This window comes from Grampus griseus (genome assembly GCF_964374135.1).
Source record: "Grampus griseus genome assembly, chromosome: 2".
Classification (NCBI taxonomy): Eukaryota; Metazoa; Chordata; class Mammalia; order Artiodactyla; family Delphinidae; genus Grampus; species Grampus griseus.
Genome location: NC_139018.1, coordinates 108,912,944 through 109,199,974, shown reverse-complemented (window position 1 = coordinate 109,199,974; position 287,031 = coordinate 108,912,944). Strand labels below are relative to the sequence as shown.

Sequence of the window (287,031 nt, the reverse complement as noted above, 5' to 3'; positions counted from 1 at the left end):
TAGGTCCTTGTTAACTGATTCTTGCATTTTTTCTATTCTATTTCCAAGATTTTGGATCATCTTTACTATCATTATTCTGAATTCTTTTTCAGGTAGACTGCCTATTTCCTCTTCATTTGTTAGGTCTGGTGGGTTTTTATCTTGCTCCTTCATCTGCTGTGTGTTTTTCTGTCTTTTCATTTTGCTTATCTTACTGTGTTTGGGGTCTCCTTTTTGCAGGCTGAAGGTTCGTAGTTCCTGTTGTTTTTGGTGTCTGTCCCCAGTGGCTAAGGTTGGTTCAGTGGGTTGTGTAGGCTTCCTGGTGGAGGGTACTAGTGCCTGTGTTCTGGTGGATGAGGCTGGATCTTGTGTTTCTGGTGGGCAGGTCCACGTCTGGTGGTGTGTTTTGGGGGTGTCTGTGGACTTATTATGATTTTGGGCAGCCTCTCTGCTAATGGGTGGGGTTGTGTTCCTGTCTTGCTAGTTGTTTGGCATAGGGTGTCCAGCACTGTAGCTTTCTGGTCGTTGAGTGAAGCTGGGTGTTACTGTTGAGATGGAGATCTCTGGGAGATTTTCGCCGTTTGATATTATGTGGAGCTGAGAGGTCTCTTGTTGACCAGTGTCCTGAAATTGGCTCTCCCACCTCAGAGGCACAGCACTGACTCCTGGCTGCAGCATCAAGAGCTTTTCATCCACACGGCTCAGAATAAAAAGGAGAAAATGTAGAAAAAAGAAAGAAAGAAAGAAAGAGGATAAAGGAAAATAAAATAAAGTTAGGTAAAATAAAATAAAGTTATTAACAAAAAATAATTATTAAGAGAAAAATTTTATTAAAAAGTAAAAAAACAAACAAAAAACGGACGGATTGAACCCTAAGACAAATGGTGAAAGCAAAGGTATACAGACAAAATCTCACACAGAAGCACATACATACTCACAAAAAGGGGGAAAGAGGAAAAAATAATCTGTCTTGCTCCCAAAGTCCACCTCCTCAATTTGGGATGATTCGTTGTCTATTCAGATATTCCACAGATGCAGGGTACATCAAGTTGATTGTGGAGATTTAATCCGCTGCTCCTGAGGCTGCTGGGAGAGATTTCCCTTTCTCTTCTTTGTTCGCACAGCTCCCGGGGATCAGCTTTGGATTTGGCCCCGCCTCTGCGTGTAGGTTTCCTGAGGGCGTCTCTTCTTCGCTCAGACAGGACGGGGTTAAAGGGGCAGCTGATTCCGGGTCTGTGGCTCACTCAGGCGGGGGGTGGGGGGGTGGGGGGGCACGATGCGGGGTGAGCCTGCGGCGGCAGAGGCCAGCGTGACGTTGCACCAGCCTGAGGCGTGCAGTGCGTTCTCCCGGGGGAGTTGTCCCTGGATCCCGGGACCCTGGCAGTGGCGGGCTGCACAGGCTCCCCAGAAGGGGGGTGTGGATAGTGACCTGTGCTCGCACACAGGCTTCTTGGTGGCGGCAGCAGCAGCCTTAGAGTCTCATGCCCGTCTCTGGGGTCCGCGCTGATAGCCATGGCTCGCGCCGGTCTCTGGAACTCCTTTAAGCAGCACTCTTTTTTTTTTTTTGGCGGTATGCGGGCCTCTCACTGTTGTGGCCTCTCCCGTTGCGGAGCACAGGCTCCAGACGTGCAGGCTCAGCGGCCATGGCTCACGGGCATAGCTGCTCTGCGGCATGTGGGATCTTCCCGGACTGGGGCACGAACCCGTGTCCCCTGCATGGGCAGGTGCACTCTCAACCACTGCGCCACCAGGGAAGCCCGAAGCAGCACTCTTAATCCCCTCTCCTGGCGCACCAGGAAACAAAGAGGGAAGAAAAAGTCTCTTGCCTCTTTGGCAGCTCCAGAATTTTTCCCGGACTCCCTCCCGGCTAGCCATGGTGCACTAACTGTTTCAGGCTGTGTTCATGCCGCCAACCCAAGTCCTCTCCCTGGGATCCGACTGAAGCCAGAGCCTCAGCTCCCAGCCCCGCCCGCCCCGGCGGGTGAGCAGACAAGCCTCTCGGGCTGGTGAGTGCCGGTCGGCACCGATCCTCTGTGCGGGAATCCCTCCACTTTGCCGTCCGCATCCCGGTGGCTGTGCTCTCCTCTGTGGCTCTGAAGCTTCCCCCCTCCGCCACCCGCAGTCTCCGCCTGTGAAGGGGTTTCCTAGTGTGTGGAAACCTTTCCTCCTTCACAGGTCCCTCCCACTGGTGCAGGTCCTGTCCCTATTCTTTTGTCTCTGTTTATTCTTTTTTCTTTTGCCCTACCCAGGTACGTGGGGAGTTTCTTGCCTTTTGGGAGGTCTGATGTCTTCTGCCAGCGTTCAGTGGGTGTCCTGTAGGAGTTGTTCCACGTGTAGATGTATTTCTGTTGTATCTGCGGGGAGGAAGGTGATCTCCACGTCTTACTCTTCTGCCATCTTGCCCCTCTCCTCCATCCCCTTCTTCAGGGACCCAAGCCTCATTTTGGCTAAGGGACCTGCTGCGGTCGTTGTCGTCCTTGGAATCTCGGGGGGCTTTGTGGTGAGGGGCTTTCTCACCATCTTATATCAGCTGCAGCATTACAGGAGCAGGGCCAGGGTCCCAGAGGTGAGGCCTTGCCTGCCACATGGGTGGGAGTCCAGCCCTCCTGCCAGCCCTGACTTTTCTGCGCTCCTCTATGGCTGAGCAGGTCAGGCAGAAACACTGGCTGTCCTCCCCCCACCAGGCCTTGCCACAGTGCCCCCCTCAGTGCTGTGGTCACCGTGTCTCCTCTAGCAGCCTCAGTCGCCCCAGAGGCCTTTCTTTGAAGGAGGCTTCTTCAGTGGCTTCCTCAGGAAGCAGAGCCTGAGGCAGGGATTCAGCACACGTGGTGGGGGTGAGGGATGTTCTTCACAAAGAAACGTGGGAGGGATGAAGGGAGGGTGGGGAAGGGGAAGGAGCTGAGTAGGGACATGGCCTCAAGTAAAGCCTGTCTCACTGTAGAAGGTTTTGGAGCCTGAGTCAGAACTCAGAGTGATCCCCTGGTCAGAGTGGGTCTTTTGTATTAGTCAGTTGTTGACTGACAGCTGTCAGGAAGGGGCGTTTATAACGTCCTGGACAGGTGGCTGCAGTCAGCTGAGGGCCGTTCTTGGCGGTGGGAGGTGGGGATGGGAGCAGCCCATCCTTACAGCAGATGGCATGTCAGCATGTCCACTGCAAAGGCCTTCAGACCCTCCATGGCCACCACCTCTCATTCCAGAAGGGATGATAAGAATCAGAATCCCTTAGGTTTGTATAACACTTCACAGGCTATGGGCCACTTAAAAAAAAAAGTTATCATTTTATCCTCACAACTCAACTCACTTTGGAAGAAAGGGTTGATCTGCATTTTACAGACAGGAAGCTGAAGCCCTGGAGTGCCCAAATATCACCCTTCTAGAAGGCAAGGAGTCTGGGACCTGAACCACTGGAGCCACTGTGTTGTTTCAGTTCAGATTGTCTACCGTCTGGGCATTCCCTTTTAGAGACCCTGCTCTCTTAAGGGAAAGAAGAAATGGCCCTAAATAGAGCCTGTTATTAGTGCCTTGCTCACGTTCCCCCCACCCCTCCACTGCCTTTTTAGCTGGTCCTCTCTGCAGAACCCAGGAACCTGAGAGCTTCCCTCTTCTGGATGAATCCCCGGAAGGCTGAGGGGCATCAGGAAGGAGTCATTGTATCAGAGCCCTCCCTCTCTCAGTTTTTGCTCCATCTGCCCCCTCTGTCTCTCCATTGCCCACCCCAGTTCTTGACGCAAGCCTTATTACATCTGTTATTATTATTGAGGTTATAGGGCCACTGCATCTTTTTAAATAATTAATTAATTAATTTTTGGCTGCGTTGGGTCTTGGTTGCTGCATGCGGGCTTCCTCTAGTTGCAGCGAGCGGGGGCTATTGTTTGTTGTGGTGTGCAGGCTTCTCATTGCTGTGGCTTCTCTTGTTGCGGAGCATGGGATCTAGGTGCACAGGTTTCAGTAGTTGTGGCACAGGGGCTTCAGTAGTTGCGGCTCGTGGGCTCTAGAGCACAGGCTCAGTAGTTGTGGCGCATGCGCTTAGTTGCTCCGTGGCACGTGTGATCTTCCTGGACCAGGGCTCGAACCCGTGTCCCCTGCATTGGCAGGCGGATTCTTAACCACTGCGCCACCACAGAAGTAGGGCCACTGCATCTTTAATGCAGCTGTTATTATTGTGCTTATAGGGGAGAGATTACTGCATCTTTAATGTAGGCTTTTAGGTAGAAAGATGACCAGAAGAAGTGACACTTAAGTTAAAATGACAACTTAGGTTTCTTTCTGGATTTTTTTTTTTTTTTTTTGGCAGATGGTCTCTTAGTAAATTACATCTGAAATAAACCCAAAATAAATTGTGCCCAAGATTTATGCTTTCTGTGGACTTAGCCCAGCTCCCAGGGTGGCAGGGAAAAGGGAGCCTCAAGAAGGACTGGCTAATTGCAAAAATTATCTGTGTGTGACTTACCCGGATGGTCCGGATGCTGCCCGTCTGGCTTCTCTTGCACCTGCGGGTAGGAAGGAACAGGACAACGTTGTCAGAGTCTTGTCCAATAACCTGATGTCAGATGGAGCTATTCTGGTCTGGGATACCTTCTTCTCGAGAATTAACCACAAAAAAAAAGAAAATGAAAGAAAACAGGGCAAGGAAGCTTTAGATAAGGAACCAAGGACGTAACATCTTTGAAAGTTTTCCCAAAGGAGATGTCAGTGTTCGCTGAGATTGCCAGAATTTACTTTAGCTATTACTATGGATGAATAATTATGGGCAAGCCAGCAAGTACTGTGGGTTCACGGCAGGTTAATTAGGAATAATGTGTTTCATTTGAAACCATGAGAAATGATATTTCAGAGAGAGAGAGAGAGAAAGAAAAGGAGGGAGAGAGACAGGGACAGGGATGGGGAGAGAGAGACTTTGCACGCTCTCAGAGTGCCAGGGTGGACCTTTCCTTGTATGTTTGGCTCTGCTGCTCCTGGCCAAGCTTCTAGGGTCCAGACACCTGGGCCTGGGTCTTTATTGGGCAGAGGGTGGAGGGTGATCAGGGGATGGGGGCTGAAGCCGGAGAGATCAGCTGGCTTATTTGCATCATTTCCCTTTCCTAAAATCAGATGGGCAGCCCGGCGTTTAATCACTCAGCACGTGTTTCTTTGAGTGCCTGTGATGAATGAAACCCTATGCAAGGCTCTGGAGGCCTGGGCCCCTCCATGTGTCTACAAGGTGGTGGGCGGGAGAGGCACAGAGCGATGGAGGCAGGCATTGACCAGATCGGCGCAGTTCAATAGATATGTGACGCCAGCCACAAATGCCAGCCACATATGTGATTTTAAATTTTCTAGTAGCCTTATTAAAAAAGGGAAAAAGAGCAAGCGATGTTGATTTTCATAATATGTCTTATTTAACTTAGTATATGCAAAATATTATCCTTTTAACATGTAATCAACATAAAAATTATTAATGAGGTATCTTACACTTATAGCACTTCTCAGTACATACTAGTCACATTTCAAGCGCTCCATAGCACGTGTGGTCAGTTGCTACTCTATCGGATGGCACAGTGTCAATCATCAATAATGTCACACACACACAGCCGTGCGGAATGCTGCAGAGGAGAGGTTCATGAGTGTCTAACAGGCAGGCCTGATGGCTGGGTAGGGGCTGCAGGGGTCAGAGAAATAAAATAACCATTCAAGCTACAGTCTGTTCTTTAGCTGTAAAAATGAAGTGGGGGAAGGGTGTGTGGACCAAGGGTCTGAAGCCTCATGACAGTAGGATAGGGTCCCCTTCTGGATTGTCTTGGGGCACAACCTCCTTTATTCTAGCTATTCCTGGACTTGGACAGTTTCCTTTTCTACCCCCGGCTATGGGAGCAGTGGTCCATCACCCTGGGGCTGTTGGCCCCTGTCAGGATGCCCAGTTCTGCTGTGGCTCTGCTCTCTAGAGCTGTGAAAGGCAGGGCTTGGGCTATAGGCAGTGTTCATGTGAAGAGAGAGGACACTCCTCGGACTTCTGCCTTGTCTGCAGCCACAGGGGCCATGGCCAAGTTAATGTGTCCAGGGGAGGGAGGATAGGATGGCAGGGAACTGGAAAGCCACATCCTGAGGAGCAATTTTGACTGGCTGTATCCTCCTCCTCGTAGCTATAAATGTCTGTAGCTTCTTTCAGTTACACATTCATCAGCAGGTATTCATCCAGGATTGCTCTGCGCCAGGCGGCATGCCAGGTGCTGGAGATGCTGATGTGAGTGTGGACAAGGTCAGGGAAAACGTCTTAGAGGAGAATGATGAGAAGGAGGCAGACATGGGGAAATCTGGGGAAAGAGATTTCCAGGTAGAAAGGACCACCGGTGCAAAGGCCCTGAGGTGAGAATGAGCCTGGCTTGCTGGAGGGAAAATAATGGAAGGTGGGGCAGGCTGGGGCAGGGAGAACAAGGAGAGCGTGATATGAGATGAAGCCAGAGAGATGGGCCGGGGCCAGATCATGAAGGGCCTCCTACTCCAGGAAGGAATTTGAATTTTATTCTGATTGTAAATGGAAGACACTGGAGCGTTTTAAACAGTGGAGCAATGTGATCTCATTTGTATTTTAAAAAACACTCTCCTTGGCTGCTGAGTGAATAGACTGAATGGGGGAAGCAGGAGGCCAGTTAAGAAGTTTTTGTAGGCCTTCCCTGGTGGCGCAGTGGTTGGGAGTCCACCTGCCGATGCAGGGGACATGGGTTCGTGCCCTGATCCGGGAAGATCCCACATGCCGCGGAGCGGCTGGGCCCGTGAGCCATGGCCGCTGAGCCTACGCGTCCGGAGCCTGTGCTCCACAACGGGAGAGGCCACAGCAGTGAGAGGCACGCATACCGCAAAAAATAAAAAAAAAATAAAAAAAGTTTCTGTAGGTGAGAGATGCTGGTGCAGGGATCTGGCTGGGAGCAGTCATGAGACTGCAGATATACTTTGGAGGCAGAGCCAACAGGCTTTGCTGATGGATTGGAATCAATATAACTCTAGCATCAGTATGAATGGTGGTGTGCTCAAAGTGGCAAATCCTAGGGCGGGGGAGCAGAGGGCAAGGGAAGACCAAGTTCCGTTTTGTTCATGTTGAATTTGAGAAGCCTGTTTGCCATCCAGGGAAAGATGTCAAGTAGGCAGTTGGCGATACAGATCTGGAGCTAAAGGCGAGGGCCCTGCTGTTATAAATCTGGGTGTTGTCACTGTACTGATGGTGTTTAAAGCCTGCCGTTGCACCAGATCACTCAGGGAATGGATACATGGAGAGCTGGAGGGACATCGTGGTATCCTTCTCTTGTTCTGCCAGGGAGGGCCACCCTTGGCACCTGGGTTCTGGCCATGCCTGTTCTGCGGGGTGTAGGAGTCTGTGGCCATTCCCGATCAGAGGTGAGCCTGGACCAATGTCTCTGACCTAGTAGGGCGTGGAGGGTGGAGGGAGAGAGACTGCTCCTTTGGTCTTCTGAGTCCCTCTCTATACTTCTTTCAGCGTCATGGGGTCCTAACCCAGCACCCCGAAGGGAGATGGGAGCTTTTCTTCTGATCCTTTCCCCGTAAGTCCCTGTAAGTCCCCCAGCTGCTTTGAGTCTGGGAGACAGGGGACACAGGTGAGAGGAAAAAGGAGAGGAAATAGAGAAGAGAGTGAGAGAAGGGCAGAGGGTGGCCCCGGGAGGGCTTCCAGGGGTCAGGAGGGGCCAGGGGACAACCAGAGTGAGCTGGGGGAGGACAGAGGTAACAGGAAAGGGAGGAGGGGACAGAGAGAGAGTTTTAAAAAAATGTTTTTTTTCTTTCTGGTGCTGGTGTTGGAGATTAGTTCCCTTTACCTCCCTGGAGGGTAAACACTGTCCCTAATCTCATAAGGAAAGTGATCTGAAGCTTTTGGACAAGGTCAGGCCCCCTCTGGACACCCATCTTGTACCAGAAACTTGACCTACTCTCTCTACTCCACACCACCCTGCGAGCGGGTAGCACCACCTCACATCAGGAGTTTATAGAGTCTGCCCGAGATCACAGGGGCTTGGGGTCGTGGGCGTGGGATTCAAACCTCCATCTGCCAGACGCCAAGTCCAGCCCACTGTGTCACCCCACCCACTTTTGGTTTATTTCTCTCAACAGCTAAGCCCAAATTCTTGAGAAATTACGAGTTTGGGGGAAAATATTATTTCTCAAGTGCTGTGAAGGGAAGGCCGGAGGTGTTGCCCTCATTTAAGAGGATGAGCCCGCACATGCTCAGAGAGGGTGACCAGCGCTCCCGGAGTTTCCCAGCCACTTGGAGACGGAGTTCTGCCAGGAAAGCCTGCCTGGGTTCTGTTGCACCTCCTGCCCCAGACCCCCCGTGGTGGGCACAGCTGTTGGCAACTGCAGTCACCTGCCTGGGATTGGCAAACAGATGGCCCTGGGTTTCTGGGACAGTTCCAAATTCAAATGTTCTTTCTAGCTGTCAGACACATGTACTGCTTTTTAGTTTAGAAATTATGGAGCACCTTATGCGTGGCTATAAATCCTGTCGGCTCTTGTAGGTCTGTTCCAGGAAGGTACAGCCCTAGAAAGGCAGGATGGTAATTTTTTTTTTTTTTTTTTGCGGTACGCGTGCCTCTCACTATTGTGGCCTCTCCCGTTGCGGAGCACAGGCTCCGGACGCGCAGGCTCAGCGGCCATGGCTCACGGGCCCAGCCGCTCCGCGGCATGTGGGATCTTCCCGGACCGGGGCACGAACCCATGTCCCCTGCATCGGCAGGCGGGCTCTCAACCACTGCGCCACCAGGGAAGCCCAGGATGGTAATTTTTAAAGCCTGGATAAGAACTAGGATTGGGGTCTGAATAGACCCTGGAAGGGTCATCTATAGAAGAAGTTGCCCTCTGTCCAGAACTCCACAAAACCCACAGGAGCCATGCCAGACCAGGTGAGAGAGATCCAGCAGGACAGGAATTATTGTCTGCATTTTACAGGTAAGGAAAATTAGGCTCGGGAAAGTGAGGCACTTGCTCAGGGCCCTCAGTAAGTCACAGATGAAGCTAGAACTTGAACCCCGGTCCCCTAACTCTTGGTATAGTGTTCTCTCCATTACCCCATCCTCAAGAAGAAAGACCTCTGATGTGAGTCCAACAGGACTGCCATGTACAGCTATCCAGGCTGTGCACTGTACCATTCCATTCACAATTCCATTGGTGATGATATGAAAGGTGCCCACAGAGTGGTGCAGTTAAACTCTGGATCCAGGGCAGTCTGGCCCTTCACTGTCCCTCCATTATACTCCTACCTCAGTCCTTCCTGGTACTACGATAGAAGACGTAGGAAAGGTATTCACTCCCAGCCTGTAGAAGGAGGTGTGATGGCTTCATTTTAGTGTTTTTAGTCTTGTTCAGGCCATACTGGGTGCCCCACCCCAGTCCAATGGTCCTGCTCCCAGGTGTACCATCCTTTTCATCTGTTCACCCAGTACCATTTGCTTAGGGATGGAACCGGAAGGAGGTGAAGCCAGCTCAAGGCTATATTTAGGACTGTTTCCTCCTCCCTCTCCCCACCCCCTACATACATCCCTGGAATTAAAACTGAGGCACAAGCCCTTCTTAAATATGACACCTCTGCTCCTCCTGCGCAGGGAGGGAGAATTTATAGGTGAGAAACCAGCAGACTGATCTTCACGTTGCTCCACTGGTCAGGCTGTCACGGATTGATGCCCTGCAAACCGCACAGCCTGGATGGCTCCTTTTTATAGACTCCGCCCGCCTTCCCATAACTCAGGAGGGAGACTGTAAATCCTCAGGGGTGACAGAGCAATCCTCTATACGGACAGCTACCTGGAGTTCCTGGCCGGTTCCGCTCGCCAGCCCCACATCTCACTGTCAAGGCAGCTGTGAGCTGAGGGAATGTGCCCAGGACAGGGAGCCAGGAGATCTGGCCAGCTCAGAAGCTGCAGGCTGGAAGGGGCCGGTAATGACCAGGGTCACCTGGTCTGACAAGGGTTCAGCCTATGCATTCCCTCTGCTAACGGGGAACTCACTTCCTACCAGCCCATTCATCTTTGGAGAGCTCCTCTACTTCAGGTCACAAGTTCCTTCTTCTCTCAAGCTGGAACCCTTCTTCCTAGTGTTTTCATCTTATTTTTCTTTCCTGGTGCCAAACAGAAGGAACCTAATAGTAGAGTAATGGCTGTGTTTAGCTTCTCTGCTAGAACCCAGCTCATTTACTTCTCCCGACAAAAAACAAATCAATTCTGTAAAATAAAGCATGTGATAGTGGCTTAATTTTTTTTTTTTTTTTTTTTTTGCGGTACATGGGCCTCTCACTGTTGTGGCCTCTCCCGTTGCGGAGCACGGGCTCCGGATGTGCAGGCTCAGCGGCCATGGCTCGCGGGCCCAGCCGCTCCGCGGCATGTGGGATCTTCCCGGACCGGGGCACGAACCCGTGTCCCCTGCATCGGCAGGCGGACTCCCAACCACTGCGCCACCAGGGAAGCCCTATAGTGGCTTAATATTAAAGCAGAATGGAACAAGCCTGGATGGGTGGGCAGAGTGCTCTTGATTTCTCCCTCCCTCCCCTGCTCCCCAACACTGGTGTGACAGTTACTGTAAACATGGATCCGTGCCTCCATGTTCCCTTTATTCTAGCCTTGTCAAACCTAGTGTTTTTTAAACATTATAGTGTATAGAGTTATGTTATAGTGTTGTATACACCAATATGTATACAACTTCATGGGTGATTTAAGAGATTAGCATAGGTAATTTTTTTTAACATCTTTATTGGAGTATAATTGTTTTACAATGGTGTGTTAGCTTCTGCTTTATAATAAAGTGAATCAGCTATACATATACATATATCCCCATATCTCCTCCCTCTTGCGTCTCCCTCCCTCCCACCCTACCCTATCCCACCCCTCTATGTGGTCACAAAGCACCGAGCTGATCTACCTGTGCTCTGCGGCTGCTTCCCACTAGCTATCTATTTTACGTTTGGTAGTGTGTATATGTCCATGCCACACTCTCACTTTGTCCCAGCTTACCCTTCCTCATCCCCGTGTCCTCAAGTCCATTCTCTGGTAGGTCTGTGTCTTTATTCTGGTCCTGCCCCTAGGTTCTTCAGAACCATTTTTTTTTTTTTTTTTTAGATTCCATATATATGTGTTAGCATACGGTATTTGTTTTCTCCTTCTGACTTACTTCATTCTGTATGACAGACTCTAGGTCCATCCACCTTACTACAAATAACTCAATTTCGTTTCTTTTTATGCCTGAGTAATATTCCATTGTATATATGTGCCACATCTTCTTTATCCATTCATCTGTCAGTGGACACTTAGGTTGCTTCCATGTCCTGGCTATTGTAAATAGAACTGCAGTGAACATTGTGGTACATGACTCTTTTTGAATTATGGTTTTCTCAGGGTATATGCCCAGTAGTGGGATTGCTGGGTCATATGGTAACTCTATTTGTAGTTTTTTAAGGAACCTCCATACTGTTCTCCATAGTGGCTGTAACAATTTACATTCCCACCAGCAGTGCAAGAGTGTTCCCTCTTCTCCACACCCTCTCCAGCATTTATTGTTTGTAGATTTTTTGATGATGGCCATTCTTACTGGTATGAGGTGATACCTCATTGTAGTTTTCATTTGCATTTCTCTAATGATTAGTGATGTTGAGCATTCTTTCATGTGTTTGTTGGCAATCTGTATATCTTCTTTGGAGAAATGTCTGTTTAGGTCTTCTGTCCATTGTTCGGTTGGGTTGTTTGTTTTTTTGATATTGAGCTGCATGAGCTGCTTGTAAATTTTGGAGATGAATCCTTTGTCAGTTGCTTCATTTGTAAATATTTTCTCCCGTTCTGAGGGTTGTCTTTTCGTCTTGCTTATGGTTTCCTTTGCTGTGCAAAAGCTTTTAAGTTTCATTAGGTCCCATTTGTTTATTTTTGGTTTCCATTTCTCTAAGAGGTAGGTCTAAAAGGATCTTGCTGTGATTTATGTTATAGAGTGTTTTGCCTATGTTTTCCTCTAAGAGTTTTATCGTGTCTGGCCTTACATTTAGGTCTTTAATCCATTTTGAGTTTATTTTTGTGTATGGTGTTAGGGAGTGTTCTAATTTCATTCTTTTACATGTAGCTGTCCAGTTTTCCCAGCACCACTTATTGAACAGGCTGTCTTTTCTCCATTGTATATTCTTGCCTCCTTTATCAAAAATAAGGTGACCGTATGTGCGTGGGTTTATCTCTGGGCTTTCTATCCTGTTGCATTGATCTATCTTTCTGTTTTTGTGCCAGTACCATATTGTCTTGATTACTGTAGCTTTGTAGTATAGTCTGAAGTCAGCGAGCCTGATTCCTCCAGCTCCATTTTTCTTTCTCCAGATCGCTTTGGCTATTCGGGGTCTTTTGTGTTTCCATACAAATAGTGACATTTTTTGTTCTAGTTCTGTGAAAAGTGCCATTGGTAGTTTGATAGGGATTGCATTGAATCTGTAGATTGCTTTGGGTAGTAGAGTCATTTTCACAATGTTGATTCTTCCAATCCAAGAACGTGGTATATCTCTCCATCTGTTTGTATCATCTTTAATTTCTTTCATCAGTGTCTTATAATTTTCTGCATACAGGTCTCTTGTCTCCTTAGGTAGGTTTATTCCTAGGTATTTTATTCTTTTTGTTGCAATGGTAAATGGGAGTGTTTTCTTGATTTCACTTTCAGATTTTTCATCATTAGTGTATAGGAATGCAAGAGATTTCTGTGCATTAATTTTGTATCCTGCAACTTTACCAAATTCATTGATTAGCTCTAGTAGTTTTCTGGTAGCATCTTTAGGATTCTCTATGTATATTATCATGTCATCTGCAAAGAGTGACAGCTTTACTTCTTCTTTCCGATTTGGATTCCTTTTATTTCTTTTCCTTCTCTGATTGCTGTGGCTAAAACTTCCAAAACAATGTTGAATGATAGTGGTGAGAGTGGGCGACCTCGTCTTGTTCCTGATCTTAGAAGAAATGGTTTCAGTTTTTCACCATTGAGAATGATGTTGGCTGACAGGTAATTTTGACCATATACGATGTTTCCCTTACATGAAAACTTTTGAACTTAACCTCTACCTAAGGAGTGATTTGATCATGTTTCTTATTTTTCCCCTTTCCTTTTAAGAAATATTTCCCCTTTCTTTCCTTTCCTATTGAGGTATAACTTATAAACAGTAAAGTGTATACATCTTTTTTTTTTTTTTGCGGTACGTGGGCCTCTCACTGTTATGGCCCCTCCTGCCACGGAGCACAGGCCCCGGATTCGCAGGCTTAGCGGCCATGGCCCACGGGTCCAGCCGCCCGGCAGCACGTGGGATCCTCCTGGACTGGGGCACGAACCCGCATCCCCTGCATCGGCAGGCGGACCCTCAACCACTGCGCCACCAGGGAAGCCCAAGTGTATACATCTTAAGTGCACAGCTCAATGAATTTTTCCAAATGGATATGCTTGTGTGCCTCCCACCCAGATCAAGATATAGAGCATTTTATAACCCCACAAGGTTCCTCACGCCCCTTCCAGGTCAATGCCGTCTCCCCTCCCAGTGCCGTATCTTGGCTTTGCCTATCTTGACCTCATCCAAATGCAATCACACCGTAAGCCCTCTGTGTCTCGCTCCTCGCGCTTGGCATAATGCCTTGTTGCACACGGCGGTAGTTCCTCCATTTACAGGGCTGCATCGTATTCTAGAAGCTGCACAACTCTACACAATTTAAAGGCAGTGATTTCCATTCTCTCTCTCTTTTTTAAAGTCCAAATAATTTTTGTTGTTGTGGTGGTAAAGAATGCATTACACGAAATTGATCACTTAACCATTTTAAAGGGTGCAGTTCAGTGGCATTAAGTACATTCCTATTGTAATATAACCATCACTACCATTGATTGAGCCATTTGTTTTGAAATATTGGTTATCTCCTGGCCCCTCGGCTGGTCTCTGTCCAAACCTTACTTCTCAGGGTGGTCAACCCTGACCCCTCCTCCAGGTCTTTGCTCTCCCAGCTCTCTGTTTGTTGATATCGTGGCACTTATCATGGGGTAGGTCAGTGTTTTCCATACTGCTGCTAGCAAGCCAGGAGGAGGGTCATAGAAACAATTCAGTGGACCCCAACTAACATTTTAAAACTAGGAAAATGGAAAAGATTAGATTGCCTCCTGTGTAGTAATGGTAAATAGAGCTTTGTGGAGTTTGGTTTCAGTATTACACACATATGCATATACATATTTGTGTCTAGCTGGTCGTGAGGTTGTGTACAATACATCTTATTGTGGGTTGATTTCCAAAGCCTGAGAGCTGCTGGTGGTGTAATTGCTGATTTGATGGTCTGTGAGGGTACTTCTGTATTCCTGGAACCGACACCAGATGTGCATGTGTCCTTCCAAGTGTCTACACCTCCAGCCCCCGAGATCCTTCCTAAGGCCATGTCAGGGCTCCTCAGTCTGGCCTCACACCCCAAGCAGATCCCAGCTTGTCTGGGTCTTTTTGGCTTGGGCTCCAGCCTCTAGCGGCATGTGGTCTGACCCGTGCAGAGAGAGTGAGTGGCACGTTCGCTTAAAATATGTCCATTAAGAAGTAGATGGAGATTGTGTTGTCAGCTTTCCAAGGGAACATGCCCTTATGCTGAGTTTCCTGGTATGCTGGAACTCTCCTGGGCTGTCTTTTTTCACGTGACCACCATGTCTTTCCCCATCTAAGGCTGTGCTAGTGATATTTTGCATCAAAAGCATAGCCCCTTACATTCATCCCTGTTCTGTTTCATATTCTCCCATTCAGTCTATTGCTCTAGCCTGCCAAGATCTTTTGAGATCCTCATCCAATTCTGTCAGACTTCATATTATTCAAGGAACTTGTGAGCCTGTACTCTAGATGTTTGTCCACGTCACTGAGAAATGAGTCGCAGAACCCAGGGCTGGTGTGTGAGCTTTGTGACCTGATGCCACAAGCTGACCTCAGGATGGCCGTGCTCTTTTCATCAGTATGCCCAGGCCGCTCTTCCCTCTGCCTGGAGTACTCCTCCCCTAATACCTGCGCAACTGGACCCTCACTTCCTTCAAGGCTGTGTGCAAATATCACTTTTTCAGTGAGGTCTTCCAGACCACTCTGTTTCAAGTTACAACCCTCTCTTCCAACTCTGACATTTTATATCCCCTTCCCTGCTTTCCTTCTGCCATTGCACTTATCTCCACATAACATATACATTATTCATTTGTTCATTTCCTTCATCACCTCTTCCTCCCCATTAGAATAGGTGCCTCTAGGTGTAGGAGTGTTTGTGTATGTGTGTGTGCGTGTGTGTGTGCTTTTAGGGACCAGGACAGCCCCTGGTATGTAACAGGCACTCAACAAATTATCTTACTCACATGGATATTATATTAATTAGCACAGAGTTCTGTTGGAAGGAAGGGAAACCCCCCACCAATTAGAGTATTTTAAACAAATAGAGGTCTTTATTTCTCACATAGCAAGGTTTCTGGAAATTGAGTGTCTGGTGCTGGCATAGTGGTTCCACAGCATCATTAAGAACCTAGGCTTTTTATCTCCTCTGACTCTGCCATTTTTTGCGTGTTGGCTTGTTGCCTCAGGGCTGCAAAGTGGCTGCTGCGCTCTCAGGTATCACAGTCCTGTTCTAGGCAGGAAGTGAGGAGAGAGAGAAAGTTTTTCCTCAGGAGACTATGTCTTTTTATTTAGGAAAGAAAGTTCTTCCTAGTTGACTTCTGGTATACACTTTATACCAGAAGAGTGACGTGTGCCCACCCTTACACTGATCACTAGCCCACGGGGATGAGATCACCAATCTTAACTCATCCTTTGGGGCTGGTGCTCTTCCTGAGGTGAAAGGGTCTCCATCTATCATAGAAACAAATTCGACTTCCATTAGCAAAGAAAAGGGGGAGAGGGAATGACTGTATCATCAGAGATAGTGAAAGTCTTTCAGAAGACCTGTTATGCTGTTTTCTGCCCTTTCGTAATCTGGAAGAATTGCACTTAGTCTGACTTGCCTTGTCTGCAGGGAGGCTGTGTCCCATTCTGGTGACCGTCATGGTCCCTTCTAGGCTCTTGCTGGCTCTCTGGAATCCAGCCCAGCTGTGGGGTCCTGATAATCCTTCCCACCAAAGCTCTCCCCCCATCAGTCTCCTCCCATCTCCTCACATTCTACTTCCCCAAAAGGTCCCCAGAGGGTACCATGCACCAAGACCTGTGTCCTGAGGTCTGTCCCCACGGTCTGGCATAAGTGTCATCGCCGTCTGTCTGGTATCAGTGCTCAGGCCTGAATCTTACCCTTCCTGTCCTCCCGTGTGCTGTGAGGGTCCAGCCGTAGGGGCTGTGGTCGTGGGATTGTGCAGAAGATGTGTCTAGAGTGACCACAGTTGTGGACCAATTCAGAGTGCTGAAAAACCTGAAAGGATTTCCCCTCCAAACTCCAAAACAATGGAGTCAAAGCATCTTAATTAAATGGCCCCAACCTTAGGACTGGGGATGGGTCATTCATTCCTGGGGTTCTTGATCCTTCTTTGGGCCCTGGGACTCCTGGACACAGCTCTGGGGTGGAGAATGGGAAGAAAAGTATATCCAGATGGGCACAATATCTGCCAGTACAAACTGGCATCAGCTATCAGATGGAAGATGAGACCAACTGGGCATCGTGTGAGTCACTAATTCACCAGCCCATTGCTTCCCTCATCACTGCCACCTCAGGGCTGGTGCTTTCCTGGGCTCCCTGCCTCATACAATGTAGTCTTCTACCCACCTGACAGTGGGAGAGTTGGACCAGCCCCAGGAAATAGTGGGTTCACCATCACTGGAGATGTTCAAGCAGAGACTTTGCAGCTACTGGGCTGGAGTATTATAGGGGGGTTTCCTGCATCTGGGGAGAAATATTCCTTGCTGTGGAAAGAGCACTGGGCTGCTGGTCCCACAGCCTGAGTTCTATTCGCAATTGTAGCACTTGCTGGCCGAAGGTCTTGGAGCAAATCTTTTAAACTCTCTGACCCTCAGTTTTCTCATCTAGAAAGTGGAGGTAGTAACAACTGCGAGAGGATTGTTTGAAATCAAATGAGATAGTGGCCATGGAAACATTTCATAAACTTGACAGATTTAGAATCATTATTGCTCAAGTTAAGTTTAGGCACATGGAAAGTCAGCAAGAAGATCAACTGTCAAAGGGAAATTCCATCCTCATTCAGATTTAGGTGTAAGCCACAGCTTAAAATGTTTCCATTAGGAGTAAGGGCCTTAAATTTTTTTTCCAGCTTTTATTGAGATCTAATTGACATGTAACATTGTGGAAGTTTAAGGTGTACAGTGTGATCATTTGATACACGTATATATTGTGAAATGATTACTGCAATAGGTTAGCTTAACACTTGCATCACCTCACATAATTACCTTTTTCTGCACGTGTATTGAAAACCTTTAAGATCTCTCTTAGCAACTTTTAAATATACAATATGGTATTGTTAACAATAGTCACATGCTGTACATTACATCCCCAGAACTTATTCAACTTATAACTGGAAGTTTGCATTTTTTGACCTACATCTCCCCATTTCCCACACCCCCCGTCTTTGGCAACCACCATTCTACTCTCTGTTTCTATGAGTTTCGCTTTTTTGTATTCCACATATAAATGAGATCATACAGTCTTTGTCTTTCTCTGACTTATTTCACTTAGCACAATGCTCTCAAAGTTTATCCATGTTGTTGCAAATAATAGGTTTTCTTCTTTTTTATGGCTGAATAACACTCCTTTATATATAGATGTAGATGTATATCACATTTTCTTTATCTGTTCATCTGTTGACGGACACTTAGGTTGTTTCCATATTGTCTTGACTATTGTAAATAACGCTGCAATGAACATGGGGGTGCAGATATCTCTTCTGGATCGTGATTTTTGTCTCCTTTGGATATATACCAAGAAGAGGAGTGCTGGACCATATGGTAGTTCTATTTTTAATTTTTTGAGGAACCTCCATACTGTTTTCCATAGTGGCTACTCTGGTTTACATTCCCACCACTGGTGCTTAAGGGTTCCCTTTTCTCCACATCCTCGCCAATACTTGGTATCTCTTGTCTTTTTGATAAGAGCCATTCGAACAGGTGTGAGGTGATATCTCACTGTGGTTTTGATTTGCATTTCCCTGATGATCAGTGACGTTGAGCATCTTTTATGTATCCACTGGCCATTTGGATGTTTTCTTTGGAAAAAATGTCTGTTCAGGTCCTTTGTTTTTCAATTGTATTATTTGGTGGTTTTTTTTCTCTTGAGTTGTATGAGTTCCATATATATTTTGAATATTAACCCCTTATCAGGTGTATGATATCAGAAATATTTCTCCCATCTGTTAAGGGCATTTACAAAGAGATGCCATCTAGACTTGTCTGAAAACGCAGAGTTCAGAAGCCACAGGGTGGGGGACTTAGAAATCTTTAAGTGGAAGCTGGAGCTGGTTGTCTGGCCTGTTTTTAAGATGTAGGTTCATGCTTGAGTGGGAAGTGCTATAGAAACAGGCCTCTCTGAAGGGGGAGTTTGAGGCGACGGAAATGTTTGAGGAGCAGGGGTGTTTCCACTATTTACCTTCTCAGGGCTGAGGAGGCCCACGCTTCCCAGGCTGCTCATTAGGATCTGGGAGAAACTTTCAAAAATTAAGCTTCCTGGGTTCCATCTGTGGAGACCGTATTCAGTGGGGCCGGGGGCGGGGGTGCCCAGGAACCTGCATCTTCTAAAATCTCCTTTCTCCTGAGCCACCCCAGGTGATTCTGATGTGCAGCGAGGTTTGGGACCCGATCCAGAGGTGGGTGCAGACGGCCGTCTGTGCCCAAGGCCAGCTTCTGTTGCAGGAACCCGGTACCCAGTTCTGTTCTCAGCCCAAGGGCAGGGTGGGCCGGCTTTGAGGAAGCTGCTGCAAGGCGAGGTCCAGATGGTTCCATCTGACAGGAGGAGAGGGCTGTGTTTCCGTGAAGTCTGCCTTTGGAGACGGTGAACTTTAAACGGTTGGCTGCAGTTAAACCGAATTTCATAAGCTTTCTGACTGTTGGCTCTGCCCATGAGAAGAGGAACACCTGGGGTGATACCAACTCAGGATGTTCCCAACAGCCCTTCTGGTTAGGGGGTGACAACAATGTAGGCCTTAAAAGTGACCTTTTAAATATTCAGTCCTCTTTCCGGCCCTGTATTTATCAAAAATGAATCTTTGGAATCTGCAGCCACATTCATTTTCAGCCCACTTGCAAGTCGTTCACGCAAAGCAAGCTTTTCATCAAATGGGAAATGCTGTGTCTCACCCAGAGAGCAAAACATTTCAGAGGGGCAAAAGCGGGAGGGGCATCCGGGGATTAATTTAAAATAAAATACTGTTCCTGTGTTACCATTACCACCTTGGCGGTTGGCATGGGTATACAACCTCACACCCTTCTTTCATCTAAAATTAAAAAAAAAAAATACTTTGCAGCAGAACTTTAACCTTCCCTTTAGAAATCGGCCTGAAAGGTCAGAGCTGTGCTCCTGTAGATTTCCTGGGCTCAGCTGGGAACAGATTAAAGCTGCCAGCCCTGGCTTGTCAGCTTTGTCAGAGACAACTCTATAAATTCTTTGTTATTCACTTTGCTTATATTGTTATTCACTTTGCTTATTATTATAAATACATTTATCTTCCTGTGTCAGGCGTCTGCAGGACAGGTGCTGGGGGGCTGGAAGTCCTGCTTAAGTGCTTCCAACACTGTCCTCTCTCAGTGACATTAGTGCAGGGACAAAGGTGGCAGGAGATTCCGGCCCTAGGGCTGCGGTAGTGAGGTGGGTGGTGATGCTGGTGGGGCCACAGGGAACACCTGACACAAAGCCCTGTGTGCAGTAGGTGGCCCTCCTTCAGCCCGAGCTGATTTCCTGTGGCCAGATTAGTGGGATCCAGTGGTGGGATCATGTTGCCTCTGTGACACACATACGGGCTGTGTGAGGTGACATTGGTGGGACAGGACACGTACACTTCTTCACCCACTCTAATTAAAGCAGAGTTTTTTTGTCCTTGTTTGTTTTTTTTTTTTCTCATCCAAGGATTGATACCATTCTGCCCGTTGTGATCAGGCACGTGGTTAGTGGATGGGACGGCTCCCCGGGGGATTGAGGGGGGAAGCTGGCAGTGTCTGGTTGTAGAGGTGTCACTGGGTGTGATACAGGTGCCTCATCTGTGTGTGATGTGTCAATACCACGCCTGTTCTGATTCAGGCGCTATCAGCCACTAGCGTGTCTTTGATCCCACTTATTCCCCTCTAAAACCTGTGAGCGAGGCTCAGGGAGGTGAAATGGCTTTACCGCAGTCACAGGGTGCGGGCTTCCCCCGAAGCCTGGTGTGTGAGGAGGGGAGAGCCTTGAGGAGCACAAGCTCACACTGGCAGAGCCGGCTCCCGAGGCCTCGTGGGAAGGGATGGGGCTAGGGCTTACGGGGGAGTTTGGCCCCGGCTCTGTGACCTCCCAGGCCATTTCCTCTTGCTGAGCTCTCTTCTCTGGGTCCAGAGGGAACTGGACTGTGATGGTGAGGTCCTCTCGGCCTGGATACCAGCCATTCTGGGATGCCCTGACTTCAGTGGAGGTGGGCTCAGGCTCCGGGTCTGGGGGCTGGTAGGCCTGCTGTGAGGGCCTTGGACCAGGGAAGACTTGAGTGTTCTGTTTTGCTCACTAGCGGGGTGAACAGAGGCAGAAGGAATTGGAAGGGGCCGGGGCCGGGATGCACAGCCACAGCGGCCAGAGGACTCCTAGACAGAGACGCTGCCGAGAGCCTGGACACAGGGAGCGGCTCTTCTCCTTCCCCTCGGGCCCAGCTCTGCCCTGGCACGTCACAGGGAGAGGTGGCAGAGCATGGGGCACAGCCTGGGCCACCAACTCTGTCTCCCTCTGCAGAAGGCCTGGGTCATGCGAGGCGAGGCTCCCTGAAGAGGGCAGGTAGAGCCAGGGACTCGCCACCAGCGGCTCTGATTCTGCAGTCTGAGACCCTCTGCGGAGGCCGTGTGGTGAGAGGGAGACTGATGTTTGGTCAGGAACGCTCCACGGAGGACCATGGAGCCAGTGCGTGGAGGGTGCTGGCAGCAATCAGAACCGACTGGGCATGGGAGATCCTGGCAGTGGAGGTGTGTTAGCTGAGGCTGCAGCGTGCCTCCCGGGTCTGCTTGTGAGAAGATCCACATGCTGAGTGGAAAGTCAGTTCAGGGTTTCTGAGCTCCCTTCCAGCCCGGAGACGCTGGGAGTTCAGGCCACATATGCCGAGGGAACCAGGTACGTCTCCAAATGCAGCCGTAGGCATCAAGACCCCTTGATCCATCAAAAATTCCTTCCCTGATGACTGACCCAGCAGCTTCTCCACAGGGTCCTAGGTGGGAGAAGGCAAGTCCTGGCTCAGTTGATGGGTCCTCCCAGGGGCGCCATTACCTTCTCCCGCCATTTGCTTGGAAGAGCTGCAATCAGCATGAGAACAAGTCAAGGGCAAGGGTTAAGAGAGGGAGACCCGTTTTTGGTTTTTGTTTCTTAACATACATGCATATATTTTTACTGTTTATGTAGGTCTTGTTTTCTGTATCACACAGAAAATCAGTGAATCCTTTTGGTCACATCAAACCTCGTTTTGTTGATAACCTCCATGACACACTAAGTTCATCTTACATAAAAGGAAAAAGGTGAGAGATGATGTAGCAGGGACCAGGGGTGGAGCAGTGGAGTGGGGAGAAGAAACCAGATGTGGGCTCCATGTTGAAGGTAGAGCCAGGAGAACTTGCTGAGAGGTGGAATGAGGGGTGTGAAAGAAAGAAGAGAATCTTCAAGGATGACTCTGAAGTTTGTTGGCTCAAGTCCCTGAAATGGGGAAAGGTTATAGGAGGGGCAGGTTTTAGGGGGAGATCAGGTTTGGGGTGTGTTAAATTTGAGAGGTCTGTTAGGTTGAGAAAGAAGCCCATGCTGAAGTGATAAATGGGAGAGTGATCTAACAGATCCAATAGATGTCTAACATGTTGCTTGAGGTTGCGAGACTGGTGGAAATTAGCAAGGGTGTGAATATCTTAACCTCTGTTTGCCTCATGTCCTGAAGTTGAGGTATGCTTGCTTCCCAGGCTCACAGAGCCTGGTGTCTTAGGGTCTGCCCAGCCTCTTTCCTGCCCCACCCTCCCTGCCCTCACCCCAAGGCAGAGGTGGGCAAATTCTTTAGCCAAGTGGCTTTCTTTCCATGGTCCTGCCTCTGAGCATCACTGTGTGTGCACCGCCTGAGAAATGCAAATGCAGTGACCTCTGACCCTGGGGCTTGGCTCTGGTGACAGAGGCAGCACAGTGAGCCCTGAGTGGGCCAGGGACCCAACAGGCCATCCCTTGATGTCCCAGAGTGACCTTAAGAAGCCTCAGTTTCCGCACCTGCCAACCCAAGGATTGGATAAGATCATATAATGATCCCTTCCAGCTCTAACATCCTGACTGTGATGCTAATTTGGCCCTTGGTTTTCCCTGAAGGGAATCTTGTTGGCTGTCAGAGAACTTGATGGTTCCCTGGGGAAAGACAGGGAGTTGCCGCTAGAGTAACCAGGGAAGGAAGGGGTGTGTGTGTGTGTGTGTGTGTGCGTGTGCGTGTGTGTGTGTGTGTGTGTGTGTGTGTGTGAGAGAGAGAGAGAGAGAGAGAGAGAGAGAGATGGTTGTTAAAATATTGAACGGCTTCCATACTGGTTGGTAAATAGCTGGGCTGCTTCCGCAGGTCCCCTGAGGCTACTTATCTGCCACCCCAGCTCTCCCTTGGGACCCACCGTCACTGAGACCACACCAAGGTCCATCAACTTAAAGGGGTACATCCTGGCCCAACGGGAGGGTGGTTGGTCCATTTCTCTGCCTCACCAGTTGTGAAAGATTTTGATTATCATCCCCAGTGCGTGTGTCTTTCTCTGGTAGGTCCCCAACAGACAGGCAGCATTTTAGAGGTGCCTCTGTCTCTCACATCCCTCCAGCGCTTTGCTTCTCATTCTAGGAAAATAAATGTGATCCCAGTGAGTAAAAATTAATAACTGCATCTTCATGACAGGGAGTCACAGGCGGTCTAACGGTGGAGTCCCTGTTAAAACTCTGCATTATTTAGAACCCAGATGTTGACAGACGCTGGATGGGGTATTTGAGCCTGTTTCCTTTTCCTTCTTCTCTGAAGACCCCGTGTGCTGATGAATTCTGCAGCCCCTTGGCCCTTGGGGGCAAAGACTCTTTGCCACCGATTCTGGAAGAGATGGCTCCTAGCGAGGCTGACTTCCGTGCAGCAAGATGGAGAGAGCGAGCGTGGGGTCGGGGGAAGACAAGCGCAGCAACAGTTCAGGTGTTAAACTACTGAGGTGGAAAATTGCTTTGACAGTTATAATGTTGTGGTTTCAGGTAGCAAGGGTTACACTATCATTTACTTCAGCCACGCCTGCTGGCGCTGCCGGGCTGCCTGTCTCACACAAAGCTGCTCATTGCCAGGTGTCAGAGCAGGGGAAGCAGGCCACTGGAGAGCTGGTGGGCAGCCCAGCTGCGGGGGCCATGCTCCGGGAGCTCAGCTCCCCCGAGCTGCTGATACCCATCACCAGCGCCTGGGTGGGAACCCAGAGCCAGCTAGGGGGAGGAGGAGGGGGCTGGCATTTAGGGAGCACCCTCGTGGGCCAAGCCCTGTGCCAGGCGCTATATATGAATGAGCTCCTGTGACACTGTCTGCCACCCTGCGAGGAGAGGTCCCTGAAGCTTGGAGAGAAGCCTCAGATTTCTCTGGGAGCGCAGCAGGAAACTGGGATCAGAACTTGAGCCCAGGCTCCTGATTCCAAAGCCCCGACCCATCACTTCTTGGTGCTCCAAGTGCCTCCTAAAGGGTGAGGTGAGAAGTGGCTCCTCCCTATTCATTCGATGGCCAAAGGGAGCAGGAAGTGTTTCCTTGGATCACACCTCGAGTAGGAGCTGATTTCTTTTGTGGGCAATTCATCAAGCTAAGAAAAACCTGCCTTACTCTTCCTAGCAGCCCATCCACTAAAGAGCTTTCATCGATCACCCGTTCAGCTCCAAGTGAGACATCAGTGCTCTGGGGGATATGGAAGCCCCGTAAACCAGTGCCCTTTCCCCTAAAGAGTCGAGAGCCTGGGTAGGAAGCAACAAGGAATGAGTGTGGAAGGATAGTCTGGCATGTTGGAGGTTTTCTGTAAGAGAACTGAGGTGGCAGGGAGTAAAGGGGGCTGAGGGCCAGAAAGGTATGCTGGAGGGAATGGGAAAGAGGAGAGGAAAGTTGACAGGGCTCCACTGGGGGACAGTCGTGGGAGGCGTGTACGTGCACGAAGAAGGTGTGCCTATGAGCAGGGAGGAGGCTTCAGCTGGGGGAAGCAGCTTCCTGGGAGGCCTGGATGCCCCCTGCCATAGCCTGGTCCTGAAGGGTTCATACCTGGGCTCTGGCCCCTAGATGGCCCCTAGGATATGTCTGGTCACCATTGCCATCTGGCATGGGGGCAGGCAGGCTGGGTTGTGACCACCTGCTGTCCAGGGGCCATGTGCATCCTCAAGCCCACAATGCGAGGACAGCCTTAATGATGGGGACGTAACCCCTTGGTCTGCGTTCTCCTGTCAAGGGAGGGGAGATTTCCAGAAATCAGTGGTTCCTTCCGTGGAGACTTCAAGCAAAGGAATGGTCCAGAGAGAAGTGCAGCCAGGCCCCCACAGGGCTGAGGAGTGCGGATTTGGGGAGGATGAGGCCTGCCCTGTCCTCAGAGGATCCCAGGCAGGGCCCCTTAGGCGTCCGATGTCAGGGGTCAGCCCAGGCTTCTGGGTAACCAAGCTGCAGAATAATTTCTATTTTCTCCACCTTGGAAGGTGATGCCGGGAGGTGACGTACACAGCAAAGAAAAGACCTGAATCCATTGGAAGTAGGGTGGGGAGGAAGGGGGAAGTCTGGGTTCCAGTCCTGGCTCCTTCACTGAGATGCTCACGCTCTTTGTGTCTTTATTTCGTCTCTGAAAAATAGGGACCCTCTTTCTAGTCCTTCCTAAACCCGTGAGAGCACTAAAGGTGCATTGAAGGGAGAGGCGTGACTTGAAACCAAAGTGGGGTTTTATTGAACAAATGGGGATACCTGGGCTCAGGAACGTGCTTGCCAGTCACTGCCTCACCCTCCCTGGTGATAGGTCTGTGTTTCCCAGGGACCTGACAGTGCCCAAGCTGGGCTAGGAGCTGGAGGGGGCAGTGGGTAAGTGGTGCTGCAGAGCTGGGCCCTCCTGGAGGAAAAATCCAGGAAGCAGGCAGGGGCTGCCAAGGCCAGGCCAGTGGGAGGGGGGAGGGGTGTCACGCGGCACAGCTGCCTGCACTCTCCTCACCCTGCCCCCGCCGCCCCACGTCGGGTCCCTGTCCCATTCAATGCCTGTGATTGAGTCTGGGATAGAAGCCAGGCAGTGGAGAGCATCTGGGCAGCGATGGGGCAGGGAGGCAGCTGACCCCTCCCCCCTCCTCCCAGGGCCGGCTCTGAATGGAGCTGGGAGCTCTGCTTCTGCCCGCCCCCCCACCCCCCCAGAGGACATGGGGACAATGGGACTGGGGCTCCCTAGAGCCGGGAGGACTCTCCCACAGCTGCTGGGAGCTCTTCTCTGCTGGAAACTGGGGGTCCACTGGACCTAATGACCCGTTCTCTCTGGGAGAGGCGTTTGTTGTAGGAAGTAAGAAAATATGGAGGGAGCAGGAGAGGAAACTGAGGACTCCTCAGAAGACCAGGAAGCTGAGATTCCTCCTGTCATTTCAGAATCCTGAGATATCAGCCTGGATGGAAGTGATTATCTGAGGTGGTGAGCTCTGTTGATGGATTAAGAAACTCAGACCCACAGAGGGGAGTGATCTGCCCAACTGGTGGTAGAGCAGGACCTGAAACCAGTGTCCTGACCCCTTGTCCAGGGCTCTCTACCTGCGTCCCCACCTTCCCACGGATAACAGTCTGGGTGATGAGACCTTGGTTCTCCCAGGGCGCTCAGCCAAGGCTGTGAGGGAGAAGGCAGGATGGTTTGTGGGTGCCGAGGGAGAGGGAGGTCCTGGCTCCCTTCTGGCCTCGGAGGAGCCTGAGGGGCAGGAAACCTTTCTCTGGGGACTTTGATCAGGGCTCTGCCGTTTCCTGGCACGCAGCCTGTGTCTTGGGCGGTGGGGGTGTGTGTCTCAGCTGATCGGGACATTCCATCCCCACTCAGGGAATTCCAAGTCAAAGATGTGAGGCTGGGGCTTCCCTGGTGGCGCAGTGGTTAAGAATCCACCTGCCACTGCAGGGGACACGGGTTTGAGCCCTGGTCCGGGAAGATCCCGCATGCCATGGAGCAATTAAGCCCATGCGCCACACTACTGAGCCTGCGCTCTAGAGCTCACGAGCCACAACTACTAAAGCCCGCGCACCTAGAGCCCTTGCTCCGCAACAAGAGAAGCCACTGCCATGAGAGGCCCGCACACCACAACGAAAAGTAGCCCCTGCTCGCCGCCGCAACTAGAGAAAACCCGCACACAGCAATGAAGACCCAAGGCAGCCAAAAAAAAAAAAAGATGTGAGGCTGAGCAATCCTGCAATATTCCCAATGTATTTGAAGGCAAGTAGGCACCTCCTCAACCCCTAAGACATTCCTTGTCCCTTGAATCTTTCCTAACTTCCACCCAAACTAAGGGTCTTGGTGGGTGGAAAGAGGATGGGGCTGATGGTCTGACAGCTGAGTTTTCATCCCAATTTAGTCACTGACAAGAGGTGTGGTTTTGGAAAGTCCCTCCCTCTCTCTGAGCCTCAGCTTCCCCGTTTGAAAAAAGGGTGACTAGATTATGATTCAGAGTGTTCTTACCCTCACATCCTAAGATTCTACTAGATGCTCAAGTGAACTTCTTCATCCATTTTTTCATTCAGTTAACAAGTCTTTATTGCATGCCTACTGTGTGTAAGTCTCTTTTTAAGGGATAGGTCTGTCCACGCATGGACAAGGAGGGTGGGCTTCCTCGGGTTACTAAGTCACCATAACTGGGGGAGAAAGCCCCCCGCCCTCATAGGCTCTGCGACTCCTCAAAGAATATTAATTATCCTCCAAGGAAGTCTTCATTCTGAGTAGTTCTCTTTCTCTGGTAATTAACATTACATGTCATTAACAGTCAGGGAACATTGTATGATTAAAGACAGCATAATTTGTAGCAAGATGCTGAGGAATAGTACAATATTTGTTAATTATGTTATTGATTCTTATGGTCTGGAATGTCCTAATCATTCCTGATCCCAAATGGACCCCACTGTGCCCACCAGGCTGGCTTTGCACTGCTGTCCTCCCCCTGGGTGGCCTGGCCCCCTGCTCTGGGGCTGGTGGGACCACAGCTTTCAAAACCATCAGAGAAGCTTTGTCTCCCCAGAGCCACATGAAAGGGGGAGCTGCTTGGGATGCGGGGCTGCTTCTCTGAGGCTCCCGCTGCAGCTCCGACTGAGCCAACAAGAGAAATGTAACATCTTGCTTTAATTAGCCAGATGCTGTTAATTGACTTCTTGGGGGCTCCAGCGGGCGCTGCTTCAAGGGAGCAGAGGGATGGGCATTCCTCTAGGCCGGAGCTACTTCTGAATATCGAAGTACTGGGTGATACCCTGGAGGCCTGGTGGGCACGGAGAAGCCCCCAGGGGTTTGGGCATCAGCGGGAGTGTCTGGGGTGAACCTCCCCACCTGGCTCTAAAACTGCTCGATGAGGTGGTGGATTTCTACCAGTGGCATCATTACGAAATGATGCTGGTTTCTTAATCAGCTATATTTACGAGTGGGCCGAGCTCCCTCCCTCTTGTTGTTGAAGCCTGCAATTAGCCTTTGTAGTGCGTGACAATAGGCTTCCTACTCAATAAGTTTTGTCTGAACCCTCATGGGCTGCATTCTGAGGGATACTGACAGAGGGGTGTGGTCTGTCCAACTCAGTAAGGTGCCTGAGGGTGCCTGAGGGGGTGGGGGATAGGGGTGGGAAGATAAACTTAGCCTGAAAAGATCCAGGGACACCACCACCAATAATAATTAAAAAACAACTCCTCCCCAGGTTGTACTGACTCATTCAGTTCTCACAAAGACCCCTTGAAAGTAGGTTCCCGCTTTACAGATGAGGAAACTAAGGATCAGAGAGGTCAAGTGACTGTCAAGTTTACAGAGCCAGGCAGAATCAGGAATCAAGGCTGTCTAGACCATCTGGCGTTACTACCCGCCATGCCACAGAGGGTTTTTCCTAAGTGGCTCTGGGGCATTTCTGGAGAGTTTACTGAGGCTGCTAATCAATGTTCCCCATGAGTGGAGCTCCAGGGTACCTGCATCTGTGGTTGTGATTATTTGGGAAACGGAGGTGAGCGGGCAGGAAAGATCTGAGAGTGAGACCCAAGGGCAGAGGGGAGAGGAGGAGGCTGGAGAGCTCCTCCCGTTGGCACAGACACTTGACTCCCTCCTGTCCTCAGCATCTGCCTTTCCTTCTCCTCCCTGGTCTTTCCGGCATCTTCTTGCACTCTGGAGACTAAAGCACTCACTGAGTCATGAGGTGGTTTCCCCAGCGGCCTCCCACTCCTCAGTGTTGAAACCACGTCCAGGAATCAACTGTCATTTACTGAGCACGCTGGCAGGGGGAGGGAAGCAATGCGAGAGGTGCCCTCCTGCTTCAGGCAGCCTCTGCTCTAACAGGGGGTGTCAGACCATGGGGAGGGAAGGCAACCAGAGACCTGCCCACTCCCCTTCCACTCTCCAATCCCACCCTGAGCAACAGCGGCAACAGGACAGATGTGGAGGGACTGTCCAGGCTGCTGGATGGGCAGGGATGGAGTGGAGGGGGGCGCAGTGGACTGATGGGCTGCCAGCCCCCAGGATGGGCATGGGGTCAGCTGGTGTGGCCCAGAGATTTGGCCACAGAGGGATACTGTGCCCTGGGCCCACTACAGCAGCCCCTTTACCATTGTGTCTGCCCCGGCCCCACTCCGTCTGATTCCTCTCCTCCATATCTCAGCCAGTAGGAGATTGCTTATTTTTCTTTTTCCTCTTTTCTTTTTACATTCTGGGGCCCCTGCCAAGGGAGCCTGGGAAGGGGAACTGGCCAGAGGAAGGGGCAGATAAGCTGAGACCTGAAGGTCTCCACATAAGTAATTTCACATAAAAGCAATCATATCATAGTTGTTTTTATAGTTCATTCTTTAACATTTTTTCTTTAACTTGCCTCCCTCTTCCCTTTCCCCCCTGCATCATGTTCTTAACCCCTGCCCACTCAGGAAATCCCTGCCAACATCCCACTCCGTATCCTTCTGTATCGCGTAACTCCAGCCATATACAAACGTATGTGTGTGTGCGTGTGTGTGTGTGTGTCTGTAGATTGTTTGCTTTAGAAAAGGATTATACTGTCTAGCCTCTGACCTTTTCCTTTCCCCATACCTCCAACTCAACCAGGGTTCCTCTCATGCATTCCTTTTAATAGCTGCCACGGTGTGGATACCCATCGAGCATTTAAAAGCAATGATTTGCCTTTAATGAGCATCCACTTTCTTTCCACCTTTTTTTTTTTTTTTAAATCAGAAAAGCATCTTTGGAAAATATAACTCTGGCCAAATGGATCCCTTATTTAAAACCTTCCAATGGCTGCCTATTTATCTTGGCTCATAGGCACATTGTATTCTGGGGCTGACCCGCTCCAGCTCAGCGAGCATCACCGCTGCCTCAAACTCTGCTCCAGCCAGAATGAGACAGTTTTACTTCCTCAGACACACCTGTTCTTTCTCCCTCTGCCCAGAGCGCTCCTGTCCTACCTGACTATCTCTTCTGCTTCCTTCGGGTCTCAAGCATATACGCCCCTTCTTCTGGCCAGTGCCCCTCCCCAGATCCCTTGACAGTGGCCTTGAGGTCTGGGTCTTCTTGCAGGTACTGTAACTTCCTGGTCACATGTTGTCCTCTCTCCCGTGAGCATCTGACTTGAGGTGTTATATATCCAGGGCCTTGGCTAATGGTTGTACTTACTAGGTGCTTCTGGGTGGAGTGAATGATTGGATGAAGGGTGAAGTGTCAGGCCCTGTGTGGAGGCTGGCATGAACCCTAGGCTGGGCCACTGTGTAAGGTGCCAGGGGGAGAGGGGCAATGAGTCAGAATTGAAGATCAGGGATCAGGGTGGAAGCCAGATTGTTAAGGCCTGGGCCTCCACGGGAGGCAGGAGGTTGGGGAGAGCAAAGTCAGGCTGGGGCTTTGCAACAGATGAGATGTCTGGGGTTCCCCTTTGGGTCTCACTGGCAACCAAAGAGACTCAGGGAATAATTCGGGGATCTAGCAGCTATGACCCAGCCACCATCCCCTCCAATCCCAGGTCAGGAAGGGTTGTCCATGTTATGCCTGCCTCGGAAAGAATGGCTTCAGGAGTGGGATTTTTCAGTGTGTTTTCAGGTGGGAGCTGTATGGGAACCCACAGGAAGTAGTTAGAGAAAGCAAAGGCAGAGGACATGGGCAAAGAGGGATATTGCGACGTTCCTTAGAAAGGAACACTGCAGGACCAGGAGCTGAGAACCCTGGCTTGATCCTCTGTGCCCACTGCCTTCCAGCAACTCAAAGTGCACTCCAAGGACTGGTGCCAGCCCACAGGCTGTTGGGTCTACAGTGAGAGAAGTCCAGAAACTGACTGAAAGCACTAGAGACTTGATAGCAACTTGACATTGATACGGTCAGTGGATTCCTTTTATTGGACAAGGTGGAGACCAGTTTGGGAGGCGGGAGACCAGTGCAGGTAGGACCACGTATCAGTCCGCGTCTTACTGCAAGTTAAAAACAAACTGTTCTAGACTATGAGGAACTCCTATGCAAACAGTGACCATTGCCTTGTCTCTCTTTCTCCCAAGGGCAGAGCAAGAAAGACAGCAGCTAGTAGGAAAGACATCAGTTAGACATTTGTAGGAATTAAAATTGGCTGCCACTGTTGTCTGGAAGAAATGTAGACTTTTTTCCTCTGAAGTCTTGAGAGAGACTGTCCCTTGCTGCCTAGGGAAGGGAAGCCAACCATGGCATCTAGAATAGCCTTCCTGCTGGAAGTCAATGATGATAATTCCCCACTCCTGTGCCATTTATTATACATTTCAAAGCACTTTCACTTGCATTATCTTTTCGACCTTTATAACCATCCTGCACATAGATCACAGCAGGACTTATCATCCTCACTTCGTAGGACAGTTAAGAATCAGAGAGGTTAAGTCAGTTTCCCAAAGTTACCCAGAAAATTAAAAACAAAAAAGGATAAGTGACAACTCCCAGGGTTTTTCTCAGTAGTAATGAAGGCAGGTGTTGGGGAACTGAAGAAGACAGTAGTATAAACAGTAGCTACTATAGCCATAGCAGTTATATTTGTTGAGTTGTTACAGTGTATCAGATACTGGTGTTAGTACCTCATTTAATTTTCACAGTAGATGCAATCACCATCTCCATTTGCAGATGAGGAGACAGAGCCTCTGAGAGATTAAGTCATTTGTCCAAAGTCACTCAGCTACTAATTAACAGCACTGGTTTTTGATTCAGACCAGCTGACTCCAGAGTTCTCTACACCACCACACTGGTAAGCCAGACGACACCCACACACACAGTCCCCCCAGGGACCCAGCCCGGCACATGTGTTGTTGTCAGTCTCACGGGTGGATTGAAGCTGAGGCTTGGTCATGTCCGGGGCTTGTCCTCACGCCAAGCGGAATTCAACACCCCCTAAGCTGGGCTTCAAGGTGGGCCTTGCTGATTCCTGAGCCTCACTTTTCTGGCACATCGTGCAAGTCTCTCAGGGCCGGCAGGTGGGCAGGCTCTGAGGATGGGTCAGCCCATGCATGGGACCTAGTTTGCACCTTCCCTCTCTCTCCACGCAGTGAGGACCAGAAAGTCTAATGCATTCAGTTCAGCACCTGCAACTGCTAATTATTAACGCCCGAGCCGCTGGCAGCTCCTCGTTATGTCACGTCAGGCAGAAGATTTATGGCCACTTTGAAAGTGGCTTTGAAATGAGACAAAACTCAATATTGAATTTTTTTCATCTCCTTCTCCCTTGGGCTTTCAGGGCATATGATATCGGCTTCCTCCCCATTAGCGTATTTCTAACGAGTGCTTATTAAGGTGAATTTCATTGCTGCTCTCTGGATTTTCATTAGAGGAGGGACTGGATGAGAGGGCCAGCAGGACAGATGCCGGACCTCAGGGCTCCGGGACCAGGGAGTGTGCTCCGCTCCAGCCTCTTAGTGAGCTCTGCTCTCCCATCCCTGCAAGAGAGGTCCTGCTGCTTTTCACCATGGGATGGGGCAGAAGTTACGTGGGTGGTTATACAGCAGAGCTCACCACGCTGGAGGGCCTGGGTTGGCTCAGCCAGTGCCCAGTGACAGGCAGGCCACCACTCTCCTCAGTCCCCTCACCTGTACAATGGGGACCATAGCACCTACCATGTGGCTAAGCTCTGTGGGGCTGTATCCTCAGTGCCTGGCACATCGGAGATGCTCAGTGAACAGTGCGGGAATAGATAGATGGGTGGAGAGAAGAGCGACAGGGCTCTCCCCACAATTGGGATCAGCCCTGGATGCTAAGGTACCCGCCTGTGGGGATGCCAGTAACAGTTTGCTCATTCACCACCTGTGGTTGGGTTTGGGTGGTGTTGATTGGTGCCCAGGGCATTTGTACCAGCCCTGGGGTGGGTGGAGGAGCCACACGCCCTCTGCCCTGTGTCTGTTGTCATACAGATGTGCTACGGGGAAGGTCGATGGGCATTCCTGTTATTGCAGCTCTGCCCTCCCCTTTCCCCTGGGTCTGGCTGGCTTCTTGGAGGTGGCAGGCATCTTCACTAATGGTTTAGCAGACCCCTGCTTCTGCCACCCAGAGACATTTTGATGGGGTTGTGGTGCCCTGTGGGTCCAGGGCAGAACCAGGATCTTGACAGGGAGGGGGTCTTCAGGCTAGGTACCTGTGCTCTGGGGTTAGAAATGAGAAAGAGGCAGAGAAAGGACAAGGTCATCCTCTCCTAGGCTTCCATCTGGATGAGGGTCGCAGCCCCTGCCCTCAGGGAATCCTAGTGGATGGTTCTTGACCTTGGCTGCTTGCTGGAATCGTCTGGGGTGCTTTGAAAAAAATAGATGCCCAAGCCCCACCCACAGAAATTCAGTTCTAATTGGCCTACGGTGAGGTCCCAAGCATGGCTATTTAAAAATGTTCCTAGGTGGTTCTAGCGTGCAGCGGGATGGGTACCACTGTTTGTGTGTGTGTGTGTGGTGCTGGGAGCAGGGAGCTAGATGTCCCGCCCGGAAGGAGTGATTCCCTCTGCCCTTCACCCCAACCCCCCCGACTCGGTCCCTTGCCAGGCAGCCTCAGCCCTGCTCTGAGCTTTCTGATGGGGGCACTCTGATTCCTGCCTTTGCAGTTCCTCAGGGACAGAGGAGATGCCAGAGGAAAGGGGGAGGTGCTTATTGCTACCTCTGGACAAGCGTTCCTGTGCTACCTGGTCCCCACTCTGCCACTGAAACTTCCGGCCCCTCCTCACCCCCTGAGTCCCACCTTAGGGTTCTCATCTCCAGTGGGCTCTTCTAGGATCAAATGAGACAATAGATAAGGATGTGCTTTATCTACGGGAAGATAAAAGCCCACGAGAAGGTGAGGGATTATTAGGATTGGGGAGGCGCTGCAGACGCTGTCCCATCAGTCCCTGGGAGAGAGGGCTGGTGAAGATAGCTTCTGAGGGCCCAAGAAAGCAGGGCAGAGATAGACGAGTGGGATCAGACTGTGACTTCCCAGCAGAGGCCTCTGGGGAGCAGAAAGTTACATTCTGGAAGCTTTCCTGCAGCACCCAACTCTGCCTCTCTATTTACTTACCTCTTTTGTGCCCATCTTTGGAGGAAGAAAATAAGGACTTGTAAGAAAGGCTGAAGGAGGTGGCAGGGAGAGACCCTGGCCAACCACCAGCAGCCCTTCTTTCTGTACCCGAGGAGAAGAAGACCCTCTTTGGGACAAGGGCTTGGTGAATGGGCTGGAAAGGCAGCAGACACTGGGGTTGACTGAGAGACTGGTAGATTCAAGGTACACAGAATCCAGTATGGCCCTAGGGAGATCTCACCATCCCCACGCCCACAGGCTGCCTTGCCCCCCAAGGAGGCTCTGCTCAAGGACCTCCCTTCCCTTTCCCAGTAGATGGTGGAGTGGGAGGGGCACTGGATTTGGGGTCCAAAGACCTGGCTTTGAGGTCAGCTGTATCTGTTATCAGCTGTGTGACCTTGGGCAAGTGTCTTTGCACTCAACCTCAGTTTGCTCGTGCAGAAACAGAGACTTGTTCATTGATTCATTGATCCAATCACTGGCTAGTTATCAAATATTTACTCACACCTGACACTGTGCTGGGTGCTGAGAACCCTCCGTTGGAGAGGATCCTCTCCTCCCTGTCATCGGCTCTTGCTGCAGAGAATCACTGTAGAACTTTTTAGAGCTGTATGGGGCCTTAGCTAGAGTCCAAATCTGGCTCTAAAATTACAGGACTGTCAGTCAATATCCTTTTATAAATGGAGAACCCGAGGCCTAGAGAAGCCATTAAAAGCCTTCCCATGGCTGGTGGGTGATGCTGGAAAGCTCAAACTCAGGCCTTTAAGCCCATGTCATCTACTCAGGCAAGACTACCTGAGAAGTGATTCTAGCTCCTCCTTATCAGGAAACAGCCCAGAGAGGTTCAGTGACTCATTCAGGGTCACACAGCTGACTATTGGTAGACATGGGGGCGAGGGATCTGGTTCTGGGTTTCTCTGTCCCCAGCCTGTTGTTCTCGGCTTTTGGTTGGGCTTTGGCTCAGGCCCTCCTCAGAGCCCACGGGCAGCCTCGTCAGCAGATCCTGTCCCCTCACAGGTCCTCCCCACAGCAACTGCGTCAGGCTGGTGGTCGCATTGCTCACTTGTGCTTCCCACCTTTATCCGCTGTGACACAGAGAGCCGAACAGCCCTACCATTTGACTTTAGTGATTGCTCCACAGTGGGTGAAATTGGTTTGAAATAAATGTCTCCTCTGCCTTCCTCCCTCGGGGTGATTTTATCCTCCTCTCCGCTTTGTAGAGTGATCCAGAGTCCGGCATGCGCCTGTTCTGCCTAGATATGTCCTTTTTTTATGCAAAAATGTTGCCACGGGCTACTGCTGAGCCGGAGGTTTCTTGGGAGGCGGGCTGCGCTGGCTGCAGAATTCCGCAGCGCGCTGCCCCTTCCATGCATCCCAGCATCTGAGCGTTCCACAACCAGAGCTGAAAGTTGAGGGTTAGGTGTGCTCTCACTTGTTAAGGTATTAGAATATATTCTGGGTGAGGCCCAGAATAGGGTGGCACCCTGCTCATTCCTGGCACACACACCACTGCTCTGCCTTGCTGGGGAATGGGCCCCTTCTGTACTCAAATAAACTCCATGTCCTCTGAGGGCAGGAGAGGTACACAGGACCCATGTGCTCAATTATTGATCCCATTCAGATCTCTTGCCAGTTTAATTGCTACCCACCTCTCCGCCCCCAGTTAGCTAGCTCTAGGGGTAGACAGTAAAAGGTAGGGCTTATTCCTTTAAAGGCCTGTTCCCAATTTCTCTCTGGATTCCTCAAATCACAGTGGAGGTGAGATTGGTACATTTAAAGAAGGTAGTTAGGTTACAGGATGACACAAGGGAAATACACACCGAGGACATTGTAAACTAAGATAATCTGGTCTGGGGGTCTGGCATCCTCACCTGCAGCCTCAGCTATGCTCAGGGTCATCAACGTGCCCAGTTCCTGTAGTGGAGGCACACAGCCTCCCCACCCATCTCCTGATGTCAGAGCCCTAGGGACCTTAAAGACCATCTAGTACTTTCTCAGCTAGGTTCCTCACACCCCATGCCGTCCACTGTATGTAATGGATTGACTTTTCTCCTGTGCATCTAGAATGGTACGAGTTATGAACAATCCTCGGGAGAGTTGACAAAACAGTCCCTGAAATCATTTTCTGGATTCTGTGGTTCAGATGAGGAACCAGCTAAGAAAGGCTTCCTCTCAGCTTATAGAGGACAGTGAAGCCCCAAGGAGGCAGGAGACTGGCCCAAGGTCACACAGCTGGCCCAAGCCCATCCTCTTCCCACAATAGCACAGTGTCCCCTCTTCCTCTGCTCAAACTTAGTGAGCATGGAGGAAGCTCTGATCCAAAGAGATGACCCCCCCAACCCTCCCCCACATGCCACACATAGTACATCTGCACACGTACTTGCACACATGTGTGCACGTATGCACAAAGTCAGAAGGGCAAAGATAGACCTGGAAGCATAATGATAGATAAGCAGGTAGTCCTTAGTTCAGATCTAGTTCGTGCACTTCTAAACTGTGAGTCTGTGTTTCATCACCTGCCCATGGAGATCATAATGCCTGCTTCTTAGAGCCACTGTGAAGATGGGGATTGGCCACGTGCCCAGCTCAGTGCCCTGCAAAGGGCAGTCTCTCAGGAGCCATTCATTTCCTGCTTTCTTCTGGGGCTCAGTAAGATGCTCCATGGTTGGTGAGTGAACGGAATGTTCACTATTTGAGTCAGTCTTCATCCAGGTTCTCATCCAACAGGGGATGTTAACAGAGCATCCTCAGTAGGTGCTCTTAGGTACCGAATATGGCGTTAGTACACGATGCTCACTTGAGCTCAGACTTCAGCCGTGGTTTGCCAGCCAGCTGGGCACACCCATACCCAACGCCTACCTGTGCCCCTCTCCTTTTCTTTCTGCTCCCCATCTTGGCACAGCCAAACCTCTGTGTGTCAGAGGTCTACCATGGCTTTGCAAGCTTCTGACCTGCCTCCCGTTCTTCCCATCCCACTGAGTCCCTGTATGTGTTATGGCAAGTTTAGAAATTTGCGGGCACACCAGAGAATTAGAGCTTGGCACGAGCTTCCCGTTTTCTGCCTGTCGGTGATTCAGCATATTGGAGGCTGGCGCATCCCCGCTCGACCTGCCTGCGGAAAGGGCAGAAAGCAACTTGGAGCAGCTGGCGTCAGAGGGGGAACCTGCCCCCCAACCCCCATCTTGCCTTGGGGAATGGGTGGTTCACATTTCTGAGTTTCCTGTTGAGTTGGGAGTTAGGCAGAGAAGACCTTTCTGGGGTTCCAGTGCCTGCTACCAAAACCGTTTTTTGCAATTGTGCCTGTTTCCTTTCCTGCCTTGGTAAGGGGATTATGGTGAATGGGATCACATCTCTTTGGAGATGCCAGATGCCATATTGGCATCTGGCGTGATTTCAAGGGTCCTTATTCCTCAAGGCCTGTGCTTGTCCAGGAGAGGGTATGAAGTAAAGGAAATAAAGCTGAATAGATCATCAGGGTAGAAGCTAGCCTTGGAAACTGCTTTTCAGGAGAGAGAGAAAAAAAATCTCACTGTCTCTGGGGTGGAAATGCACCCGCGAGCATGGCCAGTGGCTTTGGTGGCACCCCAGTTAATTGAAGTTCCGGTTAACTGAGGTTGGGCTTCATATGCTCTTGGACACTGGTGCTCGGGATGGCCTATGCCTGGCTGAGCCTAACTCAGTGACGCGGCTCAGATGCTCCTAACTTCCTCTCCATCACCTGCCATGCCTCTGTCAGGCCTAATGCCTCAGTCAGCATTGTTCCCTGGAACCCTCAGAAGGAACTGCTCTGACACGTTAAGCTTTTTAATTTAGCACACACCACACATATATGCCCCCAGACAAAACAGAATTGATCTATAATTCTCTTAATGGAAGCACAGGCTTTAGTTGCTCCAGAAATAGATCGTTACCTCTGCCACCTTTTGTAATTTTTTTCCCTCCCATTTTTTTTTTTAAACACCAGCGTGGTCTAAAAATATGATGTTTCATTTCATCCCTCTGTTGTAATCCATGAATGCCAGACATTTCTTTTTAGACCTTTAATTTATAGCATGTTTGTTCTGTTTCACTTCATTCATTAATGTTCTTCCCAGGTCCCCCATGCCAGAGTCTTTGCGTAATGCCCTTTTACAGTAAGCAGGTGCTTTTATCCTTAATGAACAATTTCCTGGAAAATACTGAAATAAACAGTGAATAACCAGACCAGGAACGCGGTGAGTCTGGGAGTCGTGTGCCGTTCTGCAAATTAAACCTGGGGAGATGAGGATAGATTTTGATCTGCCGCGGTGCTCTTTCGGTGACCCCTTCCTTTGGGAAGGTCTTGCTCCTCCGGAAAACCAGAATTCAGAAGAACCATTTTTCACGAATGCTCTTGACTGTGGAGATGGTTGTCGGACACATCCTAGCGCAGCCGAATTGGCTTCTGGTTCCAGACTTGGAATTATCTCTTGCTTAGACTGTGGGTCAGCAGGGCCTGGGCTGGGCTAAATTGCAGACTTACTGACATTCATCTTGAGTCCCTTTCTCCGCATTCTGGCAGACGTGTCCCACCCCAAGGAGGTGGTCCTTATTGGAGGATCCTAAGAAACTCCTTCTCTCTCCCTGCACACACCCCCTCCAGCCCCCACATTTTACTCAGTGTTTTACTGTCTACAGGTGCTTCTCATAATCCTCATCTCTTTGGCTCTCAGGACCCTGTGAGGCAGGTTTTCTTACTACTCCCACTTCACAGAGGAGGAAGCTGGCGCTCCCACAGGTTAAGTGACCTGCCCAAGGTCACACACTGGGAAGAGACAGAGCTGGGGTTAGGACCCAGGCATTGAGACCAGAGTTCCAGGTGCTTGTTACCCCTGGAGGAGCAGAGCCTGTGGGGATGCCGGGGACTGAGCGGGTGCTGGAGTGAGGTGACGCTCCCTGGGCTGACCTGACCAGGCTGTGAGCCAGGATTCATCAGTGTCATGGACAAAGGGCTGCAATAACTTTCTTTTAAAAATCTGAATGCTTGGTTCATTTATTATACTGGATAGAGCTGACCAAATTATACATTATCCATCCATTTTCGGTGTCATCAGATCATCTGGGGTCTTTGAAATGGCATAATGTTTTTAATCACAGCGTGGATGTAATCACAGCATGGACACAGGCCATTCAGTTATTCCGGCAATCCCCACCCACACCCCTGCCCCGGCTTGATGGCTTCCAGGGCTGCCTGGAAGGCTCCATAAAGTGGCCTGTGTCCCTAGCGGTAGCAGGCTCAGGGCTCGTAAGTCCCTGCTGTTTACCCCAAGGAGCAATGTGGGAGAGTCTGGGCCTGGGGGAGGGTATGCTATGGGGGCATTGACAAGGGGCCCTGCCTTTTTTTGCAAAATGAAGGTAGCTTTATTGTGGTTTTATTAAATTGAAAAGCTGACCAGCTCATCATAGAAAGCGTCGACAGAAGAGTATAGAGAAGAAGATTAAGTCACCTAAATTATCATCCCCCAGACGCCTTTGTTAACATCCTTCTGGGCGTCTTTCTTTTTTTTCGTTTGCTCTCAGTACACATACCACCTGCATGTACGATGCGATTGTGACGTTCACGCTACTTTGTAACCTGTGTTTTTCACATGATGATATATCAGGGTCCTTTCCATGGTAGTGAACTTACGTGTATCATCTTTTATTTATTTATTTAATGTATTTTTTTCCTATTTTTAAAAAAAATTTTAAATTAAAAACAAATATACATATTAATGCATATATGTGGAACCTAGAAAAATGGTACAGATGAACCGGTTTGCAGGGCAGAAATTGAGACACAGATGTAGAGAACAAACGTATGGACACCAAGGGGGGAAAGTCGGGGTGGTGGGGGGTGGTGGTGTGATGAATTGGGAGATTGGGATTGACATGTATACACTGATGTGTATAAAATGGATGACTAATAAGAGCCTGCTGTATAAAAAAATAAATAAAATAAAATTCAAAAACAAATTTGTTTTCTATTCTTTTTTTTAATTGACGTGTAATTGATTTACAATGTGTTAGTTTCAGGCCTACAGCAAAGTGATTCAGTTTTCTATATATGTATTTTCAGATTCTTTTCCATTGTAGGTTATTACAAGATATTGAATATGGTTCCCTATGCTATACAGTAGATGTTGTTTAGCTGTTTTATATATAGTAGTGTGTATCTGTTAATCCTTGTTGTTTAGCTGTTTTATACATAGCAGTGTGTATCTGTTAATCCCAAGCTCCTAATTTATCCCCTCCCCCCTTTGGTAACCATAAATTTGTTTTCTATGTCTGTGAGTCTATTTCTGTTTTGTAAGTTCATCTGTATCATTTTTTTTAGATTCCACGTATAAGTGATATCATATGACGTTTGTCTTTCTTCCTTCACTTAGTATGATAATCTCTAAGTCTGCCCATGTTGCTGCAAATGGCAATATTTCATTCTTTTTTATGGCTGAGTAATATTCCATTGTATATATGTACCACATCTTCTTTATCCATTCCTCTGTCAATGGACATCTAGGTTGCTTCCATATCCTGGCTCTGGCAAATAATGCTGCAATGAACATTGGGGTGCATGTATATTTTTGAATTAGTTTTCATCTTTTCTGTATATATGCCCAGGAGTGGGAGTACTTTACATATATTATCTTAAAATATGTTTGCTTTTATGATAAGGTGATGATAACGCTCATTGTAAGAAACACTAATATAAGAACAAAAATGTTTGACTTAAAAAGCACAAGTCGGGCTTCCCTGGTGGCTCAGTGGTTGAGAGTCCTTCTGCCGATGCAGGGGACGCGGGTTCGTGCCCTGGTCCGGGAAGATCCCACATGCCACGGAGCGGCTGGGCCCGCGAGCCATGGCCGCTGAGCCTGCGTGTCCGGAGCCTGTGCTCCGCAATGGGAGAGGCCACAACAGTGAGAGGCCTGCGTAAAACAAACAAAAACAAACAAACAAACAAACAAAAAAGCACAAGTCCTGTGATGTTTCTCTGTTCCCCTCCCCTTACAGATGACCACTATTAATGCTCCAATGTATAGGCTTCCATATTTTCCCACACGTCAGTATCTTTAATGTTTGCATAATATTTTGTTTTGTATACATGGTGGGATTTATTTAGCAAGGACACTACTGATTTAGGCATTCAGGTTGTTTCAATGCTGCTGAAATAAACATCTCTTTATTAAGACATGACGTAACATTCTTGACCTTGGTCAATTTTTAAAGGTTAAATTGCAGAAATGGAATGCTGGGTTAAAGATGTAGATTAAAACGTTTTGTTATATACTGCCAAGCGGCTTTCTAGGACACACCGATGCCCATTTCCACAACCAATGCACAGGTGTAGGACCCTCAGGCTTTGTTGGTGTCTGGCTTCAGATTCTCCTGACCTAGATACATACAGAAGGTTCCAGAAGGAAACCTGGAGAGGCTGCCCTAGTCTGTAGACTGACAACCACGCCGTCCTGTTTAGCTCCTGACTGGTGAGAAGAGGTCCCCAAGGTGTGATGGGGCAGAGGCTGCTCTGACGTGGGCCCTGGGCTGGACTAGAGCACGAGACAAGAGGCCGGTCTTCAAAGGGGTGCTGAAGATTGGACAGAGAGGTAGGCAGGAACTTAGGGTCCCAGCCCTCACAATGCCACTGACACTTACATTTCCAGTGCTGGGCTGCAGTTTAATCCTCACAAGAACAGGTCGTTCTCTCATCCTTCCCATGTAGTCAGAGAGGATAAGGAGGCTCAGAGCAGTGAAATGAGTTCTCCACGATCCAAACCTAGAATCCAGTTCTCCTGCCTCTGCTGCTTTATCTTCTTGCTGCTGGGAGATGGGGCAAACCCAATGTGGGGGTGAAGAGAGAGAAGAATGTGAGGAGGGGAAGGGCAGGGAAGGGAGACATGCTGGAGGTAAATTTGTAGAGCTGGAAGAGTCCAGGAGATGGTACAGTCTGACCCCAGCCTCTGGAAGAAGCAGAGTGAAGCTCAGAGAAGGAAAGCAACCTGTCCCAAGTCACACAGCAAGTTAATGACTTGGCAGGCAAAGAGAAGAATGGGGCCACGGAAAGCTGAGCTGCTCCTGAGCTGAGCTGGAACTCAGGAGGGAAGACCCAAGGGAGAGAGGAAGTGTAGCTGCTCTGAGTCCTGACAGAGTAGAGCCGGGAGGCTGGACAAGCTGCCCACCTTCAGAGGAGGCAGCCCTGATCAGGAGTGGATCCAGAGGCGACTGGTATGGAGATGGGCCGGATTCAACATGTGGGGGGACCTGTGGGGATGGTATGCATCAATTCCAGCAAAGGTCTCTGATATCCCATCACATTTGCCTGAGGCTTCCTGCCGGGCAAAGGCCTCAGTGCTTTGAATTAAGCCACGTCCTGGATCCACTGCCCTCTCACAGCCATTCCCACATACCCTCCAGCAGGTGTTTGGGGTCTTGGGGCAGGACCTGCCTGAGTTGTCTTTGTGTCCAATGACTGGCAAGTGTTCAATAAATGTTTGCTGAAAAGATGGATGAAAGATGAGACCATCTTGGTAATTGTACATTTAAGACTCACCCTGGAGTCACCAAATACATATAGCCAAGCCTAGACTTTCCAGTAGAGGATTTTTCCATCCATATTTACCCAGCTCCTTACAAATTCTAGAATTCAGAATTAGAGAGTTGGAAGGGTCTTTGAGATGGGGGGGGTGGGATAGGAGTCAGCAGGAAACTAATATTTTATTGAGCACATTCTGTGTGTTAGATTCTGGACCAAGCACTTTACCTGCTGACTCATTTGATATCCTAACAGCCCTGTGAAGCTGGTCTTACCTGATTGCTGTGAAACAGCCCCAAAGCAGGTAAATGAGTTTATCCAGGTTAAGTAGCCAGTACGGTGGAGTCAGAATTTGAATCCATGTCAGTCCAGCTCTGCTTTTGCCTTCCATGAGCCCTGCCACCAATGTGTCATGTGACCTTGAAGTCACCTGGGGGCAGTTTGCCCTCCTGTGGGATGAGGTGTTGACAGGTGATGCTCCCAGGTCTGTCCAGGTGCCAGTTCTGGTACCACGTGGCTTGCTGTCCAGCTGTTCATCCTCGCAGCTCAGCGCAGTGGGGAGGCTTGACCCGGTGATGGGTCACTCTACAGGGCCCCAACCCTCAGTGCTCTTTTCCCATCTGGGCATCTGTGGTTGCATCTTGTGGTTTTAGAAATGTTTTTTTGCAGAGCAAGTGGGAATGGGGACTAATCCCCATGGGGCTGGGGCTGTATGGCCCTGAGTGACTGACTTGTCTATGAGGGTTTTGTGGGTGCGGCCATGATTTAATGCCAGGGCATGTGGGGTTCCCATAGTTCAGAGAACCCCACAGCCCTGGGAGAGGGTGGGAGAAGGGAGCAGAGCAGGCCCAGAGTGGGCTGTGTTGGTGAGGGCACAGGCAGCCTCTGGTTTGGCCACGCCGGTTGAGTGTACCCTGATTTGCAAAGAAATGGAAAGATGGAGATAATTGCTCTATGAGAAATGAAATGGCCTAAGAACACAGATAAGTTTTCTCCCTTTGTCTTCAGAGGGGCTGGAGGCTGGGGGCGCAGCTGCTGCCTGCCTGGGAACGGGAGGGCTGAGGGCTCAGAGCCCAGGGGTTGCACATAATGGGGGAGGGAGGCGGGTGCTTCATGAATTTGTTGGTTTCTACACCTCTGTCCGCTCCGCCTCCCCGCTCCCCTGCCCTGGGGATAGGCTGTGATTTCTCTCGGAGCCTGACTAATGTCAGGGCCACTTGTTCTCTGCAGGACTTGAGGGCACAGGGGCAGGACGGTCTTCTGACCCTGATTCATGGGCACTGCAGGCCTCCGTGGTACCATTTTCAGGGTTTGCAGCCCGAGGCTTTCCCGGCCAAGGAGAAAGCAGAATTTATCAGTTTGGTGGAGGCTGGGGACGAGGACGTTTACCATGTCTCAGGAGGTGACTCCAATCCCCCATTTTATCCCAGCGGGCAGGCACCTGGCGGGGCCTCCGTGTTGACGCTGGGAATTTCTGCTGTGCTTCTGCGGTCAGGGAATCACTCTTTTGGAGATTGAGAGCTATGGATCTATTTTTTTAACTTTTTTTTTTTTTTTTTTTTAGGTGCAGGGAGATTAGAAAGCATTCAACATACGCCCGGCCCCTGGTGGGATTGCTGGAGGGCAGGAGGCTTCATCAAGGCGAAGGGTGAAGCCTCTTAATTATGGGCTGATCGCTGCTTCTCTTCTCCTCTGGCACTAATCAGACCCCCAGCAAGGCCAGTAAACAGAGAGGGGCTTGGGGACTGGGAGCCAGCTGAGAGAACAGTGGGAAGATGAAAGGGAAGGTCCACTAGACAGGATGATAACCTTGGCATTTGCCCCATTGAGTGCAAACTTGGCTTTTTTGTTTTATTCAGGAAAAAACAGAGGAGTGTGTGTGTGTGTGTGTGTGTGTGTGTGTGTGTGCGCGCGTGTATACTATAAATAGAAGATAGAAGTCTCTCTCTGTACACCCGCATGCCGGGAGGAATGTGAGACGTTTGCTTTATCAGAGCCTGTTTGGGGTTTGCTTCGTCTGCTTCCCGAGCCTGAATGCGCCTTTTCATGAGGCTCTCGGAACACCAGTCAGTCCCCCATTGCAGCTTGAGCTATTGAGTGGGCTTCAATGCCCGCCTTGTGCTGGTTCCTGGAACAGATATACCCCGGTGTTGGCGGGGTGGCCCAGGCAGGAGCCTTTGAATCGCTCTCAGGGTGTCACAGTGCCCACTGTCTCCATCGCCAACAGATTGGTGTCTCTGCGGTGCAAGGTCAGTGCAGGGTGGAGTGCCCCATACGGTAAGACCTGCTCTCGGGACAGGTCTTTGGTGGCCTCTGTCAAGACAGACACAGGCAATCCTGTGGGTGATCCTGAGGTTCGGGACGGCTGAGAGGTCGGGGTGGGTGGTTGGCTGTAGAGTGAACAATTTGTGGAGTCGACAGAGATGGATTGAGCCCCCTCTCTGTACAGGCAATGGTCTGGGTTCTGGGGATGTCAATGAACACAATAGACCAAAACCCCTGCCCTCGAGAAGTGTGTTTTGCTGGTGTCGTACAAAGGGAAGGAAAATGATGGGCAGGATCTAAGGCCCAGAGGGAAGAGCTGAGGCCACATGCAGGTGGTTCATATAGGAGAGGAGCGCTTTCCAAAGTTAAAACAACCGTTCAGCAATGTAAGACAGGGATGACAAGTGCATGGCACCCGTGTGTCCCTCTCCCATCCAGTGCCCACGAGAGGCATTACTAATCAATCATGGCATGTTCCCCTCAGGAGAGCATTCCAAGCAGCCACTACCAATCGATCCCCAGCGTTGTGACTGGAAACCTCCCAGGACCCACAAAATAGTGCCTGACCACTCCTGCTGCCAATGCAAAGTTGTTGAGAAGGAAGGGCTCCCTAGAGGAGACTGGGATGGACAGAGAGCAGGTTCCAGCCACACGGACCAGGCTCCAGTGTCCAAGATTTTTGGCACAGTCAGGAGGACTAGGCAGGTGGTGGAAGCGAAGCAGATGGGGGAGATTTTTGCACAGATGGACCATGAGGTCATCACGACTGATCCTGGGGCAGAGGCCATCTGTTTGTCTGTCTGCCCCCTGCCCCAGTTTTATGCATCTTGCTTCATGTGAGCAGCTGGTGTCTGGCCAGGTGTGTGTTGCCATCAGAGAGACAAGCTGGACTCTACAGGTGCTGGTGCTGGCGGGGCCCCCAGCAGAAGGCAGGACCTGCAGAGGATGCTGCCATCTATAAGGTCTGCTCAGCCTACAGGGCCGACCCAGGCCAGGACAGAAGGCCCAGGCTAGGAGGAGGGGTCCTTTGCTGTGATGTCAGTGTGTCTTTAATACCCAGTGGCAGAGTCCCTTTAACACCAGGTGCCAGGCCCAGAAGGCCCTCGGGTGTTAGCGTAAACAAATGGATACGAACTCTAAGGATGCAGGTTGGCAGGACCAGGACTTCCTCCAGACTTGACGTTGATGGAGAGGAGCAGAGTTTACCAGACCAGTATCCTGAAGAAGTCTGCTGCTACAGAGCTCCCTAGAAAGTTCTGTGGGAAAGACTGGGTGAAACAAACAGGGCTGTTTACTCTGAGTCTTCCCAGAGCCTAAGGTCTGCTCAGATGCAGTGTGGATATTTAAGATGAGGCCGTAGCGTGCAGCATTTCCTGAACTTCGCCTCTCAGGGAAATCTTGGTCTGGGAGATTTTTTATCAGTATCTCCTGGGACTAGCGCTTCATAGAACAGAATTTTCGAAAACGCCTCCCAAAGTTTCCCATGTTGCCCGCTTCTGCTCCACAGGGCACACCCTCCCAGGCCCTCCAGCACCACCTGCACGTTCCTGCCTCCAGTCGCTTGCTTATGCAGTACTTCCCCTGAATGCCGTTTATTTGCCCTCTCCCTTTGCGTATTCTGTGCGCCTGAAGTCCCACCCCTCCACCAAGTTTTCCATGGGCTTCCGGGGGGACATAACCGCTTGGTGCTTTCTTCTCCGCAAATGGGCTGCAGCTGACTCGTGTTCTTTCTTTGTGTCCTGGAAGCACAGCCCAGGGCTGGGCAGGTGGCGCTCCAGGAGTTTGATTAGTTCAGGCCCTGCCAGGTGTGCGGAGTGACTACACCTGTGGGCAGGTGTGAGCCTCACCTCCAGTTCAGCGGGTGTAAAGCAGCCATACCTCCAGTCAGGAAAGAAATTTCTCCACCTCTGGAACGTCACTCCCTTCCTCTGCTTCTTACTATGCAAGGAGCGTGGGTCAGAGGGGAGGGAACCGGCTGATCTACTTACATGCTCTCTTCCTCTGAAGTGAAACCAGGGGCATTTTCTTATTTAATTATTATTATTATTATTTTTTTCGGTACGCAGGCCTTTCACTGTTGTGACCTCTCCCGTTGCGGAGCACAGGCTCCGGACCCGCAGGCTCAGTGGCCATGGCTCACGGGCCCAGGTGCTCTGCGGCATGTGGGATCTTCCCAGACCGGGGCACGAACCCATGTCCCCTGCATCGGCAGGCGGACTCTCAACCACTGCACCACCAGGGAAGCCCTATTTAATTATTAATGCCCCAAGTCAGATGGTGACTGCTGTGTTAACCTCTGTTACTCCGAATAGAGTCGGCCTAATAAGCACCACGGCGGGATTGATTTTCCCTCAGTCATCTCAGAAGTATATGTCTTTGGGATCTGTCCTCAGAGAGGGAGAGCCCGGGAAGCCCCATTAAAGTTAATGACTATGAGTTGCCCCCAGGTGGGGACGGCTCCTTTCTGGCTGCTCTTCACTCCACCTCAGTGAAGTGTCGGAGACAAGTAGAAACACATTTTCTAAGATCAGTTCCCAAAAGGAACTGACTGGCAACAGACTAGGACTTGACCCCAGCCTCCAAGCATTTACGGACACATCGGAAAGATGAAGTCAATCTGCTGGGAAGGATGTCAGGGCAAGATGGGAGGTGATGAGCGCTGGACCGGCTGGCCGGGCTGGAAGCTGCATGAGCGTAGTGTGCTGGCTTGCGGTAGGTGCCAAGCCCTGCAGCGGCGGGGGGAGCGGGGCTGGGGCCTGAGCTGGACCTGGTGTGGCAGGTGTCTGGATGTGCAGAGTTGAGGAGGAAGGGCATTGAGGGCAGGGGAGCCATGTGAGCGAGGCTTGGTAGAGAGAAAGAGCAGGAGAGGGGGCCAGCCTGACTGGGGAGGAGGGATGGGTGATAAGGTTGCATCTTTTAGACTGGCCGCTTCAAAGAAAAACTCTGAGGGCTGAGGGGGTCCTAGGGGAGTCACCTCTTCCATCCACAGGCCGACATCTTTCTCCCCCGACCACACCACCACAGAGGTGGACTTGGCCTCAGATGGCGAACTTTGTGAATGCTGGTGACAGGGCTGATCGAGGCTTGGGGGTGAGTCCTGGGGAGCATTCCCTGCTCGGTGGCCTTGACACACACACAGTAACGGAGGAGTGAGGCCTCAGACTGTGTAAATGCCACCTGGCTGGCGGTGTCCTGTGCTCCCGCATCCATTTCCACCTCCTGTGTGCTTATCCACACACCTGTTACCCTCTCTGTGCCCTGGTGCCCAGGTATCTCACCGCCCAGTGGGAGTCAGCCAAACTGTCCTGTCCAGATCTGACTCAGAGAGAAAGGTTTTCACAAAGATTTCAGCAGATCTCCCAAATTATAGCCGCGATCCTAGTTACCTCCATCTGCCACCCCTCTTCCATCACAAGGATTAAAAGGGGCCAGAGGCATAGTCTCCTCTAGTCCAGGTGGCCTCACCCTTTGATATTCTAAGCTTCGTAAATTTGAAGATGTGGGCAGGGGGTCCTCTCGGGAGAATGCTGGAGATTACAGGAGCGGCCAAAGTAACGAGACAGGGCCGTGGAGAGAATCAAGATGAGGCATTCTCTGCAGTTTGCGTTCAGACTTTATGCCTTTCAGCGCTGCTGTCCCTTCGTTTATTTCGTTACTTGATTTATTTGATGTCTGATCAGCCCAACCCTCACCTGGAAGAAGATGCCCATCCTCCAAACTCAATGCCATGTCTTGGGCAGGCTCTTTCCCCTCCCAAAGGTGAAGGTCTCGCCTTCTCTTTGAGGAGAATGTGTTGAAATGACCGGCAGCCCTAGCGCTGTGTAGGGTCCAGTGAGTGCGGCGCCCTCTGTCCAGGTGCTCGTGGGGCCTCCGAGGCCTGGGGGCCAGTGGGGTGAGCGTATGGGGGAGTTAGGAGTGGCTGTGGCTTGCAACTCCCAGACTGCAAATTGTGCAGAAGCACCAGAATTGCTTTTCTCTTTCTTAACCGATTTTCAGAATCCATTTAGCCAGATTATTTCCAGATCTCAGACAGAAAAACCTCATTAATCATCATTTGGACCCCCATGGTTACACAGAATTTGTGACAATTTGTTTATCTTTGAAGGAGCTGCTGAGAAAGAGTTTAACAAGGAAATTATTGGGCCTGGGAGGGGAGAGTTTAACCTTTCACAAAGGCAGGCGCTCCATTTAGCTTCCCTCGGAGTACAAATGGGGGCGTGTGCGACATCCATGTTACGCTTCCTTGTCTCCAAGAAGGTGCTTCTCGTCGGTAAACTCCAGGTCAATGGACTAGAAATCCTCAACCGTTTCAATCCTGGGGACCCCTTTCCAATGTCAAAAGAGTTTCTATACCATCCCTACCCCCAGTTGTTAGAAGCTGCTTTTTTTTAATGTGGCTGATTGAGAATAAAAGGTCCTTTGAATTCAGTAAAGCTTTTAAGCAAATCACGATCGCATCTGTGAACACGGGAAATATAGTGCTATCTTTCTGAGTCATAGTGTTTGTTCAGTCTGTAGCTGATGTTTCAGCACACATGAATTGCAGGGCCCCTGGGGGTGGCTCTGGGGCCCCCTGCACCCTCACCAGGTGGGAACCCTTGGGCAGTTCTCTAAGGCTGTAGGACCACGGAGTCCCGGACAGGGCGGAGTCTCGGAGGTCATTTCAGCCGCTCCCACCTTAATGGTTCTCTGCCTCTATGAGGAGCCCTTGGTTGGGGAATCCTCAATTCAAGGACCAAGGGGCTTGGTAGCTGGGGAGGCCCACTTAACCCCTGACTCAGGCTGTCACTTCAGGGGCCAGGATCAGACTCCACAAGCTGATTCCTCAAAGCCCCTTACCAGGCTATCCAAGCCCTTCGCCCCCGGTTTGGTATGACGTGCAGAGAAGCATCACCCTGGGTGTCAGTGGCTGATAGCCCATGGGAACAAGAAAAGCAAGGACCAGCCTTCTGGGTGGCTTGTTGGACCAGAGCTGCTAAGAAGGGTTTTCTCAGCTTACCTGTCCCCAGGGCCATACCAGACACCTTTTTTCTCTGTCTTCATTGAAGGAGGGAGTAGAGAGAGGAAGTGAATGGGCAAAGCACATTAAAGATGAGGGAGAAGGGACAGGGGGAGGGTGTTGTCCTTAAGGTAGAAGATCAGGGGTTCTTGGTCCAAGGATGGGCTCAGGGGCCTGAGGGCACCCTGAAATCACAGCCAAATATCGTGCGTATGTGCATTTTGTGGGGGAGGAGGTCTGTAACTTTCATTAGATTCTCCAAGTCCATGAACCAAAAAAACTTTCAGAAGCTCTGGCCTAAAATTTCAATGTTTCCCTGACTCAGCCTTCCCACTGCCCGGTTACTCAGAAGTGGTGAAGCGTTACGGTGTTAGTCAAAGCCTGCAAGTGTGAAATATCAGCTTCTCATTACACGATGACGATGGGAAACTTCGCAGCTTAGCGAGCCCCTTCCGCCGCTTCACGCGAGGAGTCATGGCCCCAAACAGATGCCTGGGAAGACGGTCTGATTAATGACGCTGCCTCCTCTGTTCTCCCGCGCAGGGCCCAGGATGGCGATCTCGGTGGCAGGGCTCCTCGTCTGCTCCCTCCTGCAAACCGTCCTCTCCCTCAACCCCGAGGACCCCAACGTGTGCAGCCACTGGGAGAGGTAAGATGCGGATCTTGGACAGCCAGGCACTCCCTCGGGGCCTCACCCTGGGCTTGGCACTGTTGGGACAAAAGCAGAGGCAGGAGGTACGGAAGCTGTCCACCAAGGGCCTGCAGTCCAGCTGGGGACACAGCACAGATGCTGAAAGGTGGGCCAAAGCTGTGTAGATTCTGTCTGAGACTCAGTGCTCTGGGGGTCAGGGTGGGGGCGTTGAGTGACAGGCAACGTGAATGATGCAATCTGGTAGTTGACAGTATTCCTCCCTGCATTTGCACTTACAGCCATTTTACAGATGAGGAAGTAGAGGCCCAGAGAGGCTCAGTGCCCATCCCCAGACAGGCGGGGTGCAGTGAGAGACTGGGGTCCAGATGAGCTGTGCTCCAATGCCATGATGCCTTCCTGGTCTCCCAGGACTGGCAATGATGCAGCAGCTCAGATGTGCAGGGCAGCCGGCAGCCTGCCCCGAGCAGGGTAGGTGAGGGGGCCCTGCTGCTTCTGATCTGGTGGGGTTAGAGAGAGCTGACAGGGGAAGGGCAGCTGCATTCTGGCTGCGGCACTAGGTTCAGGGGGAACAGGCCGGGGCTCTGCAGATGGCCTGACTTTGAAGCACAAGGTGAAAGTATCGATTTGGTGAGCGGAAAGACAGTGACCAGAGACCCAATCAGGAAAAACCAAATTATACCCTGGAATTGATTGACCATGCTGACCAGGATGACTCTGTCACTTAGATGTTAATAAATCAAATAAATAAAATTAAGATGAGCGCCCGATGGGGGAAGCGGATGGTGGAGGAGGGCAGGTGAGTGGGGAGGGCCGTGCTCCATGCCTGTGAGGGTGAATGCCCCAGCCCCACGGCAGGGAAAGTCCCCTCACCCAGGGCCTGGCGGGACTGGCTGGGAGGCAGAGGGATGGTGCCCACACCAGCGTGGTCTCCAGTGACCGCGTGCTCCATGAGGGGTCCCGACAGAGTTGAGGCTGGAGCGGAAGGCAGCGTTGCCACCAGCGTGCTCCTTTTCGGTGAAGTGGGAAGAACACGAGATCAGTGATGAGACCTTGGTTCACACCAGTCTGGAGTTTTCCGTCTGTTAGCCCTGTGACTTTGGGGATGTCTCTGAACCACTCGGAGCCTACCTCTGCCTCTGTAAAGTGGGGAGAATCGTTACCCCTGCCTCACAGGCTTGTTGGATGATCAAGGCACCAGTTTCATGAAAGGGCTTTGCGGACCATGAAGCTCAATTATTGTCTTTCCTTGTTGACAACTCCAGCTTTGCAGGAACAGTTATCATAGACTTTACTGCACATCAGGCACCCTGAAGTGCTGGTGAAAAGCAGATTCTCTTGGGTCCTCTCCGCAGAGACTCTGATTCCGTAGGTCTGGGGTAGAGCCTAGGCATATGCAGTTTTCATAAGCTTTCCACATGATTCTGTGGTGATCCAGGCCCCTTACCTCTTCTAGTTTTGGTGAATGTAAACCTTTATTTCCCAGTGGGTGAGGGAGAAAGCAGGTGGCTCCCACATTAGTCTTTGGTTTGCAGACTTCAGTCTCAGCAATCCCCGTCTCATCCACCTTTCCCAGCTGGGACTCCGTTGCTTCCTGCCAAAGTCTGTGCTGTATCCCGGCTTCTGGAACGCCTCCTTCCCGTCTGCTCACCTCTGCCTTTCCCAGTGCCTCCAACCTCTCCTCCAGGAAGCCTTCCCTGATGGTAGGGCCCACCCTGACTTCCCTTTTCTCTGAGCGCCATTTGCACCAGTGGATCAGTGCAAACTTAAACCAAACTCACTAATTTTCTAAACCTGCCCGACATGAATACATTTGGAATGTGGAAATATTCTGATCCGAACCTGCACTGAGCCGGCGTTTCAGGCTGTTCGGGCTATCGGCTGAAGTTACTGCTTTGATGGGAGGACGAAGAGAGACTCCAGCAGCTAAGAGGAGGTCTGGGGCTCCTCCTGCCCCTAGGGAGGAGGTCTTGTGTGATGCCCTGTGCCACCAGGCGCCTCTTCCTTCTTGGCTCTTCCAGCTGAGCTCCATTGCCATCTACACGCGGATGAGTCTAGTCTGTGTCGTTCCAGAAACACACCCTGGTCCCCGGAGACCGCTTAGGGAGAATTTCCCAGCTGGATTAGTGCTTCTGGATGGCTCCTCGTTAATTACGCCCCTCCACCATAAAACCCAGCAGAAGGACCTCCCCTGGCTAGCAGAGCCCAGCTTTACAAGATTAATCTGGCCCCTCGTTAGCATGTTGGCAAATGAGCGTGTTAAACCACCCAGCTATGAACCCAGGGGCACACGCTTCACCCGGGGACTTGGAGTTGGTTCAAGTTCTGGTTGCCTGACTCGCTGGGCTCAGGGCACCCCTGCAAAGCTGGATCTGTTCCCCGTGACACCCTCCCCACTGTCTCTGTTGGGCTGTTGCCCTTTCTCTGAGCACCCACTGTCCCTGTCCGTGCTACAAGGGGTGCCTGATTCCCCCAGGTGCTTAACAAAGGCAGGGAGTCTGGTCTGTGTGTGGTCTTTCTCCCCATCCCGTATTATGGTCAGGGAGGAACTATCCCTCGGTGCCTGGCAAGGAGGTGTGTCACTGCCAGTCATATAATGATGATGGCCAGCATCTATTAGACACTGACAGTGTACCTGTTAAGCATTTTATGTGTATTATCTTGTGTTGAGCATTTTACCTGTGTTATCTTGCTTTACCTTCCCACCACTCTGAGAGACAGACACTATCATTGCCATCCTAATCCTTGCAATAATGATATGAAGTCCCTGGTAATAGTTATCATAGGTTTACAGGTAAGGAAATGGAAGCTTATACCAGCTAAGTATTATATCTAAGGACAGGCTGCTAACAAGTGACAGGGTTCAAACTTGACCCAGAGCCGCTGTACTCTTATCCTGCCTCTAAGTGAGAGACTCAGTAGAGATGCAGGAGCCCAGGGTCATAGATTTTCAGAGTTGGAAGGGGCTTTGGGATGCCAGGGGCGGGTGTCGAGCTCAGTTTCTCCAAGCCTGGAGATGAAATGGGTTCAGGCCATGTCTGCATAGACATGTGCCTCTGACGCACATCTCTGATGTGCCGGCTGGTAGAGGCTCAGCAAGGACCCTTCTCACATCCTCCGTGCTTCAGAGAAACAGAATTTCCCACCACCCTGAGTACATGTGCATTGCTGACTGCTCCTGGCTTCCTCTTTCTGAATTCTAGACCTTTGACATTTCTGGCAGCAGAGAGCCTGCTAGAGACCCACTCGGGGGGCTGGCCTGCCCCAGCCCCCCTGCAAGTAAACCGACAGTTTTCTCAGGCAAAGCAGACGGGCTTTTATAGCCTGGACCTGGCCATCTGGACCAAGTGAGTGAGCCTTCTGGGGAAAAACACTGAATAATACCAACTGACATAAAAATTAATCCCTAAAATCTCAGCAGAGGTCCTCTCCCAGCCTGCATAGGAAGTGTGAGTCCTCACTTTACACCCTGGCCTGACTGCCTTTGCATACCTCTCCTGCCAGCACGGGCAGGTGGAAAGGCTTATTTTGATAAAGCTGGGAGCTGCTTCCCTGTGGCTTCTACCCCCTCGTCCAGGTTTACAGTTAACAGGCAGGTAACAAGATACCACTTCAATCAGGAGGTCCAGGGGCATGTCCTCGTTGCATCCCCAGTTATACTAGAGACATAATAAAGCAGAGGGTAATGGGTGACCTTGGGGAAGTCACTTAACGTCTCTGATGCTCAGTTCCCTCATCTGTAAAATGAGGATAACAATGCCACCACCTACCTTATAAGATTGCGTGAGGGGACTTCCCTGGTGGTGCAGTGGTTAAGAATCCACCTGCCAATGCAGGGGACACGGGTTCGAGCCCTGGTCCAGGAAGATCCCACACGCCGCGGAACAACTAAGCCCGCGCGCCGCAGCTACTGAGCCTGCGCTCTAGAGCCCGTGAACCACAACTACTGAGCCCGCGAGCCACAACTACTGAAGCCCGGTTGCCTAGATCCTGTGCTCCGCAACAAGAGAAGCCACCACAATGAGAAGCCTGCACACTGCAACAAAGAGTAGCCCCCGCTCGCCACAACTAGAGAAAAGCCCACGTGCAGCAATGAAGATCCAATGCAGCCAAAAAATATTAATAATGAGAAATTTAAAAAAAAAAAGATTGTGTGAGGATTAAGAGGGCTTAAAACATTTAACACAGGGCGTTCAAATATTAACAGTTATTGGTACCAGCTGTGTGGCCTGGACGAGCTGCCTCTAAGCCTTCATTTCTTCATCTGTAAAATGGGACCACTTATTTCATAGAGTTGCTGCAAAGATCAGCTTCCATGCATGTGCTCTGAAGACCATAAAGATCTGAGCAAACATTAAGTATTTTAACACATACTAGCTTTGGGCCTTCCACATAGAATAAATGGAAACCCTCCTTTATTCATTCTCTGTTAAATGAACAAATGAACCAGAACTTCGGAAAGCGAGCTGGGCCACAGGACAGTAAGGGGTGTGCCCTGGATCTAGCCTGAAGTCAGGGAGGTTTGAATGCGGAGAGTACCCAGGGCAGGAGGAGGAGAGTGGGGTTGGGGGGGGTTGGGGTGGGGGGGTTGGAGCCCCTGGACACTTGGCTGTGGGGCCTGGCTCCCCTGGGGAGGGAGACCCCATCCTGAATATCAGCTCTGCCTCCCAAGGGCTGACCACAGCTTCCATCTCCTGTCTGGTTCTCAGCTATGCCGTGACCGTCCAGGAATCGTACGCACACCCCTTTGATCAGATCTACTACACGCGATGCACAGACATCCTCAACTGGTTCAAGTGTACCAGGCATCGGTGAGTACCTCTCTCAGATGGTGAGTGGGGGGAAAGAGGCAGGCCCTCAGGCTCACCTTCCTGCCCCCCTAGCAGGTGGAGTCAGTGCACCGCCTGCATCCCCTTGGTACCCACACTTGGTACTCACGGGAGAGGCTCTGCTGAGGGCTTCTTTATAGTCAGAGCGGCTTATGGGCAGGGCAGGCTAGAAGTGCTAGAGAATTACTGCCCTTGGAGGGCATCCCTCACCCAATGACAGATGGGGAGTTAGTGGAAAAATACGCCAGCTTCCTTACCCTTAGGGTAAGAAGTTCCTTACCCAACTCTGAGGCGTGTTCTGCACATATCTGTGGTCCCCAGTGGGATGGAACCTCAGTCACCCACAGCGGGAAGCTGCTCAAAAGTACACCCTGAATTGGCTGCCTTTACTTTCCTGTCTCATTTTACTACACCCCTCCCAGTGCTTCTTAGGATCATCTCCCAGATAAGCTACTTGCTTTTGAATCCTTGCCTCAGGGTCTGCTCCTGGGGGAGATCCAACCTCAGAGGGCCCCCGTCAGAGCACATGTAGCCCCTTGCAGCGTACCCGGCTTGGAGAACAGGGTGCAGGCTATAGACCAGCACCTCTTGGCGCCTTGGCCAGGCTGCCCATGGGAAGCACTCCATCTGAACGACTGCACGTGGGAATTCTGCTTCCTTGTCTGCAGTCCTCCTGGAAATCATGCCATGCCCCCGTGGCACCAGGGAGACAAGAGAGGAAGGAAGAGAAAACATGTTTTCTTGGATGACCCTGCGCAAGTCACTCTATTTTGGGACTCCCTGTGTACTCATCAAACGTGTAATGATCCTTGCCCTACCTACCTGCAGGGTCAGGGATGTGCAAATACTGTGAAAAGAGCAGGGGAAAGTGGGGGAAAGTGAGATATTAGATACAGGCAAGGTAGCTTTGTTATTTGAGGGGTGAAAATTCAGCAGATGAAGGGTCAGTGAGGGAGTGAGAGAGAGGCTACCTGGTAGGCCCGTTTCGTAGTTTCTGAGCATCTGTGTTGTTTCCAGATATTTTTGCTTCCTCTTGGTGGGCCTGGTCACTCTTCGAGGTTATGCAGGAATCATGGTGGACAGAAATGTGGATGGGGAAACTTGCTCTATGCTGGAAGGCCAAAGTCCTGGTTTTCTTTGCGGGTTTTGCTAGTAACTTGTTGTGAAACACTGAGCATAGATATAACAGCTGCTTTAAAATCCTTGTCTGCTAATTCCAACATCTGGGTCATCTCAGGGTTGGTCTTCCTTGACTGCTTCTTACAGAGGTACAATCTTCTAGTTTCTTTAATGTGTCTAGTAATTTTGAATTGTATTCTGGGCGTTATGAACAACAGAGACTGTAGAGACTGAATTCTCTTGTGTTCCTCCAGATTTGTTGTTGTTTGCTTGTTTGTTTAAGCAGCCAATTAACTTGGTTAAACTCAGTTTTCCAAACTCTGAAAGTTCATATTTTCAGCCTTTGCTGGACTGCTTGGAACCTGCCCTGTACACGAGTAATTCAGGGGGCAGAAGTTTGGGCAGAGATTTTACAAAGAATATGGGGCTTCCTCCTTGTGGCTCTCTCCTTTCTAGGGTTTCTCCTGTCACTTTCTAGTTGCTGGGTCTACCCTCAGCTTGTCCTGTGGTTCTTCAGACCAGTAAGGCCGTGTGTCCTCTATCTGAATTTTAGCCATCTGGAATATTATTGACTGGGGCCTGCCCTTGGGCTCACCTTTGCTGGTGTCATTCCCTTCTTCGAAATGTCTCCTTCCCTCCAGCATCTGCCTTTGTTCTCTCTCTAGTGCTTTTCAGGTAGTTGTCTTTTATATTTTACCCAGATTGCAGAGTTGTTTGCAGGAGGGTTGATCTGATAGGAATGACTCAGCCATTACTGCATCCCCTTAACCTCCCCTAGTTGACCAAGTAAGTTAGCTGCCTGTGGCCCTGGTCAAAGGCAGAGGCAGAAAGAAACTGCTCCCTCCATGACTGTCAGGCCCTGTGCCGGAGCCAAGTTTGCTCTGAGGAGTGGCTTTGCTGGGTACTCGGAGGCTGGCGCTGCCGTCCGTCACCACTGGGGAAGGGTAAGTGAGTGGCTGCTTATTAAAACAGGCTGCATTCCTGGAACATGAAGTATTTTGCTGACTTACTGAGTGGCTTTGCAGCTTTCCTGGTGACCCAGGGTGAGCACGCTGACAGCAGCACCATCAACCTCCTTCAGTGTGGAATGGCTTGTTTGAACGCAGCATCCTTCTGATAGCAGCCTGGTCCCTGGCCCCTTCCCTCTTCTTCCAGAGGAAAGGAGCCAGCAAGGATGGGAAGGTAGAAGCAGTGGGGGACATCTTTCTCTAGGGAGGCTTTAACGATTCTGAGACCACCTCTCCACTGGAAGCGCTTGGGGATGACTCTGTTTGGTGGGAGGCATGGATTGAGTGACTTCTTAGTCAACCCTGAGTCATTCTTTATCTCGGAGGCTTATACAACTGAAATTGCCGGGAGCTGCCTTCCTGTACTGGGGAAGTAGCTTCACTTAGAGGCTGGCTTACTTACCTTCCCTTATGGATTTTTGACAAAGTAGAATGACCTTAGTTTGTGACATTCCCAAATATCACAGATTTCCCTGGAGTCCTGCACTGTCATTTGTCATAAAGCGAGGGCTGTAAGCACTGGTAGGGCTGGCCCAGCCTGTGCTGTAGGACTCCCTGCCCAAGTTGGGCTGACCCTCCATGGAAAGCAGGCTATAGGCATCTCCAGTGACTGGACCCTGTGGCTCTGCCCCCCAACGAGGGGTCCACAGGGCAGGCTCCTCTGGGGTGCTGGTGCGGAAGTGAAAGAGCTCTGGCTTCAAGGCCCGAGGACGTGGGTTGAGTCCAAGTTACACCTTGACCTTGGGAAGTTACTTGCTCTCTCTGGTCTTCAATGGCCACTTCAAATCTCCTCCATTTTGACCTTATGTGTGAGGAAGGGGCTTTGCCTGTCAGTACCCAATTCTGACTCCCTCCTTAGGACTCTGTCCTCACACCATTCATTCCCTTGTCCTACTGCTTCATGATGGCCATCCCATTAGCCCAGAAAGCCACCCCTTGGGAACTGGCACAGGGCAGTAGGTTAAGCCCAGTGGCTTTGAAATTAGAGTGACTTGCGTTTGAATTCTGCCTCTGAAACTTATTAGCTGTGTGACCTCGAACAAGTGATTTAACTTCCCAGTTTTCTCATCCAGAAAACAAAGGGGGAGAGTACATAAAACAAAATAAGAATAAAAACTCTAAGAAAGAAATAAAGGGGGCGTAATAATGCTACCTGCCTCAGATAGGGACTGAGTGATTTTGCCTATAAATCTCTGTGGCACAGGACCACGTCTCAACACTCAGGTCAGCATAAGAACTGGAACCCAGGTCTCTGACTCCCCGTCCAGAGCTTCTGCTCTCTGGATATTAGCTTCTTCCTCTGCAGAGCTGGTTCTGAGCCTTCCCAAGATGGCATGCGAAGCTCTTTCCCAGGGGGTGTTATTTTTGTTGGGAGGGAGATTAATCTACTGTCTGGGACCTAGTCAGACTCAGAGGGTCCTTTTGCTGACTTGGCTTCAGTTCTCCAACTGGGTAGACCAGTCTCCACAGGGCCGTGAGCAATCATGGTTGGGGTGGTGGCAGTTGGCATAGAAACTCTCAGGGCCCAATTCCTATCAAGGTCACCCCATGGGCTGCTCCAGCCCTGGGTCTGGAGGTTTTCAGAAGTCCCCAGTTACTGTCCAGAAAGTATTTTCTGCAGCCCTTCTAAGTATCGCTCTGAAGGGATTGGCGAGAAGTCAGCAGGTGTAGCAAATGCTGCCGCCCTGTCAGCGATACATTCTGCATCGCAGTGGCCCAGATCCCACCATCGATTTTTCTTTATTGTGTTCCATCATATTCGAAGCCGCCATGCATTTTAAAGTAATGATTGAATGGCATCCTTGATATAGTTTAACACGAATATCATTCTAACAGGAGTGATTGATTTTCAATACTTGCAAGTGGCTTTCTTTTCTGTGCCGTAGGATCAGTTATAAGACAGCGTATCGGCGTGGGCTCCGGACCATGTACCGGCGGAGGTCCCAGTGCTGTCCTGGCTACTACGAAAGCGGAGACTTCTGCATACGTATGTGGGGGCTGCAGTGGGGAGGGGAGGGAAGGGGAACAAGGGAAAGGGAGGTAGGCCTGTTATCCAGGCCCTGGGCAGCAGGCCTCAGCTGACCTGAGGGCTCCAGAAATCATTGCCTGCTGCCGGTTCTGAGGGGATGATGGGTCTGGTGCAAACGCATTAGCACAGATTTGTCTATCAGATTAACCTCCTAAGAGGGTGCGTGTTAGCACATCAGTTCTAGGCTTTGATGGTGTCAGGAGAGAAGTGGATTCTTCTGGAGTGGGTGCTCTGAGGAGCAATGGGGAAGAAGTGCTGAGCACCTGGCGCAGAGCTGAGGTGCTCAAGAAGGAAGAGGTGAATAAATAAATGGATGCATGGATAGATGGGTGGATGGATGGATGGATGGATGGATGGAAGGATGGAAGAGAGGAAGCAGGGAAGGTGGGATCATTGGATAGCAAGATCGTAGCACCTAGAAGGAGGATGGCAAGAGTAAGCTCACAAGGGACTGGTTCCAGTAAATGGGAGGATTTCCAAAAAGGACTGGGAGACACTGAAGAAAAGATGGGTGCATAAAAGATTCATGTCATCTCTTCCCCTGTTTGTCTACAGAAAACTGAAGCCTTAGTGCCCCCAGGGAGATAAGGGCTAAGTTTCTGGCAGCCACAGGCCCTCTGAGTGGAGGGCATTGTCATGCAGTAGGAGACACCCAGGAGCCTGCAGATCTGGGTTCTGGTCCCATCTTCCCAGGCATGTTACTTTGGGCAAGTCACTCAACCTCTCTGGGAGGATGATTGTAGGGCCCTGTTGTCAGAGTCTAGAGGACTCTTTCCCACTCACCATTGAACAGTAGACGGGGCCAGTGTGAAGCTTTCCATTGGGCATTAGGGGTTCCCTCAACTGCAGGAGAGTGTCACAGTAGCTAGGAGCCCCCGTTTAATGACTGAGAGGAGAATCCAGCCCCAGAGCTTCTGCCCCTTCATTTGGAGGCAGATTTGGAGAGTGAATCTCCTTTTTAGTATTCTCCTTGCCATTCGGGAGGGTAGAGCAAGCTAGCACCAGAGAGAGAATTTGGGCAGAGCGGGCATATCGACGTTGGGAATGAAATGACAGTTTTCCCCTACTGACGTTACATCTCCCCTAATGCTAAAGAAACTCGATTCTAATTGCATTACAGGAATAAATGAAAAGTGCTCTCGAGAATAAGTGCAATAGTGATGGTTTCGCAGGAAAGATACAAAGATACTCACCCAAAGCAAACCCCAAAAGGCTGTTTCCCAGGAGCAGGGCAGAAGACTGGGCTGGAACAAGGCCGTGGCTGACACTTCACCTGGGATGGGGTTACTGGGGGGGCCCAGGTGTAGAAGTGAGATCAGGTTGAAGGCTTTACTGCTGCTGCTCTGTCTGCTCGAAGCAGAGTGGAAGTCAGGTGTGGGGTGGGACACGAGATTTATAAAGCCTGAGCGGGATGGTTGTGAGTGGCCGTTTGGAGCTCAGGGCACAGCGATGGACTCAGGGAAATGATAAAGGGATTTTGGACGTCAGCGTGGGGCTCCAGGAATGGAAGAGCGCATCCCCTTTCTAATTTCTATTGGTGGATGTTGGGAAAACTCTTGGAAAATGAAGAGCAGAGCAGAAGCAGAGTGTCCTGATTGTACAGGCTCAGTCTTGCTGGCCGGGAAAGGTCGCTCATAACCTCCCACATACTCCTTCTGTAACGGCCAGGGACTGCCTGCCGAACTGGTGTCACAGACCTGCCCACCTCCAGGGAGCCAAGCTAGAAAAGCCACTTTCAGGTCTGAAGGCTTTTCCTAGGAGGGCACAGGAGAGTTTCAGCAGCGAGATGGGGCGTTGTGGCATGCTGGGTGCTGGCAGTAATGGCACTGAAGGGCAAGGCCTGGGTTTGCAGCTCAGCTCTGCCAGTCCCAGCATCTTCCTCTTTACCCTCCTCGTCATCGCCTTCAGGGTACACACCCCATGCCAGGCACCATTCTGATCACTTTACATACGTTAACACATCAACTCCTCACAACAGCCCTCTGGGGTAGGTACCCTCATTTCTCCCATTTTACAGATGGGGAAACTGAGTCGCAGAGCAACTTAAGTAACTTGACCAAGATCACAGAACTAGAAAGTGATAGTATTGGGATTTGAACCTAGGCTCGTGGCTCCAGAGTCTGCTCTGAACCACCCTGGATGGGCTCCTTCTCTCTTCATGAACCAAGATGTCACCTCTCAGAACGTCAGTTTCCATTCATGCAAAGTAGGAATAGTAACACCTACACCACCAGGCACAGCACAGGGTAGGGGCTTAATAAATGTCACCTCCCTGCTTCATGGCTTTGGGTCTTAACATCTTTTCAGCCTTGGCTTTTCTTTTAATTTCTCAGGGCTCCACGGACCCTCTCCATGGGAAAATGTGCACGACATAGAAAAACCTACACGTACACACAGTCCTTTGCACACAATTTCAGTGGGTTCATGGATCCCTTGAAACCCTTAAGGGTCCTCCAACCCATGGTGAAGAGCTTCTGCCATATGCCCATGTTTATCCACTCCACTTACATTTGCTGCTTCCTATTATGCAAATGCTGGGGAAAGTAGATGCAAAAGAGAGATGGTTCCTGCCTCAGGGAGCCTGCGACCTGGTGGGAGGAGGTGGTCTGGTTCACGAATACGTGCAACAGGGTGTTGTCGGTGCTCTGACAGGCAACTCTATAAAGGAGGGTGTATAAAGGACTAAAGAGGAGGGGCTGTCTTGTAGCCACGCCCTCTTGCTGAGTGTTAAGGAGAAATCCGCTACAGACAGAAGAGGAAGCCCTTGAAGGGTGTTTCAACCCAGTATTTATTAACTGCCTTCTCCTTCTGCTTTGCAAGCATGTTAACTGATGGGGCCTGATCAAGGGAAATGGGTAGGGACTAGTCAGAGTCTAGGTGGTCATGGGAGTGAGGAAAGAGGTTCATGAAGCAAGTGGACCCTAGGGTGAGGTTACAAGAATAAACTTCTAGGGAAGGGCTTCCCTGGTGGCGCAGTGGTTGCGAGTCCGCCTGCCGATGCAGGGGACACGGGTTCGTGCCCCGGTCCGGGAAGATCCTACATGCCGTGGAGCGGCTGGGCCCGTGAGCCATGGCCGCTGAGCCTGCGCATCCGGAGCCTGCGCTCCACAACGGGAGAGGCCACAACAGTGAGAGGCCCGCGTACCGCAAAAAAAAAAAAAAAAAAAACAAAAAACAAAAAACAAAAAAACTTCTAGGGAAGAGTACAAAATGATCGCAAACACGTATTATCTTGACTGAGAACTGCAGAATTTCACAGCCGGAAGGAAACTCAGATCATTTAATTCAACCTTATCACAGTACAGGTGAGACACTGACGTCCAGAGTGAGGAAGGGGCTTCTCCCAGGTTCCCAAAGCACAACAGTGGCAGGGCTAGGACTTGAATCTGGGGCCACACACTCGGTCTAGATTCTTTGATGCCTCCAACTGTCTCTACTTCAAATTCATTTCTATATCTTCCTGGGTACCAGCTCGGTGCTAGGGCACTTGTAAGTCATGTGCTGATTGACACTGAGGGGATGCAGTGCAGAGAGGGATGTCAGTGGAGGTGATTTTAGGAAGAAGGGGGAACACGGAATGAGGATCAGGAAGTTACAGGGTACAGAGTTACAGAGCATCACAGCCTAGGTGACTTAAACAGCAGGAGTTTATTGTCTCCCCGTTCTGGAGGTTAGAAGTCCACAATCAGGGTGTCAGCAGGGTTGGTTCCTTCTGAGGGACCATATGGGAGGGAAGATCTTTTCCAAGCCCCTCTCCTAGCTTCTGGTAGTTCCTTGGCTTGTGGCCCCATAGCTCTCTTCTTCACATGGCTTTCTCCCTGTGAATGTCTGTCTCTAAATTTCCCCTTTTATAAGGACACTAGTCATATTGGATTAGGGCCCAGCCTGATGACCCCATTTTAACTTGGTTACCTCTGTGAGACCCCTGTCTCCAAATAAGGTCTCATTCTGTGTTGCCGGGAGTTAGGACTTCAGCATATGTATTTTAGGGGGACACAATTCAACCCATAAGAGGTGAGTGTCAGCCGTTACCAGGACTCTGTCCTGCTTATTGTGATGGGAGGAAAGGGAGAGGGAACCAGCCAGTCCCCCACGAGCTTTGTTGTCTCTCTACGAGACAGGGGAGACCCCAGGGTCTGGGAACTTGTGAGAGGGAGAAATGGTAGTGAGAGGGAGAAATGGTAGTGAGAGGGTGAAGGATGGTGCCCAGGGTGCTAGGAGCACTCGTGAGCTGCTGCCCTGTAGCCCCTGAACCTCCATTCCTCCCTCTCCACCCCTTGGAGGCCAGAAACCTCCAAGTTCACAAGAACCTGGTGAGAACCCATTTGATGCCAGAGTCCTCAGGACCCTGTACAAGAGCGTCACCTGTGCTCTGAGAAGGGACAGGGGGACACTGACCTCCCTCCAAAACCACCTTCCTGGAGACTGTTTCTTGGCAGGTGCTAGGAGGACGCTTGCCTGGGAGTGAAAACCTTGGTTGACTCTGCCACCAGTTTGCTGTGCAATCTTGGGCAAGTCCCTTTGCCTCTCTGGACCCACTGTGGCATAGGATGGCTCATCCCTGTGCATGGAAGGAGGAAAGATGAAACAATGAGTGAGAGTGTCCTGGAAAGCGTAAAGCTTGGTACAGATGCAGGGTGGCCTATTTTTCCTCCTCTTTGTACCCTTTCCTCTGACCCAGAACTGCCGCCCTCATCCCAGAGCCCTTGGCAGCCCTTCTAGAACCATCTGCACCAGAGCTGCCCGTCCCCTCCTATTATCTGCAGAGACAGCTGAGTCCTGGCCGCTCCTGGTTGCCCAAGCATCAAACGTTTCCTGAAGATCAGTGGGTACAACACGTTTCCTTCTTTCTCTTTGCTTGCGACATAGGGCGGAGAGCATTTCGGGAAGCTCTGTTCTTTCAAAATATTGGCCCATGTCAGACTGGATGAGCTGGGTTATGCTGCGGTGATAAACAACACCCAAATCCCAGTGGCTTAAAACAATAAGATTTTATTTCTTGTTCATATTACTTGTCCATTGTGGGCCGGCCGGGGTCTGCTTTTTGTCAGTGTCACCCCAGGACCCAGACTGATGGAGCAATGTTGCTGGTTGGCTGGGCAGAGAGTAGAGGGCTCTGGCGGGTCTTGAAGGCAGAGGGCCAGAGATATTTAGTGAGTAGGATTAATGTTTATCACAGGTGCCATAGATGCCACAGTAATTACAATGCACCGTTCATGCAAATACTTTATTGAACACCTGATAACCTAATCTCAGAATCACCTGGAAGACTTGTTACCATGCAGACTCCTGGGCCCCAGGCTCCGAGTCTCAAATTCAGAAGGTTTGGGGTGGAGCTGGGGAATTTGAATTTCTAACAGGTTCCCAGGTGATGCTGGTGCTACTGGAATGGGACCCACACTTTGAAAACCACTGGTCTTCGTTATGCTAAGTCATGGCTGCTGTGCTGACCTCAGCTTCCGGTCAATTGCAAAGAGCCCAGCGGGTTCTTCACAGGTGCATCCCCTTGGTATTCAGGGCTTCTCCTGATGGGTAACAGGAAGAGAGCATGTCTCAGAGTAGTCAGCAAGGAGGGGGAATTTCTCTACACAACCTCCCTGTCTCTTATTTCCCCTTGGTCAGAGTCTTCCCCCGTGGAGCAGTAACTCCCCCGTGACTTCCAGACCATGTAGTCTAGCCCTTTCAGTGGCTGCTGGGAATGCTGGAGCCCACCCGGGGGCCATGTGGTTTTCATCCACATCCAGAAGCTGAGGGATTAGCCAGAAACTCCAGGTATGTGGCTGCTGGGCCGAGCTGTGGCCTGGAAGAGTGCTCAGCGTACTTGGGTACCTAGTTGGGTTGTCCGTCCGTGTGATGGTGGCGGAGGGGCAGGGAGCCACAGCAGAAGATCTGGGAGATTGGCTGCACCACAGGAACCTGAGGGGTGCGTAACTCCAGTAAGTGCCTCACGCCATTTTGGGATTTAGGTGCCCCGGCTTTACTATTGCAGTTGTTTTGTACAGTGACTGTCATCTAAATGGAAATGTAACTCACGTTGACTGGTTTCTTTGCTCCCACCTCTTGCCTCTCACTTCTCCCTTCTCGGTTTGGCTTCATTGTTCTTGAAGGGTCTTTTTTTTTTTTGCGGTACGCAGGCCTCTCACTGTTGTGGCCTCTCCTGTTGCGGAGCACAGGCTCCGGACGCGCAGGCTCAGCGGCCATGGCTCACGGGCCCAGCTGCTCCGTGGCATGTGGGATCTTCCCGGACCGGGGCACGACCCCGTGTCCCCTGCATCGGCAGGCGGACTCTCAACCACTGTGCCACCAGGGAAGCCCGAAGGGTCTTTTTTTTAGTGGCTCTTTCCAGAAGGGTCTATGAAGTGATCAACTCTTAAATGCTTTACTTGTCTGAAGATGCCTTTATTTTGCTCTCACGCTTGGTTGGTGGTTTAGCTGCTGATGGAATTCGAGGTTTTCAGTCATTCTCCTTCAGCAGTTTGAGAATGTTTTTCCGTTGTGTTCTGGACTTTGTCATTGCAGTGCTCTGCGGTTTCCCTAGGATGTGTCTGGGTGTGGGGTTATTTTTATTCATACTGTTGGCTCCCCAGAGGTATACATCTTCTTCAAGCTAAGGATTCATGTCCTTTATCAGTTCTGGAAAATTCTCAGGCATATCTCTTCAAATATCTCCTTTCCTTCATTCTCCCAGTTCTCTCCTATTGGAGCGCCAAACTGTTGGGCTCTCTCACTGCTGCCTCCTGTGTCTCTCCTAAGCTCTAATTTTTCATCTCTTTATCTCTCCAGGCCGTATCTTGGACATTTTCCTCATATCCATTTGTTTCAAATCCTTTTGCTCTGCTAATTAACCTGTCTTTTGAGGTCTTAATTCCAATGATGACATGTTTCATTTCTAGCTCTCTTGTTTCTTTTTCAAATCTGCATGTTTCTTTCCCATTGTGTCCTATTCTTTCATTACGTATTCTAATCCTTCTTTTATTGCTTTAATTATTTTAAACATATTCCTTTTGTAGTCTCTTCAGATAATTCTATCTTGAGCTATTAGTTCTATTGGATCAAGTTCCTGGAGTATCAGTTCTCCTGTTTTTGGAGACAGCTGATTCCCCCTGACCATGGATTGTTTCTTCATATAGGTTGTAATTTTTTTTTCTCTTCTTTTTTTTTTTTTGCTATGAACTCTTTAGCCTTTTGGCCCCTCCGCCATGTCCCAGGTTGTGCAAGAGCCCTACACATTAGTTTTGCATTTTCTTATTAAGCACTCTAATGTTTTTCACTGGCTCATGACCAGTTTTTGCATTGATAATTTGGTTTGAGATTCCACGATGTGTGCGGTGAAGGCTTAGGGGTTTTCCCTTTAAAAAAAAATTGATGTGAAATTCACATAACATAATATAAACCATTTAGAAATAGTCAATTCAACGGCATTTAGTGCATTCACAGTGTTGTGCAACCACCAGCTCTTTGTAGTTCTAAGACATTTTCGTCACCTCTAAAGGAAACCCCGTATCCATTAAGCAGTCACTCCCTATTCCCCGCTCCTGTTTTTTGTTTCCTGTGGGAGACATTTTTCCTCATCCAGAATCCCTGTTTATTCTTAGGCTGGTTAGGCAGCATCTTCAAGCATCCCCTCCATGGAGCTGGCAAGTCCCAAGGCCCAGTCTGCCCGTGTGGGTGTTAACCCCCAGGCTCCCAGCCTGGGCTGAAGACTAGGGGTAGCAGCTAGCCAGGGCTGACGTTCCCTGGGCTACCTTAGCTTCAGCACCTGACCTTCTGCGACTGCTATAAACTACCCGCACCTTTTTCTCACACTTAGGGATTTACCTTTCTCTTATTAGAGTTCAGGTGTGTATTTTTAAAACTATTTTAATTTTGCTTGGGAGGCATTTTTGTAGCAGGGGTGCCTACATTAGCACTTTTTACCTTGTCACTGGAACTGCCCCTGGTGTATAGCTAGTGGTGGAGTGGGGAGACTTATAACCAGACCCTCTGACATTTAATTCAGTGCTCTCTTGGACTGACTGCTAACTTCCAACAACATAATAAAACAATAGTGTAACTTCTGGTGGTTTACCCAGCATTTCCCATACAGTGTATCACTTGGTCTTCACAGGCTGGAGAAGAGAGTATTACTGTTACCACCCTGTACAGCAGAGGAAACTGCAGCTGGGTGAGGCTAAGTGATGCATCCACATGGACAGGTGCAGCCCAGGAATTGAGATCAACTTGCAATCCTGTACTTTCCCCTCCTTCAGTGGGTTTTCTCTCGGCAGGAGAGACCTGTGGCCAGGAGAGGAAAGGGGGGGTGAAATAAGAGGGGAGGTGGAGAGGTTCATAGGAAGAGGAAGGGACTGAGGGCAAACCGGTTTGATTTTGAAATTTTACTAAGGTGAGTCTGATAGGTGCCAGGATCCGGGTAGTGAGTCCTAGGGATTGCTGCGTGTGTGTGTGTGCACGCGCGTGCGTGTGCCCATGTGTACACAGAGGTGTGGGTCCTGTCTGAAACACGTAGCTGCTAGGTAAAATAATTCTCTGCTGACCCTCTAAGAGGCTCCCTAGGGAATCCTGCCAGCTGCCGTCACCAGAAACAGTGCTGATGCTGCTCCCTTGGGTCACCAACTCCTGGCGCTGAGCTTTGCTCCCTAGAACAACATTCATCCTTCCATTTGTCCATCTATCTATCAACATTTATTAGATACCTGTGCTTTGAATGCACTATGGAATCCTGGGAATAGAGAGATGAATAAGAAGCATGTGGTCTAGTAGGAAAAATGGGTTTATATATATGTATGTGTGTATATATACATATAGTAGATGTATATATATAATACTATCTTTAACTTTTAAAAGATTTCAGCACAGTATAATAAGCACCCTTCAAACAAGCAGGCAAGGACACAGAGGGTGTCACCAGGCTGGTGGTGGGGAAGGAATAGTTGCCTAGCTGCCCTGGCAGGTCCTCGCGGAGTAGCCAAAGCTGGTGCAGCCACCGCCATCTCGTCGCCCGTCTGTGGGCTTAGGGCACTGATTTAGGATGCCCAGAGCGGCTGATTCACGCTGGCCAATATATAAAATACTGACGCTTAACGCTGCGACTAATAAATTCACGTACAGTGAGAAAGAAGGACCAAAGACTTGCTCTTGTTCACTTGTGAGTACTTTTCAGGCCCTCAGTAAATAATTGCTGAATGAGTAAATTCATGGTCCAGGCACCCCCAAGGCCCAGTGGGTTCTGTGGACACCCCTCCTATTAGCACCTGTTTTGGATTCCTTGTGTTTCACTCCAGGGCACCACCTGGCAGTGTGGGAGGTTTGGGAGCCACGTGGCAGTTGGTTCCATGTGCTCTGAGCTCACAGCCCCTGGGTCCCCTCTGTCACTCTGTTCCACTGGTTGTGATGCTGCCTCACCTGTCCCTCTCTCCCACTCAGAAGTGAGTTCCTGAAGCAGAGGAATCCTGTCTTCTACATGGGGTATACCCAGGGCCTGGTACTTATTGCTGAATGATCACTGAACGAGTGAGAGACTGAATGAATGAAATAGACTTATACCGCAAATACTGAGAGACGCCTTAGGGAGAAGCAACCAGTTCTGTCTGGGGAATCCAAGGCCGGGGGATCAAAGAAGACTCTTCGGAGGAAGTCAGTTTTGAGCTGAGCCTGAGAGATGAGTAGGAACTTGGCCGGAGGACAAGAGATGGGCAACGGTTAAGAGCCTGAGTTTTGAAGCCCACTCCTTCTGTGCGACGCTGAGACTGTTATTTCACCTCTCTCTCCCTTGGTTTTCTCATCTGTAAAATAAGCTAGGGCTGTGTTAAGTACCTACCTCTTTGGGCTGCCATGAGGATTAAATGAGTTACCGCAAAGAAAGCATTTAGACCAGGGCCCAGCACAGAATAAGAGCTCGGTACGTGTTAGCTGCTGCTGTTCGTATTATTTTTGTGAGGGAGGGCATTCTCTGGCAGAGGGGACAGCCTGAGCAAAGATGAAAGAGCAGACAGGATCAGGACACTTCCAGCAGGAGCACAGGTGAAAACGTGACGGGAGAAGGGGCTGGGCCGGGCTGGACCCTCAGCACCACACTGAGGAGACTGGACAATTTCATGAGGTCATTGAAGGGTTAAAGCAGTCAGTGACATGCTCACGGTGGTGTCAGGAAGCCACTGCTCTGGGGGCAGTAGCGTGGAGGACCATGGAGGGGCTGAAAGACAAGTTAGGAGGTATGTGCAGGGGTGGGTGAGCCGTGGCCGTGCGCCTTGACTTTGGTCTGGCCTAGCCCCGAGCTTCCCTCCTAGCAATGCCCCCCGCCCCCTGCAGCAAGTGCCGACAGGGATTTTTGTGCTGACACAGCTGGGGAAAGATGTAGGTGCTGCTTCTTCATTACCAGCTGCAGCTGTAATTAAACCTCTGCTATCCGGACTGGGCGGCCTCTGAGGGGAAGCCTTTATTAGTGTCAGAGCAGTTGGGCATTTATTTAAGTCCCCTTCCTGGTGTCCTGGGCCGAGTAAAGCCTGTGAAATAGCAAACCTGTCCCCAGCCTAACTCCCCACTTCTCTATGGAAACTGCTTGAAGGCTCCCACTTCGCATCTTCTGAATTCCCTCAATGTCTACAGAATACCACCTCCAACTTCTGGTCCTTGTTGGGAGTTTGCTGCTTCTCTGATGTTCTCACCGTGCTCTAAACCCCACGTGGCCTGGCCCCAGCTAACTCTGACCCCTTTCCTCCTGCGCTCTCCCTCCCATGCCGGCCTCCTTGCTCTTTCTGCCTGTGCCTCGTGTTCCCGCCTCAGCACGCAAGAAGCGCTGTTTGCTGTTCCCTCTGGCCATATGCTCTTCCCCCACACACCATGTAGCTCACTCCCTATTTCACTTAGTATCTTTTCACGTTATCAGAGTCTTTCCTGACCACCCTGTCTGAAATAGCAATCCCCTCTCTGACATCTTTGTTTGCCTTTATCTTGTTTTGTTTTGTTTTTTTTATTGCAATATAGTTGACTTACAATGTTGTGTTAGTTTCAGGTGTACAGCAAAATGATTCAATTATACATACATATATATATATATCTGGTTTTTTCAGAATCTTTTTTCCTTATAGGTTATTACAAAATATTACAAAATATTGAGTATAGTTCCCTGTGCTATACAGTAGGTCCTTGTTGGTTATCTATTTTATTATTAGTGTGTATCTGTTAATCCCAAACTCCTAATTTATCCCTCCTTCCCCCTTTCCCCTTTGGGAACCATGTGTTTCTTTCCTCTGTCTGTGGATCTGTTTCTGTTTTGTATATAAGTTCATTTGTATCATTTTTTTTCAGATTCCACATTTAAGCAATATCATATGATATTTGTTTGACTTCACTTAGTATGATAATCTCTAGGTCCATCCATGTTGCTGCAAATGTCATTATTTTATTCTTTTCTATGGCTGCATAATATTCCATTGTATATATGTACCACATCTTCTTTATCCATTCATCTGTCGATGGACATACAGGTTGCTTCCATGTCTTGGCTATTGTAAATAGTGCTGCTATGAGATTGGGGTGCATGTACCTTTTCTTTTTTTTTAAATAAATTTATTTATATTTTATTTATTTATTTTTGGCTGCACTGGGTCTTCATTGCTGCGCAGGGGCTTTCTCTAGTTGTGCTGAGTGGGGGCTACTCTTCGTTGCAGTGTCTGTGCTTCTCATTGTGGTGGCTTCTCTTGCTGTGCAGCACGGGCTCTAGGTGCATGGGCTTCAGTAGTTGTGGCATGTGGGCTCAATAGTTGTGGCTTGCAGGCTCTAGAATGCAGGCTCAGGCTCAGTAGTTGTGGCACATGGGCTTAGTTGCTGCGTGGCATGTGGGATCTTCCCAGACCAGGGCTCAAACCCATGTCCCCTGCATTGGCAGGCAGATTCGTAACTACTGCACCATGAGAGAAGTCCCTGTATCTTCTCGAGTTAGGGTTTTCTCCACCTATTCTGTTTTTTAATTAGCATTGTCACTACCTGGCATAGAGACATAAGATATATATTTTTTATTTTCTGTCTCCCTAACTAGAACATATGCTCAGTAGGAACAAGGGACTTTGATTTGCTCCTAGATGAGAGCTCTACTCCTAGTACAGCACCTGGCATATAGTAGGTGTTCAGTAAGTGATAAATGAATGAACAAACAGATGAACTGTAAGCTTTTAAGGGCAGGAGCAACCTTTTTTTTTTTTTTTTTGTGGTACGCGCGCCTCTCACTGTTGCGGCCTCTCCCGTTGCGGAGCACAGGCTCCGGACGCGCAGGTTCAGCAGCCATGGCTCACGGGTCCAGCCGCTCCGCGGCATGTGGAATCTTCCCAGACTGGGGCACGAACCTGTGTCCCCTGCATCGGCAGGCGGACTCTCAACCACTGCGCCACCAGGGAAGCCCAGGAGCAACCTTTTAAAAACATGTCACTGTATGGTCTACAATGGCTTATATTGTGCCAGGCACATAGTAGGGACTCAGAAAATACTGAGTGATCAGGTACTTCTAAACTCTTCCAATTCTGCCTCGCCCCTCCCATCTGATTCAAGACTTCCCTCCCGCACCTCCCACTGCTGCTTTCTCTAAATGCTGTACCCCAGACTCCTTATCATTCTGAATCTCGCTTCCCCAGGGTCTCGTTGGGTCTGCTGATCTTCAGCACCCCACCCTGGCACCTGAATTCTCCACATACCCACTCTCTGGGACCGTGTATAGGCCGCTCCTGCTTCCTAGAACCCTTGGTCCTGTTTCCACAGTTTCTGCCTAGTGGCTTTTGGAGACTCTGCGCGTAGCTGCCTGGTCTCTGGGAAGCCCCACCGGACACCTCCCTCGTCCTCTCCCCTCCGGGTCCTGATCTCAGCCCCTTTCCCCCACAACTGCCCTTACAACTGTCAACTTCTTTATCCTCTCTCTTCCTGGATGGTGAGCTTGTTGAGAGCGGAGGCTCAGGACCCCTCTGTATCTCAAGCGCCCAGCCCAGGGCCCAGCAGGGAACATGCCTTTGCAGCCTTATTAATTAAAAGGAGAACATGTGGGCTGGCTTTTCCTGGGGACCTTCAAGGACCCCCAAAGGAGTGGTTTCTGGGCAGGGCCCTGAGACCCCAGAGTGAAGGGTGGCCTGCCCCAGTTAGGGTTCTCATCCCTACTCCCGCCATCCCCTTGGGTCCCCAGAGCTTAGTGTCACATGTGTGTGAAGAGTCTGGAGAGCCTGTTCCGGGGCTCTGTGGGGACTGAGTCTGCTGTCCCAGAACCTCTATGTTGGGCTGAGCTTGCAGTCATGCGAAGGCAGTGAAATTTTTCCCGCAATGCCTTCTGATTTATTGAGCTCCTCCTTCCCTCCTGGCTCCTGGCCTTTGTAGCAGAGAGGTTTCAGAAAGTGGCCACTGCTGGGTTTCGTGGACGATGGACATGTGGTCCCCAGCCCTCCTCTAATGCTTGCTCTCTGATTCAGGACAGCTGAGTGGCTTCAGTGAGGGTGAAAATGGTGACTCAGAGCCTCCGTCTGCCCCCTGATGGCCACTTCAGTACTCTTGGCTTTGAAGGGCTCTGATCAGCTGCCCGTCAAGTGGGTGGGGTGGGGACAGGCTGGGGAAGCTGGCCACCGCCTCATACCATGTGGGCCAGGCATCGGCCAGCACTCAGGGAAGGCTTGAGAGTCGGGTCCCGTCAACTTGTTGCAGGCACACATTCCACTGCCCCCAGCTTGTCTGTCCCTGGGGGTAAGAATGAAAATATTTAACTACAGGTATAGAACTTCTACCAATAGGGTTAGAATGGAATAGGGTCTTAGAGGCCTGCTGTGGGGCTGGGGGTTAACCCTGTAGGTGCTGGATTATGGGTAGATGGAGGGGGCTGGGAGAGGGGCAGTGGTGGCAACCACCGACCAACCAGAGCAGAGGTTTTTCAATTTTTTAATACTCAGTACCCTTCTCCCCTGAACCAGAGCACCTGGGTCTTATTTGACCCTGGAGATGTGATATGTCTGGATCCTTGAGGAAGGGGCATCTCAGCTTAAGCATCTGGTTGGGGGGGGGGCACTGCTTTCAACCCATGAGAGGGGTGTCTGTGTGGCATCTAGGGCCTGACAATGTAAAGGTCAAAAGCACGGGCCCTGGCACTGGACTGCTGCCTCCCGCCTTTGTGACTGTGGGCAAATTACTTAGCTTCTCTGTGCCTCTGTTTACTCCATGGTAAAGTGGTGTAGCAAGAGTACCTTCGTCATGGGGTTGTTGTGAAGATGAAATAAGTGAATCTATGCAAACCAAGCACATGGAGAGTGCTGTGGAAGTGCTCGCTTTTCTTACACATGCACGTGTATGTTCATGAGTGTTAGGTTTCACTGTGTGTGAAGAACTCCCCTCTTATGTGATGTGTGCACATGCATGTTCTCAGTGTATACACTTGCTGTGTGTGTGTGTTGTGTGTCTGCCCATGGGCAGGGCCCCCGTACCCCATGTGTCGAGTGCACATCTGCCTGCTGTGTGTTTTGAGAGCTTGTGCGCACGTCTCCCTTGGCTCTCCTGAGACTCACCTTGCCCGTCATCCTTTCCCACTTCGCTTTCTCCTTCTCCTCTGCAAGCAGCCAGTGGTGCTGAATTGTCACCTAGGGAGCCAGACTCGCATCTTTGCTCCGGATGGAGTGGGAAGGGGGAGCCAGGCGACACTATCGACCTCATTCCCCGGGATGGAGACAGACCTGGGACCAAGGGCAAAAGCCAAGTCCCACCCCTGGCTGGGCAAAGAACTGGCCCTCTGGCCACCTTTACCCTGCGCTGAGCTGGACCGAAGAGAAGGAAAGAGGAAATCCCAAATCTGGAAGCTGGGGGTCAGGGGGCAACTTGAATGTGGCCCCTATCCCTTTGGTATGGCCAGGTGGAGGGACCAAGGCCTTGGCCTCTGTTTATCCACAAGGTTCCATCCACCAAACTGCAGAGGCCTGATAGTAAATCAGCAGCGAGCGTGATTTAGAGTACTCTGTTTGCTCAGCTCAGCTTAGCTTTTGGCAAGGTAAATGCATAAGCTGCAGAAAATCTCTTTGAAACAAAGGTCGCAAATGCCCTTCAGTCCTCCCATAAAGGATTCTCCAAATTATATGGACTAGATTAGTATCTCTGTTACATAAAACCATTTCAATGCCTGCCGTGGTCTTGGAGAATAGTCACTGGACAGACCTTTTGTTGTTTTGCCCCACCAGCGAGTGGTAATTGAAGATCTCCCTTTAAAAGTGTGTCAGGTGGAAAGAGCGGCTAATATACTAAGTGGAGGGGCCTTTGTTAGGGAGACTGATGCTTTGTTCTGCTTGTCCGTTTTAATCTTGTTTTTGTACAGTGGATTTACATAAAGCACTACCAGCCGATATGATTCTGGGTAGGCATGTCTGGCAGGGCTGGGCCTTGCAGAAGGAGGCCACGCAGGGTCTCCTTTGCCTCTCTCTTCCTCCTCGCCTTGCTTTTCCCTTTCCTATTCTGGGCTCTTACCTCGATCCCAAGGAGCAGGCCCAAGCCCTGGGGCAAACTCTGTGGCTTCGTGGCAGTGGCTGCCTTTGTCTTTTTCTAATCAGAGCACACCCTCCTCCTTTTTAATTGCCTCTCTGCATGGAAACCCCAGAGGCAAGATCCAGGTTTGGGGCTACATTCTCTGCCCGTTGCTGGGTTTGAATCTAGCTGAGGTCTTCAGCCCTGAAGTCGAATGCCATCTAGTGCCTGATGGGATGGTTTGGGTTGGAGGGCCTCCACGGTCGGGGGCACGAAGCATTGTTGTCAGAGAGTCCTCCCCAGCGCTGGCTTCTGGCTCCGAGCCGTGGGTCACTGATCCCTGGTTGGGAGGAGCTGGGCTTTGCTTTGAGCAGGGGGCCACCTCCTTGGGGCTTGAGACCACTGTGGTGCTGGCAGACATGAGCCCTGACCCGGCTTTCAGAGATGGAGTTGTCCGTCACCCATGCGGCTGTCATCTTGCTGTGCAACCGGGAGGAGGCGCCCACCCCTCTGGGCTTCCGCTTCCTCATCTGTAATGTCAGAGACCTATCAGCTCTGAACTTCTATGAAACAGGAGCTTCAATTATGGTGACTGAGGGGCAAAGGTTTTTCTCATTTTGAAGTCAGTGGGCAAAGTTAAGGCCAAGGGAGTATGGAAAATGGAAACATGCACTTGTAGTTCTTAGTGAAATGAATTGGAGGAAGAACCAAATAGAGGCAACGTGATTGGCAAAGAATCATGGAACAGTCAGAGCCCTTTGGAAGTGCTGTTTGCTTTGTTTCAAGGTGGTGGACATCCATATCCCTGGGATTATCTTGACAAGTTCCATGTGGGCGAGAGGTTCATAAGCTTTGCAGGGGCAGGACCAAGGGGCTGGTGCAGGCCCTCACAGTTTCTCCTAAAGACTTAACTGCTTGGCAAGGTGTGGAGAGGGGACTGCAGGCAAGGTGGAGAAACTTCTTTGGGCCCGTTTGGGACACGTCCTAGATAACGACCTCCTTTGGGGGACATTCACCTTCCCAAAGAGGGAGTTAAAGGAGGGACTCACACTTTTGGTGTCAGGCCTTTGTATATGTTACCTCATTTTGTCCTCAAGATTACTTTCCAGGAATGATTGCTCTGTTGACACGTGTAAAGCTGAGACTCAGAGGAGTTAAACGCTTTGCCCAAGGGCACCGCTGGGAAACGGTGGAGCCAGGTTTCCAGTGCACTGATGTGGAGGAAGCCAGGGCTGGGAAGTCCTTAGGAACCTTATGTGTAAAAGGATGCCCCCCTCCCCTGGCCAGGGTCTCCCTGTCATTGGTGCCCAGGCTCTGCGCAAGTCAGGAGCCTGCTTTGCAGCCCAACTTCATACTTTGACCCGTGAGTGACTCAGACACGTCCTCCCTCTCGGAGTTTTTCTTTCTTTGTCTGCAAAACAGGCACATCCACCCTGTCCTGTAAGACAATATGGTGGGGCTTTGTCATCACCAGCCCCAGCTGACCCCAACTTGCCCATCAGGCATAGAGATAACCATCTTCTCCTCCCCGTCTTATCATCACAGCTAATGCTCATCTAGCACAGAGCTTCCCTGCTAGGTCAGGGTCAAAGGAGTCACAATTTTCAGATCTGAAAAGGAGCCGAGGGTTGGGAGGTGCACAGGCTCCCTTCCCTGGCTTCCTAAAGAAAATGTCTGAAACTGTCAGAAAGAATAGCAAATACAGATTACTGAGCGCGTGGTATGTGTCACAGTGGGTGGAGTCCTGGAATGTGCAGGAGATAAGCTTTGTAAGTGACGAGGCGCCAGTCACGGCTTTCCTTGCTCCAGGGCACGGCATGGACTACAGTATTTCCACCTGGAGAGCGAAGAAAGAAAGTCTACATTTGCATGGTACATATATACTGATACAATAGAATACTACCCAGCCGTAGAAAAGAATGAAATAATGCCATTGGCAGCAACATGGATGCAACTAGAGATTACCATACTAAGTGAAGTAAGTCAGAAAAAGACAAATACCATATGATATCACTTATATGTAAAATCCAAAATATGACGCAAATGAACTTATCTATGAAACAGACTCACAGACATAAAGAACAGACTTGTGGTTGCCAAGGGGGAGGGGCGTGGGGAGGGAGGGATTGGGAGTTTGGGATTAGCAGGTGCAAACTATTATATAAAGGATGGATAAACAACAAGGTCCTACTGTATAGCACAGGGAACTGTATTCAATATCCTGTGATAAACCATAATGGAAAAGAATGTATATTTATGTATAACTGACTCACTTTGCTGTACAGCAGAAATGAACACAGCATTGTGAATCAACTATACTTCAATGAAAAAAGAAAGTCTACATCTGCATCATCAAGGCCCTGGGTTTAGCCTGCAGGTGTCCCAGAGAGGGGTACCCGGAGGACCTAGCCTGCCAGTGATAGGAAGCTTCTCTGCCCACTGACACTCTTAATCTTCCATTGAGGAGGTTCGAGCATTCCTAAATCACAAGCTAGTCTTAAAGGTCTTTGCTAATAACTTTACAGCTCAAATGGTGGAAGGCATAAGATTTGTCTGTCTCTATCTGCTTTGAAATGACCCTCCATCAGAGGCACACAATAGGAGCTCTGAAGGTCATTTCCAGCCTGGAATTTCAGGGTGTGTCTGGGTCAGGTGAGGACTCACCCTGCTCCCTTGATGAAGCTTTAAAACGCAGCTCTGACATGTGTCCAAACCAGGCGTGCAACAGTGTGGACGCCTCAGCTGGAGGTCTTAATTGCTTGCTAAGAGGGAGAGACGATTCTAAGATCTGGGAAGCTGCCTGGGGAAAGTGGTTCATTTCCCAGAGCAGGGTGCAGAGTGAGGGCAGCCATGTGGCCCAGCGGTGGAACAGCTGTCTCTTGAGAAGGAACAATTCGGGAGCTTCCACCATCTGGGTGAATTACGAGACTTGCAATTTTCATGCATATGTTAAGGCAACACAGCAGTCAAGGGGCGGATGATGGAGAGAGGTGGGATGTCCTGTGCTCTGGAGAGAGGTGGAATGGCTTGTGCTCTGTGCCACAACACGGCCATCCATCCCCAGAAACCCTGACTCAGCGGCTGCCTCTTTGCCGGGCTGCCCTGGCCGGGGCTTGCCTCTGAGGTCTCGTGGGCTGATGCCCCACCAGCTCCCCTGGGATCCCTACCGCCTGCACCTTCCACTTTCTCCAGAAAATATATGTCATTCCTTTAACTGTGGCTGCTGCTTGCCTCTTTGGCAGGGCCAGGAAAATCTAGTTGGAGAGTGCTTAGTGGTTTGGGGCTGTTATATTTTCTCTGCTCTATGATCCGTGTTAAGTTAAAAGGGCCAGAGCTGCTTTTCCTTCCCACAGAAGATAACTCAACCTGGACAGGCTCCCTCTGGGAGAATGAAAGGTGATGAGGGACTTCTGGTTGGCTGGAACTGTTCATATCCTTCCCCCAAAGTGGCCCTCTCCCTCCCCCAGCTCCCCAGCTGGTTGGAATGATGAATATATTACAGTGTGTTCTCATTCCAGATGATAGCTCTTTTCCTTTGCAAGTGCTGCATATCCAGGGGGGCAGAAGGACAGTGGAGGTCTTAATTGCCTGCTAAGAACGAGAGACGACTGATTCTAAGATCTGGGAAGCTGCCTGGGGAAAGTGGTTCATTTCCCAGAGCAGGGTGCAGAGCGAGGGGAGCCATGTGGCCCAGCAGTGGAACCCGCGGAGCCGGCGCTGTGCCAGCGCCGTGATGGATGCTCATCCTCTGGTCTTCTGGCAGCGCTTTGCAGTGGGTTGTGTGATTTCCAGATCACAGATGTGGAAGCAGAAGCACAGAGAGGTCACGTAACCGGCCAGAGGTGCTTCAGCCAAGAACCAGAACAGAGAATTCAAACTTAGGTCTAACTCCAAAGCCAGGGCTCTTTCCTAGAGACTGTGCCAGACCTGGACAGAGGTGGATCTAGGAACGTATTAGCTGAGGGAGCGCTTCTTAGGGAAAAGGCATCATGCAAACTGCTATGTCTCAGGGCCTCGGTACCCCTCCCACTGATAAGCCGGGAATTTACATGTTAGAGAGATTCTTCTGGGTGATTTCCTGGTCTCCAGAAGATTCCTGCTAAAATGTAGCTCTGTTACCTGAGGAGGTAACACATTAATCTCCAAGATCGCCAGGATGGAGAGAGGTTGGTATAGGCGAGTGGCAGAGCATACTGGTACCCTCTCTCCTTTAAAGCTTGATCTGAAGCCAGCCCTTTATCCTCATGTTAGGAAGATACCCCAATTTCAGTCTCCACAATCAAGGCATCCCAACCCATGTAAACAGGTTGGCTTTAGGTTAATCAATTGCCCAAATCTATGGCCAGGGCATCCCGGCAGGGAGGGAGCATTGCCTGTGGTCCCCTCCACAGTACTTACTCCCTAGCTTGTAGGGACGGGACACAGCCTTTAGGCTCCAGTCTCCCCAGCCAAAGGAATACACTCTCCCCAGAAGCCCAGGACAGGCTCTGGGTGCCCTGCTGTTTAACCTGCTGTCTCTGTGTCACATTATGTCTTTGTGTTCTTCCCTCCATGGCCTCCTTGCAGAAGTTGCCCCGAAGGCCCACAAGGCAGGGTTTGGGTCTGAATACCTCCATGTCTCTGTGGGGCTAATAGGCAGTTTGTAGGGTTTGACGATTTCAGTGTCTGCCAAGAGGGGACTATGGGGAAGTCAAAATATCCCCTCCCGCGAAAGGCTGGGGGCCTGGCTCCTTAAGCTCCAGCAGCAGAAGGGATGATCTCGGCCTTTAGTGGGTACTTTCTTGGGTTCCCTGACCCCAGAGACAGCAAGGCCTGGCCCTGGGAGTTGGCGAGTGGATACAAGCCCATTGGGCCTTTTGTGCTGGTGCTGGTATGACGATGGCCTCTGATCAGTAAAGCTGAGGCTGGAAGTGAGAGTTTCTTCCTGCTCGGCTTCCCCCCTCTGCCACCCCTACTTCCTTCCCCTTCATGAATTTCCCTTTTCCTTGGTGGAGCCCATTTCTGAGTTCTCCTCTTGTTTTGCCCACGGAGAGGGGAGGACCAGAGGTGACAGCTGCATCAAATGACCTTCAGAGGTGGCGGGGGGCTGGCACTGGTCCCGCAATGGCTGCCTCCCTCTTCTCCTCTGTCTCTGGTCCAGCTGGGCCTCCTTCCAGCTGTACCCTTGTTCTCCCCACTCAAGGGCTCCTGCGTGCTGGTGGAGGTGGGGGCACCTGGGAGTTGGCTCTCAGAGAGGTAGCCACCCCAGCACTGCGGCTAGACTTTCCCAGATGATGGAGGGAGGAGAAGACGCACCAAGGGGACAGCAGGGAATCCACACTGAGGGGTGGCGGTTCAGTTTTCTGACCCCAGCACAGTCATATCGGGAGAGCAAGGGCCAAAAGGGAGATGGAGTAACTGAAGCTCAGAGATGAGCTGTGAGATCCTCTGGTCCAGAACCCCAGGCCTCATGTCCATGGGGCTGGAGGCTTCGAATTTTGTGATCAGGATGTGGATACGGATCCTTCTCTACACGCAGACCAGGGAATCACAGACTCTTCAGGTTAGGTGGGACCCTGCAGACCACAGACCCTGGACACAGCTCTCTTCATAGTAGTCTCTGCCTGGGCCTCTGGCCCATCATTCACACATTCTTCATATGCAAATGGAAGCCCAGGAAGCTGTGTAATGTGGAGCCCCTGCTGCTGTCACAGCCAGAAATGGTTGTTCAAGCTCAATTTGATTACATCGATTAACAGGGAACTCACTCTCTTAAGGAAGCCCAAGTGGATTTGGACTACTCTTAGTGAGAGAAGGGTATTTATTTTGGTCCTGGAGCAAATTTCTGTCTTCCATATAACAGCTTGTTAGATGTTTATGAAACTTCTCACCTCTCCCTGCCCCCCCCCCATTTTCTTTTTTAGGCAAAATATCATTTGTTGATTTAGCAATTGATTTTCAGGCACCTCTTATGTGCCAGGCTCTAAGCCAGGTGATCAAGAGACAGGAATTAATAAGATGGACATGACCATTCAGGGAGCTCACTGCCCAGCAAGGCATCATTTCCAGATTTCTCCACCCTCCTCTTGCATGTAGGAAGGGCTGCAGGTCTGGCTTGATCAGGGCAGAGGTGACAGCCCTGCTTTGCTCTCCGTACTTCCATTAACCTCATGTGAACTTAGGGAAATCACTTAGCTTCCCTGGGCACCATCCTGAGGATAGCAACATTTGCCTACTTACCTCACAAGATTAATATGTGGGATCTGACATAAATTGAATTTTTACTCTGTTATATACAACTGCAAGGTGTTATTTATATCCAGTCCCACAGAGGCATGAGGGAAGGCAGGAAAAGAAAAATATTTATTTTGGTAGTGTCCTTATGACAGTAATTACTGCACCTTTTCAGAAGGAGGGTCATCTGTTTAACAAACATTTATTTCATGCCTTCTCAAATGACTAAACAATGTATTCATTTACTTCTTATTCAGTCAGCATGTACTGAATGCTTATTGTACTCAGTGCTGGGGCCAGGGCTGGATGTTCAGGGGTGAACAAAAGAGCTGGGGTGTCTACCCCATGAAGTTAATAGCCTAATGAGAGACAGGCTTTCAGTAACTGTCCCCCCAAGTAAATCGAGAACAATATCTTCAGTGGGTGCTAGGAAGGAAGAGAACATGGGGTGATGGGAGCCAATATTAGGGAGACCTTCTTCAGATGGGAGGATAGAGAAATCAGGGAAAAGGGTATGAAGCTGAGAGCTGAAGGATGAATCGTGAAGCCTGGGGATGGGGAGGGAGCTCCTGGCAGGGGGAACTGCAGGGAACTGAGGAGGGACTGTGCTTTATGTGTCTAAGAAACTAGAAGATGCTGGAGGGCAGGGGGCTGGGGAGGAGGTGGGCAGGGCCAGATCCCATGGGGCTCCCACGGGAACAGAACCCCTGGCCTTGGCATCACCACTGGGCCAGAGCCAATGCAGGCAAGGGTCTGGAGCAGAGCTTGGGGGGGTGTGGAGGCATCATTGTTGCTGCAGACAGGAATGCTCTGCCCTGAGACTGCCAGGCCATCTGGACTGGGGAGTGGCAGTCGCTGCCCTGTGAACTCTCACGGGTCTCACCTCTTGCCTTTGTGGGAACAGGTGCCCAGCGCAGGCAGGCTTTGCAGGATTGAGTTCTGGCTGTGACTCTGCTATTAACTTGTTTGTGGCCTTGGCCAGGTCACCTGCCTCCTCTGAGCTGCTTGGGGTTCTCATCTATTTACACCCGATAAATAACCCTGGCTATGAACTACACGCGGGGAGGGGGACAGAAAAGCAACGGAGATCCTTGGAAAGAAGGGTTTTGCAAACTGTAAATTGCTGGGTAGATGTAAGGTTGCTCTGGTAACCGAGACCTACCCTCAGTTTGTCTTCCACCCCCTTCCCTTCTCCTCCTTTTGCCAAGGTCAGGGGCTGCCTTTACCTATAGTACCTGCCAGCTGCTTTTTCATACAGGCATGCGGGGAGACAAGGCAGCCAGCTGTGAAGTGAGTTGCCCTAGTAACTAATGCCTAGCTGGGAACCCCAGCTCTGGGGCCCACAGTCTAACCACTAGGGTGTCCTACCATACTTTGTATTTCCTGCAAAGCACTTGTTATTCTGTGTACCTCGTGACAAGGAAATCGTTGCCATCCTCGTTTTCCAGATGAGAAAATTGGGACCCTAAGAGGCATTCACCCAAGGTCACAGAGCCCAGTCCTCTGACTCTGAGTCGTGTGTTCTTGCCTTCTGGGCAGCCTTGGTCTGGGCCTGGAGGAAGTGGAGCGGGGGCCTGGGGGCTGTGTTTGCACGTGGGTGTGTTGGGAGCCACGGAAGCATGTGGGCCACAGCCCTGAGTGCTACCTTCTGAGGGCTTCTCAGACTCCATGGCAACCCACTCTGGGCCTGACCTTTTTTCTTGTTCTGGTAAAATGTTTTGTTGAGTACCTGCCGTTCATGTCCCCTGTAGGTGTTCTGGGATAGGGGATGGAAGAAGCAACATTAGGGGCTTAAAAAGCTGAATTACTTGTCACTTTTCCTGTACTTTTCTGCCCGCAGGGGGAAAATAAGCGTCCTGCCTTTTTGGGTTTTCTGGTTTTTGGAAGCATGTGTCCTCAGGTGCAGGGGAGCCAGCAGCGCCGTGGGCTCACTCCCCACAACATGAGGCTCAGGCTCCCAGCCCCCATCCCAACACAGCGCCCTCAGCCACCAGCAAGCGTCCACCTGGCTGCTGTGCAGTGCGGGCTCTGGGCCGTATCTGTGCACTGGAAGGACCATCAGACAGATCTCTGCTCTCCAGCAGCTGACAGCCCAGCCTGTGAGATGAGCCCCCCACATTCGAGGCCATCATTAGTCATGCCAGCTTCTCAAGGAGGCAGGCTGAGGGAATGCTACAGGTAACCAGGGAGGCTGTACCAAGTGCCAGGGGCATGGAGCTGGGACACCTGGGCTCTTGGCCAGCTCAGGCGTGGGTGACCTTGGGCAAGTGCCTTCACGTCTTTGAGCCTCACTGTTCCTGTCTATAAAGTGGGTATAATAAGAGCCCTGTCTTGCCTACTTTTTTGGGGAGTTGGGAAAGCAAATGAATGACAAACATAAATGAGCTCTAGAAGTTATAAAGTGCTAGATGAATATTATACGCTCTGAAAATTCAGAGACAGAAATGTTTTATCTTTCTTTAATCCCTCCCTCCTTTTCTTCCTTCCTTCCATCTTCCTGTCCATCCTTTTCCTCCATCCTTTCTGCAAATACCCACCAAATTACTTCCCATTGTAAATACTGTGCTAGGTAACAGGGCAGGACTGCGGGGAGGAGAGCAGGGTACAGATAAAGAAGATCTGGACCATCTTTTAAGGAGTTGGAGATAGATAGGAGCCAGGAGTCACCAGAACTGTGATAGGAAGTAGAGTGTGCCCCCTCCCGGCCAGTTGGGGTTCCTGGCAGGATGCCCCAAGCGCAGAGGCATGGGCTGAACCTTGAAGAAAACGTGGGAAGGTGGATGGGCAGCAAGAGGGGACGGATGCTCTGACATTTTCCCAGGGAGTTGGCTCCACTGTGGGGTGCAGAGATGTAGGGGTACAGGGACCCAAAGAGGACGCTCACGTGTGAGCATGCTCTCGGCTGGAGTACGATGTCCTCTCAAGAGCCGATGCTGAACAATCTGGGGGTCCCAGCATCTTCCTTCCCTGTGTCTCCCCTGTGAGGGCTCTGACCGGAAATGACAGAGCCAGCCCAGTCCCTGCTGCAGCCTCTGCCTCCCTTTCCTCCTCCCTCCTTTTGCCCCAACCCGTCCCCTCAAAGGGCCAGAGGGACTGGGTCTGGATGACCAGACCATCACTAAAATGGAAGGAATGGGGAGCTTTGTCACTTCTGGTCCTGGGGAGATGCTTAGAGAAGTGATGTGAATTAGTGAAGAAAGAAAGGGAGGAAAGGAAATGAGGGCATCCATGAGAGGTGTGGGAGAGGAGGAAGAAACACAAAAAAGGAAGGATGATGGGAGAAAGAAGGGGAGGGAGGAAGGAAAGCATCTTACAAGATTAGGCTGATGAAAACTGGAACGAGGGAGAACAAGGGTCTTATTTGGAAAAATCCGTACTCCTCTCAGCATGATACAGGAGTAAACGCCATCTCAGGGAATCTGCGAGATGATGTTTTATTAGGTCTCCTTGTGCTGAGACCAACAGCTGCTGGGAAGTTGGGACAGCACCTCCTTGCCCTGCCAGCCTCTCCCCTCTGCCAGGTGCTGCAGAGCCCCTGGGTTACCTGCTGTTGTCCCAGGCTGGGCCAGGCAGGGGTGACAGAGACCAGGCTATTGCCAGGGAGGTGACTTCTGAGGCCCTAACTCAGCAGCAGAACTGACCTTCAGGCAGTGGCCAAGGTTTAGCCCCCTGATGAGAGTAAACCTTCCTCAGAGCTTTTCAGTCCCAAGTCCCATTCCCTCAGGGCCCTGCTGTGATGACAGTTACCCTCACTCAGGACAAGTAAAGTTGACACTAATGTGTTTGCTCTCCCGGAGGAGTCTCCTGTATGTTAACAGAGGCCTTTTGGAGAGTGTGCCTTATGTTTGAAGTTTTAATGGTATTTATTTTCTGCATGGATAATACATCCACCTGGTTGAATATTTAATAGTTACAAAAGGGGACGCAATAGGAAGCCTTTCTCCTAGTTCCCCCTTCCTGGAGGCAGCCAGTATTAGTATGTGTGCATCTTTCCAGAGATGGTTTATGCACATATAAGGAAATATGTATATGCATTCTTTCCCTACGCTTTAAAATTTTTACACCAATGGTAGCATATTCTAAACCCATCTCTGCCTTTACTTTTTTCACTTCAGCTCTAGCTCTGTGTATGTTATCAGTACACACGAAGAGCTTTCTGGTTCCCTTTCATGGCTGTAGTATTCCATGGTGTAGCCCTACCATGACTGATTTACGCTTTCCCTTAGGTTATTCCAAGCTTTTGTTGTTGTAGACAGTGCTATTGTAGACAAAGGACCATGGGCATTTGTCATTTTCTCAAGTGCAAGTATATTGAGGTGGTGCTTTTTCCCAAAGGTACAGGAATGGGCCCATGGATGAGATATTTAGGAGAGAACAGAGTCCCTGCTCATTTTCATGTCAGCTGTTTCTGTTCGTGGCTTAGGGCTGCTCCAGGGTGGGTAGGAGGGGGTGAGGGGCAGGGCCATCCTGCAAAGCAAGGCAGGGAGGGTCAGGGTGGGATGCCTGCTTCCCCGACCCCAAGTCACCAGGGCCAGGACGATGGCATATCCGAAACAGTGAGAGACAGGTGACCCTGCTCCAACCACTAGAGTGAGAGGAGAGAGCTGATCAGGACTGTTTCCAGAACCTCTGTCTGCTCATGTGAGGTGCTTCATGTCACCCGGCTGGGGGGCCCCCTCCTTTGGGAAGCCTTCCCTGCTCACCCAGCCCGTGTGCCGGCATCGCTGTCTTACCGGCCGCCCTGCAGGCTTAGGTCGGCTGGAGAGGCTATACAGGGGAGTCGGGAGGAGTGCCAGCCCTGGGGGCTTGCAGAGCCCTGGGCTTGAATCCTGGCTTTGCCACTTAGAAGCTGTGGGACAAGCGATGGTAGTTTTTAACATGAAAAGGTTCTTCTTTAAGAACGAAAGCATTCAATGTTCAAATAGAGTTATTTGAGATGTAAGGAAACACTTTGGGCTTGACCCTGGGTCCGGGGATGGTTGAGGTCCATCAGGGAGTTGGAAATCCACTTCTCTAAACTCTCTTCGGGGACGAGCTGCCAGTTGCCGGCTCACAGAAGATCAGGCTGTAAGGGTTCCGAGAGTCTGTCTTGTCCACTCCACCTCCTGCATTGTTCAGATGGAGGGTGTGAGTGGTCCACGTGGCAAATCAAACACAGAGCAGAGTCAGAGGCCTCTAGATTCTCGGGCCAGGGATGTTAAAGGGTCTTTTCATAGAGAAGAAGTTAAGTTCCTGAGAAATCAGGAAATTCCTAAACACAACTGGGCCAGAAACAAATACAGCCCAGGCTACAGAGGAATGTGATTTGATGAGGACTAATTCATCAAAGCACCAACTCCCATTTGTGGACTTCAAGGGAGTTTATGGGTCCCTGGCTGGGCAGAGTTGCTAGCAGGGACGGCAGGAGCTAGAAGGGAGGAGCCGCTGACAGTGACCTTCACAGCTGCCTTTTCCTTTTCCTTTGCATTATTTTTATTAGAGCCCTAAACCAGTGGTGCTAAGTAGCTCCTGATTTAGCTCCTCAGTAGGAATGAGACTTAAAACCAGGAGGACCACGGGTTGCTCGCCACGGGTGCGTGTGGTAGTGACGGCGCTCATAAATCTTGGTGTGGGCTTCATTACGCTGGCTGCTGGCAGCAACCTGGCCACAGTATCCAGGACAAAAGGCTAACTTTGAAGGCAGGAAGGATGCTTCTCCATGCACAGGACGGTCAGTCCCAGCCACACCCTCCTCAGAAGCTATGGGGTCCTGCCGTTCTGTCTCTGATCTACTTCAGTCTCAGTAGAGAAAAGCTACCTGAAGTCTTACCATGCGGAATCGGAATGAAACGTGGGCTGGGGAGCAGGGAAGGGCAGACTCGGTTCCAACACAGGCAAGTTCCGTGGAGGCAGATTTCAGCTCCGTGAGGCAAAAAGCTTTCTAGTAGTTAGAGTGGTTCATAAACGGAAGGGGCTTCATTGATTGATTCATTCATACATTCAACAGATGTTTAGTAAGTTTCTGCTCCATGCCAGCACTGTGCTGGACCCTGAGGTTTCAGCAGGGGACTGCGGGGAGAGAGAGAGAGAGAGGGAGAGAGATAGCATCTTCCTTTCAGAGGCTCCTAGTCCAGAGTTGAAGACAGTCACACAAGCAGAACAGTGACATATGACCTGTACTTCGACGAGGAAGGGCAGATGCTAGGGAAGTGCGTATCAGGAGCACCTAACCCTCTGAAAGTGCCCAGGGACAGTTTCCTGAAGTTGGCAACATTTAAGGTGAATGAATTAACCAGCAATGAATTGTTTCTGGAAGGGAGGACAGCACGTGCAAAGGCCCAGAGGTTGGAGAGAGCCTTTCTCACTTGAGGATGTGGATGCAATTGAGTGAGGTTGGAGCAGAGCGACTGCACCCGCTGCTACTAGAAGCTTCTCAGTAGGGGTTTGGCACAGGATGTAGGAGAGGGGCTCCAAGCACTGGATGAGGTGGTGGAGGTGGGGACTCTAATTACTTGGCCCCTTCTGCTCTGAGACGCCATGGTTGCGAGTGCCTGCTGACGTCCCTAAGTTCCGAATGTTCGAGTGTCATGTGTGGGTTGCCTCCTCCAAAACCAATCATGGTAGTAAGAGTTGGGATTTATGGGTCCCTACCTTACAGGCATTATTTTATTTAGCCCCTCACAACAGCCCTTTATTTAGGTGATGCTATTGGACCAGTTTTACAGTGGGAGAACTGGAGGCTTTGTGTTGGTAGGTCACTGTAATTGTCTCAAGGTCACACAGCTAGCTAAGTGGAAGAACCAGGACTTGAACCCAGGTCTGTCCAACCTGAAGCCCATGTGCTTAACCATGTCCCTCTGCCTGGGACCTCTCTGATGTCCATCTGCTTATCTCCCCAGCGCCCCTCCTGTGGAACTCTGTCACATGTGGCCAGGAGAAGTGGCCAGCTCCTTCAGGGAGGGCTAGTCACAAGGCAGAACCAGGGGACCAGTTTTTAAATCAGAGCATTAAAAAAATGTTTGACAAGCCGCATGTTTTGCTTTCCTTGTAGGTGGTGAGGATCAATTTTCCCAAAGAAAAAAATCAATCAGTCGGAATGTTTCTTTCTGGAGAAAGCCTGGCATCTGTCAGATGGGGGTGGGGCGGGATCCAGAAAAAGATTTTCTTGGGTTGTGTGCTGGGGGTTGCTGACTCAGGCCGTATGTTCCAACATCATGAACAAGTTGAAAAGCTATTGCTCCCTGCGGGAATGCGGGATTGGGAGTTTGAACAGCTCAACCGGGAAAATCCTCAACAGAGTGAGGAAGGCCGAGGGTATCAGGAGTGTCCACAGCAGCTCTGGGGCCTGCGGGATTGATCAAGGGAACTGACTGCAATGCCGGTGCTTTTATCAGGCCCAGTGGTTGTACATGTTGCTTTACCTGCAAACCCGATAGGAACATTCTGACAAGTTGGCAATGTTAATTGATAAACAATTATGAACAGTTAAGCCATGTTGTGGCGAGACTGAGGCAGGCTGATATCTTGGGGTGATTGGTAGAGATACGGGATAGGAACCCAGGGGAGTCTGTGATCTGATACTGGCGTTTGATGATAGGCAGCCCCCAGGTCTCCAGGCTGGAACGTGGAGGCCCAAACCCGACTGAAATCCTTATTGAGTTTTGCTGGAACAGTCCTTGACTATAAGCTGGAGAGTCACCGGAATTTTTCTAAAGGGCATCTCATTGTCCCACTGTGGGGAGATCTGGGACTTGGCGTTGCCCTGATCTCAGCTAAACTACATATTCAACCCCAACCAGACTGGCATGGCCCACGTTAGAGATGAGTAGAGCTCTGGGTGAAGGGAGAGGGGAGAGATTCTTTACAGATTCAGATACTTAGTCATTCAACATATATTGATGCCATGTGCCATGCTAAGTTCTGGGACATAGGATGAACTAGAGAGGCCCACCCTGAACTGGCTGTGACTTCAGCACCAGAAACATTTTAGTGCCCTTACTCACCCACTTGCTCACTCACATACTGTCTCCCTTTCCCACTATCACTTTGTGAAGATAGAGACTGTAGCTACTTGCTTATGGTATTCCTAGCACTTAGCACAGTGCCTGGTATGTAGTAGGTGCTTAATAAATGCTTTCGGGTTCAGTGACTACTCAGAGGCAGGAGAGTGGAATAGATGACCTCGAAAGAAGTAATAGCTAGGTTCCCATGTGACAGGCACTGTTCTAAGCAGTTGACGTGTATTGATGATTTAACTTTGCAACCAACTTACACAGTAGAGGACCATTGTCCCCATTTTAAAGATGAGAAAACTGAGGCCCAGAGAAGTAAAGTAACTTGCCTGGGGTCACACAACTAGGAAGTAGCAGGACCAAAACTTAATCCAGACAGCTTGGCTCCCGAGTCCGTTCTCTGATCTCACAATCCGGCCCATGGGAATCAGAGCATGACCCTTGTCCCTCTGTGCACAACTCTCTGAGGGTGTGTCCCAGGCTCCTAAGGGCCAGAGAAGCCTTTTGGGGGAAAGGGGTCAAGAGCAGGCAGGAGGAGCATTCACTGCCTGGGAGTCCCAAGGGCAGGGCCTGGGCAGTTCTGCATTTTGGACTCCTTTGCATAAGCTCTGCCCAGGGAGCCCAGCACACAGCAGGTGAACTGTATATGTGTGGGTGGGTATTTGCATGAATAAGCAGAGGGTGCAGGGGTGCAGGGCTGCAGGTACCATCCCCAAGTTCACATTTCCCCCCAGAAGCACAACCACTAGTCTTGACAGAAAGGGCCTGGCAGCCTGGGGCCTCCTTTTGTTCCAGACTCTTCTCTGAGAAACGGAAGAGGAAAGTGGTGTGGACGGTGCTCCCGTGGATAAATTAGAATTCACCAATGAGCTGAACCTGGACTGTGTCTCCTCCCTCTGTGCCCTCAATCTCTGCACCTCCAGTGTTCCCAGTGCTACGGCGCGCCCCTCCCTGCCTGGGTGAATGAGCAGCCTTAGGTCGAAGTCAGGCTGTGCTGTCATCCTTTGAGCCATATATAGGCCTCAGGATGCTCTGGGGGCTTGCATCTCAGCTGCCCTGGCCAGTCCTTGGAAGAGGAATCTTTTTTTTTTTAACATCTTTATTGCAGTATAATTGCTTTACAATGGTGTGTTAGTTTCTGCTTTACAACAAAATGAATCAGTTATATATATACATATGTTCCCATATCTCTTCCCTCTTGCGTCTCCCTCCCTCCCACCCTCCCTATCCCACCCCTCCAGGCGGTCACAAAGCACCAAGCTGATCTCCCTGTGCTATGCGGCTGCTTCCCACTAGCTATCTACCTTACCTTTGGTAGTGTATATATGTCCATGCCTCTCTCTCGCTTTGTCACACCTTACCCTTCCCCCTCCCCATATCCTCAAGTCCATTCTCTACTAGGTCTGTGTCTTTATCCCTGTCTTACCCCGAGTTCTTCATGACATTTTTTTTCTCTTAAGTTCCATATATATGTGTTAGCATACGGTATTTGTCTCTCTCTTTCTGACTTACTTCACTCTGTATGACAGACTCTAGGTCTATCCACCTCATTACAAATAGCTCAATTTCGTTTCTTTTTATGGCTGAGTAATATTCCATTGTATATATGTGCCACATCTTCTTTATCTATTCATCCGATGATGGACACTTAGGTTGTTTCCATCACCTGGCTATTGTAAATAGAGCTACAATGAACATTTTGGTACATGACTGTTTTTGAATTATGGTTTTCTCAGGGTATGTGCCCAGTAGTGGGATTGCTGGGTCATGTGGTAGTTCTATTTGTAGTTTTTTAAGGAACCTCCATACTGTTCTCCACGTGGCTATATCAATTTACATTCCCACCAACAGTGCAAAAGGGTTCCCTTTTCTCCACACCCTCTCCAGCATTCATTGTTTCTAGATTTTTTGATGATGGCCATTCTGACTGGTGTGAGATGATATCTCATTGTAGTTTTGATTTGCATTTCTCTAATGATTAGTGATGTTGAGCATTCTTTCATGTGCTTGTTGGCAGTCTGTATATCTTCTTTGGAGAAATGTCTATTTAGGTCTTCTGCCCATTTTTGGATTGGGTTGTTTGTTTTTTTTTGTAATTAAGCTGCATGAGCTGCTTATAAGTTTTGGAGATGAATCCTTTGTCAGTTGCTTCATTTGCAAATATTTTCTCCCATTCGGAGGGTTGTCTTTTGATCTTGTTTATCGTTTCCTTTGCTGTGCAAAAGCTTTGAAGTTTCATTAGGTCCCATTTGTTTATTTTTGTTTTTATTTACATTTCTCTAGCAGGTGGGTCAAAAAGGATCTTGCTGTGATTTATGTCATAGAGTGTCCTGCCTATGTTTTCCTCTAAGAGTTTGATAGTGTCTGGCCTTATATTTAGGTCTTTAATCCATTTTGAGCTTATTTTTGTGTATGGTGTTAGGGAGTGATCTAATCTCATACTTTTACATATACCTGTCCAGTTTTCCCACACCACTTATTGAAGAGGCTGTCGTTTCTCCACTGTACGTTCCTGCCTCCTTTATCAAAGATAAGGTGACCATATGTGCGTGGGTTTACCTCTGGGCTTTCTATCCTGTTCCATTGATCTTTCTGTTTTTGTGCCAGTACCATACTGTCTTGATTACTGTAGCTTTGTATTATAGTCAGAAGTCAGGGAGCCTGATTCCTCCAGCTCCATTTTTCGTTCTCAAGATTGCTTTGGCTATTCGGGGTCTTTTGTGTTTCCATACAAATTGTGACATTTTTTGTTCTAGTTCTGTGAAAAATGCCAGTGGTAGTTTCATAGGGATTGCACTGAATCTGTAGATTGCTTTGGGTAGTAGAGTCATTTTCACAATGTTGATTCTTCCAATCCAAGAACATGGTATATCTCTCCATCTGTTTGTATCATCTTTAATTTCTTTCATCAGTGTCTTATAATTTTCTGCATATAGATCTTTTGTCTCCTTAGGTAGGTTTATTCCTAGATATTTTATTCTTTTTGTTGCAGTGGTAAATGGGAGTGTTTTCTTGATTTTGCTTTCAGATTTTTCATCATTAGTGTATAGGAATGCCAGAGATTTCTGTGCATTAATTTTGTATCCTGCTACTTTACCAAATTAATTGATTAGCTCCGTAGTTTTCTGGTAGCATCTTTAGGATTCTCTATGTATAGTATCATGTCATCTGCAAACAGTGACAGCTTTACTTCTTCTTTTCTGATTTGGGTTCCTTTTATTTCCTTTTCTTCTCTGATTGCTGTGGCTAAAACGTCCAAAACTATGTTGAGTAAGAGTGGTGAGGGTGGGCAACCTTGTCTTGTTCCTGATCTTAGTGGAAATGCTTTCGGTTTTTCACCATTGAGGATGATGCTGGCTGTGGGTTTGTCATATATGGCCTTTATTATGTTGAGGAAAGTTCCCTCTATGCCTACTTTCTGCAGGGTTTTTATCATAAATGGGTGTTGAATTTTGTCGAAAGCTTTCTCTGCATCTATTGAGATGATCATATGGTTTTTCTCCTTCAGTTTGTTAATATGGTTTATCATGTTGATTGATTTGCATATATTGAAGAATCCTTGCATTCCTGGAATAAACCCCACTTGATCATGGTGTATGATCCTTTTAATGTGCTGTTGGATTCTATTTGCTAGTATTTTGTTGAGGATTTTTGCATCTATGCTCATCAGTGATATTGGCCTGTAGTTTTCTTTCTTCGTGACATCCTTGTCTGTTTTTGCTATCAGGGTGATGGTGGCCTCGTAGAATGAGTTTGGGAATGTTACTCCCTCTGCTATGTTTTGGAAGAGTTTGAGAAGGATAGGTGTTAGCTCTTCTCTAAATGTTTGATAGAATTTGCCTGTGAAGCCATCTGGTCCTGCGCTTTTGTTTGTTGGAAGATTTTTAATCACAGTTTCAAGTTCAGTGCTTGTGATTGGTCTGTTCATATTTTCTATTTCTTCCTGATTCAGTCTTGGCAGGTTGTGCCTTTTAAGAATTTGTCCATTTCTTCCAGGTTGTCCATTTTATTGGCATAGAGTTGCTTATAGTAATCTCACATGATCTTTTGTATTTCTTCAGAGTCAGTTGTTACTTCTCCTTTTTCATTTCTAAATGTATTGATTTGAGTCTTCTCCCTTTTTTTCTTGATGAGTCTGGCTAATGGTTTATCAATTTTGTTTATCTTCTCAAAGAACCAGCTTTTAGTTTTATTGATCTTTGCTATTGTTTCCTTCATTTCTTTTTCATTTATTTCTGATCTGATTTTTATGATTTCTTTCCTTCTGCTAACTTTGGGGTTTTTTTGTTCTTCTTTCTCTCATTGCTTTAGGTGCAAGGTTAGGTTGTTTATTCGAGATATTTCCTGTTTCTTAAGGTAGGATTGTATTGCTATAAACTTCCCTCTTAGAAATGCTTTTGCTGCATCCCATAGATTTTGGGTCATCATGTCTCCATTGTCATTTGTTTCTAGGTATTTTTTTATTTCCTCTTTGATTTCTTCAGTGATCACTTCGTTATTAAGTAGTGTATTGTTTAGCCTCCATGTGTTTGTATTTTTTACAGATCTTTTCCTGTAATTGTTATCTAGTTTCATAGCGTTGTGGTCGGAAAAGATACTTGATATGATTTCAGTTTTCTTAAATTTGCCAAGGCTTGATTTGTGACCAACTTATGATCTATCCTGGAGAATGTTCCATGAGCACTTGAGAAAATGTGTGTTCTGTTGTTTTTGGATGGAATGTCCTATAAATATCAATTAAGTCCATCTTGTTTAATTTATCATTTAATGCTTGTGTTTCCTTATTTATTTTCATTTTGGATGATCTGTCCATTGGTGAAAATGGGGTGTTAAAGTCCCCTACTATGAATGTGTTACTGTCGATTTCCCCTTTTATGGCTGTTAGTGTTTGCCTTATGTATTGAGGTGCTCCTATGCTGGGTGCATAAATATTTACAACTGTTATATCTTCCTCTTGGATCGATCCCGTGATCATTATGTAGTGTCCTTCTTTGTCTCTTCTAATAATCTTTATTTTAAAGTCTATTTTGTCTGATATGAGACTTGCTACTCCAGCTTTCTTTTGTTTCCATTTGCATGAAATATCTTTTTCCATCCCCTTACTTTCAGTCTGTTTGTGTCTCTAGGTCTGAAGTGGGTCTCTTGTAGACAGCAAATATATGGGTCTTGTTTTTGTATCCATTCAGCCAATCTGTGTCTTTTGGTGGAAGCATTTAGTCCATTTACATTTAAGGTAATTATCAATATGTATGTTCCTATTCCCATTTTCTTAATTGTTTTGGGTTCGTTATTGTAGGTCTTTTCCTTCCCTTGTGTTTCTTGCCTAGAGAAGTTCCTTTAGCAGTTGTTGTAGAGCTGGTTTGGTGGTGCTGAACTCTCTCAGCTTTTGCTTGTCTGTAAAGGTTTTAATTTCTCCATCAAATCTGAATGAGATCCTTGCCGGGTAGAGTAATCTTGGTTGCAGGTTTTTCTCCTTCATCGCTTTAAATATGTCCTGCCCTTCCCTTCTGGCTTGCAGAGTTTCTGCTGAAAGATCAGCCATTAACCTTATGGGGATTCCCTTGTGTGTTATATTTCCCTTGCTGCTTTTAATATGTTTTCTTTGTATTTAATTTTTGACAGTTTGATTAATATGTGTCTTGGCGTATTTCTCCTTGGATTTATCCTGTATCGGACTCTCTGTGCTTCCTGGACTTGATTAACTATTTCCTTTCCCATATTAGGGACGTTTTCAACTATAGTCTCTTCAAATATTTTCTCAGTCCCTTTCTTTTTCTCTTCTTCTTCTGGAACCTCTATACATCGAATGTTGGTGCGTTTAATGTTGTCCCAGAGGTCTCTGAGACTGTCCTCAGTTCTTTTCATTCTTTTTTCTTTATTCTGCTCTGCAGTAGTTATTTCCACTATTTTATCTTCCAGGTCACTTATCCGTTCTTCTGCCTCAGTTATTCTGCTATTGATCCCATCTAGAGTATTTTTCATTTCATTTATTGTGTTGTTCATCATTGTTTGTTTCATCTTTAGTTCTTCTAGGTCCTTGTTAAATGTTTCTTGCATTTTGTCTATTCTATTTCCAAGATTCTGGATCATCTTTACTATCATTATTCTGAATTCTTTTTCAGGTAGACTGCCTATTTCCTCTTCATTTGTTAGGTCTGGTGGGTTTTTATCTTGCTCCTTCACCTGCGGTGTGTTTTTGTTTCTTCACATTTTTCTTATCTTACTGTGTTTGGGGTCTTCTTTTTGCAGGCTGCTGGTTCGTAGTTCTCGTTGTTTTTGGTGTCTGTCCCCAGTGGCTAAGGTTGGTTCAGTGGGTTGTGTAGGCTTCCTGGTGGAGGGTACTAGTGCCTGTGTTCTGGTGGATGAGGCTGGATCTTGTCTTTCTGGTGGGCAGGTCCACGTCTGGTGGTGTGTTTTGGGGTGTCTGTAGACTTATGATTTTGGGCAGCCTCTCTGCTAATGGGTGGGGTTGAGTTCCTGTTTTGCTACTTGTTTGGCATAGGGTGTCCAGCACTGTAGCTTGCTGGTCGTTGAGTGAAGCTGGGTGCTGGTGTTGAGATGGAGATCTCTGAGAGATTTTCGCCGTTTGATATTATGTGGAGCTGGGAGGTCTCTTGTGGATCAGTGTCCTGAAGTTGGCTCTCCCACCTCAGAGGCACAGCACTGACTCCTGGCTGCAGCACCAAGAGCCTTTCGTCCACCCGGCTGCTTGTGTTGGAGGGTCTCCAGCCTGAGAGGCTTGTCTGCTCACCCGCCGGGGCGGGCGGGGCTGGGAGTTGAGGCTCAGGCTTCAGTCAGAGCACTGGGAGAGGACTGGGAGAGGACTGGCGTTGGTGGCGTGAACACCGGAAGAGGAATCTTAATAGCATAAAAGACAAAAACAAAAAACCAGCAACAGTTATAACTAACGTCTGGTTCTAGGCATTTTGCATGAATTAGCTCTAAGTCCACAGCCATTTTATAGATGAGGAAACTGAGGACAAAACAGGCGGCTCAAGGACACGCAGCTAATAAATGGCAGAATAGGGACCTGGGCTTTTAGATGATGCTAGAATGCCAAAGAATAAAACTCAGCCAGGGCACCACTGAATTAAGGTAAGTGGCTATGGGCCAGCTTGGCAGGTTGGCTGGGGGTGACAAACCCCTTGTTACCCATCCCAGAGCTCTGTGTGAGCCTCCCCAGGACCCCTCATTGGGAAGAAGGGGGACCCGCAGGCCCCAGACCAGGAGAGCATTTGACCCTTCATGTCCTTCCATCCTATCAGCCCTGCAGGTGAAATGCTTCTTTTTTAAAAAAAATTGACAATTCATGTCTCAGAGCCAGACGTGACTACAGCAATTAAAAGCCAACTCTAGATGTGCCCACCGGCTGTTTTGTCTCTTCCCAGCCGTGGAAGGGATGCAGGACTGGTAATGATGAAGGAATGAATGACACATATCTTATGAATGGTTTTAGAACTTCCCTTGGTGACTCCCTGACACAGACACACGTGCTCCCACCCACCCCCATCCCCACATGCTCTGTGATCTTGGCCATGGCAGAATCACTCATGCTAAGTGTGTCACTTTGGAATTGGCACCTGGGCCCTTTTGGATGTAGGTCATTTTATTTCCAAGCAGAATCAAATGACAGCCTCATCTGAGGCTCCAGCCAAGAATGCTAATGGAGGGCTAATCAGTGTGCCTTGGAGCACTGGGGAAACGGGGTTTGTGGAAAGCTCCAGAAGCCATGTTCTGTAGAATTCTGGGAGGCTACCACCTCCTTTCCCAAGCCTTCTTTTGTCCTACCTGGGTATCAGCCTAGCTGGCCAGGGAGCATGGAAGTTGTCTTTATTTATCTTGACCTTTTCATGTAAGTAATTTTTATAGTTCCATTAACTAGTAAGATCATTTGTAAGCCACCAGGCAAAATATATCACCACGAACACCTCAGGGACTTGTGGTTCATCTTGAGTGGAATGCTGATAGGATTGAGGATTGATTCAGAGCGCTCACCACGAGCAAGGGACAGCAGACTGGATGCCTTGGTCAGGGACTGGCCAGTGTTGGCTCAGCAGTTCGTTTGCAGAGGAGACCCCAAGTCTGACCTAGACCCTGTGGCTCAATGCCAAGATCCCCATACCGGGTCCTGGGCTGCTTTATACCACTCCAGCCCAGGACTGATGCTCTGGCCTTGCATCTGTACCTCAGAACACATTTGTTCCCATGCCGCGCTCTGTGCCGGCATTTGTGGAATGGAATCTTCTCAAATTTGGCTTGAATCAGTGAGCCAAAAAGTCGAGCCCCAGACTCCCAGAGCTGGAAGGAACATTGCAACCACGTCATTCAACCCCTTCATTTTGCAGACAGACAAACTGAGACCCAGAGGGAGGGAGGGGACTTGGTAAGTTGGTGACAGATCTGGCGCTGGTACTTACTTATCACAACCTGTGGTCCAGGTGGTGGTGGAGCACGTGGTTAAGAGCAGGCCTTTTAGCATCACACGGATGTGGGTTCAAACCTTATCTTGGCCTCTGGGTCAGCTAGGGTCCTGGTGAGAAACAGATGGCATGTTAACTGAGGAGGGTTTAATAAAACAATTATTTATAAAGGCTTGAGAAGGGTTAATGGAAACTGCAAGAGATGGTGCAACATTTAGGGCTAGCAGCCGCGGAGAGCCACTTCATCCCTGAGCTGGAAGAAGCCCCCCAGGACCGTGAGCTGTAGGGGAGAGGACCACCACCACCACTAACCCATGGCCCAGCCTTGCCTCCTGCCCAGCCTCCCAGCTCCTGCTTTTTCCCGTGCCCTGAACTCATCCAGAAGCCAGAGGGCAAGGAGGCCCATTAATGCAGTCCATGGAGGTCCACTCTTAGGGCACAGAGAAGGGTGGGGAGTGATCTGAAGGGACAGATGCAGACTCTCCAGCCCATACATTCTCAAGGGGTAAAATGATTCTCAGTCTGTTTATATATAAAGCACAGATATACATACACAGATATGCAGCATATCTGTGGTATTAGAATGTCATGGGAGGGGATGATTAAGAAAGAATTGTCCTCGATGGCTCCTGGGAAGTGGGGTGTGGGGCGTGATCGTGAAAGCAGAGTAACGTGCATCTAGCATGGTCTCTTGATAGCAAGGGGAATTTGTACAGGTTGCTTAGCCCTTTCTGTGGTTTAGGTTCCCAACTGTACATGGAGCAGTAATGATACCTGCCTCAAGGATCCAATGGAACAGTGGATAGTCAGTGCCCAGCAAAGAGGAAGGACTTATATGTGGCCTCTTTCACTCACCACAGCTACTAGTGTCCATCCGTGCAAGACCATCATTGTAACCCAAGGGGTCGTTAAGTTCACTTGACCCCTCAGGAGGAAACAGAGGACCGAAGTAAAGGGCCAAGTGGGCATTTGTGGCTGCTGAAGGTTATGCTTTCCAGCCTCTTGCTCCTTCAGGTGGACCCAGAGGAACATTTGAGAAAGGAGGCCGGGCATCATTGGGTGTTTGCTAAGCACATTTTGGACTTTGTTTTACCATCTGGTTATATCAGGGAGTGAGTGAATGATGGAAGTATAGAAGGGCGGAAGGGACCTTAAAAGTCCCACAGTCCAGGGACTTCCCTGGTGGTCCAGTGGTTAAGAATCCGCCTTCCAATGCAGGGGACGTGGGTTCGATCCCTGGTTGGGGAACTAAGATCCCACATGCCGCGGGGCAACTGAGCCCGCGCACTCTAGAGCGCACAAGCTGCCGCAGAGATCCCGCGTGCCGCAACTAAGACCTGATGCAGCCAAAAAAAAAAAAAAAGTCCCACAGTCCAATTTTCCACCAAATCAGGAACCCTCTAGTCCAGGAGGGCCCCCTCCCCCGATAAGGAATCAGATAGTAAATAGTTTAGGCTTTGCTGACCATCCGTCTCTGTGGTGAGGACTCAGCTCTGCCCTTGCAGTGCAAAAGCAGCCTTGGACAGTATGTAAATGAGTGGGCACAGCTGTGCGCCAACAAAACTTCATTTATAGAAATAGGCAACAGCGAGATTTGGCCCGAGAGTCGTCGTTTGCCTGCTAACCCCTGCCTTCCAGCATCTGTAGATCCTCTAGGCTCTGCTGGAGTGTTCCCAGGGGTGGGTTGCTCCCTACCTATAGGAAGAGCCCCCTGAACTGCTGAACCGTTCAAGTGGTAGAAAGTCTTGCCTTGAGTTAGGCTGAAATCTGCCCCTGTGTCACGTGTGCTTCTGAATCCCTATTCTGTCTGGGACAGAGTGGCTCCACTTCTCTCTGGCAGCCTTTCAGCCTGTCAGCTGACTTTGACCTGCCTCCCACCCAATACTTCCTTCTCCAGGCTCACCTTCCCCCCACACCAAGTCCCACCCTTCACGTGACCCTCACAGGTCATGTGTCCACAACCTCTGCATCCTGATCCTTCTCCCCCCACTTGTCAGTGTCCCTTGCAAAGCACAGGTACTCAGAACGGCCACCAATAGCCACCTATGGAGTATCTGTAAGGCATGGCTCACGGGGAGATACAGGGATGTTTAAGACTCTGGGTTTACCCTCAAGGAGCTCACAGTCTCTTGGGGAGACCGGATAAGCCCATACTAAGTGGGGAAGTGGCAGGGCCAGTGAGGAGGAACCTCGTGTGGGTAGGGAGGTTCTGGTGGGAAAATATTTCACCTTCCATAAATGTTCAGACTGGGGTGGCTGCAGCCCTCCGAGCTTCTTGGTGGAGCTGGTGATAGAGGCTGTGCCTGGCCTTGCTGACCCAGGTGACCCGGGGCTGGTGAGCGCAGGAGAAGCATTTCCAGCTGCTGTGACATGGTGGAGACAGAGCGTCAAGGGGGTGGCAGCAGTAGAAGGAACCTTCAAGGGTGATGTGCTCTAATGCTCTTATTTTATAGATGAGAGAGTGGGGAAGCCACCTGCCCACACTCATGTGTCAGGTAGCCCAGAGCCTGAACTCACACTGGGTCTCCCGGCTCTTAACCCAGTGCCTTTTCCAAAGAAATGGAGGACAGAAACCAGGGGTCCCTGTGAGGTCAAGAGGAGAGGTTTACCAGGCCATAGGAAGGGGACGGGACTTGGGGGCCAGGAAGTGGGACTAGAGCACTGGCAGCTGTCCAGGCCTTTCCTGGAAGAGGTGGGCGGATGCCAGCTCCCGGTGATTCTTAGCTGAGTGGGACTTTAGGCCTCATCTGGTCTCCTCTGAGTTCCAGGTGAAGTTGCAGGGCCTGGAGAGGAAAGTGAGCTGCTTGATATCATTGAGATGGATGCTGATAGACGCAAAGCCAGATCTCCTCACACCCATGGCTGGGCTCGTTCTACACGCCCACCACCGTCCCTCGAGATGGCCCATCACCCTGGTCCCACAGGCCCAGAAGTAACCTGAGCCAAGGGGCAGGGTTTAGAGGTTTGGCGACTTCCCTGTGACTGAGCTCTGAAGCCAAAGGCAACCACGCCCTCCCCACACGTGCTTTGGTGCTCTCCTCCTCGGGACCCAGAAACACTGAGTACCTACTGTACACCGGGCAGCATAAGGGCTTTAAAAGGCCAAATAGGAGTGAACTCTGTCCCCCAGGGGCTGGAGATCCGCAAAAGAGAGACAAGTGCTGACATAGGTAACTCCCTCAAGGTAGGCTGCGATGGCCTAGGACAGGGGTTGAGGTAGCATGTGTGAAAGCCCCAAGGCCTGGCACGTAGTGGGTGCTCAGAACCTGGTAGCGCACAGGAAGCGGTGATAACTGGTAACTGCTGTCAGCTGCCTTAGACATCTGTCCAGACCCCATGGCGTGTGTGCATGTGTGTGTGTGTGAGAGAGAGAAAGAGACAGAGAGGGAGAAGTAATAATAGCAGCTCCTGCTTGTGGAGCACTTACTGTGGGCCAAGCACTCAACGTGTATTACTTCATTAAGTCTTTGCAGCAGCCCGTGACATAGGTTCTATTATTGTCCCCACTTTACAGATGAAGAAATTGAGGCACAGAAGGTTAAATCATTTGTTTATTGTCCTACAATTGTAACTGAAAATGGCAGATAGGGAGTTTAAATATAGGTCATCACCTTCTCTACCATGCTGGCCATTCCACCAGGGGTGGAGATGGGGCTGCTCTCCAGCACACCACCCCCCAACTAAGTCCCTACAACCCTCTCCACGTGTCTGTGACTTCAGTGGAGGGCAGAAGTGAGAGAGATGGCCTGTGTGTGGAGGAAAAGGAGGCTCAGGCATCGCCAGGACCCTGCCTCGGGTCTGAGGACACCCTACCAATAACAGTAGCAAGACTCACTCAGTACTGACTGTACCCCAGGCTCCGCTCTAAGTACTTTGTCAACTCATTGAATCCTCACACAGCCCGAGGCCCATCCTGTCGCCGTCCCCCATTGAACAGATGGGGACTGACACAGAGAGGGAGGTAACTTGCCTGAAGTCTGGAGCTGCTAAGTGGCATCGCTGGATCCAGCCCCGGCTCCCCGAGTGCCGTCTGTGCTCTTAACCGCTGTGCCGTGCTGCTTCTCGCTAAATGTGCCTCTAGCGCCTGGGAGGTTAGAAGCAAGACTGAGGCAGGACGGTGGCTGGGGGAAGCTGACCGGGCGGAGGCCAAGGGAAGAGGGAGGGTGGAGCTTGCTCGGAGCCCCTGAATGCACCTCCCTTGCAGGTAGGGAGAGGGTGCAGGACATAGGCCAGGAGTTAGGTCTCTAGGGGCAGAGGACCAGAGTACCAGGTGGTCTTCGTCTTTTCTCCCTTGATCTTCTCCAAGCCCCTGCCCAGCCCCAGCCTGCAGGGCACCCATGCCTGCAGAGGACGTGTTGACACAGCTCCTCTGGTTTGAGTCTTCTGGACAGGGGAGGACGTCCAGCCTGGGCGAGGCATGAAGGCCCCGTGTCTTGGGCTCCTCTCAACTCCCTCGGCCTTCAGAGGCCTCTGTCTCCAGGATCTTCCTCCTGCAGCTCCCTCCTCTCTGGCCAGAGCCCACAGGCTGTTCACAGGATCCCAAACACGCAGGCCTTAGTTCCTCCATGTATAAAATGAAGCAGTTGGACGTGATTTTCTGTTAGGTGCCTTCCAGACCTGACATGCGGCAGCTTCCCAGTCCACTGCCTGCCCTTGCCGCCCCCAGCAGAACCCCCAGGGATCAAGGTGCTGCTCTCTGCAGTCAGAAAGCAGCTGGAGGTGTCTGGGCTCACCTGACAAGCTGATGGAAGGGTCTGCAGGAAGGCGGACCAGCCCAGCTGTGGAGCATACTGGGACCTCAGCCTAAGGGAAGGGGGAGCAGCTGAGGTCAGGGCTGGGCTGGGGAGCCGGGGGAAGGGTACCTAGTGTCCAGTGTACACTGGGGACATTGGCCCATTTGAGCTTGTTTAGAAAGTCTAATGGGAGCAGGGGAAACCAGGCAGCAGGGATGACCAGGTGGGCATCTTGCTAGCAACTGGGTGAGCAGCTCATTGTGGCTCTAAGTGGAGGTGGTCACTGAGGTCAGGGTCCAGCCGGTTCCCCAGTAAGAAGTGGGTTAGCTAGTAGGCCCCAGCTGCTCCCCAAAGCTCCAAGCGAGGGGCTGTCAAAGTCTTGAGCACAAACCAGAACTCTGCTGAAAAGCCACTTGTACAAATGAGAATGACTCAAGGGCCAGGGCTCCCCCCAGACATACCACATCCCAGGCTTGCAGAGGATGGGCTGTCTGCAGACCACTAACCAGTGGGGCATCTGAAAGGGCTCTTCGGGGCCTGCCTCGCCAGGAGCCCTAGGCAAAGCTAAGGCCGCAGCTTCAGGGTCAGTGTCTGTGTTTGGGAGGGGCCAAAGGTCCCCACACCCCCCATAAAATGAACTCTGTTGTCTACCCTGACAGCGCCCTCTCGCTGGGCATTCGGCCAAGCAGTGGACATGGAAGCAGGGTGGGTGTTCGGAAGTCAGTGGCAGCTCCTCCAAGCTCACCATTGGGGGCCACCTGTCCCCCCAGCGCAGGCCAGTTCCAGGCAGAGAGGAGGTCTCTAGTTGCTTGTCAGAAAAAAAGCGCTTCATCTAGATCCCTTCTGAGCAATTGACAGGGTTGATGGTAGCTGCTGATCTCCCAAGCTTACAAAATTGGCAGGGGTGGCAAAGGGGGTTTCTGTAATCCCTCACTGATGGATTAGACGGTGGGACAGATCTCTCAGGAGCAATGGATGACCTTGAGAAAATGTGGATGTCAAAGGGAGAGAGAAATAATCTCCCTTCCTCAAAGTGCTGCCAGTAAGCCTTCTCAGCACTGGGGTAGTTGATGGAAACTTTGCTGCCGTTGCCTCCCAGCTCAGGAGGCTGTAGCATTTGACTGCGTGATAAGAAATTGCCCGGCGCTTTCTAATTACAATTATCGTCGTCGTGGCTGTCTCTCTTAATTACTTTCTTATAATTAGCTGTTGCTTTTTCCTCAGCATTTGTGTACTTTGCAGATTTGCTGACATTTGAGAGCCCCAAAATAGGGACATTTGGGAAGGAGGGCAGAAAGGTGGGGAAAACGTGAGAGGAATGGATTCTTTTCAGGAAACCTGATAAATTTGGGGGCCTTTGCAGAAAGAAATTGGGGAAGCCAAAAGACGGGTCATTTTCTGAGCCGATGGGGAAAGAGAGCAGGAGTGAGGATGTAGGGAGTGGGCTTTGTGGAACGTCTCCAAGTGTTCAGCCTTGGAGGAGGTACTCTTGAAAAGCCACCAAGGCTGCCATTTCGCGGGCTTGGGTTTCATTTTAGGAAACAAGCCTGGGATGAAGCACACCCTTGTTGAATCCTTTTCAGAGTTAATTAAATAACTCGGGTCAGGGCTTCCCTGGTGGCGCAGTGGTTGAGAGTCCGCCTGCCGATGCAGGGGACACGGGTTCGTGCCCCGGTCCGGGAAGATCCCACGTGCTGCGGAGCGGCTGGGCCCGTGAGCCATGGCCGCTGAGCCTGCGCATCCGGAGCCTGTGCCCCGCAACGGGAGAGGCCACAACAGTGAGAGGCCCACGTACTACAAATGAATGAATGAATGAATAACTAACTCGGGTCAGGAGCAGCTTGATTTTCCCCAAAACCAGTGATGCGTTCTGAGCATCCCTGGGCCCCAGGGAGCCTTTACAAAGTGGATTGTGCTCCTTGACCAGATGGTTGGTTTTCACTCTCTGTTCCTGTTCTTCCTCCCCCTCTTCTGATCCCCTGCAGCCCTGTGTACAGAGGAGTGTGTGCACGGCCGCTGCGTTTCCCCGGACACCTGCCACTGTGAGCCCGGCTGGGGAGGGCCCGACTGCTCCAGCGGTGAGTCTAGGGTCTTTGGGAGTTGAGCGGGGCCATGGCTCTGGCTGGGGAGGGGCCGTGCCGTGTGGATGCTGAGTTCTTTGTCCTGGGCTTGGGCTACCTAGTGAGTGTGGGCAGCGGGGAGGAAGCGTACCTACCGGATGGTACTCGGGGTGGAGGGCTCTAGGGGCATGAGGGTCATGGTTTGTGGCGGCCTGGAGGGGCATTGCATGTCGTGTGTATGGGGAATTGTGGGGTCATCTGTACGACTCTGGCTTTTGATGAAACACCTCCGGATAAGGTCTTTGAGGCTTGAAGTGAAATTGAGATGCCACCTAGGGGCGCAGACCCAGGAGGTCACTGTGGTCAAGGCCTGGTCTTCAGCTTTGCCGGTGCAAAGGCTCAGTGGGTGCTCACAGAGGCTCAGGGGACTCATTTATGAGACTGATGGGTACTGGGATGCCTCTGTGTCCCCAAAGGTAGGAGAATGGGATGCTTGTAAGGCTGACCGCTGTGTTCTTACATCTCTCTGGGTAGACTGTTCACATTCCCTGGGGAAGGCTGTCTGGTGAGCACGAGTGAGGCAGATGTTCTTGGGACGGACAGAGTGACTCATAGCAGCACGGGCATCATCTCTGCTGTGGGGCTGGCCGCCGAGTGGGCAGGGTACACCGGCAGCTCCTCGGGGAATTCTCTGCCAGGAGCCCAGCTGAAGGCAAATCCTTCTCCTTTGGCTCATTTCCCTTAAAAACTCACAGATGAACCTCTTTCCAGTGGCACGTTTTGCAGTCAATGGTTGGTTAATGTCATGGTCTTATTAGGTTTCCAAGGAGATCTTGATTAAGGTTAAAGCCCAATTTTCTTCCCGCTTTGAGCTGGGATTGTATCTTTTTGTGTGTGACTTGAGTAGGTAACATAGCTGAGCTGATCCAGTAGGGGTCTAACCCCCATCATTGACCCATGTTTGGGAGCCACCTCCCTGTTCCCTGTCCCATAGTGACTGCAGTGGTCGTAACAACGTGGAGAAGGAATGGTGGGTCCACATTGGCCCAGTGTGGTGATCTTGCCCTTTTCCAGTCTCTGCTGGGGTGGAAACGTCTAGTTATGGTCCTTTTCTTCCAAAGGCCTTGACTGGACCCTCTTTGTCTACCCAGTACATGGGAACACACCAGCCAGAGCAAGCTATTGGATGCGGTTTTGTTTGGGCCTGGGTGGTTACCTGGCTTGGGGAGACCAGGATCTGTTTGGGGTGCTCCAGAGACTCTCTCCGATGTGTTGGGACCTCCGGTGACCGTGGTAGCCTCCTCCTTCCACCTGTTTCCCTGCGTTGAGGTAAGTCACGCTGAGCAACAGGGCAGGGACTCCTCCAGACAATGAAAAGTACACCTGAGGAACACGTGAGTGAAAGGAATGTGTTCAAGCAGTCCTTCTGTGAACTCCAGGAGACATGCTGGCCGAAATGTTTGAGAGCTTTTCCCCACCTTGTCTGTTTCGTTTTGTGTAACTTTGCCTACAATGAATCTTTGATGGGGAACTGTCTAACTTGGATTCTGTGGACCTTGCTGGGACAGGTCTGCTTGCTGTTGCCAGATTATGTCAAGCTCAGTTTGTTGGAGGTTGAAATACAGCCTGAGTCCCAGGAGTCCTGAGTGCATATAAACCACCAACCAGTGCAAGCGTGTTTGGTGCTCACTGTTTCTAGACTGTGATGATTGGGGGGCCTGGAGGGTTTTTCAGACAGAGTCTGTCTCTCAGGGTTCCCTTCCGGTCTAGTGAAAGAAGTGGAAGGGAGGCGGCCCTTGATCAATGGGAGTAGAGAGTTTAGAGTAAATCTTGCCCCTGGAGTGTGTTTACCAAGCACGTAGCCTTGTAACTTTACAGTATAAAACCGGGCTGCCCAATTTCCACTCCCAATTCAGTCATCAGACTTGGTGCCGAGCAACCCACAGTGTTTCTTCAATAAATCCACCCTCCTGGGTTGAAGAATGACCAGCTCTGCCTCTACTCAAGGGCATGTACTACTAAACCCTCAGAAAGTCCTAAAAGATAAGTTCCAACCCTCTTTCGAGAGATGGCAGCATTGAATGAAGGGAGTTCATAGATTCTCATTCTCAAAATCATCTATCTCTAGCTTAAGGCCAGGGCTGGGTCATGGATCTCTATGGCCCTCCTTGCCATGTCTGAACTTTCTCCCAAGGAGCTCAGTGAACAAGGCCACAGACTGTGTGTGGGAAGAAGGTCATCTTAGAGCAGTTGATAATAGCCACTGAGACCGCACAGAAGAAACCAGAGTCCCCTTCCGTGGGTCAGGCCTTCAGGTATTAGAAGACAATGGTCACTTCCCCCCAACTCAATTTTTATTCTCCAAGCTCCTTTGTTTCTCACATGACATGGTCTGAACTGCCTTCTCCATCTAGTTTCTCTCCACTGGCTATGGCCTTTGTTCCTTTTAAACGATCATTCCTAGATCTGACCACAGATGCAGACTTGTACGGAAAAATTACAATAGAGCTAAATACTCTCTATTGAATTTTCCTGTGCACTAGCACTTTATTCATCTTCTCGTTTACTCTTCACAACAGCCCTATGATGTGGGAATTAGCCCCATTTGACAGACGAGAAAGTTGAAGCACAGAGGGGTTAAGGAACTTCCCAAAGGCCCACCGCTAGTAAATGATGAAACTGGGACTGTTGATCAAGTGAAAACCTAGGTCCTAAGCCTGAACACGTAATTATTATGCTCTGCTTCCTTCTGGATGCTCAACCTCTGTTAATACAACCTGAGGTTGAAATAGCTCTTTGCTGAGAAGACCTAGTTGCTCACAGGGGGAGGAAGGATCTGATTGAAAGATGTGGCCCTGGGATATTGTCATGGAGACAGATGAATCAGCCATGGCACACAAATTGTGATTATGTTTACGCCAAGCAATTTGACCCTGTTTGCTATTGTGCCATTGGACCCCTGTCTGCCTGTGTGTGCTCTGTGGGGCCTGTGTCCATGGAGATGGGTATCCTGATGAGCACAATATGTATCTCTGGAGATTTCTGAATGGGATCTGTCATTTGCATGTCTAGACATGTGACATCCTTGCAGGGAAGCTTTGATTTTTGTTGAGTCAAAAGCATCATTCTTGTTGGTGTTTTCTTCTGACTCTAAAATCGTACCTGTTCATGTTAAAAAGGAAGTTCAAAGTGCACCAGAAGTATAGACAAAAAGTTAAACCCACACACCCAGCGATAACCAGTTCTGGCATTTGAGTGCTTGCCTTTCCTTATTTCTCTGCACCTTTGTTCTTAGAGTTAGATCTGGACACAACTTTTATTATTTAGATCAAATGTGTGTGCTATTCTGTAACTTGTTTTTTTAATTCAACTGTATATCATACACTCGTTTCCTTCTATGGGTTGCTAAAAGTGTTTAACCAGTCTCTTGCTGATGGACTTTTAGGCTGTTTCTGATTTTTCACTATATTAGGCCCACCGTCCTTTATCAAAGGTCCTTGTGGCCTGTTGGTTTCAAAATTTAGATGTTTTCAGAGTTCAGGAAGGTATATGGTGACGATATCATATATGACATATGCCTCCAGTGGGGTTTGGTCAGCACCTTGGAATGAAACATAGTAATATTTCTGCAGTGATGTATAACTGATCACATCTAGTGATATATAGAAGATATTTAACCACACATCAGTTCCACAAAGATTTTGCCTCTAAATGAATTTTGGAAAATTAAAAAATAATTCCTTTGGACTCTTTAGAGATTTTGGGGTTGTTGACATGTGAATAAAGGGATTGTGGTCCTGTGTACAAATGCTGCAGTGATTCTTCTCGTGCATGGATCTTTGCCCACGTGTCCCGGTTTCTTCTTAGGATAAGTTCCTGGAAGTGGCGGGGAGGATTATAAAGATCCGTCATCCTACTGCCTGCCCCTGCCCTGCCCTTCGTGGCTGCCAAGGGATTTATGACTTTGATAGACACGAAGGGGACAAAGCCAGTAGTAGGATGCGGTGGGGAACTTTTCATTCTTTTATAGACTTATAACCCCATAGCCTAATTTCTTGAAGGCCTGGACGAATTTCTTTCTGCTCCATAAAGGAAGTGAGGTGATGCTGATTTGCCTGGTGGGTAGACACGTCAGCTATCGCGGATAATGCCAAGATATTAGATGGACCAATATGGGGAAATGGAGTGGCTGCATGCTTGGTCATAAACCTCCATCTTATATAATAATGAAGAGTAAAAGGATGAACTGTCAGTTTATACTGAATAAAGACGACAGAGTGACTCTTATTAAACTGCACTAATCTCACAAGTGGAGATGAAAAGAAAAAAAGTTTTGCTACACTGAATATCTAGCTTTTTAAAGTAATTAGGAATAGTAAAGCACTGACAATGATTGAGATAGAAACATTATTCATAAGTTTTATTTCCACACTGGGCAATGGTCCAGTGTATTTCATTTATGAGGTTTCAGCTCTAAGGAGAAGGACGTGAGCCAATTCCTAAATTAAATATGCCCTGTTAACTTTTCTAAATGATACCCAAGAATCAACTTGGAAATTTCAGCCTTTCATTGTATTATTTAATTACGTATTCTTGGGTCCCGCTTCTCTGGTCCTCTGCCTCCCTCCCATGGTGATTTGCAGTTTGGGTTCTGGCCTGTAGAATGGCATTTTGGTTTTGGTCTCAGGCCTCCCCCGAGGGCTGGGGTAGACATGCAGAGAATCCCTCCCATTTCTCCATAGTCTCGCACATTCTTAGATTCCACTGAACTGGTTTTATCCATGCGAACAGAGTGCGGGAGAGTAAAAGTGCGCTCCACAGCCTCTTACTATTTGTTGAAACTGTCCCCCCTACCCACACCCCAGCCCTCCAGGCCTTATGCTCAGCACGAGACAGGGCTGCAGAGCAGGCCTGAGTAATGAATGCAGCAGGAACCAAGTTGGGCCACGACCAAGAGTAGCTTCTGCCCAGTCAAACGTGTTCTTATGTTGAATGATGTGTGAGACCCCTGGCTGACTTGGCTTTCAGCTATCCTTGCAGATTAGAATAAAACATGTACCAGCTCAGAAATATGCTTATACTCCTAAACTAGCCAGGGACCGTCTAGGTCAGTCCTTTTCAAACCACGATCTATGTTTGCTAGAGATTTGTGGTGTGTGTGTGTGTGTGTGTGTGTGTGTGAGAGAGAGAGAGAAAATATACGTAACAGAAAATTTAAAGTGTACAGTTCTGTGGCAGTAAGGACATTCACATTGCTGTGCGGCGACCATCATTGTCATCCATGTCCAGTGCTTTTTCATCTTCCCCAACCGAAACTCTATACCCATTAAACGCTAACTCCCCATTCCCCACTCCCGCAACCACCATTGTAGTTTCTGTCTCTAAAAATTTGACTACTCTAGGTACCACATATAAGAGGGATCATACAACATCTGTCCTTTTGAGACTGGCTTATTTCACTTACAATGTCTTCAAGTTTCATCCATATTGTGGCATGTGTCAGAACTTCCTTGCTTTCTGAAGCTGAATAATATTCTATTGTATGTACATATTATACTATATTTTGTTTACCCATTCACCCATCAACGGACACTTGGGTTGCTTCTACCTTGACTACTGTGAATAATGCTGCTATGAACATGGGTGTACAAATATCTCTTCAAACTCCCACTTTCACTTCTTTTGCATGTATATCCAGAAGTGGATTTCTGGAGCATGGGGTAATTCTGTTTAACTTTTTGAGGAATCACCATACCGTTTTCCACAGAGTCTACATCATTTTACATTCCCATCAGCAAGGCACAGCGTTCTAACTTCTCTTCATCCTTGTCAACGCTTGTTAATTTCTATTTTTAGTTTTTATAATTGTCATCCTAATGGGTGTGAAGTGGCATCTCATTGTGGTTTTGGTTTGCGTTTCCCTGATCATTAGTGATGTTGAGTCTCCTTTCATGTGCTTTAGTGGCCATTTGTGTATCTCCTTTGGAGAAATGTCCATTCGAGTCATCTGTCCATTTTTTTCAACTGGGCTGACTTGTTGTTGTTGCTGAATTGTAGGTGTTCTTTATATTTTCTGGATGTTAATCCCTTATCAGATATGTGATTTGAAAACATTTTCTCCCATACAGTGGGTTGCCTTTTCACTCTAAGTGTCCTTTTTTTTTTTTTTTTTTGGCGGTACGCGGGCCTCTCACTGTTGTGGCCTCTCCCGTTGCGGAGCACAGGCTCTGGATGCGCAGGCTCAGCGGCCATGGCTCACGGGCCCAGCCGTTCCGCGGCATGTGGGATCTTCCCAGACCAGGGCTCGAACTCATGTCCCCTGAATCGGCAGGCGGACTCTCAACCACTGTGCCACCAGGGAAGCCCCTGTTAAGTGTCCTTTGATGCACAAAACTTTTAAATTTTGATGAAGTCCAGTTTATCTGTTTTTTGTTGCCTGTGCCTTTGGTGTCATATCCAAGAAATTATTGCCAAATCCAGTGTCATGAAGCTTTCCCCCTATGTTTTTGTCTGTAGTTTTAGCTCATGGAATTAGGTTTTTGATCCATTTTGAGTTAATTTTTACGTATGGTATAAGGTAGGAGTCCAACTTCAGTTTTCTGCATGTGGATATCAAGTTTTCCCAGCACCATTTGTTGGAAAGACTTTTGCTAATGATTCCTGAAGCTATAGAGTTAAAATTTTGCGCCATGTAATGGCACATTAGTTACCTGAGAAGTGATTTAAACTTTGCTCCTTAGAGTAAAACAAATATAGAGGGCTTCCCTGGTGGTGCAGTGATTAAGAATCCGCCTGCCAATGCAGGGGACACGGGTTCGAGCCCTGGTCCGGGAAGATCCCACATGCCGCGGAGCAACTAAGCCCGTGTGCCACAGCTACTGAGCCTGCACTCTAGAACCCGCGAGCTACAACTACTGAGCCCGCGTGCTACGACTACTGGAGCCTGCGCACCTAGAGCCTGTGCTCCACAGCAAGAAGAGGCACCGCAATGAGAAGCCCGCACACCGCAACGAAGTGTAGACCCCACTCGCCGCAACTAGAGAAAGCCCGCACGCCGCAACGAAGACCCAACACAGCCAAAAATAAATAAATTTATAGAAACAAACAAATACAGACTTGTTATAGAATTGAGTGCAGAACTGGCATTTATTTAAAAAAAAACAAAAAATGTGATCACATGAGCCTTTGGTGGACCTTTTGGGGCTACGCTGCTAGGCATCCCTGGAGACAAGGTTATTTTAGGTGTGAATATTGAGAAGCAGCGGGAAAGGCAGAAAGACCGTAACCTGATTTAGATCTCTCAGGGCTGATGACTGTTTACAAGACGGTTTATAGAGGGATCAGCGTTTCAAGCCCTTTTCCTACCGCATTCTTGGGGACTCTTCCTTCCAGAGCGCTGGGCTGTCTGCAATACCCCCAGAGTCAACCTCTATGCTCCTAGGCTCTGGAATGGCATAAGAGCTCTGATCCAGCCCACAATACCTCGTCCTGGGGGCTCTCAGGGTCTCTGCGTCTTTCCACAATGCTCAGTGCTGTCCTACCAGGCTGGGAGTCATATGACCCCCATATTGGTGGGGCTTGGGCATCCTGTTTTCCTGCGGCTCTCTTCACATATATGAAAGCGTATGTCCACATAGTCCTGGAATGGAGTGCTAGGAAGTATAGTCTGGATCCCAGGACCTAATTTCTGGTCATGGAGCGCTCATGATTTAACTTGAAACCCTTGAAGTAGGAGCTGGGAGGAACCTCAGAAATTGTCTGATCTACTTCTTCCATTTTATAGATGGGCAAACTGAGGCCTAGAGAAGGGAAACTACTTGCCTGAGGTTACCCAGGGAGGTAGTGGCAGAGCTGTAACTTGATCCTGGGTGTCCTGATTCCCATGCCTTTTGTCTCTTGCCAGCTGCTCTGGGAGTTAAAGGCTGGAGTTGTCTTAGAGGCAGATGGGTCTCATTACACCAAAGCAAATGGGTCAAGTTATTCGACGGCCTCGGTGCAGGTGACCTAAAGATTCGGACCCTCCTGAATCCTCTGCCCAGGTTCAAAGGCCAGACTCATGACTCCAGGTCAGGCCAGGGCACTGAGGTCAGTGATTTCCAGAGGGGTCGACCCTGCCATCTGCCTGGCTTAAAAGTACATTAGGGGGAGGGTCCCGTTCTCAGGGATCCCTGGGCACACTTCTCACCGACAAACATGGAGACGTGGCAGTCTGGAGGCAAAGGACGTAGGGGCAAAGCAGAGGTATAGGGTGTGGGCCAGGGCTCCTGCCTCTGTCCTGGGGCAGATGAAGGGGTCCAAAAGGAGATGGGCAAGGCCGGGTGGGGAGTCAGTGGACTTGGCCACACTGGTCTGCTGGGAAGGGCCATTCCCAAGACTTTGGGGCCCTTCCCAGCAAGAGAGCACGGAGACCGAGCCTGAGTAAGGAGAGCTTACGAGAGAGGGTCAGAGAGGAGCAAGAGGGGGCCACACGGTCTGAGGAGGAAGGTGAATACAGATTCCTGCTCCTACCGTGTACAGAGGCTTCACACAGATGATCCATTTACTCTGCCAGCAGCCTGCCACGTGTGTTACCTCCATTTCTCAAATGAAGAAATCGAAGCTCAGGGAAGTAGAGTAACTCCTGCTATTCACTCAGCTAACAAGCATCAGCTCTGGGATCAGAACCCAGCACTTGTGTTCTTCCCGCAGCTCCATGCTGCCTCCGAAGGGATGAAGCCAGCTTCGGGTCCCGCCTCTGCCTGGGTGACCCTAGCTAAGTCCTTCCCTCTCTCTGAGCCTCAGGTTTCTCATCTCTAAAATGGGAAGGTCAGCATGGATATTCCAGGTCTAAAATCCCACGATGCCATGTTTCCGGAAAGCTAAAATCCAGCATCATCTCACTTAATCAAGGGCCCTCGTGACCTTCCTGACGGTGACCTCTGGGGGAGGGAGTCTGCTCTCCCCACCACCCCACTCCCTCCCACGCACAGCCCTCCCGTGATTCTCTCTTCTTTCCAGGACCTGAAAAAGGGGTGGGGCGGGACAGCCATGGGTGGGGACAGTGACTCACACCCTTGCCTCCCCCAGCTGGGGACGCCTGGGGAGCCTTGGCTGCCTCATCTGGGAGGAGGCGCAGAGGGGCATCCTGCCAACCCGGAGGCCGCAGCTCACTCGTGGTTGGCTCGCTACGCCAAGGAGGCTGTCAGGGTTAAAGCAACTTCAGATGAATCGCCAGAAAGCAATCGCACTTGCTGTTCCTCGCGTGCTGCTCTGCCCAGCCCGCGGCCCTCGCAGAACCACCTGGGCTGCCTCCTGCCGGCATCTGGTATGCCTCCCCGGGATGGGGGGCTCTGTGTCAGCGCGCACACTGGGGCACAGTCACCGTGACGGGGACGCGAGGGGGCTGTGGACACGGCAGCAAATGCTTTTTCCAGGTCTGTGCGGAAGAGGAGCTGCTCTTCACCCCAGAATTCTAATTTTGAACAAAAAAGTATTCAGTAGCCAGGGCTAGCAGTTCCACTGGCTCTGCGTTCTCTGTCCCTTGAGTTCCATTTAAGGCGCATTTATTGAGCACTGCGCAGAGGCCCACGCTGCTGGGGGTCCAGGGCTGAAGGGGGGTATTAGGAATGAGGAGGGCATGGCCCCCATCCTTGGGGACCTTCGAACAGGAGCCAGAGCCACCAGTACAGATAAGAGGGAGGAGAAGGTGTCGGTAGAGAGAAGGCTCTGGCTTTGATGGGAGGGGGACCTGGCTGGCTCAGGAAAGCCATCATGGGAAGAAGGAAGGAACCAAATGTGTGCTCTACCCATTTTAGAGGAAGAAGCTGAGGCACAGAGAGGTTAAGTGATGGCCCACGGTGCCACAGCTAGTGAGCATCAGAGCTGGGTCCGTCAGGCTCTTTCCACAGGCTGTGCTGGGGTAGGGGGGAAGGTGAGAAGTGTGAGCGCCAACTCAGTTGTGAGCAGCCTGTGATAGAGGCTGAAAGAGACCTTGAAGAGGGTTAAGAGACGTAAACCCAGCCCCATCCCGTGTCCTGGGGGCTGGGGGCTGCAGGGGAAGGGCAGCAACAAGGTAGATCTGCTGGCCTCTCTATCTCTCTGTCCTCGACTGTCGCCTCCCCCGACCCCCTGCCTCCCTCTTGTTGAGATGTCCCAGCCTTGGCTATGCTCTGGAAGCCGGTGAAGAGTTTTGTTTCCCCCCCTTCCAGAGTTTGTTTCTTCCAAAAGTGCCTCCCAGGAGAAATGGGAAATGAGAGGGAGCAGATGCCGGGGGTGCCCTGCCCTCACGGGGGCCCGGACCAATGTGAGGATGAGGCTGGGCAGGGGGCAGCGGTGGAGACCCCAGACCACCTTCCTTCCACCCTTGGACTGGGGCGTTCTCTTGTGACGCCCACCAGGAAAGGAGGGGAGACCTGCTGAGAGCCCCCTTCCCAAGTCCAAGGGAGGCAGGTCATGGGGCAGAAGGGGGCATGGGGCCACTGCTTCTCCCACTGCTTGAGAGAGGGCAGCCTCTCAGGATGTCATCCTTTCTCCATCTGCCTGTCGGACCAGGGGAGATAATGGGACCAGTCCCATCTGAGCAGGGTCAGGGGTCAGGCAAAGCCCTGGCACACGTGGCCTTTATTGTACCTGAAAAAGCCAGAGACTGGATAGCCTAGAGTCGGTGTGTGAGCTGCGTGTTCAGGGGGCGCTGTCGTAGCAGGGGAGGAGGGAGGTACATTCTGCCCAACCCAGCTCTGGCCATCTGGCTCCCTGAGAACAAAATGAACAAATAAATGACATGCAGTGAGTCTCAAGGACTGGGAGAGGGAGGAGGATGGGAGAACCTGCCTAGAATGTGACAAAAGCAGAACAGAGGGCAGCAGCCAAGCTGGCACCATCGTGCGGTCCTGGCAGGCAGCGCTGCCGCCCCTCCGGACCCCGCTTGGGCATGAAAAGGACACTGTGCAACACTCCCCGTGATACACACGCACGTGCACGCGTACACGCATGGCCTGCGCTTCCAGGCTGGGCATGTGGGCTGGGTCTCCATGGGAAACACAGTTCCTGGGGGGAAGGGAAGCACAGACTGCTCCCAGCCTCGCCCACCAGCCTGGAGGACCGGCCTGGAACTCTGACAGGGAGGGGGGTGCATCTTCTTTGGAGCCAGAGGGCCGGCTGATGGCAGGTCCCGCTCTCTGAGACCCCTGCCCCCAAGGACTTCAAGTTCCTCCCAGTCAGCCCAGAACTGCTGTGTGCCGGGCACCACGCTGGGGATGGACACGATGACCTCATTTCATCCTCCACCCCGTGATGTGGGTTATGACCCCTGTTTTGTGATGGAGGAAGCCGAGGTCCAGAGAGGGTTAGCCATTCTCTGAGGTCACCCAGCTGCCCCTGAGTGTGTGCTCTCTTCGCTCGGGCATATTTCTACCGGAATTCAGAGCTGTGGAGGAGATGGCTTTTGAGGCTGAACGGGAGAGAGGTCTGGGCTGTGCTCCTGCTTAGATTCTCTCCTAACTTCTATCCGGCACTTACTACACACACCGTCCTATGCATTATTATTTATTATTACTATTTCCATCTTTCAGATGAGGAAACTGAGGCTCAGGGAGGTTAAGTACCTGGCCCAGAGGCACACAGCGAGTAAGTGGCAGAGCCAGGATTCAAACCCAGGCAGTCAGTCTCTGGAGACCACACTCACGACTCTGGTTAGCACTTCTTTCCAGGACTCTCTGCCTACCCTCTCCAGTCCCTCCCACACTTTGGAGGTGGGGAGGCAGCTAAAATGCAGACCCAGGCCATGTCACTTCCTTGCTCCCCTCTGCCTGCCAGCAAGTGCCCAACTCCTTGGCCAGGCCTCAGGGCCCCTCTGGGTCTGATGCCTGACAAGCTTTCAGCCTTATCTCCCCCACCTCCCTTCCCCCTTCCCCTCTCTCAGCTTTCCTTTATCCACTGACCCACCGCCCTTCTGCCTTCAAAGCCCAGTTCAGATGCCGCCTCTGCTATAGCACTTCCTGATTCCCACAGGAAGTATATGTACTTGACTGCATACGTATGGCCAGTGTGGTCCGCGCCACCCTAGACGTTTATTGTTTATTGCGTGTTTGCTATCCTCCCAGCCCCCAGCCCCTGAGACCTCTCTGTGGCAGGGTCCAGGTCTTCCTTGTCACCGTGACGCCGGGGCCCTGCACACCGCAGTTACTGGTGGGTACTCAGCACCGTGCTGAGTGGGATCCAGTGGATTTGCTCTCCCATTTTGTCATGTTTTCGTTCTTTTAGATGATGCTCTAGTGGAGGTACTTGGACCAAGGAAGAGTGGGGCTCTGGGTTGGATGTTTGGGAGAATTCAAAGCCATGTCCCTTGATCTTCCAAATCTCACCTATCCGTGTTGCCCAGGTACATGCCCCCAAGGATTGCAATGGGAGACCAGGAGTTGGATTGGTCCTTCAGAGGAAGCAGAGATCACAGCTAGCTGGAAAAGTGGGGAAAATGCCAAGAAGGCCGTGGAACCAGAGCTCAAAGAAGGATGAGATTTGAAGTTTCAGTAGTCCAGCATGGAAAGAGAGGGCATTCCAGGCACAGACCCCCAGAAGCAAGGGTACTGGACAGTGAGCAGGTCCGTGTGGCTAAAGCAGAGGGTGCCTAGTGCGGAGAGTGGGAGCCAGGCTGCACCTGGAGGCCAGGCCAGGTGGTGTGGTGCCCTTACCAGCAGCCTGATGAGCTTGGACATGAGTCCATGGGCCATGGGGAGCCCCTGAAGGCTCATTTTGCATCAACTGAGTCTTCATTGTGGAGTGATGGAGCAACTTTGAAACTCTTTCTTAACTAACCTGTGACCAGGTCTGGTAAGGGAACAGAGGGCATGCTGGAGGCTCTGACCTGCCCCTCCAGTCCTGGCTAGTCTCTCCAGGCCAGCTGGGCCATGCTCTCCTTCCCCTGTCCCTGCCTTGAGGCAACTGAAGCAGGCTATCTAGGCATTGCATGGAAGCAGATTGGATGGGGGGACGGGGCAGGGGAGAGAACGCCGTGACTAAGAGTTGGTGAATGGATCTGGGCAGGGGCTGACCCACAGAGGCCAGGTTGGATATATTGATACCCTCTGCCTTCCTGGCCAGAGCAGGGGAGGCAGATGTGATAGCCAGTGGGATGTCCAGCAGAAGCACCTAGAACAGCCTTACTGGCTCCCAGGACCTCTGACTCCCAGCCTGCTTCTCAGGGGCAGCCTTGCCCTCCCATCCTCCAGGCCTCAGTGGGGCCCCAAGGCAGGCGGCAACTTCCCAAAAGTGCTGCAGCAGCAAAGGCTGTGGCAGAACTGGGGAATCTGTCACCCTCTAATAAGGAAAGTCCGTTCTGGCAGCCTGGGTAATAGGCCTCAAACTGAATAATTAATAAAGTTATAAAAATATGTCTACTATATGGCCAGAATAATTCAGCCCAATTAGAAGCAATTGTTTCTTGCAGTTAATGCCACTCGTTTTTCCTTGTGAACAGCTCTTAGCACCAAGATAGGATTTGTAGGTTCGGCTGCCTACTTGAGGGGTTTTATTAAGACCAGACTCTCCCCTAGGGCTTCTTTCAGTTGAGGAGTATCCATCTTTCCATCCATCTATTCATGCCTCTCTCCAACCATGCATCAATATGTCCATCTGTCTATCCATCATTCCATCTGTCCATCTATTCATCATCCCTTCATCCATCTGCCCATCTACACATGCATCCATTTATTCATTCATCCATCTATGCATCTACCCATTCATTCAGCAGATAATTCTTGAGCCCCTTCCGTGTGCTAGACACAGTTCTAGGTCCTGGGTGTGTGGAGATGAGTAAGACCTTGCCTCTGCCCCAAGGAGCTCCCAGCCCAGGCAAGTGAACCTTTGAGTGATGCAAGCTGTCATTCCTGTTTCTCTTCAGAGGTCCTTCTGAATATTATTTTTGTCCTTCATCTCTTCTCATGTATCTCAGTGAGATAGATAGATAGATTGATAGATAGATAGATAGATAGATAGATAGATAGATATTTGGAGTTACAACCGGCTTGAGTTAGGTAATAAGTTCTTTCCCAAGATGGTCCAGATTATTCCCCTACGTTTGAGAGTTTAAGGATCTTCTGGCTTCAAAATGCCCATGCTCTGGGTCCCAACCTTTTATCGGGTGGAGGTCAGGGGATGCGGGATCCAGCTCTGCCCTGGCCCCTGCATTCACTGGCCTGGGTAAGACATTTACTTTTTATGGTTCCGTCTGTAAAATATGAAGAATCACTGTGCATTGTGAGCTCACAGGGGTGACAGGAGTCAAGATGCTTGGGGTCACCTGATGGAGACCCAAGTTTGCTTCCTGGAACACTGGGCATAAATTGAATTCTGAGTTAAATCATCTCATACTTTATAGGCATCCACGGGAAATGCTTCCATAAAGCCAACGCTCTTTTTGCGGTGAAGATGCCCTCTTTCTGATTTCTCTGCCTGGACACTGAGACTTTTCTTATAGTATTAGCAAAACCATGACTCAATTCACTAAGTCTCCATAGAGCCTTTGTTGTAAGCCCAGCACTGTGCTAGATGAATCTGATAGAATTATCTAGTCAGTTCTATTACGGTCATCAATCATTTATTAGGGGCCTGCTTTATTCAGGGCTCTGGAGATGCAGAAAGACCCAAGCTTTCACCCTGCCCTAGAGTTGCCCTCTCTCATATGGGTTCCCTTTTGCCTCTTTGTGAATCAGGATATCAGCGCTGGCAAAACAAAGTGAAAAGGCAAGGTATAGCCTGGGAGAAGACATTCACAGCACATGTAATCCATAAAGGATTAGTATCCAGAATTTTTTTTTTAATCCTACAAATCAGTAAGAACAACCATTCAAACACTGGCAATAACATAAACGTGCACTTCACAGGAGAAGGCTATTGTGATGGGCAATAAATATATGAAAAGATGTTCACCTCACTGGTAATCAAGGAAATGCAAATTAAAAGATGCTGCCTTGTCACACCCAACACGTTGGGGAAAATCAATTTTTGATAATACCAAGTGTTAGTAGGGATACACGCAAACGTGGACACCTATGCCGCTGGTGACTGTGTACCATTTCAGGGAACAATTGGGTAATTTTAAATAAAGCTAAAGCCCACCCCATCCTACCACGTTTCTCAAGCATTGTTTTCTACCACAACCTATCGTGTCCCAGCACATACACACGCACACACTGATATTTTTAAATCTCTTCTATTTCACTTGTTAAAATGGGAGTTGTGACCCTTTGTATTGATTTCATGACTTTCTTCTGGGTTACAACCTACGATTTGAAAAACTCTACTCCAGAGAACCTCTCCAACATGTGCATCCGTACATCATTGTTTGTAATGATGAAAAACTGCAAGTAACCTAGAGGTCCCTCGAGAGGGAAATGAATAAACTCTAATATATTTAGACAATGGGATCTCCATAGCAGTTAAAAGGAACAAACTAGTGCTATACATGTCCAGTCAGATGACTCTCAAATATATAATATTGAGTGAAAAAGGCATGTTGCAGAGGGCTACATACATACCATACGATATAATTTATATAAAGTTTTAAAACATGCAAAATAATGAATATGATATTGATGGGTACATTCAGGTGTAGTAAAAGCATTAAAACAGACATGTCCGTGATAAATACCAAAGTCAGGCTACGCCCAGGGAGGGAGGCGCAAGGGATATAGGGAGTGATGCGTGAGGCGTCTCAGCTGTGTAGTGTTTTATTCTGAAATAAAAATATCTGCAGCCAAAATGGGTGAAATTAAGATTTGGCTGATGAATATACTGTTTTAATTTTCTCTGCATTTTAAAATATGCTTGAAATATTCCACATGCAAAACAAAAGGCTTCTCCACCTGTCCAGCACCCAAGTTCATATGAAGAAAAAAAATGTGTTAGTTCATGTTAAACTTACTTGCTCATTTCATTCCATTTGGTTCACTAAATGTTTATGGAACACCTCCTTGTAGGTCTGACATTGCCAGGTGTGAGGTGTGGAATAGGCAGGAAGGTGGGGTGGATATTACAAGCGAAAATGTGGGGGTCGGCAAGGGCATAGGCTGCCCTCCCATCTCGGCCATAAAGACGAGGTTACCACACATGCCACAAAATGGGGCCCAAAGGTTAAAGCCTGTGTCTTCCTGGGGAATCAGGGAGGTCTCCCTGGAGGAGGTGAAGACTGAGATAGACCTTGAAGGATAGACAGGGATTGAGTGGCGACACATTCAGGAAAGGAAAGGAACCTGGAGTTCCAGAAAGCTGTGGGTCTGCATGAGAAAGAAGAGGTGACAGGGCAGCTCAGGCCTCTGAACAGGTGTGCTGCAGCTCAAATGGCAAAATGCATCCCTGATGGCAGCGCCCAGCAGGAAGTAGACACATGGAGTGGAGAGGTGGGTCTATTTCATCACGGGGGCTGAGGAGGGCCAGGGTCCTGGAGGCTGCAGGAAACTGGAGACAGCTTGCCTGCTACAGAAAGGCCCTGCTGCTCAGGCCCAGCCCACTGCATTGCCCATCCTCCGACGAGGGCCCTAGCAGGGAAGAGGGGGATAAAGCTCTGCTGAGATCCCAGACTTCAAATTTATTTGACCAGCTCTCAATAAATTTCTCACGCCAGAGGCCTCACTATCCATCTCTGGTGGACTGCACAGGAAGTGTCTGTCTTTGATGGCTTGGAGACGTGTCCACATGTCTTGCCAGGAGGCAAGCCCCTAAATCTTCCTCAGACTTGCTCCCCTCCTAGTAACTCTGAATAGTTTAAGATAACTCCCTCCAACCTTGAGGCTGGTGCCAACTTTGTGTCATCCATCAGCCCTGGCCGATTTCTTATTAAAGTTCTGCTGTTCCCTTGGAAAGTCGCCACCTTAAATCCAAGGGCTGATAGGACAGGGGAGAGACAGAGGAGCTGGAGTTGGTGGGGTGACGGCAGGTCAGGAAGATTAGGTCCTAATCCTACTGCTGGGGCAAGAGGGAGACCTTCCCGGGCCCTGGCTCTACAGCTTGCCCCAGGGTCTAAGGACAAGTTGTCTAAGCCCTGCGTTGGCTTGAAAAGGCTGCCCAGGGAGTAGCTCAGAGGTGAACACCGTCCAACAATTCTCCCAAGAGCCAGCAGGGGGCGGACTTAACGGGCACTGATCACATTCACCCCTCACTCACTCACTCACTTAGTACAGTTCACTGATGTAACACATTTGTGTTGGATGCCTGCTACTGTGTGCCTGTTCTCGGTGCTGGAGAGACAGCGGTAAACGAGACAGTATGTGCCTTCATAGAGCTTACCTTCTAGAGAGGGAGATGGTGAACAAGCTCAGAAATAAATACAGTAATTCCAGATGTTGGTATGAGGAAAATAAAACAGCAGTGAGTTAGAGTGAGGGAGGTGGGGTGGGCCGGGAGGCCTCCCTGAGGAGGGGACGTTTGAGCCAAGTCCTGAATAAGAAAAATCAGAGACTGGAGGGTTCTTGTGTGGGTCAACCTTGACTCATGGCCTCTTTTTGACTCAGAAGAGCAGAATTTCCTTTATGCATGGAGGACAATTGCTAAGCCAGGCTCTATTGAGGATTTATAAATGGATTGCAAGTTCCCGCCCACACAGGTGCCTTCAGTCTAGTAGTTGTGATGGTACAACCAGCCCAGGAACTCCAAGGCTGGGTGCTTGGGACCACGACGTTAGGCTGAAAGCTCAGAGAAGGCGCAGGTCCCTTCCAGCTGGGATGAGCAGAGGAGGGCACCCGGAGGCCAGAGCGGGTGCAGGGAGTCATCTGGCAGGACTCAGGCTCTGCGAATGGTGCTGGGCCCTGACTGTGCTCGTTGATTCCCTTGGGTGCTGGTTCTGGGTGGGCGCATGTGTCCTACTAATAACCCAATGAGCCGAGTTGATTCTGGAGTGTAAGGAATGCAGATGACACGTATTGCCTCATCAGCCGAAGAATTACCGGCAGGGAGGAACTCAGTTGGAGCCAAGCTTTCTTTAAATAATTGGCAGCAGGATGCGTGGCATGGATTGTTTTTTTCCCTGCTATTGCTGCCGCCAAAGGAAATCACTGAGGTTTCCCCTCATTTCTGCATTGCATGTCTCCCATCTCTGGGTCACAGCCATGACTGGGAAGCAGGAGCCCTGGATGGTCCAGATCACGGGAGATGACAGGTATCCGATGCAGCTTCGAGGCTTCTCTGGGGAGAGCATAACCCACACAGGCAGGTCTGCTGTTGAAATGAGCAACTCTCTTTCCTGAGTCGATAACATTTGCTCAGCAAACAAAGATTAGCAGGACAGACCTCTCTGCGTTTGCTCTGAGCTCTAAATGTCTCCCAACATCAGTCACAGCCACAGAGTCCAAGAGGACCACCAAGAAACACAGTGACTTGCCATGCAGTTTGGAAGTTGATTGGCTGATGGCTTCAAAGGCCAGCACTGTATCTCACTGTGGGAACTCCCAGAGCGGAGGCCCTAGGCTAAACCCTGGGGAGACAAGGCAGAAAGAGGCAGCCCTTGTCCTTAAGGAACATAGGGTCTAGTAGACAGGCAGGTGAATCAGCGTGTGACAGTGTTGTAGGTGCTTCCTTATGCCTGTGTACAGGGCAGGAGGGGACCGTGATGAGGGAGGGGCAATTCCATAAGGTGGACCTTGGGTGGCATTTTTATCTCCCCTTCTCTATGCCCATGCAGTGCTTGGCACAGAATAGAACAAGCAAGGTGACACACCATGGCTACTTTATACCAAAGAGATACCACAGCTGAAATGAGTGACAGCTGTCCTTTCCTAGTTCTTGGAGGGGGGAGGGGGGAGGGGGGAGGGGAGAGGATCGAGCTAATGCATGGTTTTCTCCCAGTGTTATGTTTTTCTTTTTAAAATCTTCCCAAAGCCCTTGGTTTCTTCAGCTGCTTGACTACATAAAAATCCAGAGAAGTGGATGGAACATTGTTAAGCTCCCACTATGTGGTGGGTTCTGGGCTGGGCGCTCACAGACATGGGTCTCCTTTAATCCTCCTGACAGCCTTGCAAATTATTCTCACTCTATAGGATGAGGGAACCGAGAGGCGGAGTTGTCAAGGCCTCCCAGCTGCTGGGGGAGAGAGGCAGATTGATTTGAAAGAGCGTGCCTGTGGAAGATGATGTTCCTCTTAGCCCAGAATGATCTAGTTAGCTCTGCAGCAACTTCATAAATGGTGTTCTACAAAGACACCCAACCTCCAGAGCCACCCTCTTGTTAGATACAAGGTTATAAGCCTCTGAAACAACGTTGACACCATTTTTGCTCGCTCGGTGGTAATCCCCTAACACTTCGTGTTGTTCTTTTCCCGCCCAAGTGGACCACGTTGTCACTTCAGATGCCCACTGACCAGCCAGGGCGGGTGTGGGCAGCTGAGGTTTGCTCACGGATGAGTTGCAGTGTAGCAGGTAACATCCAGGGCAGGTGTGCCTTGGAAGTTTCTGGAGCCCAGCTCTCCAACTGCTCACTGCAAGCTCTGACTGAAGGGACAGCCAAGCCAGACACAGTTCCCACAGCTCCCATGCTCGTTTCTAAACCCAATGTCTCCAAGTTCTTTTGCCAAAGCTGGGCTTCCCAAGCCCTGCACACCTGTGGGGGAAGCCTTGGGGTTGACCCTCTGATATGTGGTCCCCTGCCCCAGAGCCCAGATGAATGACTTGTACTCTGGTCTTTCCCTGATTGTCCTCCCCAACACCACTGGTGTCCTTTCCCCTGGGCTTGAGAAAAGAGAGGGGTCTAGGTACTCTTCCTAATTAAAACAATTCCCTAAAATAGGAAGCCGCAGCCCGTGAGCCAAGTCTGTTCCATTGCCTGCTCTTGTAAATAAAGTTTTATTGGAACACAGCCACGCCCATTTGTTTCTGGGTATCTGTGACTGCTTTCTCATTACAACAGCAGAGTTGAGCAGTGTGGCAGGGATTGTCTTGCCCACAAGGCAAAAAAATATTTATGGTCTGATCCTTTACAGAAAATCTTTGCTGATTCCTGTGTTAGAACATTAGAATTTTTTTGCCCCAATGTTTTTGCCCCAAAGTAATAAATGCCTTAAAGATAGGATCATCAAAACTTTTCATCGCCTAGGAGAATGTGAAAATAACAATAATTATAGTAGCAACAGCAAGGCTGGGCTAAATGTTTAACCTGTGGAGGCTAAGAGCATAGGTTCTGGAAGCAGACTAGCTCACGTCCCGGCTTCTCCATTGTCCCAGCTGTGGGACCTTGGCTAAGTTATATGACCTCTCTGTGCCTTGCTTTCCTCTTTTGTGAAATGGTGACTCTTTGGGGGAGTTGTGTGAGTTGACTAGGGTATTACATGTAAATAATAATTACACGTACCATGACAAAGTATTCAGTAAATGCTGGTCTCCTTGTGTAACCCTCATGGCAAACCCCTTATCATTGGCGGGTATGGGACCCTGCTATCCAAACCCTCCCATGCAAATTCAGAAGCAGAAAGGAGTGATATAAAGTTTTGAATTAAACACTCAGTCTGACAACTTTCTCTCTGAACGCAACTGGACTTGGATGGTGAAGGACACTTGTACTTGTGATCTTTAAGTTGGTGCCACTATCATTCCCATTTTACACATGCAGAAACGGATGTTGAAACAGGGTAAGGGGCCATGAAAAGCAGGACAGGATCCCGGCTGTCTGACCCTGGAGCACCTAATAACCAAGGACCTGCCACTCCCTGGTGGCTCTTGGCCAACTGAGTCCCTGGCTCATCACAAGCGCCCCTGCTTGTGGGTGAATTCATCGGTGAGGAACACCATAAGCACAGGCTGACCACAGAGGTGGCTGTGCCCCATGCCTTGTCACCAGGGCAAGGGACTTTGTACAACTGGTTACCCAGTCCCCCTTATGACCAGCACCCCCTTACAGAAGCACTGAAGAACAGCCCAGCAGCGTCTGGTCACCTCTGGTTTGGAGCCCATGACCATAGCCTGATGAAAGGGCCCCTGCCAATGAGCCACTGAAGACAAGGGTGAAGTGGAAGGAGTACTGGTGTTATTTGTTTATTTCTTTCTTTCTTTTTTTAACCTCTTTATTGGAGTATAATTGCTTTACAATGGTGTGTTAGTTTCTGCTTTATAACAAAGTGAATCAGCTATACATATACATATATCCCCATATCTCCTCCCTCTCACGTCTCCCTCCCACCCTCCCTATCCCACCCATCTAGGTGGTCACAAAGCACCGAGCTGATCTCCCTGTGCTATGCGGCTGCTTCCCACTAGCTATCTGTTTTACATTTGGTAGTGTGTATATGTCCATGCTGCTCTCTCACTTCGTCCCAGCTTACCCTTCCCCCTCCCCGTATCCTCAAGTCCATTCTTTACGTCTGTGTCTTTATTCCTGTCCTGCCCCTAGGTTCTTCAGAACTTTTTTTTTTTTTTTTAGATTCTATATATATATGTGTTAGCATACGGTATTTGATTTTCTCTTTCTGACTTACTTTACTCTGTATGACAGACTCTGGGTCCATCCACCTCACTACAAATAACTCAATTTCGTTTCTTTTTATGGCTGAGTAATATTCCATTGTATATATGTGCCACATCTTCTTTATCCATTCATCTGTCGATGGACACTTAGGTCGCTTCCATGTCCTGACTATTGTACATAGAGCTGCAATGAATATTGTGGTACATGACTCTTTTTGAATTATGGTTTTCTCAGGGTATATGCCCAGTAGTGGGGTTGCTGAGTCGTATGGTAGTTCTTTTTTTAGTTTTTTAAGGAACTTCCATACAGTTCTCCATAGTGGCTGTATCAATTTACATTGCCACCAAAAGTGCAAGAGGGTTCCCTTTTCTCCACACCCTCTCCAGTGCTTATTGTTTGTAGATTTTTTGATGATGGCCATTCTGACTGGTGTGAGGTGATACCTCATTGTAGTTTTGATTTGCATTTCTCTAATGATTAGTGATGTTGAGCGTTCTTTCATGTGCTTGTTGGCAGTCTGTGTGTCTTCTTTGGAGAAATGTCTATGTAGGTCTTCTGCCCATGTTTGGATTGGGTTGTTTGTTTTTTTGATATTGAGCTGCATGAGCTGCTTATAGATTTTGGAGATGAATCCTTTGTCAGTTGCTTCATTTGCAAATATTTTCTCCCATTCTGAGGGTTGTCTTTTGGTCTTGCTTATGGTTTCCTTTGCTGTGCAAAAGCTTTGAAGTTTCATTAGGTCCCATTTGTTTATTTTTGTTTTTATTTCCATGTCTCTAGCAGGTGGGTCAAAAAGGATCTTGCTGTGATTTATGTCATAGAATGTTCTGCCTACGTTTTCCTCTAAGGATTTGATAGTGTCTGGCCTTACATTTAGGTCTTTAATCCATTTTGAGTATATTTTTGTGTATGCTGTTAGGGAGTGATCTAATTTCATTCTTTTACATGTAGCTGTCCAGTTTTCCCAGCGTCACTTATTGAAGAGGCTGTCTTTTCTCCATTGTATATTCTTGCCTCCTTTGTGATAGATTAGTTGACCATAGGTGTGTGGGTTTATCTCTGGGCTTTCTATCCTGTTCCATTGATCTATATTTCTGTTTTTGTGCCAGTACCATACTGTCTTGATTACTGTAGCTTTGTAGTATAGTCTGAAGTCAGGGAGCCTGATTCCTCCAGCTCCATTTTTCTTTCTCAAGATTGCTTTGGCTATTTGGGGTCTTTTGTGTTTCCATACAAATTGTGAAATTTTTAATTCTAGTTCTGTGAAAAATGCCATTCATAGTTTGATAAGGATTGCATTGAATCTGTAGGTTGCTTTGGGTAGTATAGTCATTTTCACAATGTTGATTCTTCCAATCCAAGAACATGGTATCTCTCTCTATCTGTTTGTATCATCTTTAATTTCTTTCATCAGTGTCTTATAGTTTTCTGCATACAGGTCTTTTGTCTCCTTAGGTAAGTTTATTCCTAGGTATGTTATTCTTTTTGTTGCAGTGGTAAATGGGAGTGTTTCCTTAATTTCTCTTTCAGATTTTCATCATTAGTGTATAGGAATGCAAGAGATTTCTGTGCATTCATTTTGTATCCTGCAACTTTACCAGATTCATTGATTAGCTCTAGTAGTTTTCTGATGGCATCTTTAGGATTCTCTATGTATAGTATCATGTCATCTGCAAACAGTGACAGCTTTACTTCTTCTTTTCCAATTTGGATTCCTTTATTTCTTTTTCTTCTCTGATTGCTGTGGCTAAAACTTCCAAAACTGTTGAATAATAGTGGTGAGAGTGGACATCCTTGTCTTGTTCCTTATCTTAGAGGAAGTGCTTTCAGTTTTTCACCATTGAGAGCAATGTTGGCTGTGGTTTGTCATATATGGCCTTTATTTTGTTGAGGAAAGTTCCCTCTATGCCTACTTTCTGGAGGGTTTTTATCATAAATGTGTGTTGAATTTTGTCAAAAGCTTTTTGTGCATCTATTGAGATGACCATATGGTTTTTCTCCTTCAGTTTGTTAATATGGTTTATCACATCGATTGATTTGCGTATATTGAAGAATCCTTGCATTCCTGGAATAAACCCCACTTGGTCATGGTATATGATCCTTTTAATGTGCTGTTGGATTCTGTTTGCTAGTATTTTGTTGAGGATAGGGATGAATACTCTCCCCGTTTTACAGATGAGGACACTGAAGCCCAGACTGGTACCAAGGTTGCCTAGCTGGTTGCAGGCAGGCTGCCTCCAGCTGGGACCACTGCTCCACCCTCCTCCACGGGTGAGAACTGGAGTCAGTTGCAGGGTGGCAAGCAGATAGCACCTCTCCTTCCTGGGGCCCTCCACTGCCTCCTGATTACTGGGCCACAGGACATCTTATGACCTCAACTCCCCATGGCAGCATGCTGGCTTGTATTAGTGGGATTTGACTTTTCCTGGGAAGTGGGATGACTCTGAGCCTCAGCTCAAGGTGGGATGGACTGAGTGGGGGTGATGCCTTGGGGAGGCATCCTGAGTAGACATCCCTACCCCACCAGGAACCTGGCAGGGAGATGGAAGGACCTTACCTCACGGGAGCCTAGAGATCTGAGCAGTTTCTGTAATTGAAGTTTGGTGCGAGGACGGTGCAAAAGGCTGGTCTCAGACTGAGACCCACAGGGGATGGGGATCTCCACTGGGGAGCAGGCTAGGAACATGGCAGAGTGGGGCCTCTCCCCAAAGAGATTCAGGGCTGGAGACCAGGGAGGGCAGCGCAGTGCTCAGTTACAATGTGGTCCACTGGGTTTTGTGCAACAATCCGGGTTTTGCTGATGTTTGGGTTTTTTTTAAATTATCATTGAAGTAGGCACATAAAAATTTTAAATTCCTGTAGATTCCTTCTGGGCCTCCAACAGTACTATACAAACATTACCCTGGATGAATCCCGGTACCTACATGGGTGATGAGGAAGCCTGGAATGGGGAGAGAGAGTCAGTGTCTAGGGAGATGGTCCTGCAGGCTCTGGTGTTGGTGCTGGGACCCTAAGAGCCGTGTTCTCCTGACCCGAGTTCCCTGCTCTCAGGGAAGTGTCCTCGGTACGCCTCTCATGACCTTGTAACTGAGCTGTCAGAAACCCCACTTTGCAGGCTCCCTCTATTAGATAGTCTCTTCCTAGGGTTTGGGAAGTTCTCAGGCAGAGGTCAAACCCCACAGAGCCCTTCCCTTCAAGTTTACTGTGGATCCCTGTTCAGAACTGTCTGGAACGAGAGATAGACAAAGTGGCTTTTTCCAGCCCCAAATCCTATTAACTTGGGGTGTCTCTTTGCAAGATGCAGGGGCCAACTGGTCACCCTAGCCCCGAGGCATGTTCCTGACCCCTGGGCCCCAGCCCTTCTGCAGCAGGACACCTGGGTGGAGGTTTCCCATGTTCCTTAGAAGAAGATGAGGGAAACCCCAATGGGTCCCCACCTCACTGTGCCTTCCTCAAGTACTCTCAGTAGTGAAAAGTCAGGGGAAATATTGGTGTTTGCCAAGTGGAAAAGACGGGAAAATCAACAGAGGGAAAAAAGATCTCATTTTCAAGCTTCTAAGCAGGGATTGCAATCGATAATGTAAAGAACAGCAGGTGGCCATTCAGCCACACTTGGCAGTGTCCTCCTGCCAGGACAATGTTTGCTGAGGAGCAAACTTCAGGGGCGCCTCAGCACCTACCCCTACCTGCAACGTCTCTCAAGGGAGCTGGTGTGAGGCTCCTTGGGGGTGGAGGGGGGACACCACTTAGAAGTGAGTTAACTAATCCCCCGACCCCAGTGTAGACCCCACTACCAGGCCATCGGATCAAGAAGTGCAGAGAGTCGAGGGCAACCGAAATAGGGAGGGGGCATCCAGGTTGAGTTGGGGGTGGGAGGTCTCCCCAAGAGAGGCCACCTGCTGTTTTTCCCTTTGTTTTTTGTTTCAGTCTTGGAGATAAACTTGACTTGTTTTTGGTTTTGTTTGGTTTGGTTTTTACCATCACAGATGACAACTGCCCCAAAATGTTAGGTGCCATGGTGGCGTGTCGGGGCATGCTTTGATGGTGAGCACATCCCCCTCCTGCCTCACCCATGGCAGAGTTCCCTTCTCTTGCCTCTACGGGCTGTGACTGTGCTTTCAAGACCTGCGGGGTGTGATGGACATGCGGCCCAGCCAATGAGGACTTGTGGATGGGCCTGGTAGGTGGGGCTTGAGCGTCTTGAGGGAGGGGCAGACGGGCCCTTAGAAGGAAGAGATGGACCCTCCAGAAGCTTCTAGGTTGGTGTGGGAGCCCCAGGCTGTGACTCACAGAGCTCCCAGTCTGATGGGGGAGTGTAGACCTTGCCCTAAACGAAAATGGAATAATAGCACTTAAAATAAATATATCATGTCACAAACCCATACCCTCCTAAGACATTGTCCTAATTCATTCATTGTCCTGGAGTGCTGTTACACTAGGTGCTGCTTGGGGAAGGTGGGTTATTGGTGGGGTTTGGAGTTGTTTTATACAGTGTTTTATTTTCTTGCAATGGTATTTCATCAAAGCGCTAGGTGGCTGGCACGGTGGTGGGTTCTGAACATGGACTTTGGCGTCAGAGGGACTGGGTTCAAATCCCAACTGTGGAGTTGTTTCTGTGCAACCTTGAGCCTGTTACTTGACTTCTCTGAGCTTGTTTCCCCATTAGAAAAAAATGAAGACAGTCACACCAATCACATGCTTCACTTAAGAAATAAATGCTCCCAGCACAGTGTCTGGCAAGTAGCAGGTTCTTAAGAAATACTTGTTTTACTCCCTCTATCCCTTTCCTCTGGATTTTAATCTGACTGGTGCAAATTTAATGGAGAACTTTGAAGTGTGGGGAGCTTTCAGGCTGAGGAATACTGTAAGCTTGGGGGTTAATCAAGAAAGGCTCCTCAAAGAAGGCTCAGCAACTCCCCCAAGCCCATTCTGGGATCCTCCTAACCCAAACGAAAAAGCTAAAATGAGGAATTGTGGCCCATGGCAGAGGCCTTGCACACAGTAGGTGCTTACACAATACATGGTCTTGTAGCCTGGTTTGGGGGCTAGAGCTGTGGCCTGGAACTTCTGTTGCTTGTGGACAAGGACCAGGCTTTGTCATTTCCATAGCCTTTGCAGGCCACCCAGGGGTCCACCAGAGACCGCTGGTAAGGTCTCTCATGGCTCACCGAGACGAGTGCAGCCCCCTCCACCTGGTCCCTGCGTCCGTCCATCCTCCCCTACAGCCTCTTCTCCACCCAGCAGCCAGCCTGGACTCTAAAACATGGATCAGGCCAGGTCCCTCTTCTGCTCAAAACCTCCAGGAGCTACTTAGAAATGATATTTAAAGCTCCAAGCATGGAGCTGTGGAGTGTTTCCAAATAAAAGTATCAATTTATCTAGGTACAAAGCCATTAGTTTGAAATCCTGTAACGTGTTGGCATTTGAATAAAAGTGAAATTTTGGGAGAACTGAATGTACACCTTTTTATCACCCTAGCTATGGTTCAGGGGACCTATAATTGCTCTGAATACGTATATCTCCCAGTTGTTTTTATAGATTGTATTTTTAAAATTCACATCTGAAAATATACTTTTTCATTATTCAAAGGGGTTGTTTTAACAAAAAATGTCTATTGCACTAAAAATAAAAACCAAAGCCTCCGTATCACTCCGTCATGTTATTCAACCTCAACGATTCTACAATCGTTGCCTTGCACATCTGCCATTCTGACCTCTGTGGGATTCCTCTCCTGCCTCAGGGCCTTTGCACTGTGCCTTCAGCCTGGAATTTTTCTTCCCCAAATATCCATATAGCTCACACTCACCTTATTTTGTTTTCTATTGCTACGTAACAAGTTATCCCAAATTTACTGGCATAAACGTAATTTCTGTAGGTCAGGAGTTTGGACGTGGCTTAGATGAGTCCTTCTACTCAAGGTCTCACAAGGCTACAACCAAGGTGTCAATGGGCTACAGCTTCATCGGAGGCTCAACTGGGGAAGATCTGCTTCCCAGCTCCCTCCAGTTGTTGCAGAATTCAGCTCTTTGTAGCCGTAAGACTGAGGCCCATTCTCCTGCTGACTGTCAGTTAGGAGTTGCTAGTGTCTAGAGGCTGCCCACAGTTCCTTGCCATGTGTCCTCTTGGTTCTAAATATTTTTGCGTAAGAATCTTTGCTGCAAGCAGTTTCAGCACACAACTAATTGGACGTAAGACAGTTTTGCCATGAAAGATAAAATCATGAAAATAGAATAAAAGACATTTAAAAGGACATAATGAAACATAAAAAATTAAAATTTTTAAAGATTTTATTGTGAAAAATGAAAATACAAAAAATATTTAAATACATTTAAAATGTGTAGATCCATGGTTATAGATTCGGGTGTATCTTAGAGAAAGGGATGATACTTCCTTTCTCAAAGTCACTCATTAAGGATTCAGGATCTAATATGGTATGTAGGTTCTTTATGATATAAAAATACCTGCCGTTAAGTCATACCAAACTGTCAGCCAGTTACCTTATCGTTTACGGCAAAATTGCCTTATGGCCAATTAGTTGTGCAGTGAAACTATTTGTGTCAGGGATGTTTACGGTGACAGTACTGGACATGCCTTGCCATGTGCCCTCTCCATAGGCCTTCTCACAGCATGGCAACTGACTTCCGCCAGCAAGGGAGAAAAGCCTTTCTAGTGCATATGGCAGAAGAGAGCCTTCTACATACCATAACATAGCACATTATACATATCATAACGGGAGTGCCAGCCCATCACCTTTGTCATAGTCTATTAGTTAGAAGCAAGTCGCAGGTCCAGCCTATACTCAAGATTGGAGGGGATTTTCCAGCGCAAGAACAAGGACCCATCACACTCACCTTTTTCAAGGCTTTTCTCAAATATCACATTCTCAGGGAGGTCATCTGTGTCATAGTAATTGTACAATTACAGCCCTACTTCTGCCCGCCATTGTTGCTGATCCCCCACTCCCGATCTATTTTTCAAATAGCACTTATCATCTTTTACTATGATATGTAAATCTACACATTAATTATAGTCATTCTCTGTTTCCTCCTCCTAGAAAGGAAGCTCCATGAGGGCAGGGATTTATGTATGTCTGGTTCATTGATGAGTCCCAGTGCCTAGAGCAGTGCCTGGCACATAGCAGGTGCTCAACTAATATCAACTAATATCCTCCAGTGGCTCCCCATTGTCCTTAGAAAAACTCCAAACTCTTGGCCTTGCTGACATGACCGGCCTCTCACTCCCCCTACCCACCCCACCCTTACCCCTGTGGGCTGTGCATGAGTCATGCTGGCCTCCCGCTGTCCCACAAACCTGGCAGGGATTTTCCTGCCATTGGGCCTCTGCACTTGCTGAGCTCTCTGCCTGGAAGGAGCTTCCTCCAGTCTTTGCAGAGCTGGCTTCTCTTGATCCCTCATGTATCAGATGTCACCTTCCCAGAGAGGCCTCCCTGACCATCTGACCAAAAGGAGTCTCCAGCGTCCCTGCGCCATGCGCTGGGCCCCCCACTCCCCACCCAGGCCCTGACCAGTTTACATGGTTGCTGTCTGTCTGTCCTGTAGACTGTAAGCCCACTGAGGGGACTTCACCAGGGTATCCCCGGTGTCTGGAACTGTACCCTATACTCAGGAAATAGGGGAATGAATGAGGCTGAAATGTATAGTTAAGCCTTTCCAGGCCTGGGATGGGGAGGGAGTGAGGGTGTTAGGGGAAGGGGGCAGTGTGGTGGGAAAGCTGCCTTGGCCTGAATGCCTGGGGATGGCCTGGGATGACTGCCTTCATCTCCCAGGGCCTCAGTCTTCTCTGCAGCCAGGGTAGGGCTGCAGTTTCCCTGGTCCTCTCAGCAGAGTCAGGGCTCAACCCCTTGGCCCTTCCCCCAAGAAGGCCCCCAGGTTTGAGGGGTGAGGGTGGGAGGCAGCCTTTAGGTACCACAATTCAGTGATGCTCCTCTAAGTCGCATCCTTTAGTCCTTCCTGTGGCCCCAGTCTCTGCAGCCAGCTCCCCCCACTTTCTGGGCTCCCCATCTTCTGCTGTTCTGGCCTTGGCAGGGACTCCCTGCTTCCTCCAGTCCCCAGTCCAGTCCCTGCCTCCCCCAGGGTGACATAGCCAGTACCATGGGCCCTGGCCACCAGCGGTGGGCTTGCCCAAGCCAGATGCAAGCCAGCCACCAGTTGCCAAAGGGACTGGCCCCAGGGGCTCTCTCTCCATCCCCCTGGGCTGTTGTCTCTGTGTATTTGTCACAATTCCTAGGTCTTGGTCCACGTTCAACTCAGTCCCATAAGTCTTCACTGCTCACTCACTGCACCAGGCACTGGGGACACTAAGTCCACAGGCATGGGCTCAGAGTCTGGAGGGAAGGACAAACACACCCATGCAGCAGCAGGAGACACTTGGGAGCAGCAGGTGCACGGGGCATGGAGATGGGTCTGCAAGGGAAAAGACTGTGGTTGGGTTGGGGGCCTTGAGGGCTATGAAAAGGAGTTTTGGAAAAGAGTATTATCTCTTCTGCCGACCTCCTGCTTTGGTGCTTCCTCTTTCCTTCCATATCTGTTTCATGAGTAACTTTTGCCCTGTGTGTGTCTCTCTGTCCTCTATCTCCCCGACTTTGGTCCCATCCCTGTCCCCCCTCTCTGTCCCTATCCCTCTGACCCTCAGTCCCTTCCCCCATCTTTCTGCCCTCATCTCTTAATCTTACCTCTCCCAGCCCCCATCTCCCTGTTCCACTCTCTCCTGGTAAGCCGTTTGGATTTATTAGCTCTGGGGGTGGAAAGAAAACAGCTTCTCGAAGAAGTGTGTTTAATGCCACATTTCAAACTTCCAGGCTTGATTGAAACGGTAGTTAAAACATTTTAAGGCTCTTAGGTAAATTTGCACTTACCTTCCGCACGGCCTCTATTCTGATTTTAGCCATTTATTGCGGTTGCCCTGTTATGTTGCCGAGAGGCCGTGCTTTATCGAGAGCTGTCAGTCCGTCTTGCAGGGATGTGGCCTGGCTTCCATCTGGGAGCCCATCTCATTGAAGCCACCAAGAATAAAAGTCACAGAATTATGGTGCATTTTAATTAAGCCTCAGTGTGCACCCTATTGTGGAGATGCTCATGTTAAAGAATTCTTTTTACTTTGCAGGAAGCTGTAATATTTGTTCCCCGTGTCATTTTTATATTCCTTTTGCGTGGCAATTAATATTTAACTCGTGGGAAGTAAAGCTGCCACCTGATATCATCTTTATGGCCTGGTATTAAAATAACTGTTTCTGATAAACTATTGTAATAAAGCATGGAGAAGACCCTCTGCTGGAAAGGGCTTTCATTGACGTATTAATTCTACACAAGGAGCTGGGCCCTAACAAGTCTTTTTCTCCTAGCTCATTCCATTTATCATGATGACACGTCAATGAGCCTAAACATAATTATAATAACCAAGGAGAGAGAATATGGTGTATTTAAGGGATGGGGGGACTCGATCCACCTTTCATCCCTCCCATAAAGGTATTTCCAATTAGCGTGATCGCTCAGTAATTACGGTGCCTATAACTTGGCCTTCATCGGCGTGCATCACCTCCAGCCAGAGCATGTCCTTGACATAATAGAGAAGGTGAAAGCAGCCCATTTGTAGTCACTGGTGGGAGCCCAGCTCCACCTGATATCAACAGTGTTTAGCCGGGAGACCTAATGTGAGTTTACAAGTGATTACAAGCTGTCCTGTGGGACTCTGCTTACTGATGAATTCTCAAGTAAGTTGCAAAACAGTGACGAATTAACTTGTTATGCTGTCAGAATCGATTACTGCGGAAGACAGCTTAACTTCCTGACCTGTTCTCAGGGCCCTTGAGCCAGCACCTCGACCCTGCCAGAGCGGATCAGGACAGTGTGCCCCACCCCAGCCTCTATCACCGCCGACCTCCCCTGCCCTCCTCCCTACCCACACTTTGCTTCACTCAGAGTCTCCAGTTTGAATTCAGGAAAGCGAATTCTCAAGAGCAGGGAGTGGGGAGAGGGAGGGGAGAGTCAGCCTGACATACTGTCCCCGCCTTGAAATGATGTTCTCTCCAGTGAAGGCTGGGGGAGATTGATTCTAGCTGGGGCTTTAAGGAAGATAAACGTCTGAAGGCCCCAAGATCTTTACTCTGCAGCATTGAATGGAAGGTGCAATTTTTAAATGTTCCCTTAATATTTCTGAAACAGACTGGCCAGTAATTTATAGACTGCAGCATTGAGGACTGAATTAATTTTCCCAGTGAGAAGAGTGTGCATGCAGCTTGGCGAGCACCATTCCCTGCATCTCCAAGCAGAATCAGAGAGTGACAGGGTGAGAAGGGACTTTGGTGGTAACGAATTCCACCCTCTCCGTGGCACAAGTAGGGAAACTGAGGCCGAGGTCACACTGTAAGTTCCTGGCAGGGTCAGATCTGGAGCCCCAGTCTCTAGATGGGTTCTTAGTTTCGTGCCCTTTATTGGCGAGTGATGTCTCCTTATAGAGCTCAGCTTTCTGTATCGTTGGTACCTGCAGACTCATAACCCTGAAGGGTGCTGCATACTTCTCCAGCTTTTATTTCCTTTCTTCTCAGAAGATGGAGGCTTCTTTGCCTGAATTAGGAGCTGTAGACCTAACGCTCAAGATTGGGGCAGGCTAAGGTTCTTGTCTGCCTGGCTGTCCACCTGGGTATGTGAGGTTCACATGGGCAGGGAACTCATATCTATTGAATTGAGCACCTAGGATGTGTCAGGGACAGGGCTAGAGCTATGTTATCTTGTTCATAATCTTCACAATAACCCTGAGTAGGGCAGGTATTTTGACCTCCCATTTTACAGATGAGAAAAATGAGGCTCAGAAGGTTAAGTCCTACTCCCTCTTGCCACCCACCCACCTCACCCCTCCTCAGCTCTTCCTTCTTCACCCCAGGCCCAGAATAGCAAAAAATGAAATGGGTCAAATTTCCAGAGAGGGTTCAGTGGGGCATTAACTAGACCAGAACTACTCACATGAATCACCTGGGGATCTTGATAAAACACAGGTTCTGATTCAGTAGCTGGGAAGCGGGGGTGGGGGGGCAGGGGCGGGGATCTGGGCCTGAAATTCTGCATTTCGAACAAACTCACGTATGATGTCAACCAGCTGGTCTGGGACAATGTTTTGACTAGGAAGGGGCTGGATCACCCTCTCAGAGCCATCTGTTTCCACGCTTTCCAGAAGTCTCTGACCCAGTGTCATGAAATCATACACTCTTGCATCTGACAAAGACTTCTGGTCAGAAAGTCCATTCTGCCTCTGGAATTTGGGGATTCCTTTTTTTTATCATGAACCATCTCTAGGAAAGAGATAGACATGCCTTCTCAGAGATCCCTGAATCTGATCAAGGCTGTTCTGTACTTAAAACCTAAGCAGCGTGGCCATGTAAGGCTTCTCACCACTGTGATTTTTTTTTTAATTTATTTTATTTATTTATTTTTGGCTGTGTTGGGTCTTTGTTGCTGCACGCAGGCTTTCTCTAGTTGCGGCGAGCGGGGGCTACTCTTCGTTGTGCTGTGCAGGCTTCTCACCGCGGTGGCCTCTCTTGTTGCGGAGCACAGGCTCTAGACGCGCGGGCTCAGTAGTTGTGGCATGCGGGCTCAGTAGTTGTGGCACGAGGGGTCTAGAGTTCTGGCTCAGTAGTTGTGGTGCACGGGCTTAATTGCTCCACGGCATGTGGGATCTTCCGGGACCAGGGCTCGAACCTGTGTCCCCTGCATTGGCAGGCGGTTTCTTAACCACTGCACCACCAGGGAAGTCCCTCACCACTGTGATTTAATAACTAACAATTGAACAGCAAATCAGACCCTTACGTTTACTTGATCCTTGAATCACAGAGCTTGCTTCTGGGGCAAGATATTTACTGTGAAAACTGAGTTGAGACTGGAATGTTACTAAACATTATAAATGATACTGGGTTTATTTTCCAAATGCTCCATACTCTGAAATGAGAAAGGATATTCACAGAGCGTTGGAATCCAAGAGGCCCTACTTGCCCCAGCACAAATACATGCCAACAAACGAGGCACCCTCACGCAATTATGTTGTGGCTCACATCTGAAAAGCCCCTTGTACGTGACATTTACGAAGAAAAACACTTGCAAATTAAGTGTTTGATTAACATTACATCTTTTACCGTTGAAAATGGGTGAGCATCATTGAAAGCTGCATTAGCTAAAGAAAATGAACTGTATAGGAGCTTTATTCTGGGCCTGTGAATCTCAGTAGTTTTATTGAATCCTTAGTGCCAACGGCCCAGATTATTCATACACCATGTTTCATGAAATAATATAAAGGATCAGGAGTTTGCAGCTCATCAGAGGAAAATTAGCACAGTTTGAACGTGATCTTGTCCAGGGGCCTTGGGTAATTTATGTTGGAATTTAAGGTGTGTTTTGTCAAGACTGAGTGGGTGAAATGTACTCTTTCTTGAGTGGGAGAGATAGTTATCCAGTTACACAGATTCTCTGTCTATACCCACCACTTATCCAGATCCTATATCTACACCAGCAACATCACCTACTTTCACTGCCTGCTTCTAGAGAATAGCCTCTTTTACAATCTCAAGATATAGACACACAATTTCTGGACTAGTCCCTTCTACCCTTTTATAGCTCATCCTCTTCTCTTTTTTCTTTTCCTTCCTTTCTTCCATCTTCCCCCTACCACCCCCATAAACCTGGCCAGGCCTAAAGTTTGAAGCCTGCATCAAATCTCTCAAGGTAGTTCCCTATCAGGGACGCCCCCTCAATAACTGTGCTTAAAGTAGGGGGAAGCCCTGATTACGTTATTTGGCAACCTTCTACTGAGGTGTTTGAAAGAACACACCTGAAGCCCGTGTGTTCATTTGTTCACTCCCTCATCGTTTCCCAGGTTGCTTGTTCTGCCCAGGCCAGTGAAGAACATCTTCATCCAGAGGGCCCTGGGGTGACTTTTGAAGAGGGCATTGAAGTTTGTCAAGTGAAGAGACTGGAGTGGGGGAAGGGAGGACATTCCAGGCAGTGGGAACAGCACATGCAAAACCCTGGAGTTGGAGAAGGGCCCAGCACATCTGGGAAATGTTGAAAAGTCCATGTGGAAGGGGCACAGGCTGGGTGGAGGTAAGGGGCCAGAGCTGGAGGGGCCTGTTGGGATCAGGCAGTGAGGGGCCCTCATGAAGGAGCCCACAGAGAATTTTAAACCAGGGGAGGTCCTGGTCAGCTTTGTGCGTTCAGGATCCATGGGTGGCTTAAGTGCAGGATGGACCACAGTCTGGCGGGCTGGGACCAGGTAGGAGCTACTGGTTTAGTCCATCAGGCAGGCATGTTGGTGACCGGGCCAGGCCGGGTGGCCCTGCCAGGAAGCCTGCCAGGAACTAAGAGCTGGGAGCTAAGGACCCGAGGGGAACAGAGATACTGGCCAGGAGCGGAACACTGGTGAGGGAAAGGCGAAGGCCTTATGTGGAGGCAGAGATAGGGTAGCTGAGTCCTGGCCTGCTCCGCGGAGAATGGAGAGGGGTCAGGGTTAGGTTTCAAGGGCTCCCAGGAAGTCTGGGCCCATGTCTCCATCAGTGGGAGCCTGGACCCTGAGGGTGGAGGATAAAATACCATCAAAGGCAGGATGGCCAGTACCAGCAATGCAAGGGAGGTCAGAAATACCGCTGCTGAGTTGGGGAACTAAATAATAGGGATCATGAGAACAATAACACCATTCTCCCATTAATACTACACTTTTAAATTTATCTGAGCCACTGGACCTTGGTGGAGGTCAGGGGTTATTATTATTGTTGTCGCTCTTGTTAGTAACACCGTGAGAAGTCTAAGGCAGGTTGACTTGACTAAAGTCACAACGAATGAAGGATGCAATATTTAAACCCCCATCTTCCCCTAGTCTAGTGTTTTTGACATGCACAGATATTAGGACTCCTTTGAGAATTTGTTCTGTCTGGCGCTATGCTGAGTGCATTGTGGGGAAACATAAAGGATGTGAAAAATCCTTGCCCTAAGAAAGCTCATAGTCCTGATGAAAAGACAAGGTCAACTCCATGAAGGTAGCAGACAATTGCAAGAAAGTATCCATTTATCACCACTCAGTTCACCTATCCACCCACCATCTTTCTACCCATCCACCCCTCCATCCACCGTTCATGTACCCATCCATCCATCCATCCACTCACCCATCTACCACCCACCCATCTACCCGTTCATTTATTCATCTATGCACTCACCACCTGTCCACCCATCAACCCACTAATCTACCTTCTACCTACACATCCATCCATCTATTTAGCATTCGTTATCCAGAATGCTAACGGGTTATCCAGATCCCAAGTGGGCTCTTCTAACTCTTGCTGGACCTTAGAATCACGTAGGCATTAAAAGTTACCAATGCCCAGGCCCCACCCCAGAGATTCTGATTTACTTGGTCCAGGTGGGGCTGGACTTTGATAGTTTTTTTTTAAAGCTCCCTAGAGATTCCAATATATAGCTAGAGATGAGGGCCCTCTGAAGTGTTTTAGCAGTTCACAGGTGGGTGGGCTGGTGAGGCCTGGGATAGACAGTGAACTTCAGAGCTGGAAAAGTCCTAGAAGCCCTCTGCGGCAGCTGCCCATTCTAAAGATAAAGTAACTGAGTCCCATTGAGGAGAGGCCTGGTTCATGTGAAGTCAGGACTTGGCCCCTCACTAGCTCAGAGTAGCTTCTTCTACCCCTCTCTGCTAGCAGACAGGGAAAATGTTGAGAAAGAGGCATGATTTGAGCTGCGCTTTGAAGAATGGGGAGGCTTGAGATAGGCAGAGGGAGGAAAGGCATTTCAAGTAGGAATAACAGGTCCATGTCCAAGGATGTAGACCAGGAATGAGGGTGGTGTGTTTGCAGATGGGAAACTCTGTGTGCTTTTTCTTTTTTTTTTGCGGTACGTGGGCCTCTCACTGTTGTGGCCTCTCCCGTTGCGGAGCACAGGCTCCGGATGCACAGGCTCAGTGGCCATGGCTCACGGGCCCAGCCGCTCCGTGGCATGTGGGATCTTCCCGGACCCGGGCACGAACCCATGTCCGCTAGCATCGGCAGGCGGACTCTCAACCACTGCGCCACCAGGGAAGTCCTCTGTGTACTTCTGAGGGCTCTTTCAATGCACAAAACAAACCTCTTCCCAAACACTCAAGCATCCCTTCTGAGGAGCACCCCGATTTGGGCCCCATACCTTCCCTTTGGGGCAAGTAACCAGGACCACTGAGCTGTGCACCATCTCACTATTGTAGTCCACCATGGAGTCTGCTGTTCTCTGAGCAGGCACTGTGCCCCCAAGCCCCTCGGCGGTGCAGCCCCACCTGGAGAGCAAGGGGGAGCCGAGCCTGCTGCAGGGAGGAAGTTTAAACAATTACTTTGCTCTGATTAAGAAGGGTAATAATGGCTCTTTGAGGAGCAGCATTAATGCGAAAGTGGGGATGAAGGATGCTCAACCACCCCCTCCCCCGCCCACATAAATCTCACCTGGGTGCCTTTGTTGCTTCCTTATGATGCATGTATGAGATAAACTCTCCAAATCTATTTTTGTGCCAGTGCCAGCAGCCTGCTCATGGAGTAAATAAGAGTTATGGCCACCATAATGGCATCACTTATGAGGGGCTAAAAAAAGAAAGCAAACATGTCCACACAGTTCTTATAAATCTATTGCAAATGTGGGCTCAAGTTTCCGAGGAAGTTTCACCCGACTGCACAGCACCCTCACTGTCCCCAGGGTTCCAGTGAGCCACTCAGCATACAGGTGCCCAGCATGACCAGTGATCCCGTCCCTGTCATTTCCTCCCTCCGTCTGAGTTCTAAGCAGTGGTCAGCCACAAGAGCATGAGGCACGCAAGCCACTTAGAGCCACAGAGCCACAGAGCCATGCCTCAGAAGCTCCAGCCCCTAGAGGCAGAATGGCTACCCCCAGCACCTTCATTCAACAGCTCTGGGCCATCGCAACCCTGAGGAGGGCAGGCCAGACTCTCATCTTCTGGGCCAGGCATGAAGAAGCCTTGGAGAGAGGGCTGGCTACAGAGAAGCCAACATTCGTCATCGTTCTGCACCTTTTCCTCCTGGATGGAGTTGCACCAGGTTCCTCTGTGGGAAAAGGGGTCTTGGACCTGGCAGGTCTAGGATGGGCCAGGTCTCAGAGTCGCCTCCCAAAAGTCCGGGGGTCTGTGGGCAGAAGGAAAACTGCCTTTTTTCTTGCTTCCCATCCCGACCTCTTTAGGGAGAAGGGGCTCATTCGGCATGGGGGACGGAAGGCAGTAAGACTCAGGACTTTCAGGGGTCTGGCCCCCTCCCCACCCTAGCCTCATCTCCTAGCCTATCCTCCTGGTCCTCACTTTCTGTTCCTCCAGCTGAGGCCTCAGTTTCTCCATCTGCAAAGTGGGAACAATAATAATGGAACAATATTTGGAACCCTGATTTGCAGGGTTGTCATGAGATGCACATGAAATGATGCAGCTGAAAGTACTTGGTGAGTGTTCAAGTGCTGGGAGGTGTAGGGTTTGCCATAGTTACTGTCCTTTGGGGCTCATGTCTGTCAGGGAAAGATGCCTGAGCCCTGCTCCTCTGAACGGGAGGCCCTCAGTGATTCCTTTGGGGAGAGCTCCCAGTGTGGGTCAGGCCAATTATCTCTTAACACAGGGGTCTTCATGCCCCAAGACAGGCTTTAAGCCCCTAGGGGGCAGTTCCAGCCTCATAATGACCTGGAAATCCCAGCTGAGCACATTTTGGAGAACTTCTGGATGGTCATCACTTGGGAGAGTTTGTGGGCTCACTTTCTCTGAAAAGCCATAAGGACTTCTCACCTGGATTACTGCCACAGCCTCCTAACGGCTCCCCGTCCTGTCTCTCTGACCCTCTAAAATCTACTCTCTACCCGCTGCCAGAGTGGACCTTTTAAAGCACTAGCCAGCTCATGCCATCCTCCTGGAATAAATGGCTCCCCATGGCACTGAGTAAGAGCCAAAGCCCCGTTGGAGGCTTCTGTGGACCTGCATGGTCCTTGCCTACCTCTCCCCACCTTGCCCGCTCATCAGCTGCCCTGACCTCCTTGCTGTCCCCTCCACTTGGCAGGTCTCTCTTGGGAACCTCAGGACCTTTGCACTGGCTATTCCTATTATGTGGCTCACTCCTCATCGCTTCAAGTCTTTGCTGAAATGTCTGTGATGAGGCTTTTCCTGGCCACCGTATTAAAAATGCCAGTCTCCCACCCCAACACTCCTCTCTTCCTTCCCTGCTGTGTTGTTCTGCTAAGCACATCGCACAATTGATATTCCACATAGTATTGCACTTATTTATTTTGTTTATCCTCTGTCTTCTCCACTAGCATGTAGGCTCCCTGAGGACAGGGAACCTGCCTACTTTCTATTGCATCCTCAGTGCCTAGAACAGTGCCCAGTACATAATAAGCCCTTGGTAAATGTTAGTTGCTTGATTGAATACATGGGTGGATGGATGGATGGATGGATGGACGGACAGATGGATGAATTAAAGACCCAGAGAGGCCTCTGGCTGCGCTAGAGGAAGCCAATCACTGTCCAGGGGCAGGAGGATGGACACAGTAACCACTGGAAAGTACGATCTGCCTGGGAAGAGGGTGGGTTCTTAGCCAGAGGCAGGCAGGGAGAAGGACCTTGATCTTTCAGTTCCTTGGATGGTGAGAGACTGAAGCCTCTGGCCCATCCCAGACCTGTGCCATCCTTTCCACCTACTCTTCCTGGCATGGACCAGAGCACAGGGAAGGAGTAAGGATGCAAAAACAGCTGCATCTGGAAACCACATGTATAATAATTCCCACAGTCACGGACACTCACTTTTCCAGGAAGCCAACAAACCTGTTAAAATGCAGCTTAACCTCCACCCTGTAAAGTATGCAAATGGCACAGGGCGGGAAGAACACATTCACGGTCTCTGAGTCCCCATTAAAAAAACATTGCCTCTCTTGCCATGGCATTTGGCTTGCAAATTCTAAATGTCAATAGTTCCCCCCAGTGAAGGCAGGCAGAAGGTTGAAAGGTTAGCCCTTTTAGGAAGCTAACTGCCACTGGTAAATTAGAACTATGAACACACCATCCCTTTTCCTTTGTCACCTCTCCCCCAACCCCGACCCTTTCCCTGGCCCAGGGGCCCCAGGAACAACACAGTTTAAAACCCAGAGTGTGAACCTCGAATACCCTTTCTGTGATGAGGGAGATAATGGGGAATAAATTCTCACCTTCCTCAAAATAAATGGATCCGGGCGTGGTTTGCAGCCAGTCTAGAATATAACAGCCAGTCTAGAAGTCAAGACTTACCAGTTCCAAAGGAAGCGGTGACTCTGGCTTATGCCTGTGGTTTTGTGGGGCCCAGGCCCGTGGAGGGTGGGTCGTGCTCTGTGGCCACCATGACTGACTCCCCCAGAAATGCCCAACTTGGGCCCTCAGCTCTCTTCTGCAGCCCTCTCTCCTGTTACAAGAAAAGCCCCTATGGTCTCCTCTGAGAGGAGAGAGAGCCGGGCTGAGGCGCATCAGAGTGCCTCAGTTTCCCTGTCTGCGAAATGGGGATGATGAGAGCGTCCTCCTCTCGGGGCTGTTTTGAGGTCTAAAGAGGGTAAGGCCTGTAGGGTGTTCAGCACAGGCACCAGGGACGTTTCATGAGTGATAGCAATTGGGATCTTGTCGGTTAGTCCTGCTGCTGCTAACCTAGAACTCACAAAATCACTCGGGCGAGTTAGCCTCCCGTGGGCTCACTTGCCCACCTGGGACCTTAGAATGACCAGGCCGTCCCCTCCTTGTTTGCTGCCCACCAGGGTGGCAAGGCAGACAGGAGGTTCAGTCCAGAGGCCAGGCACTGGGTGTCAGTGGCCCAGCAGCAAATGTCTTCCGTGCATCATCTCCTTTGCTCGTCACAGTGAGCCATGATACAGGTGTTATGGGATGAGAAGGGACACCGAGGCTTAGAAGCAGACTAAGCTCCCTTTGGACCCAGAATCTTGGAATCTGCTGAGCTGAGCTTGCTCTCCGACCTGGTCACATGGCTGCCATGCCCAGCAGAGCCCTGGGCTGCAGAGAGAAGCCATCTCTCCCTTGTCAAAATCCACTCAGATGGCTGTCTTGCCTTTTCTTTGAACCTCCCAGGGAAAGGCACCTTCCAGGTGCCCCCTTGGTGATGCCGTGTAGGATCTGGAAGCTTAGAGAACACCATGAAGCTCCCCCTTGGGTCCTCAGATCCCCACTCCTCTGATGCTTCTCCATAGGCAGGTGGGAAAACAAACACTCCTGTGGAGATTCCTTAATGCCCCTCAAGCTCTAATCCCTCTCCCTGGGCCCAGCATAGCATCTTCTACTTCAGGCCACACTGCTGCCCCCCTGGAGGGCACATAGGCTAAGGAGCCACCTCAGCCTGGAGTCCCAGAGGATGCCCTGCAGGGCGGGCAGCCTGGCTGGCATCTTGTGGAAACCGCGCTGCCCAGGCTCTCCCAGTCTTGCTCGGTTTCCTCCCTGCTGTCAGCTCCTTTTGTTCTCGCCTTTTCAAACAGCTTCACTGGCAGTTTGGATGGAGCTTGTGGGCAGGGGGAAAGGAATCCAAAATGGAGAGGATGTGAAAGGAACTAAAAAACATGTCTGTTCTAAGATGCCAGATAGTATTCTCTATGGAGTGAAGCAGGCTATGAATAGGTTATCCTAGAGACCGGAGAGCCAGTGTTGATTATGCCCCGGTGCTGGATGTGGGCTCAGATCTAATTCGAGCCTTAAAAACCAACCATTGAACTTCAGACTATACTACAAAGCTACAGTAATCAAGACAGTATGATACTGGCACACAAACAGAAATAGAGATCAGTGGAACAGGATGGAAAGCCCAGAGATAAACCCACGCACATATGGTCACCTTATTTTTGATAGAAGAGGGAAGAATGTACAATGGAGAAAAAACATAAGTGGTGCTGGGACAGCTACATGTAAAAGAATGAAATTAGAACACTCCCTAACACCATACACAAAAATAAACTCAAATGGATTAAAGGCCTAAATGTAAGGTCAGACACTATAAAACTCTGAGAGGAAAACATAGGCAGGACACTCTATGACATAAATCACAGCAAGAACCTTTTGATCCACCTCCTAGTAAAATGGAAATATAAACAAAAATAAACAAATGGGACCTAATGAAACTTCAAAGCTTTTGCACAGCAAAGGAAACCATAAGCAAGACGAACAGACAACCCTCAGAATGGGAGAATATATTTGCAAATGAAGCAACTGACAAAGGATTAATCTCCAAAATTTATAAGCAGCTCATGCAGCTCAATATCAAAAAAACAAACAACCCAATCCAAACATGGGCACAAGACCTAAATAGACATTTCTCCAAAGAAGATATACAGACTGCCAACAAACACATGAAAGAATGCTCAACATCACTAATCATTAGAGAAATACAAATTAAAACTACAATGAGGGGCTTCCCTGGTGGCACAGTGGTTGAGAGTCCGCCTGCTGATGCAGGGGACATGGGTTCGTGCCCCAGTCCGGGAAGATCCCACATGCCGCGGAGCGACTGGGCCCGTGAGCCATGGCCGCTGAGCCTGCGTGTCCAGAGCCTGTGCTCTGCAACGGGAGAGGCCACAACGGTGAGAGGCCCGTGTACCGCAAAAAAAAAAAAAAAAACTACAATGAGGTATCACCTCACACCAGTCAGAATGGCCATCATCAAAAAATCTACAAACAATAAATGCTGGAGAGGGTGTAGAGAAAAGGGAACCCTCTTGCACTTTTGGTGGGAATGTAAATTGATACAGCCACTATGGAGAACAGTATGGAGGTTCCTTAAAAAAAGTAAAAATAGAACTACCATACAACTCAGCAATCCCACTACTGGGCATATACCCTGAGAAGGCCATAATTCAAAAAGAGTCATGTACTACAGTGTTCATTGCAGCTCTATTTACAATAGCCAGGACATGGAAGCAACCTAAGTGTCCATCGACAGATGAGTGGTTAAAGAAGATGTGGCACATATATACAATGGAATATTACTCAGCCATAAAAAGAAACGCAATTGAGTTATTTGTAGTGAGGTGGATGGACCTAGAGTCTGTCATACAGAGTGAAGTAAGTCAGAAAGAGAAAAACAAATACTGTATGCTAACACATATATATGGAATCTAAAAAAAAAAAAAAAAAAGGTTCTAAAGAACCTAGGGGCAGGACAGGAATAAAGATGCAGACGTAGAGAATGGACTTGAGGACATGGGGAGGGGGAAGGGTAAGCTGGGACGAAGTGAGGGAGTGGCATGGACTTATATACACTACCAAATGTAAAATAGATAGCTAGGGAAGCAGCCGCATAGCACAGGGAGATCAGCTCGGTGCTTTGTGACCACCTAGAGGAGTGGGGTAGGGAGGATGGGAGGGAGACACAAGGGGAAGGAGATATGGGGATGTATGTATATGTATAGCGGATTCACTTTGTTATAAAGCAGAAACTAACACACCATTGTAAAGCAGTTATATACTCCAATAAAGATGTTAAAAAAAAAAAAAAAACCCGTGAGGTGGGTACAATCAGTTCCATTTTTCAGATGAGAAAACCAAGGCTCGGAAAAGGTAAATAACTTGCCTGACTCGCAAATGTGGAAGGAAAAAAAGATTCTTTTCATTATGCTGTGCTACAAACAACTGCACAACGGCTGTTTAAGATAATAAATTTATTTTATTGAAGTATAGTTGATTTACAATGTTGTGTTACTTCCTGCTGTACAGCAAAGTGCTTCAGTTATACATGTATGCACATTCTTTTCATATTCTTTTCCATTATGGTTTATCACAGGATGTTGAATATGGTTTCCTGTGCTATACAGTAAGACCTTGTTGTTTATCCATTCATAACAGCTGTTTAAATGCCTGTTCTATCAGCAGGCATTTGGAGAGGTCCTAACTGAATTCTTCCTCTGTGGGTAGGGTGTTTGCCTCCCAGCTCTCTCCTTTGACGGGCACAAGGTCAGTACAACACGCTGTGTGGCTGTCTTTGGACCCAGCATCTTGGAGTCTGCTGAGCTGAGAGTCAAATGAACTTGGAGCTGCAATGAAATTCACATTTATTGATTTAGTGCGTTCACTGATGATAGGACCTCACCTGCAGAGGGCATCTGGGGAAGAAAATCTCCCTACCTCGTTTTCCCCCTTCATAGCAAGTGATGGTGGGGAGTGGGGTATGGAGTTAACCAGCTGATGGTACCTCTGTGAGCTTTGAGCAGGTGGACCAGGCAGAAGTGAGGGAAAGGTATTTTGGTAGAGGGAACAGCCTGGGCAAACGTATGGAGGCGAGCAAGTGCCTAACTGTGCATTATCAAAACCAGATGGGAGCTGGTGGGGAGGGTGAGGGGCTGCCCCTAGCATTTCTGTTCGATGCTTTCTCTTTAGAAGTGGGCACGGTGTCCACTACAAACGAACAGATCCCTTAAGAACAAAGCAAACAAGGAAGCCCCACGACCCTAACGCTCAAACTAAAGGTGGTGCGAGAAGCCCTAGCCAGGAGCAGAGGCCCTCTGCTCATGGCGGCTGCAGATGAACTGCAGGCTGCTTAGCCGTGCCCATCCAAAGAGTCGAGCTGTCCTCTGGGATCTGCTCCAGTGAGCTCTCCAGAGAGAGCCCCATGCACTGCAGGCTAAATGCCCACCTTGTAGAAATGGGCCTTCCTGAGCCTGGATAGGCCTCCTTCTGTTAGATAAGGAACTTCCACAGGTAATCTGGGCTGTTTGGTTATTTGGGAGAGTAGATGTGGGGGGCGGTGTGAGGGGATAGGCAAGCTGGAGGGGAGGGAAAGAGCAAAGTAAGGCAAGAAAGAAAGTAGAGAGATAGCTCCCTGCCACTCAGCTGCTGTGTGACCTGGAGCAGGTCACTTGACCTCTCTGAGCCTTGGCTGCCACCAGTGCAAAATGAGGATATGATCATCTTATTACTCAGGGTTGCGCAAGGCTCGAATGAGATTGTCGTGGGGAAAATGCTTTGCAAATTGTAAAGCACTGTGTCCCCAGGAAGCATTGTTTTGGTTAGAGAACAAGGGAGTCAGAGTATGTGCCAGAATCACACTACTCTTTTCTGCTTCAGTCAGAGGTGACACATGTCACTCCCCTCACAGCCCACTGGCCAAGGCTAGTGTCACGGCCCCTCCTGGCTACGAGGGGCTGGTAAATGTGACGTAGCATGTGGATCTCGGGTGGGCATTAATATCTCTGCTACAGATGGTCAAGCTGAGACGCCAATCCAAGGGACCCTGAATCAGAGGCAGTTTAGGCAGAGGGAGGTTCAAGTCACGGATGAGTAAGGTGACCCCTGGGCAAGTACCTTGAGTGGACAAGCAGGAGGCTCCCCATCCCTCCACCCTCTCCCATCAGGCCTGGAGTCCTGTGGTTCAGGACCCTTAGGGAAAAGCCCTGCTGCATTCTATAGCCACAGGACTCCAGGCACGGACAGGAGAGGGAGGAGGCCTGGGGTGGGGTTCTCCCCTCTGTGGCCGGCCTATGTGCTAAGGAAGCCTTGTGTTGAGAGGGTGGAGCCCCAGAACTGGAACCCTCCTGGATTGCTGTCTCGCTGCTTGAAGACCAGCTGCCCTGGAAGCCTGCCTGGACCCACAGCAGACTTTATATGAGCAAAAGATAAATCTTTGTTGTGTTAATCCACATAGAGTTTTTTCCTATTTTATTTTCTTCTTTTCTTTCTTTCTTTCTTCTGGCCGCATCGGGTCTTAGTTGCGGCACATGGGATCTTTCCTTGCGGCGTGCAGGCTCTTCATTGCAGCACATGGGCTTCTCTCTAGTTGTGGCATGTGGTTTTTTTCTCTCTCTCTAGTTGAGGCGTGTGAGCTCAGTAGTTGTGGCATGCGGGCTTAGTTGCCCTGTGGCATGTGGGATCTTAGTTCCCCGACCAGGAATCGAACCCACGTCCCCTGCATGGGAAGGCAGATTCTTTACCACTGGACCACCAGGGAAGTCCTAATCTGCTTAGATTTGAAGGTTGTTTGTTTTAGTAGCATGACCCAAACTATCCTAACGAATTCACTTTCTCGTTTTGCACTGTTTGGGCTTCATAATTCAGACTGTCTCCTCTGTAGGGCACTGCTGTTAAGACTTTGCTCCAGTTCCACATTCTGTGGACACAGGCATCCCAGTTAATACACCACCCCTCCAATATCCTCGTCCTCCAAGTTTATTTCTAAGAACAATGCAGGTGTAAGAGAACTTTCCATAAGCCATTTACTCTTGTGAAGAGAATCACAGAGCACTTTCTGGGGCATAGGCCCTGTGTGTGGCATCAGGGCTATGAGTATGTACACTATCCCTTTCTGCCTTGAAGTTGTTCACGATGTAGACTGGAGCACAGAGAGAATACAGTATGATGCTGGCTGGCTGGATGGATGGATGATAGCTGGATGGATGGGTGATGGCTGGAAAGATGATAGCAGGATGGGTGAAGGATGGCTGGAAAGATGATGGATGGATGTGTGAATGTGTGAATGTATGATAGCTGGATGGATAGATGATAACTGGATGAGTAGATGGATGGATGGGTGGATGTGTGGATAGATGTTGGGTGGATGAATGATGGATGGATGAATGGGTGATGGATGGAAGTATGATGGATGGATGGATGATAGCTGGATGGATGGGTGATAGCTGGATGGGTGTATGGATGGATGAGTGGGTGAATGGGGGGTGGGTGGATGAATGGATGATGGCTGGAAGGATGATAGCTGAATGGGTGGATGGATGATGGGTGGAAGGATGCATGCATCAGTGGGTGGAGAGATGGAGAAAATGATCATTGATTCAGTGCCTAGAGTGGGCAAGGCCCCTTCTCATCCATTACCTTCCACAATGCCAACAACTGCTCTGTACGGTAGGTACTATTTTCCCAGATTTATGGGTGAGATTTGAACTGAGTTCTGGATGATTCTGGAAGCCGTCTTCTTTCTACATCATCTTGCTGTAACAGAGATGTCGGTCTGCTTGGTCTAAGCTCCCCAAGGGTAGAAGGTTCCCCTCCTCTCTCAGATTACACCCAGATGACTGCCTCCTCTGGGGAGCGCTCTTAATACTCTTTCCTCCGCCCCACCCCACAACTGCACCAAGTGCCCCTTGCATCTTTTCTTTTTACTTTTTGTTTCTCAAAACTTATGGACTATTTCAAATATATACAGAAGTAGAAGAACAATATAGTGACTCCTATGTAACCATCACCCAGCTTCAACAAGTGTCACCGGCTGGCCACTCCTGTTTCATCTGCATCCCCACAGACTTTCCCTCTTGCCCAGGCGTCATATCAGTTTATCTGTAAATATTTCAGCATACGATTACCTATTTCTGCATACCTTTCCTCCTCTGGGACTGGTATTGGGGTCTTTTTCATCCTTAAATTCCCAGTGCTTTGTTGACTAGAGGCTGCTCAGGGTGTGTTTGTTGAGTGAATAAGTGACTGAGTCCTCTGTGGGGCCATTAGTAGATGCCTGGTACATGTTACTACCCCCCAAATCAGCTCCTAAAGAATCTAGTTTCTCAGCAGGGCCAGGCCTGCAGCCAGCACTTCTGGATGGAATGCTTGTTAGATTGTGTGTGTGTGAGAACCTTTCCAGTGCAGTGATCTGGGGCTTTTGGGGTGGCTGATAAGGACTTCTCAAATATCGTTCCTTTAGTGTCAACATCCCATGGGCCTAATTACATGAACTGTGCAAACACGCAGGCGAAGCACTGCTGGGCTGCATGTCATCCGGCATTAGTGTGGTCTCTGCCCAGACGTCCCTCAGAAGCCCTGCTAGGACGGTAGATGGGGCTGGTTCAGGGCCCTCCTACCCCAGGACGCCCCTGGCATCCCAGCTGGCCTGGCAACGCCCAGTTCATTTACGTCTGATTTCACCCCAACAGGAGTCCAGAGCCAGTCCGCCCTGTGGCCTGGCTACTTTTTCAACAGAGGCATTGAGGGGCCGGTTGACATGATCATTGGGTTGCCACCTACTACTGAACACCTGCTATGTGGAGACAGAGGGAGTAAGACTCAGCCTTACCCTCAAGGAGCTCTCAATCTGTAGGGACAAGGAAAGTTCTAGAAGAAGACATGTGCAATGGAAATAGCCATGAACTCACCTCACCCTCGTTGCCTGAAGGTCTCTGCTCCTTCTCTCTGTTTCTGGCTGGCTCCCTGACTCAGAGAAGGGTTAGGACAGCCCGCCCCCCTCAGAGTTTTAAGACATTCTTTGTTATGGGCTGAATTGCATCCCCTCAAAAAAGATATGATGAATTCCCAACCCCCAGTGCCTCTGAATGTGACCTTCTTTGGAAATAGGGTCATTGCAGGTATACTTATTAAATTAGGACAAAGTCCTCCTGGAGTAGATCAGGCCCCTGATCCAACACGATTATAAGTGTCCTTCTAAGAAGCTGGCCGTGTGAAGACAGAGACACACAGGGAGAGCACCCTGGGACCTCAAAGGCAGAGACTGAAGTGTGGCAGCTGCAGGCCAAGGGTCGCAAAGGACTGCCGGCCACTGCCAGAAGCCAGGAAAAGGCAAAGAAGGATTCCCCTACAGGTCTCAGAGGGACCGTGGCCCTGCCAACACCTTGGTTCAGACTGCTGGCCTCCAGCTCTGGGACAGAATGTATTTCCATTGTTTTAAGCCACCTTGTTTGTGGTACTTTGTTCCAGCAGCCCTAGGAAGCTGGTACATTCCTCCAGGGCTCTGAGCTCCCCAGGAAACAGGTCTGTTTCCCAGAAGTTTATCTAAACTTTTCCTGGCTTCATTTCAGCCCCGACCGGCTCCCCGGGGTATTGATATCTGTGCATTGTCTCCCTTGTATCATCAGCAAGGACCTCTTTCTATTTGGCTTTAAGCTGTTGCCCCCCCCCCAGTCCTCCTTGTCCCCGGGGTCTAGGACTTTGTAAATTGAGCCCTGATTTAGGGGCAAGAGAGGCAGGATGATTTTGTTTTTAAGAGCATGGACTCAGGTCCCCTGCCCACCCTAGTGTGAATCCCAGCTCTGACACTTCCCTGCAGTGTGACCCTGGGCAAGTTACTTAACTGCTCTGTGTCTGTTCTCTCATCTATAAAATGGAGGTGATAATATTAGTACTTAACTCACAGAATAGTTAGAAGGCTTAAAGTAGTTAACACAGAGCTTGGCAAACTTTATCTGTAAAGGACCAAATAGTAAATATTTTAGTCTTTGTAAGCCACAGAAAAGGTTTCTGTCGCAACTATTCAACTCCGCATCGTAGAGCGAAAACAGCCACAGACAACATACAAATGAATGGCCTGACCATGGTTTAATAAAACTTTATTGACAAAAACAGGTGGTGGGCCAGATTTGGCCAACCTTTAAATGATATATTGGAAGCACCTAGTCCAATGTGTAACACTTCAGCAGTTACAAAACCCTTTCTCATATATAACTTAATTTGCTCTCACAGAAACCCTATGAGATCAGGATTGTGAGTATCCCCACTTTACAGACAAGAAAACTAAGGTCTAGAGAGCTATCCATCTTGCTCTGAAGGGCGCCTGAGTAGAGAGATTGTGTCTTCTCCTCAATAGATGTGCTTGTTCACCGTCCCAGCTCACAGTGTGTCCTAACAGACACAGTTTATCTCTTTCCCAGTGGATCAGTTTACCCAGGCCCTGTTGTGTGCTCAGAGGTGTATTTAGCTTAGAGAAAGAGAACTGGGGAAGTAGGGAAATACTCAAGAAAAGCATAAGCCACGCTTCCCTCCCCAATTTTCTGAAAGCTGGCTTTTTATTTGTGAAATGGAATAAACCCACCCATCTCACAGTTGCTCTTTCTTCCATGCAGTCATCTTGGATTCTTGCTTATTTTCATGCATTTATTGATGCAACAAACATGGACCTACTCTGTGCCCAGTACTATGCCAGGGGGCAGGGATTCAGCCAGGAACAAACAGGCACAGCATCAGGCAAGGACACCACCAGCCTAAATGGACCCTTTGTGAAAACTGTAAAAAAGGCAGCCCTTCCTCTAAGTGGACACAGCTCCAGTGGCAAGTTGAGGGCAGGCTGTATTCCAGCCCATTTCCCTCTTGGCCAGGCACCTTGAGCAGTACACAACTCATACAGCCATACGTGGTATTCCTGTTCCCTGGAGCTTCAGTCTTATAGAGGTTTGAGGCATGGAGGTGAGCGATTATAGCAGTGATATGAGTGCTCCGAAAGAGAGATGAGTAAGATGCTCTAGGAGGCCTTCAACTTCCCTCTCCATCTGCCAGCTTCAGACTCCCTGTTTGGAGCTGCCCCCTCTGTGCCCACATAATTAGCCCTCAGCCTAGACCTTCATTGACAGCCCCACCGGAGAGTGCCTGCCTCACGTTGTAGGGCTTGGATGGGGCACTAGCTGGAGGACTGAGTGCACATTTGCTGTGAAATATACTTCCCAATGTACCTAATTTGCATTAATGTGTGCTATTAAAAGATAATTATTGCATGAGAAAGAGGCCAGGGAAACATCAGTGAAACATCTGGAATTGTTTTAGAGGCCTGATGGAGAGCTCGGCTGAAGTGCCAGACTCTCTACAGCCACCACCGGCATTGAACCTGACTGTTGCAAACCCACCGGCACCCTGCCGCCGCTCCCAGGAAGCCCTCCCGAACTGCTCCAGGTCACGCTTGCCTCTCTCTCCCCTCTCTGAATTGCTAAGCCATTCACGTTGGTATTTAACCACTTACTAACTGGCATTAGGAACTGTTTCAACGGGGTTACATTTCTCTCCCCAGTTGGACTATCAGCCCCTCTGATGCCACATTTGGCGTTCTCATCCCTCAAGCCACAGTGAACATTAAAAGACCAGCAGCTCCAGCGCCTTAACGGAAATGTGGGAGGGATTGCCGTGAGGTAGACATTGGAGAGAGCTGACTCTCACCTCGTGTCCACCCGACTCAGCTCAGAAGCCTCCACTGGACGGCTCAGCCCCGCCATCTCGGGAGGTACCAGGCTTTGGGATGGTGATGGCTTCCTAGACACTGAGGTCCAGTGGCAAGAGCCGGAGTTTTGAAATTATTGAGACCTGGGTTTACATTTAAACCCTGGCACTTAGGCACTTGGGCCATCTACGCAAGCTCAGTGGGGGCCCCTTTCCCAGTCTGTAAAATGAGAATAAGGCCACCTGGATTTTGTTCGTGAGGACAAACTGAAATGATGAAAGTGAAATATCCAGCTCAGCGCTTGGCACATTAGAAAGCCACAACACACGTCCACCCTCTCCCCTCATTCCTGGGTCAGGAGGTGGGGCTTGCAGGCTAGAGTTACAGACAAGAAACAGTGAATGCCCCTCCCCCTCGGCGATCAAGCCCTTCTCCGAGCAAAGCACATCCACCGCCTCAGGGCGCGCGGGGTCTCTGGGGTCCTGCTCCTGGGGCATCTCTCCTGCTGGCCTCCTGACTGTGGAATGAAAACAGCTCCCCCTCTTCCCTCTCTCCTCACACCTGCTCCAGGGAGACGTTTTTCAGTGGCATAATGCATCCTGGCACTCCTAAAATAATATCACATAGATAGCTGCTTCATTACCTTGTATAAAGTGGACCCATTTATCATTCATTTCTGATTTAATAGATCTGAGGTGGAGGCCGAGATTTTGTATTTCCAACGAGCTCATGGGGGATCCCCATGTTGGTGCTGCCATCCGGGGACCACACTTTGAGAACCACTGCCCTGGCCTGTGCCCACAGGGAGTTGTGCCGTGAGTGAGCAGTTAAGCCCTGCCGGTGGTGAAGGGTTAAAGCAAGCCTTCCTTGCTCCTTCCATTTCTTTTTTTTTTTTCCTTCCTGCTTTGGCTTCAGGTGCTGTGCAGCACAGTGCCAGGGAGACCCAGGTGATGGGATCAGTGAACTTGGCTCAGTCCCCCCTCATCTGCTCTGGGAAACTGCATCATGTGGTGGAAAGAACACATGCTTGGAGGCAGAGCCCGCGTTCAGCCTGGTATCTGTTCCACAATCGCTGTGACCTTGAGCTGCTGGTAGTTGTAATTGAAGCAGGGGTTACCTGGATCATCTGGGCCTCAGTTTTCTCATCTGTATAATGTAGACACTAGTGTTCTCCTGGCACATCTCCTACATTGTTATAGGATGTGCTTGAAACGGGTTGGTTAAGTGCCAAACAAAACTATAATCTTCTTGTCCTTAGTGTGAAAGAAGAAGAAAGAGTCAAAAATGAACTTTAACAACACAAATATACAAGGCCTTAGACACAGAAGGGTCTTTAGGGGTCATGCCCTTAAACATCTCTGCATTTTACAGGGGAGAAAACTGAGGTTCAGGGGCAGGAAAGTGACACACCCATGGCCAAATAGCAAAACCAGGAGAAGAGTCCAGCTTTCCCCTGAGATCTGCTCTTTCCTCCACACCAGAGTATAAACATTCCACCTCTCCCTGTCACCCTGTCTTTGAAGAAAAACCAGGTGCGTGCCTCGATTTTTCATCCCTGCTCCTCGTGGGAAGTTGCCATTATTAAACTTGGTGTTTACTCCCGTCTTTCCTCTCCCTGTTTCTGGGCTTGTCTCCTTTTCTGCCTCTCCGAGGCAAGACTGAGACAATAAAAGAGTTTTATTACATATAAAACGGCTCTTGTAAGTGCTGCCATTAGCTGGTAATATAAAGAAATCTTTGAATGGTGCAACCAGTTGTTTTTACCTTTCCTGCAAATTGCTCAAACCTCCAGGTCTGGTGTGGCCATAGGGATGTCAGGTTGAGGACGCCTCCTGTCCAGGTCCCTGACACCTGCCCCTTCAGAGAAGAGCTGACCCCGGGGAAGGAGCCTTGGGCCAGACACTGGGGGCAGCAGTCAGGCTGGTGAGGACTTTGTTTCTGCCCCTGGGACTTTGATCTGATAAGGGAGGTGAATTTGCTTCTTTCCCATTTTAGAGAACATCTAGTCTCATAGGGGAATTAGGGCCCTGTCTTCAGAGAGCTCCCAGGATGATGGGAGAGACCTGGAGGGAACTGGGTATTTATCCACTGTTCAGATGGAAGAACATTTTCCTGAGTTTGAGACCCTCCCCCGCCCCCTCCTCAGCCAATCATGGGGTGGAGAATTTTCAGGCTATCATAGCTCACCCTCAAGGAGCACTGACTATGTGCCGGGCACTGTGCTAGAGAACAGTACCTAGAACAGTGAGAACTCATTTTGTCTTCACAACCGATCTATGAGGTAGGGACTGTTCTTATCCTTGAGGAAAAGGAGGCATGGAGAGGTGACATCGCCTGCCTGAAGGCAGCCACCAAGAAAGCAGCAAAGCCCAGATGTGAAAACTGGCACATGGTGGTGAGTTCGTTCATCCCCTGACTCAACAAATGCTTACTGAGCCATTGACTCATCTGGTGTGAGATAGAAACGCTAAACGCTACAGGATTTGGTACCTGGGAGAGTCAGGGAAGCCTTTCCCAGAGCACGTGGGTTTTGATCGGAGGGCTGGGCGCCGCTGGGACTGTCTCTCCCTCACTGGCCCAGTGTCACCCAGGCCTTGACAAGTAGCAACAACTTGGAACTGCTGCTTGCAGGCCTTCTGTACACAGGTGAACAGGCCATGAGCTATCATTAGCAGCATGTTGTTCTAAGGGTAGCTCACATTATTGCTGGAGATGCTGGCAGGCCCACTTGTGCCGGCCAGGGCAGGAGCCCAGGCAGCCTTTGCCTCTGTACTTCTGTAGGAAGTCCCAGGGCCTGGGAGGACCCCCGGGGAGGCGAGAAAGAGGGAGAAGAAGGGAGAAGGATGAAATGTAGAGAGGAATTAGAGAGGAAGGTAAGGGGGAAACTGATGGAGGCCTGTTACCCCATTTAATGTGCCTGGCACATAAATACTATGTGAATGAATGAGTGATTGTTTAAGACAAGATGGTGGTAACCAAGGTGGATACGGCCGGTGTTGAAGTCCACCTGCTCTCCCTTGAGTGAATTAATTTCCCTCCCCTCCCTCCCTTCCCTCCTCTGCCTTCTAGGACTTACCTTTAGGTAGGGAGATGTGCACTCCAAAGAGTTAAATGGCAAGGCAAGACGGAATGGGGCTTGGGGTCAGAGAGCCTGGTGGAAAACACCAGGCCTGTCAGGAAACTGGGCGGGAAGGCTCGCTGCAGCAGAGTTGGTCATAGCGAAGCATCAGAGGCCACGTAAGTGTCCATCAGCTGGAGGGGGGTATAGAGTCAGACCTGCTCATTCTACGGAATACTGTGTGACGGTGAAAATGAATGAAATAGAGCTGTATGTCCCAACATGGGTCATTCTCCAAAGCCATTTGAGACCAAAAGCAATACTGCCTTAGCTTGGGTTCCTGAGAGCAGAGCCCGTGTGCAGAGTTACTTTGGGCACTGTCACAGGAGGAACAGGACGAGGGGACAGGGGAGGGGAAAGCCAGTCGAGGGCAATTATGAGCAGGTCGCTGGGGGGCAGCTGCAGACCCTCTGGGGAACCTGGGAGCATGCACAGGGGAAGTGGCCTCTGATGGAGGGAACTGGGGTGTTTTCCCGCTCCTGTGCCCCACTGGGTGGGTTCCCCAGGGATGCTAGCTCCTGCTATGCTTGCACAGGCTGAACTGCCTTCTGGGACTCAGGAGAAAGCCCTAAGGCAGTGGTGCCACGGGCTGAAGTGGGAGTTCGGCAGGGCGCCATGAGCAGCCCCACAGCGGTGCTGAGAGCAGGTGGGCTGAGGGCATGCAGCACCAAGCAACAGAGAGCGCCTGGTACAGACTCCCTACATATATGCCCACCTTCAAAACACGCAGCACTACAGCTAATACCATTTAGGGGCATAGATGTGGTAAAAACCTCAAGACACTCTTGGCGGCAATAAACGTCACATGCAGGATGCTGGGTACCTCTGAGAAGAACAAGAGAAGCACGATCAGGGAGTAAACCGGGAGACTTCAGTTGTTTCTGTGATTTTTCTTTTTTGAGCTAAGTGGTGGGTACATGGGTATTTGTTTCATTACTTTTTGTCCGTTTAAAATGTTTCAAATAATAATGAACGCCATAGAAATTCACATGGAGGGGCCTTGATCCGAGTGGTTGGAGCAGTTGGTTCATGGTGGAAATTGGATGAGAGCTTTGGCTTTGAAGAAAGAATAAGACTTGGCCAGAAAAAGTGGGGAGAAGGGCTTGTAGGCCGGGGGACCTTGTGAGCAAAGGCCCGGAGGTGGGAGACAAGTCTAGTTCCTGCGAGGGAAACAGTTGTGCTAGGGAAGGTAGAATACACAGGGTGAGGCCACCTTGCAGAGGGTGTTCCGTGCCACGCTGAGGTGTTTAAACTCCGCTCCACAGTGGGAAGACCAGAGTAGCAGCGGCAGTAGTAGCCCCAGTAGAAATAATAATAATAATATACTACTAAGAAAACAACTCTGTACTGTTGCTTATTAAGCTCTTACTCTGCGTCACTTTGCCACGTACTCTGCAAACATCGGCTCAGTTAAACTGTACAACAAGCCCGGGAGGAATGTCCTGTTCTTACCCTGTTTTACACATTTGGAAGCTGAGGTCCAGAGAAGATAAGTAGTTGCCCGAGGTCACATGCTTCGTGGGTGGCAGCATGTGGATTGGAGTCCAGGTTGGCTTCATGCTGAAGCTCTGCTTCTCGACCCCACTTCTGTACGGCCTTTCTACGGTGGTTGCATTGGGATGGTCTCTCCCCCACCCCCGCCTCAATAAATTCCTGGATGCCGTGGCAGTGCTTCTCTTGGAATAGCCCGTCGTTTCTCATTCTGCCCACCACCTCTGATCCGTTGGTGGTGGAGTGCTGTGTAGGACCCCAGCTGGGCTCAGTGGGGGAGATCACAGTGATCAGAAAGCAGTGTTTGCCAAGGGGTCTCCCGTTTGCTAACCCCGTACCCAGGCCTCCCCTTGCAAGGCAAGAGCTTTGCACATTCTATGCTATATCTCACCAGCCTGGGCACTGAAGGTCCCAGACCTCAAGCAAAGTGCACTAGGGAGAATCAGGTGTTCGTGGGTACCAGGAAGGGGCTCTTCTTCCTCCCAAATTGAAGGGACCTTTACTTGGGTGGAGCTCAGAACCTATCGGAAGGTGCTTGTAAGACATTCTGTCTTTGAGGATTTGGTCCTGATACTGCAGAAAAGCGGTCAGAAAGGAGACCCAGCTGCCTGCCACTTGGATGCCGTCTGCTGTTCTCACATCAGGCTGATCATCCCAGTGATTTGGATTTGGGGACAGGATGGGCAACTGCAAGTGGACCGTCAGTCCTACCAACCCAGCACATGAGCCCTCTTAACTCTCCATTTATTTTTCCCTGAATGGAAGTCAGGCCTTGGGTCAGATCCTCAAACCAAGCCTGGGAATTAATTAGGCATGTGATGCTCATTAGCAGTAATGAACGCTCCTTGCTGAAGTCCTTGTGCGGCTTGGTGGGGGACGCCGCCTCTGTGGCAGGAATGAAGCATTTTTCCCTGAGCAGAATCTTGACAATACAGGAGCCCCAAAGCCTTCCTGTGGGATGTGCACGCATGCGTACGTGTGTGTGTGATGTGTGAGTAGTGTGTGGAGTGGCTGTGTGGTCTGAGGCTTGCATACAATATATGTGGGATGTATATCATGTGTATTGATGGCATAGTATGAGTCCATAAGGGGTGGGCATTCCAGGCTGTTTTCGGATTATATATGCGATGTATGTGTGACGTGGAGAAGTTAACATCTGCTGGACATGTCATGTGGATGCCCGCAATTTTGCATGTGATGCGTATGTAGCATGTTATCACAGATGTGGCGTGGGTACATGGAAAATCCGGCCTAAATCTGTGAGTGTGTTTTCAGGTATCTGAGCCTGAAAGACCTTGTCACTGTCAGAAGCAGTAGGTTGCCGGGAATTCCCATGACATTGGGCAGAATTATGATCCCACTTAGCGCTGAGATAACATTCGTTGGAGAAAGGGTGTATGAAAAATGTCCCCAGGAATAGAGAAAGAAATTCAACTGGCTCAGCAGAGGATGAGCTGGGGCCGGGGAGACAGGGAAGAGTACCTAATTAAAACTGAAAATCTCTGTTAGCAGGAGGGAGAGGTCCAGAGGAGGGAAAGGGACAGCTCAGCCTAGAAGAATTCAGGAGGAAAGAGACACAGTCGTTGGAGGCCAGAAGCCCCAGGAGGGCATCAGTGTTGGTGGAGAGATGCAGAAAGAGGATGCTGAGAGGGGAGAATGAAGGCATGGGTGTACCCAACAAGGACCCCAGGACAGAGGCAACCCATGGGAGCTGTGAAATGGTGGGAGGCGGGACCACCTAAAACATTTCCTGACATCTCTGGGTCTCAACTCCCCAGAAGAAAGACACCCTCCCTGCCCCATTCATCCGTCACAGAAGCAACTTTTCCTCTCCTTTTTTCTTGCTCTTTGCAGTTTGGGTAATGTGACCATGTCCCAGCTGGGACGCTTTGGAGATAAAAGGAGCTATTAGTAATTAGGCCAGGACAGCAGATGAAAACTGGGACTGTGTCAAGCACATGGGATGTAATTTTCAAAGCTTTGACGTAAGGATGGGTGGGTGTGCAGAGAAAGGCTTCTCATTCCTCATTAGGCTCAGCCTGTCTCCTATGGGAGAGGCCCAAGCAGGGACACCTCATGCACCGTTCGCCCCTTGAACTTGAACATCCCCTGAACCCTTCCCTTCCCCATAGGTACACTGCAGGGCAGCATGGGCTTCTGTAAGACTCTGAGAAAAATCTAACCTATCCCAAATCATTTAGGAGCACCCAAAAAGGCAGGGTAGTTCTGTGTTCGCATGGCCACGCTTCTCTAAGGCTTCACTCCATCCAGAGTCTCACTGTTTATTTGGACCACAGGAAATATGGCCCGAGATACTCAGACAGAGACAAAGCTGGATCCAGAAATCCCCAAACAGCACCACTCTCCCCCATCTCTCTGCCCCCTTGCATTCATTTGACAAACTTTTATTGTTTGGCTATTTAACTTTTGCATTGTGAAAATGGCATTGTAACAACCTTACAGGAAATGTTTAAAAATAAATCACCTCTAATCCTCCCACCCTTAACACAATGTTTAATTTCATTTTGGCCGGTCCCTTCTGATCCTTGTCAGCGCGCCTACATTTTTATTACGTAGTTATGATGTGCATATAATTTTACATCCTGAGATTTTATTTCACATTTTATCATAAGCATTTTTCCATGTTACACAGTTTTCATAAATATTTGAAATGGCTACATGATAGTTTGTTGAGTTTATATACCATAATTTACTTAATTCCTCTATTGTTGAACATTTAGGTTGTTTTCTGTTTGGGACTATTATAGATAATGTTGCAATGAGTATCTTCATGCATATATAACACTTGTTATTCTTTTGAGTGACTTCCTTTGGATATAGTATTAGGAGTGAGATTACTGGGTCAAAGTGAATAAGCATTTTTATAGCCCTTGATATTTCCATATTGCTTTCCAAAATGATCATCCCAATTTTTAACATTATCGGTAATGTGTGTACCAATTTTAACATAACATTGTCAGTGGTGCATGTTAGCATTTTTTCTCCTAAATTGCTAATTTAGGAAGCATAAAATAGGACCTCTGTGTTGCGTGAATTTGCATTTATTGGCTTTCTAGCCAGGGTGCACATTTTCTGTGTTTCAAGAGACTTTTATTGGATACTTTCTGTGTGCCAGGGTCTGTGCTAAGTGCTGCAGGGGCTACCAAGATGCTAAGTAAGACAAGGTCTCTGTCCTCAGGGAGCTCATGGTCCAATAGAGGCATAAATGGTTCCAAGGAAAGGCTACTGGGCACAGTAAGAGACATCTTCCTGAAGAAGGTGCCCTTGAGGTGGCCCTGGAAGGGATGGCTGAGCTTTGAGCCTGAGAAGGGTGGAAGAGCAGCCCATGGAGACCTTACAGCTTGAGCAAAGGCATGAAGGTGGGAAAGCACAGGGTACGTGCGGGGAACTGGGATGGAGGCTGGGGAGAGAGCCGGCTGCAAAAGTGAGGCACAGCCACCAGGGGGAGCCTGCACCATCAGGCCAGGAACCCATGGAGGGACCGTGGGTGGTTGCTGGCTGGCTTGGCCAGGGGTGGTGCTGAGGCAGCGACTCCGGGAAGATGCTGGAGGGCGCCCTGGTACCACAGTTCTCAGAGCACCTTGATCTGTGGGGTGCATCCATCTTAACAGAGTGTTTCCACGCTCTTGATCTCTTTTGACCCTGAATATTCCTCCAAGACGATTGGCTTCCCTATCCCCATTTTGCAGATGAGGAAACTGCGGCCCAGCTCTGTTAAGTGACTCATATTAACAGGTCATAGTTTAAGGTGCAGAGCCAGAACTTGAAACTGGGCTTTCTGATTCTAAACCCAGTGCTCTCAAATGGGCATTAGCACGGGGCGAGGAGAGTACGGAGGGCAGTGGTTCTCAGCCCTGACCACGCATCAGCACCATGGGGTACTTAAAAAGAAACAGGTAGATTCTTGCCACCTCCACCCAAGGCCAGGTCAGTCTGAATCGTGGTTCTGAGGCACTGCTGAGGCTGTGGCCCACGGAGATAAGGTGTGACGGGATGGGGGTGGGGCAGAGGGTGGAGCTGGGGCTCTAGCACTGTGAGCAGAAAAGAGTGAGTCACATTCGTTGCCTTAGTAAATGGTTATGGTTCACAGCGATGGAGAATGAGCACCAGGTGGCCTTGCCTTACCATGGGTCCCACCTGCCCTGCCTTCCTGCCTGTCTAGAGGCAGGGTCAGCTTGAAGAGATATTCATGCGCAGGCACCACAGCCCAGGGCTGCCTCAGAAGAGGGTGATTTGGAGGTTGACCGTTTACGAGGGCTGCTGGGAGCCCGAATGTGGACTGGCAGGGGCAAAGTTAGGATTTGAACCCAGGACCTCAGAGTCTTTGTGGGTCTTTAAATCCGGAAGCATGCTTGTTTCTGAGTAGCGTTCCAGCCTGGCCAGGGCTCTGGAGCTGCATAGGCAGACCCCGGAGGGTCTGCACGGCTAGCGTGTCCAGGGCACGCTCGATTTCAGGGCTGCCAGGATTCTGGGGCGTGAGGGTTACCAAAGATAATCGGCCAGATGAGAGGCACCAAGAGGTCACTGAGGGTGGGATTTGTGTCACGCGTGCCCTTCGGTGGCAGGTAAAAGAAGAAAAAAGAATATTAATATCAACTTGTATTTCACATACATGATGCCATTTTATCTTCCCACTGATCTTGCAAGGCTCTTGGGACCGTAACAGCATACCTGTTTTACAGATGCAAATATTGAGGCCAAGTTGCTAAGTGTCTTGCCCTAATCCACAGAGCTAGAACAGTAAAACTAGGATTCAGACACAGGCCATGAGGTTCCAAATCCATCGCTGTCTCAATTCTGGGTGCATTAAATCCCACAAGTGTCCTCAGGGTAAAGACAGGAGACCTAGTGGGTCACCTTGCATCAAGCCCCTCCCACTTGTGCTTTCTCCCTCCCAGCCCCTCCCCTATCCTCACTGCCTCTACCTGACTGGGGGGCCCAGCGTGAGTTTCAATAAGCCATGCTAGAGCAGCCGGGAGGAGGCCCCTACCCCAGAGTCTGCATAGAACCAGCCCCGCCCTGAGGTGGCTGCCAGTGGCCAGGGATTGAGGGGGAGCAGGGGAATGAATGTGCGCACATGTGCGGGCGTATGTGTTCCCCCTTTCGTGGGCACCAGCCCAAGTTTTGCATCTACATGCTGGAAGAGTGAGTTCAATTTGGCCCTGATACAAACTCCACAGTCACTGAACTGCCATCTTCATTTAGTTAACGTTCTTTCTGGGCAGACCTGGCTAGGATTCATCTTCATTATCCAGTAAGGGGGCTCATTCCCGGCCAGGCTTTGATCTCGGAGCTGCAGAAAATCACCTCTTGCAGATGATTTCCCCTGCAGGTCATTAGCATGGGTGGTGGAGGGATGAATTACAGGGAGGGGACTGCCACCATCCCCCCACCAACACACGCCCTCCCACAGCCCCACTCCACCCAGATGGGCACCCAGTCCACCTCCAGCAAGACCCAGTTCACCTCTGGCTCACTTAGCTAAGCTGAGAGGGATGGAGATCCCGGTTTCTTCCTCTCCTTCTCCCCAAAGTATCCCCGGCACAGCCCCAGTGCTGATAACTGACACCCACAAAGTACTTTACAAAGCCCTCTTCATATTTGAGTTTTACAAGCTCTGAAGCCAGATGCACTGGGGTTCAAATCCTGGCTTGGTCACTTACACACTGTGTGGCCTTGGGCAAGTTACTTCACCTCTCTGAGCTACAGTTTCCACATCTGCAAAATGGAGAAATACCACAGCATTCTTGACCGACTCCATGGTGTAACGCACGTTAAGCCCAGGGCCCAGCATGGGGTAAACGCCAGGCTCAGGATGTGAGGCAGATGTTGCTATACCTGTTTTACAAACAAGGAAGCTGGGGCTCGGGGAAGTATCTCTGACCAGCTGTGTGACTCTAGAAAAGTTACTTCTTTTTTTTTTTAACATCTTTATTGGAGTATAATTGCTTTACAATGCTGTGTTAGTTGCTGCTGTATAACAAAGTGAATCAGCTATACATATACATGTATCCCCGTATCTCCTCCCTCTTGCGTCTCCCTCCCACCCTCCCTATCCCACCCCTCTAGGTGGTCACAAAGCACCGAGCTGATCTCCCTCTGCTATGTGGCTGCTTCCCACTAGCTATCTATTTTACGTTTGGTAGTGTATATATGTCCATGCCACTCTCTCACTTCTTCCCAGCTTACCCTTCCCCCTCCCCGTGTCCTCAAGTCCATTCTCTGGTAGGTCTGTGACTTTATTCCTGTCCTGCCCCTAGGTTCTTCAGAACCTTTGTGTGTGTGTGAAGACTGAGGAGCCTCAAGGGCTGACTGCAGGTTCAGAATTCTCCCCAAAGCACCTGAACTCTAAATGGAAGCCTGAGGCTTCTGGAGACTTGTGGCTCTTAAAATTGCTTCCAGCATTTGCCTTACGCTCCAGAAGGGCAGACAATGCTGGGTCAGCGAGATTCAGAGTCTAGTTCCCAAGTCTGCTCACAGCCCCCCAGGAATAATCTAGCCCTCCCCGCCCCACACCGAGCCCACACTTCCTCCCTGCTGTCCCTCTCCTTGCTTTTGCTGGTGACCTCCATCCCCATCCGCTCTGTCCCAACCCTTTCCTGCCCTGGTCCCGGCCCCTGCTTCCTCTATCCTCAGTCTGCCAAGGGCAGCCCAGTACCCCTCCCCCAAGGCCTCCAGGCTGGGCACCGTCCCCACCATCCTCAGCCCCATTCTTGGCTGTCAGCCCAGCCTCAGGCCTTTCTCCCTGGGGCTGTGCCCCTGGCTGGTTTTAATCCCCTGTGATTGGCACTTTCTGACAGTGCAGGATCAGGTCATTTGGTCTGAGAAACTGGCACTCTGCCGCTATTATCCGCCCACTGTGGCAGGGTCTGTAATCCAGCCCATTGATTCTGCCGTTTCTGTTCTGCACACACTCACGGGCACTCTGACCCCACTTGGATTTCTGCAAACTCTGCCGCCAGCAAAGACAGAGGAGCCTTTTTGCAACTAGGGCTGTGAGTCTTTGGGAGGCTTCTCCATTCAGAAAGACCAGCTAGGAGGGATTCATAAAGTGCCTCACAGATCCAAACAGATGCCTTGTGTTCCCCGGCCTGATGCCTTGGCCGACTTCCTCACACCTGACCACCCATTAGTCTGCCTTTTAACTGGTTCTGCATGTGGCCCAGGCACATGGTTACATTCTCCAGTTCCAGCTGGGCCTCTGACAAACTGGGTCACCCTGCAGGGCCACGTCTAATGGCTCTCCTGGATACAGCCCTGCTTCTTCCAGGCAGGCTCCAGCCCCAGGCCCCGAGCTAATGGGCAGTTTACTGAAACCTGGAACGCAGGGCAAGAAGCAGCTGCCCCTGGAGTCTGTCCAGAGCATGATGAAAAAATAGAATCTCCATCTGGGCTTTGCTTGGAGCCCAGGGGCCCTAGAAATTCAATCAGAAATTCTTTTTTTTTGGTGCGGCATGCGGGATCTTAGTTCGCCCACCAGGGATCAAACCCGTGCCTCCTGCAGTGGGAGCGCAGAGTCTTAACCACTGGACCGCCAGGGAAGTCCCCAAACAGAAATTCTTAACCTGGAGTCTGTGGACCTGGATCCCAGTAAGACCGTGAACTCCTTGAAAAGATGTGCAAAACTGTATGTATGTGTGCATTTGGATAAGGACAGGTCACAGCTTTCATCAGATTCTAAAAGGGTCTGAAACCTAACAATATGATCAAAGTGCAGCTCCCTTAGACCATCGGTCATAACCAACAGCACTAAGGTGGGAGCTTAGAGGTCACCCAGGCCAAGACTCTCGCTTTACAGGTAAACCAAGTCAGCTGGAGGCCAAGTCCAGGTAACACCATGAGGACAGAGGCAATGAGCTAGTTGTGAAATGGTGGGGCCTGAACAAAAATGAGTGTGTGCGCAAAGGGGGACATTTGGGGGAAGTAGGATCAACAGAATTTGGTGACCCATTAGTTCCAGAGGGTAGGGAAGAGGAAGGTATCTAGACTGGTTCCCAGGTTTCTGCCTGATTTGGGAGTCAGGAGCTTCCTCAGTGGCTCTGAGATTGGGAGAGAACAGGAAGGGGAAGGGGACAGAGGAGGAGATTTTGCAAATTGGATTGTCATTTCATTTTTAAAAAATCTTGTCTTCACCACGAGCAAGGACACCTTGGAATTATCAGTACTGGAAAACGGGCCCCAGGCCAAACAGAAATTGGGCCACATGCCCTTCTCTGTCCTTAGGTGACTTTCTACGTGGCACTGGGTCCGGGACGGGATGTATTTGTGGGATGGTAGGAGGTAGGGTAGGTGTAGTTTGCTTCTGGGAGAATGGGGTCCCTCAGTCTGGACAGACAGGGAGAGGGGACCAGAGGTATGTGCTCAGGAGAGAGACCACAGTCTAGCCCCGCCTCAGAGAGGGAGGGAGATTTGCCCAAGGTCACGGTCATGGTCATCTCAGCCCCAGCACCTCTCTCTGTCTTCAGGACTGTCTGCTCATACTTTGAGAGAGAGCACAGAGCCCACCCCTGGGGCACAGAGCCCACCCCTGGGGCACCTCTCCCTCTGGAAGGACCTAGCCCTGTGCCAGGGCACATGACCTGGTGAGTGAAGTACAGGCTGGGTCCAGCCCCCGCTGGCCCCTCCACTGGGCACTCTTGCAGTAAACATCCTGTATTACCTTACTTAGTGGTCCGAGAAGGCTCATGTGATAGGATAGTCAGCAGACCTGAGGTTCCGGCACCTGCCACCACATCCAGAAGGAACCCTGAGCTCAGCTAGCTGTGGCCCAGGGCTGGGTGGCACTCTGTTCTGTTTGCAGGGGTCTTTATATCTCTGATCTTAAACTTGAACGCAGCCCCCGGACCCACCCACCCGCCTGCTTAGCCCCAGCCCCTTCATGCCCCATGCCCTCCATCCCCAGCTGGCCCCAGCTCCCACTCCAGATCCTCCCACTGCTGGCCCTTTCCTGGGTCTCCCCCTCCCCCCACTCCAGCCTCCAGGCACCCTTTGACTCTGGAGCGACTTTTTTTTTTTTTTTTTTTTTTTGCCGTACGCAGGCCTCTCACTGTTGTGGCCTTTCCCGTTGCGGAGCACAGGCTCCGGACACACAGGCTCAGCGGCCATGGCTCACGGGCCCAGCCGCTCCGCGGCATGTGGAATCTTCCCGGACCGGGGCACGAACCCGTGTCCCCTGCATCAGCAGGCAGACTCTCAACCACTGCGCCACCAGGGAAGCCCAGGAGTGACATTTTTATCTCTGGCCAGAAACTACTTTGAAGTTTGCAAACTCTTGCACACGGAAGAAATAGTTAGCAGACAGGGGCCCCCACAAGTGCCTGTGCTCCCTCCCTCTCTTCTCCCCTCTTCCTCCTGAGTTTTCACACCTGCTCACCTGGGTCTTGGTTCCACACTTTGCCAAGCCAGCCTGAGAAACTGGGGCATCTGGGAAACTCCTCTGAGGCCCAGAATCTCCTGTAGAAGACCCGTCAGGCTTGAGGCCCGGGGCACTGGATGCTGTCTCTGTCTCCTTGAGACGGAGTCTCTCTCCTGCTCACAGATTCTCAGGGCCACGAAGGAGCTGGCAGACCACCCTCCCAGCTCTCCTCTACTTCAGATTTGCCTTGACGACAGCATTATTGATTTTTTTTTGCTTTATTTTTATGTGTGTCTTCTACTCTCAAAGAGATTATGCAGATAAGGACAGAGTCCTTTCTTTATTTTTATTTCCCCAAGTCTAAACATAATAAAGACTCATAAATATAAATGATGTTAGAGCTGGGTTTGAGTTCATTTTGCTTAACCCCCTCATCTCCCTGACAGTGAAACTGAGGCTCAGATAGGCATCTGACTTACCCAAGGCTTCCTGATCCTGAGCCCATCCTTCCACTACACCTTTTGCTGTTGATTGATTCATTGACTGGTTGATGACACCATCGAGGAACACGAGCGGCAGGCGAGGCAGGGGTGGGGCAACTCCAAGAGTTGTCCCCGTAGGGACCATATACCAATTCCCTGAGGAATGTTGGGAATTTCTCAGAGGAGCCAGTACCACTGCCTCTGACTGCACCTGAATTCTTAAAGGTGCCTCCAGGGGTGAGGGGACTGAGACCAGCCAGCCTGAAGCCCCACCATTTCTTCCAATCTGATGCCCCACTTTCCCCAAACATTTCCCTGGGGAGGTAGAAGGCTTTAATTGCTGAAATGAAAAGACATGCTTCAGATCCTAGGTATTAACCAATACTTTTCATTGTAAGTGACAGAAACCCAACCTAAGGTGGCTTAGGCAGAAAACGGGATTTATTGCCTCTTGGAACTGGAAAGAACAGGGGTAGATGTTGCTTCAGGCACAGCTGCATCATGGGGCTCAAATGATGTCCGTAATCTGTCTCCACCCTGGCTCCGTTTTCCTTTGTGTTGGCTTCATTCTCAAGTGCTCTCTTCCCAGAAGAATGGCAGAGATGGACACCAGCAACTCCAGGTCCGCAGTCTCCCACCTTAACATCCCCAGTGGGGGAGAGCACCCTTTTACCCAATTATTCCAGCAAAAGTCCCAGGATTGAGTTGCATTGGCCTGATAGGGTCACATGCCTATCCCAGAACCAATCACTGTGACCAGGGAATAGAGCGTTCTGATTGGCCAGGCTTGGGTCATGTGCCCTCCTTCTGGGGTCAGGGGTGGAATCAGCCCCACCCATTACACGTGGCCTGAGCCTGGGGCAGGGGATACCTTCGTACTGTGAAAACAACAGAGGCCCACTCTCCTCTTCCTAGTTTCACCCGTCCCAACCCCACCTGGATTTACTTAGCGGAAGTGTCCTGGCCTCCTTTGGGATGGATGGATAAAGATTTAGATGAGAGAGACAGCAGTGGAAATGGCTCAAAAGCATGGATCCAGAAGGGAGTAAATTGTTGAGAAGATAAAAGTTTCTGGATAACTCATTTCTTGGCTCTCAGTCCCCAGCAAGGATAATAACTGATGAATATAAACTTATTCACATCCATTACGTGTTTATTGATCCTCATAGAAACGTCATAAGATAGGGAGAGGAAACAGGTTCAGAGAATGAAGTAACTTGACCAAGGTCACCCAGTGATTCAGTATTAATGCGAGTATTTGAACCCAGCTCTCCAACCTAATCTCTCGGTCTTGCCCTATTCTTGATACCAGGCCAGCATCCCGAGGACCTGGTCTGGTGATGGCTGAAAGGCAGAGGGGGCCTTCCATTCCATCTACTCTGAGAGCTGCCCAGGGTGCCGGAGCACGGCCCTGTGCTGCTCCAGGGGCAGGGAGGGCAAACTTGGCTGGAGACCAGTGCAGGCTGCAGGAGGTGGACAGCCTCTTGCAAATGAAATATTCCTGGTGGTTATTAAATCAAGTTTTATTGGAATAAAAATACACTTACTGAATACATTTGTTTCCCCCCAGTTCCTTTCAACCCCCTCTTTCCCTGAGTGATTTCATTTGGGGGCCAGGGAAGGTTTTTTTTCCCCAAGTAAATTAAACTTAGGTCAGCAGAATAAGATGCCACGTCAGGATTGGTGCTTGGCGAGAGAGGAACCCGCTGGGAGGCTGTGAGGGGCCTCCTGGATGACTGAAATGTGCGGGGGCGGGGGGGGGAGGGAGGGGGAGAGGGGGAGGGCCCACCCTGCAGGGGATGCTCCTGGGTCACACGCAAAACCCTCCACAAACACACATGCGTCCCCTCTCCCTCTGCCTCTGCTGTGCCCCCAGCTAACTGTGAGAGGCCAAGGCCAACATCTGGAGCCAGAGAGAGCCCCACAGGCCTGGGGCAATGGCAGCGGCTCTCCTTGTGAGGCTGACCCTCAAGTTCTTCTTAGGGGGACCCCATCTAGGGGGACACACAGGCATCACTGACCATCTGTCCTCTCTGCTAAATAGTTATCCTTTCAACGCTTTTCTTCCTCAACTCACCTCTCCTGGTATCTTTCTCTTCTTCCACCTCCAGAGATCTCCATTTCTCTCTCTCTCTCTCTTTTTTTTTTTTTCCATTTCTCTTTATCAGAGTTCTCAGCCCCTCTCTGGAGCCTCTGTCTCTCCAAATACTTCTCTCTTTTCTTTAAATACTTTTTAATTAATTAATTTTTGGCTGCGTTGCGTCTTCGTTACTGCGCACGGGCTTTCTCTAGTTGCGGCGAGTGGGGGCTACTCTTCGTTGCGATGCGCGGGCTTCTCATTGCAATGGCTTTTCTTGTTGTGGAGCATGGGCTCTAGGCACACGGGCTTCAGTACTTGTGGCATGCAGGCTTCAGTAGTTGTGGCTCACAGGCTCAGTAGTTGTGGCTCGCGGGCTCAGTAGTTGTGGCTCGCAGGCTCTAGAGCGCAGACTCAGTGGTTGTGGCTCACGGACTTCGTTGCTCCGCAGCATGTGAGATCTTCCCAGACCAGGGCTCGAACCCGTGTCTCCTGCATTGGCAGGAGGATTCTTAACCACTGCGCCACCAGGGAAGTTCCTCCAAATGCTTCTCTCGATGTCACTATCTTTTGGACTCGGTGCATCTGCTTGGCTGTCTGTCTCTTTGTCTCTCTCACCTCATATTTAGAACAGTTCCAGAGCCACAAACACACGGAGTCTCACACGCACCTTGACACACTGTCTCACACTCTGACATGTCCGCACACACACAAGCACTTATGTGCCCTCTCACACGCTCTCACCCTCACTCTGTTGCACACATGTTCAGGCTGCTGGCTGACTCAGCAGATAGAACCAGGGTCCTCTGTCTCCACTCCCTGACCTGGGATGGGCATCTGGAGTTTCCCCACTGCTCTGTACCCACCCATCAAAACCATAGGGTGGTTCTGGGGCCAGCTCAGCCACCCGAAGCCACCCTCTTATTCCACAGCGAGGCGTCAGAGGTAAGAGCCAAGAGGATGGAGCCCAGACAGGTATTACCTGTCCTGCAGGGACACCATTGGATGAGGTGGAAGGCCCCTCCCAACTGGGCATGCCACCTGGATGTCCACAGCCTGCTCAGTCAGTGGGATGAAATGGGGCCTTCACGTAACCCTGAGACCACACTGTCGAGCACCCAAGGGAGACAGATATTCCTGTAAGCAGAGCCTGGCTTCGCTCACTGTCCATCCCTGACCATTGCCTGTGACCCACCCAGCTTCATCCTGTAGGCAGCCCTGCTCCCTGAGGCCTGGGGGACCCTACTCAGGTCTGAAAGTCCCTGCTGGGTGGGCCCTGTTTGTGGGTCCAGCTCCTAAGGGTCGCCTCTTACTTACCCCTGGTCTGCACACCACACACATCCTGGCACACCTGGTGCCCTTCCGCTCCCCTTCCCCTCTTAACTGTCTCTTATTTCAACCCCACCTGGCTCCTCTCCCAGGACATTTGAAAGTCAGGCTCTTTTCCTGCCAGGAAACCCTCTCAAGTCTGTCTCATCTCTCTCTCTTCTGGGCTTTAAGTCCGGTCACCCCTGGAGTCAGGCTCCGTCTTGTGCTCTGTAGACTGGCCGGCAAGTCAGCTTCCTGCCCCCTCTCCACCTCCCTGAGCACATGTGACCAACACTCTCTTTGGGACACCTCTCTGCACCGACCTGACCGGCAGGCCTTGGAGGGTAGAGAATCCAGCCCAGAGTCATTTCTGTGCCTGGGACAACGACTCCAACAAAAATGCCCTCTGAGAGTCAGCTCCCAGACCCCTCCAGCAGGTGGAGCCTGTGGGTACCGAGGAGAAGGGTGTGATCCTCCCTCACTGAGGGGCAAGCTAGCACCTGGGGTGGGGGGAGGACAAGAGAGGCACTCTGGGAAGGAGAGAAAAAAATGGGTCCAGCCATCAGGGTCAGGGTGAAACTGACAGAACGCGTCTCCGGACTTAGTAGAGCGTAGCTTCTTCTGTCTCAGCGCAGAAAGAATTCAGCAAGAGAGACAAGTAAGGAAAGAGTTTATTAGTATAGGATACTTGTGAGACATGCACGCGGGCGGGCAAGGAAGTGCCACACCCAGAACTTAGGGGGCTACAGTTTTATAATCAAAGAAAAAGTGGGGAAGGGAAAAGACCACCCACTTCCTCATTCCTGAATGGATGTCAAGCTTCCATCATCAGTTTCTCCTCAGGTGGGAGATTTCTTGTACCTACTTGGTCAAACTGAGACTGTTACGGCACAATGGAAATGAGCAGAAAGGCGGTAACATATACTAAAATATGGTAAATCATCTCAGGATTCAGAATAATGTCACCTTTTCCTTATATTTTTGTTTGTAGTGTGCGCAGAGGAGCATGTCCTAGGAATCATTAAATGACTCACCTCACTGGGCAGGATGTCTGTCTCACGCCACCATTGTTTTATTGTTTGGGAGGAGGCGTGTCTCATGTTTGTGTTGCATGGTTTTGTTGCTAAGCAAGACTGCTCGGTTGTGTGGTTAAGCAAACCTGCTTTCTTGAGTGATCATTAACTTACAGGGTCTCCCATCCTTTTTTCTTTACTTACAATTCCCTAGTGGGATTCACTATTTAATCACCTACTTTGTCCCTTTACTCTGTCCCTACCAAGAGGACCCCAGGGTGGCGAGGGTAAGAAGAACCAGCTTTATCTGAGAGGGAACCTGGTGCCTAGCCAGACCTGGCCCTATTCCAGCTTCTTCACTTTACTAGCTGTGTGGCCTTGAGGGAGTTACCTAGCGTTTCTGAGTGTCAGTTTCCCCTTCTGGAAAATGGGCACAGTGATACCCATTTAGGGGCTAAAGTGTGAAATGTGCTTGGTCCAGAGAAGGAGCTCAATTCATGCCAGGCACTGCTGTAGCCATCATTAGCAGCAGCATCCTGAGGACCTGTGGGCACCAACAATTCCATGAGGTGGCACTGAGGCCTCCCGTCAATCTGACATCTCTGCCAGGCCCGACATGCGGCTGTTGGCAGATGACAGCTCCTTTGCGGTAATAATGGGCCTGGCTTGTGAGTCCTCCCCTCCTCGTGGCCCTGCTGCTTATGATAATTTAATTGATCTCACTCACACCTGCTGTGGTTCTCCAGCAGCTCGTCTTGGCTTAACTCAGAAAAGAGAAAAAAAAGAAAAAACCCAACCCTGCCCAACATCTCTGTAATTAGGAGGTTTGGCTCAGTCCTGAGTCAGGGGATCATGAGTGAACCAGAGAGGGCTGCAGAGCCTCCCCTATCAGAAGTGTCGGAGGAGGAAAGAAACCAGCCCCAGCCCCAGTCAGGCCACCTTTGGGACAACTTCCTGTCTCCATAGGCATCCCTTTCCCCGTTCACAGGGAGCGGATAATTAAACCAGGGTAATGAAGACTCATTCGTTGCTAACTCCTGCAGTGTTGAAACGAATTTACACTCCTGTGCAAAGAAAAAGAATTTAAAATTTGAAAATAAATAAAACCTCAAATAGCACTTACTGTGTGCCAGACACTCTTTTAAGCCCTTTACAAACAATAACTCATTTAAACTTGTCGTTTTGAAGGTGATATTCGGCTGTCAGCTTGGATTTGTAGCTGGAAGCTTTGTAAAAGAAGGCAGTTTGGATCAGAGACAATTTTTCAATGTTGCAGGTTGTCAAGGGTGTTGCTAAGAGGAGTCACTGTGTTTAAATTTTGTTTAACTCCTTGCTTCCAGAACAAAAAGTTGGATGGAGGGAAAGGAATTTTTTTTCTTAAAGAATAGAATGACAACTTGTTTTGTTTTTGTTAGAAAATTCAGCGTTGTGATTCTGATTCCTGTTAAAATTCTTTGAACCATGTAAATGAGACAGCCTGCTGCTCTCTGGTGGCAGCATGCAAGTATAGCAGGAAAAGTATTCAAGAAGGTTATTTTGCAAACCTGAGTGATGGGGTTGGGGGGACGGTTAGCAGCAAAAACTCAACTGATCCTAATTGATCATTGAAAGAAAAAAACATGGGCGGGAGGGGGGGAGATAAGTTGAAACAAGACTGGCCATATGCTGATGATTACTGCAGCTAAGAAAAAGGATTTTTTTAATTAGTTAAATAGAAGGAAAAGAGTGTTCTATAAGTAGGAAAGTCTTTGCCCTATCTCATTCTATAATTTGAGGCCTAGAAATGTTGAAGGGTCTGTCTCCTATTCCAAAGACAGTGATCTCCCACCCAGCCACCCCAGGGGGTTGGGCTCTGATGAACCTGCCAGTGGCTTCACTTCCACCCCCACCTACCACCCACAGCAGCATGGGGAAAAAGGTGACCACTGGATGAGCAGAGATTCAGGGCCAGGGGAAAGGTGTGGCCTTCCCATCATCCTCCTAGGCTGTAGTCAATGGCCCTCCTTGTGGTCCTCAGGGCTCCTAGCTCAGTGCTTCATTAGGGCAGGTGTGTGCCACCTCTTTGATGATTTCTTGCCACAGATTTGCTTTCCTCGATTTAACAAACATTTGCTGAGTGCATACTCTGTTCTAGGTACTGTGTTGGAAGCTTTCTATGTGTGTTCTCATTCCATTTTCTGGGGTAGATGCCCTGCCCCCATAGATGAGGACACTGATACCTACCCTGAATCGCTATCATTTTTATGACTCTCTTCACCAGATTGTGAGTTTCTTGACCCAGGGGCTGTGCTTTATTTTTCCTCTTCATTTCCCCATCATCTTATAACAGTAAAGAGTCAATAATTGTTGAATGAATGAGTAATCATTCAACAAGAGGTTATATGACTCACCCAGGTTATCATACAGCTGGTAAGTGGCAGAATCTGGATTCAGATCTAGCCCAGAGCACCCTTTGCAGCTACACAGCTGCCCAAATGATGCTCAAACTCCTCAATTAATAAGACATTTGTAACTTCTAAACTTACATCAGTTGGCTGATGACTGCTGCAGAGGTAACTAATGCAGAAGGCTGTCAGCTGATGGGGAGGGCATATCATGTGTATAGACCCCTTCCCTTGGCTCCCTGGTCCACAGACAATTGTGCATAGTGGTGTTCTGGAGCTGGCTCACACTGGCTCATGAGAGCTGATCGTGCCCATCTCTTCCCAACCCGATGTTTTGTTACTTCATATCGGTAGCTTGCAATCAGCCATGGTAGGAGTATTTACACCATGGAAATTGGCAAATACTACACATCAAGGTTTCTGTGGGGGGATTTTCTCTGAAGACCTGACAAACCTTTACAAGTACCTCACTGACTAGGTTGTAATTGGTAATAGGAAGCTCTGGAGTGAAATGTGACCAGGAGGTGTGCATCTCCTTGTGGTTATTTTCCCAGGGGAGGGCTGGGGCTATTACACCTCATAGTTCAGGCTGCACATGTACAGGTTGCTGCACATGCTGTGATGCTGTCAGGAAGTCCATGAGGATGAAAGAACACAACTCTCAGCTGCTTTAAAGCACTTGCCTCTCACAGAATTGGACAACACCATGACGAGGAGTTGGGGGGCTCCCCAGAGCACTTGATGAGTGATGGGCAATGCCAGTTCTTGTTCTTAAGGTACCCAGAGAATCTCAAAGACAGTTTTTGGTGACTATCTCTCTCCTTCCTGGATTTGTCCTTCCAAAGTCTGTCTAAGACTTCCTGGCTGGGTACTCTGGAGCAAACTCTGTGTGTGGAAGAAGAATAATGGAAGGCAGGTAGTTTTCTCACATAACTGTATCTCATTTAGCCTTAGGAAAGAGCCACCCTATGAGATAGACATATTATTCCCAATGTACTGAATTGAATAGTTTCTCCCAACATCCATGTCCACCTAGAGCCAATGAATGTGACCTTATTTGGAAATAAGGTCTCTACAAATGTAATCAAGTTAAGATGAGATCGTACTGATATGCCAGTCACCCAAAGGCAGAGTCTCGGAGTCCCACATTCAATCAGTTGCAGGTGCCGTCAACCCTACTTATCTTCATGCTGCTGTTTTCCTCATCCCCCACCACCACCACTGCCTTGGTTCCAGGTCTCCTTAGCTTGTGTTTGGACCATTGCAGTAACTTTCTAATGGTCTCTGCTTCATCTGGTCTCTTCTTACTCATAGTCATCTTAATCAGATCAGGGTCCCTGGGCCACCACCCTGACCATGGCCCTCCTCTGTTCAAAGTCTGCAGCCACTTTCACTGGCCCCAAAGAAGTCCAGATTCTCCTCCTGGAATTTATAAGTCCTCCATGATCTGGCCCCAACCTGTTCCTCCAGCTTTGACCCCCCACCTTTGCCCCTTCACTCCCCCTTAGCCATCCAATATCCAAATTGAACTGCTCTTGTTTGTTCACCATAGTTTCCTATCTTTGCTGGGTTCAAGGTGTCACTCTTCTATTTATTGACTGGGTTCCTCTCTGGACCCCTTCATAACATAATGATGAGACTATGTACATCCTACACAGTCTCCACTATTTATGCCCACCCCCAGATTTCTTTCCTTTCTCCCTCCTGCAAAGGAGTCATAATGGAGTGAAACAATCCCAGATACAATTCTTTGCCCCTTATTTGCTGTGGGAATGTGGCAAGTTACTTGATCTGAGAGTTGGTTCCATCCTACATCTGTTCTTCAGTGAGTTGTGGAGATGAAATTAGATCATGTGTGTAAGGTCCTCAGCACAGAAAAGACACTTAGGAAATGGGGGCTCATCTGGATCCCCAAGGACTCGGGATAACAAAGACGTAACATAAGTCACCATGTTGATATCAAGAGTAGCTGTCCAGAGACCAGGAGTCTGGAGACCTGGGGCAGGGATGGGTGGCCTGATTTCTTGAGGCCCAGGAGGATAACAGGAGTCAACAGAGCCAGGGTGGGAGGGTGAAGCCAAGAACAGACAGGGCTGATTCTCCAGGGCCATACTGGGTACCAAAGTTCCCTGCCTGAAGATGTGGGCCCCATGGTAGAGGACAGAGACACGAGACAAAAGCTGTCCCTGCCTTCCAGTCTCCCCCAGCTCAGCTGGGCATACTTTCTGCTCCATGTGGGTGGGAATGGACATGACTTGAGACAAAAGACTTGAGTTCCAGCCCCAGATGTGCAGTGAATCAGTGGACCATCTTGGGCAAGACCCTGCTCCTCCATGGGCCTCAGTTTCTTCGTCTGGAAAATGACAGGGCAGGAGAGGAGGATCTCCAAGTTTCTTTCTACAAAAGGGACAGTGAGATGGAAGTTAATCTCCATCCACTGATATAGCAACAGAATTCTAAACAGATTCTAAACAAAGCCCTGACCCGCTGGCTGGCAGATACTACGCTGACACTTTCTGCAGAGGCCTCTGTGCCAGGGCAGCCCATTATCAGACACCTTCCCTGCTTCCTTAGGGAAACTAACAAGATCTGGGATGGCCACCCCAGGGCTCCTAAGGGAGGCTCTGCTGCCTGGTGGCTGTGGCAGCTGTGGCTGCAGGGGCGGGGGGTGGGGGGGTGGTGAGGGAGCGGCAGGTGATTCTGGGCCTAGTTTAGGGCACAACAGAGACGACAGCACATCTGCCCTACGTGTGTTTTCTTATTTGTTCCCAGCAGGAAATCAATGATGTCAGAAACCATGGGATAACTCTGCAGCCCCATCAATAGACCCTGATTAATTTGGTCAGGGCTGTTGGGTAAATTTGCTGCATCATAATTAGAATTATTAATTAAAAATAGGAAATCAATTGACACAAATTAAGCAAAGGAGGACTCTGTTGGGCCACTTTGACATTGTTTGGGCAGGTACTTGAGGACACTGCGTGCTCAGCTCTAGTTTTGGGGCCCCACATCCCATGTGACCCCTGGATCCTGCCCAGACTGTAAGAGTCTAGCTTCCAGTTCCCACAGCTAACAAGGGAGCAGAGAGAGCCCCTAGGCCTCCAAACTCCAGAGCTGGAGGCCCCCCAGAAGCACCTCACTCAATACCCTTATTTTTAACATTGGAGAAAAGAATTTGGGGAGAAAAAAAATCTTTCTTTTATTTCTGCTTGTTAATTTCGCATTCTTCGTTCACAAGCATATATCATTTTATCATCATAGTGTATACATATGGTATGTGATCTCATGTTCTTTTTCCTCTCAACAGCATGGCGTCATCACTCTTTCATTTGCCACCCAATTATCATTTGGATGGCTGTATAATATTCCATGGATGTACCATACTTTACCTTACCAGTTCCCTATTGTTGGCCATTGAGTTGTTTAATAATAATAATAGCTACATTCATGGGGGTGTTCTGTCCTCACAGCTTGTACTATGGGCTTTACATGCACTGTTTTGTCTAATCCCCACAACAATCCTGTGAAGGAGGTACTATCATTATCCCCATTTTACAAACAGGGAAACTGAGACTCAGCAGGGTTAAGGACTTGCCCAAGGTCACATGAGGCTCAGCGGAGGTAGAGCTCGTGAGAAACTGAGAGTTCTTCAGCACGACACTGTTCTGCCTCTGGTTTCCCCGTTTTTGTGTAAACAGGTAGCCGTGCACAGCTTCCCACATCTTGCTTTTTTCTTTTCCAAATGTCAGTTTTACAGACAAGGAAACTGAGGTCTGATGTAATCTGCTCCAAGTCCCACAGCTGGGCGATGGTATATCCAGGAAGGAAGCCAGGCCTTCTGCTCCTTGGTCAGGACTCCAGCTACTCCCCGCTCCGGGTCCCCTTCCTCCTCTGTCCCCTCCCTCCTCCTTGCTCCCTCGGGATCCTCTGAAATCTCAAGATGGCCACATCTGGTTAGAGCGGTTCCTGGGAGCATCTGTCCTGAGCTGAATGCAGAGACTGGAGTCTCTGGAGGGACGGACAGGGCAGGTCCTGCTGCACCTGGGGAATCTCCATACCAGCTGTGGGACAGCCACCACCTGTGACCACTCCTCCCAGGCCCCTTTAAGCACATGCCCATCCGTGTGATGCCACAGAGAGAGCTGCCAGGGCCCCAGCGCTTTAGCTGGGGAATTCCCTCCCTCTACCTTCGCCCCGCACCCACTGCCACACCTAAGGCTCCCCACCCTCAGGAGTGAACCATCTGACCGTGTCCACGAGAGCAGTTTTCTCATCTTCACTCCACCAAGACAGTGGCCTACACTCTTCACGTGGGCTGGTGCCAAGGTAAGCTGCCTGTGGATTATAGGCTGTTTCAGTGGCTCCTGGTGATGGAGCCCCACCCTCCCCCCCACCCCCACTGTTTAAGAAAACATCCAGGAGCGCAAGTAACACAGAGGGAAGTTATCAGGCGCTTACAATCTTGACGCGCTGTTATTTAGTATGAAAAATAAATTATTCACCAGCTTTGTACTACATTAGTAGCATATCACTGTGACAAACCTCACACTCTAGCCTGTTACGTCGGTTTGTCATGAATGACACAGCCGTGAGTGCACCAATCTAAAATACACAGATTGTTCTGCACTGGTTCCAAAAATTATTTTCTAAAATATCTGCCACTTTGGGCAAAGTCCTTCAAGGCTCCTTTTTTTCCCCCTTTTGTCTACAAGACCAAATATGACCCAGCATCTTCACTCACTAGATTCTGCTCAGTGGCCCTGACCTCTGCTTTTGAAATGCCCACACTCTGCCTCTTTCTTTCACGTTGACACCCCTCTCCCCAGGACGGAGTCCCTGGGTCTTAGGGAAGATAGTCTTGAGTCACAGATATGAATCTGCCTGACAGCTCCCAGCCCAGTACCCTTCTACACTCCCTTCTCTGCCCCTTTTTTCCTATACCCACAATCAGCAGTCCCCCAGCCCCTTGGAAGGGGCCCCCAAGGACACTCCCTCCTCTCCAAATGAGGTTCATGGTCCCCCGTGACTCCCTAAAAGCACCGTTAAGGAACCAGTCTTCCCTGTCCCGGTAATTTACAGTACTCTGTGCCATGAAAAGTTAGTTTGAAGTGTTCTCTAACCAACTTAATTACCACGAGCCTCCTTCTGAAGATCGTTCCAGCTAGTTGAATATTAATCTGCAATTCAAAGAGTCCCCAGGCACAGACTGCAAGATCTCATACATACAAGTAATTAAGACCACAAGCAGACTCCAGAGAACCGGGAATTTTCTCCCAGAACGCAAGAGCGGAAAGCTCTCATGAACTTCAGGTTACATTGCTGTCCTTCTCACCAGCCCCCCAGCTCACCCGGCAGGCTAGGCTGGGACAGGAACTCAGGTTTTGCTATTTCGTGGGTTGTAGGACATGGGGTATTGTTACATAGAGGCAGGATGATGTAGTAGAAAGAACACTGGACTGGGAGTCCAGGAACCTAGTTTATAGTCCCTGTGACTCTTTTATCTTAGGCAGTTTACTGTCCCTCTCAGACTGTAAGCCCTGTGGGGCAGGCATTGTGTGTGCGCGCGCGCATAAAGTGTGACACTTTATTTTCCTAAGATTGTCCCAAGTGTTGCCTTGACTATTATTTGAGGCTAAATGTTGCATAAGACTCATGCTGATGATGATGCTGATTAACTCTGCCATCAGCATGAGGAGGTAGCCAGGGCTGGCAGAAGTTCCTGGTGACTCACTTATTGCTGACCCAAGAGGCTTTCTAAAGTTGGCTCATTCGGTGATGGAACTATGGACCCGTCAGCCCTAGGCAAGTTAGTGGTGTATAGCCACTGAATAGGATCCCGAGTTAGCCTTGCTGATAGCCACTAAACCAAGAGAGAAGGAATGCAAACCAGGATAGTAGAAAGAACGTGGTGAGATGCAGTCCCTGGGGAGAGTGAAGGGCTTGTGTTTGCTTGCAAGCCTGGATCAGCAGGATCAACTTCCTCTGCTTCCCAGGGAAACACGAAGGTCCCTCTCTCATTGTGTGTCCACCTGCGCAGGCTCCCTTTGCTTGGAGACTAGACAGGCCGCCAGTGGATAGCTGTCCTTGGCTCTCTCCCAGCCCTGGAGCCCACTTCTCTGTGCTTACTCCTCTAGCCTTTAGAAAGGGCTTTTATATGCAGGTTATTTAATGCCACTCAGATATCTTATTCCTGGTATATAGGAACAAAAAGCAGAATGACAACAGCAATTAATTTTTCTGTCGAGGATGCCAGGAGCTGGAAGAGAGCCAGACCAGCGCCAGGGAGCAAGGAGAACACCGAGATTTTGAATTCACAGCCCAGAGTCTCCGGGGCCCACCCTGTATAAATCATGTCTGCTTTGGGGCTCAGCCACACGTGAAGAAGAGAAGGGAAGGGAAGTCTGTTTACTCTGTGGACCCTGATGCTTGGCCCTTCCCATCAGAGATGAAATGGAAATGAAAGTTGTTGACTAGGCCCCTCCTCACCTCCCTCAGAGAGCTCTAGCCAGCATTTCTTTAGCCCTGTGGGCTCAGAGAACTCAGTAAGGGAGAAACCCAGTGCTTAGGTATGTAGGACATTTTAGCTGGCAGAGACCAAGTCCCATCCTTCACTTTAGAGCTGTGGAAGTTGAAGTCAAGTTGCAGTTGAATAGTAGTAAAGCAGAGACTAGAACCCCAGTCTCTTGACTTCCAGCTCAGCATCTCTCCTCTGCCCCATCCTGCCTCCCTCATGATGATAACAAAATGGATGTGCGTGCGTGCGCGTGTGTGTGTATGTGTGTGTGTGTGTGTGTGTGTGTGTGTGATTCTTCTCATTCCTATCCCACTTATACGGTCAATCCTTATTGCCTCCATTTTGCAAAGGATGAATACTGAGGCTCATACAGTGCTACAACTTAGCAAGCCTTTTGTCATCTAAGAATTCATTTTACCCTTATAACCATCCTGGTGGATACATTTTAGTATACCCCTTTTCCACCAGAGAAAACTGAGGATTGGAGAAGTGAAGTGACTTTCCCAAGGTCACACACAAGCTATTCCATGGGTAAGTTGGACTCGAGCCCAGCTGTTCTGTACTCTACTATGTGAACAGGTTAGTGGCAGAGCCAGGAATAGAATGTGGGCCCTGACACTCAGCCCTCAAACCCTTTATAATGTCCCAGGAGGACACATTTCCTTACCTGGCGAGACGGCCCCTCAGCTCAGTGAGTACCAAATGACACCACAGCACTTTTTCCACTTAGAGATGCCTCACTACCCACCTCCACTCTGAAGTTCTGTGATGCTTGCAGATGTCACCAGGCACCATCTGAAAAGGTTTTGATTTGCCCACACGGAAGCCACCTGGATAGTTTTTCTCAAAACGTTCTCAAGAGTTCTCTGAACTCAACTCACCGCCCCTGGCCCTCCACCTGCCACACTCACTGCCTTCTTTGCTTCCCACCCTGAGAGATAGTTCCACTTCATACTTACTGGAGGAGGAACCATAATAGTGCTGCCAGTTAATAATTATACTGCACTTAAGTGTTTTTGCAAGCGTGTTTTCAAGCATTCTGTCACCTGATGCAATTATCTCCACTTGACAGATGAAGAATCTGAGACTCACTGTAGTGAAGGGATTTGCTGTAGGTCATGCAATCTGGCAGTGGCTGAGCTAGAACTCAATTCCAAACTTCCTGGTTCCCAGTTCTATGCTTTTCAGCGTAAGGTTGGGAAAGAACAAATACTAGCAGAAGGCGGGGAGTGGGGGAGACATTTCAGGAAAGCAAATGACAAAAACCCTCTAAGAAGGGCTTCTTCCTGTCGTTTTGATCACCAGAATGTCCTGGAAATGGAAGCATTAATTTGTAGCTTAGAGTGACAATAATAGAAGGAATTATTCTGCTTTCCATGGTCTGTGTTCAGACGTTCCTTGGTGTGGAATTCAGCACCAAGGACAGCGCCCCTTGCCCTGGCGTTCGTTGTTAAGACCTGAGAAGCAGAAGAGTCCAGCTTTCATCCTCTGTATAAACCATTTCCATAATACTTAGAGCCCATCTGACCTCTGCTTGAATACCCCCTGCAATGGAGGAATCTTACACTTTCAGTCCTTCCCATTGATACACGGTTTGTTCTTGGACATTCCTATTACAAGTGAAGGAAGTCAGTGAAATGGTTACACTGAGAAGAGGATCACCAAATCCCTTTAAACAGTATTAAATATTTGTGACATATAGAAAAATAAAAAAATAATATGAAAAACACCCACCACCCCTACTGAAAAAAATATAAAGATTCACTGTGTTTGCCTCAGATCCTTTTTAAAGAAAGAAAATTTTACAAAAAAATATTTGAAGCCCCCTTAGCACCTTTCTCTGATCAAATTCTCCTCCCTCTCTCTCCCCAGGGGTCATCTGTATGGTTGTTAAGACCCTTCAATTCAGAAAGTTATGACAGAGCCAAAAAGGTTCCTGGAGACCTTCTTTTCCAACCCACTCATTTAGCAGATGAGCAAAGCAAGACCTGGAGAAAGGATTTCACTTAAGATCTCAGGGTGGTCCTAAGCCTTTTCACGGCCATCATCATCTTTTTTTTTTTAATTAATTTATTTATTTTTGGCTGTGTTGGGTCTTCGTTTCTGTGCGAGGCCTTTCTCTAATTGCGGCAAGCGGGGGCCACTCTTCATCACTGTGCGCGGGCCTCTCACTATCGCGGCCTCTCTCGTGGAGCACACGCTCCAGACGCGCAGGCTCAGTAGTTGTGGCTCACGGGCCTAGTTGCTCTGCGGCATGTGGGATCTTCCCAGACCAGGGCTCGAACCCATGTCCCCTGCATTGGCAGGCAGATTCTCAACCACTGCGCCACCAGGGAAGCCCCCCATCGTCTTCTTTTTAATTTCATTCCAGTCTTTGGTGTGGGGTGAGACATGGATTAGTATATCTCTTTTACACATCTTTGGGTTGTTTGACTGCCCACCTTTTTAGCTCTCCACCTCACCTCAAAGATATCAAGTCACACTCTGTTGCATGTGGAAATATCAGGAAAATCATAGAATCCCCTGTTTTTCATATGAGAAATTTGAAGTCATGGTAAAGATGACTAAATAATAAGGGAAATCAAATTGACTTGCCTTACGGGGGTTGAGAATGGGATTGAGTGGAGCAGGACACGAGGTGATGGGGCAGGGGGAACAACTTCAGCAAAGCCCCAGGCACACGAAGGCAGAGTCTGCTGGAAACCTGGGTGTGAAGGGTGCCGAGGTGGGGGGGTGGGGCGCGGGGGAGGATAGGGCAGTGGGAAGGTGGAGCTGAGTGTGGAGGGCTTTGAATGCCAGGCCCCCAGGCATCTGGACTTGAGCCTCGAGCCACTGAAGGCCATGGAAGGGCTCTACACAAGGCAGTGACCTCATCAGATTGGTCATTTGGGAAGATCACTCCAGAAGTTAGGCACATGTGGGGTGGGGGAAGATACTAGAAGTGGGGCACTCGTTTGGACACTTGTCACAATGATCTATAGCCACCCGTAGCTTCTCCTTCTCCTGGTGCCGTTAGGTTATTTGGTAGATACTGGCCAACTCTCAGTAAGGCCCTGATGGCTTATCCCAGGCCAGCTCTTCCTCCCCACCCTCCATTCAGTCACTCCCAGTGATAGAAGATTTGTCTTCATGAGACATCCGAACAACATGGCAAGGGAAACCACCATTTCCCACTCTCACATGGCAGGCAAAAGGCAAGCAAAGGAGAGAGTTTTGCACTCTATTTCTGGCTCGCAACTGTGGTTCAGCTCTAATGCTGTGGTAGAAGCAGCCCTGGGCCTCTGGAGACCTGTTCAAGGCTCAGCACTGTCCCTAGTTCATCACGTGGCCTTGAACAGATCGCTTTCCCTTTCTAGGCCTCTGAGTCTTCACTTGCAAAGGGGGTGAACGGAACTAGCTGATCGCTAGGGTGTCTGCTGTTCTAATACTTTGTAATTACAACCTCCTCTTCACTCTCTGTGAATCATTTATGGGACTCACCTCTGACGCCTACAAATAGTCTACTCAACCCTGGTCCTTCACTTCATAATCATAACTGCTACAACTCATGGTCCATTTATCATGTGCTTGCCACTATGCTGAGCCCTGTGTAATGGCATTTAATTACTACAACTACCCTACGAGGTAGGTGCTATCATTATTTTCATTCAGGTGGGGGAAACTGAGGCACGTAACATTTTAGTAACTTGCCCAAGGTCACCCTGCAGAATTCGAACTTGAACCCAGGTCTGTTAGCCTCCACAGCCATGCTCTGAATGCCTGTGCCTTAACGCCCAGCCCCAAGCTCAGATCTGCACCTGGTCCCCCATAGTAGCACCTTCCAAGGTCTCCTTGGTCCACATCAAACCTTGAGGGAAAAACTTGTCTGGGGCTCTTCTGGACTTTGTGAGTGACCAGACCCCACACCCACCTGGAGAGCTCTGCTGAGGTGCTTGCCTTCTGTTTGCTTATTTTAATAAGATTGTTCCCTCTCTCGACCCTGAGTGATGACAGGTAGCCAGCTAGAACTAACTCGTGTTAATTTTGCCTTGAAATCCTCCACCAGCTCCCCAGCTGGAGACAGCTTGAACCCGTGAGCTCATTAAGCAACAGAAGCCTGTCTCCCCACCACTTAGATGCAGGCGAGAAAACTCGTAATAGACCTGCTTTTACACTGAGTTGAAAAGAGCGGCACTCACCCAGTCCTGAATAACTTGCTTTCAGCCCCCATCCCACTCCCCCGTCCCAGCATTCAATTAGCTGCCAATTAGACATCAAGGGTTCCCCAGCCTCCTGCCAGCCCCTGACCCAAAACAGGAGCTCTCAGCCCAGCTTCAAAGGCATTTTGATTGTGTGCCTGAATGTATCCCGTTCACTTCACTTGGGCCTGTCTTCCTTTCAAAGTGAAATGCTTTAAAAGGAAAAGAAAAGAAAACCACACACACTGGGGAGGCCCACTGGGACCCCTTGTGGTTCAAACCTCCAGTTCAGAGGGCCTCCCGACCGCCCTCCTACACAGCTCCCAGCACATCCTGGGCAGTCAGCCTCACCTAGTCCTCCCACCCCAACCCCTTTGGGTCCCAGCCACTGCGGGAGGGAGATGAGAGGGAAAGATGGGTAGGGCAGAGGAAAGGAGGGTGAGGGTGGGGAGAGAGGCAGCAAAGATGGAAATGGAGACAGGTAGAGAGATGGAGGGACATCAGAAGAAACAGCTGCTAAGTCTCCTATCCTCCCCAGGGAGGTTGAGCTGCAGAATGAGGACCACCTTTGTAGTCCTCCAGCTTCCAGGGAATCTGATTCCTGGTAATGATAGTATCCTCTACTGGGCTCTGGAGTGCTAGGGTGGAGTAGCAATCATTCCAGCCTGGGGGAAGCGTCCCCTCTCCCTCAGTTTCTAAGCAATTCTTATCCTTCTCTCCCCGCTTACACCAGCTAGGCAGGGCTGCTAGGTACAGATGTTCAGGTTGTGCACTGCGTAAAGCTGACGTAGAGAAACTTCTATGGGGTGCACGTGGATGCGTGTGGGGACTCCAGCCCTCCCAGAAGTCCTGGAGGAGCCTCTTCTGTACATAGTCAGGGACACACACTGCCCGGAGGCTGCTTCAATCCTGTTTCTTCCTAGACATGCCCCAAGGTCCTTTCTCTTGTGAGCTGTCTGAGGCCGAATTTCTGTCCCCACCCCCCAACTCTAAAGAACCTAGAGATGTTCCAAGCAGACTCTCCTACCGATTATCTCCCTACGGCCCATGATGACATTCCTGCCTCCAGGCCTTCGCTCATGCTGCTCTCTACTGCTTTCCCTTATTCCTAAGTCCACTCTTCCTTCAGGCCTAGGGAGTCCCATCTCCTCCTTGAAGCCTTCCCAGCCTTGGGGGCCATGCCTCTTCTGCATACCTCAAGTTCACAGTGTGCCACCACGTCTCCCTGGGCATTAGCTCCTTGACCTGTAGTGAAACTTCTCCTTTGTCCTTTTCATGCGTCACTGTGCACGCCCCATCCCCACCCCGGGTCGCGAGGACTGAGGGCAGGAGCTATGTCACTTTTTATCCCCTGCTCCTGCACCATTTCTTGCGTAGATTTGTTGATGAATTGTTCATTGAATCAACACGCATTAATACTGGGTGCCCCACACATACCAGACAGCATGCTGGGCACTGTGTATACGGTAGGGAACAAAGCGGACTTGGTGCCTTCCACAGATGCCCTTGCTTCCCAGACCCTCAGCGCTCACGGCTACACACCAGAGGCCGCTGTGACAAACCGCTGCGGCTCTGCCACAGGCACAATACACAGAGCCAGCAGGACATGCGGCAGACAGAATGTCCACCCTGCCGCCCTCCACCAGGGGCAGGACTGAGGGGTTAATGGAGAAATGCCCCAGCTCCCTTGCACCTCCATCGGGATAACTCTACTCCCTTCTTGGTTATCTCCCAGAGGTACAGGGGGATTAACTCCTGCTGTGCTGCATCTCCCTTCCCTTCCCTTCCCCTCCCCTCCCCACAGAGTCACCTCAGGGTCTGCTTCCATGGAAGCCCAAACCAAGTCCCTCCCTGAAGGTGGAGGTGATGACGAGTCAGGTGATGATGATAATGACCTATGAATCCAGCTGATACCTCAGCTCCCTCATGAGTTTACCCTTGCACATACCATGATGCCTTGATTGATGACTTTGTTTATTCATTTATTCATCTCCACATTTTCTGGAAGGGTTTGTTAAATAGTACTGAGCACCTCCTACTTGCAAGTCATTAAAAAGGCACTTTTACACTATATACTGGCCACGATTGTCTAAGACCCGTTTTATAGGTGAGATGAGGAAGCTAAGTCTCAAGGGATAATGGAGGTCCCACAGGTGGTAAGAGGCAGAGATGGGATTTGAACCCAGGTCTGTGTGATTCCAAAGCTCGGGTGCCTGATGAGTAGCATCGAACAAGGCAAATAAGCAGTAGGCACAATGCATTTAGAGTGAGTGGGGGGAGGGAAGGCTCCTGAAGCTTCCCTAACGGAGAGGCATTTAAGCTGAGCCTTAATGGATAGGAGGGTTTCAGGAGATGGAGAAGCCCTCCTGCGTGGGGTCTGCAGGGCTTTAAGGAGTGACTGCCACGTGAAGGACAAGGATAGGTGCTCTGGAGGAGGCTGAGCGCCCCCCACCCCAAGACGGAATGAGGGGTGCTGAGGCCCAGACCACTTTTTCTACCTGATTAATTATTAATTTTTGGCTGCATTGGGTCTTCGTTGCTGCACACGGGCTTTCTCTAGTTGCGGCGAGCGGGCTTCTCATTGTGGTGGCTTCTCTTGTTGCGGAGCACGGGCTCTAGGCGTGAGGGCTCAGTAGTCGTGGCTCACGGGCTTAGATGCTCCACGGCATGTGGGATCTTCCCAGACCAGGGCTCGAACCCATGTCCCCTGCATTGGCAGGTGGATTCTTAACCACTGCGCCACCAGGGAAGTCCATCCAGACCACTTTTGCTAAGTTCAGCTCATTAGATTCCCTCTAAAATCCCAGGTCCCTATGGGCTCAAAGGGCGTCCCAGAAGCTTAAAGTGTAGGTATCCCGCTTAATGAAGCCGCCTGCCACTGCCCGCTGCAGGCCGCGCCTGTGGTCACCAGAAATCCAAGGGTCATTAACCCCATCCAATTTGCTCATTTGCTGGTCATGTTCCTCACCCAGATAGCTGACTGGGCAATCAGCTCCTGGAGTGACCCTGGCCTTCCCCACAGCCTGAGTCTCCTCCTCGTGGTTCTCAGCTGCACGGAGTTGGGGTCGGGGACAGGGCGGGCGGCCACCACCGCTGTGACCGGGCCTCTCAACTCTCCGGCTTATGGCAAATGCAGCACCCACATTTAGTGTTGGGTGAGACAGGCTTCAAGAGTCACTGCTTGGCACCCAGAGACATAAATAACAATAAGGGAACTATATTTAGCAAGGCCTCTGCCTCTCCTGGAGGGGGGCACGTGATGTATGAGATCTCAGCTTGTGTACAACCGTCAGCACATTTTCTGAATCACCTGGGTGCCGATGCACGGAGCTGCCCCAAATGATTCTCCTCCCCATTCAGGCCCCCTCCCCTGCCCTCCCCAGATATCTCCTGCCTGGTGGGGTGACGAGGGGAGCATCTCAATGGCACCAGGAGGAAGGGAGCTCTCGCTCACTCCCTCCCCCCGCCTCCTTCTAAACCAGGAGGTTCTGGTTTACCCAGGATGGTGATGGGCTGCAGAGAGGGACCATGTCCCTCCTGGCTCAGGGTTGTAAGTCCTGCCCACAGGGAAGTCCCGCTTTCTTTCTTTCATGGAGTCATGGTAGAACCCTTCAAGAGCTTCCCATGGCTCTTAAAAGAAAAGCCCAACTCCCTGCCATGGCCACATCTGGCCCGTCTACCTCACCTAGAGCCCTTCCCTCTCTCTCAGCATCCCAGCTGTGCTGCCCCCTTCAGTGCCGTGACTCTGCCAAGCTTTCCCCACCTCAGGACATTTGCCCATGCTCTTGCTTCTACCTGGAATGTTCTTACCTCCTGCTCTCGCCACGACTGTCTCCTTCTCATCCTTCAGCTCTTAGCATAAATGTCACCTCCTCAGAGGGGGGCTTCCTTGACCTCTCAATTGAACCTCTGTCTTTGTTTACCATCAAGCTGTTCTTTGCACCTTCGTACCCTTGTTGTAACTTATGATTATATATTTACTTGTTAATTTTTTCACCTGTTGAGCAAGTATGTATTGAGCATCTCTATGCCAGATGGTGGTCTAGGTGCTGGAGACACAGCAGTGAAGGAAACAGGTCCTCAGGGAGCTGACATCCTAGTGGGAGTCCCAGACAATAAACAAAAAGATGAAAGTAAATATATGGTACAGTGATTACATAATATCAGATAGAATAAGTTCTCGAAAGAAAAATAAAGCTGGGGGGATGGGGGAGAAAACTTGGAAAGGTTGATCCAAGAAGGCTCTGAGGAGGTGCTGTTTGAACAAAGGCCAAAATAGAGGCCTTTAGTGCTTCTTGTCTGTCTCTGCTCCTGGACTGTTAGCTCTGAGACAGTATCCTGGGTGCTCTATTCCCCACTTGGCCCCCAGGGCCTGGCACATAGTAGGCATTCACTAAAGTCTTATGGAGTGAATGAACAAATGGACAACTGACCAGACCTCCTACCACTACAGCACAGGTGTCTTTCCTTCACTTCACCCTCAGCAGATCCTAGGAGCAGCTGGCCCCTTTTCTTCGATAATAACTCTCAATAGATGGGAAGGCCATTTGTCACTCCGCCCTCAGGCCTCCTCTCTCCAGGGAAAGCAGAGGTCCTCACCCAGCAGTGATGGATAGAGTGTCCTCTGACTGGCAGGCCCAGCTGGGAGCTGCTCTCAAAGTCCCTCCCCGTGCAGGGACAAATGGACCATGACACGAATGACACAAATAGCAAGACAGAGTTGAGCAGGAGACCTCAAATACCAAAGAGACATGGCTTCCTGATGATAGGTGGGCCCTGTGTTAAGTGACCCCACTGGGGAAGCGGTACCGTGGAGAATGGTGGGTGGGATCAGAGCCTGAAGACGTGGAGTCTCGGCTCTCCTAACTAGACCAGGGGCCTTGGGCAAGCTGCTTCATTGCTCTGGCCCTCGGCCTGTCCATCTGAGCAATGGGAATACCAACGTTTGCTTTGATGACCTGTAAGCATAGAGGTGCTTTGGAAGGTCAAGGGTGTACAGATAAGCAGAGTTATTCCAAATAACAAGTTAATTGTGCAAAGACTTGGAAGAATGGTTGTATAAAGCGAGGCAAACTTGCATTTGTTGTCTTTGTTGTCAAAATTCTATTTATGCCTATAATTCAGTGGGCGCCTGTGAGCAGAAATTCAGAGCACACACACATGTGCTCCAAGATTCAATACTTTGCTTCCTCCTTTGGCTTTGCTGTTCTCCCCATCCCTGACTCTTTGTCTCTGATAGCTCCTCCAGGTAATTCAGAAATCTCAGCATGTCTGAGATGGAAGGAATCTTAGGGCTTGTCTAGTGCTACCCTCTTTATTTTACGATGGGGAAACTGAGGGCCAAAGAAGGGATGTGATTTGCCTAAGGCCACACAGAAAGTCCGGTGTCCATAACCCCCACATGGGGCCAGAGGCCAGGAGGGGATGGAGGGTAGAGGCTTTCCTTAAGCAGGTTATTACTTCTCTGTGTCTCACTTTCCTTATCTGAAAATGGAGATTATGGGGTTGTTGGGAGGGTTAAATGAGATACTACTTGTAAAGAGCTCAGACAGGGCTTCATCTATAACAGGGCTCACTGCGTGTTAGCTGCTACTGTCCTACCAGCAGGCACCAACAGTGCCACACAGCCATTCCAATCAGTGGGTGCCCTTCCCTACCAGTTAATGAGTATTTTTAATGTCATCCTTGGTTCTATTCATCATTCCCAAGTTCCTAGCCCCTTAAGCAGCACAGCAGTCCACAGGACTTCCCCCAAAAGACAGAGGAGACAGAAACCTTGCCCAGCCGGATCTCCGGTAAAGCCACCTATAAACCTGTCTTGGTTTGCTCTCATCCCTCCTCTGAGCTGTGTTCTAGCCCAGTGCCATTCAGGGTGGTCTGTGGACCCAGAGTCCAGGAGTTGTCACTGGCCAGCGATGAGATAAGAAAAGTGATAGTAAGTGTTTAGAAACTTACAGTAAGTTGGACATTGCTGTGACAGCCAAGCCCGTGGCCGGTGGACTCCTCTGCTGAGCAGGGTATAGCCTAGCGTGGGTGCTGTCAGAGGCTCACGGAGAGTGCCGCGTGGTGTGACCTGTCTACGAGTCAGGCTCAGTTAGGACCGTGTGTCTGTCTATGATGGATTGGAAAATAAAACAAACAGAACTGGTCCTTCCCCGTGGATAGTCTGAGAAGCAGTGGTCTAGCCTTCCTTCAGTGAAGCGAACTCCTGAGTCTGCTTTTGCCAAGCCCTCTGCAGCGGGGCTGCGTGAACCCCTCCTTGCAGGCTGCTCTGCACCCTGAACTCTCCCTCCCTGCTTCTGCTGCCCTCCGCTCAGACTGTCTTCCCCTTGCTTTCCCACCTATTGAAATCCTATCCCTCCTTCTAGATCCTAAATCAAATCCTCTCTCTTCCAGGCCCTCCTGGGCAGATTAACCCCTCCCCACACGCACCCCAAACCTCCCAGTGTCCTTTCACCTCCAGCAAGTGCCGTTCCCAGTCTGTCTCATGTGGTCCACGGATCCTGCATGTGTGCCTGACCTGGGTCACTTTGTGGCCCCTGAGGACCAACTGGGCCCTCCCACCCTTTTTAAGCCCCACCTAGTCTAGACCTTCCATCTAATCAGTTTTCACTAAATGTCAGCCAAGCTGATTCCAAGCACCAGGTGTACCAGTCAGCTCCAGGTGCTGTCTTTACCAAAAGGAAAAATGGCTCAGATGTGAATCCATTTCATTGGAACAATCGTGGTGTAAGCCCTGCAGGACAACCAGGGAAGCCACTGTGTCTGCTGGTGAGAACAGCCTTCCACCAGGCCTCCCAGGATGAGCAGCTGAGACAGAGGGTTCCAGGTCCATCCTGCCCCTGGCTCACAGCTGACTCTCCACATGACTCTCCAGGCTACCCTGGCCCAAATGACCTCAACTTGTTTTCCCACCCCCTGTGCCTGTGACCCCCTAGTGAGCTACTGGAGCAGCTCTACAAACCCCACCTTCCTCCTCCTCCTTCCCATGTGATGAGAAAGACCCCCAGTCCATCACGAACAGGGCAGCAAGTGAGTCCAGTTTTCGTTCGAAATTCTCTGTGGGCCCACGAGGTAACCCGCCTCTGCCCAGCCTCCACTTTCGCTGCTTCTTTTTCTGCTTCCTGCATAGTCCCTGTGGGGACGGTGACAGACAGAAAGCTCCTTAAGGACACAGACCCCGAGCACCACTGTGACTGCTTCCCCATGAGCGTCCGTTGCAGTGCTGGCCCTGAAGTGGCTGCTCACTGAGTGAGGGGCTGAAGGAGAAGGAGAAGGCATTACTTTAAATTGCAGCAAGAAATTCCTCAGCTAGACCTATGGAAGAACTTCCTGGCTGTGAGAGGAATTAAGCACAGACATTTAAAGGCAGAAAGGGTCTTAGAAGTTGGGTTTTCACCCTCCTTCCCATTTAGCTGCTTAACCCGTTGTCCCTATGTGAGAACCCAGCAGAAAACTCAACAACTCTGGAGCTGTGGAAATGGGGTGTCCAGAGCCCCTGTCATGGCCCCAGCGCCCACCTGAGGCATAGGACCCTTAGGACTCTGTGGGTCGCAGCTTTACACCCACTCATCTGGGTTAATCCTGTCTGTCTGCCACGGGAGACGCCAAGGCCTGGAAGGGTGGTACCTTCCTTGCCCAAGGCCTGTGACCGAGCCAGAGAGAGGCTCTTCCACTAGACTAGACCTCACTGTTTGTAGCAAGTCGGAGTGAGGGGGACGATGGGAAGTGGCGGACAAGGCTGTGGAATGAGTTCACGCCTCATGGGCGTGGATCCCATGACCTTCCTGTGTCCTTTCCTGCTCTGTTTAAGTTCATCTCCCTCAGAGCCCACATCTGGGGGTCGCAGTCCCACACCGAAGAGTTTCACCAAATTCCCTTTGATTCCCAACTGCCCCTCCCCCTCCTCAGCCTGGGGTTTGCTCAGGAGCTTTGGAAGGGAGGTGAGAGCTGGGCCCCGCTGGGGAGGGTGCAGGCCTGGGCAGCAGGTCCCCTGGTGGGTCTGTGGTATCTTTGCCGCCTTTGAAAGGCTCTTCCAAAGAGGTAATTCCTTTGTGCGCAGACATGATTTATGAGGCTTTCTAGGCAAATTGTGGAGATAAATTGTGGTCTTTGGGGCTGGGAAGCTTCAAAGGCAGTGATGCAGGGAGATCAGAGAGTGCTGGGCCGCCAGGAGCTGGGCCCTCATTAAAAGCCTCTGGTACTGGCGGGGAAGGGGGGTTAGGTTTTGAGCAGAGCTGAGGACAGACTAGCTCAGGCTGGCCCCTGGGTCCATTTGGGGCACCCACAGCTTAGAGAAGAGAGGGACAGGGCAGGGAGTCCACGGAGCTGAAACCCAGCCTCTGCTCAGCCTAGCCCAGGGACCTTGCAGGCACGGGGTCTCACCCCCTGGCCTCTCACTGATGACCTGGACCTCCCCCTTCCCCTCTGGTCTCAATATCCCCTCTGTACGAGAACAGCATAGGCGTAAATGAACTCCAGTGTTCTGTCGTGCCTCCCACTCAATGCTCTGTGGTTCAAGGCCCTGTTGTCAAATGTCCCCATTTGAGAAACAGGCCAGAGATCACACAGGCTCTGAGGTGATGGACGAGTCACCTAACCACACCTGACCTTGGTTCCTTCCTCTGAAGAATGCAGATAATCATAGCTATGCAGAGGAACCATGGCTTAAACGGAACAAGTACAATACCTACTGCAAAGTACCTAATACCTAGTTTTCTTCCCCATCGCCTGTCTACACAGTGTCGCGGCATACTGTATCTGGGGCGGTCTCTGTGAAGTTGATGAATTTGACTTCTACACCTTCCCATCTCCTCTCTCTGAAAGCAGGTTAGCATACATGCACACACCCCCTTCCTAATCTGGCTCCCAGGTCTGCTAATTGCCGCTTGGATATTAACAGATAACTGGGGTATTAATGCCCCGTGATGTGACTCACCCCCTCACACACACACACACCCCTACACAAACATGGGATGATGTGCAATTTAATAGGGGATTCCTGAAACGCTGAAGAATGGAATCCTAATGGTACAATGCCAGGCAGCCTCAGCGATATCTAGAAGCAAGGGTCTGGTGCTGGTTTCCAGATGCATCCATCCACAGAGAGATATAGGGCACTGATTAAATGGACTTACTGAATCTCCCCACTCCCTCCTGATACTTTGATGGCGTGATGTCTGGTTAAAATGGACTTGGTTGCCTGGAGCTGTGGTCGAGGCTGTGGCAATGGACACGAGGAAGGTGATGAGCTGAAGCCACTGACTCTGCTCAGGGCATTTTAATGTACCTACTGGCTTCGTTCCCCCTGCCCTGCTCCCCAAGACCCTACCAGCTCCCGGGCCCCCTGGCCTGACAGTGGGTGCTCTTCTAGTTGTAGCTGCCCCAACAACAGCCTTCCCAGCACCCCTCCATCATCTCCTGTCCTGGTGGGTCAGTGTTTCCCATTTGCTTGTCTGTTTTACACATCAGCCCCTAGAACATAATGGGTGCTCAAGAATTTTTTGACAAGTGAATAAGTGAGCGTAACTCATCCCCCAAAAGCTGGTGTGGTGGGATGGAAAGAGCTTTAGATGGACATGGCCAGCTCGTTTCAAATCTAGCTCTCCAGTGTATTAGCTGTGTGACCACAGGCAAGTCACTTGGCCCCTCTGATCAGTTTCCTGACTTGGAAAATGCAGGGGGTACACAAGATGCCCTCTGAAACCGAAGACTAAGAAAACCAGTCCTTGACTCTGAGCTCTGCCTTTTGCAATTCGGGGTGCTTTTGCCCCTGAGAGGACATTTCTAAATATCTGGAGACATTTTTGGTTGTCACAGTTGTGTGCGGGGGGTGCTACTGGCATCCAGTGGGTAGAGGCGAGGGATGCTGCTAAACACCTTACAATGCACAGAGGCCCCCACAACGAAGAATGTTCTGGCCCAAACTGTCAATCATGCCGAGACTGAGAAACCCTGATTTACTTATTTCATGTCTCTGAGCCTCAGTTTTCTCAGCTGAAAAATGGGGTAATAATCCACCTCACATGGTTTGTCTCAAATCCTCTTTGAAACAAGGCAAGGTGTGAACAAACGGCACAGGCTTAGTAAGAGGGTTAAATGACACAACCCCGATGAGGACACAGCTCGTCCATAGGAGGCTCACAGGGTTAGGGTTTTGCCTATGCGTGTGTTTAGTCCTCTACCCCTGCCACCCTCGAGGACCAGTGGGACGTGAAGGGGCAGCCTGCGTTCCAGGCAGCCATGGTGAATTCTGCCTGCCCTTGGAGGCTTGAGGGAGATATAGACAGTGTGGTTAAATAACACAGAGTAACGAGTGTAATAACTAGATCACTAAGAGCTAATGATACATCATTATAATCCTGTGCTGTCAGCATCTGCTAGGCGTAGGGACAGGAGATTTGGGTTTTAATCTACAGCACCTTGGTCTATTAATATTTAATTCCAGCAATCTAACTGGTGGAGAGATAGGGGTCAGAGCCATGGCTCAGCTCAGAGCCTGGGTAACCACCTTGAATTTTTCTTTCCACACAAGGGCAAGCATGCCATCCACTCTGTCTCCTCTGGCCTGTTTCTCAAGTGGAGACATTGAGCAACAGAGCACAGAATCACACAGTATCAGAATGGGAAGAGATCCCAGCGTATACCTACTGGTGTTTCTTTTTCTTCTTTTCTTTTCCATAATGGTTTATCACAGGATACTGAGTATAGTTCCCTGTGCTATACAGTAGGACCCTGATGTTTGTCTAGTCTATATATAATAGTTTGCATCTGCTAGTCCTAAACTCCCAATCCTTCCCTCCCCCACCCCATACTGGTGTTTTTTAATGCAGACACCACTGGCACTTGGAAGGCATAGTTCTTCATTGTGCAGGACTGTCCCTGATCATTTGTGACAAGCTAATCCCTCCCTCCCCCTATTTCCAGGTGCCCTGTTTGGGAGGGTGACCTACTCCAGGCAAGAACTACTGATCCAAATCTGTCATTTTACACATCTAAACACAGAGGCCCAGAGAGAGGAGGGGGCTGCCCGAGATTGCCCAGCGTTGGCTCCGACCCACCCTTCGATGCTCCCTCAAAATTGCAGCTTGGGTCTGGAAAAAGTGGAGGGGCTTGGCCTTTGAGGATTTGCCTGTGCTTCTTTTTATATAAATAAAGTTATTTATTTTGTTTTATTTATTTTTGGCTGTGTTGGGTCTTCGTTGCTGCACATGGGCTTTCTCTGGTTGCGGCGAGCGGGGGCTACTCTTCGTTGCGGTGCACAGGCTTCTCGTTGCGGTGGCTTCTAAGTGCGCGGGCTCAATAGTTGTGTCTCGCGGGCTCTCGAGCGCAAGCTCAGAAGTTGTGGCGCACGGGCTTAGTTGCTCCGTGGCATGTGGGATCCTCCCGGACCAGGGATCGAACCCGTGTCCCCTGCATTGGCAGGCGGATTCTTAACGACTGCGCCACCAGGGAAGCCCCTGGCTGTGCTTTTATTGGGGTAAGTCAGTTGACAAATGGCCTCGCTCACTGGGAAGTCACTTTATTTAGCAGCTGAAATGGTTTCCAGTGGCTGCTGCTCTGTCTCTACCTCCATGCCAGCTGCTTTGTAAACTCAGGAGCAATCCCATGACCTGGCAGCTCCCCACTTCTTCTCAGGGTGGGCGGGGGCATGGGCCATTCCTGGGAGATGCTCTGACTGTGTCAAGCCTTTCCACTGCTAAGGCGACGCTGTGGGTGCCTTGGCCCAGACTCTGGTACAGGCCGGGGCAGCTCAGGGCCATTGCATTCCAGATTCCTTTCTACCCCTTAACCTTCACATCAGTGGCCAGTCTCCCGCCTTGCTGAGTCTCAGGATTGCCATCTCTGGAATGGGAGGAATCGTCCATCTCTCCCACCCCACCCGGCCAAGACTCAGCATCCTCCTGCCCGTCTCCCTGAGAGCACCAGTGAGAATGCAAATCACCAGAAAGACAGTAGTTCTCATCTGCTGAGGTTTTTTTGTGGTACGCGGGCCTCTCACCATTGTGGCCTCTCCCATTGTGGAGCACAGGCTTCGGACGCACAGGCTCAGCGGCCATGGCTCAGGGGCCCAGCTGCTCCGCGGCATGTGGGATCTTCCTGGACCGGGGCACGAACCCGCACCCCCTGCATTGGCAGGCGGACCCTCAACCACTGAGCCACCAAGGAAGCTCTGCTGAGCTTTTTAAAAGGACCTGTCCTTGGGCTCCACCACTCCAGAATAATTAAATCAGAATGTCCAGGGCTGAAGCCCAGGCATGAGAGGTTTTTAAAACCTCCAGGATGGTGCTGATGAGCAGCTAGGCCAAGGACCACTGTCTGAGGTTGTGAATCCCCATGGGAGGAGGCTCTTTGGTCACTGGAGAAGGGCTGGCCAAGCCCCCTTGTCAGCATGGCTGATGGCTCTTCCTGTCCCCAGCTCTGGGCTGGACGCTGGGTGAGACTGTGCATGCATGTGGGAGGCAGGGACAGCTGCAAACAAGAACTCACCCCCAGGGCCTTCCCTGGTGGGGCAGTGGTTAAGAATCCGCCTGCCAATGCAGGGGACACGGGTTCAATCCCTGGTCCAGGAAGATCCCACATGCCGCGGAGCAACTAAGCCCGTGACCACAACTACTGAGTTCGTGAGCCACAACTGCTGAAGCCCGTGTGCTGCAACTACTGAAGCCCGCATGCCTGGAGCCCGTGCTCTGCAACAAGAGAAGCCACCGCAATGAGAAGCCCATGCACCAAAACAGAGTAGACCCCGCTCGCCGCAACTAGAGAAAGCCCGTGCGCAGCAATGAAGACCCAACGCAGCCAAAAAATAAATAGGTAAAATAAAATAAATTAAAAAAAAAAAGAACGCACCCAGGTCCCCATGCTGTAACCCATGGGGACTCCAAGGCTAGTAGAGGAGATTGGACACAAGACACCTAAAGCTACTTATATAGAAGTGGTGACAAAAAAACAACGGTCAACCAAGTTATTGTTCCTAATAGAGAAAGTCAACAAAGGCATAAAAACATAGCAAGTTGTGCCTTTAATAAGTGATCTTCAGGGACTCCAAAAGATACTTGGACATGCATGTTCACAGCAGCATTATTCACAATAGCCAAACGGTAGAAATAACCTAAGTGTCCCCCAAGAGATGCATGGATAAACAAAATGTGGCATACTTATACAATAGAACACTATTCAGTCATAAAAAGGAATGAAGTAGAGACATATGCTACATCATGGATGAACCTTGAAAACATTATGTTAAGTGAAAGAAGCCAGACACAGAGGACTAATGTTGTATGATTCCACTTATGTGAAATATCTAGACGAAGCAAATTCACAGAGACAGGAAGTAGATTAGAAGTTTCCAGAATGGAAGAGGGAATGGGGAGTTATTACTTAATGGTTCCAGAGTTCCAGTTTGGGGTGATGGAAAAGTTTTGGAAATAGTGGTGACAGCTGCTCAACACCGTGCGTCTAATTAATGCCACTGAATTGATTGTACGCTTAAAAATGATTCAAATGGCAAAATGTATGTTATACATGTCTTATCACAGTAGGAAAAGTTCAGAAGAAATAAATTATCTTAACTGAAGAGGATAAAATTTTGGGAAGTAGGGCCAGTCATGAAAAACCTGGGCCCTATGACCACCACCTCCACATGAACCAATCCCTGGATAAGGCCTTTGTGGAAGATGAGCCCCTGCTCTCACATCTCCCTGTGCATTGTCCAAGGTGGCCGTCTAAGCCCAGACTGGCCACCAACATCCCACATCCCCTCTTCCATCAACAGCAGGCCACACCCAGTAGAACAGCAGGGGTTAGACCTCAGACAGCCAGTCACTCCCCAGCTGGGTGACCTTGGACAAGGTAGTTAACCTCCCTGGGCCTCTGTTTCCTAATCTGCAAAATGGGGATAAGAATAGCACCCGTGTTAAAGGGGTTGCTGTGAGAATTAAATGAGAAAATTTACTTTATGCCTTTATCTCATGGCCTGGCACGTATTAACCGCCCTTTCAAGTGGAGTTACAAATTTGAAAGCTTGTCTGTGGTGAAGATGGGTGGTGAAGGGAGAGACGTAGCCACTCCCCTTGTGGGGGTGAGGGAGTACCCAAGCCTGGGCCCTGCAGAAAGGAGAGGTCAGCTGGGAGATGCACAGGCTGGGAAGGGCGAGAGTTGGCCGGATTAAAGGACCAGAACAAGCCAGGCCACAGACTTTTGGGTGGCCTAAGCCCTCACTCGCTGCCCAGAGAAGATCCGCCCACTTGAAAAAATCAGCCAAAGCCAGATATAATTAGGAAGGAGCCTCTGTGACAGAAATAAAAAAAGTCTGTGAGGGGCTGACATTCCGGGGCCAAATTGGAAAGAGTTTGCGATTGTCTGTGAAAGAATGCAAAGTCCTGTTGTAATTTTAATGATGATAGTTTTTATTCACCTTCAGCAGGGTAGATAATTGACTCACTGCCTCATTTCTCTGTCATTTCTAGGGAATGAGGTGTTTTTAAGTGGATTTTCTAAGATAACTGAAGCTTATCCCTGTGAACCCTAACTTTTTTTTTTCACTTAATCACTGTAGGGGGAATGTCTATGGAATGGATTACACACTTCCCTGCTTCCTTAATCAGAATATTCTAATTGAATGGAACCTCTTCCTGTCAGTTTTGATATGAGGGATTATTTGCTCCTATGTTAGTGACTCCAAGTTGCTTTGCTTTTTTAGTCTAAAAATGTTTTCTGGTTATTTCCGTCAGTTTCTAATGTGCATAGAGCTCTTTTTGGAGGGGGGGAGCCCCATAAAACACACATACACAGATGTAAACACAAGCATATACAGTGTGCGTGCACACGCGCGCACACACACACACACACACAACATCTACAGTCTGAGAACCCAGATTGTCGGACTTAATGGAATTGCATTTCCACGTGCTTCTCTAATGCCCTGAACTGCCTTATCATGGCACGTTCACAGCATTCTGTAAGTGTTGCTCCTGCGGCTCTGTCCCCGCTAGACTGTGCACTCCAAGAGGGCGGGATGCTTTCTGCCACTAGCAGGTGCTTAGTAAATGTCTGTCAAATGGACGAGTAGAAGAGCAGAAGCGCCCAGGTGTGAGGGCATCAGTCAGTAGGTGAATGGGTTTTGAATGCCTTCCTGGATGTCCCTTAGCCCGCTCAAAACACAGTGAGCAAAATTAACCTCATCCTTTTCCCCCAAGTGTTTGCTCTTCCCCCTTGTGTTTCCGTAAAGTATGTGGCACCAGCATCCACCCAGCAGCCTAAGCCAGAGCTAGGGCACCAACCTCCCTCTCTCTTCTTCCCCAAGCACCCTGTCAGTCACCACGTCCTTGCTGATTCAACCTCGTAAACTCAGCTGAAATCTGTCCCCTTGTCTCCATCCCAAATGCTACTACCTTAGTCAAGGCCACCATCATCTCCTTCCCATTATAACAGCCAGGTGCCCAACCCCACCCCTACTCCATCTCTCCTGCCCACATATCTATTCTCACCAGACGAGTCTTTCAGCAGCCACACCTGGCCTTGTCAGTCCTCCACTTAGAACATATTCAGAGCCTCCCAGCCCTTGTACGAAGTCTGCCCCCCTTAACATGGCTCACAGGGACTTCACTGGTGGCACGGTGGTTAAGAATCCGTCTGCCAATGCAGGGGACACGGGTTCGAGCCCTGGTCCGGGAAGATCCCACATGCCGCGGAGCAGCTAAGCCCATGCGCCACAACTACTGAGCCTGCAAGCCACAACTACTGAGCCCATGCACTACAACTACTGAAGCCCGCGCACCTAGAGCCCGTGCTCCGCAATGAGAGAAGCCACCGCAATGAGAAGCCTGTGCATTGCAACGAAGAGTAGCCCCCGCTCGCCGCAACTAGAGAAAGCCCACGCGCAGAAACGAAAACCCAACACTGCCAAAAATAAATAAATAATAAAATAAATAAATTAAAAAAAAAAAAAAAACATGGCTTACAAAGCCCTTGGACCTGGTACCCAGCCCAGGAATCGACCTCACCTTGTACCTTGGTCTCCCTTAAAGTCTACACTCCAGACACACATATCTTTTTTTCATTTTCCCTCACATTCATGCTTTTTCCCCATTCCAAACGTTTATATACATTATTTCCTCTGCCTAGATTCATTCCCCACCCTCACCCCTCCTTCAGGTCTTTTCTTTGAAAACATCTTCCCTAACCACCCCTGTCTGGGTTCAGACCTGCCTGTGTCTTCCTCTGATGCCCTGAATGACCCCTATTATAGCCCTTCTGCAGTCAGCCTTAAATGCTGCTCTCGTTGCTCTGTCCCCACCCACTATACACTCCAAGAGGGAGGGACATTTTCTGGCCCTCGCAGGTGCTTGGTTGAATGAACAGGAGAAGAACGAAAGCACCCAAGTGTTAGCGCATGGGCTTCATGACAATATCCAGCTCCCTTATCAGAGGCATAGTTTTGCTTCTTACTGGGTTTGGTTGTGACAGAGTGAATGGAGGTCCCGTCTGATAAGTAAAGCATAACTGTCTGCCCTGGGGTGCACCAAGGGCAAGCTGGCTGTGGACTCCAGCAGTTGAGTACAGAGCCAAGGTCTGAGGGCAGTGACTGTGCCAGCACAATGAGGGGAATCTCTTGTTCTGGGTCCCAGGGCTGTTCATAGTGATGAGTGGGGAGGATGTGGCTAGTGTCTGTGGTGTCCCGGTCCTCGTGCTTTGCAACTGCCACCTTGTCCCCAATGGTACCTCTTAAATCTCGCTCCTCAGAATCATCATTCAGAAAGTGTCACATGCACCTCCAGTGGAGAGTGCTGGAACCAGAAGACCTGGCCTGCGCTTGACTATAACCTTGGGCAATCACATAATCTCTCTGACCCTTTATTTCCCCATCTGTAAAATGGAGAGATAATAAAACCTAATTCACATGGTCTTAAATGTCACAAGTGAACATTTAAAATGTGGTGGTTATTATTATTATTACAATGGAGTCACATCATATGTATGTTAAACTCATGCAAATTTAACTACATATGCTTGACAACAAAAAGAGATAGAGAAATGATACAGTAGGTAATTCTGCTGTCTTTCTACTCACTGAGTAGATCTCGCAGAGAGAATGTGACGTGGCAGACACCGGACTGCTGGGTGCTCCATCACTCTCTGTCCTGTGAGCCTCTTTCAGTGTGAGTGCAGGTTATAATGATAACTGGACTCAATTCTTTAAATTGAAATATAATTGACATATAACATTATATTAGTTTCAGGTTACAACATAATGATTCAACATCTGTATATATTGCGAAATGATCGCCACCCTAAGTCTAGTTAACATCACACGTGGTTACAGTTGTTTTTTTCTTATGATAAATAAATAAGTAAATAAAATTATAAAAAAATATATTCCATTGTGTGTGTGTATATGTATATATGTGTGTGTGTATTCATCCACTGATGAACATTTAGGTTGCTTCTGTGTTTTGGCTAGTGTAAATAATGCTGCAGTGGACGTGGGGGTGCAGATATCTTTTCAAGTTAATGTTTTCATTTCTTTCAGATAAATACCCAGGAGTAGAATTGCTGGATTTTACAGTAGTTCTATTTTTAAGTTTTTGAGTAACCTCCATACTGTTTTTCATACTGGCTGCACCAACTTAAATTCCCACCGACAATGCACAAGGGTTTCTTTTTCTCCACATCCTTGTCAACACTTGTTATTTCTTGTCTTTTAGATAATAGCCAGTCTATCAGGTTTGAGGTGATATCTCAGTGTGGATTTTTTTTTTTAATCTATGCATTCTTTTTTTAAAAAATAAATAAATTATTTATTTATTTATTTTGGCTGCGTTGGGTCTTTGTTGCTGCGCACGGGCTTTCTCTAGTTGCAGCAAGTGGGGGCTACTCTTCATTGCAGTGCGTGGGCTTCTCATTGCAGTGGCTTCTCTTGTTATGGAGCATGGGCTCGAGGCACACAGGCTTCAGTGGTTGTGGCTCGAGGGCTCTAGAGTGCAGGCTCAGTAGTTGTGGCGCATGGGCTTAGTCGCTCTGCAGCATGTGGGATCTTCCTGGACCAGGGCTCAAACCCATGTCCCCTGCATTGGCAGGCAGATTCTTAACCACTGCACCACCAGGGAAGTCCCCTCAGTGTGATTTTGATTTGCATTTCCCTGATGGTTATGAGCATCTTTTCAAGTACCTGTTGGTCATCTGTATGTCTTCTTTGTAAAAATATCTATTCAGATCCTCTACCCATTTTTTAATCAGATTGTTTGTTTGTTTGTTTGCTATTTCATTGTATAAGTTATTTACATATTTTGGATATTAAACGCTTATCAGATATGTGATTTGCAAATATTTTGTCCCATTTGGTAGATTGCCTTTTCATTTTGTTGATCGTTTCCTTTGCTGTGCAGAAGCCATGTAGTTCCACTTGTTGATTTTGCTTCACTTGCCTTTGCTTTTAGTGTCAAATCCAAAAAATCATTGCCAAAACCAATATCAGGGAGCTTACTACCTATGTTTTCTTCTAGGGGTTTTTGGTTCTGGTCCTACATTCAAGTCTTTAATCCATTTTGAGTTGATTTTTACATATGGTGTAAGATAGGTGTCAGGTTCATTCTTTTGCATGTGGCTGTCCAGTTTTCCCAACACCAGTTATTGAAGAAACTGTCCTTTCCCCATTGTATGTTCTTGGCTCCTTTGTCATAAATTAGTTGACTGTATACGTATGGGTTTCTTTCTGGACTCTGTATTCTGTTCCATTGATCCATGTGTCTGTTTTTATGCCAATATCATACTGTTTGAATTACTATAGCTTTGTAATATAATTTAAAATCAGAAAGTGTGATGCCCCCAGCTTTGTTCATCTTTCTCAAAATTGTTTTGGCTATTGGACTTGGTTTTTGACTCACTTACTGTAGTACCAGGTAGAAAATGCAGGGTGAGTCTTGCTCAGAATTTGGCAGCTCGGTTTGTATGTGTGTATATTTGGGGCACAATGAAGAAGGGATGAAGCAATATAGGGTGATTGGGATTCCAGGCCTAGTGTGGTTCCACCTACTAAAAGTAATGGACAGTTTCCATGACTTTGACCAATTGACCCTGGTCAGCAAGTGGGAAGTATATGCAGGAGGGTTGGTGGGGCTGGTAGAGTGATTCTTCCATCAACCTTTTAGTTTCCAAAGATCCCATGTACTCACTGGCTTCATTAGAACCTTGTGCTTTTGTACATACCCTGCACTCAAGTACCACTGTCTCTTTGCTCATACTGAGCCTGCCCCAGGGACACCTTCCCCAATCCCACTCACCTGCCCCCTTTCCTCTCTGAGTGGCTAAACCCTACAGTCACTGGAGCACAAAGGTCAACTAATCATCTCCTTGTCTTCAGGCAGTAGGGTCTCTAGTCATTCCAGTTTGCCCAGCACAGAGGGATTCTCAGAATGAGGGACTTTCAATGGTGAAACTGGGACAGTTAGTCACTCTGATTGTCAGACAAGGGAGACATCTTTTACAGCCCACTTCAGATGGCTTCTCTTCCAGGAAATGTTGCCTGCTTCCTTAGCTGGGAGCAGTCTTTTTCTCCATGGAACATCTCCTAGTACATTATTTATGCCTGTCCTTGCCTGAACTCCACACGCACCTCTACTCCAGGATTTGAGTGAATGAGGCTATAGTTGAAGGATGTCTTGCTGTTGTGTGTCCTGTATGCATCAAGTGAGGGTCAGACTAGGAAGTGGCAGCAGGCTGGGTGACCTACCTGAGGACTGCCATTCAGCCCCTTTCCCCCCCAACCCCGCCGCAGAGTGTGAATTGCTGCAAAGCTGGCTTAGATATCACTCTTTGAAACATTTAATTACATATAGAGATCTTCAAGGCTGTCTGTCACCTCCCAGGGAAATATTTCTTTTTTCCTGCTCCTTCTGAAGTTGGCTGCTTGGAAAGTAATGAAATTGAACTGAGGATGAAGGAACCAGGAGGTGTAGGCATTACTGTTAGGGAGACGCAGGATGAAAGAGAGATGGGGGTGGAGGCGGTGACAGGGAGATGGAGCCGGGGGAGGGGCAGGGCGTTAGAAGACTTGTTCACAGAGAGTGAGATGCAAGAGGTGAGAAGAACTAATGTTTCAGGAAGAGAGGGAAAGAGAGAGAGATGGGAGCTGGGCTGGGGAGGCACCAAGAAGGGGAGGAGGGTCACGGAGAAGAGGGGAGGCACCCTGGAAGAGACGGGGCCTGGCTGAGAGGAAGAGAGAGCCAACCAAGAAGAGTTTCAGCAAAGGTAAATTAACTTGTGGTTCCAGACTTTCAGTACCGGAGAGGGGGCTCTGGAGAGGCATGGTTGGAATGGAATGACCCTGACTGGGAGACTCATTGAGGAAAGAAGCTTCTGAGCTTGGATGATTATTTGGGGGTGGAGTGGGGCTTGGCAAGGAGCTGATGGAGCTATGAAGCGCCACAGCTTCCGTCCAGAAACCCCTTGCCGCCTCCTGTCCAGGGAAGAGCAATGCAGAGATGGGAAGGCTGTTTCCAGCCCCCATCCCAAGCAGAGTCCACGGGGATCCCTCTGCCCTGACCCGCTCCTCTCTTGCAGGCTGCGACAGCGACCACTGGGGCCCCCATTGCAGCAACCGGTGCCAGTGCCAAAACGGAGCCCTGTGCAACCCCATCACCGGCGCCTGCGTGTGTGCCGCCGGCTTCCGAGGCTGGCGCTGCGAGGAGCTCTGCGCACCTGGCACCCACGGCAAGGGCTGCCAGCTGCCGTGCCAGTGCCGCCACGGCACCAGCTGCGATCCCCGCACCGGCGAGTGCCTCTGCTCGCCCGGCTATACTGGCGTCTAGTGAGTAAAGCCCGGGGCGGCTGGGAGAGCAGGATCAGGAAACACTTGGAGGGTCAGGATAGTCCTGGCTGTAAAATCTCCTGCGCTCTGACCCCAAGTCCTGCAGAGGCTGAACGCCCGGGCCTCGCCCACACCCTCAGATCCCTGTTGTCCAAGCCCCAGGGTGGACACATTGTGATGGAGGCTCTCATGGCCAGAGGAGCTGGCTAACCTCCTCCCAGGAGGCCCTCCCTGGTCCAGGCCCCAGACCTTAGTTTGGAATTCTGATCGTAACCCAAATGCCGTTGTTGACCCTTCCGGGCCATTTGAGGCAGAGCGGGGTGAGGGCCCTGGGCAGATATCTTGCACAGATTCGGGGAGTTTACTGCCCCTGTTCCTCTTCCCTTACCTTCTCCCCTCAGACCCCAAGCAGCCCCTCACTCCAGTTCCCTGGAGACGGAGGGTGCATGGACAGGAGCCCTCCAAGACTGCTCAGTTGAGACCCCTTCAGAGGCAAGATTGAAGTTCTCCTCCCCACCTGTCAAAGGCTCAGTGGCCTCCCCAGCAGCCCTAGATCCTGAGGGGACACCCAAGGACTCTGGCTGCAGATACATCTTGGATGGATGTTGTGTGTCCCCTGCCCCAGTGTCTGGCCACAGCTCCAGGGGCAAAACATTGGGCTAAGGCCCAAGACCAAGACCCCAGGCAAATCTTTCCCTGCATCTCAGCAGTGATAGTCCCTGTATAGAAGCCTGTTGTGGTAGCTGAAAGCCTGGAAGAGGGTGGAGGCATGCCCCAGATTCTCCCTCTCTCTGAATTTAGGCAGAATTTGAAGACTGGAGTCATGGCTACGTCTCATGGCCTTTGCTTGTCCTGTTCCTTCTGCCTGACATGCCCTTCCTCCCCTTCTCCTGGTGAAATTAACTTCACCTCCAAGACTCAAGTGAAATGTCTCCCTCTTAGGGAAGCCTTCCTCAGCTTTCCCTCCCGGTAGAGCACGCTTCTTTACACTAAAAGCACTTAAGTCATCCCGCAAGTACTGGTCCAAGCACACAACCTTCCAGTTCATTGTATCTGAGCCCTGTTTTCCCTCTCCTGGCCTTGTGTCTAGTATGGTTCACACTGACTGTGAACTCACTAACTTCTAGGGAGCCTGGGAGCCTTGGGACCGGCAGCACTAGGGCCCTGTGACCTGATCTGCATGCAGCTGCCTCTAACGCCTCTGCTTCCCCACGCAGCTGCGAGGAGCTCTGCCCACCTGGGAGCCACGGGGCTCACTGTGAGCTGCGCTGCCCCTGCCAGAATGGGGGTACCTGCCACCACATCACTGGCGAGTGTGCCTGCCCCCCAGGCTGGATGGTAGGTGGACCTGCAGGATCTGGGTGGGGCTCTGTAAGAGGTCTGAGCATCCCTCACATGTACCCTGGAGGGCTAAATTCCTCTCGCAGCCTGAATACCCTGCCTCCTCTTTATGGTCATGGGCATCATTAGACACTGCCAGTTGTGTCATGGACACAGCTTTGAATCCCAGGGCTCCCATCTAAGTGCTGTGTGACCTGAAGCAAGTTACTTAACCTCTCTGAGCCTGTGGTCCCTCATGTGCAAAGGAGTTGAATTATTCTCATAAATTGTCTCTGTCTTTCAGCATAGGGACTCACTTGAGCTGCCACGGGCTCTGAAATGTGGTGAAAAGGGCATGGCATAAAGATTGGGGTGGTGCAGAGGAAGGGAGAGAGCAGGGTATGAATCACCTTCATTTATAGAACTTCAGATTCCCAGCCTCCAACCTCTGTACTCACACACATACACATATTCTGATTCTGTGGGTCCCAGAATCTGTATTTTAACAAGTGCTCCAGGTGATTCTGATCCAGGTCTCTTGTCTAGGAACCACCATTGTGGGAAAGGGCGATGAGATTTATCACATCACATCAGGCCTCACATCCAATGTTGCCCTGAAAAAAGCCCTCAGCTATTCTAGTCTCTGCTTCCCCGTCTGCAAAGCTGGCATGAAAACCGTCAGCCCTGGGACTTCCCTGGAGGTCCAGTGGTTAAGACTTCATGCTTCCAATGCAGGGGACGCGGCTTTGATCCCTGGTCAGGGAACTAAGATCCCACATGCCGCGTGGTGTGGCCAAAAAATAAAAAAATTAAAAATTAAAAAAAACAAAAAAAACAGCCCTGCCCTTCATAGCAGCATGGTTGGCAGAAGGCTCAGATGAGGCAGTGCACATCCATGTGCCTTGCAAGCTCTGGAGTGCTCTGCAGTTGCTTTTTGTATGTCCCTGGATGGCACAGAGAAGCCACAGCCTCCTTTTAGCCAGTATGCTCCCCCTGTCAGTGTCCCCACCCTCCACAGTCCCAAGCCCCTCAGAAGCAGTGAGTCACGGAGGCTGACTTTCCCGTTTCAGGGGGAGCTCAGTGACACAGCCGCCTGCCTCCCCTGGAGCCTGAGGCTTTGCAAAGCCAGGAAGGACAGGGCTGCTGAGCAGGAGTGGGATCTTTCAGGAGGCTGTGAACGACGAGGTCAGGGTGTGTGTGTGGAGGGGTGGACAGCAGGAGGGATGGCTGCAGGGCCTATTGAGGTAGGCAGAGATTTGCCAGAGTTTTTCATTTTTTGGTTTTTTTTTTTGCGGTACGCAGGCCTCTCACTGTTGTGGCCTCTCCCGTTGCGGAGCACAGGCTCCGGACACGCAGGCTCAGCTGCCATGGCTCACGGGCCCAGCCGTTCCGCAGCTTGTGGGATCTTCCCAGACCGGGTCACGAACCCGTGTCCCCTGCATCAGCAGGCGGACTCTCAACCACTGCGCCACCAGGGAAGCCCTATTTGTAGACTTTTTAATGATGGCCATTCTGACCAGTGTGGGGTGGTACCTCATTGTAGTTTTGATTTGCATTTCTCTAATAATTAGCAATGATGATCATCTTTTCATGTGCCTATTGGCCATCTTTGGAAAAATGTCTGTTTAGGTCTTCTGCCCATTTTTCGATTGGGTTGGTTTTTGTTGTTGTTTTGTTTCTTTTTTTTTTTTTTTTTTTTTTTGCGGTACGCGGGCCTCTCACTGTTGTGTCCTCTCCCATTGCGGAGCACAGGCTCCGGACGCGCAGGCTCAGTGGCCATGGCTCACGGTCCCAGCCGCTCCACGGCATGTGGGATCTTCCCGGACTGGGGCACGAACCCGTGTCCCCTGCATCGGCAGGCGGACTCTTAACCACTGCGCCACCAGGGAAGCCCGGCCCCCTCCTTTTTTATGCTCCATTTAGCCATGGTCCTCTTTAAGCGCAGCTGGTTTCCGGATTTTGACAGAACCATTTGATCTAACCAGTCCCGAGAGGAGCAGGACTGTTGCCTCACCTCATCTCTAACCTTCTAGATGCCACACAGCCTGAGATCCCACCACACTTGGAGATACGCTTTCAGGTGACCGTAGGGCAGGTGTGTTAGGGCTGTCACAACAAAGTAACACAGACTGGGTGGCTTAAACAACAGAAACTTGTTTTCTCACAGTTTTAGAGGCCAGAAGTCTGAGACCAAGGTGTTGGCAGGGTTGGTTCCTTCTGAGGCTTCAGTCCCTGGCTTGTAGACGACTGTCTTCTCCCTGCATCTCCACATGGCCTTCCCTCTGTACCTGTGTGTGTCCTAATCTCCTCTCCCAATGAGGACATGGGTCATATTGGATTAGGGCCCACCCTAATGACCTCATTTTAACTGTATTGCCTCTCTCAAGCCACGTTGTAAGTTGCCAGGGGTTAGGATATATGAATCTAGAGGGACACAATTCAGCTCACAGTAGCAGGAAAGAAACCATAAGACCACAGCCCTCTCAAGCTGATACTTTCCTCCCTGTCCTCTCCCCCTACCTCTCCCCAAAAAGCTGTTCTTCTAACCAGTAGTAACCAATTAATTATGTGGTTCTCCCCCATGCTTCTCTGTCCCAGGTGATACTGGGCTCCCACCACCTGTATGTCCAGTGTCTGCTTGGGTTGAACTAATATTAATGAAGGGCCTGCTCATCTCTAATACTAATGAAGGTTCCTTCACATCTCTAATCCCACTGACTCTTAACAACCACCTGGGAGACTGGGAGTTACCACTCGCATTTTCTAGATGAGGAAACCGAGGCTCAGAACGATCATGTGACTTGTTCTTGCTCAGCCATCTGGAAGGAGGTAGAACTAGGGGTTGAGCCCAAGTCCTGACCTTGAGTCTACCATTCTTCCCACCACACCAGACAGCAGTCCTTCCAAGGTAACAGATTCCTTCAGGCCCCGGGAGCTCGAGCCAGAGGAGGGGCTTAGGGTTACAGGGACCTGGGGTGCTGCATTTGGGGAATACTGAGCAGGGGCTAAAAGAAGTGCTTGCCCTCCTATCCAAAAAAGTCTCAAGGATGTTTGATTTCCCCAGGAAGTGTTGAAAGGAAGCAAGCTTTCCTATTGGCCTCTTTAGGGGGCCCTGGTCATGTCTCAGAAACTGAAGAGAAAGGGAGTCTGCAGTCTAACAGGATGGATGGTGTATATGGGCGTCTGTGTGTGTGTGTAGGTACAGGGTACCCCACAGTGCTCCGTGATGGAGAGGTAGGAGGTATAAGCAGAGCCCCCAGGATGGCTCAGAATGTTTTTTCAGGGTCAGAAGGTCCTGGTCCAGGACCGCAGAAGACTGGCTCAGATGGTGGCCAGAAAGACTCATCTCTTCCCTCAAGAATCCCTGGAGCTTGTGGGGTACAGTGAGAAAGGCAAGCCCAGGTAACCCCACCACCTCCAGGAAGAAGAGGGACGCCCTCGTCTGAGCAGCATTTCCCTGCCCCTCTCCTCACATACACACTCATCCCACCGCCCTGGGCTGCTGCCTCTGCTGCTCGGTCCCCCATCCCTGCCCCCCACAGCCCCGCACTGTCTGACTTACTATGTGTAGAGGAGACATCTGAGCGAAAAGTCCTCCCACTTAATTCATTACAAGTAAATTGGATGGTATTGATAGATGACCCGGGTCAGCAGGATTTTCCTGCCTAAACTAGCTTCCTCGGGGTTGGCAGTTCCTGGTGCTTCATAATTGTGTGTTGAACTAATTGATTAATTAACTATGGGAGAATCCTTGATCTCCATAAGAAAAATGACCATCTCTGGTATGGGAGAGGCTGGAAGGGCAGCAGGAGACAAGAGTAAGTTTAGATTTCTGTCTGATAAAGATCTAAGAGTCACATGTATAATTGAAAAATTATACACAGTATCTAATACCACAAGGCTACTACTGGAGGGAGGGGAAAGCAGTCCTCTGTACCCCCCAGACCTGCCACGAATCCCTCTCCTGAAAGGTCCCAGCTTCAAATCTTTTAGGTGTCTCTTCTGGCATTTCCCTCCATATTTCTACGTAATGTGCTTTACCGCCATCTCCCAACTTGCTAGAGCCTCGTTTCAAATATCTGGTGATCCCTGGCTTCCTGTTCATGTTTTACCATGATCTTTGGAAAAGCTGGTTGGAAGCCTAGGGGGCAGGGGGAGATGCCAGGCTTGTTGACTAATGGGACTCTCAAATATCATTACTTATAGGCCTTTCTTCTCAGTGTCCCCGGAAAGGAATCCGCCAGAACCCTGCCAGAGGGAGTAGAGTCGGGTCACTAGCATCGTAGGAGCGGAGCAGGAGAAGAGAGCAGAGGGTCTGTTCAGCAGGCAGGTCTCAGGCAGGTCCCCATTTCTGTTGCCCCACTCCCCTTAGCTGTGCTTGGTGTCCCTGTGTCTGAAACCTGTATGGATCAACCTCCCTAAAAGTAAACTGTCAGTCTTGGGAAGTCACTTGGCTATTTGAAATGGGAGTAAAAATCTGGGGTCTAATTCCCTCTTTTATAAACTTTCAGACCGTCCCCCTGTTTCCCCACACGTGCCCCTTGGCCTTCAGAGGCCCCTGGTGTCTCTGATTCCTGAGCTTTTCTGAGCTTTGTCTTGCAACGTGTGCTCTGCAGACACTTGGCATTGCTGAGAAAACAGAAACCCCAGCAGTTTCTGCTCCTCTATCTGCCGGTCCATCTTCCACCACGTGACACCTCTTGTCCTCTACGGTCCCCTCTCCCCTTCCTTTTCTCCTTGGAGGTCTGTACATTTCCCCCCTTTACTCTCCTCTTAGCTGGGTTTGGGAAAGAATTAGAGATAAATGTGTGTTTCCAGACCACCATGTTTAATCACACCGCTGCTTTGTTTTTCCTCAGCACTTTATTGTGTACCGGTGTGAGGGCACCTAGCACCGTGCACTAGTTACCTGTTTGCTGTCTCTCTCCCTAGTAGACTGGGAGGAGAGAAATTGAGTCTTACTCATATTTTCATATCCCTAGTGTCTAACACAGGACCTGGTATACAACAGGCACTCAATAAGTGTGTGCTGAATAATTAGATGGGCCAATTGGCCTCAGTCTGCCCATCTCTAGCTTTGAAGCCATGGTGTCTCGCTTTCTATGCGTCTGTGATTGGGGAGAAGGTGCCACTGAGGGAATGGCGTGGTCCCTTGGGCTGTAGCAACTGTGCTACTTCTAGAAGAAGGTGGCCTCAGGATTGCATCTCAGCAGCACCACCTCTGCATGTCTTCCCTCCTGTGTTTCAGGGAGCAGTGTGTGCCCAGCCCTGCCCACCAGGGACATTCGGCCAGAATTGCAGCCAGGACTGTCCTTGCCACCATGGAGGGCAGTGTGACCACGTGACTGGGCAGTGCCACTGCACAGCCGGATACATGGGGGACAGGTAAGGAAGCTGTTAACTCTCGTCCTTGCTGTACATAATACTCCTTTTCACAGCAGCCTTGAAGAGAACAGCTCAGCTTTACCGGTCCATGGCCTTCTTCTGCCAGCTTTCCTGTTCCTTTCTCAGAAAGCATTCTGAGTCCTTCTGCCAACCCATCCTTCCTGGCCCTCAGCCTGCTGAGGGTACCCACCCCCACCCCCAGCCCAGTGACCCAAGCCCTGAACTTGCATTGACTCACCTGCGGAAGCGGGTGGGCACCTACCACCACTCTCTACTTGCTGCCCACCTGGAGAGAGGCAGTGGCACCGATAAGCCAAGGAAGCTGAGCGTGCAAACTCAGTTCACACATTCTGCACAACTGCTTTTAGAAGTGGATTTTTATTCCTGACGTGAGTTCTGCCAACGTCAGTTTGCATCCTCTGAAGGCCTGTGGCCTGAGAGCAGACCGATCAAGGGCACCAATGTCCTGGTATCAAACCAGCCTTGCAACCTTAGTGGATGACCCACAAAACACATAACAGAGGGACTACCAGACGTGCGCACTTGCCAGGGTAAGAAAGATTCCACGATGATAGGGCAGGCGCTCTAGAAGGAGTGGAAACGACAGCCAAGGTGTCTGACGGTGAGTGGATTCAGAGCTGGTGGAGGACGTTTGTCCAGAGAACCAGGGCAAGTCCCCTCCCTCTCACTCTGAACTACGTGTGTCTCTTTGAGCAGAGAGACGGGCAGTAGAGAGGAGGCTGTCACACCATTGCCTGCTTCTGTGGGATCCATGCTTCACCTCTGGCCCTGGATTTTGTTACTCTGCTTCCCCTGCCCAGGTAAGAGCAGGAAGCAGGAAGCAGGCCTGAATTAACCAATGAGTCCTTCTGGCTCTGACCAACATAATTCCACCCCTCCAGCTCTCACTGGAGTCAGCCCCAAGTCCTCAGTGGTCCAGAAAAGAGATTTTCCGTTTTTAGCTTTGCGCTTACATACCCCCAGCCTGAAGTCTTTTAAGCCAGATCTGATCTCTTTGTGAGCCAGTGTTCATCTCCGTGAGCATCCCTGGCACAGAATGCGGGGTGTGGCATCTGGGGATCCATCCCTCTCTGACCTCTGTTGGAGACCGCATCTCTAGGCGGAGAAGGGAGGCAGGACTAAAGCACTGAGCCATCTTCCCATCCTCACCATCTCCCTGGATAAGTAGACATTTGGGATGAGCCAGCAGGGACAGGAGCCGGAAGACCCCAGAACCAGAACAGGACCCTTTGTTTCCGGCCACTTTCACAGGAGAGCGAATACAGCCCATTCATTGTTGGAGACAAGCGGGCCCAGGGTTCCAGCTGACTGGACCCGGCACCAGCGGATCCAACCTCATTGGTGCCAAGATGTACCAAATGGAGAAATACCCCTCGTCCCTCTTGTTGGGGCCCAGCCCATGATCCTGAGGCAGAGAGAAACCCCAAAAGCCTCGGGGTCTTCAGGCAAGCTTCATCAACCATCTACAGATGAAGAATTCCTAGAAGGGCCCGGTAGCATTTGGGTTTCCCACCTAAACGGGCTGCCTGGTGTTTAATACTTTGTAAAATTGGCTCCATTTATTTTGTAGGTGACAGCTGCAGGAACCCACCCCACATCATTGCGAGCATATTAAAGTTGAGTGGGTGTGATAATGCAGGCCTCCCCGGATAGGCAGAATCCAGTGCAAATTAAACATGAAACGTAATGAGGGTTTTGCAGCTCATTTTGTAATTTAATTGAGCAATGTATCTGGTTGTTAATGGCAATATCGGACACGTAAGATTGATATGTTGCAAAGGAAGGATGTTTAAGTAGAAAACTAATTCCTGCTGTGATTACCCTTCTGTTCCACAGGCCCCATCATTAGCGTGCTTTGTGTAAAATTCATTAGCAGTCGTTGCTTGATCTCTAAATAAATAAGTTGTTTAACTTGTGGGTAGAAAAAAAAAAGAGGCTGATTATGTAAATGGATTAGGTTGTCAATATTTCATTTCTAGATTCTTTTTCCGGGGCTGTGGAGTCAGGAGTCAGTCCCTTTGTAAATATGATGGGGCAGGACGTGCCCTTCAGAGAAGGGAGCTCATTGTCCAGGGCTGTACCCAGTCCTGCTGCATGGGAGGGAGAAGGAATGTTCCAGTGAAAAGGAGGAATCCGGAGGTGTCTCCAGGCTGGGGTTTCTTCCCCTGGTGTCTGAGACATCCAGGAGAGGCAACCTGAGTGACCTCTGGGGAAATCCATTCTGAGGCAGAACAGGGGCTGGCAATCCAGGCAGCAGTCGTACAGCTCTTCACCTCTCTGTGTCCTCCCCTTCCGCCTTGGTTTTCCTCCTCACCTCCTCCATCCTACTCTCTCCTCCTTCCTGTCTTCCACCTCACATTCCTTCTCTCTCTATCCCCTTCTCTCTTTCCTCTTCCTCCCTCTCTTTTCTGTTCTTTCCCTTGCTGAGGCCTCAAACTGACTAAAATGCAGCAAGATTTGTAGGAAGACGATCTGAGTGTGGTGGAAAACACTGCTTCCAACTCAGGACTCACCAAGAGTTAATAAAGATGCTAAGGCTGTATTTTTTTTTATTTTTTTTGCTGTACGTGGGCCTCTCACTGCTGTGGCCCCTCCCGTTGCGGAGCACAGGCTCCGGACGCAGCAGGCTCAGCGTCCATGGCTCACGGGCCCAGCCGTTCCGCGGCATGTGGGATCTTCCCAGACCGCGGCACGAGCCCGTGTCCCCTGCATCGGCAGGCGGACTCTCAACCACTGCGCCACCAGGGAAGCTAAAGGCTGTATTTTTTTAAACATCTTTTATTGTTCCCCTCTGCCCTGATTATTGTAGAAGATATATAGAAAACCTGAAAATGGGAAAACATAATCATTAAACGACTTGTAATTCCTCAAGTCCACTCCAATGTTAATATTTGGAATTCTTCCCTTTGAGCTTTTTCATGCCAGAAGGGATCTGTTAGGAGAACTATAGAAAACAGTATTAACAAGAGTAATAATAAGAACTAACACTTCTTACTGAGCCCTTACCATGCATGGGGCACCTTTCTAAGGGTTTATACACATTGCCTCATTTAATCCTCAAACACCTGGTGAGGTTTAGTTATTATCCTCCCATTTTGTGACGAGGAAGCAGATGTCAGAGCTGTAAAGTCAGTTCCCCATTCTCTGCACCTTTGAAGCAGTGTGGGGATGCGGTTAATCCAAAACCCCAGAGTCCATAGGCCATTTCTGTTCGTCTGTCTCTGGGACGCAGGGGTTGCCCATCTCTTTTACCCCATATGCCCCCAGGTTTACCCCTTAAGTTGTTGCTGTGACGATGAATTTACATCCCCTGGGGAATATCCCTGGGCTGGGGTGAGGGGTGTTGGGCACATCCAGGAAGCTAGGCAGTCAGCAGCAGAGGTTACACCCACCCACAGAGGACCCACAACCGATGGATGTCAGTTGATGAGTCAAATAATGATCATTATGCTGGGAGTTCCAACTCCCAGGCCCCAGCAGAGGCAGGACACAAAGGGGGCCAGGTCCTCTTCTTTGGGGGGCTCACCGGCTGATGGAAGAGGCTCAGCCCCTGCCTTGAGGGAACCCCCCCGTCCAAGGAAGAGGAAATAGTCCCTGTCTTGGGGGATTCTTCAGTCTGATGAAGGAGGATGCATCTTGTACTCATGGGGAAACTCGACACTGGTGGAAGAAGATCGTCTCCCATATGGCAGAGAGACTGTACATCTGTCCGAAAGACTCAAAGAGCAGAGACAATGAGTAGAAATAAAATTACCCCATTTCATCAAATCTGAAATGCCACCGATTGTGAGATGCATCATTAGTTTATATATTGCTAAGCATGAAAAACACTGAAAATTAAACTATGACATGCCATCAGTTATAAGACTTAACTGGCTTCAGAGATGTTAGAATATATTTTTAAAACAAGGTTTGTTGTTTACTGGGTACAGAAGTTTCAGTTTGGGAAGATGAAAAGGTTCTAGAGATGGACAGTGATGATGGGTGCACAACAATATAAATGTACTTAATTCCACTGTACCGTACACTTAAAAATAATTAAAATGGTAAATTTATGTTATACTTATTTACTGCAATCAAAAAATGAAAAAAACCTACATAAAGCCTATAATCAATGAAATATGATAGTATGAACTCAGTCCTGGGGACTGAGGGGAACTGGCATGGAGGAGGGAATGGACTGGGGTGACTAAACCACGGAATACTTCCTGGAGGAGGAGAGGAAAGAGGGGAGGAGACTGTGAGGAGGTGCAGCACACCAGGCCCAGGCCTGGAGGCAGGGGCGGTACGTGCTGGGTGGATCTGGAAGGGCAGGTGAGGGGGCATAGCCTCACCCTCCTCTGCTCTCCCGCAGGTGCCAAGAGGAATGCCCCTTCGGGACCTTTGGCTTCCAGTGCTCCCTGCGCTGTGACTGCCACAATGGGGGTCAGTGTTCACCCACCACCGGTGCCTGCAAGTGTGAACCTGGCTACAAAGGCCCACGCTGCCAGGAGCGGCTGTGCCCTGAGGGCCTGCACGGCCCAGGCTGCAGCTTGCCCTGCCCCTGTGATGCCGACAACACCATCAGGTATGAACGATCTGGGGACAGGTGAGCGGGGGACAGGGGTGGGGTGGGCCCTGGTGGGGAGGGGGCTGTCAGGGCACAAAGCCCACCTCCAGCCAGATCATCCAGGCAGGCAGTGAAAGGGCTGGGACCTCCGCAATCACCTTCACTGGCCAGTCTGATGAAAAGACGTAGGCCAACCTGAGACCCCACACACAGGAGCACGAGGGAACTTGGTGGCCCTCAGGGAAACAGGGCAGGGATGGGTGGGAATGCGGGGGGCTAGGCTCAGGGTACCAGGGCCCTGGGGGCGTGGTCAGGAGAACTTTTCGCTTCCACAGAGTCTGCATCTAACCAAGCCCTTTACCAGCCCCGAGGGGCCCAGAGACAGGACCACCAAGGCAGAAGCAGGGGACTTGAGCCACAGAGGGACAGTGTTAGAAGGGACCTTAAAAACTGGTATGGCTGACCTGGGGCCTGCAGAGGGCTGTCCCCTGGGGCCGTGGCTAGAGTGGTGGAGCAGGAGGGACAGAGGGCAGGCCCACAGGGTCTTGGCTTGGGGTGGCCTCTCCCTGCATTCTGTGTCAGTGGTTTTTTGGGGGTTTTTTTGTGGTACGCGGGCCTCTCACTGTGGTGGCCTCTCCCGTTGCGGAGCACAGGCTCTGGATGCGCAGGCTCAGCGGCCATGGCTCACGGGCCCAGCCGCTCCGCGGCATGTGGGACCTTCCCGGACCGGGGCACGAACCCACGTCCCCTGCATCGGCAGACGGACTCTCAACCACTGCGCCACCAGGGAAGCCCTGTGTCAGTGGTTTTTAATCTAGGACTGGGATTATTTATCTAGGGATATCTGTATAGTTTGTCAGCGAGTGATATTGCGCTGCCATTACGGTGACTGTCATGGTTCTATATAAATGCCCTCCATCTGTCCCTCTAATGTTGCACGTTTTTAGTAGTTTGGAAGTTTTGTATATTTATTGTATTAACAGAGTGTCATAAACTAAAATGTCGTTTACTGGATGTTTGTATAATTTTAAATACTGTATTAGCACTTCAGAGGCAGAAATTATGCTGAGGGCTTAATGTATATACAAATAACCACATTTGATTTTTAAGAAATCATCTGTGTATAATTCTATCATGTGCTACTAAACAAAATAAATAATATAAAAGGCTCAGTTAAAAAAAAAAATGGGGCTTGGGGACATCTGGGCTGAAGCCGGCCCCAGCCTTGCTTCCTGGAAGTGGAGACGCCAGAGCCGCCCTGGGCCACATCCCCCAGCTCCCCTCACTGCCTGCTTCCTGCACCAGGTGGCACCGCCCTCTGGTGATAAATGAGGCTGTCAGGCCCCAGATTAAAGCTTCAAATGAGGCTGTCAGGCCCCAGATAAATGCTTCCACAGCTCTCTATGTGGCCGCCTCTTATTAGGATGGTGCAAGGTGAGGGGAGTCTCCCTTCTCCCCTCAGGCCTGCAGGACAGTTCAGGGCAGGACCAGCTGCCCTGGGCAGTGGGTGGCTTCTGTTGGCAGGGCAGAGAGAGATACCTCTGCTTTGTAGCCTTGTCTCTGGGACAGCCAGGACCTAGCCTCGGCCCCTCTTCATTTCCAGCTTTTGATTCTCCACACACCACCCAAGGTCCTCGGGTCACTGTAAGCAGAGGCCTCTTAGAAAGTGTCGTGGCTTTGACAGAATCTGTCCCCAGTCCTCAGTTCCTGGAGCTAAGTGGCTCGGGCAGTGCTCTCTGCAAGGGCAGAGGGTTGGGAAGGAGACCATTAAGAGGCGGCCTTGGAGCCAATGGAACGGGCTATATATGACTTAAGCATTCATTCGCTCAGTCATTCATTCAGCAAACACTGAGAGCCTGCAGAGCCAAACACAAGAAAGAAAGGGTCCCTCAGCACGAGTCCAGCCCTCAGGAACTTGAGTCTGGAGCACCTACCCACACTGAGGACCTCCTACCATATTTCTTCAAATACAAGACAACACCAGTAGTGAGGCACTGCTTTATTTTATGTACTACTAAAACTGAGCCAGGACATACCATTGACTGCCTAGCACATCCATCAGAGATCTGAAAATGTGGGGCAAAGTGCATCTTAGAATCAATGAAATATATGCGGCTGGCCCTGCTGGGTCCCAACATGTACTCAAGTAACTGTGACCCAGGGCTCTGTACAGAAAGCACCACAGGAAACCGCTTCACTGGTCAGGGAAGGCTTCCTGGAGGAGGTGGCTTCTAGGCTGGGTCTGGAGGGTGGGGTGAGAGCTCCAAGACTCTAAACACGGGGGTCCCACATGGCTGGTCGGGGGACTGGGCAGCTGCCTCAGGCTGTTCCACGGGTGAGGGGCAGCATCAGGAACCCCTACCCCTGCGGGGATGCCAAGGGAGGACCGTGTCAGGGACAGGAAGCTAGGCTGCCACTGAGGTCCAGTGCAGGGAGAGTCCCTGCCACGGAGATCCAACCAACCCCCAAATTAAAGAGCTATTGTTTTCTCCCCATACCCAAGCAGCCGTGCCCTGCATAATTTATCCCTCCTCTGAAGGAGTCCTCAATGCATTATTAATCTGGAAGGACTCCCTCTTCTCCGTCGCTAATCTCAGCCCATTCAATATTGATGATTATTTGCTTTACTGTCTTTAACACGTGTCACATTTCAGGGGTTGGGAGGCAGTAGTGCTTCTTAAGCGTGGGGACCCCGAGAGTGCCTGGCAGCCAACCCCCCAGGCCGGGTTCCCCCGTGTCTGCTTGACTATCTCCTTGCAGGGAGCTGTGTCACAGCCCGAGCTTGTGGGTCTCTGCGGCCTCAGCCTTGCACGGAGCCTGGCACAGAGCAGACCTTCAGGAAAAAGAATTGCTGAATTCATCTTAAATCGCCCATTCCTCTAGGGTGGCTCTGCTCCCGAGCTGATGTCACCCTATTTCTAAAATATATTTCACCCCTTTCCCTTGGCATACGGCCCCAGTGACTGAAGCCCCGGACACTCACCGAATTTTTATTTAGTCTAACTCAGGGTTTCTCAGCTTCGCCACTGTTGATATTTTAGGCTGGATAATTCTTTGTTGTGGACAGCCATCCCGTGCATTGCAGGATGTTTAGCAGTATCCCTGGCCTCTGCCCACTAGATGCCAGTAGCAATACCCCAGCCCCAAGTTCTAACAACCAAAAACGTTTCCTAGGTGGGGTGGGAGGAGGCAGAATTGCCCGAGGTTGAGAGCCTGTGGTCTCACTGCACCTCTCTCAGGCTGCACTTGGCTTTGTTCTCAGGGACACAGAGAACAGCTCTCTTCCTCTCTGTGGGCACAGGTCACTCCTTTCTTCCTGTGAGCCTTTGTCCCATTCTAGAGCCTTCTCTCAGGATCCAAGAAAAGCAGAGGGCTGACTCTAGGACTCCTAATCCCAAAGCAGTTAAGCTGCAGGTTCTGGGTAGGTCTGGGACCCCTCAGTCCTGGCCTTAGAACTACCTCTCCCTGAGTCGGTGTCCTGATACGTGTACTTCTCCTCTGTCTTCGTTTCCCAATCTGTCTATCGCCTTTTGTCAGCCCAGTGGGGGGTAAAAGTTTTCTTGTGATCTTTGAAAGTGAAGCTTCCACCGAGCTGCCTGAGAGAGAGTGTGGGATCCCCAGAAACCTTGCCTCATTTCCCCGCGGGCTTCGGCAAGAGCTTGCAGCAGAGCCCCTCCAAGACAGCTTGCCAGGAAGGCCTTGAGCATCTTTCCTAGAGAAGCAAAGTCTTCCCAACCCCCAACCATAGAAAACCTCCTCAGCTAGCCCCAGCCTCTCCCGGCTCTGTGCCCCTCTGGAGGGGCTGCTTCAAAGAGAGGTTGAACCCACGTGCCCTGGGAAGGAAGAAGTGGCTGGTGAAATTCCCCACGCTTCATTCCCTTTATAAATGCTTTGCAGCACACACAAAGCAGCCTCCTTCCTTCATAAAGGAATAACCTTGAGAAAGTGAACACCTGTGTGTCAGACCTCGTCCATGTCCCCTCCACAATTGGATTGTCATAGACGAATTCCAGCAGCCATGAGAGTGGATTACCTTTGAAAGATTTGACTTAGCCACCAGGTGCAGCATGGATAGCAATCTCAGAGCAGCCAGGAAAAACTGGCAGAAAATTCCACCCTGAAGAGATTCCTTTATTGTTCAGCTTTTGGCTCCTATTAACTTGTGATTAATCTATGTCTGAGGAAAATGGAGAAAGGTGAGGGGGGGAAAAAAAAAGGCAGAGCAAAAGCCAAACCAGCCTAAGCGGGAGTCACTTGGCTGCCATGTGACCCAAGGGAATGGCTCTGCCACCAACGGGGCAGGGAGCAGGGTACACCAGGGAGAGGGAGATGTGACAGAGGTGCCGAGAGCACGGCGACGGCAGTTTTCAGTTCTAATCGCTGAGCCAGCGATCATTCCCCACCCTCTTTTCAAAGGGATTTTGGAGTTTCTATAATAAGTGACAAGTGATCGAATTAAGAAAACAGAGGTGTTTTGTTTTTTAAAATAGAATTTTAGGGATATGAAAGGAGAGAGAAAGAAATTATCTCAGGTTTGGTTTTGAGCTTTCTGGTTTCTCAGAGTAAAAAGGTAAAATTGGCGTTGAGACACACCCCTAACATCCAAAACACCGGCGGTTAAGACGGCAAGAAGAAACGCAGGAGAGCTTAGAGGCCAGCGTTCGCCAGCTCACTGTGCGTCTAGTATGCAATTCACAGGGTGGTCTTCATACCAGAGCAAGGACCTGTAACGAGAGAATCTCTTGAAATAAGGGCAGAAGGACAACTGAGACTTTTCAGAATCCCAGGGGCCGGACAGAGCTGATCGCGGCCACCAGCGCTGCCGGGTTACTTCCTGGGTCCAAGCATGTCAGTCTCCACGACTGTGACCGAGCCAGTCCCTCTGACCCTAAACCCAAACCTCAGAGGAGACCCCTGAAAAGTTGGAACCGAGAAAGGCCATGCCTTAGGGCTTTTCTGGGAGTGTTGGGGACAGAGGGGAGCACCCCACAACTATCTGGCTGAGGGTCAGGGCCACCAAGTAGGGGCCCCCTGCCCCACGACACCCGTGCAGGCCGCTATTTCCCCTTACAGTGTGGGACCCAGGGAGGAATTTATCTGGAACCATAGAAGTCAGGAAGTCTTCAAACATCCATTCTTTACACACATTCTTTTTTACATATTATAATTTTTATCACTTTTTATCTGTTTATGAATATAATAGATGCTCAGTTTGAGAAAGTCAGAGAATACATAGAAATTTAAAGAAAAAACTCAGAGTCACTCATAATTTCTCGATCCAGGGGTGAGTACAAAAACCATTTTGTTGTAATTTGTTCATTCTTCATCCATTTCTGATTCACTTTGTTTTCATATTTTAGATCATGACTTCATACACAATTTGCTTATTTCACTTACCCTTATGTCGTATCATTAAATAGACTGGAAAACATTTGAATACTTCTCTAACATGCCTTCACATGAATTTATCATAATTCATTTAACCAGTACCCTGGTGTCAGAGGCAGCATGAGGCAGTGACCAGAACATGGCCAGACAGACCTGGGTCGGAATCCTAGCTGCCACTGAGTTAGTGGTGTGACCTTGGGCAAGTCATATAACCTCCAAGTGCCATTTGAAAAATAGAGGCTCTAATGCCTAACTCACAGGCCTACTTGAAGATTAGAAATATAGGTGTAAAGTACCTGGTGCTTTAATAGCCTGGCCACATATTATTTATGATTATATAAATTGCCCCCATGTTTCCACTGTTATAAATAATGCTTTGGGGAACATCTCCATGCATAAATCTTTCTCTACAACTGTGACTATTTCCTTAGGATAGATTCTTAGAAATGGAATTATAAGACCAAAGGGTCTGAATATTTTTAGGACTCCAGATATATAACCCCACATTGTTTTCCAGAAACCTTTACCAGCATTGAGCATTATCCCTTTAAAAAAAAAAACCAAAAAAACTTTACCATTTTGATAGAGAAAAAGTGATATCCAGTTGTTGTTTTGACTTGATGATTAATGAGACTAAACATTTTCCAAAATGACTATTAGCTACTTGTACTTACTATTCTGGAACTGTCTGCTCCTGTCCATCCCTCGTTTTCCATGAGAAAATCAGGGCTCCCGGAAACTGGCTGGGCTTCACACAACTAGTTTGTCCATTACTTCATTTGGCAAATACGTATTGGTATCTTCATGGTGCCAGGGACCCTGCTGGCCATTGGGGTACAATACAGAAGTGAAATAGACAGACAAAGGGCCCTCCCCCATGGAGCTGCCACCTGGTGGGGAGACAGGTGATAAACAAGTCAACAGACAGAAAATAATTACTCGTAGTGAAAGTACTGTTCATTCCCAAATATTTAATTGGGCAGTGAATATGAGCCAGGCACTGGGGATCCACCAATGACCCAGGGAGACAAAGCCCATATCCTCGTGGAACTTAGCAGAACCAAGATTTGTACGTAGGCTTCTCTTGCCAGCCCAGAGCATGTGCCATTGGACCATATCCCTTGAGTTGGACTCCAGGGCAAGGAAGCAGATGACACAGGGAATCCAAGAAGCTTGTCTCTGACATCCAGCGTCTTCTCTGGAGTGTTAGTCTGAGTTCTCCCAGAAGCAGATGCCGAGAGCAAGAGATTTACTAGGGACACAGCTATGAGGGAAAATGGGGAAGGGGCTGAGGAGGCTAGGGGAGCATGAGACTGCAATGCAGGTCTGACCTGTGTGAAGGAAAGAGAGAAGGAAGGAAGGTTGATTGGAAAGTTTTAGACTGAAGCACAGTTCTAAGAAAGTTTGGCGAGATGGGGAGTCTTTAAGCCAAACTTGTCCATCAGAGGAGTCCCAGATTTGCCAAGAATGTGTCGACCTTAATATCCCTGCTGTGCTCTAGCTGAGAGCAGCCCAGGGGAAGTGTGACCTCTGAGAAAATGTAGTGATGGATTTCAGACACAGTAGGTAGGGCCGTCAGTCAGTTACACTCCCCACAGAAGCTCTGAGAAGAAAATGGTCACCACACCCAAGATCATGGATGCATATTGGCTGTTGGATCAGACCTCTGCCAGCCAGAGTTTGCCTGACTCTCTAGAGGTCATGCCAGGCAGCCCCTGCCTCCAGCCAAATGGTTCTTTTGCTGGGCTCGCCAGAGAGGAGATGGAGATGATCTTGCTCGCACTTAAAGAGCCCTAGCAATGCATGGATGGAGGGTATTCTCTCCAATATAGACATTGCCATAGAGGGGAGGACACATCTACCCCAAGGTTCCATTTTAACTCAACAAATGTTCATTGAGTACCTACAATATGCAGAGTAACTGGGTCTCACTGCAGCCCTCTTGTGCCTGCCCACACACTGGGCATCTGCCTTGGGTGCAGAGTGGGTGAAGCGCTGGACCTCCGAGTCCATAAGGGAAGAGGCTGCCTCCTGCTTTGGTCTCTGTGTATTTGTATTATAAAGAGCACTTGTTTGGGAGTCAGGAGACCTGGGTCTAATCCTGCTTTTGCTACTTCCTTGCTATGTAACTTTAGACAAATTATATAACAACTCTGAGCCTCAGTTTCTTGGGGCTAATAAGAAACATGTAATAAGACCATGTAATCTTGGCATCGTCTGGCAAACAAATAATACATTAAGAAATTTAACCTCAGAACTTCCCTGGTAGTCCAGTTGTTAAGAATCTGCCTTCCAATGCAGGGGATGGGGGCTCGATCCCTGGTTGGGGAGCTAAGATCCCACATGCTGTGGGGCAACTGAGCCCGCGTGCCACAACTACAGAGCCCACACGCTCTGGAGCCCACGCACCACAACTAGAGAGAAGGCCACGCCGCAACAAAAGATCCCACGTGCCATAACAGAAGATCCCACGTGCCGCAACTATAAATAAATAAATAAATAAATAAACAACTCACAACTGGGGGAAAATACTTGCCAAAAAAAAAAGGAAAGAAATTTAACTTCAGAGGCCCTTCGATCCTGCAGCCCTGGGCAGACCAGACGTGGGGTGGGCAGAGGGTGGAATATGGCCGCATTCCTGACCAGACTGTCCTCTCATCCTTCTCTCATCTGCTCAGCTGCCACCCAGTAACTGGAGCTTGCACCTGCCAGCCGGGGTGGTCTGGCCACCACTGCAATGAATCCTGCCCTGCTGGCTACTATGGCGCTGGCTGCCTGCTGCCTTGCACCTGTCAGAACGGCGCCAACTGCCACAGCGTCACTGGGAGCTGCACCTGTGCCCCAGGCTTCATGGTAAGATGGGAGGGGACTCCCGTGGCCTCTCCGCCCACCCCCACCCCTACACAGGAAAGGAGGGGCCAGCTCCTCCCACTTCCAGGTGGAATCAGGGAGTGTGGCCCTGTGCCCATGGATGCAGAACGAGGGTGTCTCCACGTGCCACTCAGAGATAGAGTCCATGACCAGAGAGCTGCCAAGGCTGTTCTTAAAGGCCAATCCTATTGGGGTTTGTAACTGTAAAAGTAATGGAAGGAAGGTGTCTTTCCGTTGTCCCCTCACCCTGAAACACCAGTTGTCTTCTTTGGTGTTTGGACAAAGAAGACAACTGGTTTGGATATTGCATCCATATCCTACGCACACAGTATTTTTCCATCATGATAACCACAGAGCACGTAATAAGCCCAGAGTTTTGTATTTTGCTTTCTTTTTTCCCATATTTGCTGCTTGGGCTTCTTAATTATCATTTTAAATGGCTGCATGACACTGCAGGAGCTGATGGCCCCCCTGCTGACTCAGCCATTCCCTTACTGCTGAATACTGATTTGTTTCCAGTGTTCACAACAAATGTTGCAATGAGCATCTTCCTACAAACGCCATTTCCCCTCCTACTGAGTTATTTCCTTAGGGTGACTTCCCAGGGTCGGTGGGCATAATGTATTTATGGCTCCTGACGGATGTGACCCTATTACTTTCCTCAAGGGTTATATAAAGCTACGCCTCCACCAGCCATGTATGAATGTACCTATTTCAAACCAACTCTGCTAACATTCTTTTCTTTTTTTAATTTTTGCTAATTATATAGGTAGAAAATGGCTCCTCAGTATTGCTCTAATTTGCATTTCTCTGATTACTAGGGAGAGTAAACCTTTCCCCCGCGTGTTTGTTTACTATTTGTATTTCCTCATGAATTATGCTGGTCTTTATGAGGTTTGATTCCGGGGAAAACTTGACATTGGAAGTGGAATCCTGTTCAATGGCGGGGCATGCCCAGTGGGTCTGAGGACCCAAACATTCAGGGGACCCCCGTGGCCAGATTTTTTATGGTGCTGTAAGAAGTGGTTTGTGTAGTACAAAGAGTGGCCTTTGCAACCAGCCCAGGGTCACATCCTGGCTGTCCTACTCACCAACTGTGTGACCTTGGACCAGTGAGTTAACCTTTCTCAGGATCAGTTTCCTCACCTGTGGAATGGAACCCCTGCCTTGCAAGGTTGCTGTCAGGTGTAGAGATGGGCTATACTGTATGGAGTACCTTGCCTCAGTGCTTCTCAGACTTTAGTGAACTCAGAAACCACCAGCAGACCTTGATAAAGTACAGGTTCTGATCCGGTAGATCTGAGGAGGTGCCTACGGTTCTGCATTTCTTTTTCTTTTTCTTCAAATATTTATTTTTTATTTATTTGTTTATTTATTTATTTTGGCTGTGCCGGGTCTTAGTTGCAGCACACGGGCTCTTCGTTGCAGCATGCGGACTTCTTAGTTGCGGCATGCGAACTCTGTGGCACGCGAACTCCTAGTTGCGGCATGCACGCGGGATCTAGTTCCCTGACCAGGGATTGAACCTGGGCCCCTTGCATTGGGAGCGTGGAGTCTTACCCACTGGACCACTGGGGAAGTCCCGGTTCTGTGCTTCTAATCAAGCTCCCAGGTGATGCCAGCGCTACTGGTCAGTGGATGGTGCTCAACTTGGGCTGCCCATTGGAATCACCTGGGGAGCTCTACAAACACTGATGCCCCTGCCCTCTCCTGGAGATGCTGATATATTTGGTCTGAGTGTGGTCTGGTTGTGGCCAGTGTGCTGCCAAGGTGGCGATCCACTGGAAGGAAGCCCTTGTCATGATGTAAGAGTACAGGTTTGCCTGGTGACAGTGTCTTTTGTGGGCAGGTTGCCCCGGGTCTATACAACAAAACTCTGTTCAGCTCCTTCTTCCCCCTCCCCAATGCAGATAAAACTGGGTGAAGGTGACTCCAGTGGCATCTTCAAAAGAGAAAAAGATCTGTCCCTCCTGCAAATTTCCTCTCTAATTTACCTTTATTGGTGTGAGCTTGGTCCATAACTTCCATAGAAAAATGGAGTGCCCGAGGTTTGGGGTTTGGGTAGGAGCGAATGGTTGTTTGGGATTAAAAGTCTCACCTAGTCAAGTGATCAGGTGACTGAAGCCAAAATGAAGTGACCACACAGGACTTCTCGGGGGACATCCAGACCCCAGTCCTAGCTTGGCTACCAGGGTAGTTCTGACTTAGGGCAAGTGGCTTCCGCTCTCAGGGTCCTAGTTTCCTCATCTGTAAATCGCGAGTGTGCAGGGGGAGATGAACTGACTGATTTCTAAGATGGTCTGCTATGCAGACTCTACGGACCAAGTCAGGAAACACACCCTTCTGGAGGAAATGAGAGAAAGTAGGAGCAAGTGGGTGTGTGTGTGTGTATTGGCCAGGGGAAGGGGGCATCACTGAGGTTGTTACAGTCTGATTGTATACATTGTCTATGGGCCTCCCTGTTCCCCCTTCTTCACCCCCAGCTGCCTGCCTCAAGCACTGCTCCTCAAAAGAAGGGGAAATCCAGGCCCTGGGTGGGTGAAGGTTGGGGATGGTCCTAGAGAGGCTAGTGTCTGTGGGCCCACTGCCCCCAGGCCATGGCTCCAGGAATCTGGAGGCCAGGCCCCTGCGTCTCTTCCTTCCATCTGGGATGCAAATGACTTCCTGCTCTTGAACTTTGGGGGACTTGGCACTTGTAGGAATCATCTTGAAGTGGAGTCCCACCTGCCTGGGGCTCAGGGCTAAATAAGACAGATTGTGAGCGAAGCGGCCCTGGTGAGACCCTGTGAATTCCTGTCCATCTCCTCCCACCAAGCCTCATTTTACCTGGAAAGTTTCTTTTGGGGTGCTGTCGGGTGTTGAGCAGTGGCTGCTTGAGGTGATTACAGAATAGTCAGTTGCTCTCATCCAGCGTGGCTCATTCCTGCACACACCAGGTTCCGAGGGGGAAACCAAACCATTGCCCTCGCGCCAGCTTCTGAATGAATGTAACTTCCTGCAGTTAGCCAGCTCTGGTCAGGGTGGGAGATCAGAGCCATTAGAAAGCAGACTTGGCTGAGACCCTCCCCCAAATGTCCTGCAGTCAGTGATAATTAGCATTGCCTTTATTTGTTAGGTGGTTTGTGAATTTATGCACCTGCCTTTTTCCTTGAAGGAGTTTTAGGGTGGGCAATTAATTTGAGACTAATTAAAAGAACCCTTTTCTGAGAGTTTGGAGACCTTGAGCCTCAGCTCAGTAACCTTGGACATGTCGCTTTACCTTGCTGGGCCTCAGTGTCCTCATCTGTAAGGTGAGAGCCACATCAGTCCTGTCTGCTACTGGATGTGAGTAGCCAACATGGTAATGGATGTGAGGCCTATGCCCAGCTGTCCTCTCCCATCAGAGCTCTTCCTGCCAAGGGCTCTTTAGGGAGGATGTTGGGATACATTTGTGAAAACAGGGTCTCTCAGAGTCTGAGGACTGAGAATGGCCTCAGCCTCAACATAACCATGAGGAGTACTGAACTACCCCTGGGAGCCCAGTGGCATGCCTGATCCAGCCAGGTGGTCCCCACCCCCCGAGGCCATAAGAATATGGGGCAGAAGCAAGCCCACCTGACACTCAGGGTGTTCTAACCCTCCCACTCTTTCTCCTTCCTTCCCAGGACACTGGATATTTTCTCTGCCAAGAACTTGGGGGAGCTGCTGAGGGTATGGAAAGGCTAATCAGATGCCCATCCAGCCTTCTAAGAGCTTGTGCCCAATAATAGTCATATTCACATTAGCAGCAAACACTTACTGAGTCCTTGCCACATGCTTCATCTCTGTTCCTCACAGGAGCCCTACAGAGGTGCCCTTTCACATGCCTCGGCCTGAGAATGAGGGGCTTGAAGTTCAAACAGGATAAGTGACTTGCCCATGATCACAAAGCCAGTAGTGGTGGGAGCCACCACAGCTCTCATCTATTAGATGATAGACTTTGACTGATGGGTCACCATGGAACCACACAAATCTGGGTTCAGATCGTGGCCTTCCAATCCCCACTGTCCCTACTGAAAAGTCACTTATCCTGCCTAAGTCTGAATTTCCTCATCTGTTAAGAGGAGACTCAGCCATGAGAGTGAGAAACTTCAAATGGAAAGTTCAGGGCCTGGAACACTAGATGCCCAGTAAAAGGGCAGTAATTGCTGGTGAAATGTGACAGTGTGGGAGAACTCTGCTTCCCTCAAGCCCGGCACTCCCTTCCCAGGAGAGTGCCAGGATGAGTTATGCCCGGGGATTCCCGATGCAATAAAGCCATAAACGTGCACGGTTGCTGTTTCAGGCAGATCCACCCAAGCACCTGTGGATCGCCCTCAGTGGTCAGTGTCAGGAGGCGCTGTGGGGAGGACATACCTGTCAGTGTTTGGGGAAATGAACATAGGGATGGAAGTGGGAAGAGAGTCTGGGCATTTTACATGTTAGCTTGGCAGCAGCAATGGAATCACTTCGGGTATGCAATGCGGGACTACATTGGGGCTGCTGAGTGCGAGAAAAGAGCCCTGGGCTGAAAGGCAAGAAACCAAGTTCCTAGCTCTGGTTCTTCTAACTCTTGGGGCTTCCATTTCTCATCTATAAGATGGGAATGAAATTCTCTGTCCAACAGAAACAATGGTGCGGGAGCCAAGCATTAAAATGGGAGTACTTAAAACTGGGCGTGGCATCGGTTCAGCACCTTGGACAGTTCCCACGAGCTTCTGCTGCAAGGTTGCTCTTGCCCTGTGAGAACCCAGGTTCCTTACCAGCCAGAGCACCAGGGTGAACAGGGGTAGGGGAAGGCAGAGTGAGGGTCACATGACAGGGGTCTCAAGCTGGCAGAGTCCTGCGAGTGTCCGAGTGAGGGATGATTCAGGAAGTGAGGGGAGGGTATTGTGGTTGAGGGGACTAAGTAGAGAGCTATCCATCCACTTGGAAGTTGGGGTCCCATCACCCCTCTCCAGGGCTTCTCATTACCCACCAAATAAAGCTCAAACCCCAGTCCTTTGTAACCTGCCCTTAAAACTAGTTAGTCCACCCTAACCTTATCCCCTGCTACCTGCCACAAACCTGTGCTGTAGCCACACATATCCGCTTTTCCCCAGACACAGCGTCTGCTTTGGGCCTCTGCCTGTGCTGTTTCTCAAGCTTTTCCCTCTTCCTAGAATGGCCCTCCCCACTGTCTTTATCTCAGTCTATGAAAATCCTTGTCAGCCTTTCAGGCTAAAGTCAAAGGCTGCCTCTTCCATGAAGTGTTCCCTGAATATTCCTCACTTTAGAATTAACCCTTTCATCTCCTCTGTTCCCACAGCACACGGCTCAGCGTCTGTCTCCCTCCAACCCTGCACCTCCTAGTGCCTTCCCCCACCACATGGCTACCATGTGAATATCTTGCTCAGGACACTTTGAAATGAATAAAAGTCTTGGGAAGAGCAATGAATGCCCTTAGCAGAAGTTTCCAGAACTGACCTTTATAGGAAGGAAACTCATGGCATTTCCGAAGGTCCTTGCCAGCAGGGCGGGAGCTTAAATCTACCCACTGGTTTCTCTGCATTTCAGATAAACAGGCAGCTGCAGTGGGACTAGAGCAGCTGTCCCCCAGCATCATCTCCAGGTTCTTTGGGCAAATGGTATGAGTTTCTACCTTACGCAATTCTATATAGTGGTGTTAGCCAGAGACTCTAGAGCCAGATTCCCCGCTTTCATGTACCAGCTTTGCTTCTTGTTAGTTGTGTGACCTCGGGCAGGATATAACCTTCCTGTGCCTCTGTTGTCTCATACGTGAAAGGGTAATAATAATAAAGTCCAGTGAATTATTGGGCTGATTAAATTAATTCATACATATAAAATAACTAGAATACCTGGTATATTAGTCATCGTTCAACAAGTGTTAGCTATTATTATCATTATTGTTGGGGATGCTGCCACTGCTATTGTCGCTGTTGTCATGTACCCAAGGGGTCCCCTACCTGAAGAGGCTGACTGGTCCAGGCCTGAGTCCCCTGTTTGGGGGTACAGGTGGAAATAGGGGCGAGGGGAAGAGAGCAGAGTTAGTTGAAACTTCCTCCTGGCTGGGAGCTGCAGGGTTCCCAAGGGCTCCAGGGTTCCCAAGAGCAGCCACAGAATGAAGAACAGACTTTCTCATCACAGCGGGGAGAAGGCCAGTTTCTCAGCCCCTCCACATTCCTCTGCTGGCCAGCTTTCCTTAATTAAGGCCTCACCTACGTGGCCAGCCTGATGAAGCCTCCTCCACTGCTCTAAAACTAATTGTTGCCGCCTTGGCACCTGGAGTGAACAGCCTGTGAGGTCACTGCCGGTGCTACAAAGACTTGATTTCCCAGACCTCCTCCCCACATTGACGCATTGAGCCCGCGTGGCCGGGAGATAGGGGGCCCTCCGGTTGTTCCTCAGCACAGATGCTCCCTTTCAGCTCCGGCTATAAGGGGGACGGGGAGTGTGGGAGGCGGTGGGGGGGGTGCCTGGTGTCCCCTCCCATGGGATTCGGGGCCTGTATTTCTCCCCGGATGACAGAATTTCTATTACCCTAAAGGGCTCATCTATTTATGCTGCAATTTTTTGCAGCCCTGTCTGACGTTATTGAACCTTGCATACTGGTGAGGGAAACGGGCACTCCATCACCCAAATGAACAAACTAGTGTACCCATTTTTCTCCCCTCTCTCCCTGCTGTCGGTGGGTCACAGGCAAGCCTCAGCTGCTCAGGCCAGTGAAGGCGGGAGGGGGATGAGAGTTACAAAAATCCATAGCAGTGGAGCAGTGACTGAATTTTCCTCCAAGGTTTCCTATGTCCTTTGAAGACGTCACCCTCCCCCAGCGCACACACACCCCCGCACCAGCTGGGCAAAGCGCATGTCTGCCTCTTGTGTGGCTCTTGAGCTGAAACTAGGGAGAGAGGGCAGCTGCGGGGCCAGAAGAGAATGTGTACTGAAAATTAGAGCCAGGTGACGTATATAATGTGTGTGCATTTCCTGTTCTAATTGTTTCGTTCTTCATCACACTGAGGTCAGACTGTTAGCCCCATGCCTAGAAAACCAGCTTCTCATCCCCTAACCACCCCACCATTGACTAGCTTCCTAATTAGTATAGTAAAAGATTTTCCTGGGTGCTGTGCTGGGGATGAGGAATTCACTCTCTAGCTGCCATGCCCGTGTGAGCAGGGGAGCACAGGTAGTGCAAAGTAGCAGAAATGATCCAAAAATATAAACACATACACACACATACATAGTCCGGTACTCAAATCCCAGCTCCGTCGTCTTCTGCTGAATGGCCTTGGCCCAGTTACTTATGCTTCTCAAGCCTTAGTTTTTCATCTATAAAACAGGAAATAATGGCGCTACATTCTAGTGTTATTCTTTGGATTGAATTAGATGAAATATGCACAGTGCTTAGGAAAAAGCCTGGCATGTACTGAATGTTCAATAACTGATTGTCAAGGTTCCTTGTGTTTACTGGAGGTAAAGGTCATGGACTTTGGGGTCAGACAGGCCTGGATTGGAATCCCAAGTCTTCCGCTCTGTAGCTGTGTGACCTTAGGCAACGTACTCAGCCTCTTTGAGCCTAAGTTTCCCATCTGTTAAATGGGTTAATAATGCTTGCCCTTCCTGGTCTGTGTGAGCACAAAATGAGAATTACCTTTTACAGTGGCAGACTCGGAAGAACACTCCGTGCTTCTCTGGTGCACCCTCTCATTTTGCAAGGAGGCAACCAAGGTCCAGACAGGGAAAGTGACTTAGGTCACACAGCAAATCATTGGCAGAACTGGGACGTGAAGCGAGTGACATAGCTCCCAGTCAGATTCTTTTTCCACCTTCACCTCCATCTCATGAGTTCGCTGTCCCCACAGCAGACACCTACTGATTTTTCCCAGGGCAGAGAGGGATAGGGGTGTCACCAGAGTGTTAAATCATGTTGGCAATTAATCCACAGAGCAAAATAGGGAAAATTGGTTTTATGTCACAAAGGCTGAGTCCAGCCTTCCCGCTCTGGGACTCCATGGTTTGTAGCTTTATTAGGGAAAATTGCTGACTCTTCGGTTCTAAAAAATAAATGGTCCCCCTGTCACACCACCCTCTCCCGGCCGTGCTCCTCACGTCTTTATCACTGCCCTCATCACTGGGGTCCGGAGCCGGGGCTTGGGTCTCAGGCCTGGTCCCTGCAGCTCTCTCCATACAGCAGAAGAAGCTCTTGGGGCAGGTCTGAGGTGTCCATGCTTTAAACACTCCCAGTTTTCCTTTTGTCCAAGTCTCTGGCGATGATGGTGTTTCTTCCCTTTTCAACTCCCAGTCCTGGCCGCCCCGCAGACTGTACAACGTGGGGTGGGGCCACGAGTCAGAGGAGCTTCCCTGAAAGGTCTGGAGGAAGTGGATGGCCGAGTGAGGGTGACAGTGGCCCACGTTCGGAGCACTGAGGAACCGTGGCGGGCCCTAGGCCAGGCTCTCTGTTTTTCATACGTTATTTTTACTTAATCCTCGCGGCAACCCTGTAAGTAGAGGCTGTGAGGATCCCCACTTTGCAGATGAGGAAACTGAGGCTCAGAGAGCTGAAGTAACTTTCCCTAATTGGTCCGTGGTCACCAGGAGCTGAGCCTATAGCTGTTTGAATCCAGAGCCTACCCTTTGAGCCACAAACAGAAGTTGTCTGGAGAGGAGAGGGCTGTGGATCTGTGGTAAGTAGCCAGCTTTGACACTCTCTCAGGCCTTTTCCCAGGAGAGGGGACAACGCTAGCTACCTTACTCCTCAGTTGGAACCTAGTGACTTCCCGCCCTTTGTCTTCAAGGGGAGGTGGCTGGGACCCTCAGTCTCCCTCCCTTACTGTGGCACAGCACTTTACAGTTTACCCAGCTAGCTGTCTCACACCTAAGCTTGTTAAGTCCTCACAGCTCTCCTGTGAGGAAAGCAGGGCGAGTATTGTTAGCTGTATCTCACAGATGAGGAAACTGCAGTTCAGAGCAGTTATAAGACCTGACCTACCAGGACCTCGAACTGGGCCTAGAACCCAGGGCTTATGGCTCCAAGACCAAGCTCGCCTCAGGACGGCCGTGCGGGGTAGTCAGTGCTGAGCAGAGGCCAGCCGGGAGTCAGACCCGGGCCCCAACCCTGGATCAGCCGTCTACTCACTGTTCGACTTTACCCACGTCCCTTCACCTCTCTGTGCCTAACTTCATCTTCCGCAAAATGGGGCACAAACCCTGCTCCCTGTATCCTCGGTCTGGGGTGAAGCTGAGATGAGACACGTTGCTGGGAAGGCTAGAAGCAGTGCCAGGTGTGTGCACCCGGAGGCGTGAGGGAGAGCAGTGGGGTCCAGGCCGCAGACTAACTCCCTCGCCAAGGCTGTGGGTCTGGACCAAAGGAAGAGCCCACTCCCCACCTGCTACCCCTGCCCTGAAGCCCCAAAGCCCCACCTAGCCTGGCCCTTCCCCAGCCATCTCCCCGCTTAGTCCTTAGCACCAGTAATTCCATCTGCAAGAGTGATTACGGACCCCAGGAGGGGAAGGGACTCCTGACAGAAGATGTCTGGAAAATGCAAAATGTTGCAGAAAAAGGTCATGAATAAATTACTTTAAGGTGAGGCTAATAGGAAGACTAACAATGGGGGTAAATGAAAAAAACAATCTCAAAAGTTCTCTCCAAAAACACTACGAAGTAATTGTTCTCCCCTCTCCTAAAAGTTCTGAGGAGTGTTCACTCCCTGAGACCGGCCCAGGGGAGCGGGGCCCAGGTGCTCCAGCCCTCAGCACAGGTGGCCCCAGTGAGCAGGGGTGTAGGGAATCCAAAGGAAAGAGTGAAAGCAGAGCAGGCTGGACCCGGCAGCCAGGTGGGCACTGGTGCTGAACTCAGCAGGCAAGAGGGAGTCACTGCAGTCCTGAGCAGGGCCGTGACGGAACGCTGCCTCACTTGACCTCCACACCCTGTGTGGGGAGACGGTGACATCACAGGTTAGGGACCCAGCATGCAGTAGGTGTGCAGCAGATGCTGGTTCCCATCACTCCCCATGGTTCAGTGGAGGCTGCTGGCAGAGGGGGAAGAGCATGAGGTTTGAGTCAGGAAACCTGAGTTTGAATCTCAGCTCTGCCGCTCGCCAGCGGGGTGACATGCTCGCCAGCAGGATCACCTCTTGAGCCGCACTGTGCTCACCTCGCACGTGGAGTTCCTCCTAGGATGGTATAAGGATGAAACAGGGTACACTACCAAACTGGCACAGAGTGGGTAAATCTTAAATTTCTTTTCTTCCATCTGCAGTGGGCTTGGGCTCAAATTCGGCCGCGGGAAATAATCAAATGCCTAAAGCATTTATAGCAATTCCTCTGGGCCAGACACTGTTCTAAGAACATTACATGTAATAATTTATTTAATCGTCACCCCTACCCTTGGAAGAAAGTACTATTATAATCCCCGTTTTTGGAGATAGGGAAACGGAGACACAGAGAGGTTAATAACTTGCACAGAGTTTGTGAATTCTACCCCAATAATGCTGAAAAGGAAGAAGTTGCCCAAGGTCCCATAAGTGTCAGAGCCAGGACCTGAACCCAGTAGTCAAGTTCCAGAGCCCACTGACCTGCCCCTTCTGTGGGCAAACCCAGAGTGAGCCTCGTGGCCCCCCACCAAAATGAAACCTTAAGCATGGCCAAAGGGGTGCTCCAACCGTGAGAGCTGAATTAGGAAGTGGTGTCAAACTATAGGGCAACCAGACATCTGTCTGGGAGCTGAGGGAAAGTGTCAGTTTCCCAGGTGGTGGTGTGGATAGAGCACCCAGTCATCACCATGACACCCATCTGTATCACGGTTAGATGTCGCCAGTGCCATTTTACACACAAGGACACAGTCATGTCAAGGTTACACAACTCTGAGCATCTCAGCCTTCCCCTCTCTCAAACCGGAGGCTGAGCCCCTCCCCAGGCAAATGCTGCCAGGACAAACCCCTCCTGCCCCATCTCCCTCTGAGGGCTTGCTCCCCTCTTTTCCCCCAGGCCTGCAACCCCAGACAGGCTTTGACCCAGGCCTTCAGCCACCTCATCCCTTCCTGCTGGGAGGTCTGAATTGAGCTGCCTTCAAACCTGCCCCCCGAGGCCTCAGGTTCTTTAATGGAGAGCACATCCCAGGCCCATATCATGTATAGTGATGCATTCTATGAGAACTTGTCTGAGACACCTCCAGGCCCAGAGGAAACCAGCTTTAAAAGACTTGAGTAATTTATAGAGTTGGGGGATGAGAAGGATGGACAGTGTGGACAGTAGAGGCAGCCTTTCCCACCTCCATTTCTTTCGTGGTTTTTTTTTAACTTATTTTTGGCTGCGTTGGGTCTTCATTGCTGCGCGAGGGCTTTCTCTAGTTGAGGCGAATGGGGGCTACTCTTCATTGCGGTGCGTGGGCTTCTCATTGCAGTGGCTTCTCTTGTTGCGGAGCATGGGCTCTAGGCACGTGAGCTTCAGTAGTTGCAGCACCTGGGCTCAGTAGTTGCAGTGCATGGGCTCTAGAGCACAGACTCTGTAGTTGTGGCGCACAGGCTTAGCCACTCCGCGGCATGTGAGATCTTCCTGGACCAGGGATCGAACCCGTGTCCCCTGCACTGGCAGGTGGATTCTTAACCACTGTGCTACTAGGAAAGTCCCCCTCCTACATTTCTTTTTGTTCCGCAGTAAAAGCCTCTCAGGTTTCAACTTCTGGCCTTTCTTTGCATTCATTCTATAACTTTTTTTTTTAATGATTCCACAATCGATAAGCCACTGGATTTGCCTGAGTCTGGACTCGCAACCTCTCTCAAACAGAAAAGAGTGGCCCAGGTGCCTGCCTTCAGGGCAGGGGGTTCCTAAAATAGGCTGAAACACAGAGTCACTTGCCTGCTCTCGGGGACCTGCCTTTGTCTTTTTTTTTTAATTTTATTGAAGTATAGTTGATTTACAATGTTGTGTTAATTTCTGTTGTACAGCAAAATGAGTCACTTATACATATATATATTCTTTTTCATATTCTTTTCCATTATGGTTTATCACAGAATATTGAATATAGTTCCCTGTGCTTTACAGTAGGACCTTGTTGTTTATCCATCCTATATATACCAGTTTGCATCTGCTAATCCCAAACTCCCAATCCATCCCTCCCCCACTCCCCGCTCCCTTGGCAACCACAAGTCTGTTCTTTATGTCTGCGAGTCTGTTTGTGTCATAGATAAGTTCATTTGTGTCATACTTTAGATTCCACTTGTAAGTGATATATGGTATTTGTCTTTCTCTTTCTGACTTACTTTGCTTAGTATGATAATCTCTAGGTCCAACGATGTTGCTGCAAATGGCATTATTTCATTCTTTTTAATGGCTGAGTGATATTCCATTGTATGTATGTACCACATCTTCTTTATCCATTCATCTGTTGATGGACATTTAGGTTGTTTCCGTGTCTTGACTATTGTAAATAGTGCTTCTGTGAACATAGGGGTGCATGTATCTTCTCAAATTATAGTTTTGTCTGGGTATATGACCAGGAGTGGAACTGCTGGGTCACATGGCAACTCTTTAATTTTTTGAGGAACTTCCATACTGTTCTCCATAGTGGCTACACTGATTTACATTCCCACCAACAGTGTAAGAGGGTTCCCTTTTCTCCACACCCTCTCCACCATTTATTATTTGTAGACTTTTGTGTGTGTGTGTGTGTGTGTGTGTGTGTGTGTGTGTTACGCGGGCCTCTCACTGTTGTGGCCTCTCCCGTTGCGGAGCACAGGCCCCGGACGCGCAGGCTCAGTGGCTATGGCTTACGGGCCCAGCTGCTCCGTGGCATGTGGGATCTTCCCGGACTGGGGCACAAACCCGTGTCCCCTGCATTGGCAGGCAGACTCTCAACCACTGCACCACCAGGGAAGCCCTATTTGTAGACTTTTTAATGATGGCCATTCTGACCAGTGTGGGGTGGTACCTCATTGTAGTTTTGATTTGCATTTCTGTAATAATTAGCAATGATGATCATCTTTTCATGTGCCTATTGGCCATCTTTGGAGAAATGTCTGTTTAGGTCTTCTGCCCATTTTTTGATTGGGTTGGTTTTTGTTGTTATGAATTGTATTAGCTGTTTGTATGTTTTGGAAATTAAGCCCTGTCAGTTGCATCATTTGCAAATATTTTCTCCAAGTCCGTAGGTTGTCTTTTTGTTTTGTTATAGTTTCCTTTGCTATGCAAAAGCTTATAAGCTCAATGAGGTCCCATTTGTTTATTTCTGCTTTTATTTCTATTGCCTTGGTAGACTGAGCTAAGAAAACATTTGTACAATTTATGTCAGAGAGTGTTTTGCCTATGTTCTCTTCTAGGAGTTTTATGATGTCTTATATTTAAGTCTTTAAGCCATTTTGAGTTTATTTTTATGTATGGTGTGAGGGTGTGTTCTAATTTCATTGATTTACATGTGGCTGTCCATTGTCCTCATTGTATATTCTTGCCTCCTTTGTCAAAGATTTATTGTCCATAGGTGTATGGGTTTATTTCTGGGCTCTGTATTCTATTCCATTGAGCCATATGTCTGTTTTTGTGCCAATACCACACTGTTTTGATTACTGTAACTTTGTAGTATTGTCTATAGTCTTGGGAGGGTTAAGCCTCCTGCTTTGTTTTTTTCCTCAAGATTGCTTTGGCAATTCTGTGTCTTTTATGGTTGCATATAAATTTTAGAATTATTTGTTCTAGTTCTGTAAAAAGTGTAATGGGTATTTTGATAGGGGTCACATTAAATCTGTAGATTGCCTTGGGTAGTATGGCCATTTTAACAATATTAATTCTTCCAATCCAAGAACATGGGATATCTTTCCATTTCTTTGAATCATCTTCAATTTCCTTTATTAATGTTTTGTAGTTCTCAGCATATGTCTTTCACCTCCTAGTGAAGTTTATTCCTAAGTATTTTATTTTTTGATGCGATTTTAAGAGGAATTGTTAGTTTATATTCCCTTCCTGATATTTCATAGTTAGTGTAAAGAAATGCAACCAATTTCTGTATGTTAAACTTGTATCCTGCTACCTTGCTAAATTCGTTTATCAGTTCTAGTAGTTTTTGTGTGGAGTCTTTAGGGCTTTCTGTATATAGAAAAATATGGAACACTTCACGAATTTGCATGTCCTCCTTGCAGAGGGGCTATGCTAATCCTCTCTGTATCATTCCACTTTTAGTATGTGTGCTGCCTGAAGCAAGCATCTGCCTTTGTCTTTAGGGTAAAGTTTGAAGCCTTCCTGGCTGGGCCAGTCTGACCTTCAGGCTCCTGTCCCACTGCTACCCTTCAGCCGTGGTGCTCTGGAAAATCCAGATGGATTGCCTTAACCTGGAGACACACCCACCCTCCCATGTACAGTGTCTCCTCTTTACCTTGGTTCAGTCTGTCCTTTCCCTGGAATGCCCTTGCTCTCTATCCTCCTGACCAAATTCTGCCTGTGCATCCACACAGGATCAGCTCAGTTGCCATCTCCTCATAGAGTCTACTTGCTTTCTTCCTATGGGACACAGCCTATCCATAGGACACTGCACACCCACTCTGGTGGCACACTGTGGATGATTCTGTCCTACTGGACAGAAGGCTGCTGGAGGGCAGGTCTTTCTGATTTGTCCCTTTTCCCCATCCTGCCAGCCTCCTAACCCCAGTCCACTCCCCGGCCTGCACAGAGAATGATCAGTAAATCTCACTGAACAAATTCCCAGGTCCTTTAGAAGCGTCCCCTAAGTCATGAATGTGCCACATTTTTCTTGGACTCTAGTAAACACCCCCCATCAGCCCCTGCAGGGCCCTCTGTCCCCCACAATCTGGTTCCCACTTGGGACATTATCACTGTCAACATAGTCAGCCTGTGGCTCTGCAGGCCACCGCCCTGGGCCCACACCTCCCAGCCACCACCCCAGAGGAGCTGGGTTCTGCAGTACACACACACACACACCCCTCATATGTCCAACCCCACAAAGTGGACCCAGCATGTCCTTGCCATGCACGCCACGCGCAAAGCCACTGTGGTCAAATTCCCCCTTGAGGCTCTGTGACCAGGATCAGCCCAATGTCTGACATGCAGATGCTAAGCTTACCCCACAGCTGTCACACCACTGACACACTCACACCAAAGTCATACGCTGCATAGACCGTGTATGGGGCAGTGGGCTGGCGGGGGTTGGGGGTGGCCTATAAGCTACCATTCAAACCAAGACACTGGGACAGCAAAAGCCAAAATCCTATCCCTAACCTGCTCTTCCACGCAGGGCAAACATTTGTACATCTGGTATACCTAGGGCCCACGTGTATTACTCACATGACATACATCAGGAGTGGGTACCACTCCTTGCACACACACAGGCTCACCAAAAACAGCCTGCAGAACATCTGGAAGTAGGGAGGCGGCCCACCTGCACCCTTCCCACGCTCCAGTCTCATCTTGCGCTGCCGCCCCCTCCATGTTCTACCCTCACACTCCTCTAAATGCTCGTGAAGACCCTCCCCGTGTGGGATTTCCCAGCACTTTAGAGCCACTGTTCTTCGGCACTTTTTAAAACCACTAGGGAAATCATGAAACCTAATGCAGAGTGATTGAGGCCATATGCTGTCAGTGTTTGCCCAGAAAGTCCCGAAGCTTCCAGCCCAGGCTTTGCAGGGAAGCCTCGTTCTGTCTGCTAAGGGAGTAGGACCCAGAAGGCCTGCGAGAGATGTCCTGATCCTCTGTGGCCAGAATCATCCCCACCTCCCAGGTACTCAGGAGCTGCCAGAGCATTTGACAGGGCTCAGTGCTGGGGGAGCAGAAGCGGGAGAGTGAAGCTGTCACGGGAAGCTCCCTTCTCTTAACTGAGAGCTGAGGCCGGCCTGTGTGCGCGATGTTGCGAGCATCCCCAGGCATCATTAGCACCAGCAGCGGCAGCAGCACCATCACCATCACTGTAACCAGCTTTCTCTCTTCCAGAGGATATACAGTATTTGATGGATGTTGGCACAATCCCCAGTCTAACACTCGCTCCCACTACCTGTTATTCCACATTAGCTTTGTTCTTTCAAGCCTTAAAGGCCCTTGGACTTCAGGAACCTCGTAACATAAGATACAAATGCCCCCTAAGAGTTCCCTCCAAAAGCCCCTGTTAGCCATTCCCGCCTCCACTGCCAGCATATGTTTAACATCAAATGTGTAGAAAAGCACTGACTACAGGGCCTGGTATGTATTAGGTGCTCAGGACATTGGGGTCCCTGTCACTGCTGCCCTGTCTGCAGTCAAGGCAGCCAGGTCTAGAGGAAAGAGTGGACTGTGGAGTCAGTTGGCCCCTTTCCCACAGTGTGACTCAGGGCAAGTTGACCCCTCCAGCCTCGCTTTGGCCTCTCTCCAGGATGGTTCTCTCTCTAGATAAGTCATTCCTTCCCTGCAGGGCTGTTATAAGAACAAAAGGAGACAAGGAACAAAAAGTGCCTGGCACAGGCTAGCACCAAGGGGGCAGTTAAAAATCTGAGTCTCCTTCCTCCTATCTCCAGCACTGGGGATGGGTCAGTCTGTCCTGAGCCAAGGGTCAGCCCTGTCTGTCGGGGTGAAGGGGCGTGGACAACAGTAAGGACCAGAGTCTTGCCCACACCTGCTCCCCCTTCTCCAGGGACTGCCCACTATGCATGTACCCAGCATGCAAGAACATTTCCAGGGAGTTTAGACTTGAGAGCCTCCTGATAAGATACAGATACCTCTCAAGAGTGTTCAATAAGCCCTTATTAGCCTGTGATGCCATCTTGGAGCTCAGGAGAGGCTCTCAGGGGAGGGAATGGTTGGAGAAGAGAAAGGGGCTACAGATGGGACAAGGGCATCAACACAGAGGAGCAAAGAAACTTGGTTTTACCATCGAAGTCTCCAGGAGGACCCCAGCTTGGTTTACCAGCTTAGTTTACCAGCTAAGTGAACAAGGCCTGAACTTGATCCCAAATGTCCTTTTTTGGCCACAATCACTGTGTCTCAGGTCTTCCTGAAATGTCTTGGTATCTGTTTGGGAACTATTAGGAGGTGTCTGAGCTCCTCTAGGGAGACCTCTTGAGGGGTCAAATTTATATAGCATATTTGTGCAAATTAGGAAGAAACACCCCTTTCTCAAGACATTCTATTGACATCTGCCAAAAAGCTGATGTAATATATACACAAGCTGTAGTGACTGCCATATGAGTGGCACCTCTAGAGTTGTGCAGTGCACAGCCTGCACAACTGTACAGAGCAGCCTCAGGTCACTGACAGCCTACTCATGTTGGACAGACTTAGGGTTTCCAGGCCTAACCTTCAGCCCTTCTCCACCTGTCTTCCAGGGGAGCCAGGCAGAATGAGTCAGCCGCACAGGCCCTGAGCATTACCCCTTTGGCACAGGGAAGCAGGGATGGGGATGGATGTGACAAGTGGCCTCCGTCCCTCTCTCCCTCTCATCTCTCTGGCCCTCTGTTCCTCATGCCTTATGCAGAGTTTCTCTTCCCCAACATGCATCCACTGTCAGTTGCTGCTTTATCAGTGACACACTAACTAGGTCCAGTGAGGTTTGCTCTGCATTGGAGAGGCCTCTGTGGCTGGCATGCAGTCCAAGCTGTTCTCTTTGCCTCGTGGACCGCGTGTCACTCTTTCTCCCTGGGAAATCACAAGTGAGGCTCCCACTGCCTAAGCCCTCAGAGCTGGGAGTGGCGGTGACCAAGAACGGTAGGCAGGGGGAGTGTAGCAGCCCAGGGCTGGCTCCCTGCTTGGCAAAGAGCAGACGCTTGCCTGACAAGGGGCTCTGTAAACAGTGAAGCACATTCCTCATGTGTGCTTCTGGCATTGAAGCGCCATTGGGCACCTAACTCAGCTTGCGTTGGTGGCCCTGAAACTCTAGGCACAGCACGGGAGAAGAGGGGAAGAGGAGCCACCAGAGGACTGGGGAGGCCACTGCAGAGCATCTGGAAGTAGGGAGAGGCCCAGCCTGAGCCCTTTCATGCCACAGCCTCATCTTGTGCCTCACCCCGCTCCTGCCACTGGAGGGTAAACTCCATGAGAGTAGGGACAAGCTCTGTTCTGCTCACGGAGTATCCTCTGGCCTATCACAGTATCAGACACATAGTCGTGTTTCAAAAACATTCCCTGAATGACTGAATTAATTCGACCCATAGGCACTGAGCACTGACTGTGGTCGAGGCACCATGCTAGGGCCAGGGCCGTAGGGCTGAGGAAAAGAGACCCAGTCCTTACCCTCATGGAACTTACAATCTAGTGAATGAGAGCTGATTTTGTGGGGTTTTTTTTTGGTTTTTTTTTTTGGCTGTACGCGGGCCTCTCACTGTTGTGGCCTCCCCAGTTGCGGAGCACAGGCTCCGGACACGCAGGCTCAGCTCAGCGGCCATGGCTCAAGGGCCCAGCCGCTCCGCGGCATGTGGGATCTTCCCGGACCGGGGCACGAACCCGCGTCCCCTGCATCAGCAGGCGGACTGTCAACCACTGCGCCACCAGGGAAGCCCTCTGATTTTGTTTTAATTCATCACAATTGTGAAAAGTGTCACAAAGGAACAGGGAACAGGGAAACCTGCTCTGGAAGTAGAAGGGCAGGGGAAAGTTAAAGAATATAGGAGCTGAAGGGGACCTTAGGTCACTCCTAGTCTAGCGTGATGGTTAGTGAGGCCAGGGCCTGTCACGGCACCTGGCCTATGGTAGATGCTCAACAGGCGTTTGTGGGTTGAATGGGTGAACGAATGAAGCCAGGTCACCGTGAGCCAGTACCTTTGACTCACTTAAACCCATGTACTGTGACCCCAGGTCCAGGGCCCTTTCTTGCCTAAGCCATCCCTACTCCTCCAGCAAGAAGACATGGGGGCCAGGCCGACTTCCCTGGTTGTCTGTCCCAGAGTCCTTTCTGCTGAGTTCCCACGGGCCTGCTGAGCCTGCCTACTACCTCAGCCTGGATCTAAAGAACACAGTCCACTCCGTTTACACTGCCTTCTACCCACAGAACATATTTAAGGGGACCCTGAGACAAACTTGCACAATTGCCTACCCCTTTTGTGTGAGGGAGGGTCAACCACTTTCCATTCTCCTCCTCTTTCACTCCAAAAAATACTCATTAATCTCCTGCCCATTGCAAGGAAAATGGATGAGCAACACAAGGAACCCAAACAGGGCCAAACTACAAAGCAGCATATTGCAGGGGAGAAAATTCAATAAACAACATTTGAAACAAATTTAATAGTACATATAACTCACTACCCACCAGGGTCTGGGCCTGTGTTGCCACATTGTACAAGAAGGCAGGTGGAGGGCTTCCCTGGTGGCGCAGTGGTTGAGAGTCCGCCTGCCGATGCAGGGGACGTGGGCTCGTGCCCCGGTCTGGGAAGATCCCACATGCCGCGGAGCGGCTGGGCCCTTGAGCCATGGCCGCTGAGCCTGCGCGTCCGGAGCCTGTGCTCCGCAACGGGAGAGGCCACAACAGTGAGAGGCCCCCGTACCACAAAAAAAACAAAAAAACAAAAAGAAAGCAGGTGGAGGGGAGATTTGCATCTCTTTAGTGAGACCAGCTCCAGGGGTTCTGCCAGTAGCTCTTTCAAATCAAGTTCAAAATGTTAACAGCCTATGCTGCATCTATAATTAGAAGGCCTTTGGATGGGAGGAGGAGTTCACATCCATCCCTATTCACAGAATGGAGACACTGAGCAGGACTGGCAGGCTTCCCTCCGCAGAAGCTGGAACCTCGGGGACCTGCCCCTGTGGGAAGTGGAGGGCTCCCTTTCCTGGGCTGGAGGAGGGGGGCGGGCTATGCAAGTGTAATGGGGATAGATAGCAATATAAAAACACCCAGATATCAACTGCCAGGTGCTGAGAAAGGGCCAAAGTGTCTGGACCTGGCCGGTGGCCCTTCCTCAAGGTCAGGGCCATGTCCTCTGGATGCTCTGTGCTTAGGTGGTGAGCGTGCTGTCGATGTGAGTGAGCAGGGGCAGCGTAGGCTATCCCAGAGTTTCACCACATCTGGGATCTTAGCATCCTCTGCTGAAATGGGAGCCAGAAGATTCGAGTTCCAAACCCATCTCTGCCTAGCATTGGCTGTGTGACCTTGGGCAAGTCACTTTCCCCCTCTTGGCCTCAGTTTCCTCACGTGTAAAACAAGGTAGCCGGACCAAGTGATTCCCAACATCCTTTCCAGCTCTGGCACAAGGAGCTGTCCCCCCACTGATAGGAATGGGTATGTGACCAGTCCCAGGCCACACATTAGCAGAATAGGTGGCCACCCAGATGGTGTGACTTTTAGATTCCAGGAGGGCTCCCCACCCCAGCCCTGCATTCCCACCACTCCTCACTCCTTCAGGTTAAGACCCCTACTGCATGCAAGAAGATGCTCAGAGAGAGCTAAAAGGTCCTTAGACATGATCCAGCCAGTGGTTCCCAGCTAGACACATGCAGAGGCTGCAGTAGGTTGCCAGGAGTGGTTTTGAACATTTCACAAAGCCTACAGGCAGTCTTCCATTACCTGTGACAAATGTCACTAAAACACCAAGGTTTTTCTTCTGCTGTTAATTAGAATTAAATTAACTCTATGTGATTTCCCAGGTTAGCGTGAGCTAATCAGAAGCCTGATTGGTTATAGGTGATATCATAGGAATTTCTAGGTCATGGTTGGTGGATAGGATGCTGCCACCTGCATCACATGGCATGTGGTCACTGGCCAAATTGCACCTGTTTAGACACCAGCACACAGTGACAGCAGTGTCTCTCAAACTGAGAGAGCTTTGTAGAGGGAGGATACCAACAAGGGCTCTTGGTGGTGAAAAGTTGGGGAGACTGATTGATTTCAACAGCCACATATAATTGATAAGGAAACCAAGGCCTGTATGTTACCTAGTATGAACATCAGTCAGAAGAGAAAGCTGTTTTCCAGCAGCAAGATGTGTAGGAATTCTGGATGGAGATCTTGGGGAACAGCTTCAATAAAGGGCCTTAACTGAGGGAGTGAGCAGAGGTGCTAGGCTATCTGAAACATGTGAGATGCCAAATACAAACTCCCCAACTTCCCTGGGTTCTCATCCTGTCCTTTTTTCCAGAATCTGAAAAAATCAACAGACGTGGACTCAAGGCTGGTCTGGGCCAGGCACTGGGCTGGGGGGAAGAGGGTAGATAAGTCCCAGTTCTGCCTCATGGGCTCACTCTGACTTTCAGTCTCCTTCTCATGAAGGCAATGAATTTGATCATCTCTGAGATCCTATTCAGCTTGGAGGGTCTTGTCTTCCAGAGTGGATGCACTCGAGGCCAACAGGGTAATTTTCTAGCTGTACTTCTGACCCTCAGCCTGGCTGGGCAGGGTTTGGGTAGGAGGTGGCAGGATGGGGCATGGAACCATAGACCAGGATCTGGCCTGGCTTTCCCTTTGCACAAGAGCCCCCAGGGAGACTCAGAGTTGGTGTGGTAGCATGGGACTCTTCCTTAGACCAGACAGTATTCTGCTTCCTGTGTGTGATGGGAGCCACAGAACCCCGGGCCACCAGGGCCCCTCACTCATTTGTCCAAGAGTATTCATAGAACACTTCTATTCTGTGCCAGGTACTGAGCTAGGGATACTGGGGCAACCAAGACAGATAAGGTCCCTGTTCTCATGAAGTTTCTAGTCTAACTTGGGGAGACAGACAGTAAATAAGTGGACAAATAAACACATCTAGATGCAAGCATGCGTGTCCCTGCGTGGCCACTGCCTTGGAGCTGCCCAAGAGCAGAGAGCAGGTCACAGGCTCCTGTGTGTCCCTGGAGCCCACTCCCAGGGCTGGCTCAGAGTTGGCCCCCACTCAGCAAACATTTGGTGAATTGCCTGGCATGAGAGAGAAAGCATACGGAAGGTGCCCAGTCCTTTTGGTTCTGTCCATGGTAGAAGCCAGCATGTACACACAAGCATCTCATTTCAATTAAACAACATTTATCGAGGGCCCATCTATGCACCAGCAGGGTCCTAAGCCCTGAGAATCTAGACATGACTAAAATCAGATCCCTGGCTCCCTCAGCTGACAGCGCAGGGCGGAGGCAGGCATGTGAGCTAACCCGGAGCCCCACGGTGCTAGGATGGTGGTGGCTGTTGGTGCGCCCAGTTCCCACCAGGGCAGGACAGGTAGTCTGGGGAGGGAACACAGCAGGAGGGAAGGACGAGGACGAGGAAGGAGTCACAGATTTATACCCAAATCCACACAGATGGATAAACAGGTGCCCCCAGAGAGAGAGAAAGAGAGAGAGAGAGAGAGAGAGAGAGACACACACACACACACACACACACACACACACACACACAAACACACACACACACACACACACACACACACACACACACACTCTCCTCTCTCTCTCTCTCTCTCTCTCTCTCTCTCTCTCTCTCTCTCTCTCTCCCTCTCTCTCTCTCTCTCTCTCTCTCTCTCTCTCTCTCCCCTCTCTCTCACAGGTGTGTACACTGACTGCCTAAGCAAGTGTAGACATAAATACCCCTGTAGGCTCAGATGCTACACAGGCCATCGTGATTAAGGCCCGTTCGTGGTGCACCAAACTGGGGAGATGTGTGGGTGAGAGAATGGCCACATGGGGGGCTTGGCACACGGGCACCCTGGGAATCGCCAGACCTTGGCCAGGGGACACCTTGAGGTGGGCGGAGCTGTAAGTCTAAACCTGAGAAGTTAGGCTGATTATTGTCTTGCTGTGCATGTCCATCACCAGAGACAGCCAATCAGCGACACACACAGACCTGCAGATCAGAGGCCAGAAGGTAGGGAATTTGACAGAAAGTTTCACTGTTAGTACTTGTGCTTACTGAGGGGTTTGAACCTGGTCGGGTCAGGACAGCGAGCTGGAAGAGGGGGAGATGCACTAGGCCTTCAGGGCAGAACTGTATCCTGTAGAAGCTGCCTGCTTCCCCATCTGGATTTTTTGCCATCAGGAGCTAACAAATGGAAAGTGTTTGGAACACACAGCTCTCAGCACATGGTAGCCCCTCAGTGAGTGGTCATCTTCCATCCCCCAAAACCATGGGAAAAGTCTGGCCTGTTCAGCTGTGACGAGGGGAACCAGGGAGACAGCCTGGAGGAGGTGGCAGGAGGGTGAACCTGGGGACGTGAGGTCACGTGCCCCATGTGAACGCCAGCCCTCCTCTCCTGCACGGGGCCCGGCCTTTGTTCATCAAGTGAGAGATGGATCCCTCCTCCAGAGATGCCTTCTGCTGAAACCTTTGAGGGTCTTGTGTATTCTTTTCATAAGAGATACTATTTCTTTGTAGTAATAATAGCTCTTATAGTGCTTTCTACCTGCCAGGAACTGTTCTATCTGCTTCATCTATAACTAATTTAATCCTCTTAACAGTCCTATGAAGTAGGGGCATTATTATTCCTGTATTACAGATGGAGGAACTGAGTCCCCAAGGGGTTTAGTAAATTGTGCAAGGTCATACAGTGAATAAGTAGTGGAAGCAGGATGGCACTAGACTCCATTTTCTGACCACTGGGCTCTGCCACCTTTCTGGAAAGATCTGGTTCTTTCTCCTTCGCCCTCACTGATACACCATGGGGCCCTGGATAAGTCCCTGCCCCTCTCTGTCTCTACTTCTTTCTCTGGGAAGCTAAAGTCCTGTCACCTGGGGGCTTCCCAGGGCTGTTGTAAGGCCAAGCTGACTGTCCATATCCATGCACAGGCTACACTGGGAGAAAATGGGCCCTGGTGCAGCCTTCTGGAGAGCAGATATCTCGAGGTGGGTGCTCTGCATCTTGCCCCCTAGAGCAGGGCAGGGTGGTAGGTCCGCTCTGAGCCCCACCAGCAGACCCGCAGTTGGACTCACAGGCCCCTTGAGGCCTCCTAGGAGGACCGGGGTTGGAGACACTAATGAGGATGGCAGGAGAGAAAACCCTTCCTCTTAAAGTAAACTCACACAGAGAAAATCATAAACTGAGCACGCAATTTGCACCCCGGCCAAGGCCCTCAGAGCTTAAACATATTCTTTTGGGCTATTTATAGTTCTGGAGAAGTTAGAATTTTCTGGGTAATGGGAGCGCTAACAGATTCCAGCTGGTCAGGGTCTGCCAAGGACTGGCAGGGGAAAGAGTGGGAACCATGGAACCTTCTGGTACAGGACTCTGCACTTCCCAGACCCTCCTCCCTGACCCAGCCTGTGCAGGTGGGACAGGAGACAAGGGCTAGAGAAGAGCCTCTTCACCAAGGGCCATAAGGTCTCTCTGTGACCTAAATGGGGGTGAGGCCAGTTGCCCGGACTCCCCTACTTCAAGACTTTCGTTTCACAGATGCTGGAAGTGAGGCTCAGAGAGGGGCAGTAATCTATCCAGTGTCACACAGCTAGTGGGGCCCAGGCAAGCTCTGGTATCCTGGCCCATGCATCAGCATTCCTGTAGTAAACCTCACAGCAAGACCTGAGAAGCTGGCTGGAGATGGTCCCTAGCGGGAGACAGTGGGAATTCAACATCCAGTGACCATATAGACAGCCCCAGCGTGGGTTCCTGGGTGGGGAAGGCACGTCCTGGGTACTCTGAGAAGAGAGCCCCACCTTACTTCCCTGGCATTCAAGGCTACCAACACCTCTTAAATATCTCCCTTGCCCCTCCCTATACAAACTCCCCCTCCTGCTACCCCTAGAACATTCCCAACTCTCATATTCCTCTGTACTCTTGTCCACACTCTTCCCACCTGGATAGCCTTTACCCCACTTTCTCTGATTAAATGCTCCCACCCCTGAAGGCCTCTCAAGTTCCCATTCCTGGTGGCTCTGTGACTTGTCCTCACTCTGAACTCCTTACTGGAGCTGAGAGCCCACCCAAGGAGGCCTGGTATAGTGGATCCTGTAGGGTGTCACCCAGATTCACGATTCAGGATGGATGAAGGCACTCCTTCCATCTCAGAGAATGCTTTCCAGGAAGGCTGGTTTATGACACCTGGTGACAGAATGGTTAAGCAGACAGCCTTGGTTCAAACAGAGATCAGCCATGTTTAGCTCCATGACCTGGGCTGAATTCCATAACTTCTCTGACAATTGTTCTATTAAGTGGGAATAACGCTGAGGCATTAGTTCCTGTCTGCTGAAGGTTTATGAGGATTAAATGAGATGATGTATGCATGGTGCTGGATATTGAGAAAGGACTTAATGGGCATTAGCTATTATAATTTACATTTAACTTCTCTGAGGTTCAGGGATAGGGTATTATTATCTGCATCAAGGGGTTGCTGGTGAGAATCAAATAAGATTGGTTGAGAGGCAGAGGGTTAAATTCCATGCTGCTGTGACCTAATACAGATTCAGGGGTCAAGTTTCCTGAGGGCTTTGCCCATCCTAGAGCTGGAGGCCTGACCCCTCCCCCAAATAGTGAGGATCACTGTATTGCTTTCCTATCACTGCTGTAACAAATTAGCACATTAGTGGCTTCAAACCAAACAAACGTACTGTCTTACATTTCTGTGGGTCAGAAGTCTGGTATGGGTCTCACAGGACTAAAGTCAAGGTGTCAGCAGGCTGTGTTCCTTTCTGGAGGTTCTAGGGGTGAATCTGTTTTCTGCTCATTTGGATTGTTGGCAGAATTCAGTTCCTAGGGTTGTGGGACTGAGGTCCCCGTTTTCTTGCTGGCTGTAAAATGAGGCCTCTGGCTTCTAGAGGCCACTGCATTATTTGGCTTGTGGCCCCCTTCCTCCATCTTCAAAGTCAGTGCAGGCAGATGGAGGACTTCTCGAGGCTACCTTTTTGGTCATCTTCTATTCATAAGGACACTTGTGATTTGGGCCCACCTGGCTAATCCAAGACACTTCCTCTGTCTTAAGGTCCTTAGTCATGCCTGTAAAGTCCCTTTTGCCACGTAAGGTAACATATTCACAGGTTCCAGTGATTAGAACATGGTGGGGGGAGGCGGGAGTGGGCATTATTCTACCTGCCACAACCACCCAGCATGGGGCAACCTCTGACCCAAAATTCCCCTCCTCCTTTTCTAGGGGGAGGTCTGTGCAGTTCCCTGTGCAGCAGGGACCTACGGCCCCAACTGCTCATCCGTCTGTAGCTGTAACAGCGGTGGCACCTGCTCCCCAGTAGATGGCTCCTGCACCTGCAAGGAGGGTAATGTGCCTTCTTTCCCAATCCCATCCCCTCAGATGTGCACAGTGCCCAGGTGGGCTGCCGGCTGAGGGGTCTGGGCTGCTCCTGCCCCATCCACCCACATGCAGGGTCGGGGAGCCTATATGTCAGGTTCCAGCCAAGGAGACCCATGCCAGGGACTTCAACAGCAGGAATGTAATAAAGGGGATTTGTTACCACAGTGTTAGAAGAGCTGAAAGGACTTACAAGGGAACATGAGCAACCCAGAAAGTAGTAGCTTCTCCCACAGTTGCTACCACTTCCAGGGTGAAAGGGACAAAGGGAGGAAGTGGAGTTCCCAGAGCCTGGAGTGAGGGCCATCTGGTGGGAGCTGGGATGTGGGCAGAGGGGCTGCAAGATGGTGCTGGAGCACTGAGACACAGCCACCACCAGAGGCCCTGTTCATAGCAGAGAAGGAAGAGGAGATACCTGGCATCTCTCCTGCTCCCGCCCTCCCATCACCGGCCAGGTCTCCCACTGGAAAGCCCATCTGGGAGCAGCTGCAGGGGTCAGCCCCCTGGGATACAGAACAGAGCAGGGGAAGGGGAGAAATGGATCTGAGGGCAGATAAGCCAGTAACCAGCCTCAGAATGGGAAATCAGCCTATCACCAAAACACAGGGCCCTGAGATAAGTTTCCTGAGTATACCCTCGGCACAGATAGCCCTCTCCGCCTCCACTGGTTCCCTGTCCCAGGTGGGATCACCCACCTATGGCAAAAACAGTGAGAACCGGGAGGCAGGAGACCCAGGTTCTAGCCCCTGCTCTCTCAACAGCCTTGCTGTGTTTCTGAGTGGACTCCGAATGTGGAATGTGTGTTCTAACCTAGCAATCAGAGGAGGGGTGGTTTGGGTGTGATGCCTTGTACAGAGCTGGGGGGAGTGGGCAGAAAGCCATGCTGGGCCTAGATGGAGAGGTGACAGCCTCGTTCCCTCCCCTCAGGGTGGCAGGGCCTCGACTGCACCCTGCCGTGTCCCAGTGGGACGTGGGGCCTGAACTGCAACGAGAGCTGCACCTGTGCCAATGGGGCGGCCTGCAGCCCCACCGATGGTTCCTGCTTCTGCACCCCTGGCTGGCTGGGGGACAACTGCGAACTGCCCTGCCCGGTGAGTGTGGGGTGGGGAAGGACAGGGTGGGCCCATCAGCCCCCCATGCCCTTCCCCTGTAGTTTTTTTTGTCCACAGAGGTGCACAGAGAAGAGCACTGGACCAGGTGGTGGGACACTTGGATTCAGGTCTCAGCCCTAGCTCTAACCTCTGTCCTACTTCTGGCCTCAGCCCTCTCATCTATAAAATGACAGATACTTAGCAGATATGGTGATGTGGCCTCACTTTCCCCTGGGTGCTCTTGGGAAACATTATTGACTCTGGCACATTTACCTGAGCCCAGATGCAGCTTCAGAATCCTTCTTGACACAGTGCTACAGGACAGCTCTTACTAATCCATCAGAGTTGCCATTCCTTGATAATAACGTCTAAGCTTCTTTCTGGTTCCAACAGTCTATAATTTTATGATCAAGGTTGGGAGGACTAAACCAAGCATTATCCAGTAATAACCCACCTAGACTTAATCCCTGGATCTTAGTCTAAGATACAAGTTAAGTTAAACCGATAGGATATTGTTGAATGAGCCCTACAGTCCTGGGTTCCAATCCTGCCTTTGCCTCATCCTAGCCGTGTTACCTGGAGCATGTTACTTCACCTCATCTTTAAATTTTGAATATAATGGAACCATCTCATAGAGTTGTTGTGAAGATTAAGAGAAATGAATTATATGAGACTCTTGATACCTGATGAGTACACAACAAATGTTGACCGCCACCTTCTTACCCACAAAGAAAAAATCATAGTCATTCCTCACATGTGATCAATGTTTAAAAATCTGCAAGGTGCATTTTCATTTACAATTTTAATTAATGATCATTACAGCTCTCTGAGCTTGACCATTGAGAGGTAGGGCAGGACCACACCTCCCTCCCTCCAAACTGCATACTCTTCGTAATGCAGCCAAAGAATTATTTGGAGTAGCCTCACTGGATCCCCAGTTATAACAAGTGCCTCCACAGTGCTCCAGCCCCAGTTTCTCTTCATCCTTGTTGGGCAGTGGCTCAGTTTTGTCATCAACATCCGAAAGAAGTGTGAGAACCTCTGAGGATCTAGGTCTCATCATTTTTCTCTCCACAGGATGGCACGTTTGGGCTGAACTGCAGTGAGCGTTGTGACTGCAGCCACGCCGATGGCTGCGATCCCGTCACAGGCCACTGCTGCTGCCTGGCCGGATGGACAGGTAACCCCCTCTGCCATGCCACCATCCTGGTCCTGTGAAACTGAGCTCTTGGTATTCTCCTGCTTCTCTTGACTGTTCCTTCACCTTTTCTTCTTCTTGCTTCCTACATATGCACCTTTTCTTTATATCCTCTGGGCTTCAGTTCTCCATTTCATTCCCTTTGAGTAAACAAATATGAATTGAACACCTAGTATGTGCAGGCTCTGTTCTAAGGGCTAGGGACAGACCAGTTTAAAAAATGCAGACAGAGGTGTGGGTGCTCAACCTGTGTTTGCAGGGGATATGGTGGAGAGGCGGACAGGGAACTTTCTCCTTAGCCCAGGCTCAGACTCCTGGCCCCTACATGTGTCCTGGCAGCTCACCTCCTAAATAGATGGCACGTCCATCCATTTCTCACCAGCCACTGCCACCACCCTCGTCCACTGAGCACCATCTCTCAGCAGGCACTGCCTCGGCCTCCCGTTTTTCTGTGGGCCTCCCCTCTTGCACAGCTGCACCCACTCTGCACATGGTGGCCAGATCCGTTCACATCAGTCCCTGCTCAGGATGCCTCCATGGCGTCCCAAGACACTGATCCAAAATCCTTACAGTGACCTGGGGTCCACATGGCCCTGTAAGGCCCTGCCCAACTCCTCCACCTCTCTTTTGCGCCCTCCCATCACTCACTTCACTCCACCACCTGGGCCAACCACCGTCCCTGACTCCAGGCCTCAAATGTGCATTCCCTCTGCCTAGATCACTCTTTCCCCTTCTCTTCACCTAATAACACCTTCTCATCCATCATATTTCGACGTAAAGATGACTTCCTCTGGGAAGGCTCTCTCCCCCTGATACTACCACCTCCCCAACCTGGCCAAGACTATGAAAGAGCCCCTTTAATTAATTCTCACAGCATTTTGCTGTACTTACTTCAATTGTCACTGAACTCTGATTTGAGTAACGATTTGTTTATTATCTGCCTCTCACCTTGACCATCAGTTCTGTGGAGGCAGGGACCACATCTGCCTTGTTCACCACTGTATCCACTGCCTGCCACACACTGAGAAATGGTTAAGAACACAGAGCTGGCACCAGACCTCCTTGGGCAAGTCCTTTACCCTCTCAGGGCCTGAATCCTCCATCCATAAAATGCAGATAATTATAATCCTTATAACTACAAGATCATTTTGAAGTTTAGATGAGTTAATACCTGTAAGCGCTAACAGTGCCTGGCACGTAATAGATGCTCAGTAAGTGTAAGCCACAAATACAGTGTTAATGTTACGTGAACGAACCCACTGGCCATTCCCAAAGTGATGGACAGCAAGGAGAAAGAAATACAGGCATTGCTGGCAGTGTAGGTCCTCACATGAATAATTCACACCAGGCTGCTGGGCAACCTCTGTTCTCCGCAACCAGAAAGTTTCTGAGCAGCTGAGGGCTGGGGACATTGCTTCCTCTGTAGCATCTCCGACCTGACTCCCTTGCCCTGCCGCTTAGTACAGAACTAGGCTCCACACTGGTTACTGGCACCCTAGACTCTTAGCTGGAGCCAAATGGAAATCCATTTTAATTTTTCATTGCCTTAATTTCGAGTGAACCGATAAGATTCCAATGACATGTGGTGCTTAAAAATTATGTCTTTGATGGACAACCTTTCAGCAAGGTCTCTGCTGTTCTAAAACTAATTTTCCCAAACGTGGTCCTGAAGTTGTTTCAAAGGAGCAATTGATGTCCTGAGATTTGTCAAGCAGAAGGAAACAAAGGAAAGACAGTGAGGGCGCAGGGTAAAGGCCCCAGCCCCCTGCTCGGCAAGCCCTCCCCACCCACTGCTGACTACCGAGCCCCTGGCATGTTGCTTGTGCCTAGGCTCAACACTTGTTTCTCTTTGCTCTAAGCATGTACGTGTCTTCTCCCCTTGCCCCCCTTAGCCACACACTTCTTGACTGGCATGATATCGAATTCACCTTGCCCTGCACATGGTAGGTGCTTACTCAGTGTTTACTGAAATAAATTGAAAGAAGCTGGCCTATAACCATGTATGGCCTTTCCCCTTGAAGTGAAGGAGACCTTGACGATGTTCCGCTCCAACCTCCTATGCTACAGATGAGGAAAGGGAGCTGCCCAAGGTCTCAGGACATTAGTGACAACAGGATGGGAGACACTGGAGTGCACTGTAAAGGGGAACCATTTATTCATTCAGTTGGCATTTACTGACTCGAGCCATCACCGAGTCTTTATTTGGCAGCTACCATGTGCCCGGCACTGTGCTAGGCCCAGCAGTAAATGGCAAAATTCAACAGCAATAGCCCCTGGGCACCTACTGTGTGCCAGACACTGTCCTGGGTACTAGAGATGCAAAAATGACCAAGATCATTTCCCTGCCCATTAGGAGCACCTGGATAAAGAGAGTCAGAAGTGTCAAGAAGCCATAGTCCCTGTCTTCACAGGACACATATATATGAAATATTCAAATGATAGGGACAAAGTTGTATGCCACTATCAAATAGATGCTTGAATCCCTAGGCAGACATTCAGGGAGACTTCCTGGAGAAGGAAGACCCCAAAACCCAAAACAGTCCCTGAAGGATGTGGGCTGCTGAATTGCTGCTAGCCTTGTGACATGAACTAGAGGTCACAATATATAGATTCTTAGCCTAGCTTTACCCACCAGTGTGGATGTGTAGGGGGCCCTGAAAGATAAAGCAAAGAGATTCCCTAAGGGTAAGAATGGGAAGGACCCCTAAGGGGGATTATTATCCCCATTCAACAATAGGGAAAACAGGGCCTAGAGAAGGCAACTAACTTATGATATCACTCCTCTTCAGAAGCTGTAGTTGGAGAGCCTCCCTTTAGGCCAAGGTCAAGCCCTTTGACTGCACCGGTGCAACTGGCTTTTCCACTCAAGGGGAAACCCTGGACCCTTCTCTCCACTTAGATGCCAATGTCTTAAGTTCCAGGGAGCTCTTAGGACATATAACAGCCTCAGACAGGAGCCCCACACTCACAGAACCAGGCCTAGACTAGAACAATTGGCAGATCCTAGAACCCAGTGGGCCCTTGCAGCAATCTGAGCGTAATCACCTTACACCTGTGGTTCTTAATCTCCAAAAAAGAGGACACCTTTTTTGTTTTGTTTTGTTTTTTTGCGGTACGCGGGCCTCTCACTGTTGTGGCCTCTCCCGTTGCGGAGCACAGGCTCGGGACACGCAGGCTCAGCGGCTCACGGGCCCAGCCGCTCCTCGGCATGTGGGATCTTCCCAGACCGGGGCACGAACCCGTGTCCTGTGCATCGGCAGGCAGACTCTCAACCACTGTGCCACCAGGGAAGCGCGAGGACACCTTTTTGACATGAAAACATTTGGAGGATCCCACACATGAGAGTAGCTGTACTTTTAACATCCACTGATTTGGGGGAAAACATGATAGCAACAAGCTGCCATGAATTCAGGGGTGTTTTGCATACATTGTGTTTTATTAATCACAGTAATATCTGCATACAGTTTTAGGGAAAAGCCTACAACTATGGGAAAGAGGCTTGGGCAGCCTAACCAAGCGTGCTTGCTGCACAGGAGGGATTGGAGGTCAGACGGTGGAGCTCCTCCATAGTCCAGCGCGCCTCCCAAGAGCAGCAGGGTCCCTCGGCCTGCAGTCTGAACAGGTTGTTTTCAACAACCACAGGCCAGAGAATTCCTTGGGGCAGATCATGGCTTTTGGTTTTAAACAGCTTTGTGGTTTCCCTCGCCCCAGGCTCCCCTTCGGTCCATCCGTGTTGCTTGTCCCGGCTTCACCTCTTGTGCACCTGAAACTCCACTGGGAGAGACCTCCACTGAGGAGGAAATGTGACCACCAGATTCTCACTGGGGAAAGACTATATTCCCAGGAAGAAGCTCCCCGCACCCCATTCCCTCCATTCAGAGGCCTATTTCCTGCAGAGTGGCATCTGAAGCCTCCACCCTGCTGCAGAATTGAGCTGTCACAGGGAGGGAGGCCCAGGGAGGGAGCATGGGCTAGACTGAGGTGCTGGAGGAGAGTGAAGCCTGTTGCATCCCCTCCCTCTCCACTCTCTCCCCCTGTTCTGCCCCCTCGCCTTTCCCTACCCACCCAGGTAAGCTTGTATAATGCCAGCCTGCCTCTAAACTGGTCCCACCGCTCTCTGCTGCTGCTAGGACCGGCTCTGTTCACTGAGCCTGAATGTCTTCCTCCCTCTTTCTTTTTCTTTCTCACGATCCCTTTCCTTATAACAAGGCAGACGTGCTTTGTAAACTAATTCTGCTCCTCTCTGAGCCTCTGATATTCACCTTCCAAAGCCAAATTGGTCTCCTGGGTCCCCATGGTCCATTCACCTTACGCGTGGCGGACTAGAAGCCTTTCTGCCTGGGAGGAAACCCCACGCCAGAGCTGGGCATCCAGCCTCAGGCCTTTTAAAATTCTTCTCAGCCTTCAGGCTGTAATCACCCCAACACATATTTCCTTTCTCTCAGCTCAAAAAAGACCATGTAGGCCCTGCTCCTCTTTCTTTTTGACAGATTCCATCCCTTCCCACATAGGCCACTGTATGTCAAACTGAAGGTCATTAAATCAATTTTTTGGGTCACAACTAGGTTTTTTTTTCTTAAGGACATAGAATACATCATAGTGCAGAGAAAACATCAGATTGCATCACAGTGACAGTAAATGTCATTTGCAAAATGTTGGTTTCTATTATACATGTGTGTGCACATATGATATAAAATACATATTGCACTGAGGACTGTGGTCAAAAGAATCTGAAAAGACCCCACCCACTCTCTAAGCCACTGCCCAGGGGCTGGTTGGCTAGGGCCCAGCAAGGATCGGTGGCTCCTGGGCTAACGTGGGTGGGCAGGTAACTCACTCCCAGCTCATGTAGCCCCTATAATGGCACTCACTTGCTGCACTAACCTTGGATTCCAGCTAAGATGTCAAAGACAAAGGAAGCCCTTCATGATCTGATCCCTTCTGATTCCCACAATCTCATCTCTTGCCGTATCCCATCTCGTACTTTATGGTTCAACCACACTATGCTGTTTTATCTTTCAAGGCGTGATTCTCTCTCCTGCCTCCTGCTCTTTGCACATAGGGTTTCCTTTATCTGGTCAATTCCTCCTTGGTCTTTAGGACTCAGTTCAGGCATCGCCTCTTCCTGGAAGCCCTCCCTGACCAGCCAAGCTTCTCTGTTTTTCTCCTCCATATTCCCAGATTTGCTGTGTTTGCCTCCACCTCTTCTTACTGCATAGTACCCCCCCATTCTTCCTTTCACCCTCGCCCCTTACCACTGACCTGAGTCTGCCTCTGACCCACAGGCATCCACTGTGACAGCACGTGTCCGCCCGGTCGCTGGGGCCCCAACTGCTCCGTGTCCTGCAGCTGCGAGAACGGCGGTTCCTGCTCCCCAGAGGATGGAAGCTGCGAGTGTGCCCCGGGCTTCCGAGGACCCTTATGCCAGAGAAGTAAGGCTGAGACCCTACCCCTCAGACCTCGGACAGCTCATCCTCCCCAGCCTTCCCAGCTGGAACTAGGACTGGCCTGAGAGAGGCTGGGCTTACACAGTCAGTCCCCATCAAGTCCCTCCCTCTAATCCCCTTTCTCCTGGCCCTGACTTTTCTGTCCCCAAGTTCAGGGCCTAGCCTGGCTCCCCAGTAGAAACAGGACCAGACCACAACTCCTCCCTGTAGAAAGGGACGGGCCCTCCCAGGTGTGGGGCAGACGCGACTCTCCCCATGCTTCTGAGAAGCCTCTCTTCATCGCTGTGTGGGACTGGACAAGTAGCCAGGCTGGCTGGGGCCCCTTGGGCTGCTGACCACCCTCTCCCCTTCACCCCCAGTCTGCGCCCCTGGGTTCTATGGCCACAGCTGCGCCCAGCCGTGCCCCCTCTGCGTGCACAGCAGCGGGCCCTGCCATCACGCCAGCGGCATCTGTGAGTGCCTCCCCGGATTCTCCGGAACCCTCTGCAACCAAGGTACTGTTTCCAGGGGGAAGGTGTGTGGACCAGCGAGACGAGGAGTCACAGGAGGGAAGTAGCAGGGAAGGAAGGTTCAGGATTCTCATCATACTCTGTGGAGGCAGCTCCTTGGCTCTTCAGGGCTTAGACCTACCTTAATAAGAATTGGACACACCACGGGGTGTGAGACAAAGCCATGATGCAGTTGAAGGAGCAGGCTCAGAGAGGTTAAATGACTTCTCCATGGTCTCACAGCTAGAAGCGGCAGAGCTGAGAAACAAATTCTGACTCCAAAGCCCAGTCTAAGCGGATAAAAATTGAAACAAGCGTAGATGAGGTCCACATATGAAGTGACCCCAAATGGCTTGTGCTGAGTGCCAAGTGGGAAAGGCAGAGAACACTGTGGGAGCTCAGAGGAGACGGTTCTGGCTTCGCTGGAGATGGCAACTTCCCAGCCCTTCTCCCCTCACACTCAGGCCAACACTAATCCCTCACCACACGCTTTCCTGTCTCAGCTGCAGAATCCACAGCACCAACTCCAGCCAACTCTTCCACTCAGTGGGAGTTGAAAAGGGAGATAAAGCTTATTGAATTGGTGTGCTGCTAAACTGGCTCTCTGCGGGGTGGGTGGGTGGGGGGGGGAGCCCTAATCTGTATCATTTGCAAATTTCTATGCTGTAGATATTCCCACCATGGCTGATTCTAAGGTACCGGTTTAACACCGGTCGTGAAATTCCCGAATATTTAATAGCCAGTGTGAAGGTAGAAGCTGGCTCCGTTGCACACCATTGCTTGCTGCTGTCCCTGGCTTAGTTAGGCCAAGGCAGGGTGGATTTGGGGGACGGCTCCGTGCCGTGTAGGACTTCAGCTGGGCCTTAGCCTAAAAGGCAGAGATGGAAGAAAGGCATTGTGGGTAGAGGAACCAATCTGGGCAAAGCACAGAGGCATGCATATGCGACTATCCAGCCATAGGGAATGGCAGGAGGATGCAGGGGCCGTGGATGGCAAAGGGGACTGAGAAGGTAGTCTGGGGACTCCTGGAAAGTTTTGAAGACAAGGTTGCAGAATTTGTACTTTAACCTGTAAGGAGCGAAAGGATCTTAGTCTAAGGTAAACTTAGAGCTAAAAGCAACTTCAAGGTCGTCTGTGAGAGTCTCATCTGGCCTCTGCTTAAATACTTCCTTTGAGAGCTCACTGCCTCCCAGGGGACTGGATTCTTTTGATGAATAATGACCACTGAGCTCGGCTATTTTTCTAAGTGTGTGGGCCATTAATATGTATGAGTGGAAAGTTAACTCCGTGATGCTTTGAGGTCATGAGAAGTTTGGACCCCAGGGAAACATACGTGACAGTTTCATTTGCTTGCAGTCCTCCTAGGGCAGTTTAATCATAACCTGACGTGTCGAGGTTTACTTATTAAACATCGGAGACCCAGCTGTCAATACAGATAGGCCAGGTCTAAATTAGGACCTAAGCAGCCCGAGGAGTAACTCTCACATCCTGCAATGTCTGATTTATCGCCCGCTGGCCTAATGAGTATTTTCCACACATAGATCTAACAGAGTTTGCTATTAATGGCAACTGCCCTGGTTAAGTCTCAAACCTTGTAAAAAATTGAACTGACGCTTTCTAATGACTGGCTTTCCAGCGAGTTACAAATTACAGACACTGCTTATGCAGAATCATTAAACATAGATTAAATACAACCAGATGTTTTCTTTTCACCAGTCCCCCTTCTCTCCACCACCTCTCTCTTTGCCTCACTCTTGATTCAGCTAAGAAGTTAACCAATTAATGTATTAGACTGATCACATTAGCAGCTCTGTGGGTGAATTTGTCAGCCTTGCATATGTGAGAAAGACTTCAAAGATAAGACTTGTTAGAGAAGTCTTGTTAGAGAAGCTCAGAGTTGGTTTTAGGATGGGTGTCAGTGGAGCATCTCTGGCACCCGGCTCCCCACAGAGGGCCAGGACTAGGGGATGGGTTCCCCACATCATGTACCTCCCAGAGGCAGGGAAGAGCATGCTGGGTGACCTGCTTTTCAGGAAGCCAAAGCTGGAGGCTGAGCTGCAAACAGGTGAGATGCATGTCATCCTCCTGGCAGTGGACCTGCCCTGGAAGGAGCTAAGGTTTTTGCTAGGGAAGAGCACAGGGCCCAAATCAGCCATCGTGCCCATAACCATTAACTATAGCCCAAGGCCAGTGGGTGAGGGTTATCAGTCCCATTTCAAAGATGAGGAAACAGAGACTGAGAGGGGTGATGTGGTTTGCTCGGAGGTACTTAGCCAGTGAGTGGCAGAGCTTCCTGGCTGTGTGACCTTGGGCAAGTTACTTAACCCCTCAGTCCCTCAGTTTCCTCATCTGTAGAGTTAGTAATAATGAAAATATGTAATAATGAGAGTATTACAAGGTTAATTGAACTAATATTTGTGAAGCATTCTGAACAGTGGTACATAAAAGTGCCACAGAAGTGTTTGTTGAATACATAAATAAAACTAGTACCCAAACCCAAGGCTTTGGGCTAGAGAGCCTGGTATTGTTTGTCTCAATTGCTAATCATGTCCAGGAGAGGCACAGAGTGGCCACCGATCCAGGTGCCCACCATCCAGTTGGGGAAGGGCTGACAATATGAGACAGTGTGGCCTAAGGGAGGGGTGCCAGCCCAAATTTCAAGAGATGTGGGCCTGGGGAAGTTGCTTTTCTTTAAGAATCAACACCTTCCCCTGATGCTCAGTGTGGCTCAGCCAAATGAGGGCCTCAGGGATTCAAGGACTTCCTCCCCCATAACAGGGATGCAAGGAGGCCATCTTGGAGGGTGTAGGGCCAGCTGGAACTGGGCTTTGAGGGGAGCGTGTCAAACTGAGAGGAGCTCGAAGGGACAGGGGTCACTGATTCCAGCAGAACCCACTGGAACGTCACTGCTCCTGGGGCCAGTTTTGGCCATTTGGGGAATAGTTCCTGAGTGTTTGTTGTATGCCATGCACTGTGCTGGGCACTCACACACAACAAAGAACAAGAGAGCCAAGTTCCCTGCCCTCATAAAGCCTGCAGTCCAGAGGGGAAAATTCTGAGCTCAGCCTTTCCCAGCAGAACTTGGGGGCTGGGGTGGGGGGAGAAGGGGCAGCAGTTTATTTCCACATATTCAGCCACTGTGCCTTGAGCACCTGTTGTTTTTCCAGGCATTGTGGGTGTACAGACACGGGTGGAACCCAGGCCTGGCCTGAAATGGCTCACAAGCCACAGTAACAGAAGACCAGGGAAGAAACTAATAGAGGGTCCTAGAAGCTCAAACAGGGACATAGCCTCCCAGAACAGAGAAGAGGGGTGAATCTGTTAGGATTAAGTTCAGCTATAAGTAACATAAAAACCCAAAATAACTGACTTGAAGATGACAAGCTTTGTGTCCCTCACACATTTACAAAAAAACCAAAAAGATGAAAGAAAAGCAAAGATCCAGAAGTAGGCCACTAGGGAGTGGTAGGGTAGCTTACATAGATGTCAGGGACCCAGACTCCTTCTATCTTGTTGTTCTGCCATCCTCAGCACATGGCTTCCACCTCTGAGGAAAGGTAGCTGCTTGAGCTCCAGCTATCTTACCCACAATTCTCATCCATAATCCACATTATTCTTCAACAGGAAGGAGGAATGGGCAAGTAAAGACACGCATTTCCACTTACCATTGGTCAGAATGTAGTCACGTGGTCATACCTCTCTGTGCAGGTGGACATACGCCCAGTTAAAACTACTTCTAAGGAAGAAGAGAATTGATATTGAAGGACTAGCTGTCTACTACAGAGGGATCATCGGGGAGGTGGTCCTTAAGATGTGTCTTGTAGGCAGGGTAGGATTTCCACAGCTGGGCATGAGGGTCAGGGAAATTCTGGGAGGGAACAGCTGGAGTGAAAGCACAGAGGAGGAAAGGCATGGGGTGTTATTTGGAAAGTGGTGTGTGGTCCAATGTCTGGGTGATGAGGTATGTTTAAGTGCTGATCTCTAGGATCTAGGTTTTATTCTGGGGCACTAGGGTGCCACTGAGGATGTTTGAGCAGGGCATAGGAGTGCCATGAAGAGAGCTGTGCTTTAGAGAGCTCAGGCTGTAGGAAGCAGGTGAAGGATGAATTGAGAGGGAATTGAGAGGGAGGTGCTCGGTGAACACTCATATCTAGTCCTCAAGGAGCTTGCAGCTTTGTTGAGGAAACCAGCCCTTCCTCCAGGAACCAAGGAATGACTCCTCCAGGAGGGGCCGGGATCAAAATCCTACAAAGGACTCAAGGTGGAAATACCATGGGAGCTCAGTGGAAGAGAGCACCTTGTGGACCCAGGAGGGCTCTCCTGGGGAGGAGGCTGAACTGAGGCTCAAGGAACAGGTTGGATTTGGAGAGACAGGAAACAGGGGGACAGGGATAGACATTTGGGGCCGGTCCTCCAGCCATCTAACTGCAGACAGACCTGCCACCCTGCATTTGTCCCTCTCCTTCCAGCTATAAACATTCCTGCCCTCGCAGTTGTGAGATCAGTGATGCTGACACAAGTGTGGTAATGGAAAGCAGAAGGCTTCGGGGCAGTGCAGGGACCACTGGACTGAGTGCAGAGGTGGGATTCCCAGCCTCACCACTTCTGTCTGTGAGACCTAAGTCAAGTGATTCTACCCCTATGGGCCTCAGTTCGTTCCTGTCAGAGGGAATCATTACTAGAGGCTCCCGAAGAATGCAGCTGTGGACACAAGAGGGGGAACTCATTGATGTGGAAATGGAGAAGGGTGATGGAGGTGCTGAGGTGGGCAGTTCCCACCCAGATCCGTGACCCCAGATGGCCATGGCTGTGGCCTGGGAACTTCTGGGGGTGTAGCTGTGGGTGGTGGTCTGAGGAGTACAAGTGGGAGGACAGGTGCCAGGCTGTCCTGTGCCCACAGTGTGTGCTGGAGGGCACTTTGGGCAGGACTGTGCCCAGCTCTGCTCCTGTGCCAACAACGGGACCTGCAGCCCCATCGATGGCTCCTGTCAGTGCTTCCCTGGATGGATTGGCAAGGACTGCTCACAGGGTAAGCTGCTGCCCTCTGGGAATGCTCCCCCCGGAATGCCCCCGACCATGGTCAGGCCCAGAAACACCCACTCCCTGCCCAGAACCTCTCTGCCCCTGGTGCTTCTACCTCCCAGGGCTGAAATCTCCTGCAGATAGGAATGTCCACCTGAGTCCCATATAGTCTCTATAGCTAACGTGATGAATTACTAGGATTGATCACTAGCATTATTAACTGTTAGTATTAAAGATATGGGTGTTATTCGTAGTATCATTAATACTATGAACGCTGAGTATTGATACTCCTAGCATCTGATCAAGGAGTAGCCCCTAAGTTTGGATGGGGAGGAAGAGGGAGTAGGGAAGTGAGGGGAGGCCCGGGCAGTTGCCTCACAAGGGTGTCCTCTGGGTGGCTCATGTGACTGATGTCCTGGGCATCATAGGCCTGGGCAGAGCATTGTAGGGGCTGTTCCTATAAGGTGAACCCAATCTGATACAGAGGTAACAGGGACCCCCAATCTAAAGGCAGAGACTCAGCCTCTGCCCTGTGGAGTCCTTGGCTGATGGGTGAGACCCAGCCAGTACCCCTAGAACGGTCCCAGTTAAGATGCCCTGGCCCAGGACTTCCCTGGTGGTCCAGTGGTTAAGATGCTGCACTTCCACTGCAGGGGGCAAGGGTTTGATCCCTGGTCAGGGAACTAGGATCCTGCATGCCAGGCAGTGGCCAAAACAAACAAAAAAACTGGCCTGAAGGCATTTCCATTCTGATGGAGGAGATATCCCTGCTATCCTCCGGGAGCTCATTAGCTGCCTGAGAAGAAATAAGTCCCTTCCCTGGGAAAGTCCCCCCCCCCCCCACCATCCTCATGGGGAAGTTAGTACACACAGTATTCACACCGTAAACCGCAGTGTTTACAGTTTACCACACGCTCCAAATCACAGTCATTCCCCTAAGAGGGAAGGTTCAGAAGCCCTCAGAACTGGGAGGGTGGGCAGAGAATCCGGGCTTAATGGGAATCCTGGGTGACTGGGTCAAGAGGTGAGTGGAGGAATTCTGGGAACAGTGGTTAAGCCCCGTGAAAGCCAGGAAATGCCACCCGGGGGCATCCTGGCTGACATGCACTCCCCCTTCCTCTCCCTCCCTCTCCGTCTGCCCCTCTCTGCCTGGCCCTCACCCTCGGCATCCCACCCACGCCCAGCTTGCCCACCTGGGTTCTGGGGCCCCGCCTGCTTCCACACATGCAGCTGCCACAACGGGGCGAGCTGTAGCGCCGAGGATGGGGCCTGCCACTGCACCCCTGGTTGGACCGGACTCTTCTGCACACAGCGTAAGCCCCGCCTCCCAGCCTCCCAGCCATTTGGAATCCCATGCTGCGGCCTGCTGGCTGCCGTGGGCATCGTCTGGACATGCAGTGGAGGGAGGGAGGAGGCAGGCCCCAGGGCTCGGAGCTATCCACCCCCACCACCCACCCCTGGGGTTAAAGAGTCTGGCCGGACTCAGGGGGTTGAGGCGCCCAAAGTCCTGGAAGGCCAGAGCTATCGGGTACCCCAGCAATCACCAAGACCAGACCCTCCTTGGACAGGGGGCCCAGCGTGGGGAGGAGCAGCCTGTGGTTGCACAGCAAAGAGACATCAGCCTAGCCTCTGGTTCCAAGGTACCCTCGTCCAAAGGACTCCCTGCCTCTTCAGCGTGAGGGTTCCGAGCGTGGAGCGTGCAGGGTGTCGCTAGTCCTCACCCCATGCTTAGAGAAAGAAGGGGCAGGAGGCAGGTTTGGTCCCAACTGCACCTCAGCAGTTGCCCCCGCCCTGTTTCTCTTCAGGCTGCCCAGCAGCGTTTTATGGGAAGGACTGCGGGTATGTGTGCCAGTGTCAGAATGGTGCCAGCTGTGACCACATCAGCGGCAAGTGTACCTGCCGCACGGGCTTCACCGGGCGACACTGTGAGCAGAGTAAGCTGTCCCGACCCCTGACCCTGGTGTCAATGCCAGGCCTCAGCCTCCTGCAGGGGAAGCCTCCCCCTTTGAGGTCCACCCATCAGGGCCCTGCACTGCCTGCTCCCTTGACTTTTGGAGCAACTCCCAAGGAGAAAACCTGAAGGTTGGGCCTACGTTGGCTTAAGAGTTTCTTCCTTCAGTGGGGGTGGGGATGGGGCATGTGGAGGCAGAGCAGAGCCTTTGCTGGGGGAGGAGCTTAGCGAGAGTAGAGGGAGGCAGATCTTGTTTGATTGATCTTTGAAGCCCCTGTGGCACCCGGCTCAGGGCCTGACACACGGAAGATGCTGTGTAAATATGGACCAGGTGAGGAGGAGGTAGGGGTGGGTGTCCCCCCACTCAGGGTTATAGGTGTTCTGTCTAGCCCCAAGTAGCAAACCAAAGCACATCAGGAGCTACAGAGAAAGAGGCTTCGCTCTGTGAGGCAGAACTAATCCTCACAGCTGCCCACATAAGGGATGGGAGGGGTGGAGAGTGGGCGTACCTCACGGTCAACTCCGATTCTCTTCATGCTACACAGGATGTGCCCCAGGAACCTTTGGCTATGGGTGTCAGCAGCTATGTGAGTGCATGAACAATGCCACCTGTGACCATGTCACAGGCACCTGCTATTGCAGCTCTGGATTCAAAGGGATCAGGTGTGACCAAGGTAATACACAGATGGCAGAGTCCCCGGGGAAGGGGGCTATAGAAGGGGCCCCATGGGGCAGGCTCTAGGGAGTAGCCAATGGGACTGACTGAATTTTATAAGGACACTCTGTGACTTCCTTTTATTCACATTGGGAGGAGAGTGGGAGTGGAAAGGGGGTGGGGTGGCTGAGGAGGGGGAGGCTCCAGGCACTGGAAAGGCAGATGGAGAAGGCGGCCTCTCAGGCACCACTTCCCTCTGCTCATCCTTGGCAAGTTTTGTGAGCCAAGGAAGGATGACGGCAAGCCAGTGCTGTGGAAGGGTCAGCAGACCAAGTCGGAAGATCTGCCATTACCTGCTAGGTGTCCTTGGGCCGGTCATTTCCTTTTGCTGGGTCTGTTACTCCACATGTGGAAAGACACAAGGTTCTGCTGAGAGCCAAGGAGCCCAAAGGGGCTCAACCTTGGCTCCAGGTCTATAGTCAGACAAGACCCCATAGTGCTGTTGTGAAGACCAAGTTAAGATAATGTGAGTAAAGGACTCAGCACAGTGCCTGGCACATCAAGTGAGCACTCGATAAATGGTTTTTGCTGTTGGCTGTAGGAGATAGGGATGAGAATGGGCACCCAAGCGTCCACAGTACAGAAAAGGGGCCAAAAGACATTTCCACTGCATTCTGATGGGGGATGAGGGACAGCCCACACATATATCAGCAAGAGGGGTTTTAGGAGCAGCAATCCTGGGCACACTGGTACAGCACTCACAGCTTTCGTTGTCAGTCTCTCATTAGTGCTCACAGTGGGATTGCTGTCCCCATGTTACAAATGAGCAAACTGAGGATTCTGAGTCACACAGTTGGTAGACAGGGAGGGGGCTGAGTCCAGTTTTTCCTGACTCCTGAGAAACCCACTCTACCACTTACTGGTTGTGTGATCTTGGGCAAATTACCTAACCTTTTGGTGACTCGGTTTCTTCATCTGTGCAAGGGAAATAATTAGTTTTTATTTCTTATAGGACTTATAAACAGCTTTTTATAGGGCTGCTGGGAAGATCAAATGAGTTAATATCTGTAACTCATTTTCAGAACAGAGTAAAACACTCAGTAAACATCCATTATTTTGGTTTCCACCTATGATCACATTTGCTCCCTGTCATGACCCTGGGAGGCTACCCTTTGTAGACAGTTGAAGACAGACACGTGAGGTTGAAGGGATTGAAGAATAGGGCCAAGACCAGCACCCGGGTCTCCTAACCTTAGGAGTCTAGGCCCCAGGCTGAGGAGATCTGAAGAGCAAGCAGGCCTGCCCCAGGCTCAGCCCCTCCCTCTGTCCGCAGCTGCCCTCATGATGGAGGAGCTAAATCCCTACACCAAGATCAGCCCAGCACTGGGTGCAGAGCGGCACTCGGTGGGTGCTGTCACAGGCATCGTCCTCCTGTTGTTCCTCATTGTGGTGCTGCTGGGCCTGTTCGCCTGGCACCGGCGGCGGCAGAAAGAGAAGGGCCGAGACCTGGCTCCCCGCGTCTCCTACACACCTGCCATGAGGATGACCAGCACTGACTACTCCCTCTCAGGTAAGGGCTATGCCCCCAGCAGCTCCCTCCTGCGCCCCGCCCCCACATACACACACACAGGACCCAAGAGGAGCCACACAGTATTCTTGGGGACACCGGGGTTTACCGCTGAAGGTGGGTGGTCGTGCCTGCAGAGTTGTCTTCTGGGGCTGGATGCTCAGGCTCCCCTGCAGAGATAATGGAGGCGAGGAGCTGGAGCTCACTTGGGAAAGGTAGATGGGGCTCCCAGGGGGTGTCATTTCCAGGATGCCCACTCTGAACAGCTACAGTTAGGAGCCTTCTTCCATTTCCCCAGAGCTTCCCCTCCTCCTCACCGGGCTTTAGTCACAAGAGCACCCACACTAAGCAGTAAATTTCCTAAATGCTCCAGGGGAACCTCTCCCCAGCCTGTGCCACCTCAGGAGACCAGCTGTGGGGCCCAATGTCCAAGCCCTGTCCCATTTTTGTTTCCTTGGTGAAGGCCTCAGAGCACCCCTCCCTCCCAGTTCCCAGAGTTAGGAGGGCCCTATTTATACAGTGGAAGGGGACGGGGCCTGACGTGGGGAAGTCTGAAAGTCTGGGCAATGTCCCTCGAATCGGGCCTGCTGGAACCCAGTCTGTTCACAGATGGGGTAACAACTCCAGCAGGCATTTATCTGGGAGTCTGGACTGCTGCCTTAGAAATAAGAACAGCTTTTTGCTTCATATTTCATTAAACAGAAGAGGTCAAAATGCTCTAAAATTGCCCACAGCCCGGAGCCACAGGAGGGTAGGCCTGTCAGGGTATGCACAAGGATGACAGCTCTCTCCAGCTGGCTCCATAGCTCATGGCTGACCTGCAGCCTCCTGGACCTTGGACTTACTTAGAAAACCAAGATCATGTCGGCCTGCTGACATGTCATTCCTGCTAATTCCATTGCCTACTATTTGCCCAGCTCCGTGCGAGGCGCTGCAGGAGAGCCAGGAGCGGCCCAGGTGCAGACCCTACCTTGAGGAAGTTCCTGGCCTACATGCTGCCCTGGGTTTCAGCCAAAGTAGATATCCCCTGATGAAATCCCAAAGCTCATAGGGAGGATTTGGGGATTTTCTTCTATGACTATAGTAAGCAAGGTTGGCTAGGTTTTCCCATGCCATTCCACTGGAATCTGCAGGAGGACAAGGCTAAGGTCAGGAGAAGTGGGGTTCTCTTTACAGCCTCACTACTGGGATCTGACCCTGGGGGAGGCAGGGGAGGGTCAGCATAGCCCTACATAGTGACTCGGGGATATCTGAGACTGTCAAATTAACGCTTCTCACGCTGGTGCCACCCTCCACACTGGCAAGCCTAACCTGCAACCTGCAAGCTGCAAGGAGGGCCACTGCAAGGAAAGGGGCAAATCAGGCTCTACACATTTCTAGGGGAGTAGTAGATGCCAGGAAGCTTGGGGGCTGGGAGACTTGACTGTCTCTCTTTGCAGAGCACTTTCGAGGCAGCCCAGCCCAAGCATTAGTTTAGGGGTGTCTCATGCCAGGGCCAGGGATGTGATGGCATGTGGCACCTTGTTCTCTTCCCAGATTTGTCTCAAAGTAGCAGCCATGCCCAGTGCTTTTCCAATTCCAGCTACCACGCACTGGCGTGCGGGGGGCCTAACACCAACCAGGCCAGCACTCTGGACAGGAACAGCCCCACCAAGGTACCGGGCCCCTAACTCCCCAGCCCCCATCCGCTGTCTACGCACTGAGCCCTCACCACTGCCTGGGAAGAAACTGCACCACCACCACCCCGCCCAGGGTCTGTGTGGAACCAACTGCCAATACAATACACATTGCCCTGTGATCCCATGTAAACACTCTGTGAAGCACGTAAGAGGAAGCCACCAGGTTATATGGAGCCAACAAGTGCCATGTAAGCAGGACACGTCACATGTAACCAACTCACAGCATCACTCGATATAACATACACCCCCATACCCTGTGTGGAACCGGTGGGTACCAAGTCATGTGATCATCAAGTAATCATGTGTAGCCTTGTCGCACATAACCATGTAACCACTTTTGCCTCATGTTAACACATATAATCAAAACACTACAGAATTAATCACTACAGTATGTTACCAGCACCATGTGTGCAGCCAGCACATTATAGAGTAACTACTACTACTTAGGTACCACCTTACATACTGCATGTTATCAGTACACACCCACAACCATGTGTTGCTATCAGAACCATCACAAGGGACATGGAACCCAAACATCAGATCAGTCACAGCCAAGTGTTCCCATTAACAGTGAGTCCTGCAGGCCTTCAAGGTCAGGTGTGTACCACCCTGGACAGGGCCTTTCCTCACAGCTCCCAGCATAACACTGGCTGATGGCAAGACGTCCTCGTACAATCACAGGCCCTTGGGCAAGGATGTCTCAGCACACATGTGTAGTGAGCACCCCCTGGTGTGCCAGGATCCATAGTGGGCAGATGAGAGGTTCAGAAATGAGGGACAGCCCCAAGGACCACAAGGTCAACGGGCTCATGCTGCATACCTGCGTGCACACACACACGCTATGGCAGGACCATGGGGGGCTAACCCCATCCTGGGCCAGGAACATGGCCAGGAGCAGTTTTCATCCTCCAGCTCTGTGCCTTATAGAGCTCTAGGGATCCTTTCTCCCCATCTGCCCCACAGAAAATGTCCACCAGTCCACGGACCATGGCTGCTGCCACAGCCCTGGTAGCAATGCACCCTGAGCCCCCTAGCAACAATGACACAGACCCCATATAGCCCCAGGAGCCACCCCTGTCAAGCCAGCACCCAAAGGCCCTCTTCAGGGGCTCTCAGCCTCAGTTTTCCAATAGAATGGCAGTGCTGCAAGCAGGGGTACCTCGAGGTCTGTATGCAAAGCCTGTGGCCGTCAGCCCCACACCCAGCTTCACAGCTTTAGGCTGATCTGAGGAGCCAAGGGAAGGGAATCCAGGAGCTTCCCAGCAGGAGGTCCTTGATTAACTAGAGCCACATTATCAAGGCTACAGCAGGTTAGAGGCAAAGGACGCCAGGGGTGAGAGACAAAGTCCCTTGTGGCCATGTCATTCTTGGTCTCATGCTGAGAGGGAAGCACCAGCCACCCTCTGTCACTCAGTAAGGGGGTGGAGTTACTACAGAGTAGCCCACTTGGTGACCCTCTGGCTCATTTCACCCCAGGGGCCCAAAGTAGTTCTGTGTGGTCAGGGACCCCTCAGCCTGGCAAATTTTTAGCAAGGGCAGGCAGCTGTGATGACATGGAAAGGACATGGGTCTGGGAGCTGAGACCTAAGTTGTAGACCCAGCTCTGTCACTGCCTGTGTGTGTGACCATGAGCGGGGCCCACAAGCAGGACTAAGGTCCCTAGCTGTGCAATGAGAACAACCATCCTTGCCTCATATGAAGGGCAGCTGTGAGATCGCAGGAAGAGAAAGGGTTGCGCCATAAGGCCAACCTACCCTGAAGCTTTCTTGGTCACATGAAAGGAAGATTCTCACACTCAGCCCAGGTCAGGTGGCAGAGGTGACAGTGATGTTGCAGGCAGCCTCGGCACCCGGCTCTGTGCTGGAGATGGCCTCGTGTTGCAGCTGAGACGCTGCCAACACCCCTTTCTCCTGCAGCTCAGCCCCATCCAGCTGACCTGCTTTCCCTGTCAGGGCCAGCTTGGCTCAGGCCAGTTCTTGGCTCTCAAGAGGCCCTGCCCTTTGCTCCCCTGTGTCCCAGGGGCCCAAGAGCCTTACAGCTTCAGCCAGACTGCTTAGATGGGGGTATATGTTCTGTTCCCACTGGCCTCAGCCACACTACGGTGGCCTATCATAGAACACCTAACTCTCCCTTTCCCTCAACGACCTAGCACCTAGGTGGGTCAGGGTCATCACAGGGGTGGGTGCATGAGGGTGGGCAAAAAAAGCAAAGGCTGGGCAGGGGCATCTCAAGGGTACTAGATAGTAGCTCGCTCTCCTACTTTCCAAACAAACAGCTCAGTAACAAGTCCCTTGACAGAGACATGGCAGGCTGGACCCCCTACAGCTATGTGAACGTGTTAGGTCAGTAGTGGTTTGAGTCTGGTCCCTTGCCATCACATCCCACCCTCTTCTCCTTCTCCCATATTGACAGGGGCCCATCCCAGCTCCCTGGGAGAGTTAGTAGATAAATCTTAAGCATGGTTTCCCCCAGGGTGAAGGGGTGTGGGGAGGAAACCCAAGCCCCTATTTCAGCTCTTATAAGCAAATGAAGTCCAAGAGCCCTTTCATTCCTATGTTAGGGGATAGGGAGAGAGTGGCTATGACCCAGGGACCACAAGGGAGAAAGCTAGGGCCCAGATGTGGGGATTCAGGTTGGAAGCAAAAGATGCACTCACCATCTGGGAAAGGGACCCCTGCCTGAGCCAGGCCCCACCAAGGTGCCCCTTTCAAGGGCTCATTCCCTCTGCCCCACTGCCCTGGCAGACACCAATTCCTATGGGGGTGCGGGAGAGGGGTGGGGAGTGAGGGGTAGCAAGGCCAGTGGCCTCAGCTCTAGCAAATCCCTCTGGCCCTGCTGGCTCTAGCGCCTTTGGATGCTACACATGGAAGCCCTAATTCCTTCCAACCTGCCCCACCCTGACCCTCATCCCCCAACCCCTGCCATACCAGGGCCCTGGGAATAATGGCTCCTCCCTGTCATCCTCTCACTAGACTCCCATTTCCAGATCAGTGCCCTGGAGGCCAGGTACCCGCCCGAGGACTTCTACATTGAACTTAGACACCTCAGCCACCCCGCTGAGCTACACTCACCAGGTTAGACTCCCAGCCCTACCCTCTATCCCCTGGACCCCTGAGGTTGTCATACCAGACCAGACCCAGCGCCTACCCTAACCCCCACTCCTATCCTTTAACTTACCCCCATGGTCCCAGAACTCTCCCTGCTGAGCCCCTTCCCTCCGACATAATTAATCTACAAGCCCGATTCCCTATCTGAAGAAGGAAGCCTGTCTGGATCCCCCCAGTCACCCCCTCTCCTCCTATCATGGTCAGTGGATATGGACAAACTGCAAGTAGTATTAGGTGAAGGGAACACAACATAACCGCACTCCCTGCAGACCACAGAATACAACCCAAAACCACTGAGAAGTGACTTGGAGATGGTGACATCTTTGGGATTCTTTGGGCCCGTGGATGTGAATGACGGAGAGTTGGTTCTGTGGCCAAAAAGCCCAATGTCCCTCAGAGAGAGACCCCAGACTGGCTCTCCCAGATCATAGGGTAGGGTGGTCCAGTAGGGATCTAGAGAGGTTGAGGCAGGATGTGTCAACCAACATCCTCTGTGCTCATATATTAGGCTCAAACCTGGTAGCTTGGGAAAGATGCAAAAAAGAGACTTGGAAAATCAGTCCTGCTATGGGAGGATGTGAGGTAGGAGTTACAGAAGTAGGTGCAATGAATAAACAGAGAATTTGGCCTCCCTACAAAGTAGTCCTGCCCTAGATGGCACACTGGACAACCTGGGCCTGAATTCAGGCTCTAGCTGGTTTCTAGAGCTCAAGTGAAATGCAGCTCTACCAACCCCTGCAGGTCTCTGAGGCCAGTAGCAGTAAGAAGAGCAAAGGTTCTAAATCCATCTACCTGTTAAGTAGGCATGGGCTTCACATACCCTGGGCTTATACCCAGGAGGCTGTGCTCCTGGCTGTGAGCCCCCTAAGCAGTGCTCAGGACATTCAATAACCCCACCAGATACAATCCCCCGACACACACACTACCACCACCCTGCACCTCTTTCCATTTGGGAGCATCCTCTGGGCTCAGCCCAGATTTCTCCCTTCAACCACTGTAGCCAGAGCCACCACACGCTGTCATTTTCGCTTACACTGAGGCAGGCTGGTGGCCAATGGGAGAGAATACTTGAGAACATCTGAGCTCTACGCAGAACTCAACTTCTCACTTGTCGGTGTGATCTCAGACAAGTCACTGCCCTTCTTTGAGCCTGTTTCCTGTTCTCTAAAAAGGGAAAAAGTTAACAGCCTAGCCTCCCTCCCTCAGGGAGGGCAAAAGAAGCCCTGGTCTAGAATAAAGTGCTGAACTGACACCAGTGATACAGACTGTTACAGTCATGCTTCTGAAGGGCACAGGTACCTACAGGCCCTTTGGAGAATAGCAAACTTGAGAAAAACTTGGATCTGATTCTGCTCTATCACTGAGCAATGTGTGGAAGGAAGGGAGATAGGAGTAGGCTCCTGCAATTTCAACTAGGGACCTCTATATGGAAGAGGTATGGGGATGTATCTAAAGAGCCATGGGTTGGTCTTCAGTGTCAACAACTGGGGAGAGTCAAGTGCAGTGAAACTGTATTTTAGTAAGCACTTGCTGCATGCCTTGCCTGATATGGCATTCTCAGTTAAAAGCTGAAAATAATGGCTTCGTGAGCCCAAGTCATCACTGTCCCAAATTTAAAGTATCACATAATTTCTTTTCTGGGATCACCAGTAGCAAAGAACCAGAGCTTGGTCGCTGAAGCTTTGTGTCCTTCCTGCCTCTGGCTGGGGCTCAGAACCATGCATTGTGGGAGCCTAGGATAAACTGTGACAGCCAAAAGGGAAAAAAGAAATCCTTGGGACTGAAAAACACTGGTAGTATTGTTCAAATACAACTCTCAATTATGTGCAAATAGTCCACCCAAAAAAAGTGGGGCAGGGGGAGGGGGACTAAGCCAGCTGACTATGTAAGGGAATGACTATACATCCTGTAGAGATGACCAATGAAGAACCTCAGCTACCTGTTCACCTCCCTCTGGCTCCCCTCAGTCGAGCTTTGGATCCAGAAGGGGAGAGGGAAGACCAGAGCTACAAGGTGAGAAACAGTCTTCACCCCCTCTCCGAAGTCCAACAGAACTGGCACTGGGAATGTCATACACCCTTCCCCCAAGCTAAGAACTGGTTCTGATTCATTCCTTATCCTATACTTTTGGAGACTGAAACTTCACCTACAGTGACTGTAGGTGGCATCAGAACTGCCTTTGATCACCTCCTGGAAGACATTCCCCTCAGAGTGAAGGTTAAAGAGCAGTAGTGCTAAATATGCCAGGGGGTGCTGTAGCTCATCATTTATGCTTTAGGAGCTTTTAAAGAATTCCTGTATGGTCAAGATGATTTAGAGTAGATTAAACCCAGAATAATTTTCTAGCACTAAAGAACTATTTATTTTCTGGGTAGGGGAGAAAGAAAACAAACAAACAAAAGAACTCATGCAGTCTAGGTAAACCTCATTCACCCCTATAATTTTCTTTCCTTTTACTGTTTTTATGCAGGTGCTTGTGGAATGGATAGACGTCAGAACACATACATTATGGACAAAGGCTTCAAAGGTACAGTATCTAATCCTGACGTCCCATTAGAAAGGGCTTAGCAAGAAAAAGAGTGCAGATCTGAAATGGCCAGTTCTACCAGGTACAAACTGCGCATCTCTTCCCCCACCCCCCCAAAAAATGTTAAAGACCACAGGACCTGGGGCTGCTGGGTAGCTCTGCCCAGGAGGAGTAATCATAATAATAATGATTTCATCTTTTGATTTCAGTTGCACCTGCTTAGGAAACGCTTATGGGTTTTTTATAGATGCCAACTAAATGTCTTCGGAAATGTAGAACGTCATTATCCAACCAATTAGTACAAGTTAAATTGATTATAAAATCTGAAATAAAGTCAATCTACCTGCCCCAGAGGCCTCCTGTCATTGCGCTGGTAAGGAATGCCACCCTGCACCTTCTGGCTTTCTGGGGCACAAGGAATGAAAATAATACCTAGTGTTAATATTGTACGGCACTCCACCCTCACGAGATCTCTGCCCCAGAGAAAAGAGAAGCCAGGACTAATCCCTAACACATAGGAACTGCAAGTTGGATCATCCTTCTAGGAAGTATACAGGTGAAGCCAAATATGAAAGGTCAGGTCCTGCCCCAGGCTTAGGGCCTAGGTTTAAATAACAGAAATGTGTGAAACAGGTGGCTTTGAAATTGTCACTTATTAACTATGACCAACCACCGTAAGGCACAGTTTTCTCAAATTGCAAGGTTGGGATAAGTATGCCTGTCCTATGATCTAACAAGGTTATCCTGAGTATCTAATAAAAAACACAGATCACAAGTGTTTCTGCATATTGTAACGGGTTATACTAATGTAGTAGAGTTGTCCTTGTGTCTCTGAGGACTATTTAAGAGTCTCAGCCAAACTGAAAGAGATATGACTTACAGCAACGATCCCAGCGGATATCCTAAACCTAGCTGTGTACCAGAATCACCTGGAAAGCTTGTTAAAAATACATATGTTCACCCCCCAACTCCCCAAGATTCTGATGCCATAGATCTAGAGTGGGACCTTTTGTGACAAATGCCTCAGGGCATCCTTATGTAGCGTATCACCTAACACTTACAAACCCCTAAGTCTAGACTGACTCAGATTTCCCAGATTACCCTTCTGGTCTTTCAGACTTAGCCTTAGGTACACCTGAGACACCACTTTCCTAACCAAGGAGAGTTAGTCGTCTTCAACCTTTGGTGGGGTGGTTATTAGAAGTGGGGTGAGAAAAAAAAAGTGGGGTGAGCTAGGGGTGGATGGTGGTGAGAATTGTGTTCTGAACAACAGAGCAGGAAGGACAAGTCTCCACCAGCACGTGTTAGGATGTGCACAGCCCAAGAGGAGGATGTGCACAGCCCAAGAGAACGATCTGAGGACAGAAGGTCACCACCCATAGGTCACTATGCCCTTGGGATCATCATTCTGGCAATTTTTTGTTAGTTTTGACTTAAACCACCCAAATGAAAGGAAGCGCCATTACAGTAGATGAAGCTAAACAATAGAAAACAAAACTATACTGTCTTATCACTGTGACCTGGGACCTCAGTTTCTTTCTCAAGGAGGAATGGGGACTGGACAGAAACATCTCTAAGGACCTTTACAGCTCTGAGAATATGCATGACTCAAGCATGAATGAATTCAGACAGGCCCAGACACCTCAATAAATGAGCACACAACTTCCCTATGCACTTCATTGTCCTACGCATTGTGATTATAGTAGTTACTCGCAGCCATAAATGTAAAACAAAGTTAAGGACTCAGCCATGGCGTCATTCATTCCTGTTTTGTGGGATCATATATCTGAGTGTCTGAGTGCAGGGGAGACTTGGAAGCTAGCAGCCAGGTTTCATTTCACCACTCTGGCTATAATTATCCTTTAAACTGGAGAGAAAAGATGGCTATGTAGGCAAATGTACCAACAGGTGTTTGTTAGGGACCAACACACCAGAACAAGAGGAAAATGGAACATCACAGTTAAGAGCTTTACAGAAATACTTATCAAAGACATGGAAATAAACCCCACTAACTGGCTGAACTCCCCAGATAAACATATAATAAACTAGTTTGTACCAGGAATGGAATTATTTCCTAAAACTACTGGCCCAAACCAAATTATAACCACTAAGAGTTAAGATAAAGAGTCTTAGGGCTTCCCTGGTGGCGCAGTGATTGAGAGTCCGCCTGCCGATACAGGGGACACGGGTTCGTGCCCCGGTCTGGGAAGATCCCACATGCCGCGGAGGGGCTGGGCCCGTGAGCCATGGCCGCTGAGCCTGCACGTCCGGAGCCTGTGCTCCGCAATGGGCAGTTAGAGGCCCGTGTACCGCAAAAAAAAACCAAAAAACAAAACAAAACAAAAGAGTCTTAGTGTTCTCTGAACTCAGTGGGAAAGAGCCCTGGCCTGGGAGTTAAAAGATATGGGTTCTAAGGGGAATTCCCTGGTGGTCCAGTGGTTAGGACTTGGCGCTTTTACTGCTGGGGCCCGGGTTCAATCCCTGGTCGGAGAACTAAGATCCTGCAAGCTGCACGGTGCAGCCAAACAAAAATTTAAAAAAAACAAAAAAAACAAACGGGCTTCCCTGGTGGCGCAGTGGCTGAGAGTCCGCCTGCCGATGCAGGGGACACGGGTTCGTGCCCCGGTCCGGGAGGATCCCACATGCCGCGGAGCGGCTGGGCCCGTGAGCCATGGCCACTAAGCCTGCGCGTCCGGAGCCTGTGCTCCGCAACGGGAGAGGCCACAACAGTGAGAGGCCCACGTACCGCCAAAAAAAAAAAAAAAAATTGGGTTCTAGTCCTGGTTCTTGCTGTGTGGCACTGATTAGATCACAGTGTTGTTTTCTGAGTCTTGGTTTCTTCCCCTATTAGAAGGACAGGGTTGGGGATCCCCTGGTGGCGCAGTAATTAAGAATCCGCCTGCCAACGCCAGGGGCATGGGTTCGATCCCTGGTCTGGGAAGATCCCACATGCCTCAGAGCAACTAAGCCTGTGTGCCACAACTACTGAGCCTGCGCTCTAGAGCCTGTGCTCCGCAACAAGAGAAGCCATCGCAATGAGAAGCCCGCGCACCGCAACAAAGAGTAGCCTCCACTCACCACAACTAGAGAAAAGCCCGCGCGCAGCAAAGACCCCACACAGCCATAAATAAATAAATTTATAAAAAAAAAAAGACAGGGTTGTGCAAGCACTATCTCTAAAGCCCTTTCCAGCTCTAAGCATCTAATCCAGTCAATGCTCCCTTTCCCCTGTTACTTACTAAACACCTCCACTCACTGTCATCTGGAGGTTGCGCGAGATCACTCATACCGCTGTGCTAACCCCATTTTACCTCTAAACACCTTTCCATCTCTCCTTCCCCTGCTCCCCTCTCAGCAAAATTATTCTGCAACAAACTGCCTCATGTCAACACTTATCTGTCAGGCATTTCAAAGTGCTATAGAAGAATCCTCCCCACTACTCTCCATCACCTTAATGATCCTGAAATCCTGGATCCCACTGTTGCTGCCCCTTTCCCCACCTGTATGCTCCTTGCTAATCCAACCTCCAAGTCTCTCCTTGCAATAACCTTGGCTTCCCAGGTAGTCAGGAGCCCACCAACATCCTGAAAACTTTTTTCAGCCAGTGTGGGAGAAAAGGCATTGTGGCCTTCTAATAGTAGTAGTAGGCTGAGAAGACAAGAGATGGACGTTCAGTGCCTAGGTTTTCCCCAACAGTGAAATATTGGCCTTAAGTAGATGATAGTGTGAACCTGAAGGCTGGGATAAGTTCAAATCCTACTCACAAGATGGCCTTGGAAAATCATTTCCCCTCTCTCGATTTGTTACTTCCTTTATGAAATGAAGATGTTTCAATTAGTTCATTTCAGAGGCCCCTTCTGCCTCTGATAGTTATGTGGCTGTATGTGATTTGCGGAAGGTAGGAACTATATGAGAACAAATGCCAGGACGTTATAGGGCTAAACCTTCAGCCTTGATGCTAATTACAGGCCTTAAAGGAGCGACTCCCCAGAGCTTGGAGAGCCTTGGTTGATGTCTCCCCTTTCTTTGCAACATGCCCAAAGTGCAAAGACTGGTATAGAGGTGGGGCTATAAAAAGATGAGGAAGTGTCCTAGAGCAGCTGGTTATTCTTCCCCTTACCATGCCCTCCCTCAGAGCAGGCAGGTGGATGACTCAGCTGGAGAAAAGAGTAGGTTCCTGAAGTATAGTTTTCCAGCTGGCCCTGCCCTTCCCCTCCCTCCTCAGAAACAGAATCCAGTTTATTCCATAATTCAACACCCTCCTACCACCACCTCCAAACACACACACGCACACACACACTCTTCTCCATCCCCTTTGGCTTTACCTCTGGCCCCTTTATGGATGATACATCTTCTCCCTGAGACTCACCCCATTCCCACAAACCCCAATTTCTCTTTTATCTATTTAGATGCATCCCCTGCTACAGAGCAAACAATTTATTTCCCCAAACTTGAAAGCAGCCGACTTTTCTGGTGGAAATAAGAGGGCCACTACTGGTTGGCTGAGGCTCTGTTAGGCATTGAGCTAGAGCTTCAAGCCTCTCCCACTGCCCTAATAATCAGTCATGGGACGTCCACAAAAAGAGCTTGGCCTTTCTCAGCTGAACTTGGCCCCACAGATAAAAGGCTTTCCTTGTTCAGGGTAAGGTGAAGCTGTTGCAGATAGTCTGCATTTAGGATATAGGACAGGCGTACAGGGTAACAAAATATGAGGGGAAAACACCTTGATTGGGTATCAGAGCAGGGAGGGGTTGTCCTAACTTAACTACTTACTAACATTAGGCAAACTTTATGAGCTTTAGTTTCCTCATTTCTAAAGTAGTAATACTAGTCCTTCCTGCCTGGCCCCCTGCACAGATGTAACAAGTGTCAGTGATCTAACTGGAGTCAGTGAAGACCAGCTACATGTGCTATAAAGCGAGCTAACACTAGTCCTCAAATTTTAGAAAATATGCAACTGAGTCAGCTGCCAATCAAAGTAAAACTGATGTGCCTGCGTGGGGAGGAGGGGAGAGGTGTTGGGGATAGCCCTTCTTTAAGCAGTACTAGTTAGTAGTCCTCAGCTTCCACAGGAGCAGCTGAGTCATACTGCCTTACTACTTGGCTGGTAAATTCAGAGAACCCAAAATGGGACCAAGGGGCCAGCTGAGGTTCCTAGACTTAACCCCACTCCCTTGTACTAAGAAACAAAGTATTCACTAGAGGCAATTCCATGTGACTTGGGCAGGTCATGGCCTAGCGCCCAGAGCCACCTTTCCCCTATGAGAGCCTCACCAGTAGCTGGGCCAATCCAGCCTCCCTTTAGTCTCTGCTGGGACTGCTCGCTGTCTAGCAAGAATGTTTTCTCCTCCTCTCTAGGGTTCTAGGGTAGAGAGAGGCCACAATCCAAGACAGGACCCAAGACCCACATCTCTCTCTGCCTGGGGGCTAAGCTGTGATACAAAGTGCTCTGAGCCTGGTTCTGGAGCTTGCTCTAATACTGATGAGCAGGGTAACCCTGGGGAAGTCACTATACAAATCTCAGTTTCCTCATAAGCAATAAAGGGGGAGGGGAAATAATAATTACTGCTCTGCCTACACTTTTAGGAACTAATGGGTGAATGTAGTTTTGTACAAGATTGAGGAAATGTTACCTGCTAAAACAAACATAAATAACCCTATACTAACAAAAAAGTAAATCCCCTCCCAACCAGTTACCTGCTGTGGGAGAAAAGACTCCTGTGGTGGCACACATCTCAACTACTTCAGTCACGTGGAGCGCTCTGCTCTCACCGGACCAAGGTACATCCAGTAACCCCTTGAATTACACTACCATTTTCACTTTTTTACATTTTCATTAATTTCACAAGTTGGAGGCAGAAAGCATAGAAAAATAGCAGCCCAAAATGTAAATTGTGGTGGTTCTAGTGAAAGATCATCTGAGAATTTTACCATCTGCTAGCACTTATAGAAATTTAGAGCTGAGAAATAGAGAAATTTCACCATCTGCTACCACTTATAGAAATGTAGACTTCTTAGATCACTCTTGACTACGAAGCCCCTGCAACTCAGTGCTTATTTCTAGATTCCCCTGGCTGGCAGAGCCTCACAGAAGGATGAGGGCCAGAGTTGCCAAATTAGAGAGTCTCCTGCTTTTTCTAGGCAAGTTCTGCCTCATTTGAAACAATCCACAGGAGGCAGTAATCTTCCCCCAAAAGGGAAAATGGCATAGAGGTTGAAAGAAGGGCTCCCGTTTCACTGTGACTCCCAGTCACAAAGAGAACCTTCTTCCTCCAGTGAGCTACAGTTACCTTGCTTCATATTTGGAAACCAGTTTGCATCTTTTGTACCCTAATACACCCTGAAGTCTTGGGGATGATGCACCTGAGAGACTACAGGAGAAGCAGCATGAGTTCTCCTAGTATCAGAGAAAGATACTGCTAAAATAGATTTCAGTTAGCATTCCTGAGAACTGGAGTAACTGACCCCAGAAGATATACTGCAGGCTTACTAGAAAACAGGAACTTTCCAAAGCCTAGCTTGAGACCCAGGTGCTTTTTAAACCTCTATTACACTTCAGTCTGCCCCACCTCTGATCACGAGCTTCTCGAGAGCAGGGATACTACCTGTTTACTGCCTAAAGGTTGCCAAATTGCTGGCACTTGTGCCAAATCACACACCTACTTCTTCTGAACCTAAGCTTAGTCATCAAAAAGAATTCAGAAAAATGATATCACAGAAAATACACAGGCCAAGGAGTCCCAAGGCATGGATTCAAGTACTGGCACTGCCATTCACGAGCCATATGACCTTAGACAAGTCACTTCATCTCCCTGGGCCATCATCTCATAAAATACAGTCAACTATCCTTGCAAGATTTTGTAAAAATTAAACAACAGATGTGAAAGCATATTATGAATATCTTGAATTAATCCCTTTCTGGTGCTATACCTGACTACTAAAGCAAAAATGTTCTTATCCCTCCAAAAACATAATTCCTTAGAACTCTGCTTACCTAGAAAAGCACTCCTCAACATATTTAGTAAGTGAATCTTGGATTATCAAAGGTGTTTACAACTTCTCAATCCTGAAAGCACATAAACTGTACTCTGCTTTTGGTATTTAAATTAAGTCATATGTCCTTGCTTGTCCTAAGAAATCTCTCTTGCCTTGCAGATTACATGAAAGAATCCGTATGCAGTTCTAGCACTTGTTCCTTGAATAGCAGTGAAAACCCTTATGCCACAATTAAGGACCTACCCATCCTCACCTGCACGCTTCCAGAAAGCAGCTATGTAGAAATGAAGTCGCCTGTGCACACGGGGTCTCCATACACAGATGTGCCATCCTTGTCGACATCTAATAAAAATATATATGAAGTTGGTAGGTGTCTCAAATAAGTAACTTAGTGAAATCAGGGCATTAGTACAGCATCTGAAGTGAAAACAGCCCTCTCCAGTCCCCGTCTTGAAAATACACCCTTCTTTTGTTGCTTTTTAAGGAATCCAAGGTGAACTGTCTTTCCCAGGACTGCCCTCCTCTCTCATACAAGAAATCAAATTCTTGTGCCAACTCTGCTTTTAAAAAACACTAAGGCTACGTGTGAAGCAGATATATTGGGGGTGGGGAGTCAATACACACAAACACATACACTTCAACTGATTGTTGACACAAATTCCTGTTTAAAAAAGAAAACAATCAGAACAGACATTTGCAAGTTTCAAAATCACCTTATTCTACTTTTTCCCAGTTTAACCCATGTCCCTGGGCTCACTGATAAAACCCCTGACCCCTACTCTAAGTCCCTCTGTTTTGACCAGAGCTTGGGATTCTGATAGCACACTCACTTAGCTTTTCAATCTCTTGAACAAGCCTCAGTCCTAACCTTCATACATTTATCATAAACCCCTGGCTTCTCCCCCGACCAAGTTAAATAGAATTCTCTTCCCCCCAACAAGGCAACCAAAGCTAATCTGTTCTCTGAACTCATTTTTCACTATATTCCTTAGAGCCCACAGTCAGTGTGGTCCAAGAAAGCCGTGGTTGTAACTCCAGCTATATCCAGAATCCATACGACCTACCTAGGAACAGCCATATTCCTGGTCATTATAACCTCCTCCCAGTAAGACAGAGTCCTGCCAATGGGCCGTCCCAGGACAAGCAGTCTTGAGGGTTAAGCCTCTCTCTTGCAGTGCGCTCTGCTGAATGTTCTCTGACTCTCTGAAAGAAGACAATCCCTTGACTTGAAATAATGGTACAGACTGATTCCAGCTGCGTGTCTGTTATAACGTTCACCTGGAACTAAAGAAGAGCTTCCAAGTGGGACTGGGGTAACTGTTCAAAAGGTCCGTTCTCAAAAGCAAATTCTACCGCCCACCCACCCCCAACCCCAAATGCTACGGATTATATAATCTTTTAAAACATTTAAGATAAAGCTACTCATCAACATCCGCTAAATATATACATATTAATATTTATATATTAAATTATCTGAAACATGATGCTTAGAAAGCATGTAGAATAGGTTTTACCAACTTTCCTAGGAGTAAAGGGGACTGGGGAGGAGAGGGGATTACTTTAAAGCACCTGAAATGTATATGTGCTTTTGGTTCCTGTTACCATCACTTATCTGTTTTATTACCTAAGATAATTAGTACATGGACACAAACTATGCTAATATCAATCCTAAAGTACCTGTACATATATGTCAGGTCAATCAAATTATAACTGCCAAGATTACAGAGTTTAGTATACAGTCTAATGCTGACAACTTCAATTTTTTAAAATAAGACTTTAATGAATACAAATTAACTTTCCCTCTTCTGCCCCTGCTGGTAGTAGGAGGAAAAAAAAGTTTCCAAAGTGCAACAGCCTCTTTCAGTCAAACAATGATTTCTAGGCCAGCTTTACAAAATCTTGCCAATTCAAAGTTCAAGAACATTGCAAGCCAGTCCTGGCCTTGTCATATCTCCTGAGTCCATCCAACACCTCAGTTATTCCATGTGAAATGGAACTCTGAGATGATGCCTTTAAGCAAGCAGTCACAGACTGGTAAGAATTAAACATCCCTAAAAATGGTTATTCGGCCTCCCGAATTTATTTGGTTGGCATTCCTTGACTCAGAAGAGTCCATGCTGTCAAGCATATCTTCATAAATCTTGAGCTTGATGTAGTATGGAACCTAAAAGTGTAGAGGAAATTAGACAAAAGTGGATATAGGAAGTTTAAGTTGTTTTAAGTACATTATGCTTTTTGATGGAACTAAATGAAATGATCAAAGAATGGACTGTAATCAATTGCTATAACATGATGTAAAAACTTAACATATAAGTATATGAAGTACTTCTACCTTCTAAGCACCACCTACTGACATGGCCAAAAATGTATTACAATGAGCTAATGCTCCAGATCCCAGCATTCAGGTGTATCTATACTTCCACTCTAATGAATGTAAGTAAACTGGGGCTCGGCTGGGTCAAAAAGGAGCCTCTCCCAAGCCCTAAAGAGGACCTCCTCACAAGAATTAAAGACCAAAAGGGCAAAGCAG

General features: G+C 49.8%; 1 protein-coding gene across 3 annotated transcripts; it reads left to right on the top strand.

Annotated features, from left to right (window-relative positions):
- Nucleotides 1–50,120: 50,120 nt before the first annotated feature.
- MEGF11 (multiple EGF like domains 11) lies at nucleotides 50,121–285,654 on the top strand (the record flags this gene model as incomplete). 3 transcript variants are annotated; one of them, XM_082649570.1, is made up of 25 exons in its annotated part: nucleotides 50,121–50,218; nucleotides 54,928–55,029; nucleotides 59,060–59,160; nucleotides 104,013–104,105; nucleotides 206,908–207,154; nucleotides 208,372–208,492; nucleotides 213,723–213,859; nucleotides 218,235–218,447; nucleotides 226,496–226,670; nucleotides 252,621–252,741; nucleotides 253,701–253,864; nucleotides 254,942–255,044; nucleotides 260,348–260,494; nucleotides 260,869–261,003; nucleotides 265,898–266,026; nucleotides 267,204–267,332; nucleotides 267,825–267,953; nucleotides 268,516–268,644; nucleotides 269,959–270,195; nucleotides 271,729–271,847; nucleotides 274,147–274,213; nucleotides 274,844–274,945; nucleotides 277,449–277,505; nucleotides 284,661–284,867; nucleotides 285,494–285,654. In XM_082649570.1, 25 exons carry the CDS (start codon nucleotides 50,121–50,123, stop codon nucleotides 285,652–285,654), a joined length of 3,423 nt encoding a protein of 1,140 aa, XP_082505696.1. The 3 variants fall into 3 exon arrangements, with proteins under 3 accessions (XP_082505696.1, XP_082505697.1, XP_082505698.1); XM_082649571.1 differs by lacking the exons at nucleotides 271,729–271,847; nucleotides 274,147–274,213; nucleotides 274,844–274,945; XM_082649572.1 differs by lacking the exons at nucleotides 274,147–274,213; nucleotides 274,844–274,945; nucleotides 284,661–284,867; nucleotides 285,494–285,654 and adding an exon at nucleotides 277,715–277,804.
- Between the last annotated feature and the right edge of the window lie 1,377 nt (nucleotides 285,655–287,031).